General features: G+C 37.8%; 1 protein-coding gene across 1 annotated transcript; it reads right to left on the bottom strand.

The window, feature by feature from the left end:
- Window positions 1-103,296: 103,296 nt before the first annotated feature.
- LOC140496908 (uncharacterized) lies at window positions 103,297-274,871 on the bottom strand. Its single transcript, XM_072597287.1, is given in 14 exon segments — window positions 103,297-103,529; window positions 103,531-103,576; window positions 110,430-110,565; window positions 117,699-117,885; window positions 128,797-128,839; window positions 130,670-130,827; window positions 209,268-209,446; window positions 224,463-224,573; window positions 236,219-236,320; window positions 242,921-243,085; window positions 263,168-263,359; window positions 266,883-269,462; window positions 270,607-270,698; window positions 274,625-274,871. Coding segments are annotated over 14 exon segments (4,152 nt in total). The 5' UTR covers window positions 274,642-274,871; the 3' UTR covers window positions 103,297-103,385.
- Window positions 274,872-288,358: the final 13,487 nt, after the last annotated feature.

Here is a 288,358-nt window from a genome sequence, read left to right as displayed (position 1 = left end):
GATTACACTCACCCCCAAATACCAAGTTACACAAATTCAACAAGCAAACATTTTGAAAAGATTTTATAAATTATTGCTTGCCTATTTCTTGTGAGAACCTGTCCCCACCTCTATACAATTATGAAAGAACAAAATGTAAACTAAACAAACAACGCTAGCAAAAGAAAAAAAAAGAAAAGCTTCTCTTTTCAGATGAAAGGTCTAGTCTCGTTTTAGCTCTCAAAGCTTCTGGGACTCTCCCTACAAATGGTGGTGCTGACTGGAAGCTTGGATACTAAACAATCCTGAGTGAAAATTTTCCTGATTGTCATAAGTCAACTCACACATTTCTCTAGCTAAGTGGAACAGTGGATTAAGTACTGGATCTGAACTCAGGAACATCTGAGTTCAAATCCATCCTCAGACACCTATCAGCTATATTACCCTGGGCAAATTACCCTCTCTCTGCCTCAGTTTTCTCAACTGTAAAATGTAGGTAATAATAGCACCTACCTCTCAGGGTTGCTGTGAGGATCGAATGAAAAAAAAATTTACAATTTTACAAAATATTTACAATATTTACAAATATTTACTTAGCACAGTGCCTGGCCCATAGTAGGTGCTTCATAAATGCTTATTCCCTCCCTTCTCTCCCCTTCAATCGATTTCTATCAATACGTACAACAATCTAGATGATAGTCTAGATAAGTTCTCTCCAGGGAACCCCATAAAACCATGCAGTATTCCAAATGAAGCTCCAAATTCACCTGAAGATGGGATAAAGAATCTAACTAAATAAGAAGTCAAACTCAGGTAAACTCTAAACATGTTTTTGTTTGATTGGGATTACTCACCTTACCCCCAGGATGGGCTCTCAGGATGTCTCCCAAGACCCAGGGTTTACCTGATCCTTCAAGGGTTTTCAGCTCTGGCTTAGATGAACTAGATTCAGTCCTAGGGGAACCTTTCCTCTATAATGACTCCTAGTTTCTTTTAGAAACAAAGACCAATCTTTTTAATGTCACCCTTATACCAGTATTGTCATGTGTTTATGAGGCATGAATCATAGCAATTTCTGAAGAACTAAAAATAAATATCACACAGAGGGCAATGGAGTGGAGCATAATGGGTATAAATGGGCCATAGCATATGATCAAGGAAGGACTTTAAAGGAGATAGGAGTAATAGATGGATCAGGGGAATGCATGATAGGAATGGGAAGTGGGCTGATCATATGATGAGAGAGATGGTCAAGGATGATAGGTGGTCAGCCAGAGTGCCTTTGCAATGTTAGGAGAAATCAAGGAAGACCTCCAGCATTTTGGTTGGACCCCTCCTGGGGTGAAATTATGGGAGACCATGGACAAGGGTCTCAAGTTGAACAGGTGTGGATGCGTTGCGCTTGGCAAGGAAAAATTTCCTTAGTAAGGGAAGAGTTGGACATAAATTTGAATTGTATCTTTTATTTGCAAGTGTCCATAAATGACACTTGTGACAAAATATGGCTGTCAGGATCCAAGAATATTTTCTGATCAAGTTTAGAAAATACTGGTCTCCCGAGCAGGAACAAACCTCATTTGTTATTTATTTCATCATCCCTTAGATTGGTAATATTCTTAACCTAGTGAATTGCAGTCATGAAGCCCTGGGAATAAGTTTCACCTCTGATATGTACTGGGTTATGATCAGGGACCACTTACTTGACCTCTCAGTGCCCTCCAAACAACTCTTTTAAATTATAAGTTGCAGACCAATCTGCATTTATGGAAGGAGTTTACAAACTGGGAATTCTCAATACCAGTGAAATATTGAATTAAGTTTTGACCACTATAAAAGTTGTTTGTAGGGAACAACAGTGGAAAACTCTCCCTCTTTGACTTCTCATTTCTCTAATTTCTATTTTACTTGATTGTCAGCAGAGCAGATCTTTCTTTTCAGCTACAGTATATTTCTGAGCTTTCATTTTATTAGATAAATTACAGTGTCTGTCACTTGAAACTCTTTGTATATCTCTTCTTATTTCTAGACATGTTGCTATTAAGGACAATTTTCTTTTAAGCCTAACTTTAAGCCTGAGTTATTTGTTTCTGGATTTCATTTTGTTTTTCCTCTTTTTGACTTTCAAAATCAACTCTTTCTTTAAAACCATGTTTAAAAAAAAGCAACAACCCACCATATTCATACAACTGCTTGAGCTTTGGGTGAATTCATTCATTACATCAAATTTTGTTTTGCAAGACTAGACTGAAAGGGAAGTATTCTACTAAAAAAAGGCAATTTCTTTTATTAACTTTAATAGATATGGGACTGCATCCGTTCCCCTCACCCCCAATTCCCCAGGGGAATGCAGAAACATTCCTGGTAGGAGCATCTGACAATGGGATGGGACAAGTACTTATCACCTTAGGTTTATGTCTGAATTTATGCTTCTGTTGTTGAGAAAGTGTGAAATGTATCACATGCAAATCTTCACAGTTGCTGTCTTAAGCAAGTCTCACTGAAAAATTCTATACTTACTGACTTGAAAACATTTCCTTTCCTAACAAAAGTACTTCTTCCTTCAAAAAGAAATATTGAAACACATAGCAGAGACGATGGTGTTACACCTGTGGAGATATAGAGGTATGAATGAGTTGTGTGAGATTCTAACTGATGAGAGCTCAAGCCCATGATGGAGGAGATTGAGATCACCCTCCGAGCTTTGTCACATACCCCAAGACCCCGGACAAGTGCCTCCAAGGCTTTGTAGCGGTCTTCTCATTTGAATAATAGGGGTAAAATTCAGGAACTGCAGACTCTAGTGAAGTACATTGTATTTAACTTTTTAGAATAAAGTTATTACCATCTGCAATATGATGATACTTTTATAAAATGGTCACCTAATACTTTAAAGTCTAGGGTAGAGATTCTTAACTTGAGGACTATATATGTGTGTGTGTGTGTGTGTATGCATGTATATGTATATACAATATATGTATATATGTGTATTTATTATGTATGTATATGCATATATGTGTATATATATACATATATATATATAATTTCAACATAAGCAGTGTCTTTTGTACTCCTATGTATTTTACTTTATTAATTTATAAAAATTCTGAGAGGGCCCATAGGCTTTATCAGACTGCCAGTGGAGTCTAACATCACAAAAAAAAATCCTTTGATCTTGGGGAAAGAAGTTTCTAGCTAAAATCTTTTTTTATTTGCTTTTATTTCTCCTTGCTTCTCATCCTGGTCTTTGAAAACGAACTTCACTGAGGTTGACAGATTGGAGGTAAGGATAGGAAGAAATCATTATTCAGATAATTCCCTGGTGGGCAGTGAATGAGTTTACAACATTGCATTCCAGATTCACCCTTTCAAAAACTCCATCACCCTCAAGTAGCCAAGCACACTATGTTATTTCATCTAGCCCTGGAATGTCCAATATTGAAGAAAGCATAGATAGAAAGCTCAAGAGGGAAAGAAAGAAAAGACTGAGGCTAGACCAGGCCATTGGAAATACCATGAGTTTGACTGCAAAAACTGTCCTTATTTAGACACCAGAGAGGAGCAGTTGACACAAGGCTTCCTTCGTGGTGTGGTGGCCTCAGAGCCATGGAAGAAGAGGGAGGCAATCTCTGAGGGATGTGGTCTCATCAAACTAAGTTAATCCTGTACCATAGCCTTTTCACACTTCCTTTGCCAGCTCATCAGGCAATCAGTTGGTCTCACAGGTGCACTGAATGATGTGCACTGGGAAGTAGACAAGCCAGGGAATAGCAATGTCTTACCCAACATGTTCCTTCTAAAGATGGAATATGTTCCTACACATTCAGGCTCTGATGCCTTTCATCGTCCATCTTCTTCTTTGGGAAGTCTACAGGAACCAGTCCTAGTGACCTCCATATATTCTCTGTTCTAAACATAGAATCTGTTCTAAAACATACATTGCTGTCCTATTTGGGATTGCTGTTCTTCACAATAAATAGTTGATAGATAAAATGAAACTGAATTATATTATGAAGTTTTGATAGAATTTTGTGTGACTTGTCTTCCTTTAATTTATTCATTAATAAAGCAGAAGAAGGGGAACATTAACATGTCATCTCCCACCAATTTCACATAGCATATAATTATTTTTCAAAAAAGTCAAAAGGGTAAATTGCCAATTTCCATTTTATCATTTTTTTTTCAGAAATACATTTTTACAAAATGTCCTGTTGATTTAAAATGTCCTGTAAAATAGAATTATTGTACGTATATATGTTGGTTTTTAATAAATACTCTGAAAGCAAATGCTTCTCAGTGAATAGGATGAAATAGATGGAAGTGGCATATAGAGCAAAGGGCTAAACACTCATTGTCCACAGATCAGAAGAGATTCCAGTTTAAGAAACATGTAGGTAAGATCTCTGGAACTTGAAGCAGTGGGTGGAAGTTATAGAACGGCGCATGTAGGCTTGATGTTAGGCAAAATTCTTAATAAACAAACCTATCCAAACATACAGTGGACTACCTTGGAAGACACTGGGTTCCCCCTCCTTAGAAATATTCAAGCAAAGGTAGAAGATATACTTGTTAAGTATATTGTAGGCGGGGATATGGATTGGACTAGCTAACCTTTGAGATTTTTTCTAATTCTGAGATTCTGTGAGTGTTACTTTAAAAAAAAATTATATTACATTATGCTATAAGAGATCTTGGATGGATTAGATAACTGAAAAATTCTTAATACATGTTGTGGTGAGCTCTCTTGGGAATCATCGGTCCTAAGTCCATAACTCCCAAGCTCAATGCATCTTGCACTGGATTCTGCTATAGTTAGTGATGCTTATGTGAGGAATCTGTGTGCTTTAGACAAGACAGCCACATTTTCAACTATATTAGCAACATTAATATTTGCTGTTCAGGGACTTAGTTTTAGTTTGGTATCTGAGGAAATGGTATTATTGGTAATAGAGTCACTAGATGTCTCTATGCATTTAAAATACGATAGAAAGTGTGTAACAAAAAGTCTTAGTGCAGTTTTAAGCTATTATGGGTTAAAACTGCACTAAGACTTTTGCATACTCTTAAGTTTCCACTTAGTTTTGCCTCTCATTTCACATAGAATATATGACCTTGGAAGCCTGGCTTCATTTCCATGATTCTCTGCGGTCATACTTCCTCCAGAGGAATTCTAGCTTTCTTTGCTAAAAGGATCAATATAGAGTAGGTAGAGCCATGCCTTATATAACCTGCTGATGCCCTTTGAGATTTCCTGTTTGTAATTTTCTTCAAAGCTTTGTAACTGACTCATGCCAGGATGTGAGTATTTCAGAGGATAGTTCTTGCATATTTTGTTAACAATAACATTGTAATAGCTTTCATATTTGTCATAGAACTTGGAGAGTTCCCCTGCAACAATAGATTTTATATATTTAATCAATAGGGGCCCTGTTCTTAATAATGAGTCTGTTGCTGGATCAAAAGGAGTTTATTGTTATTATAATTTGTAGTTGTAGATAGTACAACATAACAAGAACTTATCAAATGCCTATTCTACACAAAAGCATTGTGCTAGCAACTGGGGAAGACATATGTTTACATGAGTCACTTCCTTCTAATCAAGAAACTTACAAGTGGGAATAAGACACAAAAACTGATGCTTTGATAGGGAAAACAGGATGGCACAGTGGAAAGAACACTACCCTTGCAATTAGAGGAGCTGGGCCTCAAATCTCAGCTCTGCCACTTACTATCTTGTGTGACTTTGGGCAAGTCACTTAAATTCTTTAGGCATCAATTTTCTTATCTATACAATAAAATTTCATCCAGTGTGATCTCCCAAGATTCCATAGAGCTCTAAATCTATAATCAATATGTAAAATTACATTATAAATACATTAGATAGGTACAAAACAAAGTGCTCTATGAGGTCTGAAGGGAAAAATTTTTGCCAACTAGGGTAATCAGAGAAGGCTTCTTGGAGGTGATAGTATTTGAGCTTGGCTTTAATAGACAGGTAAGAATTCAACATGTCAAGAGAGGGAGGGTATCTGGAATGAAGGAAAAGTGGTAAAAGAATGCAGTGGATATTGGGAAGACAGAGAATTGTTTATCTTGGCTGGAGCCTAGTATATATGTGGAAGAATAATACATGATAAAAATGGAAAGGTTGGGGAGGGCTTTGAGTGACAGGCAGAAGAATTTAGAGTATGAAGGAACTGAGCATTTTTTGAGCAAAAGACTGATATGACCAGAATTATTAGATGTGTAAGAACCACCATTCTGTAAATGGCATGAATGACAATTAAGTTGGAAGTGAAAGTAGAAGCGTGAAATTTTGCAAGAAGACTATTGTAACAGTCTAGGTGGGTAATATTAAGGCTAAATAGGAAGCCTCAGCAGGAATGGAGAGGACAAAATAGGTTTCAGGGGCATTTCTGAGATCAAATTGGTAAGACCTAATGACTCCTAAGAGGTGAAGGAGAGGGAAAAGTGAAAGATAACTCCAAGCAATAAGCATGGGAAACCAAATGGTGTCATCACCAAACAAAAATAGTGAAGGAAGAGTAATTTTAAGGAGAGAAATAATGAGCTTGATTTTGGACATTTAACTTTGAGGTCCCAGTAAGATATTTTGGTGGAAATGTCCTGTAGGTAGTTGGAGGTGCCCTTGAGAAAGATCCGGAATAAAAGACACAGTTTTGAAAGACATCAGAATAAATCTTGTGGTAAAAGCTGTGCAAGAAAAACACTGTATTCTGTGTTTTAGCTAATATCTGTCAGAGACAATTCATTAAGATATAAGCACTCTTACCTGGGAAAAAAGATTCTGCAGTTTTTCCCTGCTGATTGGAATTATCTCTGATCCAAGCAATGTCTGCTTAAAATTTACGGTAATTGTGAAACAAAAGACAAAATTCTATTTCAAGATGAAACAAAGAGCAAAGTTTAGGCTTAGGAATTTTGATTTTCTAAAACAAAACAGTAGTGATGTCAATGTTGGTGAACTTTTGAAACATATCAGTTTGAAAACCAGTTGTTCCCTGTATAACCATTTTCTCTAAGGGTTCTTTTTTTGATGTGGTCAAAGTTGAACAAAGAGATACCTCTCTTAATATGATTAAAATAAAGAGTTCCCATTTTTAGTTTGGTCCCTGAAAACAAGATAAATTTTTCTCTTTAATCTTGGGGAATCAGAATCCCTACTTGAGTTTGTCTAAGTCTTCTATTTGAAGAAAACAGGTTAAGGATTTCATTTAAGTGAGATTAAGGACATCAGACTAGGATGCAATCAAAATATTATTTTATAATATTTTTAACTCAACTGAATCCTTTGTGCTATATGCTTCCCCATTGTGTACAAGGTTGACAATAGAAAGAGTGAAGACAGTAAAGACAAGGATATACTCCTGGAGAAGAAATTATATGAAAGGGTCAGGAAGAGGATGAGGAACCAGTATTGCCCAATTAATAAGGAGTGATTAGAGTAGAAGTGGAACCATGAAGTCAAGAGAGGAGAGAGTATCCAGTAGGAGTGGGTGCTAATAGCTGCAGAGAAACCAAACAGAATAAGAGTGAAGAACCTCTCTGGATTTGGCAATTAGGGGGCCACTTGCTGACCTTTGAGAGAATAGTTTCTGTATAGTAGTGGGGACAGAAATTAAATTTCAAGGGGTTGAAATGGAGAAAGTGGACAATGAAGATGTAGAAGCTTCAACTTTTTTCAAGATGTTTAATTATGAAGGGAAAGAAATACGGAGCAGTATACTAGCTGGTTGGGTTAGAAGGGTCAAAGAAATACTTCTTAGAACTGGTGAGACCTGAATGAACAAGTGAGAGAAAATGAGAGAGAGAGACAGACAAACAGAGACAGAAACAGAAAGATAGAGACAGAAAGATAGAGACAGAGAGAGAAACAAAGACCTAAAATATTAGAAAGAGATGCTGGAGGAAATGGCAGGGAATAGGATCTGGGGAATAGATAAAGGAATTAATCTTAGTGAAAATAAGACTGTCTCTTCTATTGTGACCAGAGGGAATAAGAAAGAAAGGCTAATACTGCTGAAAAAGTTTCAAAAATAGAATTAGGGAGGCAGGGAATTTGTTTATGAGACAGAAGAAAAAAATGCTGTTCAAAATTGTCACATAGATGGCCTCAGTCTTCTCAGGATTCTAAGCTTTCAGTTGTAAGTTTGTGGGAATGAAGATAAAGTTGGTATTGAGTTAAGAAAATGTTTGGAAAAGTCATCAAGAAGAGATAGAATAGGATTGTTGAGAAGCATTAAGGGTCCAGCTAAAGTTAGGAGTTGTGAATTTGTTCTTGGTGAGTAATCACATTTTCACAGGGTCCAAATAGAAGCTATAAATGGCAAAGTCCTCCAGATGCTCTTGTCTGTAGATGCCATTGTGTTGTTTACGTCAAGCACACTGTAAGCTTTCCTCAATGAAATTCATGATTACTAAAAAGAAAACAACTTCAAGTTGTTTTTTTCTTCTATAAAAAATGCAAATGGATAATAAATGCCTATTGCCCACACTCTGACATATATTGGATGGTCAGTCCATTGAGTTAGTATACCAAAACATGTTATCTGCCACAGAGAGTGCAGATGGACAATGAATTGAATCTAGACTGAATCATAAAGAAGGTTAAATTGCTTTTGGAAAATTGCTTTCAGGAATCCTAATCTACTCCCTGACCTCAAAGAAACAAACAAAAACAATTACAGTTACAATAACAAATATTCTTCAGGTGGTTCTCTATAGTTACCAAACATCATAATTTCCAGAGAATTAAAGTTGTAGAAGCTCTACTGAGAAATGGAGATGTGCATGGTATGTAAAAGCAGGCTGAAGCATATTTTCAGTATTGACTTATACAAGCAAGAAGTAGCATAGCTGTCTCATTGAGGAATTATATGACCTGAAAAGGGGGTGGGCTAGTCCTAGCTCAAGAATGAGGCATAATGGATGAACAATTTGAATTTTTTAATTGTTCCCATAAATTCCAAAAAAAGACTCAGATAAAGATATAATAGATAGATATTCCTTAGAGACTTTTTGGGAGAATATGGACAAAAGATCATACAAGTTAAAAAGGCATGAATGGATTATAATTGACACAGTTAGAGGGTAGACACACATCAATAAGATCATGTGTCTATTGAAGACAAATTGTCATGCTTAATAGCCTGTAGCATCTTTCAAATTTCATTAATGAAGTTGTTCCAGTTCAATGTCATTTGGTACCATGTATATCTAATTAGCTCTGCTTTGTGGAGCATAGCAACCCCACAATTCATAGTACTAAATATTTTAGAGAAAATGTCTCAGAGGCTTTGTATATAAGTGATTGGGATTGCTTTATTGAGGATTCTGGGGGAAAAGATTCCAGAAGACGAGAGAGAGATGTGGACTTCCAGAGGGGTCGGTGCTTTCTCCATCTTGTGGGAGAGAGATGTATGTGGCAGTATTGGTACTCTCATCTTGTTTTTTCCCTAGTTCTCACATCTAGAAAAAATGGGAAAGTCATTAATTGTGGAGATGTGACTGTAGAAAGTATGGCACCTGTGCTATGGACTGAATGTAGTTTGACTGGCATGGTACTCTCAAGAAATAGCCTACCTTTCCCATGGCTTCTAATAAGACAGGAAGATGGGGGCAGAGCCAAGATGATAGAGTAGAAAGATGTGCATACTCTAGCTCTTCCCCCAAAACCCATAAAATATCTGTAAAAAATGACTCTCAACAAGTTCTAGAGCAGCAGAAGCCACAGAACGACAGAGTGAAAGAGATTTCCAGCCCAAGGTAGCCTGGAAGGTTGACAGGAAAGGTCTATTGCATGGGGCATGGATTGGAGTGCAGCCCAGTCCAGTCTCAGCTGTGCTGCACAAACAGTACTAAAACAAGCCTTGGGGGCAGAATTCCTTGCAGCAGTACTGTTCTCAATCCACAAACACCACCTCAAAAGGGAGCAGGGTCCTCCCCTAGCTTTAAAAAGCAGAATTAGCCAAATGGAAAAGGAGGCTCAAAAGCCCACTGAAGAAAATAATTCTTTGAAAATGAGAATGAAGCAGATGGAAGCTAATGACTTTATGAGAACCCAAGAAATTACAAAACAAGACCAGAAGAATGAAAACATGGAAGATGATGTGAAATATCTCATTGGAAAAACAACTGACCTGGAAAATAGATCCAGGAGAGACAAATTAAAAATTATGGGACTACTTGAAAGCCATGATAAAAAAAAAGAGCCTAGACATTATTTTTCGTGAAAGTATCAAAAAAAACTGCCCTAATATTCTAGAACCAGAGGACAAAATAAATATTGAAAGAATCCACTGATCACCTCCTGAAAGAGATTCAAAAAGAGAAACTCCTAGGAATATTGTAGCCAAATTTCAGAGTTCCCAGGTCAAGGAGAAAAGATTGCAAGCAGCTAGAAAGAAACAATTCAAGTATTGTGGAAATGCAATCAGGATAGCACAAGACCTAGCAGCTTCTACATTAAGGGATCAAAGGGCTTAGAATATGATATTCTAGAAGTCAGAGGAACTAGGATTAAAACCAAGAATCACCTACCCAGCAAAACTGAGTATAATACTTCAGGGGAAAAAAAATTATCATTCAATGAAATAGAGGACTTTCAAGCATTCTTGATGAAAAGACCAGAGCTGAATAGAAAATTTGACTTTCAAATGCAAGAATCAAGAGAAGCATGAAAAGGTAAACAGGAAACAGAAATAATAAAGGACTTTCTGAAGTTGAACTGTTTACATTCCTACATGGAAAGATAATATTTGTTACTCTTGAGACTTTTCTCAGTATTTGGGTTGTTGGAGGGATTACACACACACACACACACACACACACACACACACACACACACATAGACAGAAAGCACAGGTTGAGTTGAAAAAGAAAGGATGATATCTAAAAAAATACAATTAAGGAATAAGAGAGCAATATATTGGGAGGAGAAAGGGAGAAATAGAATGGGGCAAATTATCTCTCATAAAAGAGGCAAGAAAAAGCTTTTCCAATGGAGGAGAAACGGGGGGGGGGGGGTGAGAGGAAAAAGTGAAGTTACTCTCTTCATATTTGGCTCAAGGAAGAAATAACATACACACTCAATTTGGTATGAAAATCTATCTTACACTACAGGAAAGTAGGGGAGAAGGGGATAAGCAGGGTTGGAGGGATGATGGAAGGGAGGACAAATGGGAGGAGGGAGCAATTAGAAATAAACACTTTTGGGAAGGGACAAGGTCAAATGAAAGAATAGAAGAAATGGGGGACAGGGTAGGATGGAGGGAAATAGTCTTAAACAAAATGACTATTATGGGAGTCTTTTGCAAAACTACACACATACAGCCTACATTGAATTGCTTGCCTTCTCAATGGGGATGGGTGGGGAGGGAGGAAGGGAGATAAGCTGGAATTCAAAGTATTAGAAATGAATGTTGAGAATTGTTTTTGCATGCAACTGGGAAATAAGAAATACAGGTAATGGGGTATAGAAATCTATCTTGCCCTACAAGAAAAGAGAGAAAATGAGGATAAGGGAAGGGAGGGGTGTGATAGAAGGGAGGGCACATTGAGGGAAGGAGCAATCAGAATGCACAGAGTTTTGGGGTGGGAGGAGGGGAGAGATGGAGTGAAAATTTGGAACTCAAAATTTTGTGAAAATGAATGTTGAAAACTAAAAATAAATAACTAAACATTAAAAAAATAAGACAAGAAGACACTGTTTGATTGCCTCCTCTTTGATCTCTAAGCAGAAAGCCCTTCTTGCTCCTTTCAGAATCACTGACTGTTATACTTTTGCAGTGCTGATCAGCTCTCCTTTTCCTTGAGTATTGTTTTTTCCCCTCTCTGTTCTGATTCATGTAAAACTATCTTAGCATGCTATTTTGGTTATGTGATTTGGGAAGGGGAATGCTGGAGATAGGGGAGATAAAGCATGTCTAAAATTAATGCAGGAGTACATCTAGCACTTGGCTTAGCATAAGGAACTGGCCTCTGGCTCAGGTGTCAACATGGCATTTGACCAATAAGCTCCCCTTCCCCACTCCCAATTTAACAGCTCTACAAGACAGGCTATGACTGCTATCTAAACCATCCATTTATAAGCAGGTGAGATAAAACACCAGTGTCAGTGGTTTATAGAAGAAACTGAATTGCCTCTAGGCAATCTATATAAAAATGTTATATTTTTATGGGCATAGTAGCCAAGGACAAAAGAACCAAGAAAAGAAAAACCTGTTTCTGAAATCCTCTTTACATCAACTCCTCTCCAAAATATGGGTCCCTGTGTGTGCTATTCTGCCCCTAGCACTGGACCCTATGCCCCAAGTGGGGACATCCCTTACCTCTGTGATGATAAGTGCAGAATACTACATGGTAATTCTATATGCTACATTAGCATGAAACTTCTAGCACAGATATTTAAAAACTGATGTTACATGTACAAAGTAAATAGCATTTACAAAAATTGCCATAGATTGGTTTCCATAACTGTGTCCTTATAACTTCATATAGCATTTTTTATCTTTTATCTGTTAAACAAATTCCTAAATTAAGAGCTCTTGTAACTAAGTGATATGCTAATTATGTTGCCTTTGCTTACAAGGTTTTCTGTGCAGCTCTGTAAGCTTCTCTTCACTCAAATAACAGGATTTACAAATAAGGAGTCTTCATTTCTATGTGCCAAAAGTACTTAAGAACATTTAAACTATGCCAGCAAAATATAAGCAAGACATAGGAAGTAGTGTCATCAGAGCTTAGGTGACTGTGATCTCTTTGCAAGTAGACCCTAGATACAAACACTCAACAAAATTTAGATTTGAGATTTTTAATTTGCTTAAATTGAACAATATTAATCTCTATGTTGATGTCCCTGGGAGACATCTCTTCCCCAAATCAATTACTCCCTCTTTAACTATTCTTGTGGATATACTGTGCTTTTGTTTCCAGACTGGAGTGAATGGAAGTCAATGATTCCTGACTGCCATTTAAAGGAATGAAAGGAGTAGGGACTCCCTCCAAAGCTGAATAGGAAGAAGGATGAATTGGCTGAAGGTGCCCCTCTGATGAGAAGTAGGTGGAGGGAGGAAGTATAGGAGACTGAGTTTGTGGAAGACTATATAGACAGGGTGAACAAAGAGCCTCTCAGTTTCTGTATTTGACTGTGCAATAGCTGCTCAGTCTGGTGGTGGTATGGTTCGGGCTAGATGAACTCCCGTGTTTGTAGATACCTAGAGACCTACCTGACTCTTTAGGTTGCATTCCTAGAGACAATAGACCTGAAAGACCTGCTCTAATTAGGCTAGTAAAGCTTTCTCTCTATACAGCCAGTGAAGTTGCAAGATTCTCCTACAAGTTTCTGTCTTACAGAGTCTCCTCAGGGCTTTTCCTTACTCCTAGAAATGTGAAGCAGTCCCTGTTTAATAGAAGTTCTTTTTCTATCACATTGCAGTTCTTGCTTTCCTGGTGCTCTGGTGATTTAAATTTGAATTCTCCATGGGCTTCAAGGGGCAATGATGGGGGACAGCAGAGAGAAGCACAGGAGAAGAGGTCCCTTACTTTATGCGAAGGTCCCATCATCTCTGACAGCTAGAATTACAGAATGTCATATTTGGAAGGGATCTCAGAATATTTAGTTACCAGGTCCTAGTACCTGGACCTGGATGTGAATGCTTTGAGCAACATATGTGACAAGAGCACTTTTTGTATTTTCTTGAAGACCTTCCTTCAGTGAAGGAAGTCTCTTCTGATAGGGCATTCCATTTTTGGTCAGTTCTGACTAGAAGGAATTAACATCTAGGGGGCACCCCCTTGCCCACCTACACAAACTACCAACTAACTGCCCTGACAGGCTGGTAAGCCCAACCTCCCATGGAATAGTGATGTCCCCCAGACAGCTGACTCTGCCACTTGGGCCCCTGAATCTAGCATCAGGGGAACAACACCAATTACTGTCATCCCTATCTTCCCTTCCAGCCCCAACAACTGACCAAATGCCACTAAGGGCAGGTAAACCCAAGAACTCCAGGAACAGTAGTGTCCCCTGCCATCCCCAGTCATTACCCAGGAAGTAATCCTTGTGAAGATTACCTCTGTTGGTGCTGTAGCCTCCAGGAAAAACAAAACAAAACAAAAAACAAACCACTAAATCCTTGGCACTGTCAAGCGTTTTGGTATCAAAAATATTAATGTAAATAAAACTAAAGAAGATGAATTATTACTTGTCTTAGAGCTGTGCACTAAAGACCATTGGCTCCTTCCATATGACCTACAGCTGGAATCTCTTTTATGTCCCTGTTAAAGTATGCGCTCTTTAAGAGCAGACACTACATTTTTCTATTTGTATCTTCAGCACTTAACATAGTGTTTTGCTCATGATAAGTGTGCTTCATAAAGGCTTTCTCTTCATTCATCCAGAAGTTTGTAAGTTTAAATTTGCCTCTTTCCAGCTTCACTCATTGCTCCTGGTTCTGTCTACAGGGAGCAAGCAGAAGTGTGTATTGATAATGCATTTTTTTGTTTTGTATAATCAAGTGCCTCTTATTGAATAAGGTGATTAAAGATCTTCTCCACCCATTAATGGGCCTGGGAAGATTTGTAGTAAGACCCACACCTTTTGTTAATGAGGCACTGGTTCTCAAGGGTTGTGATGCCCTCTGGCTCTAAAAAGTGTATAAAGACTCTGAGGTGAGGTTTTACTTTGGGGTTTACTCTTTGGAAGCATTTGTTTGGCCAGAAGAGACTCTGGGTAGTCATTAAATAGCTCCCCAGCTTTGAAAACCCAGATGGTGGTGCTTTTCTCACTAGTAACAATGAGTCTATGTAATGGTCAGACAGTTGGATCTGTCTATTGATCTATGATGTATGTATTGCTTATGTCAGATAGTTGGAAGCCATGTCTGTTGATTTCAATTTCTCTGTATTTTCCCTGAAGTTCAGGGGTGCTTTTCCCCTGAACTAAATGAATGATATATGTGCTTGATTAAAGTGATTGTTGACCCCTCAAAAGTTGCTTTCCTTTTAGAAAAGCAGATCTAACAACCTGTGAGAGCAAGTCCTCCTCTGTATGTCGGGGTCCTTACTGTTACAAGGTGCCATGACCTCTGACATAGGTTACATGTCAAGAGAATAGGGAATGGCTCAGAAGATATATCAAAGGGCATAGTTGTTATTGACTTTGTGACACAGAGTCATCATAAATCCTAGCCTTTTTTTTGTGTGCCTAAGAACACAGATGTTTGGCAACACAGTCTTCTACACAAGACTTGCCCAATGAACATAACACAGAAAAGCAGAAAAAGTCAAGTAGGAAGATTGTATCTCCAGAGCTGCTTGGCTTGTTCATGAAGAGGTCTCAGCTGGTTGTCCTGCTCTCCATTCTTCCCACAAAATCAGACCAGTAGCCAAAGGGTCAGTTTAAAAGAAAGCATCCCAGAGGTTCTGGATCTGCTCAAGAAACTTATTCTTCTACCCCTTCATATGGGTGGAACCCAGTAAGCCCTCTTCCCAAGATGATGACGCAAATGGTTTATTTTATTGCATTAACACGTACTGTACTCCTATGACTTTTATCAGTTCTCTCTCTGTCTGTCTTTGTCTGTCTGTCTGTCTCTCTCTCCTCTTCTCCCTCCTCTATTTTTGAGTCTTGGATTCATTTGCCAGATTTATAAGAATGATACTTGTTATATCAACTTTGTCTTGATGACTTTAGCCTGTAGGTTCAGCTCTTTGGGGGCACCTAGGTGGCACAGTCCATGGAGTTCCAGGCTTGGAGCCAGGAAGACTCATCTTCCTGAGTTCAAATCTGGCCTCAGATACTTACTGTGTTACCCTGGGGCAAGTCACCTAACCCTGTCTGCCTCAGTTTCCTCATTTGCAAAATAAGTTGGAGAAGGAAATGGTAAACCACTCTAGTATCATTGCCAAGAAAGCCATTAAAGGATGGGGTCACAAAGATATGGACATGAATGAACAACCACAACCATCACCATTACCACAACCTTTTACTTTGAGCCACATCTCATTTCAAAAATGGGAATCCTATCTCTCCATCTCTAAATCTGAATAATAAATAAACTACATTAGACAGCTAGAGTTGATGTTGGCCAAAACATTTTTAGACACTAAAAGGCTTAGGATAGAATTATACAGTGGGAGGGGATAACAAAAGGACAAAAACTTCCAAAATCATGGCCATTGTCTTGAAACATCTAGCAAGATTACATAGAAACAAGGAATGAGAATGTGATGGCAATCAGATTAGGGTCTTTAGTGGTTTTTGTTTTTGTTTCTACAAGAAGTATAATGCCTCTATTTGAATATGATTAAGGAGGATCTTCCCTACCCATTGATGGATCTGCCCATGAGGGAAGCTTGATTAGGACAGTTATTTTGTAGGAGGGTCCCAAGTACCTTTTGTTTTTTCTATTGAGGCATTTGGTCAGAGGGTTATGTCCTCGGGGTCTGAAAAGTGTATAAATACTCTGAGGGTCAGGTTTTACTTTAGGGCTTACTGACTGGAAGTGTTTGCCTGACCAGATGAGGACTCTGGGAAGCCTTTAAGGAGCCCCTCTCACACCCCCTGGAAAACCCAGGTGTCAGTGCTTCCCTCTCTGGTAACTATGGTCAGACAATTGGACCTGTCTGTTGAATTCAGGCAGAGGAAGTCATATCTGTTGGTCTTTGATTTCTCTGTCTTTTCTTTGAAGTTCAGGGAGCTGACACCCCTGAATTAGGTGAATGATATCTATGCTTGGTTAAAGGAACAATGCATGTGCTTGATTAAAGTGATTGTTAACTCTCAAAAGTTGCTTTGCCTTTTATGAATGCAGATCTAAAAACCTGTGATAGCAGGTATGTTGGGGTGCTTACTATTACAGAGAGAGCAAATGCTTTAGGAAGCAATGATGAAGCAATTCTCCCCTTTCCATGGACAGTGTTAGTAGAAAGGTGTTATGATTTATCTCTCCCCACCCTTGGGTCACCTGCTTGTGTCCTCCTCTAATGTTACAGGCCAGTGAGATGAGCATGTCCATCAAATTCATTAGGATATCTAGGATTTCCTCCATCCCTGCTTCAAAATCTCAAGCAAGACTTTTCAGAGCATCAAATGGCTTTCAAATACTTGAAGTCACTCAGGTACTCCAGCAAGGACTTTGCCTGATGCTTAGCATCCTCTGTTTTGTGAAGATACCCAAACATCCTCTTATACTCTGCTTCAGAACCCAGTGGTGCTTCTGGAGCACTATGAATGTTATCTGGTTCATGACAGCCCCTCCTAGCCTACCTATGAGATGTTACCAAGGCTCATTCAGTTCCAAATGAGTATGGCCACAGTCACTATCAGAGAGCCCTATATTCTTTCACTTCTTCCAGAATTCAGAAGGAAAAATGAGAACTGATTCCTGGAGAACCATCAGGACTGAGAAAGGAGGCAATGTTACCTAATACCAAATAATTTCATTATTCCATTAATTTATCAATAAATACTGAACTTTCCCAATGTTATTCACTTGAGTTCTATACCCTTCTACCACACCATCCTGGTGTGGTGTCACCATCCTGACATGAGTTGCCATTTCTAGTGGAGTGGTTTCTGTGTTGAAAGTCCTCTTGGTGTATTCTCCCTTTCCTGGTTGTTGTCATTCAGTTGTTTTCCATTCATGTCCAACTCTTTGTAACTCTATGTGTTGTTGTGATATTTTTAGCAAAGATACCAGAGTGGTTTTCATTTCCTTCTCTAGTTTATTTTACAGATGAGGAAACTGAGCAAGGTTAAGTGACACACAGTTAGGAAGTATCAGAGGCCAGATTTGAACTCAGGAAGATGAGTTTTCCTGTCTCCAGGTCTCATGTTCTATCTACTATGACACCTAGCAGCCTCTCTCTTCCCTCAAATAGAGTATGAGGAGCTCAAGAAATGCCTTATTTAGAAAAATACCATGACAATGAATTTGACGGTCATCACTCCTACTACATAAACTTCATGTATGGGGATATGGGCAGAGAGGGGGGACAGTATAGTGTGCTGCAGACCCAGATTCCTGCGCACAACACTTCTCAAAGACTTAATGAATAGCTGTGACTGACCAGAAGATTCACTCTGCCTTAATTTTTTCTACTGTACCATGTCTTGAATACTCTCCTTCATTAAGTCAGTCTCTACTTTTCATTTTCCATCAGATTCCTCTTGATTTTGGCTCCCCAAATATCATGTTTCCCCCAGGATAAGCTTCTCACCAGAAATCTCATTTTCTTGGTGATTACTTCAGCTTTCATACTCAATCGCACCTTAGAATGTTGAGTTGCTTCTCGCTTCTAATTGGAGGACTGGAAGGTAGAGCAAAAAACTCTTCCCAAAGCCTGTCTTTATAGAGCTCTCAGAATTTCCAGTCAAGTTTTCATTTCCCACCATCTACTTTGCTTGGTTTCGCCCCAATGAATGCTACCATATGATGCCCTTCTGCCCTTTTCCAGCTTCCTTTTGTATATTATCTTCTCCTACTAGACTGTAAACTCCTTCTAGGTAGGGACTGTCTTTATTTTCTTATTTGCTTACCACAGTGCATGACACATAGTAGACACTTAATAGATGTTTCTTGACCATTGCCTATACACTTTAAGATCAACTTTGAATCACTTCTATTTAACCATATCTCTCATACCACACAATGAATTAGTACAATGGATGGACTGCTGGATCTGAAGTCAGGAGGATCTGAGTTCCAATCCACCTTCAGATATCTACTAGCTGTGTGACTTTGGGCATTTTCTTAACCTCTGTCTGCCTCAGTTTCCTCATGTGTAAAATGGGGATAATAATGGCACCTACTGCAAAAGATTGTTGTCAGAATCACATGAGATAATTTAAAAAGTTCTTCACAGACCTCAAAGTGCTATAAGCATGGTATTTATCATTGTTACACTCCCTCGATAATCACTCCTTCTTATGCTGAATCAACTCACATTCACACTATTGTCCTGTCACTTCATGACATGACAGTACATACTGTAACTACAAATTCTCCGTACATACTCATTTTTTACAATATTTCACCTGACACCCTACCTTGCCCAGAGGCTAATTCCAGATGCCCTTACATAGGACTAAGGAGTTCTGCACAGCTTGGAGCCTCCTAAATCCTTGGAGACAGTACTGTTCCTCCTTCCCTGGCTCCCTCAACGTCTGACATGGGTATCTCAAGCAGCAAGTAACCACAGCTATCTCAGCAGTCAATAAATCTCAAAGCATTACTCATCGCCTCACATCAAGTTGTTCCATATTTCATTGCTTGCTCCAGTAAATATAAATTTCAGCATTTATAGATTTTCTGAGGACAGAGAAATTCAACAGTACTTTAATTCTTTTCCTGTAGCAGAGTAGAGACCCAGTTTTCTGTAGCCCAAACCCTCTCAAAAGTGATCTCCTAAAACTACTTAGATTTAAAGCTCAGCTCACAAGTTCCAATCTGATATTCTCTTCTTTTAAGCATAAACCAGAGCACACTAAATTAAATCAAATGAATCTTATTAGAATAGTAAAGTAAAGAACAAAACCCCAAACCACTCTCCCTTACTCCACAAATGCACTCTTATGCAGATTTCTAATATTATGGGTGGAAGAAGAAGCAGATGGAATTAGAACAACTCATGTTCATTGGGCTGCATCCTAGTGCGAACATCTCTCCTCTCAAGTCACCCTTTGCTGCTCCCAGGCCCTCTTGACTGATGTCATGGGCTGCTCTGCTCATGTCATCCTTTAGCCATGAAACTATCTGCTGGTTGTTTGGTGAGCTGCTTCTGCTGCTGCTTCTGTTTAACGATTTAAAGCTGACCAGCAGCAGCTAGAAGTACAGCTGTTTTTATACTTAGTTTTATTTTTGTACTTACGTTTTTATACTTACTCCCAAAACCCAAGAAATTTTAGCTTTTTTTTTTTTTTGATTTCGTCTCATAACCATATGCAACCAGGAGATTAAAAAAAAAATTCTTTGGGTTAAAATCCGCCTTTTGAACTGCAATGGATTCCCCTCCTCTCCCCTTCCTCCACCTCCCAACCCCCCCACTTCTCTCAGTGGAAACTCCTTGAGCCTGGCCTATAATTTGGATTGGGTGATTCCATTTCTTTCAATGGCCATCATACTCCTAAATGTTATGATAGTGATCTGCAAATTACCTTGAAGTTTTACATGAGCAAAGCTAGAGAGGGGTAGAATGGGCATTTTTTATCCATTGAAATCACACTACTTTGTGCATTTATAGCATTCCACTTCCTATAGCTTAGCTTGCTAGCATCATTGCCCTCCATTAATTGCACTTAAAGATTTTCAGGAATGTTGAAGTAGGATCCGATCATTCTTTTCTTATTATTGGCAGCTCCATTATTTTCTCATAATAGAATCTTCAACATGTATCAACTTCAGTATGAATGTTATCAAAATAGCTGCCAAAATAACCTTAAGGCACAGTTCTGGCTATGTCCTCATGGACAAAAGCCCTCCAGTGCCTTACTATTGCTCTGTATAAGATATATACCTCTGGTGTTTAGGGATCGCTACAGTCTGATTCCAACCTACTTCTCCAGGCTTAATTGAGATTACTCTTCTTTAGTCAATCTATCTTCAGAAACAAATTGCTTCCAATTAGGAAACCAATCAAATTCTACTTTGTAGTGATCTGTCCTGTGAAACTCCACAGCAGAAGATCCATCACCAACATGGGAAGAAAGTAGATATTCCTTAAATAGTCATAACTCATAAGCCACCCAGAACTAAATCAAAGATTTTTCCACATATGAATCAGCTAATTCAAAGAAATGGAAAATAGTATATCCAGGTAGCTATAACAGCAATTAAATAAAATATATAATGAGTTTTAAGCTTAATGTGTTTTAGGATCTAGTATCTTTAACTTTTATTTATAAAAAGTAGAGAGCGATAGCATAGTATGGTTAAAATGGCCCCTAGAGATCTGATAGGCTAACTCCCTCATTTAAAACTACAGTGGAGGAAATAGAAGTCAAGAAAAGTGAAATGATTTGTCTAAGATCATACATTTGGTAGAGCTGAGATTTGAACCCAGGGCTCCTGATTCCTAGTCCAATTCTCTAAGTAGTATACCAAATATACCTCCCTGTATTCTTATGGGCAACATTTAACTTCCCCTGAACATTCAAATAATCCAGATATCCCTCAAAGTTTCAATCAGTGACACTTGTATAGTAAAAATCATAATTTTTTCCAGTAAAGAAAATTTAAAACAACTTGGGAATACTACAAAATTGTTGATGAACCAAGTACTTCGTTGACACCTATGTTATGAAGGGATCTTCACATATGTCTTCCTACCAACAGTAATCAGCAGCACTGTGTGCCCCCATGTGCCACTCTGTGTGAGTGTGTGTATGTAGGTGAAATTCTACTTCCATATGTGAAACTTATGGTCTATATGTGCACTTGGTGCATACCCCCATGTGTCATTGTTTCTGGTAATTACTGCAGTAATGTAAATAGCAGAATTTGGATCATGTACTGCCTTCTGCCTTCCCTAAGCCTACATAAAGACAGTATTCTGGAGAGCAAGGGAGCATAGTATTTGAACTGTCCACCAGGGGGTGTTATATTCAAGTCACTACTATCCAAGGGGTCTTGTTAGAGTCTCTCTGGCATTTATGAGTGAAAGACTCCCATGGTGCCAGGCTGTATGGCTCAGAAAAGGTGGCCAAGCAAAAATCCATTCTGCTTGAGTTCAGAATTTAGTCCAGGGGACTGATGAAATGTTGTTGCTCAAAATCATTAAAAAAAAAAAAAAAAAAAAAAGCATGTTTCTGCCCCCATAATGCACCTGGAATTTCCTTTGTTTTTGTCAAATGACTGCCCCCCCATTTACATACTCATGGCAATTTACATTCTGTAGCCAGATGATCTGTAGGGCATGGCAAAGAAGAAAGAAAACTGGTTAAGCTCTCTTTCCCATGGTGCCTTCTAAGTTCTACTAAACTATCTCCCTCAGCTCCTTCTGACTTCCTGACCTTGGCCAAACTTCACTCCCACACAGATTCTGGACAGGGAATGAAAGAAGAGGGGGAGGTCTGGGAGCATGTGAGTCTAGGGTTCCATCCCTGAATTTTAGATTATAAACAGGGAAAGAAAAGAAGTCATGAGGAGTGAAATTGGTCTCCCTACCCTTAGCTCACCATTCTACTGGGCTAATAGCCTCTGGCATGCCAGGGCATCCCCTCACTCAGGTCCTTCTTTCTGCTCCTTACCTAGTTTAATTTGGAGTGCTGGTTTTTGCACTGAAGAACATGGTTTGGGCTATGGCTGCCACTGCAGCCTGTGGTCTCTCTCAGTTCTCCTGCTTACTGCCGGTCAAGGTCCCAACATCCAATAATCCAGGAATCTGACCCCTGAAGTCCAATGTACTTGTCCATATAGAGGGCAGCTCTCTGTCTCTCTTAACCAATTTGTGGAAAGCAAATTTCTCTAAAGAGAAAAAAGAAATAGAGAACCTTAAACCATGTGCACTAATAGATACATCATCTGCTATCTCACAAATTTTTTCCCTTATGGGAATTTCCAGGAATCTCTTGACGTCCCTAAGAGATGAATTCCCTGCTATGCCAATTAATGTTGCAATATTTGTAAGGAAATTGCATCAGTTTTCCAAGAGATTGAATACTGCAAATAAATAATTGGCATTTACATAGGGCTTTAAGGTTTGCAAGAGACTTCATAAACATCTTATTTATCCTTATAACAACCATGGAAGGCAGGTACTATTATTATCCCCATTTTACAGATGAGGAAATTGAGGCAGACAGAAGTTAAGTGACTTGCTCAGGAGTAGTAAGTATCTGAGGAAATTTGAAGTCTTCCTGACCCCAGATCGGACACTCTATCGACTGCACTGGTTTTTATTATTTGGTGTCAGTCATTCTGCCAGATCAGACTTTTCTTGAGCCAGTAGACCCTACTGTCCATGGGGTTTTCTTGGCAAGGATATTTGAGTGGTTTGCCATTTCCTTTTCCAGCGGATTAAGACAAACAGAGGTTAAGTGGCTTTCATGCAGCTGGTAAGTGTCTGAGGCTATATTTGAACTCAGGACTTCCTGATTCCAGCTCTCTGGGCATCTTGCTTCCAGAGCAAACCTAATTTGATTTAACTTACTAAATTGATTAAGTTACTAATCTGAATGTAGGTGATAAAGCTCAGTTCCTTTTGAAATTCTTCTAAAAGTGAATTGAGAGAATTTGATGTTGTAAGGTAAACCCATTACAACCAAAATGCAACCTGTAAAAAGCACTTGCAAACCCCCAGCCAATGTCCACTTCCCACAAGAGTGGGAATTCAATTCAATTCAACACCTTAACATCAATTTTAAAAAATTTAAGTGGATACTAAGTACAAAGCACTCAATTCCAGTGCAACAACAACAACCTCAACAAATGAACAATCCCTTGGGCTTTGAATTGTAAATTGAATTTGATATGTATATATCTAGTAATATAACTGCTCATAGCTGGGCCCAAAGGGCTGCCACCATTAATGGACACCTGTGCTCTGAACCCATGCTCATAGCCCCAAACTGGGTTAAGTCTGGGGGAAGCCTGACTTCTCCTGAGAAGGACTATACTCATTTTTCTCATACTCTTCAGCTCATTACGTTCCATCCTGACATCCCAGGGATGATTTACTTGAAGCTTAGATTTTTGGCTAGGTGGATCTTCCCAAAGTGAGGTGCAGAAATATACTATATGAATTAGATATTTATTTTCTACACGGGAAAGAAATACTAAACACAAAATACAAGTGTATATTGACAATGACTTAAAACAAAATTTAGTAATTTAATTTCTAACTGCAATTATATTCTCCTAGGAAGTTAATACTTAAACCACATATAAATATAAGGCATTTTGTGGGACTGTTGAGTAGGTATTTTATATTTCATTTTGTCTCCGAAGTATTTCCCTCATGGTAACCATCTTCTAGAAAGCCAGGCTAAAGCTTATACTCATTTTCTTGTTGGTGATCAATCATCTGCTCCAAGAAAGCTGAAAAATGTTCTGGGGACACTTCCCCAGGCTGCCAGTCACCTTCAACTAAAGGATATAGAATTCCTAAAAGCTCTTGAACTCATAAGATGGACAGGTTCAAGTTGATTGTTAATACTCATTCCTCTACGATCAGGAAAGGACAGGCACATAAGAAGCAACCCCAAACCCAGACTCAAGCTTGCCTAAGTGGGCCATAGGTGTTAGCAGCCACATGGTGGCTGGGGTGGGACTGCCCTTGCCCATCCTCTCATGTGACGTCTCACAGACTCAGAGGGTCAATCAGAGAAAGGGCAGAGTCACTTCCTTTTTAAAGGTCCAACAAGTCATTGAGTCTTCCTGCTTAGAGGCTAATAAGGGTATGGCTTTACCATCCTGAAAATGTCTTTTATCTATAAGTTCCATGTGGATGTGTGTGTGTGTGCGTGTGCGTGTGTGTGAGCACAACTTAGGTTGTATTGAGCCCCTCTTCTTGATTTCTGTTATCCACATACATGCATACATATAAATGAATGTACATTTGTATACACGTATATACATACATATTTATGTATGTTCATCTTAATTCCTTCTACCCTTGTCTTACTCCTATAAAGTGAAGTGTGTCATTAAGAATGATAGATGGTTGAGGTATATTGGGATGGATAAAAGTGTAGGAAGTTTCTCATCTTGTCATGACAGCACAGTAGATGAAATGGAAGAATGAGGACACTAAGTTTTCAAATCTCTTTCAACTTAAAAAAAGTTGCCCTTAGGTGAAGGTCAGAGCAATATTATTTCCCAGCAGTAATTTATTGTGAATCAAATTTGTGGGCAAATCTTTGTCCAAAATAATACTACATGAAAAATTAGTTTCCTTTAGTAAACTCATATATCAGACAAAAAAATAGATATCAGCTATTTTCCAAATTGAAGGAGATAGTATATTTTCATTTCCCTATCAAATCCTAGATAATGCCTCATGTATGGGCTTTTTCCAAAGTCCCACTGCTTTGTCATTCTTTTACATTTATTTATTCATTCGTTTGCTTATTTGTTTAGTTACTTATCTATCTGATATATGTTGTTTCCTAAAGGAATATAAACTCCTTGAGGACAGAGACTAATTTAATTTTTGTCCTTGTAATCTCAACTCCCAGCACAGTGTCTGACAAACAAAAAGTACTTAATAAATGTTTGTTAGATGGAATTAAATTGCACAGTTTTTTTTCAAAAAAGAAAAACCAAAATCATTTTAAAACAACTGAGAAAATCTTTATATTAAATGACTAAAATAAGCATTGAATATGGTTCTAATTGATATTGGGATTATGGCAACTGGGTGGAGCAGTGGATAGAGTTCTGGGCCTGGAGTCAAGAAGACCTGAGTTCAAATCCATCCTTAGATACTTACTGACTGTGTGACCCTGGATAAGCTACTTAACCCCTTATTGTCTCCATTTTCTCAACTAAAATGGGGATAGCAGAACCTCCCTCACAGTGCCTAGCACAAAGTAGGTACTGTATAAAAGCTTATTCCCCTTCCTGGTCAATCAATAAGCATTTGTTTCATACTCAATTATCTGTTAAAAGTATGTAGTTGCTAACTTTGCATCATCCCCCCAATACACATTTTTCCACATCAAACATACATGCCCTTCCTTGCCCCTCATCTCTATAAATGACTGCCTTTATTTATCATATATATATATATAAATATATACGCTGACATAGTACCTAACACATAAAAGACACCAAAAAAAAAAATTTTGCTGACTTGAATTGAATTCCTGGGTTATATACAATCTTCAACCTATGTGTGAAAAGCTGTATTTTGTTATGCAAATACAAGTATTTTGTTATTTTATTTTTGAGCCATTTAGCATTAGCTCTGAGATATTCCTTTGGGGAAAAAAAAGTGCATGCCATATTTTAAAGTAGAAAAAAGTCATACTAATAGCTTTTGAGATCCCAACCTATATCTAGAAGTCATAATTTAAGGAATTCTGTGGAATACAGGAAATGCTGTATTTCAGGGAAGTCATTCCCTGCAAGGCAACTGATGCTTTCTCTGTCTTAGCATTTAAAAAAACCAAGCAAGCAATGATCTCTTTTCAGGCAAAAATACCTTGGGAAAAAATGCATCCAAGCATTGTTCTGTGTAAACAATTAATAAATAAGAGAAGAAAGGGGAAAATGTTCACAGTCATTTCACAGCAAATGGGCCATTTGACCTGAATGATTCCCCAAATGGTATGAATAATTTATGGCAGGAAGATGAAATGATTTGGGTTCTATATACTTGGTGACAAATTGTGGTCACAATAAGCAATATTGCTTCTACTTATCAGGATCTGTTGAGGAGCTTGCAAGACCTGAGATATCTTGTTTAAGCTTCAAAATCTTGGTGGAAGCAAAACATCAGTGTTTTCTCTACAGTTAGTAGCTATCTCTCTGAAGTGCCTGGAGTTGGCTTCATCTCCTGATGTGTTTGCATAGCATTTTACTTTCCAAAATGTTTGTGTCCAGTGTTTCAATGTGTTAGACTATGTGTTCCAGTCACATCTTGTCTCCTTGTAACTACACTTAAATTCCCTAGACTTGCATAAATGCCAGACACTTCAGAGACTCCACAAAGTTGTCAAATTGTAAGACATTTCCTTTGCTCCTTGAAATTCATATCCACAGGGACAGATCCTCCAGAGAGCATTTAATTTTTTGATTTTCAAATTGTGATCAGAATTTTTTCTATAAGGGTGAGGGTCAGCTTAGACAATTATTCCATTTGAAGTAAGGGATAAAATGCTGTATGCTTTGATAATTGAACCAGGTGAGAAAATGTATCAATTAATCAATTATAGGCTTACTGTAGAAAAGTTTTTGATCAACTGGAGTGATGCTGCACAGGAAGTATGTTTGGTTTGACTGAGAAAACATGGTTATGTACTGGGAGTTGCCTATAAAACAAGCAGTCTTGTCAAGCCCGAGGTATTGAATGCCTGATAATGAAGAGGAGCGATCATTCCAGCTAATCCTCCAAGAAAAAATATGATTGGGTGGGGTGATGAGAGAACCAGAGACCTGACCTCAGCATTGGTCTCCTTCCCCTCTTTGCCCTTATCTGGAGGTGGACTTTAGGAGCTTTGAAAGATCCAGAGGATTTTGGATTTCCTATCTTCCCATCAGGATCCTAGTTTCCTCCCTGAGATAGTATTGGTGGATAGCAGTATCTGCATCAGGGACAGAAAACAAGCTGAATGCAATAAGGTAAATCTATTCAACATTCTATAAAAAGACTAGCAGAAAATGTACCATGTAACAAAGGAGAATGTCTTGAAGAATCCAGTAAAAGGATTTCCAGGAGTGTGAGTTGCTTTATTTGTCACTTGTATTCTAAGTTTGAGCCCACTTTCCCCTGAACTTTATGTATACTGGTGTTATAGACATTTGGAAAAATGTTTTGTACCAGTTTTTCTTACTATATCTCTTTAGTAAATACCTGTTTCTAAAACCTAATTAAGTCATTTAACTAATTGGTATCAACTGGTAATCATGGCAAGAAGGATGGGTGATCAAGCCAATAGCACCAGAAAGATACCCCGGAGGAACACAATAGCAGACCAGACATTTTTTTCCATTCTTATGACCTCTCAGACCTCTCCAAAACAGAAATTATGTGCCAAAGATGGAGCATTTTTAGCTCTTTCCATGATCTATGATACCCAGAAACCAAAAGAAGGTTAAAAATCCCCTCAAATCTAGCAACTTATGCTCACTGACCCTGAGCTCATTCAACACCCCTTCTCTATCTCCCATGATATCAGTATTGAGGCTGTACTAGGAGACACAGGTTTATATCAAAATCCATTCTTGTACCCCATGGCCCCCTCCCCAACCCCCACTCCCCTTTCACAGCTATAGAGACCTTGGCTCTAGGCTAGAGAAGTTTGCTCGGGCCATAACATCAAACTTGACCACAGTCCTTTAGTTTGTCAAGGGCTGCAACCCAGAAGCATTGATGTTGGGGAAAGTAGACTCTGAACTGTTGCTTCCAGGCCAGAGAATGTGGGATAGATCACCAGGATGGGGCACCATTGTGTGTAATGAACTGTGTAGCAGTGTACCAAGCTGGAGGGAAAGAGCACAGCCTCTAGCTGGGGTTAGTTATGATCACCCAAAAGTAACTTGGGGCAGAGACCCAGGCTAGTGAACTGTGAAATGCCCATTGTGGGGAGACTTTGAGATCCAGCCTTCAAGGGAACCACAATAAGAAGGGGGGAATTCAGGAAGTGAGTGACAAGGAAGGAGAGGGGGGAAAAGACTGAAAGTATCAAACATTTCAGGAAGAAGAAAACTCAAAGACACAAACATTAAAAAACATAAACACAAACAGAAAAATCAATGGGACAAACAATAACAACAGAAGGAAATATGACCTCTAGATCTAGGAAATGAGTTCAGGCATCTATCAATAAATACGGGGGAAAAAAGATGTGTGTGTGTGTGTGTGTGTGTGTGTGTGTGTGTGTGTGTGTGTGTGTGTGTGTGAATAATCCAACACTTCTTGAGACAGAGGATCCTGTGGAATTTGAGGAGAACATGAAAACACAACATGCTTTCCATCAGTGATTTAAAATCGAAATGAAAATTTTGAGTGCAGAATTTATGTCCTATACAACAAAAATAATGGTCAGAATAGAAAAATTGGAATCTACAATGACCAGTTTCATTAAAAAAATAAAAGAGAGAACAATACATTGGAATGCAAATACATAAAAGTAAAGGACAACTTAGAGGAAGAGAAGCAAAAAATTAAAAACATTAAAAGAAAACGTCCTCATTATGCAAGCAAAACATTACAACTCAAAGATGAGATGTACGAGAAAACCAAATTGATTATAGGTCTCCCAGAAAAATGCATCAGGACAAAAAAATCTTAACACTGTAATTAAGGAAATAATAGAAGAGAATTGTCCAGAACTTCTAAACAGAGTAGGAAATTTCAGTGGAAAAAATTCATAGATCATTTCCAGAAAAAGAAAAAAAAAAGTCTACAAATTCCAAGACCCTAAACCCTAAATTGAATAATTCAATTCAGAAACAAGTTTTGTAAGCCATCAGGAGAAAAACCTTTAATTACAGAGGAAAGGACATTTGACTAACACAAGACTAGTTCATACCCACCATAAAAAACAAGAGAGAATGGAATAATGTATTCTGAAGAGAAACGGAGCTCAGGTTACAGCCTAGCATAAGTTATCCTGCAAATCTGAGCTTAATCATACAGGAGAAAAGACTGATATTCAATAATAAAAGAGTTTGAAACATTTTTTAGAAGTAAAATCAGAACTGATTATTTGCCTCTCAAATACTTCAAACAACAGAGATGTCACAAGAGTGAATAAGTGTAGTATACAAAGACAGTAACAGCAATAATGACAATAGAGAGACCAGGAAGAGTCTTCTTTCTTAATGTATACAATCAAAGTACCTGGTGAGATGTGAAGGCAGAAATCTGGCAGATATGAACAGAACTTGGCAACACCCTGCCAGTAGGTGAATGGTTCTTCTCACATTACAACATGTGAGGGTACACATAAAGGGGGAAGGTGAGTAAGGTGATAGAGATGAGTGAGTGATATGCCAGGCTCAAAGGCTTGCAATGAGGGGAAGGTGACTGCTGTAGTCTCAGAAAGAGAAATACCTAAAGGGGAGTGGGGGAGGAGTGGAGATGGGTAGTGGGTGGGGATGGTGGGTAAGATTAAAAACAATGATTGAAAAAAATGGGGAAAGAAAGGAGACTACTTTGGAGATAGGAAGAGATTCTACTGAGAATGTTCCTATGAGTGAAGGGAGATGAGGGGTAAAGGGAGATTACCTTATTCTGGATGAAATCTGGGATATTTAGTGCTTAAAAAAGATGGGGAAAATTGGAATCTCTGAGGACTGGGAGTGCATGAACAGAGGGAGGAGATTTATAGAAATGTTAAAGAAAGGTCAAGAGAGGGTATAGATAGATAAGTGGTGGGCTGTATAATCAGGGACATGGTGGATGAGGGGTCCTACTATGGGGCAGTACTAGGTGACACAGTTGATAGAGTGCCAGAAAGATCTTAATTTAAATCTGGCTTCAGATGCTTACTAACCATGTGACTCTGAAGAAATCATTTATCCTCAGTTTCCTCATCTGTCAAACAGGGATAATAATAACACCTACCTCCCAGAGCTGTTGTATGGATCAAATAAGATAATAAGTATAAAGTGCTTAGCACAGTGTCTGGCATATAGTAAGTGCTATATAAATTTTAGTGTCTAAAAGTAATAAAAATTGCTCTAGAAATGAGGCACAATGGAAAAGGGGAATCCATTGGGGGGAGCAAGGGAGCCCTATAAGGCAGTGGCAGAAAGCACCTAGAGTGGAGAACCTATAATGGATATTAGGGAAAAGAGAGATTCAAGATAATTACAGGAGCCATGAATCAGAGAAAGATGGTTTAGACAGAAAGAGGAGATGAAAAATGAAGAGAGCTGGAGAAATCCTTTTTGAAAAGGGGTACAAAAATGAAATTTAAAAGCTAAGCAATAGACTAGCTAAAAGGGGAATGAGAAATGAGGGGAAGGAAGCCAGTGGGAACAGACCACCTTAAAAAAAGATTAAAGTAAATAACTGAAGGGCAGAAGAGTGAACTTGAAACTGAAAAGCTTGTGCACAGACAACATTAATACATCCAGGATAAGAAGGCAAGTGGTCAAATGGGAAAAATAATTTTTGTATCAAGCATCTTTGATAAGTATCTAAGATATATTAACAATTATAAATGTTTAGTACTAATAGCCATTACCCAATAGATAAGTCATCAAAAGATATGAGCAATAATTCTCAAAAGAACTGCAGAGTATTCACAATCACATGAAGAAATGCTCTAAATTACTAATAATAAGAGAAATGCACATCAAAAGCTAGAGGCTTCACCTCATATCCTGTAAATTGGAAAAGCTGACAAAAAATGGAAATACTCAATATTGGAGGAGTGTGAAAGGAAAGGTACACTAATACATTGTTGGTGAAGCTGTGAAATGGTACAGCCATTTTGGAAAGCAATTTGGAATGATACAATGATGTGAAATAGCTAAAAGAATTGCTAGTCAAAGGCATCAACAGAGTCCAGCAGCCCATATGCATCATTTGTGGCAGTAGTATGGAGGAAGAATGAGGAGGTACATATGTATGTGGGCTACCAGACTTTGAACAAGAGAACTCTAGTGGATCAGGACACCATGGCAAGAATTCAAGATATACCAGATGATATTCATCGTTCTCAGTATTGACTTGTGCAGTGGATGCTCTCATATTTCTGTGACAAAGACAAAGAAAAGATTGCTTTTATCTGCTTGTCTGAATTTTACCAGTTCTGAGCATTTTGTAATGTCCACTACCAACATTTACTTTTATCCTCTTATAGGCTTCCTACATTCCGTAGGGAGAAAGTAGTCCTAGAAATGAATGACCTGGAAGCACTGGTATCCCTAGAAGTTCTCTATGTTTTTAGAAAGATTCCCTCATTAGACCTTGAGAGCAGGGACTGGTTTTCACCTTTTATTTGTATCCTCAGTGCTTAGCATAGTTCAGGACAGATAGTAGGTTTTTAATAACTGTTTGTGGACTTGACTTGTTGACTTGTAAGAACACGAAAAGAGACTTACAATCTGAGACTTTCATTTGCACATTGATGACACTGTATTAGAGATACCAAAAGCAGAACAAAAATCTTAATGTAGTCCAGAGGCGGGTCTGCAAAACTTCTAAGTGCCACCCTACCTAGATTAAAATGTAATTGGAAAAAAATTAACAAATTAATAAAAATGCAATAAAACATACATACTTGTAATTTGTGATTTTGTAAGTCAATAGAGAGCCTGCAGAAATACAGTTTCTATTAGAGTTTGACAGCACTAGTGTAGTCAACATGTGTCATTTTTAGTATATATGCATAATTTCCCCAGGTAAGAAGCTGTAGACTTTATATCCTATTCTGTGCCATTCTCACTGAATTGTGATTTGGTCTGTCAGAAGGAGAGAACTCAAACACGCAGAAGTAGTCTACATCTTTGCTAAGAAAGAGGCCAAAGAGAGCCTCCCAACTAGACTTTACTTCACCTCAGAAACACTCTGAGAAATGGATGACACAGCATCATACATGAATTCATTGTCAAGAAACACATCAGTAAGGGAAATAGTTTTGTTGAGACATCTCAGTGTTCATGGGACACACAATTTAACAGATATGTGGAAATCTATTGCATAGTAATTATGGAGAGCTTGGGCAACATGCCTCTTTCACAAGAATGGTCAAGATGGTGGTGGGGGTCTATAAAGCTACTTCACTTCAACAATCTATTGCATTGGATTCTCCAATGAACAGAAATAATGAAGACACAACTCAGCGAATTCTAAAGTGAAAGATATCATGCACTAGTTGGACAAAGAGTGTTTGAACCAGATACTGCCCCCCCCCTTGACTGAATAGAGCCACACTTGAGGACCTAGATGGCCACATGTGGCCTTGAGACCACAGGTACCTCACCTGGGCATAGATACAACCATTCCTTGGGCTGAGGTGAACCTAAGCTCAGATAAGGGGAAAGGACCAAACCCAGAGGTTGTACTTTCTCAACCTAGAACAGCAATAATGATTATCAGTCTGCCACACTTACTTAGCTTTTAGAAGGCAATATTTACTGGTTGTGGTCCTTCATTCTTGAACAGGACCAAAATGACATCACTATGATAAAGTTTCAATGTGTCTAACTAAGAATTGTTAGTATAAAACATTTCTCTCAGAAGTCTGTAACATACCCTTCCATAAGTATAAGGAGTGAGTGTGGAAAAGAAGTATAATTCATAGGTCCTGAAATCCTTCTGATGGTATCCTTAAGATATTCAGCTTAGGTATGATGGAGCTTTCTGCTGGGTTCCTTGTAGAATCTTGAAGTTGCCTCTCCTAAATGTGTCTAACTTGTCCTCAGTTCCTAAAACCTAGAACTTCTGCTCTAGAGTCACTGATGCTCTAGAGGTGCTGCTAGGATACTGATGGTAAGCCCAAAGTCTTTGACCCTCTGAAACTCACAAGGTTGCTCTCTAGTCAAAGTAGTGGGAGGAGACAAAGTCTGTTACCTCCCCTCTCATGTCCTCCTCTTCCATCCCCCCTCCACTCTGAATTTACTTTTAGAGACTTTGGCTGGAATTGTTCTCTCTTGGCTTGGCACTGGAATGCTAGAATCTGAACTGGTTTGCCATTTTATGTAAAACCTACATGGTGTAATTAAGTTTCTTCTACCAATCACAAGACATTTTCCATTATACTTAGTTGAAATGCCTCTGATTGATTGATTCCAAAAGTCAGATTGGATTATTGATTAACTCAAATGAACTCTCCCACCACCCTTATCCCAACTGGAAGACAGAACAGCAGGGAGCCATCTCATCTAGCCACACAGAGAAACAGATCCTCCTCCTTCAGGGACTGTTTGTGGAGAATCAAGAATGAGGACTGATGGGAGATTGATGGAAATTGGGTGTAAGCATGGAATCATGACGAGTCAGTAAATATTTCTTAAATGCCTATGTGTCAGACATGCTAAGTGCTAGGGATACAAAGAAAAGGTAAAAAAAACAGTTCAAATTTTTGAGGATCTCACCATCTAATAGGGAAGACAACATGTAAACAACTGTCTACCATAAAGCTATCTACAAGATAAAGTGGAAATAATCAGCAGAGGGAAGAATTAAGAAGGAACAGGAAAGGGCATATACAAGAAATGTCACAAATTAAAAACAGATAAGCCTTGGCAATAGATTGTATACAAGGGATGAGACAGTGAGGATTGGAGAACAATACCTAAGGCTGTAAGCCTGGGTGACTGGAAAGATGGTGTTATTCTCAATAATAATAAGGACATTTGGAAGGGGATGGAGGGTTTGTAGTGAAAGAATATAAGATGTCTGTGGGACATCTAGTTTGAGATGTCTGAAAAGCAGTTGGAGATATGAGTCTGAACACCAGTAGAGAGGTTCAATTCAATTCAGTAAACATTTATCAAATGCCTACTATGTTCCAGCCACTGTGGATACAAATAAAAGAAAGACAGCCCCTTCCTTCAAGGGGCTTACAATCTAAGGGGGGAAGAAAATGTGCAAAAGGAGGCAGGAAACAGGAAGGATGGGGGCCACCAGGAGGGCATCTGGCTCAGAGGCATCTTGTTCTGTGTAGTTCATACCAGGGGGAGCAGTGAATGCAAAATGGAATGAGCTAAAAGTCCAATTTCTGCATTCTATCAAGGAAGACTTTGGCAGGAGTTTGCTACTCCATCCTTCAGCTCTCTAATCAGAGGAGAGAGCGACTAAAGGAGGTGATTTTCAGGCTTGAATTAGCAGCATGGTGAGGAGATTAAAAGTGGTGAGCTTATCCTGGGAGGGGCATCTTGTTCCCAAGAATTGAAACCAGGCCAAGCAAAAGATGCAAAGTGGAAGTTAAGCCTGGATAAGTAGACTTGAGAATCATTAGCATAGAGATGATAATTTAACCATGGGAGCTGATGAGAGCACCAAATGAGAAAGTACACTGTTGTTGGGTTTGTCCTTTGTTGCTGAAGAAGACCATGCATCAGAGAAATGATGGCATGACTTGCATTTGACTTTGTTCTGAGTGAGGGAGGGCTGTAAAAGGTCACCAATCTCACTTGCTCCTCCGGAGCCATCTGAATCCAGTGACCAGATATTGATCAGGATGACTGGAGATGGCCTAGGATGCTACTTTCTTATCTCTATAAAAAAGTATACATAGGGAAGAGGAAGGAGGACATAGCCCTGTGGGACACCCAAGGTTAGTGGGTATGATCTGGATGAAGATTCAGCAAAGAAGACTGAGAAGAAAGAGTCAAAGCTGGGAAAATCAGGAGAGATTTCTGTCAGCAAAGAGTGTTAAGGAGAAGAGGGTGATTGACAGAAAGTCTGCAGAAAGATCAAGAACGATGAGAACTGAGAAAAGGCCATTAGATTTGTTAATTAAGAGATGGTTAGAGACTTTGGAGAGAGCAGTTTTGGTTGAATGGTAGGTCAAAAGGCAGATTACAGAGTTAAGGAGAGAGGGAGAAGAAAGGAAGTTTCCTATTGCAGATGACTTCAAGGAGTTTAGCAACAAAAGGGAGGAGAGATAGAGGATGAAAGGTAATGGAAGTAGGAAGTAGTTAAAAGTGGCAGTTGGTGGGCTTGGTGAGTCATACAATGCTTCCTTTCCCCTCCCCATCCATGGAGCTTAAGGGAGCTGCTTCCTGTTTACTACTTGTCATTTGCTTCCTGTATCTATTGTCCTTTCTTGGCTATTTGACTGACAGACAAGTTGGGAAGCTTTATCCATTCTAAGTACTTACTTTCATTTGTAGGCTGTTAAACTGTGTTAAAACTTGTTAGCAAATAAATCTGTACTTTTTGCTGTCATTACGGAATGCATAGAGATAAAGAAAGAGGACATCCCATTTCTTGAAAATGGCACCCTTTTCTTTGTTAGGTGAAGATGTGCTGGGAGCAAAGCCTGAGAGAGTCAGTGTTCTTTTCCACAAGAGCTTGCAAAGGTACCTATGACCCGTAGAGATACTCCTACATCCCAAGAGCCCACATAGAAAAGCTATGTGATGGGATCCCTGGGTTCTTTTTGCCACTTCTTGTTAACCAATTTGTAAACAAAAGTACAGCACTTATTGGAGAGGAAGGTCTTCACCAATATTCCATAATCCTCTGTGCTGGCATCCACTGTAGACTAGAGATTGTCAGTGCTTGAAGCTTATGAACTCCCCCTGGTGGTTAGAAAAATGTAAAAAGCATTAAAGAAAAAACAAACACTTGTTTGATGAATTGCATATAAAAATATATCATTTATTCTTGACTGTATGGAATTTGATAGAGTTAATGAAAAATCATGTTTCTTTATAGACTCAGCTGAAATAATTGAAAAAGATGGTATCACACAATGGATTTTAACAAAATAAGAGGTTGAAAGTTAATATTTTTCTTTTTATTACCCATTCGATTATATGCACCAGAAAATCAATACTTGGCAGATGAGGAACAACTAAGCCAGGAAGGTCAGTTCTGGGAAAGTAAATCAGAAAAGAAAAGAAAGAAGGATTTTTTTGAAGGAAAGAATGAAAACGCAAAAGTTTTTTTAATTTCTAAGTTTCTAAAAAAATGTTACTGTAAATAAATTAAATTATTAATGTGGTAAAATGATTTGATAATGTAACTGAAAGAGTTAAACATGCAATGTCTTATCAATTTCCCTTGATCCCCAAGAATTAAATGTTACTCCCAACAAGTCCAATTAAGCCTGAATTATTTTGATTAGAATTCCTTTCACTCCCTTACCAAAGATATCATAAAATATTTCTTTTCTAATGAATGCACAAGGAGAAATCTTGGATGAATGCAAATAAAATTATAGCATTAAAGTAACTGAACAAGTAAAATCCCCTGATCCCCACAATTTAGTATTTAATGATGCTAGTTTCTATTGTCTACATAGTGGGTCATGACTCAGAGAGATAAGTTTAAAGAAGACATTTTCTAGTTAAGAGAGGAACATATTCTACTGGGCTTAGTTGGCATCAAAATAATTGGCCAATGTAATATAAATAAAAATAGTGTCAACTCAAGGAAAAGTAACTTTAAGCAGTTTTGGGATTTGGTGAAGGCCAAGCAAACTTCCCATTGAATTTTTCTTTTGTTGTCCAACTGTTTTGTTGTTACTTAGGCGTCCCCTAAGTCTATCAGTTTTAAACTCCATGTTAGTGCCAAATCAGGCTAAATCAGGGGTAATCTTGGATGTTTAGAAATAATTTTTAGCCTGCTTGTAAACTTCCAGAATTTGTATCCTTTTTAAAGGTGGAAGCCATTCTGTTTTTCATCTTCGTGTCTTTGTATACCTCTAGCAAAGAGCTTTGCATGCAGTTCGTTAGGTGTTTCTTTGATATATTTCAGTGGAACGGAATTGAACTGAATCACCTGAGACCACCTACAACCTATTTGAAAAGAACATGATCAAAAAAATCTTGGGCCAATCAGCAACATTATGGCTTGCAATAAAGATTTTTCTCTCCCTTGGTTAACAGAATGACTGGCACCAGAACTGATAATGGGAAATTATAGATTGGGAATGGAAAAGGGGATGTACTGCAGGGGAGGTCAGTGGTCATCTTTTTCATTCCAATAGTTTTCCATTCTAATCTATAAGCTCCCCTATTCATGTTTGAATGGATTTTTTTCAGAGATAATGGAAGCGTTACAGCTTCAGTCATAATAGCAGCTTCCATCTTAGATTAACATAACTGAAAATTTATCTCAGTTTCTAGAGATGCTCTGTTGTAAAGCTGTTATTTATTTTTTTGGTCAGAGCATCATGAGACAGAGTAAGATATGCTGGAGAATGTTGGTTTTTTTCTGTATTTGAATGCATTTCCCCCTATATTTTATCTGTATCATTTCCCCTCATTTCCCTGAAGTTTGTTTCTTTTATTGCAATTGCACAACCTTAAAAGAGAGGCCAAATGATAAATAATAATGTATATGCAAAAAAGTGAAATAATTACTGAATGTCATTTAACCCATGTATTATTGGTAAAAATCTGTTTTTTTTTCTAGACTACCTGGGAATTTAAAACTGCTCTAGGATAAACCTTAGAGAATTAAACTGAGCTATCTTTTTAATATAAGACTTTTCTGTCTAAATGCATCAACATTTGCTCAGGTATGGGTTATTTTTGGTCACAGGCTAGATGACCCTGTTTCACTCAAATACTAGTTGGCTCATACAGCAGTTAAAACTATATATAAATCATCGGGTAAAATGTAAGAGTTTTTTAGTGCATATGATTCTTCCCTGATAAAAGATCTATATTTAGCCATCTAAGTCTTTAATAATCATTTTCTGTACCCAACTGCTGCTGATTCCCACCTCATTCTACTTTATATTAGTTGCATCTTTAACTATTGAGGTAGGATGATCATTTTGAATTTCTGCCAAGTAAAGCAATTAGGGTCATTACCATCATTTTCTTTTTACTATTGAGATGATTCTTTTGAGGTCAGCTGGAAGCTTATTTCATTCAAGCAGCGACCCCATACAATACAATGTCTATTATGTTTAAAGTGCTGTAGATAGCTCTATATCCCAAATGGCAATGATCAATAATAATGACGATAATAATGTTATTTGCTTTTGGTAAAAATCTCTCCCTGAGATGCTCAAGAGGGCTTGATATGTAGGCTTTGGAGTATCCAAGTGAGTCAAATGGCTTTATCCTATTTGGCTGCCCTGCCTCCAGTCTCTTTCTTCTATAATCAATTTTCCACACAGCTGTCAAAGTGAAATTCCTAAAGCACAAAGCTGACCAAGTTACTTGCCTGCTCTGTAAACTTTAGTGATTTCTTGTTATATCTAGAATCAAACACAAACTACCCTGCCATTTAAAGCTCTTCATAGTCTAGTCAGTACTTCTTAAACTGTGGGTCATGGTCCCATATGCAGTTGTGAACCACAGTTTAAGAAGCATTTAAGGTGTCATGAGTGGAAAAAGTTTAAGAAACCCTGGGATTCTCACTCTAGCCTACATTCTAGGTTGTTACATATTGCTCCTCTTTATGCATTTCATAGACAAACTCACCCATCTTTTTTCTGTTCATCCACACACAACATTCCATCTCATTCAGAACAGTGCCTACCTTCTAGTAGGTTCTATATAAATGTTAATTCCCCTATTTCTGGGCCTGTATATAGATTGTACCTCCTTCTTGGAATACTCTCGCACCTTCAAATACCTAATTTCCCATGAAGCTCAGCTCAAACACCATGGCCTACCTGAAGCTTTTCTTGGTTGCTTTACCTGTTAGTGTCCCACTAAAATAGCCTTGTATTTATTTTGCTCATATTTTATATTTATTTTTTATGTGTCTGTATTGTCTCTTTCAAAAGACTGTTTTTGAAGACAGAGATGGTTTCATTTTTGTCTTAGTATCCTACAGTACTTGGTAGCAGCTTAACAGATGCTTCTTGCTTAACACTATATCTATTCTTATGCACATTATGGATCCATAATACATTTTTGATAATGATGACAGCGATGATGGCAATGATGATACCAGTACCTGCCTGGATAGACAATTCAGTGACTATAAAGTCGGTCAACCAATACTTATTAAGTGCTTACTGTGTGGTAGGCATTGTGCTAAGTGTTAAAGATACAAAGAATGGCAAAAAAATGATTATTCCCTCAAGGAGGTTACATTCTAAATGGGGAGACAACATTAGGACAAATATATACATATTAGATATATGAAAAGTAGAGATATGGGAGATAATCTCAGAGTGAAGGCACCAGCAGTGTCAGGGGTGGGAGATAGAGAAGAAGGAAAGGTCTACTGTAGAAGGTAAAAATCTGAGATGAGTCTAAAAGGGAGTCAGAGGAGCTAGAAGTTGGATGTGAGGGAGGACAACATTTTAGGTATGACAGATAGTCAGTGCAAATGAATGGAATATGGTGCCAATGCAATATTCACAGCACCTACAATGGCCATGAATATCTTGGTGCAATTCTGAATTGTGAAATACCACAGACTCTCCATGTGGAAGACAGAACCAAAACATTGATCCAGACACCAGAAAGCCAAATCCATCATAATTACAAAAATCTATAGACAATAACAATGCAGAGAACAACACCATCCCCAGGCCTTCCCCCTGCTACACTTCCCACAAACCAGCTCCCTTAAACAATTCATAAGCAGGCTCCCTTAAGCAAAATCACAAACAAACTCTCTCACTCATGGTAGTCAGCAGCCTTCATCCTTCCTAGTTCTAACTAGAGTCTGACCAATTCCCTCTCAGCTCTACACCTTCACCCCTTCCTGTTCTATCCGTTCAGCAAACCCCTCCCACCACATGTGACTTAGGTTTCCATGTGATTTAAGCAGGTCACATGGGCCTATTGATGAAAAGGAAAGATCTTCCCATTTAAATTACCCTTACATGGAGGCAGAATTGGAACATTGTATTTGAGGAGTAGCAAGGAGGCCAATGTGGTTGAGTTGTAGGACATGGAGGGCAATCAAATAGAAGACTAAAAAGGAAGGAAGGAGCATGTTACAAAGGGCTTTTAATGCCAAAAGGGATTTTATAATTGATCCTGGAGGTGATAGGGAGCCATGAGTGTTTGTGGATTGAGGGAGTGGATGATATTGTCAGATTTGTTCTTTAGGAAAATTACTTTGGTAGCTGAATGGAAGATGGGTTAGAACTTGAGGCAGGGAGATCAATGAGGACTCTATAGTCATAGTCCAAGTGAAAGGTGGTGAGGGTGGTTATATGGTAGAGTAAAGGAAACAGATGGGAGAGAGGTTGTGGAAGTACAAATGAGCAACTGATTGAATATAAAGGGTGAGTGAGAAGGTGAAGGTCACTCAGAGGTTGTGAAGTTGGATGATTAGAAAGATGCTGATGATTTTCATAGTGACAGGAAAATTTAGAAGAGGGATTGAGTTTGGAGGAAATAATAAGGTCATGAGATCAGCAATGCAGATCACAGCCTATCTGTATGTGCTCATCCTACGTAATTCTGTCCCATCCAAATGAGAAGGAGGGAGTCAAGGTTGTTTTTCACTAGGCATATCCTAGAGTTCAGAGCCTCCACCTGCCTCAGCCTTGAGGTGATGGAGGGTAGTAGAAGGCAACAATGCTGAAAGGATTGGGGAGATTGTCCTAATGGCTCCTGGGCAGTTAGTACTGTGGGTGCCTGTGTCTCTGTAAGGTTATAACTGACCTGAGGAGCTTACACATGGTTCAGAAAGGTGAGAAGCTGGGAGCTTGAACAGCAAAGGGAGAAGACAGATTGGGGAATAACAAACTATGGGAAAGGAAGGATGTGACTCAATCTCAACCAATCCTCCAATTTGTTTATCACATACCCCTTAGGGTCAGACCACAGTCAACAAAGGGAAGGGAGCCTTGATGCCCAACTGGATATCACTGGTCTAAACTATGTTATTATTTCACATTAGGTGAGAGAAAAGTATCAGGATTTTCAATTAACCCTTGGCTCTAGAAATAAAGAAACATAACTTTCAAGGAGAATGCTGACAGGAAAGCCTTAGGAAATCTTGCCACCCTGGTTTTAATTATAAAGCTAAGATTTCAGATAAGTAGAAATAATCATATAATACCCGCATCAGAAACTGCAATCAGGAATAGAGGGCTGATGTGTATTACTGCTTGTCAAGCACTGGTGTTTAAGCCTGTATGGAGCATTCCGTACAGTGTTATAAGAACACATTCTTATTTTATAGAAATATTGCATTCTTATCCTTCAGTCTTAGTGACTACTTAATGTTGCTGATGGAGCAGCTAGCTCCCCACTTTCTCTAGGATCTCCAACCAACCAGTAAGGCAGTCAACAATCATTTGTCAAGTGCTTACTATGTGCCTTGGTCCAGGTAATGTATTAAGCACTGAAGGAAATCACATTAGAATACGTGGGAGGCAACATGCTCACAACTGTCTACCTATAAGACATGTATAGAGTAAGTGAGAGTTAATCTCTGAGGGCAAGACCTAGCAATGGGGACACAGGAGGGAAAGAATGGACCAAGAAAATGTTTTTGTGGAATTGAGTTGAGTCTGAGATGAGGAGGAGAACTTTCCAGGATGGTGGACAGCCAATGAAAAGGCATAGTTAGGAGATAAGAGTATTGTGTGAGAATAATGACAAGAAAGCCAGTGTTGCTAGATAATAGACTATGAAGTGAGAAGTAAGTATATGAAAATTGGAAAGGTAGGAAGGGACCAGGTGATGAAAGGCTTTTAATTCCAAAAGAAGATTTTATTTTTGATTTTGGAGGCAATAGGAAACCACTGAAATTTTTTGACAAGGGGAGTGACCTTGTCTTACCTGTTCTTAAGGAATATAATGTTGACAGTTTGAGTGGATGATGGACTGAAGGGGGAAGAGATTTAAGTCCGGGAGTCAAATCAGGAACCTATTTCAGTAGTCCAGATGTGATGTATTGAGGGCCTGCACCATGGCGGTGACTGAATAGAAAGGAGGGGACCTGGAGGAGAGATGTTGTGAAGGTAGGAACAACAAGACTCAACCACAGATTAGATAGGTGATGTGTGAGGGAGGTGTTAAGGTTGATACCTATGTCACAGACCTGAATGAATGCGAGGATGGTACTATCCTTAAAAATCAGTAAATTGGAAGAGGGAAGGGTTCTTGCAGAGTAAGATTAAGTTCTGTTTTGACCAGGTTGAGTTTCAGAAGTCTAGGGAACATCCAGTTGGTGGTGTCCAATAGGAAACTGATGACGTGCAATTGGAGATCACCAAAGAGGTTTGGGGTAGATAAGTAGATCTAAACATCATCTGCATAGGGAGATAATAGAATTGATAAGATCACTAAGTGAACAGTATGGAGGGGCCCAGGTCAAATCCCACTTACCATACTTTTCTTATCATTTTATACTCTGAAGCAAGCAGGCTGCTCCTTAAGCTTCTCCAGTAACGCAGTGCCTTCCTAGTAGATCCAGGGTGCTTAGGAATGATCAGTTGCTGTAGCACTATGTCTGCCATGTGATATCAGCAGCTCAAAAGATCCAAAGTGTACTTTGTGATTTTCCTCAGATAGGATATAGTCTAGAACTCCCATTTCTGGTAACCTATAGTAATTAATTTTGTTTTACTATCCAGGCTTAAGCAGTTTGAATTTACTGAGTAAAAGCATTGTAGGTATTTGTAGAACCCCCTCAAATCAGAGAGGTCCAGAGAGGTTAAGTGACCTACCTGAAGTCACATAACTGTAGAGGCTGCTAGATGGCACAATTAAAAGATTGTTGGGCTTGGAGTCAGGAAGACCTGAGTTCAAATCCAGCCTCAGACCTTGGACAAATAACTGAACCTCTAACTTTATGGAGAGTATTAACATAGTTGTCTTTTTATGGTATCCACATAGTTTACTTCTCATTGTTCTCTTAACAAATGAATATTATTTGAGAACAGATAAGAAAAAACATACAAAAAGTCTTAAATGATGCATAACAATATCCATCAGAATTAAAGGATGTGTGTGAACCCTCACTCACTGTGCAGATAAAGTGTAATCACTTGTTTAAATGGTAATAAAAATATAATCTTTCATGGGTCTGGGGTAGACTACAAAAGGACATTTCCTTAAAGAAGGTTTCTTCAGTTATCTTAACTGTAAAATGGGATAACAATAGAGTCAGAATCAAATAAGACAATGCAGCAGTAAACATAGTGTGCGTGTGTTTGGCCTTCATTGCCAAAGAAGACCATGCCATCAGAGAAATGATGACATAACTTGAACTTGACTTTGTTTTGAATGAGGGAGGGCTGTGAGCGTCACCAGCCTCACTTCTCCTCCAGAGCCATGGCCAGATATTCATCAGGATGACTGGAGATGACTCAGGATGAGGCAATTGGGGTTAAGTGACTTGCCTAAGGTCACACAGCTAGTGAGTGCCAAGTGTCTGAGGTGAGATTTGAACTCAGGTCCTCCTGACTCCTGCACTGGTGCTCTATCCACTGCACCACCTAGCTGCCCCAGTAACCATAGTGTTTGATATATAGAAGGCATTGTATATTATATGCTATTATTATTATTACCACATAGATAATATGTGATAAAGACAGGATTCTGTGATTTCAAAGTCAGTGTTCTTTCCTCTAGACCACATAGACTCAAACTTCTGCAAAATGAAAATATGATAGATCTTCACTCTGCCTCACTTTCAATCCAAGATAATTTTTTGGCACCGTCTAGATTAGGTTCTGCAGTGGTTCATGGTAAAAAGGAAAAAGGAAAAAGCATGTACACAAAACAAAGCCATTATTTGACTGAGAGCACCTGGGAGTAAAGCTCATGCTATTATACTGCTGCTGCTGCTGTTACTGGGGATAATAATGATCTCACAATCCGTAATGGAAGAGATTATTTCAGAATCTCAGAGGTTTCAGTAAAGCACTTTCCATGAATCGTTGCTGAAGCAAATTGAGAGAACGCACAACCTTCTGCCTGTGATTTAGGGTGAATGTATGAGAGTATTTCTGTTCAGTGAAGCAGATTCCTCACAAAGAGAGTTAGTGTCTGACCAACTGGTTTCTTTCAGTTGGGAAATAAGACGCTAATGTGTTAACAAGGTATTAATACCGTGTTGTCATCTTAAAGTAGGAACACTTTTCCCTGAATCAGGAAGGGAGTCTAGGAGTGGTCACTCTCCTGGTGAGTTTTAAATAGTTAAGCTTGTCAACAATGCCAACAGTTGGCATAATTGGAGACTTTGAGCTGGGGACAGTTTTATGAACTGTGATCCCATTGTCTATACCAGAGGGCAGCAGGTGAAAAGGGGTAGATCTCTCTGTCTTTCTCTCCTTTATCAACTATAGTGTTTACTATCAGAGGTACTTAACAGTAGGAAGCATTCTGTTCACCAGTTTAGGAGCTAGTTCAGTTCAAGAAAGTTTGGGGCACATTCAAGAGGCATCTGGTAGAACAGACACACACACATTTTCCAGTTATATATGTACACATGTAAGCAGACACATATACACACATGTAGGCACACATACAAACAGAGTGGTAATTAGAGTGACTGGGAGGAAACAGAGAGGAGAATCAACTGTGAATTTATGGGCAAAGTAGACATGGAAATCTAGAATCAAGCTGTTATTGAGGGGATTTGTTCTATGAAGTTTGGATTCCCTCAAAGGGCCACACTTGAAGACCTAGAAGGCCACAAGTAGCCTCAAGGCTACAGGTTCCCCATCCCTGCATTACACCTTAAGTGTCTGTCCACTCTTCCCATAACTGCTGTATGAATTTGTGAGAGAGTGTACCTACATAAGAGAGGCAGGAGAGATAATGTTTTGTAGCTACTATTTATATTATGGCATCTTAGTAAATATCTTTACTATGAGTTAATCGTATCTACTGACTGAACGGTAATGGGAAACACACATTTTATTTTTTAAAACCAATTAGTTTTTAGTTTTCAACATTTAGCTTTTAAAGTATTGTGAGTTCTAAATTTTTCTTCCTCCCTCCCCCCCTTCCCAAGATGGCATGCACTCTGATATAGGTCATACATGTACAATCATATTAAGCATATTTCCACATTAGTGACGTTGTAAAAGAAAAATCAGAACCAATGGGAAAAGTCAGGAGAAAGAAAAAAACAAAAAAAGAGAGAGAAAATAGTCTACTTCAATCTGCATTCAGACTCCATAGTTCTTTCTCTGGATGTGGATAGCATTTTCCATCATGGATCTTTCAGAATTGTTTTAGATCATTTCTAAAACAATTGCATTACCAAGAAGAGCTAAGTCTGTAGAAGCTGGTCATTGCACCATGCTGCTGTTACTATGTACAATGTTCTCCTGGTTCTGCTCGCTTCGCTCAGTCTCAGTTCATGTAAATCTTTCCAGGTTTTTCTGAAACCTACCTTGTGAGCTAATTTTAGAAGTATAGACTCACAGGGTAACTCTAGAACCTGGGAATAGCAGCTGCCTTCTGGGGGTCCTAACCCATGAGTCTGAGTACCAGCTGGGAGAGTAACCCAGAGAGGGGATGCTAAATGTACCCAGCCTTAAATCTTTCATAAAATCTCATTGTGACAAATGTTTCACTTTGTGCATCTAATCTGTTGTTGTTATGACTATCATTATTTTGGTTTGAGTTAATGATTCATTCCTTTAGTTTCCTAAATTTCCTTCCAATGAGGAAACACAGTTTACCAAAGCAGATGAGCAACCTTCCTGCAACTCAGTCTTGCCAAGTTGTTTGGGACACTGAGAAATTAAATGAATTTTCCAGGGGTATCTAGTTACCAACTAGTAAATATCAGAGGCAGGACTTAAACCCAAGTCTTTTTCATTCTGAAGCCGACTGTCTAACCACTACACACCCTGTCTGTCATGAAAACGTTGCATTAAACAACCTTGGTAAAGTCACTTAGCCTAGGTACTCCTTTAAGACTATAACTTGCAGAAAAAATGCCAGTCTGCATTGGTAAAGGAAGTTACTTCAGTCCAGTTCTCTTTCTGCTAAAGTTGAGGAAAGGTTAGGACTTATTTTTGAGAAACTTTTAAAAGAAAAAAAAACTGACTTCCTGATGGGAATGAGTTGAATGGAATGAAGCCAGACTCAGTGGAAATCAAAATGGAGGCTTGTGGCAGGGAAAAGGGATAGAAAGCTTTTCTATTTTTGTCTTAGGCCACAAGTGATCAGCCTGGCAATAAAAGGATGTCTTTGAAATTGCTTCTGAGTTTATGAGAGAACAGCCAGCTGAACATAGCCTGCTGATATCCTTTATCAGGGCTGTGACCTAAACGACAGAGAAACATCCCCTTCTGAGCAGTCTTAGAAAGTAAGAGATTGTGTTTGAGGGTAATATGAGCTTTGGTTTCTGGGTCTATGCCCAGTAACCCAGAGCAGGCAAAGAGGTCTTGGCGTAATTAGATAAGCTCTTCTGTAAAAGAACACCCAAAGCCACAAATTCTCTTACTGGCAAAGCAGAAAATGAAATCTTGAGAAAGGTAATGCATTTGTGGGGACAATGTCTTGGCCTCAAAGTAGCTACACAAAGTCAACTGACAGCAAATACAAACAATGATTAATGCCATCCTGAATTTCTGGGAACTTGGCCTAAATGTGCTCAGCTTGGGTTTGGTGGTGTTGGTAATATTTGATTTTCAACTCTGATACATCTTTCTTTACATGCTGTTACAATTGGCCATTCAGACAGTAAAGGCCTTCATTAGTACCCATCTGAACTACTGCAGTAACCCTGGTTTTCCCATCCTCACTCTCCCATCTCCCACCTTCCGAACCCCACCTACCAGCACAGTGCTTTGTAGCTAATGGGTATAGAACGGATGCATGTCAAATCAAATACATGAATCAGGTCCTGTTACTTCTCTGCTTACAGTCCTTTAATGGATTACTACTGCCTACCCAATAAAGTTAATAGATTCACAGTGTTGAAATGACTTTAAAGATCATCCGATCCAACTTTCATTTTATAGATGAGAAAACAGGTCCAGAAAAGTAATACAAGTTGTCCAAGGTCACATAGATATTAAGGAGTTGAATCAGGATTCAGATTCAGGTTGTGACTTCACATCCACTCTTCCTTCTACTATCATATTACCTTGTTATCCCCACTGTGTTGATGAGAAAATAGAGACTCTGAGAAGTTAAAGAATAATATGAGAGCCAGAATTCAAAACAGGCTTCTTCTAATTCCATGGTCATTCTTTTCATTCTAAACTACACGTCAAGTTCTCCTAACTCCTCATCTAATTTCCTTTCCATTAGACTATTAACCTCAAACTCTGACGTTCAAGACCTCCACAATTTGGCGTGATTTCACCTGTCTGGCCTCATCTCCCACCCTTTCCCTCTGAGTACTCCTTGCTCCAGTAAAAGTGGACTATTTTCTTTCACCCATACATGACACACTCTTTTCTGTTTCTATGTCTGTACTCATGCTGTTACCTGAGTCTGGAGTATGGACATTCATATCCCCAGGTCCCATACGGCTTGTTGAAATGCTACCTATTCTTTAAGGCCCAACTTACATGCTATTTTTTCCTGCAAGTCTTCCCAGAATCTTCTTGTCAAGATTGACCTTACAAGACACTTTGTTTATATTTTCCTCACACATTATTAACCTCTTTTATTGATGAGTCATCGATTTCTGATTATATCCTCCTACTCGCTTTAGCCAGTGACAGTCTTACAACAAAAATTTGAAATAAAAAGGGAAAAAAGCAGTTCAGCAAAATTAGCCAACATAATGACTGTATCTGGCAACATATGCAATATTCCATATTCATTGTGTTTCCTATCTCTGCGATGAAGGGAGAGAGGTACATTTTCTTAATCCTTCTCTAAGCTGGTATGATTATAATAACTGCAATAATTACTTTTTTTTTGTTTAGAAAATAATTGGGAAAAATCTTCATAGCAAATTTATCTGATATATATTTAATCTCTAAGCTCTATGAAAAATGATATAAACCTATAAGAATAAGAACAATTCTCCAAAAAATAAAGGACATGAAGAGACAGTTTTCCAAAGAAGAAATGCAAATTATTGACAATCATATGAAAAATACTCTATCACTAATATATGAGAATGTAAATTAAAACACCTCTGAGGTTCCATTTCATACCCCAAAAGAATGACAAAGAGGATAAAAAAATTGAGTAACTGTTGGAGGAGTTGTAGGATGATAGACATGTAATTAGCAATTATTGATGGAAATGTAAATTGGTTCAATTATTTTGGAAAACAATTTGTAAGTATACCACAAGAGTTGTTGTATAATGCATGTCCTTTGGACTATGGCTGCCACTGTTAGGCATGTATCCAAAGACCAAAGACAGAAGTAAAGCACTTCTATGCACAAGAATATTTACAGTGGCACTTGTAGTAGACAATAAATGCTTTTTAGTTGGTCAATGAAGAAGTCCTAGGGCAATAGATATAGCCCAGGGCAGGGTGTGTATATAAACACACACACATATACATACATACACCCACACATATATATGTGAGGGGACATTAAGGTGAGTGAGTGGCAGAGGGTAGAGAAATGTTTCATCTATAATGCCTCTTCATGTGCAAATTTAGCTCATTTCTGCGTCATTCTGGGAAACTAAATGACCTCTGTGTACTTGATCAATGAGAAAATCTACTTGGGGAAGTCATACCAGGAAATGAGTCTATTCACTTCAGTGAAAGAAACTCCCTTCCTTCCTTCCTTCCTTCCTTCCTTCCTTCCTTCCTTCCTTCCTTCCTTCCTTCCTTCCTTCCTTCCTTCCTTCCTTCCTTTCTTCCTTCCTTCTTTTTTTTACTAACTCTAGATGAGTATCCTTCTCACTACCAGAAAAAGTCAGAGTTCCCATGAGTTCAATCAAAACTTTGAAATATGAGCTGCCACATAAAAGCAAGGTCTATGCAAACCCTCAAGCACAGCCTTTGTGCTCTCTCTAGCTCTTATAAAATTCATTGGTTGCCCTAGTGATGAATGTCCTGTTTTGTGTAATCTCAGCATTTTTCTGGAGAGGCTTTTTTTTTTAAATGAAAAAGGGAATTGAGGTGTGTGTGTGGGGAGTATTCTTTTGAAGCTAGGATAAGAGAACTTCTGAAAGTACAAGTATAATGGTTCCTATCTTTTTTTATAGACATCTAAAGTTTCAGGAAAAAAAAGTGAACTGCTTTCTGATTCTATATAACATTTTCTATACAGATGTCTGTATTTCCAAAGCTCACTTTGGTCTTAGTGAATTCTGGATTGACACTAAGAGCTCATCCTTTGAAATCTTGTTTCAGGAATAATTAACCAGATCCATTTTCCTGTTCTGAACTCATCACCTTTCCTCTCACAGTATCCTATTCTTGTTTCCCAGGGAGACATGTCTCCCATTTGTTCAACAAATGTTTACTGAGCATTTATGTTGCATAAGACACTGTGCTAGGTATGATAGAGGATTATATTGTCTACTCCATAATTTACCCATACACTTAGAGTTGTCCATCAATTGGGAAAATTATTTTTCAGGACATCTATATGGGCAAGGAAGAGGAAAAGTAAAATGTGTGACCTTTTCAATGCAGTGCTAGATATAGGGCACCATGAACTTTTGGTATTGAATTCCTATAGTCAAGTCTTCATTATTCATTCATTTTATTTTTCCTTTGTATTTCTGCTAAGTTCTCTATACATATCTCATTTTATTCTTATAACAACCCTGTGAGGTAAGTGCTGTTATTTCCATTTCACAGATGAAGTAGCTAAGGAAGACAGAAATGGTTTGCTGAGAGTCATACAACTAGTAAGTGTTTGAGACTGGCTTTGAACTCAGCTCTTCCTAACTCAGTGCTCTATCCATGGTGCCAAATAGCTACTTTGTAATAGTTACCTAATAAATAGCCTGTTGATTGAATTTTCAACATATTCATGCACACACACACATACACTCTCCCTCTCTCTCTCTCTCTCTCTCTCTCTCTCTCTCTCTGTATATATATATATATATATATATATATATATATATATATATATATATATATATATATATATATGTGTGTGTATTTTTTATTACTACTATTACTAACACACACATGTAGTGGGGGTATTAATCATGGTGGAGGGCATGAACTTTGACTCTTTTGGGCATAGGTTAAGTGCTTCAGCCTCTTGCTAAAGGACTTTCATGACAGAGCAATTGTAATCTTAGTTCCCAAGACTGGAGTGTATCACAGGACTGGTGACTTAAGTCAGGACTAGCTGCTCACGCTGTAGGCTTTAAGAGGAGCTCTGCTTCTTTTGATGATCCTTTCAAGCTAATTCTCCAAGGGCCTTACAGTAAGTGAATGAAGGGACAAGCTGAGTATATGGCAGCAGGAACATGAGTTTGCCTATATGAGGCTGAGACTGGACCTCAGATCCCTGGCTGCCTCTTCTACTTTGCATTTCCTTCTCTGAGCCCAGGTTACCAGTCCTGGGAGATAGATATTTCTAACCTAGGTGGGTACCTCCTCAGTTAAAGAAGTCAAGAGTTCCCACATCAATGCTGGCTGCCATCTACAGATGCTTTTTGCAACCATCTCACTTATCAGAGAAGATGCATTACCACCAGGAGGATGTTGCACTTGAAAGGACTGAGAAAACATAAGCCATGTTCTGGCTTGACTGGAGATCTAGACTTGTGTGGGTCTTACAGATCAAAGCAGAAAGGTAGTGGTCTCACAAAGACTGGAGATAATAATGGTTGTAATGAGTTAATCTTTTGGATTTTAAGTGAATGCCTACTTATGAGCTTTTGTGACTTACACATTTTCTGTGTGTGTATGTGTTTGTGCATGCATATGTATGTGTGCGCATGTGTGTGGTGGAGGAAATAGAATGAGACACATTTTTTGGCATGGCTGATATGAGAATTTGTTTTGTCTGACCATGTATATTTATTAAAAAGGTTTTCTTTTTCCTTTTTCTTGGGTGGCAGTAAATAGCTGTCCTACTCTAACATCTACTTTACATGTTGAATAGTCTTTTCCAAGAGGGACTCTGTAAATTCCTTGTATTAGAGAAAACTCTGGACATGAACCATGTCTAAACTTTGTGGTACAGATTTTCCCTATGTCTCTGGAGCAGTGTCACAACAAGACAGACAATGCAAGAAAAAACCAGCTCCTCTTGATTTAGGGTCAGACTGCTGTTAGGATGAATTCAAGCTTTGTGTAAGTACAGAGTCAGGGTCTTTTGTAGGAGGGTCCCCATCCTCTTGCTGATGACACACATCTATATGTTTAGTTCAATTAAGTCAACATTTATTATGCACCTAGTATGTGTAAAATATAGAGATGAAAAAAATATAGTGCCTGTCCTCAAGGGGCTTACAATTGAGTTAAATATGTTTGGCAGCAGCAGATTAAATTTTGAATCTGGCATTAGTCTAAATGGTCTTAGAGGTATTGTTGGACAACCTTGACCTGGGGCATGTAAGAAGTCTAGCACTGGTAGCCCTGGAGGTAGGGGGAAAACAAACAAACTCTAACACAGAAAAATAGAGATAAAAATACAAAACGAAACGTGATGACCTCCTGGAGAAGTGACAGAACATGGAGAAGAATTAAGACAAGAAATTCCAGGCTTCATCTCCTGGGAAGAATTGAGCCCTGGATATTAATGATCTGGTCTATGTGATAGGTGATGATAAATCTTTGCACTTCTCAGTAGATCTTACATAAAGTAATGATGATGATAAGCGAAGCAGCCTGAGGAACATTAGGGACACTGGGTATAGTGTGGATGATGACTCATTACTAGAGCCCACCATCTCCTCTGCTTCTCCTATGTTTCACCTCTTCTCCATGAAACTCACTCACAACCTCTATATTAGTTACTTCCAATTCCTCTCCTCTCACTCTTTTCTCAATTCTATACAATCTGACTTCTGATCATCATTCCACTGAGACTGCTTTCTTGAAAGTTGCTAATATTTTCTGAATAACCAGATCTAAAGACCTTTTTTCACCCCTCCTCATTCTTGATCTCTTGGTAGCATCTGACACTATTAATCTCCTTTCTTTCCTGGATACTCTGCTCTCTGAGTTTTTGCGATACTGCTTTTTCTTAACCCTCGTCCTTCCTGTTTCACCTTTCCTTATTTGTCTCCATTACTAGATTTTCATGTATATCATGACTACTAACTATATGAGTACCCCAAACTCTGTCTTAGGTCCCCTTCTTCTTTTCTTTTTACCTTCTCGCTCTTTATGAACTCATCAGTTCCCATGGATTCAATAAGCATTTGCATGATGATGACTCCTACTTACACACACACACACACACACACACACACACACACACACACACACACTATTCTTTTCCCTCAGATCGTCTCACATCACCAACTGCCAATTAGACATTTTGAAGATGTCCTATAGACATCTCAAACCCAACATTCTCAAAATAGAGTTTATTATCCTTCCCCGAAACCCACTTCTCTTTGGAGCTTCCCTGTTCTTATTGTCAAAGGTACCACCAGACTTCAAATTACACAGATTTGCAATCATGATGTCATCATTGACTCTAGAGTAGTATACATCCTACATATTCAATCAGCTGCCAATTTTTTTGTCTCTCCCTTAGCATCTTTTAGAATAGTTGCCTTCTCTCCACTCACACAATGGCCACCATATTTCAATACTTCTTTCCTGGTCTATTATAATGGTATTCTAAGTAGTCTCTGCTTCAAGTGTCTTGCCCCTGAAATCTACCCTCTATTCAGTTGCTAGAATCATTTTCTTAATGCACAAGTCTGACCATGTCACCCCTCTTCTTCCAAAAAATTGTTCAGGGATTATGGCATGGAACTATGGGGGTGCCTTATTATTTTTTAACAACATAGGAGACATGAAACTGACTGCACAGCTATGATGATTGTGAAATTGCCTAGCCATAAGGGCAGGACCTTGGGCTATTTCTCTTACCTCCTACCAACAACTGGTGTTGTTGTTCAGTCATTCTCAGTTTATGTATATGTCTATATATACATATCATATATCAATATCTAAATATATAGACACACACATTTAAGTAGCACACATTTAAATACCTGGGGGGTAGGTGCTATCGTTATCCCCATTTTAGAGATGAAGAAACTGAGACAAACAGAAGTTAGGTGACTTGCTCAGGGTCAAGGAGCTAGTAAATATTTGAAACTGAATATGAACTCAGGTCTTCCTGACTCCAAGTCCAACACTCCACTCACTGTATCACCTGGCTGCAGAAACTGAGATCCACAGCTTTGAAACATTGCATATAATGAATGTAAGATTAAAGAAAAAGTTCATTACTTTTATTGAATTTTTTTTTCCTTTTTCAAAAATTTATTTGTTATAAAGGACAGCTTTTTGAGAAGAGAGGGGTTGAGATTTGGGCCACTGTCTTTGGCTTTTGTTAACGTCATGTGGTGGCTATGAGTAGAAACCTTTCAACTTGCCCTTATTAGTGAGGAGTTCTAATTGTTATTCCCTATTTGACTGGAGCCGAGGTGGCTGGCAGGTGATCTTAGACAGGTCAAGCCTACAGGTATTAATTAAGCACCTACTATGTGTTGGGTCCTATGCTTACCCTAAGAGAGATGAAGCCCAAAAGCTGGCAGAGAAAGCACAGTTCAGCAGAGACTGTATGTCTGGAAGCCATCACAAAGTCACTGGAAAACGGTGAAACAAGGTGAAGTAAAGATTGTATAGTGTCATAAGTGTGTGTGTGTGTGTGTGTGTGTGTGTGTGTCTGTGTCTGTGTGTGTGTCTCTGTGTGTGTGTGTGTTTTTGGTTGATTGATACTTTTAGTGACAAATTGTTTTCCCAAGCCCAATTCCATTAAAATAGTAGAAAATTGTGTCTAGGGGCTTTGTCTTTCATTCTGTATCACATCATTTAGATCCAATGAACATCTGAAGAAAATGACTCAATTAAGAGGAAGGTGCCAGGTTTTCTTCAGGGCACATGGACTTGGAGCTAATAGGTTTAAGTTGAGCCCCTGTCTTATCTCTATCAATTCTATTTCATAACTGGTCAAAGATAGCTTGGCACAGTGGATATAGATATGACCTACTTGGCACATTGTAGATGCTTAATATTTGCTAACCTAATCACCTCAGGGTTAGGATAACCTATGCTCAAGTCCCACTTCTGACATATACTGGTTGTGTGAAATTGCTTAACTTTATAGGCAATAAAAAAAGATAAATTGTAGAGCAGGTACTAATATATATTGGTAGAGAGAATTTCCTCACTGGGAGTTCCTGACAATAAAAACCACAAGTCCCACCTGTTAAAAACATAAAAACAGATTAGAAGGAGAAACTAAATTGATAAGTAGGCCAACTTAATGGACTTGTTTGGAGTTGCTCTAGAATGATAAGGGCTCATTGTTCACAGACATGACATTTATAAAATATCATAGACAAGTAGTTGCTGAGGATGGGATATAGGGAGGGATGGAAGGAAAGCCTAGATAATTCTTTCAAACTTGTGTTCCTCTACTTGTCCCACAATCAGATTAAAATTGCAGATCTATCAGGAAAACCTCTGGAATTCATTTTCTGTGTCTTTTATAGAATCTGTTTCTGAAATGAATAGTTGACTTTGGATTCTGCAGCTGTTGTGACAGTCTGCCCTATGCAGCCCTCTGTATGAACCAAACTGTAGCAACCTTTATTAATAGCAAGTAGGATTTGGTAGTGTCATCCTAAACACTTTTTAAAACCTTTTCTTAATAGCCAACCTAGAAAATTGTGAACTATTCCCTAAGGAAATTCTTGGCAAAAAGTTTCCATTTTGTAGGAAGCTTTTTTTTTTTTTTTCTGTGCAGCCATCTCCAGAGAACATCAAGTCTGAACTACTAGACAGTAAACAAAAACTGAATCCCACAGGATCTGAGGTGACTTGTCTGAATCAAGTTAAAGTCAGTGACAGTGATGTTATTTTTTACAATGCGTGTGCCCATGGATCTTGGTAATCTCAATATGCAATCAACACTAACTTGAAATCCAACATTTCAGTAAAAACGATTGGCCAGCCACATGAGATACAACTGATGAAGTAACTGCAGATATCGATGCTTGCTCCTCTGTGCTTTGGAGGGCTGTGTGTATGTGTACAAGCTCATAACTTTTAGTGGCTATTGTGTTTCAGCCCTAAGGAAGGAGAGTTTGCAGTTCATTTCTTTTTACACTGCAAAGTTATTGTCTTTTCATTTATTCTTGTCCTGTGGCAATTCTTTGGAACTTCCAGATAATTAATTTCTCTGAAAAACAGAGCTTCCTAAGGCATGCTGAAATAGGAAAGCATTCTCTCTTCCAGTTCAGGCCCCTGATCTTTCGACCCTATTGCCCCATCCATGTTATCACAGAGTCATGCAGTATCTGACGACTGCTGTCCTATGAAGACTCTTCTCAAATATCTTTTCTTTTAAATTTTCCCTTTTGACTTTGAATGGCAAATGCAGATCACACTTAGCGCTACTGATTTTTAATGACAATTTAGTGTTTGAAATAGTTATTTCTTTCAATAACTAGAAAGGTAACTCAGCTTATTCTTTGAACCTTTAGAAGGCCAAATTTAATTGTTTCTTCCACATTCTGTGTTAAGAAAAACTTTGAGTATTCTCCTTGGAAGTTGGAGGAGGCACATTTTTCCATTTTTCTCTTATTTCCTAAGTAAGGTTTCTCAAAACTTGTTGACAGTCACAAGTTATGTGATACTTGAACTTCTATGACATTTGAACACCCCCTTTATTACTACAGCTTCCTCGGGAGCCCAAAATCAAGGCTTCATTCCTCCCTTCAGCTGAATCCTTTCCCTTCTACCACTAAAGGGTGATGTAAACACTGCTTTTCATTCAAGATTGCCCTGCAGGAAATAGAGGGGAGGAGGATGGAAGAAAGGGTAATAGAAAGGAGAACAGACATGAGGAAGGGGTGGATGGGGTGCATGCTGTCTTGGGGTGGGGCATGGGGAGAGATGGGAAGACAATTTTGAATTTAAATTCTTGTAGAAGTGAATGTTGAGAACTGAAAAATTAATCAATTATTTAAAAATAAAATCAAATAAAAAAAACTTTTACTTTCACCCTTACCTTATTATTCCACCTTGGGCAATGATCTCACTGTCTATCAGTTTTAATAACCTTGAGATTATATAATCAAAGTAACTCTTCCAGTCAATCCCTTGAGCATCTTCTAACAAAGGATACTACAATCCAGTCAAAACAATTTCCTCCTTGAATGTCAATGAGCTGAGAGGAAAAGTGTCAAGGTGGTAATTGTCTGAAAAGGATACCTGCAGTCTGATTCTGCAGGTGGCTTACTTATTTTCTCAGGAAGCAAAAACAAGCAAAAAAAAAATAGCCAACTTTTCTCTCTCCTCTCTGAAGTGGAATAATCTGCAGTATACTGAAGAACATCATGCATTTCCCCAGTCCTCACTATTAAAAGAGGTGACTTAAAGTCACCAAGATATACTTTTCCCTAGCACTTTGCTAGGAGAAGCATGTATTTCTGAAAAGTGGGTATAGGTTTAGTTCAATTCAGACCCTGCCTGAAAAATTCAGTTTGAAACCAGGATAAAATATTGAGGTGTTAGAAATTGCTTATCTTTGCCAGGGCAACCTTTCAACTTTTAAGGGGACAAAGGCCTTGGAAAAGCCTCACATATCTTGGAAGATCCTTTACTAATCACATGGAGATATTTAAGTCAGGGTCCAATTGGAATATAAACAATTGCAAATTGAAGTTGTCTAAAAATTCATGTGGATTTAGGCAATTTAATCAGTCTTGTCATAGACACCTTTAGGATTTCTTTTTTAAGCCTTTGTTTTAAAAACAGTGTGAAATAAAACATTGCAAGGATTCAAATGTTCTCATCTGCACTAACTGATAATTCCTAGACTCAGAGCGATATTTCTATTTACGGTAACAAGATATTTGAGAAGCAGTTGGGGAGTATAAATGCAATGCAGGAGCTGTCCATGTGCTGTGACTTCTTACTTCATGTGCAACTTACTTCGAACATATGTCATGTCCTCTCACTTCGAGGTTGTGTTCTTGAACAGTCCAATGGATGTAGGATACATAAAACTGAAGCTTTGTGTGTGGGGTCATTACGTGATCTAGGCACGAGACAAAGTCAGAAAAACCTAATCAGATGTAATAAGTGGAAGAAGTAGCCCATATATGTTTTGAAATTTGAGGACATGCCCCAAAAGTTTCTTTTGGTCACGTAAGCCTACAGGTATGGTAATTACCATGCCGGTACATTGCTTGTTACTAGTTCATTAGCATCATATTAGAAATATTGTCTGAGAGCAATAAGTCAGATTAATGACTTCTTTCCTAGAAAAATATAACTAGTTAAAGTTTTGTTTGATTAATAAAATAATCAGTAAACATTATATACAAGAGGTAGTAAAGCATTGAGAGCAAGATTTAAAGAATTTCAATTACCTAGCTTTTTGTTCTTGTTCAGTCATGGCCAATTCTTTGTGACCTTGTGGACCATATATCATGCCATTACTATCCATGGGCTTTTCTTGGCAAGGATGCTGGAGTGGTTTACTATTTTCTTCTCCTAAGGCAAACAGAGGTTAAGTGACTTGCTTAGGGTCATACAACTAGTAAATATTTGAGGCTAGATTTGAACTCAGGTTTTCCTGACTCGAGGCTCTGGGCTCTATCCATTGCCATCTAGCTGCTTAATTACCAAAGTAGGCTATGCGTATACACACACACACGCACACACACACAAACAACAAACCCACCCACACCCACACATCATATATATACACATATATATGTATGTGTATAACCACTTAATCTTTCTTTTACCTCAGGTTGAGTAAGCAATGCATTTTGAACATTTTCTGACATTTAGAAGTCTTTGGGGTGATATATTTGGCTCCAATTTTGGCTCCAGCACTTAGGGGATTAAGAGCACCTTATCATCAAAAGCCAATATTTTTTCAATCATATCATAAATACTATGCACTAGCAGCATAGGACTTAAGCTGGTTACTCACATCTCTTTCAAAGAGAGTCTGTCTTTATCTCTTCTTTGGTTTCCAGGGCTTTTCTCCCTTTTTAGTAATCAGAGAAGGAGAAGGAAGGTTATAATTTGAAATATACCAAGTTCACAGCTCATGACTGTTCTAATTATGAGATAATTCTCCACCTGTCTCACTTTCCCCACCAACCTCTCTATCCTTTGAAGTTAAAAGGTGAACATCAACTAATAATTGGTTAAGAACACTTAGCAATACTTTAAAATAATAGAAAGAATGCTAGGCATTCAGAAGACCTGGGTAATGTCCTAAGGATTTGTTTCACCAAAAGGTGAAAAATATTATTGAAAAAGCACTGGAGTCCATGTTGGATTTACACCAGGAATGCTTACGTTGGTTCAATATTGGGAAATTATAGCTATAACTGATCATATTAATAATAAAACCAAAAATTATATGATTATATGGATAGATGTAGGAAAAAGCTTTTTTGAGAAAATACTGTTAAAAGATACCAGAAGTCATAGAAATGTGGTAAATAATATGGTAAAATATAGTACATCTATAACTAAGATCCAGCATTAGGTATAATAGGGATAAACTAGAGAACTTATCAGTAAGATCAAAGCAAAGGCAAGCCTGTCCATTGTGATCACTACTATTTGATGTAAAGCTAGAAATTCTAGTTGTAGCAATGAGACAAGAAAAGGAAACTGAGGGAATATGCTAATCAAAGTAGAAACAAAATGACTGCTTTGTGTGGATGATATGATAGTGTACTTACAGAACACTAGATGGGTCAACTGAAGCTCATTAAAATAATCCATAATGTCAGCAATATTTCAAGATAAAAAATTCATATAAATCATCAACATTTTTGTACATTACCAAGAAAATCATCAGAAGGAGATAGGAAAATTCCATTTAGAGAACCACTAGAAGTTAAAAAATACTTGCAAGCTATCTACCAAAATATACATAGAAACTACATGCATACAATTCTAAAACAATCCTTGTAATCAAGATAGGTCTAAATAATTGTAAAAACATTAATTGCTCATGAGGCTGTCAAGTCAATATAATAAAAATGAAAGTGCTGTCTTAATTAATTTACTTATTCAGTGCTATATCCAATCAAACTACCAAAACATTATTTTTATAGAACTAGAAAAAACAACAAATGAAATTCATATGGAATAACTATAGATTAAGAATCTCAAGGACAATAATGGGAGGAAGAAGTGCAAAGGAAGGTTCCCTAGCCATACTGGATCTCTGTACTACAAAGTAACAATCATCAAAACTAGTTGTTACTGGTTAAAAAATAGAAAAATTGATCTGTGGAGCACATTTGGTACAGCACTTATGGAAGGAAGAAAAAGTAATCAGTGCTCCATAAACCCCAGAACCCTAGCTACTAACCTTTGATTTATTGACACCACTCTCACAGAGAAAACAAATAAAAAAAGGTTCTATATGTACAAAAATTATTTATAGCAGTTCTTTTTATGGCAGCAAAGAACCTGAAACTAAGGAAGTTTATGGTGTGAAGATGAATGGTGCTTGGTGGTGTTGTTTGAACTTTGGTCTCAAATGATAATCACGGAGGTGATGCCATGACTAGCAAGGGAATTGGATTTAAGTGAAGGAGGGCTGTGCAAAGTCACCTGCTTTAGTCTCTTCTCCAGAGTCATCTGGGTCCAGGGGCCAGATACAGATCAGGACAACTGGAGATGGTCCTGGATGCAGCAGGAGACCTTGACCTTTTATTTTATTTTTTTACTGGATTTTACTGGAACTTCCAGCCTGAAACAGTTGGAAAGTCAGGAGAGCCCATGAAGGCCTCTGGACAGACCTCAGGTTATCAGCAACTCCATCCTAGACCAGTCCAGCTGGTCTCTGCTGGGGGTGGGGTTTGAGCTCGTTATCTGTCCAAAGAGCAAAGCAGGAGTGGGGATCCTGTGTATGAGGTGGGGAGCCCCTACCCCCTGGCCCCGGACTCATCATTTCCAGAAGACCTTGACCTTTTAAGCTAAGGTCTTTCTCAGGGCTCAGGTTCACTGAGGCAACACCCATTCAGTGACTAAGGCTCTGTAAGAAATGACACAAGAATGACCTCCTTTACCTAGTCAAAAAAATTCAATTTGGGAGGAAAAGACCCTCAAGGTTTCTGTTCTAATAGAAACAATTACTTTTTACACTCACTCTAAGCCACCAGGGCACAAACAATGAAGGACTTAGGGAGAAAGGACTGGGAAACTGGAGTGCAAGTGATCAGTGTGAGGCTGGGACAGAATTTGCCTTATTCTTTTTTAAAATTTTCAATTTTTTTCATCTCATTTTTTAAATATATAATTTATTTATTTTCAGTTCTTAACATTAACTTCCACAAGAATTTGAAACCAAAATTTTCTCCCCATCTCTCCTCAACCCCACCCCAGGACAGCATGCACCCCATCCACCCCTTCCTCCAGTCTGTCCTCCTTTCTATTACCCACTCTTCTTCCATCCCCCTTCCCCTCTATTTTCCTAAGGGGCAGGTAGGTGGTGCAATGGATAGAGCACCAGTGCAGGAGTCAGGAGGGCCTGAGTTCAAATCTCACTTCAGACACTTGATACTCACTAGCTGTGTGACCTTGGGCAAGTCACTTAACCCCAATTGCCTCATCCTGATGAATATCTGGTCACTGGATTCAGATGACTCTGGAGGAGAAGTAAGGCTGGTGACCTTGCACAGCCCTCCCTCACTCAAAAACAAAGTCAAGTGCAAGTCATGTCATCATTTTTCTGATGTCATGATCTTCTTCGGCAATGAAGGAAGAACACACACACACACACACACACATACACACACACACACACACACACACACACACACACACACACCCCTCTATTTTTCTGCAGGGTAAAATAGATTTCTATACTCCATATAACTCCAGGTGAATTTCCAGTTGCATGCTAAAACAATTTTTAACATTCATTCTTAAAACTTTGAGTTCCATTTTCTCTCCCTCCCTCCCTACCCACCCTCATTGAGAAAACAAACAATTCAATATAGGTCATACATGTCTAACAATGCAAAACACTTCCATAATAGTTATATTGAAAAAGACTAACCATATTTCCCTCTGTCCTATCCTGACCTTAATTTATTCCATTGTCTCCCTTGACCTGTCTTCCTACAATAGTGTTTGCTTCTGATTATCCCTTTCCCCAATTTGCTGTCCCTTCAATTATCCTCCTTCTCCTATCCCCTTCCCCCTTGCCTTCCTGCAAGGTAAAATAGATTTTCATATCCAATTGAGTGTGTGTTATTCCCTCCTTAAGCCAAATCCCATGAGAGTAGGGCTCAATAATTTCCTTTCATCTCCCCCTTCTTCCCCTCCACTGTAAAAACTCTTTCTTCTCTCTTTTATGTGAGATGGTTTGCTACATTCTACCTCTTCTTTCTCTTACTCCTAGTACATTCCATTCCACAGTAAATTTTATTTTTTTAGGTATTCTCCTTTCATATTCAGCTCACCCTTTGCCCTCTATGTGTGTGTGTGTATACATACACATGTATATATACATATATAATCACACACATATATGTACACACATATACATACATACATATACATAAACACATACACCCATGTACATATACATACCTGCATATACATAATGTAAACATACTCTACACACACACTCTACACACACACACATGTATGTATGTATGTATGTATGTATGTATATTCCCTCTAACTACCCTAATACTGAAAAAGGTCTCATGAGTCTCAAATAACATCTTTCCATGTAGGAATGTAAGCAGTTCAACTTTAATAAGTACCTTGTGGCTTCTCTTTCCTGTTTACCTTATCATGTTTCTCTTGATTTTTGTATTTGAAAGTCAAATTTTCTATTCAGCTCTGGTCTTTTTGACAAGAATCTTTGGAAGTCCTCTATTTCATTGAAATTCCATTTTGCCCCCTGAAGTATTATACTCAGATTTTCTGGACAGATGATTCTTGGTTTTAATCCTATCTCCTTTGACCTCTGGAATATTATACTCCAAGCCCTTCGATCCCTTAGTGCAGAGGTTGCTAAGTTCTGTGTTATCCTGATTGTATTTCCACAATAGGGGCAGCTAGATGGTACAGTGCAGGACAAAGCACCAGTGCGGGAGTCAGGAGGACCTGAGTTCAAATTTCACCTCAGATACTTGACACTTACTAGCTGTGTGACCTTGGGTGTGTCACTTAACCCCAATTGTCTCATCCTGCATTATCTCCAGTCATCCTGATGAATATCTAGTCACTGGATTCAGATGGCTCTGGAGGAGAAGTGAGGCTGGTGACCTGCACAGCCCTCCCTCCCTCAAAACAAAGTCAAGTGCAAGTCATGCCATCATTTTTCTGATGGTATGGTCTTTTTTGTCAACAAAGGACAAACATGCACACATAGATTTCCACAATACTTGCGTTGTTTCTTTCTGCCTGCTTGTAATATTTACTCCTTGACCAGGGAACTCTGGAATTTGGCTACAATATTCCTAGGAGTTTTCCTTTTGGGATCTCTTTGAGGATGTGATCAGGGAATTCCTTCCATTTCTATTTTGCCCTCTAGTACTAGAATATCAGGGATGTTTTCTTTGATAACTTCTTGGAAGATGATGTCTAGGCTTTTTGTTTCATCATGGTTTTCAGGCAGACCAATAATTTTTAAACTCTCTCTCCTGGATCTATTTGCCAAGTCAGTTGTTTTTCCAATGAGATATTTAGATATAATAGATTGTCTTCTATTTTCTCATTCTTTTGGTTTTGTTTTATTATTTGTTGGTTTCTCATAAAGTCGTTAACTTCTATCTGCTCTACTCTAATTTTTAAAGAACTATTTTCTTCAGTGAGCTCTTGAAAGTCCTTTTCCATTTGTCTAATTCTGTTTTTTGGAACTCTTTAGCCATTTGGGTTAGTCTATTTTTAAAGGTGTTATTTTCTTCAGCAGTTTTTTTGATCTCCTTTAGTAAGCTGTTGACTCACTTTTCATGATTTTTCTTACATCGCTCTCATTTCTCTTCCCAATTTTTCCTCCACCTCTTTTACTTGATTTTCAAAATCTTTTTTGAGCTCTTCTGTGGCTTGAGAACATTGAATATTTTTTTTTGAGGTTTTGGATGTAGAAGCCTTGAGTTTTATGTCTTCCTCTGATGGTATGCTTTGTTCTTCCTCATCCAAAAGGATGGAAGAAAATATCTTTTCACCAAGAAAGTAACCTTCTATAGTCTTATTTTTTTTTCACCTTTTTGGGCACTTTCCTAGCTAGTTACTTAATTTTTGAGTCCTTTGTCAAGTGGAGGGTATACTCTAGGGACGTGTAAGTTCTCAGTTACTCCAAGATGGCATAATCAAGGGAGAGGAGTTTACTCCTCTCTTGGCCTGCGCTGTTGTATGTGAGCAAACACAAGCTCTTTTTTGTGACCAGGATCTGTGAGTAGGGTTCACTCTCCACCATCAACACCAGCTCCACCACACCAGCACTCCTCCTCACCCCAAGACCTCCAGTAAGGGCTGAGATCCAGATTAGCTGCTTGCTTCCCTCAGGGTGTTTAGGTGGAGGGCTCCAAAAGTGGATGCTGCCAGAGTGACTGCTGCAGCCCTGGGGCCGGGGCTAGTGCCAGACCTATGCCCCACTCTCATCCAGGTGAAAGAGCTTTCTTACTGACCTTTGAAGCTGTTTTTGGCATTTGTTGGTTGAGAAATCTGAGAACCTCAGCTGTTGCCTGTGATTCTGCACCCTGAAGCCTGCTTCAGTCCTGTCCCTGCCATGAGACCAAGGCTGGGCTGCACTCTGCTCTGATCCCAGTGCAACAGATCTTTCCTGTCAGCTTTACAAGCTATCTTGGGCTAGAAATCTCTTTCACTCTCATTTTGTGCCTTATGCTGCTCTAGAATTTGTTTTTGTTTTTCCCTCCTGTTTACCTTTTTGTGATTCTCTTGAGACCTGCATTTGAAGATCGAATTGTCTATTGAGTTCTGGCATTTTGGTCAGGAAGTTCTGGAAATCCCTTATTTCGTTGAATGACTTTCTCCTTGCCTGAAATGTTATGCTGAACTTTGCTGGGTAGCTGATCCTTGGTTGAAGTCCCAACTCCTTTGCCTTACGGAATATTGGGTTCCAATTCTTTTGATCTTTTAATGTAGAAGCTGCAAGGTCCTGTGTGATCCTGACTGTATGTCCTTGATATTTGAATTGTTTCTTTCTGGCTGCCTGTAGTATTTTCTCCTTCACTTGTTAGCTCTGGAAGTTGGCAATGATATTTCTTGGGGTTTTGAGTTTGGGATCCCTTTCGGGAGGGGAATGGTAGATTCTTTTGATGACTATTTTGCCCTCTGAATCTAGCACTTCTGGGCAGTTTTCCTTGATGATTTCCTGGAAGATATTGTCCAGGCTCTTTTCTTCATCATGGGTTTCTGGCAGGCCAATAATTCTTAAGTTTTCTCTCCTGGATCTATTGTCCAGGTCAGTTGTTTTTCCAGTTAAATATTTTACATTTTCTTCTATCTTTTCATTCTTTAGATTTTGTTTGACTGATTCTTGCTGCCTCGTTGAGTCATTAGTTTCTACTTGCCCAAATCTAATCTTTATCATATTGTTTTCTTCAGTTAACTTTTGCATCTCCTTTGCCATCTGACCAATTTTTCCCTCTAAGGAGCTATTTTCTCCAGTTAATTTTTGTACTTCCTTTTCCATTCGACCAATTTTCCCAGTTAGGTTTTGTGTTTCCTTTTCCATTTGACCAGTTTTCCCAATTAGGTTTTGGGTTTCCTTTTCCGTTTGATCAACTCTTCCTTTTAGGGAATTATTTTCTCCAGTTCATTTTTGAACTTCCTTTTCCATTTGCTCAATTTTCCTTTTCAGAGTGATGTTCTCATCAGTGAATTCTTTTTTTATGATTTTAAAATCATTGGCCAGTTTTTCTTCTATTTCCTTCTTCAGCTGTTCCAGGAGAGCTGCTTGTGCTTGAGAGAAGTTCGTAGTCCCTTCTGAAGTTTCAGATGGAAGTACAGTCTCAGCTCTGACCTCTTTGGTGTTTGTGTTTTGGTCCTTATCCTCATAGAAAGATTCTATGGTTTTTTCACCCTTCCTCTGTCTTTTCCTGTTCATGATGTTGACTGAGTGTTGTAGCTTCTGGTTCTTTCAGTCAGAAGGTACAGAACTTTGTGTTGAGCTGATGTGTGAAAAAGCTTAAAAGCAGGTTTTTGTTTTTTGTTTCCAGGATCAACCCTGGGGTTAGCTTGTTAAGTGTGTGGGAGGAGTGGTCTGGTCACAGGAGATCTCCTCAGCTGAGCTGAGGCAAAGGCAAGCTCAGGGTATGGTGATCCCAGCTTCCCTATTGTCTTCCCTTTTCCCCTGGAGGTCTGAGGCATGCCTAGATGCTAACGTGTGTTCCCACCCCTCCTGGGGCTCCTCTCCTGGCACTGAGGCTTGCCTGGGTCTTAGTGCGAGTTTTCTCTGCCCTGGGTCCTCTGTCCTTCCAGTTCGCCTCCACCACAGTAGGAGGAATCCCCCTTAGCTATTTTCCTAGCCTCAGGTCTTATGAGACTATTGACCCCTTCTGCTGTTCCCGCTGATCCAGGATTTTTCTGGGGAAATATTTTATGTTTCTTTCATGGTCATCAGGGGGAGAGGAGAGAGCATTTACTGATCACTCCACCATCCTGGCTCCCGGAAGTTCAAGTGGGTGACTTAGCGAAGTTTAATCTTCAGGCTGAAGGTCTCAGGAGCTGCTGCACTGATATCTGGTGCTCAGCGGCTCTCACTGGCTCGGTTTGGCTTGTCTCCTGCTCCACCGGTTCTTGTGCTCTCAGGCTTCTCGGGTCCCTTCCTCTCCGCTGTGCTAACCACGCTGTGCTGTGCACTGAGGGCTCACCCCCGTGGAACAGATCCTTCCTGTGGACCTTCCAGTCTAACCTGGGCTCTGAATCCATCACAGTCTGTTTCCCACTGGATTCTGCACCTCCAAAATTTAGTCAGATTCTCCTTTCAGAGGTATCCAAAGGAGTTTGTCCAGGAGCTTAGGTGAGTTGTTACTCTCACTCCGCCATCTTGGCTCCACCCCCCTAGAATTTGTTTGGAGTCATTTTTACAGGTATTTTATGGGCTTTGGAGGGAGAGCTAGAGTAGGTCCATTCTTCTACTCTGCCATCTTGACTCTGCCCCCAAATTTGCCTTATTCTTTACTTTCCAGCTGCCTAATGAGGCAGTGAGTTCTGCGCCTATAGAGGACAACATAATGTCCAGTATCAGGAGAGGGAGAGAGAGAGAGAGAGAGAGAGAGAGAGAGAGAGAGAGAGAGAGAGAGAGAGACAGAGAGACAGAGAGAGACAGAGAGAGAGACAGAGAGACAGAGAGAGACAGAGACAGAGAGAAAGACAGAGAGATTCAGTCAGTTCAACTTAAAAAGACAATGACCAACTCTAAGTAAAATCCCAAAAGTATACAAGGCAGCGTCTCCTCTCAAAATAGCCTATTATTTATTAAGAGAGATACAATACTATTTGAGTGGTATAATTTATAAGAATACAGAGGGATAGTGGGACTAGAGGGCTAGAGTAGATATCATGGAAGAAATGTCATTTGATCTAGGCATTGAAGGTTTCAGTAGAGAAAAGGACATTGTAGACAGATGGAAACCTTCCTCTGAGTGGCTGTTCATGTCATTCTGTGATACTTATCTTTTGCCCATTATAAAAGCAGGCTTTGTATAATGGATATAATGTTGTCCTTGGAGTCAAGAAGATCTTGGTTTGAATACTTCCTCTGCCGTTTCTTAGCTATGTGACCATGGGTAAGTCATAGATTATAAAACTGGAAGGAATAGTTAATTTAACCCCCTATTTTTTGTAAAGGAGAAAATGAAATCCCAGAGAAGACTGAAGCTCCTATCCCAAGGATGCATGGTTAGTAAGCAGCAGAGCTGCAGTTCTAACCCAGATTTTCCCATTCCAAATCCAACACTTCCTATTGTACTGTGCTCTCTTAGTTTCCTCATCTCTTAAAATATAGATATTAGTACCTATTTCCCAGACCTGAGGCGAGGCTTCAGCGAGATAATATACTTGAAGAGTTCCACAAACCTCAAAGTGGTATTTAAATGTCAGCTATTATTATTACTAGGCAGGGATGGTGAGAGAGAGAAAGAGAGGAGCTAAGTTTTAAAATAGATTTTTATAGAATTTTTTTTCCTGCCATCAAGCTGAAACTAGCCTTCATTTTCTTTAATCTTCTCAAATATTTCAAACACCCTAAAGAACATTCATACTCCTAAACAACCTACCATAAGCAAATAATATATGTAAAAAAAAAAAAACAAAACAAAAACAAGTGATAAGGAGCCTGAGGGGGAGAAAACAGTGGGTATGAAAGCTAGTACATGGTACCTTACCCTGTCTCTTACTGTGTTCAAAGTGTTTTTCACTTGCTCATGCATCATCTGTGTATCTTTCCTTTCCGGATATTTCAGCCTGGGAGTACATTTTCCAGTGATGTACTCATTTTAACAAAATTCCACTATGAAGAAAACATTGAGTCACCATCTAGAATTCATTATAATGCATTAAGGATTCATTATAGAACTACAGTTTTTTTCTTCTGTGCATGCGTTGGGGGCAGGAGAATTCTGTGAGACCAGTTTCTTTAACTGAATGTAACGCAGCTATAATAAGGGCATTCCTGTTTCTGGTAGACCACATGGGAACTTTGGGGTCTGGCTTTAGTTGCTCTGAATCTTCTAAAATGGTTGCCAAGCTAGAAGCGTTGAGGGCCTGGGTTATCATGCTAGGAAGAAGGGGATTCAGTTTCTTGCTGATGTACTTCTTTTAGATGAAGTGTTCCATGTGAAAAGATGTGTTTTCACCAAAGAGTAGGGAAGGCCAGCCATTTTCTACTCCAACGTGATGCCAGAAGGGACTGGAATACTCTGAGGGAAATGTGGATTCTTCTGGTTGGACTTCAACCTCTATTTCTCTTGTGGAACTTTTAGGACCAATGTTTTTAGTACTGAAAGGCTCAGGGTCATCATCAGTCAGCTTGTGTCTTCTTTTTCCTGTGTGGCCTAAGCAGTGATGAGTGGGTTAGAGCCTGGAAGAATTAGCATGAGAGAGTGGCGGTCTGACTATTCAATCAGACAATGCCAATGTGGGTGAAAAGTGAAATGGCTAATTAATTGTCTTGCCAAAGCTGTTTTATGTCTTAATAAGGCTATGCTAGTAATAAGCTAAATCCTATTTAAATCGATCCATGAATGCATGCTGTGATCCTTTTATGATTTCTGCTGCTTTCTGAGTAGGGGTAAATGAATGTGCTATACCCATCCATATTTTGTGTTGGGTGCTTCTTTTACTTCTCTGTTTTCTGAAGGGAGACTTTTTGAGATGTAATTCTGTTACTATAATTAGCAATTTTCTTAGAGTGTAGAGATTGGGTGCTAAGCCAATGAATGTGGAGACTGGAAAGTCTGTTTTACCTACTGAGAAGCCAGGTTGCCTAGGGCTAAATCTGGGTAAACTGGAATGTCTGGATAAAGGTCAGAGATTGGGGTAGATTACCAGCCATAGGACATAAAATAGGTGGTTGGCTGTAATTTCTATGGTGGTTAGTAAAAAAAAAATATTGATCTGGTAGACTTATGAAACGTCTTCCTTTGAAAGAACCAATGCTGACACTCTCTACTAATACAGTTTACAGCCTTTCATTTCCTAAAAAAGCTGCTGTTACCTTGCCTCCTTTTCTGAATATATATATTATATATACTGATACTTTGCCTTTTCCTCTAAAAGGCCCTGGCTCTGTGCAACATCTTTTTTTGCTGACAGCCTCTGTTCAGTCTTTAATCCCTTTCAAAATCAACAGTCCTTAGTCATAGTCCACACATCATTGTGTACTAGTTCTCCAAAAAACTAGATAGTTATGGTGACTACTTGTTTCCTTCTATTGCATTGGACCTATGGCATCATGGGAAAAAGATTCTCATTTGCCCTTGGAGTCACTCAGGTCCCTTTGGATGTGGGCCCCTCAAATTATGGGAAAAGGCTATTTAGTTCCTTTTATAATCTGAGTAAACACAAATCTTAGTGAATTGCCATAAGGGGAAGATCATTTGGTAGCTGATGCTCCATTTCTCTCCATTTAGCTGGGCTGGTCTTTGGACAGCCTAAATGGAACCCATTACCAGTGCAGTAATTGAAATTTAAAGACTTTCCATCCTGGTAGAATCTCTCTGTGTTTATTTCCTTTGAGAACATAAGTTCAAATTCACCCTATGATGTAGCACTGGAGTAGAATTTTAATTGTCTTAGTGGAAGAACTATATGTAAAACAAAATGGCCTGTGGAGTTAATTGCAGACTGCAGAAAATTTAATCATGGACTACTTTTCTATCTCCTCTATGGACTCAACACCATTGGCAGGATTTGCCCAAAAGCTTACAGGTTAACTACCATTCTTTGAACCTGATCATATTTGTGGGAGGGAAGGAGTGTGTGGATTCATCATTTATGGCCTCTCAGAGCTCTAATGAGTAGAGCACTATGAAATTTCCTCAACTTAAACTCTGAGGCTCAGTTGTAAGGCTGACATAGGCAAAACTGGGAAAAGAAAAAGTGGTTTACTTCTATTGTCCTTCCTTTACTTTTCCAGTGGTTTACTTCTATTGTCCTTCCTTTCTTTTTCCTCCCTTGCAGCAGCATCCGGCTCCTAGAGGTCCTTTGGAACCCCTATGTTGGATACTGGTTCCCCAGAGGATGCCACCTCTCTTGCACCCAACCTACCCTCATTCCCCACATTGTGGAATCCCAACCAAGACCTGAGTCAGTGAGTGGCTTATTCTAAGCATTAACAGAGGTTGGTACCTAAAGAGAAAGGGATTTTAGATATAGAGATATCCTGGAAGGGTGAGTTATAGGAGGAAGGGGATATTTGAAACAGAACTACATGATTTATTGTTTACATGTTCTTTGTGAAAATAGTAGAAAATATTAGCAGTGGACCTTTGTTTAGTCACTTTACAAATGAAGGCCCAGAGAGGAGAAGTGACTCTCTAAAAGTTTGCTCAGTTGAATTCAACAAATGCCTGTTATGTGCAAGGCATGTTCTAGGGGCTGGATGCTCAAGGATAAAACACTTCAAGCAGTTTATAATCTAGTAATAATATCTGGTTAGTAGCTGCTATAGCATTGCTTGTCCCTGATTGCTGGGGTCTCCTTACTTTTATGAAATCACCCTGAGAAAACTGGTGTCCCACTCAAGGATATTTTAATGAATGCAATGTCGATGACATTTGACTTTGTGACCCAGCACGACTACTGCCTAACCCTTTGGTGTGTTCTCTAGCAGCTTGCCAAGCAGTTGACTGCACAGTAATACCCTTAGGGACACACTCAACATAAAGCCACACAAATACAGACACCCAGGGAAAGTCACCTGGGTAACCAGACTCCCCTGAGATCCACAGCTTTGCCAGGTAGGCATGTCGCCTGGCTCCCTTCCTCTTCAGGATGAAGCCAATTGAGGACCATTGGTCCAGAAGCCTCAGCAAGCTCTGCTTTTATCAGATGACTAAAGGCAGCCTGAAAAGGAAGTAGAGGCTGGTGCCCTCCTCAAGGCTGCTGACACCAGTTGCTACCTCATGGGTTAATCACTCCCACTTTCCTGATCAGGGGCAGCTAGGTACTAGGCCTGAAGTTAGGAACACTTGAATTCATATCCAAATTTAGACACTCAGTGACCCTCTAGGCAAGTCTTTTAACCCCTGTTTGACCCACTGTCCTCAGTTATTAAAAAGGGATCATAACAGCACCTACCTCTCAGGGCTGTTATGAAGATTAAATGAGGTAATACTTTTAAGGTGGCCAGTACCCAGCGCACAGTATGTCTGCGTGTTTGTCCTTTGTTGCCAAAGAAGACCATGCCATCAGAGAAATGATGATATGACTTGCATTTGACTTTGTTTTGAGTGAGTGAGGGCTGTGGAGGTCACCAGCCTCACTTCTCCTCCAGAGCCATGACCACTCACCAGGATGACTGGAGATGACCCAGGATGAGGCAGTTGGGGTTAAGTGACTTGCCCAAGGTCACACAGCTAGTGAATGTCAAGTGTCTGAGGTGAGATTTGAACTCAGGTCCTCCTGACTCCTGCACTGGTGCTCTATCCACTGCACCACATAGCTACCCTCCCAGCCCACACTAAGTGCTATAAGGATATTAGCTATTATTGTTATTGTGCTTGCTGCTGCATAGCCAAATGACCAGCCTTAAACATGCTCACTTATCTTGAAGATATATTCTGTTTTCTCATGAACATATAAGGGATTGATTGGAGGTGTTGTTTATTTAATCTGAGGAGACTACAAGGACATTAGTGTTTGAGGCTTTGGCTACCTCTCCCTGTAGAGGACGTCAGAGTGTGCCTATCTGAAATCTGGTTAAGAAGATTAGCCCATCTCCTGGGCAAGAGCAATGATCTGGCTTGCTTGGGCTGAGTCAGAGCTTCCTCTTTGTGCTAGGCCTCTCAAAAGGAGTTTTCATTGCAGAACTAGTCCTTTTTTCTGTCTCAGAAAGGTTCTAAGAGATGTGAGCACATGCTGAAGAACAGGAGACCTAAGAGTAAGTCTTATTTCTGGTAGAGAAGTAGTCTGTGCATGAGGCATGAGCTTCCCTACTGGGAGCCATGAGCGGCCCCAGGAGGTGGAATGGCCCCATTGCAGTTGAATATGCTTGAAGTCTGAGAGGTGAGTGATTGGATTTGGAGCTACTGAACTTCCTTGAGAGCTTTCTGGAGGAGTACTGAGATTTCTTGAATGCTAGTCTCCTGGAGAAGGGAAAGGGTATTTCTAGAATAGGTTAAGTTAATAGAAAATACCATAGCCCAGCCTTCTAGAGAGAAAAAGGGAGTTCCTGGGCAATTTTACCCTCCTTAGGTTAGAAAAGGATTGCATATATGGACCTAGGGCTGGAAAAGAAGCAAAAGATCTGAACTTTGTCTTCTGCAATTACCTTGAGTTATTTGGACAGCGCATATCTAATATGCAAAAGGTTATCTGTCTAGCAATTCAAAGTTTATTTTCTTCCTGGAGGAAGTCCAAGCCCTTAGGGTAGTACTATAAGGTTGAAGGACTCAATATTCATCCAAAAAAAACAAAAAGTGTGTTTGAATGGAATCTCAGGGATATGCTGCTCTAAGAATTACAAGTTCATTTCCTTTTGAGGGGAATCCAAACTACTGGAACACGCCCTGGAGGAAAGGTAGAAGTCATTAGAGACAGTTGGATAATTGTTTATGGCCTATTGTGAGTTCTTTACCTATTCTCTGTCTTTTCTCTAAGGTAAAATAAAGGTTATCCTGTACTCAATATACCTTGAATGTTTGCATGGGAACTGGGCAATTGCTTTGCTTATATCTGTAGAGAATTAGACATGAGTTTTTATCTTCCTTACTGTACTGGTCTTTCCAGATCCCCCAGCTTCCAGTCCTTTCCTCCTCAAAGCCACCTTGTATTCATTTTCTATGAAGTCTCTATATTCTCATATATGTGCATTCTTTCTCCTTCCTTATAAGGTTGCTTGAGAGCAGAGACTGTTTCATTTTTGACTTTGTATCCCCAACATTTATCCCCAACAATGCCTGGCACAAAAGCAAATGCTTGTGGATTGATTGATAGATTTACTCTGAGTTCTTCTAAAGAAAACTCTGGGTAGGCCAGAAACTCCTCTGAGGTGATACTTGTGTACCCTGTACACTTTCTCCAAGATGAGAAGATTCAGTATGGACTAAAGACAGATCCCATCAGAACTTTGGATCAGATAGAGGTTGGACCAGATGACCACTAAAATTTCCTTTTAAACCTAAGATATTTTGATGCTGTGATTTTAAACTGGAGGTGGTACTTAGTTTTGAAATTTACTGTAAACAAAACTTTTAATGTTAGTTCTATAAATTTTATCTCAGGTGTTACTAGCACCACAAAGATTCATGTTAATGAAAATGTCTTCTCTACTGAGATGAATGCTTGATAGGGACCTCATCTATGACAATCTTGGTGAAGTCACCATTCTAGTGTTCAGTTCATTGCCATCTTTCTTGAAAGGTAAAAGATGCAGGGTAGAGATGACTGAAATCTGCAGACTGATGAATCTTCAAGCTAGTATTAAACATCTGAAAATCTTTTTAAAAGCCCTTCATGGAAGAATTGATTAATTAGCAGCCTCCGTAAGTGTCTGATTAACATGGAACAAGAGCTTTCTTGATGAAGGATAGGTCTCCTTGCTGTCTCTAGGTGTATGTGAGGGGAGGGAGGGGGCGATAAGAGCTGGAGGTTAAACAAGAAAAAGAAAAACATCCGCTGCTGATGCTATGTCTCAGAATAAGGTCTACTTCAGAGTCTCTTTAGTGTGACTTGCTGCCAGGAGCAGCTTAAGCTTGTGTAAGGGGTGTCATTTTTGTATCCTGTGGGAAATTCTTCTAAAATTGTTTTCAGTTGGCATCTTGCCAACCGCTGAAATCAATCTATTCCCTTGGAAGGGCTTACAGTGCCAGCCTGGCAGGTCTATACATGCCATGTGTCAGAAGCATGGACATAAGGGATTTGGGCAGTCCTTTCCAATTTTTAACAGTCTAGGATTCTGTGTATGTCCATCAACTAGTAAGCATTTAATCTGTCCTCTCTGTGCTAACAATCAGTCAAGCAAGCGAATATTTATTTAGTGCCTACTATGTACCAATTAGTCTAAAAAGTTCTGTGTTTACAAAGGCAAAAAATGAAACAGTTCCTGCTATTGAAAAGTTTATACTTTTATGGGGGGACAACATGTAGATCTACAAACATATTCAAAATAAATAAAGAGTAAATAAAAAGTAATTTAGAGTGAGGCACTAGTAGCTGGGGAGATAAGGAAAGGGCTTAGAAGATGGTGCTTGATCTGGGCCTGGAGGAAAACCAGTTAATTTACAAGGCACAGGTGAGGAGGGAATTCATTTCCAGGCATGGGGCAAAGCCTGCAAAAAGGTAAGGAGAGAGAAGAATGCGTCTTTGTCATATCTGCCAGTACTTTTCCAATATCAGGCATGCCTTCAGAATACTGAAAGAAAGTTTGGTCTTATGGAAAAAGCATTGGCCTAGGAAGTAGGAGACCTGGTTTCAAATTGGGCTTTTTGTCATTTTCTATCTACTGTGACGTTTGACAAGTTGCACACTGCCCCCAGAGCTTGTTTTCTCATCTAGAAAATGATGAGGTTGTTCTCAATGTACATTACGCAGGTCACTTCCAGCCTCTTCTAGGATTCTAGGTGGTTAGCTAACCTGACATGGCATACACCCCCAGAGACACAGATTTGGCATGCCCTGCTGGCTTCCTTTACTAGAGAGAAGGAGTTCCAACTCACACAAAGGGGAAAATGCCATGGGGTCTCTCAGGACTCTGCCGCTTTCCTACCTTTCTTCTTAGTCCAAGATATATCTATTAGATGGAAGCTGGTCTCATCCTCCTTTAGGAAATTAGCATGTGTCTTCAACCACCAACTAGTGAGGATTATTTGTTTATACACCTCTTACTCTGGTAGGTGACACCTGTCTTATCTGTAACCTTCCTGGCCAATATGCTTTTCAGAAAGACTGATAATATCCCACAATTTTTCAGGAACTGAACAGGAATCCCAGCCTAAGGAGTTGTTCCGAATCATTGGAGTCATGAATTTTGCTAAATTCCAGAACCTGCTCCATCCTAATGTCCAGTCCTAATGGAGACATATGACACCCAAACTGATAGCATCACTGTCAGCTGCTTTCCCACCACTGACCAGGAATGTTGTATGTACAGTATCTGGTACCGTAACATGACCAGGACTAGTCTGTCCATCAAAAAGTGGCTCTTTGTATTGCAGCCCTAGTGGAAATACTGGGGGCACCCTCCTGTTGCAAGCAGCTGCTTCCTACTTTGGATAATTTGTCTTACCTGCTATACTAACAGTATTCCCCCTTGTAAAATCTTTCTTCTCCCATTTTCTGTCACTTTCTTGTTAGGGGCTGGAGTGCTGGGGGTGACTGTAACCTATCTGGCTGCCGTTGGTGAAGCTAATTCACTAGTACAGAGAAGAGGAGGTCTTCCCCCAATTCCATGACCACAATGACATCTCTCGTATAGCCTGGTCTACACATATTTCGTTTTTTGTTTGTTTGTTTATTTGTTTTTCACATAATTCTTCCAACTGAACAAGATAGGAATTTGTGGGTTGACAAAGTTACTGGTTCCTGCAATTCCAGGCTATCTATTGGATACCTCTCTTTTTAAATGACTTTTCCCAACTGATGTCCTCCATGTAATTGCCTGCTGATTTGTCAGTCCCATTGAGGTATGAGGTGAGTAGGATCAAACTGAACATGAAGAGGTAATGACATGCACTTGTACAATACATATGGTAGAGGGCTACCACTTAGCTACTGGTTACTAGGAGTCCTTTTCTTATAACTGACCTTGGCCCCTCTACTTAGTTTTCTATCACTTGAATGGTGATTTTATGACATATATGCCTTTCAGTTCTCTCTTTTGTAGTGTTTTTAAGTCTGTGGATGTAAAAATAAATATCACTTCAAGGAAATGTATAAAAATTATAGAGCTTAAGGAAGATATTTGAATGATTGACAGAAATATTGCAGTGTCTCTTAATATGGAAAACCAAGTCTCTCAAGGGAGCTCACAATAAAAGTGGATCAGTCACACTAAAGTTCAAAGGAAAGTTTGGTTAAAAAATGAAAAATGCCAAGAATGGATAAACTATTGCTGCAAAAATGTTCTAATCCTCAGAAAAAAAGACCTTTGGAAAGACCTGGCAGATAAAGAAGTTGGTACTGTCTTTTTTATAATGCAGCATTTGTCATGAGCAAATACAAAGACTGGACTACCAAAGGTTAGAAATGGTCATTTTAACTGACAAAACTCTCTTTTACATTCAAGGCTACATAAAACCATTGTTGTAAGAAGTCTAGGTGAACCTCTAAGGTCTGAGTGTCTTCAGATCATACAAGAAAATATTCATCCAAAAGAAGTTTAAAGGAATTTTTTTTAAACTTCAAATGGAACTGGAAGCCTTGTATCCATTGAGGGAATGACAAACTCTTATAAATATATTGATATGCTGAGAAGTAGAATAATTCCATAATTACAGAAATTCCTCCCAAAGACAGAATATTGTAATATAAACTCTTCCCATCATACTTCCACCTTCCAAGCTTGGAAAAAGTGAGATTGTGTACTTTTCCATTTTCCCAGAGTGATAGTGCGTTCCCCATTGAGGATGAATGTTTTTGTACCAACAATGATTGCTAAGCCTCCTCAGCAAACATGTTTAAAAGTTAATCCAGTCTTATTAGTCGATTACCAATGAGAAACACACTGGTGGAGGCTCACATGTGACAGCACTAGAAACTCAGCCCTTCAGGAGTATTCCTGATTTAGTTAGCCTCCCTATAGGGACTCTACCTGCTAGTGTGAGTACAAATTGGAGGGGGTGCAGGATATTAAGATGACAGTAACAACTTACATATGTATGGCAATATAATGTTTGTAAAGTACTTTGCATAAATTATCTCTTTTGATCCTACAGAAATTTTGTGAAATAGATACTATTAATAACTCCATTTTACACATCAGTTTCAGAGAGGGCAGTATTGGGCAAATGCCATTCAAATTCAGATCTTTTCAACTTTAAGTCTAAAACTTTATTCACTGTACTACCAAGCTGCAACTTTAATTATAACAACTGTAACTAACTAGAATTATAACTAAAACTGCATATATTTCTTTGTACTAAATACAGGACTTTCAAGAACATCTAGATTAAGCCAGTTTTCCTCCCTTTTAATTTGTTATTAATTTTCATTCTAATATTTTTCTGATCTTATTTATGAGCAACTCAAGGAGTAGAAAGAGGAAAAGGACAGATTAAAGTGCAAGAAAAAAGTTATAAAGGACAAGACAAACTCTGGGATTCAGGTAATCCTATAATTTCATTCACCAAGAATTTATTAAACCACTATTATAATCAAGTCACAAAAATTAGAGGGTTTATTTGCCAGGTGAAGGGTCCTTACTTTTTCAGTTGTTCATTTGATTGAATATGTTTAGACTTCTGTACCTACATGACCTTGGGCAGACTAATTGGTCAGCCAATCAACAAGCATTAAATGCCTACTAAGTTTCAGGAAGGATGCTGGGAGATGGGTATATGGATACAAAGAATGAAACAATCGCTGCTCTCAAGAAACTTATATTTTAACATTGTTTCTTGGCCTCAGTTTCCTCACTTTCAAAATGTTAATAGCGCTAGTGACCATCTAGTCTAATCTTCTCATTTTAGATGAACCAAGGCACTTCTCAGAGAGCTAAAAAGCACTGCACATACAGCTTGAGGAGAGGGATTCCAGTTCAGCATCATCACAGCGTTCCTCTGATTACCTCTGTCAAACAGGTGGGGAAACCAAGCCATGCAAGATTAAATGACTGACTCCAAGTCAACTGGGTAATATCAGAGACACCATACAAACCCAGAACCTCTGATTCCAGAACTGGCATGTTTTCTACGGCTCCCTATCCAGACATACCCAAACATATCTGGATTGAGTCATTTCTTTCTGGCCTCTTGCCCTACAGGCAGTTCTCATACTAATGTTTCTATGACTATGTTTTTGAGTCACTGAAGTATTAGTAGGGGAAGGAAAAGGAGCTGGATTAGATGATCGCTAAGGTCCCTTCTGGCTCTAAATCCAGTGCTCCTATGGAAGGTTCATAATAGTTGCTACAGCTGTGTCACAGTAGGAGAGTATCCATACCATGAAGTAGGGTGCCTATGTGATTCCTTGAGTGGGGCTGAGATGAAAAGTTCATAGGGACATAGAATTGATCAGGGACTGATCTGACCTGGGCCAAGGCTGAGTATAAAGAAGAGTCTTAATGACAACAACAAACAAAACTAAATAGGAAAAAAATCCAGGTGGATCAGTCTAGAATAAAAATCTTAAAAGTAATAGCAGTGACTGGGGAAAGAGATTATTAAACCTTTTAGGATATCATTTTGGCAAGCATCACTTAAAAAACCAACTGAGAATGGGCTTATTCAGGAAAATCAATCAATGAGCCAACAAGCACAAATCTCCTGTTCCAATCTATCCTCCACAGAGGTGACAAATGATTTTTCTAAAATGTGAGTCATGTCACCTTCCCTACTTAAGAAACTCCAGTGACTCCTTATTACCTCTGGTACCTAATATATACTATTCTGTTTAAATTTCTTCAAAACCAAGATCTTACCTTTATTTCTAGCCTTCTAACACGTTACAGGGGCAGCTAGGTGGTGAAATGGAGAAAGTGCCTGGCTTGGAGTCAGGAAGGCCTGAGTTTAAATCTGGTCTCAGACACTTATTAGTTGTGTTATATTGGGCAAATCACTTAACCCTGTTTGCCTCAGTTTCCTTATCTGTGAAATGAGCTGAAAAAAGAAATGGCAAATCACTCCAGTATCTTTGCCAAGAAAACCCCAAGTGGGGTCACAAAGAGTTGGATATATCTGAACAACAACAAACCAAATTACTGTCTTCACTCATTGTATGGTCCAGTCACATTGTCTAACTTGCAGATCTTTACACATGATGCTCCATGTTCCATCTCTGTGCCTGTGCTCACTGTTCTCCATACCTAGAATTCTCTTCCACCTTACATCTGACTCTTAAAATCCCTGACTTCCTTTGAGACTGACTCTGCTTCTCAGAGGACATCTTTTCTTAGTTCCTTCAGCTGTTAGTATCTTCCATCTATGATACGTTTATCTTACATGTACCAGTTTATGTATATGTTGTCTCATCTATTAGAAGGTAGACTCTTAAAGGATAGGGACTGTTTATGTTTCTTTATAGCCTCAATCTCCATTGTGTTGTCTGGCACATAGTAAATAATTAATAAATGATTATCGATGGATTATATTCCAGGCACTGCTCTAGGTCCTGGAGATACAAAGAAAAAGCAAACTTAGCTACTTTGAAAAGTCCAATGATCCATGACAGTTCCAAAGGGCTCATGACGAAAAATGTTATCCACGCCAGAGAAAGAACTGATGAAGTTGGAGTACAGACTGAAGCATATTTATTTATTTTTCATTCTTCAGTTTTCTTTTTTTTGTTTCCCCCACAATTTGGTTAATGTGGAATTATGTTCTGCATGACTTCACATGTACAATAGGTATTGTATTTCTTGTCTTTACAATAGATGGGGTAGGAGTGAATGGAGGGAGAGAATTTGGAACTGAAAATAAATTTTAAAAATAGAAAAAAGAAAAAAGTTTCTTCCTTCAAGGATCTTACATTCTAAAGGGGGAAAAGGCCAAAACAAATGGAGCCCAACTATAGGAAAGTGGCCGCATTGCTTACACATTCTCTGAAGATCTATCAGCAAATACTAAAACAACTTTAGATGGGGAAAAAGCCAACCCAAATAAGAGCCAGTATTACTTACTGTTGACCCCTCACTGAGGCCTTGAAAAGAACAAGAAGTCAAAGAGCAAGAGAGTATATAATGACAATGCATCAAATTCACAATTGCATGCAAAAGCTATGGACCCAAAGCCAAAAAATTTCCTTGATTGGATTTTTAGTTTTTCCAAATTGAGTTCTTTCCAGAACCTCCATTTAAGGAAGATGGTCAGGCCAGTGATATCTCTTTCTCCACAATGAACACCAAACTTTTCTCTACAATGCTTCTGTGCCATGCACTTTTGTCTTTCCTCCCCACCTCCCCACATTTTACACACACTCTACAGTTTAGCTCCTGGCATGGCACATAGGAAGTACTTCATAAATGCTTGTTGACTGATGGGATAAAGAAAATAAAAACTACCATCCTATTTTAATTTTCAAAAGGAAAATTTGTCTTTTAATGAGAAATGATCCATCTGTAAAGATGGATCAGTGTCCTCCCTTTCCTTACTCTCCAAGTATCAGGCTATTGAGGGGATAGGGAGGGAGAGGAAAGAATGAGGAGATGCTTAGCAAATGGATACTGATTGATGAAGTGTAAAAATTCTTCAATCATGTTCCATTTCTATTGTACTTATTGAATATCACTAAAATAAAATTGTCAGAGGTGAGAACATTGTAGTCATGTCATTTAGGTTTACAAAGCTCTACTTAGGAGACCTAAAGACCCATTCCACCTTCAAGAGCCTGCAATTTAGTCATCTCTACCTTCTTTTCAGGAGTGCAAATAAAACAGGCCAAGAGAAAATGAGAGAGTAGGTATTGGCACAATGACTTAGAAATAGAGGAATGAAGGCAAGGACAACTCAGGGACAGTCTTCAATCAGAGAGACAATGCACAAGGAAAAAAAAAAAACAAAAATCAAACCAAATATGACTGTCCAGTATGAGAAAAGGGGGAAGATGTAATCCCAGAAAGCAAAAGAAATGGAAAGAAGGATGAAAAGTGAACAAATGGGCAACAGAAATGAAAGAGAACATGTGAAAGCAAGTGAATTAGAGAAATATCTTCACCAAAGGGAGTCAATTCAGTGTTAAAATGAAAGTAGTCAATGCTATGTATGAAGGTTGACTTAGTGGAAGTTTTACATGTAAGCTGATACTAGAGTAGCATCACGTAAAGAAAAGGACCTAAAGAAAATAGAATACTATAAATCTGGATCTCTGAAAAGACATTTCATATTTTTGCCTGAATTGTTTTCACCTCCCTCTACTGGGAAGTAGAACATGAGAAAATGACCTACAGATCAAGAGGTCGGAATTGTCAGTGTTATAGTGATTAATAGTCTGACCTAGGGCAGGCACAAAGTAGTTTTGTCTTGAAAACTGCCTTCAAGGGATATATGTTCTGGAATCAAAGTAAAAATAATAGACCTATCACACAATGTGTAAAAGAGTAGGAGCCTGCTGGTATGTAGAAGTTGAGTCTACTGCCTGAAAATAAGCAGTTAGGGTATTAAGATACTACCTTCCTAAGTGATAGTGTCAATTCCATGAAGGCAAACAATGTATCTTATTTAATTTTCGTAGCATTTGGGACCCCCTCTTATGGGTAGTTCCATCATGTTTGAAGCACTCTGTGAGCCAGCATAGATCTTGAGACCCTACTGATGTATGTACTTAAGCCAACCTAAGAGACATCATAGGTCCAAGCAAAAGGTATTTACATGAACAACACAATAAAATAAGTGACAAGAAGTATCTTCCCCATCCACAGTGTCATGGGTTGCTGAATCACCACTGGGAGAGAGGCACACATTAAGGAACAAGTACGACCAAAGGGAACACACATGGCCAGCATAAAGCATGGCCAGAGAAGCTCACATTTTGGACACAAAAGAGCCTCTGATGACCTCTGGTGATGTTATAAATCTCCATCCAAGATGCTTTCTTCTACCATTTTCTGACTTTTCCTTAAGCAGGACAATCTGCTTCTCTTTACTATTGTTTACTCTCCAACAGCTTCTAGGAAACCATTTTCCTTGTAGAAAGTACAAAATATTTTATTCTGCTTTGCCAAATTTTCCCTCATGGGGTAATAAAGGCTGTTCTTTGAATAAACTCTTCTAGTTTGTTCGCTTGGCATACCTGGCCCCAGCCAGATATCTGATTTGGAGTTAGAGAATTCCTTTTAATTTCAGTCAAATCTTGATTCTCAGACTATATACCTAGAAACCATTTCAAGAACTCCACAGAAGCTATGTAGACATGGGACAAGGAGACTCCTTAACTTCCACATTGTTCTTGATTAGACACAGCTCACTTTTGTTGTTCCAGTAATGGCTCTATTAAACATACCTGCTAATGACAACACTAGTGGTCTGTCCTTAACATTTCTGTCACAGAAGAAACTTCGTATCTGTTTGCATTTGTATCTCCTCCAGCCCTAGAATAACGTTCTGCATGCAGTTGGCCCTTAATAAATGTTTATTTAATTCAATTGTTGAATTGCTTTATCTGTTTTCATGCAGACTAGTTTCCTTTAAGGCCCAGCTAAAATTTCATCTTTTGTAAGAAATCTTTCTTAATCAGTCTTTGCTGATTATCTCCAATCTGTCTTATCTATATCTTGTTGATACATAGTAGTTTGCATGTTGCTTCTTTGTTTCTTCTGTTGTCTCATTCCATGTGAGTTCCTTGAGAACAAGGACTTCTTTTTTCGGTCTTTCTTTGTATCCTCTGTGTTTAGCACAGTACCTGGCAAGCACATAATAGGTGCTTAATGAATGCTTATTGACTTGTCTTGAAAGGTCAAGAAAAGAGAGAAGGAAATGACAAAATAAGAGTAAGGAAAAAATAAAGCAACCAAATCTATTTTGGGATGTCTTTTATTTCCACGTTATTTGTTTTTAGCTCCACACAGACTCAGAGAATTTACTGCGAACGCTTTGACATGCATTGCCACTTAAGCCGTTTACCTTGGAAGAACCTTTCCTACTTTCTTTCTATCCCCCAGCAGTGATTAAGTAATACATCCTTCTTCCTGGCATATTTAATACTGATAGATGATGGGGTGGGGAGGAGCAGAAGCTCAGGAAGATAGAGAGAGAAAGAAAAGAATGGTTTTCCCTCAGAAGGAAAGAAACGAATGGGTCCTTGACAGAAAAGTGTTCTTACGATTATTGCTGAATAACTTCACCTCAAGTGGGTTTGACCCTGATGACCTTCAGTCCCTCCTCTGCTGTCAAAACTTCAGCACTGATCCTGCTGAACAGAGCAGAAATAGAACTCCTTTTGGAGGGTAGTAACCCAGCTGAATAAATCATGCTTTCAGAACCTGACCTGATTTCTTTTTAGTAGTATTTGGTGTTCCCCTAATGGAAATGTTCTATTTAAAAATAAGAAAGAAAAATGTACACACATATTAATTTCCTGAAAATAATTAGAGACCATGGAACACTGATCATATAATAAATACAAATTCTTTGGAAAAAGACAAACAAGAGGGCTTATTGATAATCTAATAATTAAGCAGGAACTCCAAATTAAATTGACCTTAATAAAACATTAAATGGGTTAATTAAATCATGAATTCCCCTTAAAGTTCCATTTTTCAAAACTGTTGATTTAAAAATAAAATGGTTTCTTTTTTCAGTCTGTATCACTCCCTTCTAGGAAAGAATTAAGTAGGAGGAATTCACAGTCTCATATTGTTCTGCTCTTAGTTTCTACAGTTGGTTTAAGAGTACTACACTCAGCAGAATGCAAGGGAGCATCATTTTTAAGGTTCCATCTTTTACTTTTCAAAGAAGAAATTTTTGAAATCTAAAAGCCATATATAAATGCATATGTGTTCACAAAACTATAGTTAAGCTTTAGGGTTGATTATGGGGTAAACCCTGGGAAGGAAGAATTGAAGGGGCCATAAATGAGTTGTTATCTGGAGAATTTTACATTTATATTTGTCAGTTTCAGTTTCCTCACAACAGCTTTGTAAAGCAGATGGTGAGGTACATTTACCACATTTTACAGGTGAAGAAAAAAAAAGGGCTGAAGGAGAGTCAATTCGTGGAGGAGTTGGGAGTGGGGACCCAGTCCTCCTTACTACAAATTCAATCTTTCTTCCAGTATACAACACTCCCCTTCCTTGAAAATATGTGGGGTATTTCAGTTTAACTGGGCATGTAACACAGATCCCAAAACACTGTGCTGGTACTGCAAGCTGCACAAGGTGAACATTGCAGGCTTTTTCCCCTCCAAGATTACAGAGCTTCTGGTTTTGTAGCCTGAAAACTAGCTGCCATCTTGACAAGTCTGTATTTGCTCCCAGTGACTTGTCTGGGGTGTGTTCTCTGGACAAAAGGTCTTTTCTAACAATATAATACATTAGCTTAGGACTCTTATTCCTTGGCAATGCTGGTGGATGTCTAAGTGCCAGAGACACTTAATTTACATCACTGAAGAGGGGGCCCAGCTCATTACAGACTCCATCAGCTTCCTGAGATGGATGTTACCACATGGACAACTCCAGAGAGTTATTTCTGGAATAAGTATGATGATGATTTGCGAGGGAACTGCATGAGTACACACTCTGGAACCAGTTTTAGTTGGTCTATCACATGGTTGGGAGGGACCTTTTTCCATTGGCTGGATAGCTGGAACTGTTAGAATTTTCAAAAGGGTCTGAGTCAGCTCTGAGCCATTTCTCCTTGATGTTTTTGAACAATTTTGGGTGAGAGAACCTGTAATAAGGAGGAGGGCTGTGGGGCCTTTCCTCTCTGAGGCCTTATGATCTTCGAGAAATAGGCCAAATTTTTGGCTTTTCCATTCATTTCTGTTCTGGGGCAGAGAGTGGCATCTCTGACCTTGGGAGTTTCAAAGGTCAGTGATCACAGGACTCTAGGAGTCCAAAATTTCAATCCGAGTGTTTCAACCTGTCTATCATGAAGCAACCACCTGGAGTGATCTTTGGGACCCCAGCCCAGCAGAAGCCCCCAGCAATAGCAGCTTTGGAATTTGGTGGGACCAATACTACGTAGAAAACGTGTTAAGTTGTGAGCCTAACTGCTCTCTTCCAGCCTAGAAGGGTTATAGAAGGAGACTATGTTTGAAGTGTTAGGGGAAGGAGATTAATGTTTCCATTTGTTTTTGCTGTATTTGTGAAGAAAATATTCTCTTGTAAAAATTACTTGATATTAAGTGGTTGCAAGAAGCTGGGCTGCTGTTCATTGGGTCTCTATAATGTGGAGAATACACATTGGGGGGGGGGGGTTCAGTAGAGAAAGATTCCTCAAATCCTCAGGGTACCTAATAATCCCTAGAAGGAGTTGTAGTTTACTTGGCCCTCACAGAATGGGGCAAGAACAATTTTTGCTTGTGCCTGGGCAATGGAGACAACCTCAGTGAAGGGTTAAGTCCTCTGTGTTCCCTAAAGCAAGCTTATTTTGTAAAGACTTGTTTCCTCTAATGTACTTTGTAAGTTATGCTATCAGGACTATCACCCAAGTTATTTCCTTTTCCTTTTCCCATTACTGTGTCAAGCTGCAGAAAGCTTTTGTAGGATATTTTTGGTATTATTTTTTTCTCCTTTTCCCTTTGAAAGCTAAGTAAATTATGACAGACAGAATAGTGCATTGGAGAGAGTGCTGGTCTTGGAATCAGATGTGCTTTCACAGAAACAGCTGTGTGACTAACAAGTTACGTGAGCACAGTCAGGTCATTCTCTGAGCCTAATTCTTCTCATCTGGAAAAATATTTGCATTGCCTTTGTACTTACCTGTTTTGTATTAGTTACAAGGGAATGTTCACTGATGCTAAGGGAATTATTGTCATGTAAAAAACCAAATGCATTAGTAAAACTTTTTAAACTTAGAAGCAAAAAACCAAACAAACATGAACAAGGACCAGACAGGTTTTAAGCAAATTACTTTCTGCAACAGAATATAACTTGACAGTCCCACAACTGACTGGAAGATGTGTAGAATACAAGATGTAAAGAATACTTCACAGATTGCTGTGAAGAAAGCATTTCATAAACTTCCAAAGCCATTCTTCTAAAAAATAAGCCCCAAAGTAAAACCTTACCTCAATATACCCAGAGTATATATACTCTTTTCAGGGCTAGGGAATGCTGTGACCCAGTGTCTCATTAGAAATTAGCAAAAGGTGTCTGAGGCCTATTAATGCACAGGGAAGACCTTTAACTCTTTCCTCCACCCACCATTAACCTTACACCTGGGCAAGTCACTTAGCCTGTTTGCCTCAGTTTCCTCATCTGCAAAATGGGGATAAAAATAGTACCTAACTCACATGATTGCTCTGAGGATCAAAAGAGATAATGATTTAAAAGTCTTAGAATGATGTCTGTCACATGGTGAGCACTATGAAGTTACTATTTCTTGTGACATAATTCATGACATTAACATATATGAAGAAAGGTAATGTCATATGATGGATAAAAAGGTAGCCTTGGAACTAAGAAGATCTGGGTTCAAGTATTGCCTCTGATACATACTGGTTGTATGACCTTGGGCCAACCCTTAACTTCTCAATGCTCTAAGCAACTTTCTAAGAATGTAAGTTTCACAGAAGGAGCCAATACACATTGGGAATTTCTTTATCTGGGAATTTCATATACCAAAGAAATCACAGGTCTAGTTTTTATTCTCAATTATGACAACTATGTTATGGGAGAAAATATGATTTTACAGTGTGCTAATATTCCAATACATTCATGTACCATAATTTGTTTAACTATTCCCAGATTGATAGGCATCTACTTTCTTTCCAGTTATTTGCTAAGTGGTATTATAAATATTTATGGTATACACGGGAACTTCCTTTCATCTTTTACCTAATTGGAGTCCATGCCTACCAGTGGGATACGTGGGTCAAAGGATATGGAATGAAGAAAACAAAGGAATGAACAAAAAGGCATTTATTAAGTACTTACTGTGCGCAAAGCATTATGCTAAGTACTGGGACACAAATACAGGGAAAAAAACAAATTTTGCTCTCAAAGATATTATTTGGGGGAAGCATACACACAGATAAGAAATACAAAATATATACATGATAATTTGGAGGATATGAGATAGCGCCCTAGTAACTAGGGGAAAGATGTAGGAGGTAGAAATTCATTTTTTAAAAATTTATTTAGTATTTTATTTCCCCCCAATTACATGTAAAAATAATTTTTAACATTCATTTCTAAAATTTTGAATTCCAAATTCTCTCCCTCCTTCCTCTCCCCACATTGAGAAGGCAAGCAATTTAATATAGGTTATATATGAGTAGCCACGCAAAATATATTTCCATATTAGTCATATTGTAAAGGAAAACATAAGCCAAAAACCCTCCATGAAAAAATAAAGGAAAAAAATATGCTTCAATCTGTGTTCAGATTCAGTTCTTTCTTTGGGGATGGACATCATTTTTCATCATAAGTCCTTCAGTTATCTTGGATCATTGTATTGCCAAGAATAGTGAAATCATTTATAGTTGTCGTTATTGTGTACAATGTTCTACTGATTTCACTTTGCATCAGTTCATATAAATTTTTGCAGGTTTTTCTGGGAACATCCTGCTCATCCTTTTCTATAGCACAGTAGTATTGCAACACACTCATAGGAGGTAGCACTTTAACCTTTCAGGCTGTTATGGATGCCCTCTGCTTTGTCCTTCAGGCAGATGGGTTTCTTTTAAACCTTCCATAGGAAGATCAAAGGGGAATCAGAGGTGACTAAGTCAACTACTTCAGAAAGACTGTTTCCAGCTTATTTATCACCCCCCTCCAGCACCCCTACCCCCATGATGGGCTATTACAGACTCAGTTGTGCTGACATGAGGGGCAGTACAAATTCACTTGGTTTTTCTCTGCTTTGGGAAAGTTATAAATTATGAATCAATGAAGACTATTTTCTGTTTATCCCTGAAACCTCATACTGACAGTGTTCCCATCAGTTATAGGTCTATCTCTCTTTTCCTATCTCATCACCCACCTTATTTACATTTACTTCTCCCCTCTAATTTACATTTAACTTCTGAGAGCACAAAGAAATCAACATAGCAATTAACACCCATACTTTCTTAGAGAATCTAGTTTCAAATGGGACATAGAGATCAAATAAACTCTCAAAGAACAAAGATTGGGAAATGGCTCATCTCTCCCTTGGAAGAACAATATGGTGGAGAAAGGGGTAGGGCTTGGGAGAATAGAAATCAAGGAATCTCTGTTGGTGTCACAGCATCCTCCTGATTCTCTGACTGATTTGTGATTGTGGCCCAGATGCAAAGCCTATCATAATCATGCTATCTTCTTTATGTCCTCTATGACACACTTTACACTCCATGTATTTGTTCATTTCCTGTTCTCATAAGGTTTCAGTTCTCCCTCTCCTTTAGGGAAGGATGATGGTGGTGGTGGGGGGCAGAGAGAGAGAGACAGAGACAGAGACCCTGTCCTTTCAGAGATAGTCCTTTTTCTTTAGTCTTTGAGTCAGTATTTTTGAATATTTTTCTCTTGACACACAGGCACAAAATTCCAGTGTCCACTATAATTCCTTGGCTACTAGGGATGGTGGAGGGAGTGTTTGCTATACTAGAAATAGAGATTAGAAAAGATTAAAAAGGAGTTTGAATATTAAACAGAGGAATTTGTATTTTATCCTAGAGGTAATGAGGGGCACCAATGAGGGACTTGATCAAAGTTGTGGCATGACCACATACAAGCTTTAGGAATATTAATTTGGCAGTTTTGTGGAAGATGAGGTGAAGATGAGGAAAGAATGAAGGCAGGGGGACCAGTTTGGAAGCTATTGTAATAGTCCAGGTGAGAGATGATGATGGTGGTGATCTAGGATGGCTTGCTGTTGAATGCAGATAAGAAGATGGATGTGAGAGACATTGTGGATATAGAATTGACAAGACTTAGCAACTCAGAAATTATTAAATATGGGAGTAGAGGGAAAGTGGAATCAAAGTTGACCCTAAGGTTGTGAGCCTGGATGGCTAGAAAGATAATGGTGTCATCAGCGTAAGTGGGGAATTTGGGATAAGGAATGAATTTGAGAGAAAATAGAATGATTTCAATTTTGAATATGTTGAGATTGAGAGGCCTTTGAGATACAGGGATGATCTTCAGCAGACAGGTGGTAATATGAGGCTACATTCATGAGAGAGATGAGGTCTGGAAATTTGGAATTTATCAGTATAGACATCATTCTTCAATTGATGGTAACTGATAAGATTGTAGAGAGTATGGAGAAAAAAGTTAAAGGGTCTCAGGATAAATCTTGGGATAGGTCCATTCATAGAGGGTGGGACATGGATGCTGATCTGGCATAGGAGATAAGAACTAATGTTCAGACAGGTAGGAGGAGAATCAGGTGAAAGCAGTGTCATAAAAACCAAGGGAAAAGAGATTGGCAAGAAAGAGGAAGAGGTCAATAGGGTCTAAAATGGCAGAGAGATAGAGAGGTCAGGATGAATGAAGACTGGTAAAACTTCATTGACCTTGGCAGTCAAGAGAACACAGGTAATTTAAATTGGATGAAGAGACTGGAGGTCATATTGTAATGGACTGAGAAGTGAATAAGTGAGGAGATGGTAGCAGAGTCTAGACAATTTCTTCTGGGATTTGGGCTATGGGAGCAGGGCTGCACTAACCTTTGGAAATACAACTACAACCCACAAAAAATATAATCCATGTGCTTGTGGATTTTATATTCTAATGTTTATGGAGTTATGGAGGAGAGAATGGAAATCGATTAGGAGGGATTTTGAGGTATGAAGCAGAGGAGAAGAGGGAACTCATGATTTTGGGGCCTTTATTTTTTTTTTTTTAAGTTTTAGGCAAGGTCTTGCACTAAAATAGAGGGAGGAGGTGGTTAATGAGGAGAGAGAAGGATTAGGATAATTGCTATGGAGGGTAATAAAAAGTTAATCAGGAAAGAATGAAATGATTGCCACGTAGTAGTGTCTTCTTGATGTAAAATTACATGAATTTTAACTTTGTACACAATTAGCCCAGATGGCATGGCTGTATGATTTTGCCCAGAATAATTAAGTAGCATGTGAATAGGAGTACAGAAGGTGGAGGAGGTGGATTTGGATTTGGTAAGACGGGTATGGCAGCAGCACAAAGAGACAAGTGAATACAGGGTGTTTGATTGAACTTTTTGACACAGAAGGAGTCCAGAGAAGGTTGATAGTTAGGGAGAACAGAGACTGGTGGTTACAGTGAGGGTACAAATGAAGTTTAGGAGGATTGAGGCATAGGAAAAGATTGAAGGATGGAAGGCTAGGGTTGGGGAGAGAAATTTTAGAATTCTAGTTTAAGAAAATGAAATAATAATCAGCAATGAATTGTATGTGACTGAGGTAGAGTTTATAGAACGGATGCAGAGATTTGATGCAGAGAGCAAAATCAGGAAAACAATTTACATAATGACTGTTATAATGAAAAATGAAACAACATTCCCAGACTTTAGAACTACTGTCAAGAAAGTGATTTAAAACAATTATAGAATCAATCAATTTATTAAGCATCTACTATGTGCCAGGCACCAGGCTAAATGCTGGCAATACAAAAAGAAGCAAAACACGGTCCCTGCCCTGAAAGGACTTATATTCATGGAATTCAAGTGTGAAGGCTCTTCAGTGGCCATCTAGTTCAACTCAAACCCAAAAGAAATGCTCATTATAACACAGCCAATATGTGGACATATGACCTCTGCTTGCAGAACTCCAGTGACAGGGAGCCTGCCATCTTCTGAGCAGCTCATTCTCCTTTTAGAGAGCTCCAAGGTTAGGTAGTTTTTCCTAGCATCAAAAAGAAATTTGCCTCTTTGAATTATCATACATTGTCCTTCATTCTTCTTTCTGTGGACAAGCAGAACAAGCTTAATCCTTCTTTCACATGCAAGTCTTTCAAATACTTTAGGACAGCTATCATGTGCTTCCTGAATCTTCTTTTCTCTAAGATAAACATTCCAAGTTCCTTCAATGAATCCTCACATGAAATGGATTCGAAGTCCTTCATTCTATTGCCTTCCCTTATATGCTTCTCAGCTTATTAACTTATCTCTTCAATTGGAGGATGCAGAACTTAATATAATGCTTCAGATATAGTCTGATCACAGTAGAATACAGAGGATTATTATTTCTCATTCATGGAAATTATGCCTTTTGATGCAGTCCAATATTAGCTTAGCTTTTTCGGCCACCAGATCACCGCTGATTCATGCAAAGATTGGCGTCCACAAAAACTCCTAAATTATTATTAGGCAAGCTGCTGTTTACCAAACCTCTTCTTTTTGTACTTATGAAGTAGATTTTTTTAACCTAAGTGTAGACTTTATATGTAATCTTGTCGGGTAAGATCTTTTGGGATCCTGATTGTCACCCAGTGTATTAGCTGTCCCTCCTTTGTGTCACCTATATGCCATCCTTGACTTTCTCCAAATTACTGATTAAAACATTAAATAACACAAGACAAAGAACAGACTCCTGGGACAGTCCATTGAAGATCTTCTGCTACGTTGACATTGAATGGTATTTGATCACTCTTCCAATCTGGTCATTCAACTAGTTCTGAATTGATTTAATTGTATTATTGTCTAGTCTTCATCTCATCATCTTTTCAACAAGTAAGAGATACTTCATGAAAATTCTTTTCTAAAATCTGTGTAACCTATATTTTCAACAATCCCCTGATCTAGTGGTTTAGTAATTCTGTCAAAAAAGGAAATTTAGGTTAGTCTTTCATGTCCTGTTATTGATTTATTTTTAGATGTTCCCAGTACCATCTCTAATGACATGTCCAATAATTCTCTTAGAAAGTGAAGTCAAGCTCAGTGACCTATTGTTTACAGTCTCTGCTTTCAGTCAATCTATAAACATTTAGTAAATATCTCCTACATGACAAGCACTGTGCTAAATGCTAGAAATACTAACACAAAAAATGGAATAATCTCTCCTTTCCAAGGGTTTTGGAAAATCAGAACACTCATTTCTTCAATTCTATAGTGCTTCAACCATTTCATATAATTTTTCAGCTATCACTGACGAGTTCAGTAATCAAATCCACTCATAGGATGGAGTTTATTTCGTCTAGGTGACTTGAATTCTTCGAGAGAAAGTAGATTGTCTCTTACTATATATTTTGCTCTGTTAATTCCCAAGCAAAGGTTGGCAGTAAAAACAAAAGAAAACTGAGAATCGAAAGCTCTTGCTTCTTGTTGTTCTCCGTTGCCTAACAATCAGGCTAAGAGCCAGTCCTGTTTCTTGTTTGAACTTCTTTTGTCCAGTGTAGCTTAAAAAACTCCAACCATTTTTAATTCTCAGCTTCCTTCCCCAACTTCAGCACCTTCTGAGCATTAGCATTGCCACTACCAGCTTTGTAGGACTGTGCCACAATCATATCCATCCTATTACCTGCCCTTGATTTCATTTTCTGTTGATAGAAATTGAAATCTGTTGTATCTAAGTCATTCGATCAGTTTCTTGTGCATCCACATTAGTCTCTTCAAACAACTTCATTTTTCCTCCTCATTGATATTGCCCCATTTTGAGTCCTCACCTAGATTCTTAGGTAAAGTATAGTTCTGCTTTAATCATAATATTTCACTGGTTTGCCAGTCTTTTGATGTTCAGTTCCTTGTTTCATTAGAATTTTCTTTTATGCTCCTAGCAAGTCATTTAACTTTCTCTTGCTTCTACTTTTGTTTGGTATAAAATCAAAATTTTTGTTGTTTTTCTTTTTATACAAAATTACATAACTGATTTCAGGAGCACAAGTTCCTACAGTTTATTTTTCTAGAAGGTAAGGTTTGATTTTTTGGCTAAATTAACCATAATTTGACACCTGAATTCCTCCCTCCCATTATTACCAACAGCACCCATTTTTTGAGGTGTTTGGTAGGGTCTTAAGGGTGCAGTTTGATTTCATAGAGTAAAGTAAAATCTTTCCCTTTCTTTAAGGCTCATCTTAGATATCACCCCCTCAATGTAGACTGCATCCTCAAGTTGTTATTTTCTGTGTTTCTGCTTTGTTTTCATCACAGCCTACTTTGTATTGTAATTATTTGTATACATACTATACCCTACAGAACAGATTATTCATTTCTTTAGAGTTGGGACCACATAATTTTTGGTGCGTGCGTGTGTGTGTGTGTGTGTGTGTGTGTGTGTGTGTGTGTATTCCCAGCAACTAACCAAGTTCTTTGCCCAGAGCAGATGCTTGGTCAGTGTCATCTTTCTGTCAAAATCCTTCATATAATACAAAGAGTTTCATTTAACAATCTGTAGGAATTCTTCTCTATTCTTGCCCCTTCTAGAAAATTTCAGAAATTCACTATATGATGCCACGTGGTATATCATTTACCAGCTCTCTTGGCAAGCTCATAGTTCCCAAAGCTCAAACTAGAAAAGCATGAGTTTATCGATCCAAGAAATAGAAATTGTATGGAAGATATAAAAGTAATTATTAAGCAACTCTTCTACTAAGACTTGTATAGTCTTAGTCATTTGTGTTCTATGTGGGTCTTCCAGCTGATATCCCCCAGGCATCCACACAACTATGGTATGCACTGCAGTTCTCCAGACGCCAGTAGTTGAAATGTGATTTTTCTGGGGCTCTCTGTAGCTCCCAGCTATGAGGATTAGTCATTATCATCTGCAGCTCTCCATAGCTCTCAGCCAATGATACTTGTTTAAGTATTGTAAAGAGAAGGCTTCAGAGTAATGCAATTGTAACTGTGTTACAAGTCAAACACTGGACATGACCAACATGTGGCATCGCTGAAGCTTCTAATTTGTACTGCTGTCCTCACTAACTCTGGCCTACATAAGAGTTTCTCTAGCCATCAGACATATTCTGTACTATTCTCCATCACTGGCACATGACACAGGAACTCAAATTCTGACCTCTGAATCTTCATTACTGGCATCAGTTTGGATTAGGGTGTTCCGGGCCATGTCTGACTCAGGCTGGTTTGGTGCTCCAAACTACAAGTTTGGGATTGGAGCCCGATGAAATACTTGTAGAATGTGTAATCATTAACAAAAAGGTTAGGGCTTTTATGTCTTAGGTAACCAGGAAGCTATATCAGAACTTCAAGCCTTTGTCCTCTGGGTCAATTAAGACTTCCCCCTATATTCTGGGGTCTTCCTTCAGGTCTTTTTACATTACAAGAACTGCCAGGCACTCAAACTATGCTTCAGAGAGCACAACTGGCCACGTTGTTCAAATGCCAAATGAAGGCTTGCCAAAAAGATTACTTTATGGAGAACTTGCACGGGGCAGGTGATCACATGGTGGCCAGAGGAAGCGATACAAGGACATTCTCAAGGTCTCTCTCAGGAACTTTGGATTTGACTGTTCAACATGGGAGACACTGACACAGGACCACTTAGCATGGCATGCCCACATCAGAAAGGGTGCTGTGCTCTATGAGCAAAGCAGAATTGAGACAGCACAAAGTAAACTCAGGATACACAGATTTGGAATGTCCACCCCAAATGTTCACATGAACTATCTGTGCTCAAGCTGTGGTAGAGCATCTCGAGCTCATGCTGGTCTGATCAGCCACAGTCAGACAAATGGAAATTTCACTTTACAATGGTGATGTCATTTTGGTCCTCTTCAAGAAGGAAGGACAACCATGACAACAACAGCAGCAGCAACAACAACGTCACATGAGTTCAGGTACGCTGCTCATAGCTGCCCCCTCCCTTCCCAATCATCCATATCCCAGACAGCTTTTGTCCCATACTTACTCAACGTGTGACCAAGTCTTAGAGCAGTTTTAAGCTCCAGAACAGTGGGGGCACAGGGTGTATCATCTTAAGTTCTGTATATCATTGGAGCAAATAATGATCACATTTATTATGATGGTATATGAAGAAAAATATATTTGTAAATAATAATGAGAAAATCCAAATCTGAACATACTTCCAATTCAAGAACTAATATGTTAGCGACTGGCTGATTATCACAGAGAAGAGCAAAGTTAGAGACCTGAATTCGACTGCCAATCTGGTTACACTGAGCAGAGCTTCTAGAATCCAGGCACAGACTCTGAGGCTGTAATATGTATCTGGTAGAATTTGTATTTTTCATCCAGATATTAAATGCAACAGCACCATTGCTATCTGGGGCATTAAAAATCTGATTTAGGTTTATATTTTTGTTGTAATATCCATTCATTTTTAGCTTGATTCTGAAAGCCAGAGTGGCATGATCCACCTGGTGGATCCAGAATCAGCAAATACCTGGATTCAGATCCTACCTCAGAGAATTGCTAGTTGTATAACCAGAGTCAAATCACATAAACTCTGCAAACCTCTATTTTCTCATTGATAAAATGGGGACACTAATACTGTAGCACCTACTATACTTCACAAGGTTGTGAGGGCCAAACAAAATAATATATTCAGCATACTTTGCAAACTTTGAAGAACTATGTAAATGTCACTTATTATTCCGAATCTTTTTGTTGTGCTCCTGACAGGGTTTGGCAAGCAATGATATAATTTAATGTGGTCATTTCCATTCCCCCCACCCTGTTTTACTTGTTCTTACTGAAAGAATAAAACCAAAATTATGATTATAATAGTACCTGCTTGCCTTTCTAGCAGACGCCTAATAGCACTTAATCTCCTATCATCCTTGATCTCTAAAGTACTATTGTATTTGGAACCAAAATATATTTGTTCATTCAACAGACATCGATCAAGTGATTGCTATACATGAAGCACTGCGAGATGCTGGAAGTGATTCCAGAGATAAACAAGATTCTATTTCCACTCTTAACAAGTTTATGGTCTTGTAAGGGAGAGGGCACATAAACAGACATAAGACAAAAAACTGTTATGTGAGAAGATACTCACTAAGATACACAAACCTCACTTATGAACACCCCATAAATATGAACAGGTATTGTGAGTTGGGCGTTCTCTTCATATTGCCACAATAGGGGACATGTCATCACTGAAGCAACAGTAGACCACTGGTACCATCGGGGACTTCTCTGAGTATTCAACTAAAACCTCCCACAGCAAAATTTGGCATGAAATTAGATGAAAAACACTCTTTACATAAAGTATTGATGAATTAGGCTTAGTGGTATATGCTTAGTATCTCTGTTATTTGGGGAGACTGGGGCAGGAGGATCTCTTGAGCTCAAGTTCTGAGTTATGTTGGTCATGTGTGATTGCCTTTTGGTACCAGTGTGCTGTGCCCTTGAGAGGAGGGGATCACCAGACTGTCTAAAGAGGGGTGAACCAGCACAGATTGGAAACAGAGCAGATCAAAGTTTCTGTGATAGTAAGTAATGGGTCTGACTATAATGAGTGGCCAATTCCATCCTGAGTGGCCATTCCATCAGATCAGATAGGGATTATGTCTCCCTACCTCATGATAAAAAATATTCACAAAAAATTCTGCTAGAAAATTAGGAAGATGGAACCACAAGAAAATTTCAAACCAACCTGAAAACCACTATGAATAATTTTTTTTTTGGTAAAAACAAGTGCCTATTATGAATACATTCACTTAAACATAGAAATGTTCAATTAAATAGGGGTGCATTCAATTTTCTTATCTAATTAATATAAAATTTCACATGTAGTCAACATTCCAGAATCCCATGAGAGTCTGAGAAAAGCTACTCTATCAAGTCATGGCATGGCTCTGTCTAATGAAAAAAACAGAACACCTTCCAAGAATAAAACATATTTATTTTGTAGCCCAGAAAATGACATGAATATTTTTAACAAAGATAAAATCTTATTCATATTGGCTACAATTATCTTTATTCATAGTGTAAAAGTATTTTACTTATAGTTACAAATTGAGAAAGTGAAAAGGCAGAAAGAGCAAGTTTGAATAATTAGCTGGAAACTCTGCAAGTGGGTTTTGAGTGAAATAAAGGATCCAGTGTGGTTCAACAAGGCTCTCATTTCAAAATCATATCCACACTATAATACCTTAAAATTTTTGCAGTTGATTTAACACAATTGTAGAGTTTTGTGAAAGGTCAAGCTGAGTGTACCAAATGTCATTTGAACACATGCTAGCACAAAGATTTTATTGTTTTTAATTCTCGGTTTTAATCACAGATAATCATATTTTTATCACACAAACTATTTAATAATGAATTCTACTGTTCTCCAGCATGGTGGGTGTTAAGTAGGCACCAGCATATTTCCAGTGTTGACCAACACACTGGAATGAAATGCAATCTATAGTTGAAACTGGAAAAGACCTTTGGAAAACATTTTATACTTCATTTTACTGATGAGGAAACTGAGGTCCAGAGAGGTGACATGATTTATCTATGGTCTTATAACTAATAGATGGCAGAACTAGAATACAAACATGTTTCTTAATTCCAAATCCATCAATGTTTCTATTATACTTCCAATAAGTATTGGGGGAAAAAAATCCCAAAAATATGAAATGGTATTTTTGTAGCTTTTCTTTATTTCTCCCTGTCAACTAGCATTTATTTTCTCTCCCTCCCTCTATGAAGAAAAAGAAATAAAATCCAGAGTCAAGCAAAGCAAACATAATTTATTAAAAATTCATTATGTGAGACTTTGATGTCAAGATGGTAGAGTGAGGAAGAACACCTTTCAAGAAATTATCAAAGAAAACTACTCCAATATATTACAACAAGAAAGCAAAATAAAAATTGAAAGAATACACCAATCACCACATAAAAGAGGTCTCAAAATGAAAACTTCCAGGAAATCAGTCAAATTCCAGAGCTCACAGATCAAGGACAAAGTATTACAAACAGCAAAAGAAACAATTCAAATATTGTGGAGCTACAGTCAGGATTACACAGTATTTAGCAGTTTCCATATTAAAGAACTGGAAGGCTTGGAATATGATACTGGAAGGCAAAGGAGTTAGGATTACAACCAAGAATCACCTACCCAGCAAAACTGAATACAATCTTTTAGGGAAAAAAATGGATACTTAACGAAATAGAGGACTTTCATCTTTTCTAATTAAAAGACCAGATCTGAATAAACAAATTGACCTCCAAATACATGACTCAAGGGAAATATAAAAAGGTAAAAAAGAAACAACAAAGAGAAAACATAAGAAATTCAATAAGGTTAAACTGTTTATATTTCTTTATGGCAAGTTAATATTTGTAACTCTTAATTTTATTACTATAAGAATAATTAAAAGGAATATATGTAGACAGAGGGTATAGAAATAAAGTGACTTTGATCGGATGATAACTCCAAAAAACAAAATAAAGGGGAGAGAAAGAAAGTTGCACTGGAAGAATAAGGAAAGGGGAGATTGAATAAGTAAATTATCCCACATAAAAGAGGCATAAAAGAGCCATTGTAACAGAGGGGATGATGGGGGATGGGAGTGGCAGGCAAAGCTTAAACCTTACTCTCATCAGAATTGGCTCAAAGAGGGAGTGACACACATACTCAGTTGGATGTAGAAATCTGTCTTACCCTATAAGAAAGTAAAAAGGGATTGGAATAATAGAAGTGGATGAGGGGGCTACCATTAATTTTTCTTCCTCAACATCTTGGCCCAGTGTTAACTCTTCTTGTTCAGATTTTTATCCCAAACTCGCATCCTTCTCCTCCAGGTGAGGGGGACTGCCTACTCGGACTATAATTCACAGAAGTCCATGTAGTCATTACTTAGAGTTCTTGCCTATCCTTAGGGAAGTTTGTTTGAATACCATAACCAACCACTCCACCTCTCTCTGTCCCTCTTCCCCCACATCCCCTTCCCTCCTTTGAATGTGATTCAAAACTCTCCCTCTAGACCAAGTCTTTAATCTTAACTAATATTTTATTTTTTTCCCCAAGCAGTAGTTTAAAAATAGAATGGAACGGTTTTAAAAATAGCTAAGAAAACTTGGAGATGCCACTTAAAAACAAACCAATAGAATGCCAGAAAAAAAATGCTCCCTGATTTTCTTTTTTGTTTGTTTTGGTGTATTTCAAATTTTGCATGGTAGTGCAACCCTGCTGCTGTGTCCAATACCATTCTTGTGGACATACTTTTCTTCATCTTTTTAATCTTTTTAATGTTTTAATTTATACTCTTTTCTTTCTTTTTTTTTAGTAGCACTATCATTACTTCCCCATACCTCTTGTAATCTCCTCCTCTCCCTAGCACAAATGAAACTCTCTCTTAAAACAAATAAATATACTCATAAAGACAATTCCATAGACTAGCCTTGTTTGAGAGTGCTTGTTGCATTTTGTACCTCTCTACCAAGAGGTGGGAGATGTACTTAATCACCAGTCTTCTGTGGTCATTGCCTTATTGCCTTGATCAGAGTTCTTAAGTATTTCAGAATTGTTTTCCTTTGCAATATTGTAGTAATTTAATCAAATTTTCCTCCAGTCTTGGTCACTTCATTCTACATCAGTTCAAAGGAATCTTCCCAGATTTTAAACAATTTTATCATTTTTATGACATAAAAATATTTACATTTATGTATCATAATTTGTTTAACCATTCCCTAATTGATGGACATCTACTTTGCTTCTAGTTCTGTTCTAAACTGTCACTTTAAATAGTTTTATATATATGCATATGCATTTATAGACATATATACACACATATATATATACACATATACAAATGCATGTATATATGCATATATACACATTTTATGTGTGTTTATATATACATATATATACATACACACATATATACACATATATAGGTATATATGTATATGTATGTATGTATGTATGTATGTATATATATGATCTCCTGCTTTTTCTTTGGTCTTTTTTGGAGGAGTAACCCTAGCAGAGGTATTTCTGGGTCAAAGGGTAGGCAGTTTAGTAATTTCTAAGGGATAGTTCCAAGTTGCTTTCCAGAATGGTTGTACTACTTCACTGCTCCACCAATAGAGTATTAGTGAGCCATTTGGTCTCTCCAATATCATATTGTCATGATATTATTTTCATACTGCTATCAATCTGATAGAAATGGAACCACAGAGTTGTTTTAATGTGCAATGAGTCAGTCGTAAGAGGGACTGGAGAAACGGCTTTCACACTCCTTTTACTATGTCTTCCCAAGCATACTTGCTTCAAGAATCCTGACCTCTTTTTTTGTAGTAATTGTTTCTCTAATACATCTAATCTCCTAGTTTCACTTGACTTTTTGAGCTGCTTCTTTCTCTAGGTCAATGTAGCTTCTATATCTTTCATTGGGATCTGGGATCCTCTTTTAGTTTCTCTCCTGGATTCATTGAACCAACTTCTAAAGAGTCATTCTTCATAGTGTGGCATTGCTTCCTTTCTGATTGATCCAGTGTACTGATTCAAATCTCATGTCATGGATGTTTTTTTTTGTTTTTTTTTTTTAGCAGGTGAATACCTTTTTTATCTAATCTCTTTAGTTCAGTGATTAGGTCTGTGGAAGATAAACTCCCTTAAACATAGATTCTCCGTGGAAGATATTTTGTGTTCAAAGAATATAAGCAGGGAGTTCTCAAAAGAAGAAACATACTAATTATCAGTAACCACATGGAAAATGACTTTCTGATAAATAATTTAATAAGTTAGATAAAGAAAGATTGGATAAATGGCAACTCTTGGAATTACATTTTATATCCATAAAATTGTCAAATATAATAAAAGATAAAATTCAATGTTGGTATGACTGTGGGAATAGAGCTATAAATTGGTTCAATCTTTATGAAAACAATTTAGAATTACATAATACAAATTCCAAAAATTTTCAAATGTATTATCCTTATGTTTCCCCAACATCTTAAAGTGATCATTAACAGAAAAGAAATATTTATCTGAAAAATATTCTAATAACGCTATTTAAAAAATTAAACAAAATGAAACAAAAATGTGTTCACTGATTGAGGAATGATTTTTTTGTTTTTACAAATTATGATATGATTGTAATGGAATATTATTATATCACAAGAAATCATAAATATGAATTTAAATAAATATAGACTTACATGAAGTAGTATAAAAACAAAGTACAACCAAAAGAGACTTTTATGAAATAATATAAAAACAAGGTATAACCAAAAGAACAATATACATATCCACTAAAAATATGTAAAGAAAATTAATGAAACCTGCTTAAATACACAGAAAAGCAGTCATGGAAAAATTGGGAAAATGATTAGCAAATAATTACTGTTTTATTAAATTGTTATATAGCTCATTTTTAAAATTTTCTTTACAATTGATTCTTCTGATTACTATTGCTTTCTTTTTTATATATTTGACTATTTTTACTTGTAAATGGAAATTAAAATTCCTCCTGAAGATGAGTTTATATCCCAATAAAAATTCAACATTAAAAAGCTGCCATTGTATTCACTTGTGTAACATTCTGCTTAACATTACATATAAAAAATGGTAGCATGATACTGATTTGTCTCAGTACCTTCATTTCTATCTGTACTCCACACAAAAAAATGAGATAAATAGTAAAAACAAAAACACTTTCACTGGTTTTTGAGAACTGTATTATAGAGTTAATTGTCCTTGTAATTGATGTACTTTCTTTCTTAGCTAAAGAACCAGTGGTGAAGCTGGGCAGTAGATGGTTAGAGTAGTCCCTGTGAAACTCTTCATATTTCTGATTCCTTGTGTTGTAATAATATTCCATGACAATCATACTATAATTTGTAAAATGATTTCCCAGTCAGTATGACAAAATTTGGCAGTAGATGGTTAGAGCACAGTAGGTGGTGTGATATAGTCAACTGAATACTCAATGAGTAGGTGGCAGACCAAGGTTTTAGTCCCATTTTGCAATAGTTGAATAACTCTGGGCAAATTAATTAATCTTCTGAGTCTCTAGTTTATCAGTGATTAGACCTAAGTTCCCTTCTAGTTTTAAAATTTTATGAAGCTATGAAGAGACAAAAATTCAGTGACTTTCCCTTACTCTCTCTGAGTGTCTGAATTTTCAGGAGATATTCATAAAAGTATGAATTTGTCTGGGGCAGCTAGGTGGTGCAGTGGATAGAACACCAATGCAGGAGTCAGAAGTTCAAATCTCACCTCAGACACTTGACAGTCACTAGTTGTATGACCTTGGGCAAGTCACTTAACCCCAAATGCCTCATCCTGGGTCATCTCCAGTCATGTGATGAGTATCTGGTCACTGGATTCAGATGGCTCTGGAGGAGAAGTGAGGCTGGTGACCTGCATAGCTCTCCCTTGCTCAAAACAAAGTCAAATGCAAGTCATGTCATCTTTTCTCTGATGTCATGATCTTCTTCGGCAAAGAAGGGTGAACACACACGCAATGAATTTGTCCACATTAGACTTTAACCATGTGTAGGAGTTTAATTTATGTCACGATATTTTGAACTTGCATAGTGGTTTTTCTAATAACAAATAAATGAAATTCTAGGAATCTAATTGTGAATCCTATTAAGTTATAAAAAGAAAAAAAGGAAACATCATACTTTAAGTTCTTTATTCCCTTCCCGTTGTAATGTGAAGTCCTTTTGCATTTTATTTCTGTTTATTTATCTATTTACCTGATGTTTTCCCTCACTAGAATTTAAGCTTCTTGAGGACAAAAAATGCTTTGCATCTTTCTTTATATTCACAATGCTAGTCAAGTCCCTTCAGCCAAGTAGGTGATTTAAAAATTCTTGTTGAATTGAATTGAGAAAACTTTTCTAGGAAGGTCTGTCTTTATATCCTTAACCAGAGTAGTTCCCTCCTCTCCCACTTCCCCTTTAGGAATTTCCCCCTTCTCTGGCATGAACTTTTTGATTTTTTTGGGTGGGAGCAGAAGAGATATTAAGACTCATCTTGCATGGTGTTGTGGCTAGGGAGCATGGCATGGTGCCAAAAGCACCATAAGAATAATAATTAAAAAATAAGATTAGCTAACATTTATATAGCACCTGTTTTATGCCTGGCACTGCGCTAGGTACTTTACCAATTTTGTTACATTTGGTCCTCACAACAAGCCTTGGAGGTAGGTGCTATTATTTTCTCCCTTTTACAGATGAGGAAACTGAGACAAACAGAGATTTAAATGACTTGCAGCTAGTAAGTGTCTGAGGCCAGATTTTAACTCACATCTTCCTGAGTCCAGGTCCAGCACTCTGTTCAAATACTACATAACTGCCCCAGCTAGATGGGTTGGATATTCAACTAGACCATTTACTAATAGTGTGCTGTACACAAATCACTTAACCTCTGTAAGTTTCATCTCACCCATTTGAAAATTGGGGTAATAATTTCACTACTTTCCTTTCATATGTGATTGTGACTTTTGTGAGAAAGACACTTTACAAATTAAAAAAAAACTGTAAATGTGAATTATTCTGCTTGGGTAAAAGAAAGCACTATAATCTAATTCGTTATGGACTGATCTTTCCAGTTACTCTGGGTCAAAATCATTTTATTTCATTTGTTCTTAATATTCTGAATTAAATCAATTTTTTACATCATGAGACTGTAGCCAACTGTTACCATGAGTTCTCATGTCCCTTTCACATTCATACCTAGGGAAGAAGGCAGAACATCATAAACTTCAAAAGAAAGTCATAGTAAAACAAAAAGTTCACTTTTATTTTAGTATCACTCAAGACAAGGAAGGGGTTGAAAGAAAGGATCACAATATTTTATTATGGATGTTAATTAAGAATTTTGATTTCATATGGTAATCAAACCATATGAGTGCTACATTTTTCTTGCTTCTGCATTAGCTGATAATTAGCATGTGGATTATACTGCTTTGGGAACTCTGATTTCCTTTGCATTCTGGTTTCCTCCACAGGCCAGTTCATGAAGTCCTCAATAGCTTGGTGCTAAGCGGAGCCATTTTCGAATGGAGGCTTTCAAAGCCGTAATCCAGCTACAAGAAGGAATTATACCAGTCACTCAATAGAGTTACGTAAGCAGAAGGAAAGTAAAACGGGTCAAAATTAATTTTTAAAAATCAGTTCACTAGGTGTTTAATTTAGGTGCCCTATACTAAATATCAGTAAACCTCTGAGAACAGGAGTGATCTCAGAGGGCACTGGTTATTTTTGAGTCTACATGGAAATCACAGGCAAAAAGCATCACAGCTATCTCTAAACTTAGAGATAGTTTATCAAATACATCCACAGACACATGTGGCACACAAAGTTGATACTGAATTTATAAACCCTTTGAGTTTCAATAGAGCACACAAAAAAAATCTCTCCCCAACTACTCAAAACAAAAAACTCACATGTGTCTTCAATATATGTCCTCAGAGACAGTGCACTGATATAGACACAATGCTTTCTTGCAAGAATGTTCCATTTGACTCTTCTTGTTACCATCCCACCTTAATAGCTCTGTATTCATGCTAGCGCACTGGAGTGGTACATATCAGCAGCGCTTATACTATCTCTCCTGAATAAATACACTGTGAATGAAAGCCCACTATGAAAAGAAATAACAGGGCACTCTCCTGGCTCAAATGTCCACAGCTGCTTCCTTGTGGGGCTTTGGAACTTGTCTTCCCTGTTATGGTAACATCAATATTAACAGAAAATGAACTATCTCTACATTTTTACGGGCTGGGTTAGTTTCCATAATGTAAGAATTCTTGGGACAGTTTTCTGATCATTTCCACCTCTTCTCCATTCAGAAATTTCAGGTAGCCTAACTTCCTTCCACGTCACAAGGAAAATGTTTTACTGAGTTAGTTTTTCCATGGTCATCACTGGCTCACTGGAGATATCATAATCAGACAGATGCTTTTTCAGAATTTTCTTTCTAGATTATTATCTCTGTACTGAAAAACTTTCTAGGTAACAGAACCTGGAAATATATGCTCTCTTATCCTGTTCTCTACCACACTGAGAAATTTATTAAATCAATCAATCAAAAAAAAGCATTTGTTAAATGTCTACTCTGTGGTAGGTATTGAAATTGTTTCTTATTGGTAGAATCCACCGAAGGAATTTAGCTGACAGATTCTACTTTATTATTCTCTTTTCCAGTCCAGAGAGAATGGAAAGCTTATATGAAAAGGCTCTGACTTTCTCATTAGAGTGACTGAACAGCTCTGTCATTATTATATCAGCGACATTCACTCTGATGCTGTACAGGGAACGTTGTAATTTGTCACTTGACTTGATTAGTAAGGGTGTCGTAAGGAGATGATGTCAACTCATTTGGCAAAAACTTTTACAATACTCATTTAATTAATGTCCTCCCCTAGGTCTGTCTTATGCATAGACAGAGTAGACAGTTCTCTATGTGGTATGATAAGAGGAATGAAAGGAAGACAAGACATCTTCACTCCTACATCATCTCTCCCTTTGTACACCCCTTTTCTACCCTGTCGCTTGTCACTGGTACATGAAATTCCATAACTAGAACACTCTTTCTTTGGGTTAACCCATTATCTCCTGCCAAAATTTAGAGGAGCCTTGCACAAAAGTGCTTTAAAGATAGTTGTTAACTTGAATCGGAGAACAGATTTAGTCATGTGAGCTATTAACACCATTGTGTGAACTGGTTAATTAGATCATTTATAATATGGCAGTGAGTTGGGAACAGGTTTTAATAAATGAGAAGAGGGAATATCAGTTGGAACTCTGGCCCTCTAGAAAGCAGAGCAGCTAATAACTTCTTGACTTGGCTTAATAGGTCTATCCCTCAAAAAGTGAGGAAAGCAGCAAGTGGAGCCATTATTTTGGACTTGGTTCTGGGCAAGAATGAGGAACTAGTTTTGAAATGGAATGGGAACTTGGTGGGAGGGGACCATACTGTCTAAGAATTCATGATAAAGAAGACAAGAAAAATTACACATACTCTGGCAGGTGCGCTAAATTTGGGGAGAGAAGATTTAAATAGATTGAGAGAAAGGTTAGATAAGAGCCTTTCACTAATGATGGCCTAAAATCCTGTAGGGGAAATTAGTTCAGGAATGTTGGTTAGCTCTCAAGAACGAAATTCTGAAGAAACAAATAGAAACAACTCGAATGAAGAAGAAAAAAGGGAGCTAGCTAAAGAGACTGATGTGAATGAAGGAATGAGAGTGTTCCAAATGATCTTAGAGCTGAAACTTCAGAGGAGAGAGAGAGAGAGAGGAAGAGAGAGAGACAGAGAGAGAGAGAGAGAGAGAGAGAGAGAGAGAGAGAGAGAGAGAGAGAGAGAGAGAGAGAAGGAGGGAAGGAGGGAGGGGGAGAGGGAGAGGGAGAGGAGGAGAAGGAGAGAGACAGAGGAACACAGAAAGAGAGACAGAGACACACAGAGAGCGGAGCACAAATCAATCAATTAAAAAGCTCTTATTAAATGTCTATACATTGATAAATTATGAAATTATGAAATGGGGTCAGGCACACTTGGTTCGTTTGGTGCTTACCGGGAAAGATCATGACTGGTAGTAGGGAAATGGGGCAGCAATCACTCTAATTGCACACAGGGTACAGAGACAAGTGGTAAAAGGGCTACAAAAGCAGATGGTGAGGGGACAAGGACTGGGATGCTGAAGGAAGGCGGATGGCAGGGGGAAAGAGATGTAGATGGGGAGAGGCACAGACAATCACTCAAGGAACTGAGGGTTAAAGTTGAGAGCACTTGGCAGCATGGACCTGATGGAGATGGAAGAGTGCTGGGGAAGGGGAGAGGAGTTTGATCTCTTGTTTTATACAGTTTTTACGGGGGACAGAATAATTCTTATGCATGCCACCTTGGGATTAGTTCATCAACATAGTCAAACCATATCAAAGTTATTGATAAGATTTTAAAGCTGCATCATTTCAAAGATAGCATCACCTTCTTGATGTTCTGTCTAGAATTTACATATCACACAACCAGAACTCTGACAGCAGCACCCAGATGGCTTCTCCTGATTCAGCACATGTTCCCAGGATGTGAATTTTGGTTAATATATGTTACAGCTTGTAAATTATGCTCCTTTGATCTTTGGCATGGTTCCCTTTTGCAATCTTATTTTCTGCTATTGCCACTTTATATTGGCTACTCACTGTACTGCTTAGAAGGGGAGTGGGGACCAAAACGAGACACAATTTTAACACAGCCTACTATGGTCTAGGTCAGGGGTTAGAGTTAGGGTCTTGAGGCCACATGTGGCCCTCTAGGTCCTCAAGTGAAGCCATTTGACTGAATCCAAAACTTACAGAACACATTCCCCTTAATAAAAGGACTTATTCTGTAAAACTTGGACTCAGTAATAACTCCAGTAGTCTCCCCATACAGTTCTACAAAGAAACACTGGGAGAGTTCAAAAATTCCAGTCACCTTGTCCCCAGTGGGACCATCGTTAACTTTTGACAGTTTCCCAGGAGCATTCTCTTCCCCTGTAAACATTCATCAGTTCCAGTCCCCAGGTTCAAGCTCCTTGCTCCCTTCCCATAATTCCTGTTCTTTCTAGACTCAGATAAAAACTTATCTTACTTTACTAGTTGGGGGGGTGGGGAGGAGGTGACTCATTCCCCTGTGTCCTGGTGAGGTGCACTCAATCCTACCTCAGTCTTGATGGAGCTGACCTGAAGTTTCCTGCCTGTCTTTCATATTGTAAGTAAGTCCCTTCAATAAATCTGGCTCCCTTTACTTTCTTCTATGCTCCTTGTTTCCTTGTGCTGGACCATGGTAAGCTGAAACTTCCTATGTTGGCATTGATATTCCTTTATAATAAATAATTATTTGAAAAATAACTAACCTACTTATGTGGAAAAGAAACAGTGGAGAGCTTGGAATATATAACGTAATTAAATGACAAGTCAAAGCAACTGTGAATAAGGACATTTGTGTGTGATAGCATCATATTTCATAAAGCTAGGTATGCCTAGAAACACATATACATGCATGTAGCATAAACACACATATGCACATATATGTTATTATGTATGTACATGGATATGGATACATAGTTGAGAGAATTAGAAAAGGACACAAACAGGAACAAAGGATGTTTATACATCCCAGTCACAAGAAAGTTAGAGTGCTAAATCTTGATGTCACCATTACACACATAAACAGTATGAAAAAGGAGAGGGCATGACTGTGTGGTGTGGGGAGGCAGAAGAACTAATGGAGGCTTGCTGTGTTCTGCTCAGACTCCAGATAGGATCTGTGCATGAAGGAAAGAGAGTGTCATGTAATTGGATAGGAACATACAGCAGGTTTAAACCTCAGAGGTCTTATAGAAGTAGGGGGGGTCTACTGGCAGGTATTAGGGATGGCACAGTGTCTACACATGCATTTTGTCAGAATCACTTCAATTCTGTTGTTCCATGCCTACCATGGCCCTTAGGGATATGAGACAAATCATATCCCTGTCCTCAAGTTATCTATTTACTAGTAGAAAAAGACTTCCTGAGAAGTATCCATTCTACTCTGATTCCACAAAGTCTGATCACAGTTTCCAGTGCTTGAAGCTTCTTTTATATTTCAGATGGAGAGAATTATCTGGGGTCACTATGACCCATCCCTTTACATTCTCTATGCCAACACAGGGTTCTGCACCAGGAACTGGAAAATGCTTAATTAGGCTTAAAAGATAGATTAAGACCAGGTTGTGAAGGACTTCAAAAGCTATTAGAAGAGTTTGTATTTTAATGTAGAGGCAATTGGGAGTCACTAGAGTTTACTGATCTGATATGGTCAGATCTGAACTTAAGGAAAATTACTTTTGTAGAAGTGTGGAGGACGACTGGAGTGGGGGCAGCTTTGAGGATGGAGGCCATTTTGAAGACCATTATTGTAATGGTCAGAATTGATAAGGACCCCAACAAGGGTGCTGGTCATGAAAGTCAAGATAAGGGATCAAAAGCGAGAGATATAGAGGAAGAAATGGCAAGATTTGGTTGGATATATGGGGTGGAGAAGTGAGCAACGGAGGGTAACAATGAAAATACTAATATTCCAAACTTGAAAAATGGCTGTGTCTTCAACAGAAATAGGGAAGTTTGGAGGAGGGGGGTAGTTTGGAGGAAAGTTAAGGAGTTCAGTTTGGGGCATCTGGTTTGAAATGTCCAGTGGGCAATTATTTATGACGCAAGATGAGCTTAGAGGAAAGACTAGTGCTACATACACAGATCTGAGATAATAATTCCACTTGTGGGGGCTACTGAGGTCAATGAGAGAAAAGAAAGCTGAGGACAGAGCCTTGGGGAATAGCCACAGTTGGGGGTGTGATGAGCTAGCAAAGTCAGAAAGAAGGAGGAGAACTGGGAAAGAGTAGGTAGGTCTATGAACTTAACAAACATATAAAAGGCAGACAAGCAATAGGCAATACTTTGTGAGGCCTATGCATATCAACAAAAATATGACATAATGAACTAGTAATCCTATGAATCAGTACATTTTACATTATACACAAAGTTCAGTGTTCACAGGTTTTTTAAATGATGAAGGGTGAATCATGTGTAGTAATGCCTACAAACTTGCTCCCTGAGAGGTGAAGTCATTTATTACACTGGGCTGTCCCAGGTTTGGTTTTAGAGGGGAAGAGACCTTGAAAACACAGGAAATTTGGAGAACCCCTGGTGAGCCCGGAGGAACAGAGGAGGGATGTGCAAAAACCAGGAAGCAAGAGAAAGGCCATTCAACAGGATGGAAAACAACTAGGCTCTCCCAGGGCAGCCAGTGTCATTGTCGAGGCAAGGCAGGATTGTGTTAACTCATTTGAAGGAAGGCGCTGATTGATAGTAGACTTTCCCAAACCCCTGGTGTGTGTTGGTAAATGTTTAACAACTGGCTCTCCACGGGGAAAAATGTACATATGACACATTTTAAAGTTTATTAACTTTATTAATAATATTATAAACATTTTCTCTATCACCTTCTAAGGTGAGTAAAATAAAAAAAAATCTATAAATCAAACCCTGATTTGGGGCATTCGTCAATTTCTGAGGTATAAATACCCTGAAAACATCAGAATCTGCTTGTGAGGAGGAGCTTGTTTGATTTGCCTTCAGCATACCTGTGGCTGTAGGTCTGCCTGGGAACTGGAGTTTGATGTGAGCAGAAAAATGAGCACATCCCAGCATAATTATGCTGCACAGGACAGTGGCTGAGAGCCATCTTCTTCCTCCTCTCCTCTTTCTTCCCTACTTCAATAGAAGCAGACCTGAAACCCCCACATCTCCCCCACCTGTGTCCTATTTTGCTATCCACAACTGCTAGTGGTATTTTGTAAGCCCAGTTGTCTTTTTATAAATTAGTTTGTTCTAGTTTTCAATGAGCGTGGACTTGCATTAGATAAAATGAGGCTTGGAGGGATGATGGCCTGAAGGAGCTTTATATTTCACAGACATATATACTAGGATCCTGCTGTTCTAGTGTGGGAGGCTAAAAGGCCTCCCTGGGGCTTACTGAGTTGTTTTAATATGTGCTCTTATAACTTCCCCAAGCAAAACTCTCCCTCTGACTTCTTGAAGGATAAGCCATTAGAACATGATGCTACCGAGAGTGTGAGAGCAGATCCCAGATGCTAAACTCTGCCCTGGCAACCCAAAGGGAAGGAAAAGTGAGAGCACAGATACTTATGCTTCATTGTAACACTTTGAGAAGAATTCACATTCTTCTGTTGGGAAAGACTTCACAGAGGAGTTGGGTAAGAAATCATTGAAAGAAGGAAAGAAAGCCACTTGGGGCATGAGGGGAAAGGTCCACATTAAGACGTGAAGCCAACAGAGCTTAGATCAGATAACAGTATTGCTGGGAAGGTACCTCTCAGACTAGCAGAGAAGAGGACTTACCGTTTATTTTCTGTTTCATTCTCTGCACAGAAGTAAAAAGTCTTAAACTCTTCAGATGGCGGGTTAAGCTCAATAACAGACTGCTTGAAGCTAAGGACCTGTTCACTCACACTGTACCCCTGAAGGTAGAGCCCACCTAAGGAGGGTGAAAGGAAAAAAAGAAAGTTAAGGGAGTAGGAGGTAACTGTGACAGGAGTGGAGACAGACAAGATGTGGTCAAATACCACAGAACCAAAGAAATTTAGACCTGGGGAGGGACCTTAGAGATTATTTAATCCAACTTCTTCATTTTATAGATGAGAAAATTGATACCTAGAAAGCTGAGGTGACTTATTTAAAGCCACACATTTGGTAGTAAATCCATGACTTGAATCTAAATATTGAATCCCAACTCAGTGCTCTTTCTACTACAAGATGTATAGTGGATGTTTTGTTTCCGTTCAGTGAATGCTGGTCCCATATATTTTTTTAAAGAGCATGTGTTTCAGATTCCCAAAGAAAGCCACCTCTGAAATCATAGCATAGGCAATAGTTAAATAAATTTTTTCTATTTTCACTATTTTTAAGAGGTTGTTGCTTGATAAAGTTTTTCAAACTTCAAGTATATACAAAACATATTTAAAATCTTAAAATTAGAAGGGACCTGTTTAGCATTATATTGATGATCTGAAGAAGTTAGAAAGAGAGTTGGCATAGGTTTTAAAAATATAAATCTTTTCTCATCTGTCTTTTGTTTCATATTTGATGAAGTTGTAACAAACAACAACAAAAATCTAAACCAATAATAGAAAACATTGCTGAGGTCTAAGTTCAGATGGAAATATATATGTCTGTATCTATCTATCTATCTATCTATCTATCTATCTATCTATCTATCTATCTATCTGTCTATCTATCTATCTATCTATGTATCATCTATCTATCTCTCTATCTATCTGTCTGTCTGTCTGTCTGCCTGTCTACCTGGTATAATGAATTGGTAATTTCATGAATCAATAAATTAATATTTAAATTATATGCAGAAAATTCAGTGTTTACAGTTTTTATTTTTATTTTCATTTATTATTTTTAAGGGTGAAGGTTGAAATATTTGTAGTCCTGTCAACAAAGCTTCCAGGAACAAAGTTATAGGTCCCTGGGGATAGGTAATTTATATCTAAAGTTGAGCTTCAGGAAGGGAAAACCTAGAGGACTCCAATAATTGGAGTTGTGTCCCATAAAAGATGGAATCGACTTCTTCTGCTTAGCCTCCAAAGTGGGAATTGGAAAATGGCTGATTTTGGCTCAAGGTAAGGGAAACCCTTCTAATAGTTAGAGCTGTCCAAATGTGAAATATATTGCTTCAGTAGTTAGTCAGTTCCCTTTTTTTGCAAGTCTTTAAGCAGAGGCTCAATAACCATTTGGGGGATTTTTTTTTAGGGAGAATTCCTCTTGGGTTGGACTAGAAGATATACGGTATTTCTTCCTATTTTGAGATGTTGTGATTTTATGATATTACTTGGCTAAAATTTTGCTTCCTTTTTAAAGAAAAAAAGAGGGGGGATCTCTTTCTACCAAAAGACACTGATATCAAAACAGTTTTAATATTGAATGCTTGCTAACGTCTGCTAGTAATGCAATCACAGGCATTCATTTTCTTCTCTAAGCCTCAGGTTTCTTATCTGCAAAACAGTAAAAAAATAGATACTTTTAGTATCTAGTTCATGTAGTTTTTCATGAAAATCAAATAAGATAATGCACTTTGTAAATCTTATGGAAGTATAAAAATGCCAGCGATTATTAATATTACTGCTCAGGATCAGATTATTGCCACTGGAAATCAGTCTGGGCTTAACGATTAAAACATATTGCATAATGAAATGAATGGTAGAAATTGCCACATAGGATCGCAGAAACTCAGTGTCTCCTAAATACCTAGAAACAAACCTACTGTACAACAAAACCACACACCATAAATATGGATTTTCATTACAGAAGAACTATTTTCCACAACCACCTTGAGAAAATGTTGATCATTAAGTATTTAGGGACAATATTTAAAATAACTGTCACCATACAAATATTGGTAGCTCCAAAAAATATAGAGACCTAGCAGATGTTAAGATAACACAGGAATAGGACAAAGCATCATATTTATTTCATTTTCCTTCTAATTTTTTTCTATAGGGTTCATATTGAAATGGTTTAAGGATAAGTTACTATCCTGCTATTATTATTTTAAATTTTGTGTTTTATATACAGATGAATAAATAATTGCTTTTGTAGTTGAATAAAAGTATGAGGATGCAAGATCATCCTCTGTTAACTCAATGAAAGCATCCTTGGTACAACTCCAGCAGCAGACAGGACAATGGGGATAATATGTATCCCATCCTTTTCCCACAAGACTTTGATTTCTTCATCAGTTTCCTGTACTTTAAAAGCATTTCATTTCATGTAGTCTGGAGCTAATTAGTGTTAGCATAGCATTAGCATATGGTGCCATCTATTTAAACCTTTATCACAGGGTTTTATAATCAACATTCTTAAATATTTATGCATCAATAGGTCATTATGGGTAACATTTTGGTCTGGTAATGGTACAATCCCAGTAAAGTCTATTAGTTGAATTCTCCAGGATACTTTTAAGTTTGTATTTGTAGTATGGAGATTGCTGTCTGTCAGTCCATGAACAATACATGTATGATCATTGTATAATAATGTACAACGATATAGATATATAATAATAATGTATAATTTTAGCCATAAAGTCAAATCTAGGTAATGGGTAGATGATAAACATTTACACTTTACAGTGATATATGATACACGATTTTTACCACTTCCATGCACGATCTGTATTTCTCACTAAGTCTGGGCTCTTTAAAGACAACCTTTTAAAAAATTTCTAGTGGTAATGACCTGGCCTTAACAAGTTCATGTGACCAAACCTTTTGTTTAACGGTCTTTGCTGACGTATTGTTAACTGTGTTCATATCTCTGTTTCTGGTGGAGGGTCTTTCGATTTCATTCTTGGAATGAAACCACTTCATAGGTATTTTCTAGTAATAAACCATGTTCATTTTCATTTGGAAAATTTGTCATATGCTTTATCAATCATAATTTTTGCTTGGTGAAACAAGGTGCTTGATTATTACAACGATTTATCATGTATTCTAAGAATGTCATCAATTTTCTTCCTCTTTTTTTATGGAGAAGTGTTAATTTATCTATAACTGCTTTAGGGTAATGGACCTTATACTTTATGAATATTGCACAAGGTTTTGTTAGGATACCTTCAAAATCTATTATGGTCTATTTCAGGAGTGGGGAACCTGCAGCCTTGAGGTCACATATGACCCTCTAGGTCCTCAAGTGCAGTCCTTTGACCAAATCCAAAACTTCACAGAATAAATCCCCCCCTGCCTTAATAAAAGGATTTGTTCTGTGAAGTTTGGATTCAGTCAAAGGGCCACACTTGAGGATCTAGAGGGCCACATGTGGTCATAGGTTCATAGTTCCCTACCCCTGATCTCTTTTATAGTACCCAAAGTGTACATTACAACTGGTATTAAATAGATGTTCATTGTTTTAAACATGTGTTTCCCATTCAAGGATGGGATGGATCCCATTCAGGATGCCAATGTCTTGACAAATTCAGCTACAGCCTTCTCTTTGATTCCTTTATACTTATTGTATCTTACCCAGAGGACGTTATCATCATCACTGCCATTCTGTTCTTTTCATCATTTTTCATGGAGTTCATATAGCAAATGTCCTAGGACAAACTGTTATTCTATTTCACAAAAAAACTAATGTTTGGGGAATTATTGCACTTGTTGATAGAATAAATGCTGCTTATATTTAAATAAAAATGATGGATCTGAAGTCATCTTCTGTCAGGAATCTTTGGAACAACTCTAGTAATAGAAAAGATGAAAAGGATAATTTATACCTTAGCGTATTCCCACCTACTTTTGATGACTTCTGCTAAATCATTATGTTTCAGAAATTTGGAGATTGTGTGTATTTGGTACGACAATATCTACTAGAAATATTGTCCTTAAATTTTTATGTATCATGGTTATGTCTGTGATAATGTCTTTTCTCTCTCCAAAGGAACTAAATTTTATTGTATCTTGCTATGAAATAAACACGATTGGTTTGTAACCAGATAATTGGACCAGATGATTATCTCCAAAATCTACATTATAGTTATATAGTGAGTTGAGTAGTTCACATTTTTATAATTTACAAAAGGTTCTATGCTGGAAGCTTCTTTGGAGGGCCTTTATACTACAATTGCAATTGCAAGTTAAGACATTAATTCAGTCCACTGTCTTGTATTCTGATTGGGTTAACAACTAATCACTTTCCTCCCAAATCTCCATCTTCATCATTTGCATCATATTGCACTACTATTCTATCCTCTGACTTCCTTCCTCATGTTTTTTTTAAAGTTTTAAAAAAATGAACAGAAGTACATTTTCTCTCCCTCATCTACCATTGAAAAAGAAAAGAAAAACAAATTCCTTTTAACAAATATACATAGTCCACCAAAATAAATTCCTTCATTTTCTATAGTCAAAAAATATGTCTCATTTTCCTCTATGAATCCCTCACCTCTCTGTTGGGATTTGAAGAGTATATTTTATCATTGGTCTTTTGGCATCAACGACGGTCATTATGCTAATCAAGTTCTTACAGATTTCAAAGATGTTTGTCTTTATACAATGTATAAATTGTCCTCTCAGTTCTGCACATTTGGTTCTTCATCAGTTCATAAAATTATTAAAACATGTTTGCTTTTGATGTTATAGTATAGCATAAATTGTTCCTCTGGATCTGCTCACTTCCCTCTGCATCAGTTCTTGCAAATCTTTCCATGTCTCTTTGAAATTATCTATTTCCTTATTTGCCACTGCACAATAGTATTACATGATATTCTTATGGCAAAATTTGTTCAGACAGTTCCCAGTTGATAGGTGTCTTTTTAGTTTTCAGATTTTTGGCACCAAAAATAGAGAAGCTTACTTTTTGTAATGGAGGACCTTGTCTCTTTTTATTGATCTTTTTAGATATAGGCTTAGCAGTAGCATATCTGAGTCAAAGGGCACATACTGTTTAGTACCTACTTTTGGCATATAATTTCAAATTGCTTTCCAAAATGATTGTATGCATCCACAGGTCCATGAACAATATATCGACAGGTCTAGTTTTCCACTACTCTTTCAAGATTTAATTCATTTTTTGTCATCTTTATCTATTTGATGAATTACTTTAATTTGCATTTCTCTAATTATTAGTAACTTGTTGCCTGAAAACAAGTAGCTATGGATAACCTAAAATTCTTCTTTTGAAAACTGCCTGTTCATATCTGTAGACCATTGGTCATTTGGAGAATAGTTATGATCTAGTTCTGGCACAATTTAATGACTGAGGTCTCCGGAATATGTTGAGGACTGTATTTCAGTATGAGAATTTATTATCTTCTGATACATTAAAGAAAGCAAGTTCCTGATGTATAATTCTAGTTCCCATGTCATATTTTGCTCAGTAGTCCAAGTGACAATTTTTTCCCAGCCTGCAGGGACATGTTGCACAATTTCTACTTTTCTTTTTTCTTGCATGATCTACATCAATTAAGAAGTACAGGATCTTGTCTGTAGTTTCTGATGGCAACAACCTGATTCAGAGTCACCATTATAAACGTCTTCATTCCTATAAAGAAATCTGTATGGCATATTTCTCAATTGACACATTGTTTCTAGAAATTTATGTTAATATTACTCATGGAGAGACCTTTGGTTCCATTGCTGGATGTTAATTGTTTCAGAGACTCTTCTATGTCTTGATGGTCTAAGGTGGGTACAAAACTTATCCAGTGATATTGATGAGTTTTCTCAATAGTGATGATGAAAACTCTTTGTCTCAAATATACAACCTTTCTCTATCTCTTTCTTCTCATCCCTTTCCCAAAAGCAACTTTTAGTGCCGTGTGCCAACACAGGAAAAGACATGTGCCAACACATGTCACCTACATGATATCTGTCCCATGCCAAATGTTAATAAAGAGCTATTAAAGACGGAATATTTGATTCTAGCAAGCCTGTCAGGGAAGATGAAGCTATTTCTTCTCAAACAGAATGGTTAAGGGATTTGAATAATGAAAAAGAGAATGAAATACTTTTTCTTAGAGGTGAGGTAATGTCCTCAAATGCAAATTTGAATAATCTTTATTTTCAAAGAACCTGTTTTATACTTAGCCTTTTGGGTAAGTACAGGTATTTAAGAAAAAGCCAGATTATTTTTCTGTAAACTGCAAGTATTATAAGCTTCACAAAATAATTCTTTAAAAATATAGAGTTTAATCAGTACCAGTGGAATATTTTAACCAAGAGGTATCAATCAGTATAAAATGGTAGTTTCATTTACCCAGACCTGGTAAATGGAGCTGAAAGTGAAATGTAGGATTAGAAGGAGATGTAGAAAATAAAATTGAAGGCCATGTTCAGATTCTCATATTTGTTCTCTAATCACCCTCAGCCTTTTCCCTGTCTTGTTTTTCTATCTCCTTTCAGGAGCATATTGGGTGACTTACACAAACCAAGAACTGGACAATGGAGATAATACATATGTTTTCAGAGAAGATCTCTTAAAAGAGTCTTATAGCTTTCCTCTCTCTACTTAGACAGTGACCTAAATTGGGTTTCATCAGTAATCCTCAGAAAAAGGACTTGTTCCTCAATCTCCTGGCCAGGAATGCTATAAGACCTGGGTTTACTTGTACTTTCTTCCTGTTCTTTTCAGATAGTGATTAGTTGTTGTTAGATGTGAATTTGTTGGTGTTAAAAATAGAGTCTTATCTGAGATTTCTTTTAGATCTTAGTGTACCAAAATCTCACTGGTTTCCAATTTAGGATTTCAAGGAGAATATGTTGGGAACTATTATTATATATAATTAAAAATATAAAATATATTTGAAATATAATATATATATAATATATAAAATAATATAAACTATAAAATACATCAATATAAAAACATAATATATAATGTATAAATATATAAAATATATGAGATATATTTATATACAAATTTATAAAATATATTATATAAAATATTGTATATTATAATTTTATACATATTATATATATTGTAATATTATAAATATATAAAAATGTTCAAGGTAGCAGGAGAGACATAGAGGACTATAAGATTATTTTTTCTTATTCCATAACAATAAGTTCATTCATTTCAAATTGCTTTTGAATGATCTGGAATACTGACCTGTGGCCTGAGTGGAGCGAATGCTGGCATAGAAATACAGACAGGCATCCTTCAAAATGCAGTAATATTGGGTCCAAACATCCTGATTCCTATCTAGCTGATGTAGGAGACCTAGACATTCTGGGTTCTTGATGGCCAAGGGTGGAAGACTGCTGTTGTGCAGGGTTACATCTATCCAGACATGATTCTGCATATTTAGCACAAACAAAGGAATAACTTAAGACACAAAACTGGAGAGATATATAAAAGTCATAAAAAGTCACAGAAAAATACATTGGAAAGGACCTTAGTTACCTTTACATCATTGTTGTCGTTTAGTCAATTTTAGTTGTGTATTACTATTTATGACCCATTTGAGATTTTCTTGGCAAAGGTACTAGAGTGATTTGACGTTTCCTTCTCCAGTTCATTTTACAGTTGAGGAAACTGAGGCAAATAGGGTTAAGTGACACTTAGGGTCACACAGCTAGTAAGTGTCAAATGCTTTTTAGTAAGATGTTTATAGTGATGTTGTTGGATGAGGATAAAAATGACATCAAGGTAAATTGATGGCAAATTACACTGAGCAAATTATTTAACTTGGAAAAGCTACAAGCTAAGACTAAAAAGGAAGAAGAGTTAGTATAAGACTTTTTGTTTGCAGATGACTATGTACTTGTAATGTTAATGGAATGGGAAATCTTTCCTGCCATTAACAGACTTATGTGACCTGCTTTGAGCTCAAGTCCAACTGGCTCTTATGATGGAATCTGAGTCATATGGAATGGTGGGAGGAGCTTGCTGAACAGGGATGTTGGTGCTTCCTGGATTGATGATATGTATAAACTTCTTTGTTACCACGGTGGAATTGGCTTTCTGGCATCTGAATAAATATTTTGGTTTTGCCTTTGAGGAAGAGAGTTATTTATGTTTTGTGAATTTACCATGGAAAGATACGTACATATTCATAGTGGCTGCTATGCGTATCACGTTGGCATTACAAATGGCAATGAGGATGGGATCACAAAATATAAAACCTCTACTTGGAAACAAGAAGGCTCTAGGGGGAAAAATGTGTATCTTGGGATGGGAGGATTTACCTTATCCCTCCCTGGTGAGAGAATGGACTAAAAGCACGGGACTTTGTGAAAACAGAACTGAGGCTACAGAAGGAACAATCCATAAATTTAGAAAGATGCTTGCAAAGAATACCAATAGAACCAGGGAAAGAAATGGCAGGGGTATGTAGAAAAGAATGGGCCTTGTTAACAAGTTACTGTGGTATATATAAAAGTAGAGACAAATTGCTGTAGAGAAAGGTTCAACTGAAAAAGGAGTTAGTTGATTTGCGTGAGAAGCTTTCTATGCTACAGCATCTGAACTTTCCTTTAGAAGAATAAACTAGAAAGTATCAGGTGGCAACAAAAAAGACAGTTGTAAGAGTGGTTCAGAAAAAAAAAAAAAAGAAGAGAAAAGTCAACAATAGGAAAGTGAATGCAATCCTTTCATCTGCCAGGCTGGATTGGGGCCCAGATACCTGGGAGGAAGATGCATGGGAGGAAAATGAAACAAATTTGCAAGGAAGATAGGAATTAAAGCAGTTCTAGTGGGTTCATGGACATGAGAAACATGACTGACTCTGAATTTACCCTGCTTTTGGTTATCATTTCCTTATTCTTTTTGACCTTTGTTTGTTTCTTTAACCTGTTTGCTAGATTTGTCTCCTATAAGCTTAGTGCCCTCCAATTGTAGATGACTGACTGCTTTAGCTGGATATCACCTTCTGTTCAAGATTGTGATGTATCACCCATGGACCTGACATTGACCAAGCTCTGGATACCAATGAAAGAACTGACCCCTTGAATGGGACCTCTTGGGGCAGGGATAGCTCTACATCCAATCTCAGCAGGAAGCAGTTGTAGAAGAAGAGACCTTCACCTACTTACCCCAAGGGATTTTGAGTCCTATTCATTTGAGGAGGGAATGATGGGGTGTTTGTGATTGAGCCCCCACACTAAGACATTATTTTATATGTTTATTTTGTGTTATACCTATTATATTGTTGTGGTTATGTCTATACCAGTTAACCCCAAACTTCCATTGACCTATATAATGGACACAAAAGATCTTAGAGTCAAATGTAATGTTAATGGAACAGGAAGATCTTTCCCGCCCATTAATAGGCCTATATGATCTGCTTTGAGTGGGCCCTGCTGACTTCTGTGATGGAGCCTGAGTCATATGGTATGGTGGGAGGAACTTGGAGGAACAGAAGGGTGGAGCAGGGAGAGAGTGAGGCAGAGCTGAGGTAAAGTAACTAGCATGAGTGAGAGAGGGAGCAATTTTGCCTAGGGGAGCTGGTTTGTAGGGAGGCCTAACAGAGGGAAGACTTGGGGATGTTGGTGCTCCCTAGACTGGTGAGGTGTATAAACTTCTTTGTTACCATGGTGGAATTGACTTTCTGGTATCTGAATAAATATTTTGGTTTTGCCTTTGAGGAAGAGAGTTATTTATATTTTGTGAATTTACCTTAGAAATATATTCATAGTGGCTGCTATGGGTATCACATTAGAATTACAGTACTCAATTCAGCCTCTGAGACTGAGATACAACAAAATGTGAATTGATTCTCTGCTGCAAGAAAACAGAGGGTCTCCACAGGTCAGCACCACACCATCCATATGTGGAGCCATTGGCTATAGCAAATGGAGAAATTTTGAATGCTGTGGATAAGTTTGTTTACTTTGGTGGTATAGTTATCACTTCTATATTGCAGGAGATTAGGGGCAGTGTGCCCTCTTGAACTGGAAAATCCATGTAAAAATTTTCTGCCCTCACTTTATACCAGAGAAGAATTTTTTTCTAATTTTTTCTTTTTTTCTAATTTAAAAAAATTTTTTAGATTTTTTTTCTAACTTTTTCTTTTTCTTTTATGAGGTGTTTACAGTACCTTATGGTAAAGTTTGGGTTGACATTATATAATATTATACATATATTTTATGCATTTATGAGTTTCTTAACTTTTTCTATGTTGTCTGCTGGCTTTCATGTGTTGTGGGCAGCTTCTGCAACACTCCCCTTAAATTCCTATTTCATTTCTCATGCCAGCCTGCTGTATATCAAAACCAGAAAGGGTAAAATCATATTGTGGAAGGGATAACTATACTTTCTGGGGATGTATACATAGATGATGAAGTTGATACACATTTAGCCAGAGCTAGCTCAGTGTTTGGGAGGCTCTGAAAGAAAGTGTGGGAAAGAAGAGGTATTAGGTAGCCTATCAAACTGAAGGTCTATGGAGCTGTTGTGCTGACCTCATTGTTGTAGCCTGTGAAATCCCAGATGGTATAACAAAGCCATGCCAAAAAATGGAATCACTTTCATTTAGATCATCGTAGGAAGATTCTGAAGATCATATAGCAAAATAAATTACCATACACTGAGGTCCTTTCTTGAGCTGAACTTCCAGGTATTCAAACTCTACTACAAGGAGCACAACTCCAATGAGCTGGCAACCTTGTTAAAATGCCAAATATACATTTGCCTGAAAGACTATTTTACAGAGAACTCACATAAGGCAAGTGCTCACATGGAGGTCAGAAGAAGTGATACAAGGATGCTCTTAAGGTTTCTCCAAGAACTTTGGGATCAGTTGTGAGATGTGGGAGATACTAGCACAGGACTGCTCATATCAGATAGTGTTGTGCTTTATGAGCAAAGTAGAATTGCAGTAGCTCAAAAAACAAACAAACAAACAAAAATAAAATGAGACCCTCAAACTTAGAGCCATCTCCACTCTAAATATTGCCTAATCCGTGATGGAGCCTATTGAGTTCGTCTTTGGTCTGATCAGCCACAGTCAGATGCACTCTACCTTGACCCCAACATAGTGATATCATTTTAGTCCTCCTTGGGAACAAAGGACAACCAACCAAATGTCTGAGGCCAGATTTGAATTTAGGAAGATGAGTCTTCCTGACTTCAAGCCTGACACTCTGAGTACTTTGAATTACACACTGCTTCAGTCAGAGAAGTAATGCTTGAAAAAGGATCTCACTCATGCTTATGGTTTCCTTAACTGTCTTGCCTCCTTGGCTTGGGACCATGACTATGAAGTCCTTTTCTGCCTCTGGACTGTGTTCTTGGACTTAATTTCCTTGTGAACTTTGGTTCAAGGGCATCCTTTTTAACCTCCTGATCATGACTCAGTGGTATTCTCTCTTTAGGGGATATCTTTTCTTGCTCTGTTCATTGCCTCCTAGTCTCTGGAAATAATTGTCCCCTTTGTCTATGGGACAAATAGGGCTTCTCAAAAATTTGAAATCAGAGCCATTTTTCTTTCTCCTTTTTATGGGTAAGTATTAATTTCTCCATAGTTGTCTTTGAGTGATGGGTCTGTCATTTCATTGTGCAGGTTTTTATTAGGTTGCTTTTCAAATCTCTTATAATCCATTTTATAGTTATCTAAGTGCATGTTATGACAAGTATTAAGTAGATGTTGATTGTCTTAAATATGTTTTTCCCATTCGATTTTGATTTCAGGATATCAATAAGTCTCTTAACAGTATCTCTTAACATTTTTGCTCTGGCATTTTCAATGCAAAGACAAGTTGTTTTGGCAAAGAAATATGTAATATTAGAATTAAGCAGCTTCATTCAATGTCATTTCATCCAATATGTTCGTTATTTCTCCCAAATTTGTGCCATCTTCCATTCTGATGAGGAGACCATCTCTGCCTTTATCTAAATCATTGCTAAAAAGTACAGAGGCAAGCATAGATCTCTGAGTCACTCCATGGAGACCTGCCAAGCTGCCTTTCAACCATTAGCAATAATAATAATAAACCATTAATCTTATTAGGTCCCTTTGAATCATGGGTTCCAACTCCCTATTAACAATTCTTCCCCATCATTTCCTATGCAAAAATCATTCTCTTTAGTAAAAAAATTGAAAATAAAAAAGAATTGAGAAACTCTGCCTTTTCTCTGTTGTATATCTTTGTAGTTCTACCTTTCTCATGGAAGGGGCAACTAAGTGGTGTAGTGGATAGAATGTCAGGCTTGGAGTCAGGAGATCTCATCTTCCTGAGTTCTAATCTGGCCTCAGACACTTACTAGCTCTGTGATCCTAGGCAAGTCACTTAATTCTGTTTGCCTGTTTCCTCATCTGTAAAATGAGCTGGAGAAGGAAATGGCAAATCACTCCAGCATGATTGCCAAGAAAACCCCAAATAGGGTCACAAATAGTTGGGTATTGTATTGCCAAGGCAATATTCAGAGGACTGACAGAAACTATGAATATGCCAGTGTAATTCTCAATCACAAAGTATAAAAGATTCTCCATATACAAGGCAGAAGAAAAACATTTATTTAGACACCAGAAAGCCAAATCCCAGAACCAGAAAGCTAAATCCGTCATGGTGACCAAGAAGTCAATAAACATGATCACTGTAAGTGGCAAAACCTTTCCTAAGCCTTCCTCCCCTCTGCTGGGGCCTCCTCACAAGCAAACACTCATGAGCCTGAGCCTTACTGTGCCTGCCTGCCTGTGTCCTCTCTTCTCCGCCCTGAGCATCCTCACTCACTTCCTCCTGGTTCTGCTCCACCCTTCCTGTTTCACCTGTTCAAAAAGCTCCTCCTGCCACATGTGACTTATCCCTCCAGGTGATTCAAGCAGGTCACATGGGCTTATTAATGAATGAGAATGATCTTTACATTTAAATTACCACTACAGATGTAACTGAAATAACTGAACAACAAAAATCCCGAGCTATATTTCTATCCCTTCTTTGATCCTCCGATTTTTCTCAACATAACTTAAGCCTTTCTGTTTTCCTTAGCTTTCATCACCAGCCTCACCTCATTCTGAGTCTCAGGTTTTATAGGACTGTGTTAGTCTTATAACTTATAACTTAACACTCCCATTTTCCGTCTTAATTACATTTTAAGAGCTACTAGTCCCTCCTAGGCTAAATTTCCTGGCTAGTTTTTAGTTCATAGGTTTCTACCTATCCTTCTTCTGTAGGGACAAAGATAAGGAATGGTCCTTAAATTGCATTAGCACAGGGAACTCCTGGGTGAGGAAGCTCACTTAACTAATATAGGTTAGGCCCTTCTCTGCATCTCATAGTATTGTAGTGTTGCCTAGAGCATGGAAGTTGGATGACTTGTTATACAGTCTATGTGTCAGAAATGGGATTTGAATCCAGGTCTTATTGGCTTTAAGAACAGCTCTCTAACCAATTCATCATGTTGTCTCTCCATCTTTTTTCTGCTTTGAAATCTGCTTTTCCAAAATCTAAGGAGTGTGTCAATTTCTGGCTTTCCTTCCCTTTAGCACAGGGACTAGCTGCTTCCCCCCAATGTTCCCAGCAACCAATCCTTGCCTGTTAGTGAAAATCTGATCCCAAATAGATTTTCTCCTTTTTGTTTCTTTCTCCTTTTGAAAGTGAGTCATTAAAGCAAATCAAGAATTTTAACTGCTTGATGTGTGTGTGCGCATGCATGCTGCACGCATGTGTGTATGTGTGTGTGCATGAAAAAGAAACAGAGACAGAGAGATTGAGAGAAGATCCAGTAGATATTTAAATATATCATTATTGCATCAAATCTCCATGCCTAACATGATATATTTCTATAATTCCTCCCTATTTCCTCTTACTATCCGGGTATATTACAGTGTAGTTTGATGAAAATTCAAGCACTATATTATGTGATCATGGTTAATGGCAAAGCTGAGAAAAAAAAAAAAACAAAAAAAAACCCAGGTCTCTTGACTTTTAGTCCAGTGCTCTTTCTATTTTATCACTCCCATTTTCCACTGCCCACACCTTGACATCTCTTTTCTCCAATGCATAGAATTTTTCTTTGCACTAAATATATTAAAAAGAATATTCTTTTATAGTGAATACCACCAGGGGGTGGTATGTGGGAATGGAAAGGGGGCCTCAGCACAGAAAGTGTCAAAATTCTCTATACATGTGAATACCTATCAATGGATTGGTTGCAGTTTGGATTTCAATTTGTGTGTGAGGATATTTCTAAGATATCCTCTATGATTACAGGATGGATATGTTCATCCTTTGTTGCTGAGGAAGACCATGCCATCAGAGAAATAATGACATGACTTGCACTTGACTGGTTTGAGTGAGGGAGGGCTGTGCAGGTCACCAGTCTCACTTCTCCTCCAGAGCCATCTGAATCCAGTGACCAGATATTCAACAGGATGACTGAAGATGACCCAGGATTAGACAGTTGGGGTTAAGTGACTTGGCCAAGGTCACACAGCTAGTGTGTGTCAAGTGTCTGAGGTGAGATTTGAATTCAGGTCCTCCTGACTCCTGCACTGGTGCTCTATCCACTGCACCACCTAGCTGCCTGATTAGAGGATAGCCTGGCTATTATATACTTATTTTCAATTAAAATATTTTAAAATCATTTTTACCTTTCTTTTATAATTTTGAGTTTCAAATTCCCTCCCTCCAGCAGCTCTCCCACCCACTGAACAGGCAAGGAACATGATATCAGTTATGCACATGAAATTGTGCAAAATATTTCTATATTAGCCATGTTCAATAAAAGCAAGAAAAATAGAGAAAGTGTTAATTTTCACTTAAATTTCATTAGTTTGCTCTCTGGAGGTAGATAGCAGTTTTTCATCAAAATTCCTTAAGAATTATCTTGGATCTCTGTATTGATCAGAGTAGCTAACTAAGTCTTTCACAGTTGATCATCATTACAATGATCTCCTGGTACTGTTCACTTTACTTTGCATCAGTTCATGTAAGTCTTCCCATTTCCACCCCCTGAAACCATTTTGTTCATTATTTCTTATAGCACTATAGTCTTCCGTCACAATCGTATATCACAACTTGTTCAGTCATTCTCTAGTTAATGGGAATTTCCAATTTCCAATTCTGTGCCACCAGAAAAAGAACTACTATAAATATTTTTTGTGCATAAGTCCTTTTGCTTTCATCTGTTTGGAAAACAGACCCCAATACAGTGGTACTGCTGGGTCAAAAGGTATGTATAAGTTTATAGCAGTTTGGGCATAGTTTTAAATTGTTCTCCAGAATGATTGGGCCAATTCACAGCTCCACCAATAATTCATCAGTGTACCTATTTTCCCATATCCCCTTTAACACTTGTCATTTCTAATAGGTGTAAGGTGGTATCTCAGAGTTGTTTCAATTTGCATTTCTCTTATCAATAGTGAGTTAGGGCATTTATTATATGACTATAGATAGCTTGTATTTCTTCTGAAAACTGTTTGTCTATATCCTTTGACCATTTACCAGCTGGATAATGGCTCTTATTTTTATAAATTTGGGCCCTATAAATATGAGAAATGAGACCTTTATATTACTTTATTGTCTATGGTTACCTTTCAGTTTCCCCGATTATCTTTTCTGATTAGATCTACTTTTGCCTCATCTGAGATCATAACTGCTACCTCTGCTCTTTTTTTTTTTTTACTTCACTTGAAACATTCTGCTCCAGACCCTCACTTTGATTGTGTATGTAAGTGTCTTTCTATTTCAAGTGTATTTCTTGTAAACAACGTATTGTTGGATTCTGGTTTTTAGTCTATTCTGTTATCTGCTTCCATTTTATGGGTGAGTTCATCCCATTCACATTAACCATTAGGATTATTAACTGTGTTTTTCCCTTAATCCTATTCTGTTTATCCTTCTCTCTCTCTCTCTCTCTCTCTCTCTCTCTCTCTCTCTCTCTCTCTCTCTCTCTAGCATATTCCTTCTCAAAAGTCTGTTTTGCTTCTGACCACTGTCTCTCCAAATTTGTCCTCCCTTTTATCAGTCACTCCCTTTCACTCTTCTTCTCCTCCTTCCTTGTTTTGTTAAGATAGATTTCTATACTCAACTAAGTGTGTATATATACTTCTTTCATTAAAACAATTCAAATGAGAGGACGGTTTAAGCATTGTCCCCCCCAACCCATCTTCCCCTCCTTTGTAAAAGCTCTTCCTTGCACACCACTTTTATGTGAAATAATTTCCTCCCTTCTTTTTCCTTCCTCTTTCTCCCTGTGCATTCCTCTTTCTCAATCCTACATTTTATTTTTACTATCCCAACATAATTGATTCATACCCAAACCTTCTGTTTATATAGACATGTTCAAATAGCCCTAATAATGAACAGTCCTTAGGAGTTACATGTATCCACCTCTTCCATTTGTACAAAGGAATCTGAATAATTGCTAAGGTTGTGCTGGAACCATCTCTAACTAGCTGCTTGTCAAATTTTTACTGTTAGCATTTATACCTCAGAAACTGATAGAAATCAAAACTTGATTAATTGTTTTGTCCATTGTTTAGACCTAAGAAACTATTAATAGGGCAGTTTAAATTTGAAAGGGTGTACACACATTTTTTTTCTCCCAAGGAGAATATGGTTGTTAAACATTTATCAGCACGCCACTGTATCACTCTATAAATATTGCTTGACTTCAACAAGAGCAGAGTAGAAGGTTCTAGGAATGAAGACATCACTAGACTGGAGGTCTGGTGACTGGAGCTTAACGATGATGATTATGATAATAATTCAAGGTAATGACAATGCTTTAAGCTTTGCAAAGTTCCTCACATCCATTCACATTTGAACTTCACAACACTCTGAGAAACAGGTCAACAGATCGAGAGGAATGATCCCATGACCAAGAGTATCAGAGTCAAGTGAAAGAGGTTCAGTAGCTTGGAGGTGGATGAATCATCTGTCCATGGGATGGAGGGAGTTGTTCCCTTCTAGGGGCTTGGATGGGGCAATGGGGTTCGAGGGTCAATCTTTGTCTCTGTGATCTGCTTCTTTGACTTCAAATGAGTGTGACCTATTTCTTTCTACCTACAGTCTCCTGCCTGGCACAGAGTAAGTGCTTAATAAATACTTGCTGAATTAAGGTATGAATGATGACTCATAGATAATTTTCCTTCTTTGTTTTTTGATTTCTTCTTTACTCTGATATACTACTGGAAAAAAAAGTCAGGCAAAAGTGTTTGCTGTATTTCTTTTTAATGTGAACTAGAACTTTACTGGGAATCTGTATATTTATCTACTATGTCCTTGTACATTTATTCCAAGTAGGGTAGACAGTCTAAAATATTAAAACTCATTAGGGTGATGTGCTGGAAATATATTAGAGAACTGAGTGATGAAATGAGACATAGGTCTTGCTGTGATAAAAACAAGTGAGGATTATAGAAACCTGGGTAGCAAATTTAATTGGAAATCTTCAAAATCATCTTTGAAAAGTAGAAAACACATATGTGAAGGTCAAACTTTTTCAGTGGAGACCATTCATCCCAAAGACTTCTGCTGATGTTGTTTTATTTTGTTTTAACAATTTGTAGTTTCTTCTAGGAAATTGAAAATCCCCATTAGTACTTTTTTCAGTCTCAGATCCAAAGCAGAATGATTAAAGCTAATGGTAAATGAGAGCCCTTCCCTTTGAAATCTAGTAAGTATATAATCAATTTATTTCATTTCAAAATGCAACAGTTTAAGTACAAAGGAAACCATAGTCAAAACTCTCAGGGACTTAAATGACAATCCTGACTTCTGGTTCTGCTTCTGCTTTTTGGTGTACAGGTCAAATCCCTATAACACTGTTCCAATGTTGGAGAAGAAGCTTTGAGAGGAAATAAGTGTCTGAAACAATAGACTAGGGGCAGAAAGTCTGAAAATCTCAGTGGCTCTCCTTGGCTTATGTATCAAAACCCTATTGCTAACAACGTTACTCTAATGAGCTTTTGGGCATTTATCTGGAAGCCTCTGTGAGTATAATCCATACTTTTTCATTAGAAGGGAGAATGGAAGTTGGTCCAATATACTTAGCATGAGAATCTGCTATTTCACACTTTTCAGCAAATGCCATCCAGGGTTTCTGGGAAGGATAAAATGTACAACACTAATATGAAAGGAGAACTACAGGAAGGCAATTCTCCTACAGAATCTGTTGACCTACCATTTTCTTTCAAACTTTTTAGAATAATGTTATCAGGTCACAAGCTTGACTACATGACATGACACTGAATTTTGTTCTTTGCACCTCTGAAAAGAAAAACAAATAAGGGTTGGGATAATTATCAAAAATTGTTTATTACCTGACAGACAGGATGTGCAGCTTTGTCCATCGCTTCCAGCCACCTGAAACAGAGTAAAATGAGAGCAGCTTTTGTTTAAAAGTATGGAGCAAAGTTTTCCATTCAAGTCTTACACCAATGCATCATTGTGGCAAAAAAACAAAAAAAGTGATCATGGGTTCTTTTATATTTTTTTGCATTACAAAAACATTTTGTTTTATTTTCAGATCTGCATTCTTTTTCTCTCTTTTCCTTCTCCTCTTCTCTTCCCTGTCCTCTTTGTTTTGAAAGCAAGAGAAAAAGTATTGCAAACATGCATAGTCAAGCAAAACTTTGATCAAGTCCAAAGAAACTCAAAAGTCTCAATCTTCATTCTGAATTCATCATGATCTCTCTCTGGAGTTGGGTGGAAGTGGATAGCATGTTTCATCATGGAAGTCCCCTGAGACTATGGCTGTAGCTGTGAGTTCTTAAAGACTATATATAGCAATAGGGTTTAAGCCCTGCCAGGTAGTACAAAGTTGGAACTCCTGTGAGTATCCTTCCAATGCCAGACTCTGTATATGTTGTCTATGAAGTGTTCCAGTTAAGGGTAGGGGCCTTTTCATGATGGGGCTAATCACAGGGGATGAGGTTTTTTTCCTCCACCACAACTCAAGGACAGTGTGTACTAAGATGTCTAAAGGATTATGATCAGCACCCATGGAGAGACTGTTCATGCTGAAAAATTATGCTGCAAGTATATAATAAAGTTGAAGAATTATGTTAACTTGATGAAAGCCATCGTTTAAACAGAATAAGTGTTTCATTGGATGAAAGGAGTGTTTGACCTGAATTTTAAAAAAAGCTAGGGATTCAACAAGTGTAGGATTAGGAGGAAGAGTATTCCAGGTATAGGGAATGTCCAGGGCAAAGGCACACAGTTGGGAAGCCCTCCTGCATGAAGAACAGTGAGCAAGATAGGATGATTAGACCATAGAGTGCAGGAAGTATAGCAATGTGTTAAAATAAAGGCAGGAAGGAGGCATATTGTGAAGAGCTTTGGATGCCAAACAAAGGAGTTTATATCAGAACCTAGAGGGAATAGGAAGCCGTTGTAGTTTATTGGGTAGAGTAGAGACATCAAAAGACCTATCTTTTAGTAAAATCACCTCAATAGCTGTCTGGAAGATGATGGAGTGAGGAGACGAGTCAGGGAATCCAATTAGAAAGCTAATGTAATGCAATAGTCTAGACAGGGGTGATAAGGGCCTGAACTAGGTAAAATCTAAATGATGGAAAGCTTGAGCATGAGAACTATTAGATGAGATTTGTAGAATGTGAACCAGGAAGTCATTATCACACCCTTTTAAAATCTATTCTGAAAGGAAAAAGGAGTAAAGGTTGTAGAACACAAGTTGTCATGCCTTGTACTGGGACAAATTTCCTGCTTCTTGTAATTATGTTATTTCTTCTATTTCCAATTCCCTTGAACTAGAAAAAAGACACATCCAAACCAGGAATTGGGGAGGAGAGACAGAAACATATAGAAGAAGAGACAAAGAGACAGACACAGAGAGACACAGCTAGAGAAGAGAGAGATAATACAGAGAAGAAAAACAGAGATGGAGGACAAAGAAAGAGATGGAGTGAGAGTGACAGAGGAGGGACAGAGAGAATCAGAAATGTAAACAGAAAGAGAGACAACCAGAGAAGAGAGAGAAAAGACAGTGACAAAGAAGAGAAAGACAAAGAGACAGAGAGGAGAGAGAGGCAGAAGACAGAGACAGAAAGAGAAACAGAGATAGAGAGACAGAGAGAGGAGAGATAACAGAAGAGAAAGAAAGAGGCAGATACAGACAGCCAGAGACAGAGACAAAGAGAAACCAATGAGTGAGTGAAATGAATTGATTACCTTTTCATCTCTTGGTTTGAGGTAGCACAGAGGCAAAAAGTCCTGGTTCCAGATTGGGGCACACATTTAAACACAAATGGTTTGCCCAAGCTGCTGTCTATTTCAACTTCTGCACCTTCTAACTTTGTTACATCCAGTGGCCGACATTTTCCTTCATCCTGTAATCAACACAGCAAAAACTAAGTAGCAGGATTCTTTCTGTCCAGTTGTTTCAATTATGTCTGACTCTTTACAACCTCATTCAGGACTTTCTTGGCAAAGATAATGGAGGGATTGGCCATTTCCTTCTCCAGTTCATTTTACAGATGAGGAAACTGAGACCAATAGGGTGAAGTGACTTGCCCAGGGTCACATACCTAATACATGTCTGAGGCAGGATTTGAACTCAGGTCTTCCTAATTCTAGGCTTTGTACTCTATCCAATATGCCACCTTGCTGTCCTCAGTAGCAGGATACTCTGAGGTTAAGAAATTAAGAATCAAGTAAACATAAAATCACTGAATTTCAGACTTAGAAAGAAGTTCAGGAGCCCACTAGTCTAACTCATACCTGAGAAGGAACTTCTACAGTGAGAGTACTACCAGGTAGTCAATCTGTGTGTTTGTCCTTTGTTGCCAAAGAAGACCATGCCATCAGAGAAATGATGACATGACTTGTCCTTGACTTTATTCTGAGTGAGGGAGGGCTGTGCAGGTCACCAGCCCCACTTCTCCTCCAGAGCCATCTGAATCCAGTGACCAGATATTCATCAGGATGACTGAAGATGACCCAGGATTAGACAGTTGGGGTTAAGTGACTTGGCCAAGGTCACACAGCTGGTGAGTGTGAAGTGTCTGAGGTGAGATTTGAATTCAGATCCTCCTGACTCCTGCACTGGTGCTCTATCCACTTAACCACCTAACTAGTTTTTGCTGAAATGCCTCAATTAACAGGGAACTCACTACCCTGTAAGGTCATCCATTTCCCTTTTAGCTTTAAAAATTTTTCCTTTTACATTAAGCCTAAATTTGCCTCCCCATTGATTGCCACATCACTTTTAGGTAATCGATGTTAAGGTCTATCTGATTTATAAATTATTGCTACTTATAGGTAAGTCAAATCCCTTCTCTGTAGCCCATTTTATCTGTAAAACAGGGGGATTGAACTTAGTTCTCTCACACTTCTGAACCTCAGAAACATGTAAAAGACCACTTTTTGACACTATATTAAATATTTTCTTGATAGAAAAATAAAACATGAACAGTTTTTGATATATGGTTATTGGTAGTGCACAGATAAGGAAATTTTTTTATAAAAAATAAAAATAATTAAATTAAGTAATTAAAAATAGTACAATATGAATTATACAAACTAAAGTACTATAAATAGTTCATAAATATTTTTACTTATAATCATTCATTTCAATTTAGTCTTTAGTAAACTGACCATCTTTTCTGGTACACATTTTACCTTTTCCTTTTACCATCAAAAATTCTTAGAAGGAAAGTATTATAGGAAATTAAGAATGTAGAATGTCTATTCCTTATGCACAAAAGGATGCTTCATAAATATGACCTAATTATGCTTAAAATGCATATACTGTAATCATGAATATAGAGGGTATTTATACATAGACTACATATTAATATTTAAATGTAGCTATTTTAAATAAATTATATTGTAAGCATAAACAAGATTCATTTAATGCCTCTAGTCTCCAGTTTATACATTGGTTGTGTTCCAAAATTTCATTTAAAAATAACTTATTTGTAACTTAAAAAAAACTCAATATTTCCTCCATTGTATTATAAATGTTGTTTAGGAGACCAAACTACACAAATTAACCCTTACTATTAATATTCCCAATTAAAAAGTTACTAGAAACTATTTTTTCAAATTATTATAACATCTACATTATTGTGAATTACATAACGTTGCCAACATTATTGCAAATATGTGTTATTAATAATGCTTTATACTTCATGGGACATTCCAGGATTGGCAACCTTATGAGGTATAGTGGAAAAGGTGCCAAACAGAAGATCTTGACGGACTCTGTGGCTTATAAGTTATGTGATTTTGGGCAAGCTAGTACATTTCTCAGGGACTTAGTGACCTCCTTTGTAGTATGAGAGGATTAGACTCAATTATCTCTAAGTGTTCTCGTAGTTCTAAAATTAAATGTTTTTGCAACCATCATTCACTCTTTTAGAATTGGCTATAATATAGTTCAAAGAGCCCTGGGATAGGAATTAGGACACTTGGGTCCAGTTACTTAGAGGTTGGATGACCTTGGGTAAGTCACTTAAAGGAAAAGGTAGGGAATAAGCATTTATTAAGCATAAATTATGTAGTAAGAGCTTTACAAATATTGTCTTTTTTGATCTTCACAACAATCCTATGAGGTAGGTGCTATTGTTACCCCCCTATTGTATAATTGAGGAAACTGAGGCAAAGAGGGGTTATAATCTTCGGTTCAATTCTTGATACAACCATTGGACATCCAGAAAAGGAAGTGTTGATCACAAAGCATCAATTTGGCTTCAAAAAGACCAACTCATGTCATGGTGTGTAGGGTGTTGTATATGCTGTCAGAAATGGTTAGTTGTATTGATGGTTTTATGGAACTATTTTTTTTTTCTTTTCAATCTTTGTTACAATGGAGGGTTTGCTGGGTAAGATAGGGAAAGAGAGAAAATAGCATCCATAAAAATTTTTGGTTTTTAAAAAAATCAGATTTTGCCAGATTAATAATATTTCCTTTTATTTATTTTTATTTTTTGGACAGGATTACTGGTTTGGTCAATCAGGTAAAAGCTAAAGTTAGAATTCACCTGGATTTCAATAATGTGTTTGTAAAAATTTATTTTGCTATTCTTTTTGAAAAAAAGAATGGGCTAGACAATAGTATAATTAGAGTGGGAAATGATTAAATTGCTAGATAAAAAACTCTATTAATGGTTCAATTTTAATTGGAATAGAGATCTCTAGTGGAGTACCCCAGGATTCTGTGTCTTAATACTTTTTAAAAAATCAATGACATAGATAAAGGCATATATGATATGCTTTCTAATTTTGAAATTGTCTCTTACAGAGATATTAATATTAATTATTTTGTTATGTATTACTATAATAATAATTATTGTAATATACATTATATATCACTATAATATATATTACTATAATATTAATATCTCACAGAGATAATATAATATTTCACAGCAGAGAGAGATAGATAACACTCATTGAAAGTCAGGATTCAAAATGATTTTGATATTAGGACAAATCTAATCAGAATAAAATTCATAAGGATGCACTGAAGCTACTTCTTTTTGTTTTATGAGGTGTTACTACTCATGGTGCTCCACAGTCCTGCTCCATATGATTTTACAAATTATTTTCTGTTCTAGACTGGAGCTGCCTTTGGCATATCCCATAAAACCAAAGGAAGAAAATGGTTCATATCAACAATGATGCCTTCTCTATTAGTTAGTTGGCATACTATGTGGTTGCCAACATCTTTGTAGCAGCTTTTCCTAGGACTGACTACTCGACACAATGAAAGTACTTAATAAATGTGTCACTAAGGTACCATGTGCCAGGTACTATGCTAAGTACTGGGGATGCAAAGAAAGGCAAAAAACACCATCTCTGTCCTCAGAGACCATACATTCTAATGGGGTTGCCAATATAGAAACAATTAGGTATATACAGGATATATACAGAGTAGTTGGAAGATAATCTGAATTGGAAGGATGGAAGAAAGAAAAGAAGGATGCAAGCAAGGAAGGAAGCATTTATTAAACACTATGTGTCAGGTACTATAAGAAAATGAAAGACAGTCCCTTCCCTTAAAGAGCTTATATTCTAATGGGGGAAATAATACACAAAAGGAAATTGAAAAGTGACGGCAAGGTCTGGAGGTGACGGTATCCAGCCTGAGGATATGGTTTTGAAATAAAGTAAGTGAGGAAAAGGTGTAGGAGAGGAATGAAGGCAAACTGACTTGGGCCCCTCCACAAAATAGAGGCTCCAGAAGGAACTTACCAGTGGAAGAAGGGATTGAGGGTGAACATTACAGATAGATATTTCATGGTAAGAAGACTGTAAGAGTAGTAGGTTATTTTGGAGTAAGGAGGTCCTAGGCTCTAAGGAATTTCTAAGATGAGACAGCAGTGGAGACATGGTTTTGAAGTCCAGGATGTCAAGAACAGGTAAGGAAGATACTAATGAAAGAAATGATTATTTTTCTCTTATATTGATGACCAATGATTGAAATAGGACTAAGGTTTTTCCACTACTTATTTCTTATTCTGAAATCAGCCCCTGTAGGTTATCCAGCAAGCCTTTGAATGGTAGGCCTAATGATAAGATGAAATATTGGGCAAGATGCTCCCAACTAGGGAAACTTAGAAATGACCAAAAGGTAAAGAAATTCTAGTCTAGAGAAAGTCGTGAATTTTGGCCTACCACGTTTTGGTCAGACAGGTCTGAGTAGAAGTGGATTACCCCTTTTGTCTAGATTACCTTAGGGGCAGTATGGGCATAGGTAAGTCTTTTTGTCCAAGATTGAGTAATCAGAGTCAAGTCCCCTAGATCTTCATTAAAACAAGCCCTCCTCTCATTATAATATTCATTCTCTCATTACTTGTTAACCAATCAGAATTAATTTCTAGCCTCAGGAATGCCTATTCTTCCAAGAGCATATAAGCAATGACTGGGTTCCATGAGGGGTCTTTGGTTTAGGAAAGACAGCTAAATGACCCTTTTATAATTAATACCTACTAGACATAATTAACAAAATGATTGTTAATTACTCAGAAACTATGTCTCTCAAATTTTCTATATGTCACATTTGAAATTGGGAATTGGAGAGGCCAGGGAAAGCTTTCTTTTTATAGGTGGAATTTAAGCTGAGTCTTGAGGGAAATCAAGGAAACTAAGGTGAAGAGATGAGGAGATAAAAATTCTAGGCCATTGGAGGAACCAGAGATGGGCCATGGAGTGTCATGTCTGAAGAACTCTAAGTGGACCAACATTGCTAAAACATGAAGCATGTAAAGGTGAGTAAAATGTATTAAGACTCAAAAGGAGGGTGGATCCAGGTTTGGAAGAGCTTTAATGTCAAATAAAGAAGTTTAATTTTATTCTGGAAGTAATAGGGACCCATTTAAGCTCTCTGAACCCTTTGGGAGGAGCATGGTCAGAGCTATGCTTTTTGAAAATCATGTTGGTAACTAAACAGGGTATGGATTAGAGTGGACAAATGGGGAGAAGAAACTTGAAGAAAGGAGAATAGTTAGAAGAGTCTTGCAGTAGATCAATTTAGAGCTGATAAAGACCTGAGCTAGTACTGTGGTTCAGAGAATGGGACATTGTGAAAATAGAAAGGGCAAGATTTGGTAATATACTGGACATATAAAGTGAGTGAGGGTGAGGAGCAAATGATGATACCAAGATTGTGGACTTGGAAGACTTATGGTGATGTCCTGGACAGCAATAGGGATGGGTTTTTTGGTGAAAGATGGGTTCTGTTTTGAGTATGAGCTAGAAATGCCCATTAAATGTACACTTTGAAAAGCTCTAAAATCTGTTAAGGATGAAGAACTTGGAGTCAGGAAAGCAACTAGGACTGGATAGAGGTTTTGAAATCATGTTCAAAGAGATGCTTTGGACCTGGTGACACCAAGCAAGGTAGTATAGAGGAAGAAGAGGATGGGACCCAGAGCAGAGCGTTGGAGGACACTCAGAGTGGGTTGTTGTTTGTCCTTCATTCTCAGAGGACCATGACATCAGAGAAGTGATGCCATGACATGCAAGTGAATTGGATTTAAGAGAAGGAAATTGCAAAGTCACCAGCCTCACTTTCTCCTCTAGAGTCATCTGAGTACAGTGGCAAGATGTAGATCAAGGAGCCTAGGAAGTGCAGAGCACAGTCCAATGTGGCAGGGAACAGGACTCTGCATAGACTTCAGGGAGCCACTGGGAGCACTGGTTCCCAGATTACTCAATCCACAAACAGCTTCCAAGGTCAGTGGGAGGGCTACTTCTCCCAGGAGAGGGGAGCACAGTTTGGATCCCTGCAGCAGCCACTGCAGTGGCAGTTTGCATTTTTGGAGCCCTCCACTTAGAGCCCCTGGGGGAATTGAGCAGCTGATCTGAATCTCAGCCCCGAGCTAGGGCCTGACAAAGATCCCCAAAGTCAAGTAACTGGCTGGGAAAATGGCCAAAAAAGGGGAAAAAAAATAAGACAAAGTATTATAAGAATAAGACAAAGAATAAAATTTTTATAAAAGAAGAAGACAAAGTGAGAAAGTATTCTATTCCATCCTTTCTGATGAGGAAGAACAATTCAGGTCTTCAGAGGAAGACCTAAAAGTCAAGGCTTATGCATGCAAAATTCCAAAATAAACATGCAGTGGTCTCAGGCCATGGAAAAGCTCAAAAAAGATTTTGAAAATCAAGTAAGACCAGGTATGGATAGCAAGAAAGGTGGTCTGAGCCTCCAGTCCCTGTTGCCAGTAAGCCTGTGAGATGCTGGTATGAACTGCAAAAGGTGATCTCATGGGAAGGGTGTGAGAGCAGCTGTTCAGCCTGGGCTGAGGTAGGATTATCCTGACTCAATTTTCCCACTGATATATGGCAGACTTTAAGTCCTATAGTCAAAAGGTTTGTAAGCTTAATACCAGATCCATTAAATTATAGATTGTTGGTAGGGGAACATCCGAGATTAAGTCTGAAATTAAGCTATTAGGCTTAAGACTTTAGACCAACAACAATAAGTTAGGGTCCTTTAATTCTTAGTAATAGTGTAAAGACAATTAGGTTAAGGGCTTATGAAGTTAGCATACATAGTTATTATTTGTGTCTCAGTTGTATAATGTTAAAAAAATAATTCATTTGTGGTCTATATTCTAAATGCTTTGAAAGAAGTATCACCTGACCAAAAGTTGGAATTGTTTTATGTGATATGAACTGTGTTAAAAATGAAAAAAAAATCAAGTAAGAGAGGTGGAGGAAAAATTAGGAAGAAAAATGAGACCGATGAAAGAAAACCATGAAAATCAAGTCAACAGCTTGCTAAAGGAGACCCCAAAAAATGCTGAAGAAATTAACACAAAAAAATAGACTAACTCAAATGGCAAAAGAGGCCTAAAAAGCCAATGAGGAGAAGAGTGCTTTAAAAAGCAGAATTAGCCAAATGGAAAAGGAGGTTCGAAAGCTCACTGAAGAAAATAGTTCTTTAAAAATTAGAATGGAAAAGATGAAAGCTAATGACTTTATGAGAAATCAAGAAATTACAAAACAAGACCAAAAGAATGAAAAAATAGAAGATAATGTGAAATATCTCACTGGAAAAACAACTAACCTGGAAAATAGATCCAGGAGAGACAATTTAAAAATTATAGGACTACCTGAAAGCCATGATCAAAAAAGAGCCTAGACATCATCTTTCATGAAGTTACCAAGGAAAACTGCCCTGATATTCTAGAACCAGAGGGCAAAATAAATATTGAAAGAATCCACTGATCGCTTCCTGAAAGATATCCAAAAAGAGAAACTACTAGGAATATTGTAGCCAAATTCCAGAGTTCCCAGGTCAAGGAGAAAATGTTGTAAACAGTTAGAAAGAAATAATTTGAGTATTGTGGAAATATGATCAGGATAACACAGGATCTGGCAGCTTCTACATTAAGGGAGTGAAGGGCTTGGGATATGATATTCCAGAAGTCAAGAGAACTAGGATTAAAACCAAGAATCACCTACCCAGCAAAACTGAGTATAATACTTCAAGGGAAAAAATGGTCATTCAATGATATTGAGGACTTTCAAGCATTCTTGATGAAAAGATGAAATCTGAAAAGAAAATTTGACTTTCAAACACAAGAATCAAGAGAAGCATGAAAAGGTAAACAAGAAAGAGAAATTATAAAGGACTTTCTAAAGTTGAGCTATTTACATTCCTACATGGAAAGACAATATTTGTAAGTCTTGAGACTTTTCTCAGTTTTTGGGTACTTGGAGGGATTACACACACACACATAGAGAGACAGACAGATAGATAGATAGATAGATAGATAGATAGATAGATAGATAGATAGATAGATAGATAGATGGATGGATGGATGGATGGATGGATGGATGGATGGATGGATGGATGGATGGATGGATAAATAGATAGATAGATAGATAGATAGATAGATAGATAGATAGATAGATAGATAGATAGATAGATAGATAGATAGATAAACAGATAGCATAGGGTGAATTGATTAAGAAGGGATTATAACTAAAAAAACAAAATCAAAGAGTGAGAAGGTAATATATTAGGAGGAGAAAGGGAGAAACAGAATGAGGCAAATTATCTCTCACAAAAGAGGCAAGAATAAGTTTATTCAATGGAGGAGAAAAGGGAGGAGGTGAGAGGGAAAAAGCGAAGCTTCCTCTCATCACATTTGACTTAAGGAGGGAATAAAATGAACACTCAATTTGGTATGAAAATCTATATTATACCACAGGAAAGTAGGGGAGAAGGGGACAAGTGGGGTTAGGGGGATGATGGAAGGGAGAGCAAGTGGGAGAAGGGAGTAAATACTTATGGTGAGGGCCAAGGTCAAAAGAGAGAATAGAAGAAATGGGGGGCAGGATAGGATGGAGGGAGATATAGTCAGTCTTACACAACATGACTATCATGGAAGTCTTTGCAAAACTACACATGTATAGCCCATATTGAATTGCTTGCCTTCTCAGTGGGGATGGGTGGGGAGAGAGGAAGGAAGAGAAGTTGGAGCTCCAAGTATTAAGAATGAATGTTGAGAAATGTTTTTGCATACAACTGTGAAATAAGAAATATAGGTAAAGGGTTATAGAAATCTATCTTGCCCTACAAGAAAAGAGAGAAGATGGGGATAAGGGAAGGGAGAGGTGTGATAGAAGGGAGGGCATATGGAGGGAAAGGGGTAATCAGAATGCCAAATGTTATGGGGTATGGGAGGGGAGAGATGGGGAGAAAATTTGGGACTCAAAATTTTGTGGAAATGAATGTTGAAAACTAAAAATTAATAAATAAAGTTTTAAAATAAAAAAAAAGATATAGATCAGGACAACTGGAGATGGCCCTGGATGCAGTGGAAGACCTTGACCTTTAGAAGCTGACATCTTTAACAAGCCTCAGTTTGACTGAAGTAACACCCAATTGGATTAAGACTAGGTAACAAATGAGGCAGAGAATGTCCTCTTTTACTTAATCAAAAAGAAATCACTCTGGGACAGGAAGACCCCCAGTTTCTGGCCAAAACAGAAACAACCTCTATTTACATCCACTGTGAATCAATTAGTGCCCAAACAATGACCAAGTGGGGCTTGGCCTGAGACCTATTGTTGGCCAATCAATGAGAGCCAGAGTGATTTGGGTTTAAGGCAAAGTTCTTAAGAATGATATCTAGCCCACAATCCCCAAGATATCTTGTGAGGTTTCAGTATTCAAAATTTATATTCCTTTGGGTAGAGCACCCCCCCAGAAAAGAGTATGATGCCCTATGTGGGCAGAGGGAAGAGAAAGGAAAGAAGGAAGGAAGAAAGGAAAAAAGAAGGAAGGAAGAAAGGGAAGGAGGGAAAAAGCAATCAAGAAAGGAAGAAAGGGAGAAAGAGAAAGAAAAAAAACAGAAAGAATGAAAAACAAAGAAAGAAAGAAAAAGCTATGTCAACCAATTGGCCAGTTCCAGTTGGGTCCCAAGTGGGGTTGCTTCTGAGTAGGTAAGCCATGGATGAGGATAATTTTCTTACCATGGTTCTTCCTTTTTTCCCTTCTCTTGAAAGATCGGTTAGTGTTATTAGACTTTCCCTTTATCTGGTTGTTGTCCTTCATTCTTAAAGAGGTCCAAAATGATTACTACATTGGAGTCAAGGTACAATGTTTCTGACTGGTTGATCAGACCAGTAAGAACTCAGAAGACTTTACCACAGGTCAGGTACAAATATTCCATATGAACATTTGGAGCAGAGATGTCTCTAAATTTGCACATCTCACATTGCTTTTGAGCTACTACAATTCTGCTTCACTCATGCTGGGCAGTTCTTTGCCAGGGTCTTCCATGTCTCACAATTGATTCTAAACTTTTTCAGAAAGACTTTGAGAGTGTTCTTGTATTGCTTCTTCTGAATACTATGTAAGCATCTTCTTTACTTGAGTTCTCATTAGATTAGTCTTTTAGGCAAGCATATATTTGTACAATTCCAGCCCATTGGAATTGTGTAGAATTGTAGGAGAATTAGAATGCTTGGCAGTTTAAGTCCAGAAGAGACCTCAGTGTTTTGTACCTTATCTTGCCAGGTGACCTTCAGAATCTTTCTAAGACAATTCAAATGGAAGCAATTTAGCTTCCTGGCATGACAATGGTATAATGTCTGGGATTCACAGGCAACAACAATTAGGTTAGCACAATGGATCTGTAAACCTTCAGTTTCCTAGGCTTCCTAACACCCCTTTTCTCCCACACTTTCCTTTGTAGCCTCCCAAACACTGAACTAGCTTTGATCAATGTCCTATTATATCCCCTTTGAATAAGTAAAGAATTCCTATTATCTGGTTGGTCGATTGTTGTCCTTCATTTTTCAAGAGGACCAAAATTATATCACCATGATGAAGTGAAGTTTCAGTGTGTCCAACTGTGGCTGATCAGACCAATATGAGCTTGGAATACTCTACCACAGGCTGGGCAAAGATAGTCTGTGTGAATATTTGGGGTGGATACTCCAAATTTGCACATCCTATGTTTACTTTGTGCTGTCTCAATTCTGCTTTACTCAAAGAGCACAGCACCCTTTCTGATGTGGGTACACTAGAAGTGCTGGTGTATCTTGTGGAATTCTCATTTTTTGTTTAGCAGTTTCTGAATTTCCCCATCATTTTCATCAAACCAGTCTTGGTGATTTGTGAGTGTTCTGACCCAGGTGAGCAAATGCAGTGCTGTACACCAAATCTCTGAAAGCTGTCCACTCCTTTTCTGCTCCACTGTTGCCAACTGTGTGTTGGCTCAACTTTCTCTCCAAATTAGCAACAAACTGTTCACTCTGAGAAAAGGTCTAATTTCTTGACATTAATTCTTCTGGGTGTCATTTTGCTTTGAGGGAGGCACTTTTGATGAATGCAAATATTTATCTTGGAAAGAATAAGTCTATGATCAGTCCAGCACTCTGCATCACACATTGTCTTTGTCACTCTCACATCTTGTCTGTCTCTTCTCCTTACAATCACATAGTCTGTTAGATGCCAGTGTTTGCTGTGAGGGTACATCCATGAAGTTTTACTGCATTTAGGTAAACAGAAGACAGTGTTGGTGATGAGAAGGTCATGTGATGCACAAGTCTTCAGCAGCAAATGACTATTGCTGTTGCTGTTTCCAACTCCACTCCTCCCTAGGACTCCCTGCCAAGTCTGGTAGTCTGAGCCTACTCTAGCATTAAAGTCACCCAGAATGATGAGCTTGTCCTCTTTTGGAACATTGATGATAAGGGTCTCTAGGTCTTCATAAAATTTTTCTTTCACCTCATCAGGGTTAGGCATGTTTGGAGCATAGGCACCGATGTTGGTAGCATGGCATTTTCCTCCAAGTGGCAATCTCATTGTCATGAATCTGTCATTCACTCCTTTTGGCAGGCATACCAGCTTGCTGATTAGATTAGTTTTGATTGCAAAACCCATGCCAGCTTCACAGCCCTCCCTTTCAATGCACCCACTCCAGAGAAATGTGTCCCCAGCTCCAACTTTGGTAGGCTGCCCTTCACTTGCCAACCTTGTTTCACTCAGGGCTGCTATTTGGATGTGATACCTGTTGAGTTCTCCTGCAACAAGAGCAGTTCATCTTTCAGGTCTACTGGATTTTGTGCTGTCTATTAGTGTGTGCATGTTCTGAAGGTGAGTGGAATCATTTTTGCAGATGTTTTTGTACATTTTGTACATTTTTTTGTGTGTGTTTCAACCACATAGTGGGATTCCCCACCTGTTGCGGTAATCAGGCCAGGGTTGGGTAAGCAGACAATGTTTAGGGTACCTTTTCTAGCCCCGTTTCTCACATCAGGAAGTGAGCAGTGTGATTCTTAAAAGGGTGCTCAGACACTCAGGGGCTGCCCAGTCCCACTGCTACTTCCAGTGAGAAATGACTGTATGGCCTGGGCCACATGTGTGTAGGGTTGTGACTACAGCTTCCAGTGTATCTGCACCTGCTGCTTCATCATTTGCCTGTTGCCACAGGACTTTGAGGCATAATAGTAAAATGGTATGGGTGATGTCTTTTGATTTCTACATAAGTTGGGTTTAAGTGAGGCAGAGTTGCACAAAGTTGTCAGCCTCACTCTCTCCTCCAGAATCATCATAGTCCAGGGGCAGGACAGAGTCAAGATGACTGGCGATGGCTCAGGATGCAGTGGATAAACTTGACATCTTCAGTGTCTAACCAAGCTCTAAACGCTCCACATCATGTGCTTTTGCTGCCTTCATGGCCATTGGAACAAATTGTTCTCATCTGCCCATTCCACCAGAGGAAGTCTTCACCTGCTTGGGATAGACACCCCCCTAACTCACCAATGGGTTTGAGACCCCTTGCTTACCCTCATCCTGGTTTGGCCTGTTACCAGGGTGTGGCTGCTGCACATGCTGTAGCTTCTTGGAGCCACAGGTGAGAGGTGGGTGGAACAGGTGAACACCGAAGGTGGAAAGAGCCCTGAAAAGGGCTCGGCAGCCATCACACCAAAGGTACTGGTCCTCCCTGAACATACTCAACACCCCATTTCTATTATCTAGACTATGCTAAAATAATGATGATGGTGATAATAACTATAATTTTTATTACAGTTTAAAGTTTACAAAATGCTTATAGATACCACTTTATTTTATTCTCACAATAATTTTGGTAGGTAAGTGCTATTATTATTCCCATTTTACAGATGAGGAAACTGAGGCAGATAGAAGTTAGGTGACTTGCCTAGGGTCATACAGTTAGTAAGTATCTGAGGCCAGATATGAATTCAGATCTTCCTGACGCCAGGTCTAGCACTCAGTACATTGCACTATCCAGCTGCCTATGTGCTATTGGATGGGCAGCCCATGGGGCTAGCTTGAGCAAGACCTGCTGGTGAACATTAAGTTGAACTGAATGGGAGAAAGTAAGTTGGAGGGATTCTATTATGGGTTCAAATCAGACAACAACATAATCTTCAAAGAACAAAGATGATCGGTGGTCTAAAGGGCAATGGGGGAAATTCCCATTTGGTGTAAGTAGATGGTAGCACATCAAGAAAGATTATGTGAAGAAATATTATGAAGGATATTGTCCAGGAAATATATAAATGGAAAATAAGTTGGACTGGGTGGGTATCTTTGAATGAGAAAGCCGAAGGCAGTACCTGTGAAATTGTCAAGGACCTCAAAGAAGCTAAAGGAAAACCTTTAACATGTTGGGTAGATCCTTGTTGAAAGATTTATGGGAGGATGCGGACAAGAATTCTTGCACAGCATGAGAAGGACCAGATGGAGAGCATACCCATGTGGAGATCACGGCTCCATCGAAATACTGAAGTGTTGTGCACAGAGTAGATGCTCAGTGGAAAATAACCATGCTGAGTTTTTGCCTGCCTGGGGATATGTGTGTGTGTGTGTGTGTGTGTGTGTGTGTGTGTGTGTGTGTGTGTGTGTGTGTGTATGTGTGTGTGTGTGTGTGTGTGTGTATGTGCACTCATTTTGAGGAGGAAAGTCAGCGGTTGGCATGTGAGAGGGCAATCTTTTTAGCCTCTCCCACTCTATGAGTATTCTGTGTCCCTCAACCCAAATGTTTGGCTATTGGTAGAACTGTAAGTTTGGGGGTGAGAGGAAATTGTTTTCAGAATCAGCAATGAAATCTATGGAGTCAAGACTAAGCAGCCAGAGTATTTACCTTCACAGACCTTTAAGGTTTCTCTGGAACCTGGACAGAGATTTTGGACTTTGATATGTTCAGGTAAATGCTACCAATTTAGGAGTTCTGCAGTCTACTTATCTGATTACACCTTATATCAAGAAAAAAAGGTTATTTACTGGTAGTGAATTCACTCTTGCTCACTCTCCCCAAGCCAGGTTGGCTATACCTGCCCTTCTGAATTCTAGGACATTATGAGAGGTTTTAAGTTTCTCTCTTTTCTACTGCAATTGGTTTAACTCTACCTTGTTGGATACCACTGAGTAGCTCCCCAGTTCCATTCAACATCAATTAGATTTTACAAAAGGATATTTACTTTATAGATATAACAAACATTTCCCCTAATAATTGGAGGGGGAGGCACAAATAGTCCATATGAACATTTGGAGTGGAGATATCTCTAAATTTTCATACTCTCCTCTCTATATCAGCTTGGTCTTCAGGAGAGTAATAAGCCCAATATAGCACAATTCAGACATCTTACTGGTGCCACCAAGTTTATGTCTATAAGTGGTATAGCTAGATGAGTCTTTGTCATAACTATTGTCAGACTGCATTCTGAAGGTTATTCCTTACTCCTTGGGGCAATGATGCTGTCATAGATTTCCAACATAGACACTAAAATGCCAAGATATTATGGTACTGCTTCTGACCTTGTGGAAACTCACAATGTCCAGGTCTCTATACCTTTCACTTAGACATAAAAGAACAACCATGAGAGGCCAAGAACAAGTCCCTTTACTTGGCCACAAAGCCTAAGGTTAGAAGGACCCAAAACCACTCTCCCCTTATGGTATTGTTGTGACTGAAAGAGTCCCCCATGATCCTTTAAGAGCACAGCTGAAGACAATGAAGACATCAGGGATGCTGACTGCTTTTTTGAAGACATCCTCCATTCTAGCTATGTAGTCAATAAAAAATACCAAAACAAAACATTCCTCCTAACCAGATGGTTAGCAGATTGAAACCAGTAACAGAATGTCTACAAATACTTCACATTTCTCTTCAAGGCACCTCCATCCCATGTCATCATAACTTCTAAAAGCAGGCTCCTTAGCCTCTCCATGAGTTAAAGTCATATCAGCCAAGCAAGTGGATGCATTCTGTCCATGGACTGGACTCCAATTATATACATTTGGTCACCAAAGGATGGAGACAACAACTTTTTCAAAAGTTAATTAGGCTATAAGAGGCACTTGAAATTACAAAAATAGACCAATACAAATCGTCTTTCCATTCTATCCCCTTTACAAACAAAGTCAGAGTGGCCACTTTCTCCATTAGAGTCACTCAGCCCCCTTTCTCCCCAAACCCTTTGCAGCAGAAACACAAGGTCCATTTTATGGTCCCCCCAATTGCTAAAACCAACACCAACAGATTCATATTGGAAGTGATGATGCCTTCCCATGAAAGACCTAGTGATATGATACAGGAAAATACAAAAGAGCAGATATAGTTATGAATATATCCCAGGAATGGAACCTAAGTGTGATTGCTAATGTTAGTTTACTTCCCTAATACAAGCTGGTCTTGTATGCATGGTGAGTGTGTTGATTGGAGTGAAAATTGAGTTTTACTGCTGCTGCTGCCATGGGCATGTGTTTAAATCATAGCAGATCTTTCATCTCTAGCAGTCTCAGCTGCTGCCTCCCAGCCTCTGATTACAGATTTAGGATTGTCTGTCTGAGACGGCTGTGGCCCTGGGTGCAGCTGTGGCAAATCAGTCATTAGCAAGTCACTACAGTCTCTAATGGTGCAAAGGCAGCTGGGCCTGCTCAACCTATTATTTTTTTCTTTCTTTCATCTCACCCAGAAACTTTAAGCACTATTTTTACAACCTGAATCTTTAAATCCACTCAATGAAAATTTTTTGTGTTTTGACCTTCATTTAGTCACACGTGGCCCTCTAGGTCCTCAGGTGCAGCCCTTTGACTGAGTCCAGACTTCACAGAACAAACCCTACCCCTGTTTAGTCCATAATGCCCTTTTCCCTGCTCAAATGCTTCCTAGCAAGAAAGAATGATTGAGAGTGACATCTCTCACCTTTCTGTGGTTTAAAGGCATTTTCAGTTCCCATCTTAACTAGAAATTGATTCTTGTGTTTGTGATATGTGATAAGTCACAGAATATTAAGAGATTAAGTTTTCTAGGCCTTAATTCTTTTTTCTGTAAAATTGAAGGTGACAGATTGTATGATCTCTGTGACTCCCTCCAGTTCTAAAGTCCATGATCTTGTCAGTTTTCCAGTCAAGAAATTGAGGCACACAATGGCAAAAAGTTTACTTGAGGTCACAAAAACCTGTTTCTTTGCCTCCCTTATTAGTTGCCTCTGTTCCAGAGAAGATGGATGTAAATCCTCAGAATTCTTTGTCTCTCTGTGCCCCATATGTAAAGTAGGTCATATGTACAATTCCCAAATGCTCTCTGTATTCATTTATGCCATGGACAGCAATAAGAAAGGAGGAAATGAGAAAGTCTGTGTTTTTCAGTTACAGAGTAAGTCAGTATGCAGGATTTGAATCAACAGAAGTGCTAGTGTAGTTTTTTTTCTATGAATTATTTAATTGAGTAAAAATAAATCCTTGACTATTTCACCCAGGTAACTTTAATTTAAGGTCTATTGGGAATGTCTATTAATTAAAAGATTTCTCTTAACAACAATACCTATAGGTCAATCTGCTTTAGAATAAAGTATTTATTAATTGCTTACCCCAAGCATTGAGTTAAGCACTGGCAATACAAATCCAGCTAAGCAAACAGCCTTAAGGAGCTTACATTCTATTAGGAGAGGAAAGCACAGAAGGAGGAGCTAGGAAGAGGTAGATGGAGGAGGTGCCAAAGGAGGCTTGCGTACAGATGACCTGGAATGGAATTGGAGGCCTAGATCTGGGCAAGAAATTTCACCGATCAGAGTTGTGGGTTCAAGATGCCTTTGGGGAGAAGAAGGCAATGACCAGAGTTTAGAGGACTTGGTGAGTGTGTGGAGATGGGAAGAGAAGGGAATAAGGACTTATATAGCATCTACTTTGTGCCAGGCACTGAGCTTAGTGCTTGTTGTCTCATTGGCTAGATAAAAAGGGAAAATGAAAACAATTACAGCAACAAAAGGCTGAACTATGGTGAATCTATTTCAAGTTAAATAGCTATGTACAATTTTTAAAAATCAAGAATATTAGTTGATGTTTGCAATTTCAACTCTGGTAGAACCAAATGATTCTTACAAAGTTCTATGAATGGTATGTTCTGGACAAAAGATTTGACTGAATAAAATAAATTTTTCTTCCCTTTTAAAAATAAAACAATTTATTGTGTAAATGTTAAAAATGTTGATAGAGAAATTGAGGTTATCACAATTATTTGCACTGATGGATTGCAGTAAAATCTTATAATCTCTTTTTCACAGTAATTTTGTCTAAGGAAGCAGAAAAGTTTAAGAAACTCAAGTGTCTTGTTTCATTTTAGCTGAAGCCACAGCAGTAAGAAATCTACAAATTAAGAAGGAGAAAGGAATCAGAGAACCAAGGTTAACAGAAAGTTCTGTGATATGGAGGTGGAAGAGGAGATTAGACCCAAGACAGATGGAAGGAGAGAGGTCAAGTCTTAAAACAAAAACAATGTGAAAGGAAGTAGAAAATCTATATTCTAGAATATGGTATTTTAAAGAGAACAGACTGAGGAAAGACTATATCTTAGGAACAGGACAGGGGCCAACTCTCCCTAGACCCTCCTTTGAAGATATTCTACCCAGCTAGTGACTGAAAATTCATTATTCTTTGATCATTGTTTAGTAGTTTATGGGAAATGAAATGGTGGCCTTTGATACATTATAGAGGATAGAACTCAGAAAAGGATCCAGAACTGAGTGGGCAAAAAAATAAGGAAGGATTGGCCATGACCTTCTGCCATCTTTATCCTATGAAGAAAGATGGGGAGGAAGTGAGGGTGTTGTCTAGAGCGAAGAAAGCATGGTGTGGCATAATGTGGAGATCACCAGGGTGAAAAAGGAAATTATTTCAATAGCTGTAGATCAGTTTGCTCTAGAAAAAATAAGTGACTTCAGGAGCCATCAATTTTTTAATACGATGATGTAGGATTATGTTTGATTATTTCTGTTCGCCACTCCCCACTGTCTATTTCTCAAGAAAAGAAAGGAGGAAGATCTGGAGTAAAAGTAGAAGGAAATTTGCACTTGAAAGACTGGACTCTGCAACTTGGCACCATCATAGTCTCCCTCCCCCACACAGTTGTTAAAGTAACTACTCCTCCTTTGCCTTTATGAAGGTTTTGTAATAGAAGACAAATTCATTGCCTCAATGGTTGCAGCTGTTCCCTGACTTGAAAAGAAACACAATAGGATAACAGAGATAGGTATGACCATGATATAATCAGAAGTTGCTGGATAGTATTTTTTCTTTTCAGTTCTCCTGCAATAAAAAAGCTGTCTTTTATTGAATCATTTCCTAGCATCAGAACAATTATAAGCTCCAGGAAATAGATGAAGACCTTAGAGTTTTATATGAATAGTTATGATATGCACAAATCAGGCTAATAATTTTGCTGGAAAAGTAGGAAAACAGAAAGGATGCTAACAAAGATGGCCACTGAAATGCATAGGTTATACAATGAGGACGGGGTGTCTATCCAACCATCATTTTGCTCAGAATTGCATAATGCTCTTTACCTGTATTTCTTAAAAGTTTTGCAAAATTTCTTAGTGATATCAGATTGACTAATATGACATAAAAAGAAAATGACAAATGTTGGAGGGGATGTGGAAAACTTGAGACACTACTACACTGTTTGTGAAGTTGTATATTGATTCACCCATTCTGTAGAATAATGTGAAACTATGCCCAATGGGCTATAAAACCATGCATACCCTTTGTTCCAGCAATAGGTCTACTACTAGGTCTGCATCCCAAAGAGATAAAAAACCCAAAAAGAAAAGGACCTACATATGTAAAAAATATTCATAATGGCTCTTTTAGTAGTGACATAGAATCAGAAATTGAGGGGATATTCACCAATTGGGGACTGCTTGAACAAATTGTTATATATTATTGTGGTGGAATATTATTCTCCTATAAGAAATGATGAACAGGATGGTCTCAGAAAAAACTGAAAAGACTTAAAGGAACTGACGCAAAGTGAAATGAGCAGAACCAGGAGACCATTGCATACAATAACAACAATACTGTCTTGGCTATTCTCAGCAATGCAATTATCCAAGATAATTCTAAAGGATTTATGATGAAAAATTCTATCCATCTTTGGAAAAAGAACTGATGAGTCTGAATGCCAATAGAAGCATCCTTTTTCTTTATTTTTCTTGGTGTTTTTACCTGTGTTTTCTTTCACAATATGATTAACATGGAAATATGTTTTCATGACTGTACACATGCAACCCATATGAAGTTGCTTGCCTTCTCAATATGGGGAGCAGGGGAGAGTAGGGAGGGAAGAATCTGGAATTCAAATATTTTTTTAAAGAATTTTAAAAATTGTTCTTACATGTAATTGGGAAAAAATAAAATATTAAAGTAAAAAAAATTCTTGATGAATAACTTAAGCAGCTCAAAACCAAGGATTCTTCTTGTTGACCATATAAACATAATATATTTAGGCATTCAGAACAAAGAATTGGGGTGAAGGGTAATGTTCTACCCAAGACCCACCTGGCCTCTTTCATTTCCTTTCCTTTTTGATTCCTACAACAGACTCAGAGAATTTTGCTGTGGAAGGACATGAGAAAAAACGTAGGGACTGAGGCATGGTGGTGTGTTGAAAAGCAGGTTCTGAGGATGATTTTGAACAGATCTAGGGCAACTATCAGAAACTGACAAAAGTTAAAGTGTATTTCTAACCCTATGTGAGATAGATGCTTGGGACAGGGAAGTTGCTAATGGTGAGCAGTAGTATGTAAGGTTCAAAGACAGTTTAAAATTTGGGGGTGCAGCTTTTAGCTGAATAGATGTTCTGTGGTAAAAAAAAAAAAAAAGAGCATCATGGTCCATCGAAGCAAAGATACTCCTTCTGTAGAAAAGGACGATCCTCAGTTAAGATTTGGAGGCTTGGACTTGACAGATCTTCCTTTCTTTATGGAAAAAAAAAACAGCTAAGGATTTTTCCCTCAGGTGAAGGGCACATCTCCTTAAAAAAAGTGAAGCTTGAATCTCTGGGCTCCAAGCTAAAAGAAAGGTAGTAAGGTCTATCTATCCACTTATAAGTAAGAGATAGCATCTCAGCTCAGGACTTAAGCTGAACAACAAGAAACAGAGGTGTGTGGTAATGTGTGTGGCAGAGCAACCCCAAACAATAACTTTCAGGAATCCAGAAGAGCAATGCTTAGCAGAAACTATGTGCCAGAGGAGGAGAAACGCAATAAACACACCAGGAGATATTGGGAATATGGCTCAGATGGGTGCCACCTTTTAGCCTATGAGCTCTGACTACACCTCTCCCTCATGTGTTTTTTTTTTCTCTATTATTTCTTGAGTGTCTTTCACAAATATTCCCTTAATGCAGGGGTGGGGAACCTGTGGCCTTGAGGCCATATGCAGCCTTCTAGGTCCTTGGGTATGGCCTTTTGACTGAGTACAAGTTTTACAGAATAAATTTTTTATTGAGGAGATTTGTTCTGTGAAGTTTGGATTCAGTCAAAGGGCCATTCTTGAGGACATAGAGGGTCACATGTGGTCTCAAGTTCACAAGTTCCCTACCACTGTCCGTGTCCTTCCTCCCCTTCCACTTATGAGGTGTATATTTGTCTCATTTTTCCCTAGTCAATAGATGCTAAAATATAATTGCAGATGGGATTTTGAACTGGTAAACTTTCCTCAACCTTGTCCACTTTTATTGGGCAATTGAATGTTGTGAGAGACATGGTAGGCTCTTCCTTAGAAAAGTTCAGAAGACCAGTTAAATCAGGAAACTTTGTACCTACAGCATTGAGAAACTAGTTCTCCTTTCCATATGCGTAAATCAGTTTTTCCAGAGAAAAATATCCCATTCAGCAATAAAGTCATGTTTCTGTACCAAATGCTGGAGGACAGAGTTCTTAGGTAAAGCCTATTTATCTGTGTCTTCCTGTAGATTAATAGAGGGGACTAGGAAGCTGGCCTTAACCCATTAAGCTGAGAAGGGGAGCAATATTCATGAGGACAACTACAATCTAGTCTGTGGTCTGTTTTCTGAGAATGGCCCTGAGCTTCTCCCTGTCAGCTATAATATAGACATGGCACCCAGGAAGAGAGAAGTGCTGACATAGACTTCTTGCTCGAGGGAACTGCTCTGCAAACAATTCCTGAGTGAATTTGGATAACCTGGTCATATAATGAACATAGAGCTGCTTTTCATCCTGGATTTTATACTCATTACAATGTAGCTTATTCTGGATGAGAGGGAAAACCGCTTGTTTTTTAAAAAATATTTAAATATATATATAATTTATTTATTTTTCAGTTTTCAACATTTACTTCCACAAGAATTTGAATTCCAAATGTTCTCCTCATCACTATCCACCCCCACCCCAGGACAGCATGCACCCCATCCACCCTTTCTCCCAGTCTGTCCTCCCTTCTATCACCTCCTCTTCTTCCATACCCCTCCCATCTATTTTCCTGAAGGGCAAAATAGATTTCTATACCCCATTACCTGCACATTTTATTTCCCATTTGCAAACAAAAGCAATTTTTAACATTCATTTTTAAAGCTTTGAGTTCCATATTCTCTCCCTTCTTCCCTCCCCACACTCATTGAGTACGTAAGCAATTCAATATAGATATGTGTAGCCATGTGTAGCCATCCAAAACACTTGCATAATAGTTATATTGTGAAAGACTAATCACATTTCCCTCTGTCATATCCTGCCCTCCGTTTATTCCATTCTCTCCCTTGACCACACAACATTTGTTTCTGATTATCCCTTTCCCCAATTTGCTTTCCCTCCTATTATTTTTCCTCTCCTATCCCCTATCCCCCTGCCTTCCTGCAGAGTAAAATAGATTTCTATATCCATTTGAGTGTATTTTTCCCTCCTTAAGCCAAATCCCATGGGAGTAAGGCCCACTTATTTCGTTTCATCTCCCCCCTCTTTCCCTCCACTGTAAAAGCTATTTCTTGTCTCTTTTATGTGAGATGATTTGCTACATTCTACCTCTTACTTCTTCTTTCTCCTAGTACATCCCACTCAACAGTAAATTTTATTTTTTTAGGTATTCTCCCTTCAAATTCAACTCACACTGTGTCCTCTGTCTATATATATTTGTATGTATGTATGTATGCATATTTATACACACATACACCCCAATACATGTACATACTTACACATATACATACGCATATATAATATACATGTACATACACACACAAACACACACATTTTTATATATATATATATATATATATATATATATATATATATATATATATATATACATATATGTATATGTATTCCCTCTAACTACCCTAATACTGAGAAAGGTCTTCTAAGCTACAAATATCATCTTTCCATGTAGAAATATAAACAGTTTAATTTTAATGAATTCCTTGTCACTTCTCTTTCCTGTTTATCTTTTCATGTTTCTCTTGATTCTTGTATTTGAAAGTCAAATTTTCCATTCAGTTCTGGTCTTCTCAACAAGAATGCTTACACGTGCTCTATTTCATTGAAATTCAATTTTCCCCCCTGAAGTATTATACTCAGTTTAGCTGGGTAGATGATTCTTGGTTTTAATCCTACCTCCTTTGATCTCTGGAATTATCATATTCCAAGCCCTTTGATACCTTAGTGTAGAAGCTGCTAAATCCTATGTAATCCTGATTGCATTTCCACAACACTTGAATTATTTCTTTTTGGCTGTTTGTAATATTTTCTCCTTGATCTGGGAACTCTGGAATTTGGCTACAATCTTCCTAGGAGTTTTCCTTTTGGGGTCTCTTTCAGGAGGTGATCAGTGAATTCTTTGTATTTCTGTTTTATCCCCTGGTTCTTGAATATCAGGGCAGTTTTCCTTGATAATTTCTTGGATGATGATGTCTAGGCTCTTGTTGTGATGATGGTTTTCAGATAGACCAATAATTTTAAAATTATCTCTCCTGGATCTATTTTCCAGGTCAGTTTGTTTTTCCAATGAGACATTTCATATTGTCTTCTATTTTTTCCATTCTTTTGGTTTTGTTTTATAATTTCTTGATTTCTCATAAAGTCATTAGCTTCCATCTGCTCCATTCTAATTTTTAAATAACAATTTTCTTCAATGAGCTTTTGGACCTCCTTTTCCATTTGGTTAATTCTGCTTTTTAAAGCATTCTTCTCCTCATTGGCTTTTTGGACCTCTTTTGCCACTTGGGTTAATCTATTTTTAAAGGTGTTATTTTCTTCAGCATTTTTTGGGGTCTCCTTTAGCAAGTTGTTGACTCACTCTTTATGATTTTCTTGCATTGCTCTCATTTGCCTTCCCAATTTTTCCTCCGTTTTTCTTATTTGATTTTCAGAATCCTTTTTTCCCTCTTCCATGGCCTGAGACCATTGCATATATATATTTTTTTGGAGGTTTTGGATGTAGGAGTCTTGACATTGCTGTCTTCCTCTGAGTGTATGCTTTGGTCTTCCTCATCTGAAAGAATGGAAGAAAATATCTTTTCACCAAGAAAGTAATCTTCTATAGTCTTATTTTTCCCCCTTTTGGGCATTTTCCCAGGCAATTGCTTGACTCTTGAGCCCTTTGTCAAGTGGAGGGTATGCTACCCCAAGCTTCAGAGATTTTGTGCAGCTGTTCTCTGAGGTATCTCTAGTTCTCAGTACCTTCAAAGTGCAACAATCTAGGGAGAAGCGTTTACTCCTCTCCTCTCCTGTGCCCTTGTCTGTGAGCAATCACAAGCACTCTTTTCTGCTCTGGAACTGCAAGTATCATTCCCTCTCCACAACTGCCACCAGCTCTGTCATGCCAGCACTTCTCTTGACCCCAGAACGGCCAGTCAGGACTAAGACCCAGATCAGTGGCTCAATTCCCCCAGTGTCTGTAGGTAGAGAACTCCAGAAGTTGCTGCTAATGCAGCAGTGGCTACTGCCACCTTCAGGCTGAGGCTGGGGTTGGACCATGTTCCCCTCTCACTCAGGTGAGAGTTTTCTCACTGACCTTTGAAGCTGTCTTTGGAATTTGTGGGTTGAGAAATTCTGGGTTTGTGGATTGAGAATCACTGCCTGTGATTCCGTGCTGTGAAGCCTTCTTCAGTTCCATCTGTGCTGTGTGGACCATGCTGGGCTGTCCTGTGCTCTGAGTCTGGTGCAATATACACTTCCTGTTGGCCTTCCAGGTTGTTTTGGGCTAGAAATCTGTTTCACTCTGTCATTCTGTGACTTCTGCTCCTCTTGAATTTGTTCAGAGTAATTTTTTAGAGACATTTTTTAAGGGCTTTTGGGGAGAGCTTAAACAAGTCTGTGTTTCTACTCCACCATCTTGGCTCCACCCCTAAGAAGCAGCTTCTTTGGACAGATGCAGCTGATTCAGATATTCCTCAGCCATGCCTTGGGGCATGTGCATCTCTTCTTCAGTTGAGGAGAGACCCATAGTGGATGTGACAGCTCCAAGGCAGGCAAAGTAGAAGGAATTCAGTTCAGCAAATATTTAACAAGCACCAACTATGTACAAGATACTGTGTTTGGGACTGGGGATATAAAGAAACAATGAAAAAAATCCATTCTTTTCAGGAGCTTTTTTCAGGAGCTCACATTCTACTGTAAAAGGACACAATTTGTGCACAGATAAGTATACACAAAATATATTTATTCAAAATAATACAATGCCATTTTAAGAGGGAGTGAATGTTAACAAATAGGATAATCAGTCAAATCCTCAGGAAGGATTCACCCAGGCTGCATCTTCAGGAAAACTAGGGATTCCAAGAGGCAATAGTCAGACAGATGTGGGAACCCACTTGGAAAAGGTACAGAGGAAGGGGTTTGAGTTAGGTCAGTTAATAACCAACCAAGTTCTTGAAGACTATGCCAGCAGAGCACAAGCTCCAACAGGTTCTAATCTTTCAGGAATTTTGTGTACTGGCCTGGCAACAAGCTGAGTTGGCTTCCCAAGGACCAGCCTCACTAAATACAGAAATGTATGTTATGAGTAGCTTGGCCAGTCTGTAATCATGTTTTAGGCATGTAACAAATGGCTCTCTGATTAATGCTGTCTGCTTCTCCAGGGACAGTGGTTGAGCAGCAGAAAAGGTGGCAGAGCATGCCAAAAATCACAGTCCTTAGGCCAACCTTTAAACATTAACTTAGCTATTGGCACTCTAAATGTCAGATCCTTGTTGAATGACCAACAAATGCATCCTTGTCTGGTGACCAATACATTCATTGTTGAGGGAGACATGTTTAAGCTAGAGGATGAATAGTATTTACTTATATATAAAAGTAGAGCTTGTCCTCTGCTGGCATAGTTAGCATTGAGAACTCAGGTCAATTCCACACCTCTCTTATAAAAATCATAAACAAACTTTTATTTGTGCTAGTTGTTTTATGGGAGTTTCCCTAAGAGAAAAACAATCTAAATGACTGTCAATGAATTTCTACTCAGACCAAATTTTCCCAATTGATTGTTAACTGTACTAAATATGTTTTTATATTTAAAAGAACTAAGTGATATTAATATTGAAATTTCTACTGTAAAAAATCATTTCATAGAACATTTGGTTATTTCCTATTGCAGTGCTCAAGATAATATTACAGACTGACACCATAAAAATATTTGCAACTTATATACTGTCATCTGTTGCATTTCACATCTATTGTGAAGGATGAAGAAGCAGAGGAATTGTACTTTCAAGAAAAGGAATCAGAAGGCATTGGCCATGGTGAGCACTTAATAACACCACAAAAATAGAATTGATTATATTTTAACAGACAAGAGAAGACTTGTTGATATAACATTGGAAGTGTTTTAGGAATCATTCTTTAATCAGTTGCCCGTGTATCAGTTGAGGCCATTGAGGTTTTGACTTGTTAGATACAAATTAAAGCTAATGGAAAGAATAGAAATGAGAAAAAAATATGTGTAATTACAAGAATTGCAGCCTGACTTAATTAAACTAGTTATGCTAAAAAAGGCTTTAACAAATTATAATAATATCTTCTAGAAGTTGATCCAATGCAAACCAATCATCACCAAAATGAGATCATAGGAATTTAAAAAGAACTTCATCAATGAACACTTGACTTATTTGACAAAGCAGAGAAATATATCAGATGAGCATATCTGTTTTAGAATATACTTATTTGTAAAACTTTTCAGAGAAAGACGATGGAACATTAGTCATATTATGCCTCATGAAAAAAGAAAGAACTGGAGAATAAAAACAGTTTAAAGAAAGCTTGGCCAGAAACAATATTAAACAATGTTATCCCATAAGCCTTTTAAGGATAAAATTGGAAGGAAAACAACAGGCAGACAAAAACTAGGAAAAGATCTGCAAATATATTAATAAAAAAACAACTTTTTTTTAAACCATTAAGGATGATGGAATCACCAGAATTGAATTGTATCATCACAATCCAGGATGTGCTTAAAGTAGAGGTAGAAATGGCATTGAAGAGAATGAAGGTGACAAAAGCCACTTGGCTAGACTAGACATAATTGTGTGAGCATCGAGGGATTATCAAGGTAAAATGGTTCCTCAGTTTCTGTTCAAGAACTCAAGCCAATATCAACAAGGCAGTTCTTACCATTTACTATTACTGTAAGTTCTCCAGACTGTATAGATTTGATGAAAAGGAGGCTAAGTTGACTCTTATAATTCCAAGTACAAAAATTCCTTTTTGGGAGAGCCCCAGCCTGTAAGTAGTGCTTTATGTGTGGAATTTTATATGTATTCCAAGTTCATATTAAAACTGTTGGCTCAGCAGAGAACAAGGGCTTGAGTCAAACAACTTCCTTTCTGTGATCCTGAAATTCCCAGCATTCCTGGACAAATGTACACTGTAGTCTACAACCACAGTTCTGGCATTGGGAAATCATTTCTCAATGTAAAAATGTCCCTCAGCATCTAGGCATGTGCAAGTACTTAAGTAACACGATACCTGTAAATCCACCAGTACCATATTCTCTCTCTCTCTTTCTGTCTCTCTCTGTCTCTCTCTGTCTCTCTCTCTCTCTCTGTCTGTCTGTCTCTCTCTCTCTGTCTCTTTCTCTCTCTCTCTGTGTCTGTCTCTCTCTGTCTGTCTGTCTCTCTCTCTATTTCTCTCTCTCACTTTCAGTGTGTGTGTGTGTGTGTGTGTGTGTGTGTGTGTGTGTGTGACCATAAAGATGTGGACAAAATAGGGAAACACTTGGTAGATGCACAAAGTGATGTAAGTTAGGTCCCCCAGACTGAACCCAATAATTGTGCCTCAGACCATATCTGTGCATTATTATTTAGGCTCCCTATGTTCTGTAGTTCCACAGAAAGGGTGTGTTTGAATCAACCTTTCATTCTCCAGTGAGTCCATACCTAAAGTAGGTTCCTATCTAGTAATTTAGATTTATAGCACAACCCCAAGATTGGGGCTCTTATGAAAAGGAATTCCTTACTTGCTGGGCTTGCTAAAAAGTCAAGTCAAAACCCTTTTCATCAAACTTAAAATTTCTTCATAAATCATTTACTTTCTAGTAAAAGGGTAACCCTTGTTCAGACTTTTGTTGGTGCCCTCTCCAGGCCTGGTACAACATATTCCTTTACTCTCTTGGATGCTTAGCTGAGAAATTCTGTGTTGTCAAGGAAAAAATCCCACTGCTCTCCATAGGAAGATAGATCCAGTAGTACTTGCCTTTCATTGCTGCCTCTAGTTCTTAGCATCTTTAGGATATAGTGGCCAAGAGAGGAATGTTTGGATAAGCAGACTTCCCTTCCCATAGGGAACCAGTTTTGGTATATGATATGTGGTTTAAGATGCAGGGTGTATGCTATTGCTCAGATCTCTCTGGAAGATCTGTGTGATCCTTTTTATAGGCCCAAGGCTAAAAATATAGCTCATAAACTAATCAAACATCTCCAACTGACATAACTCAGTTAGTCACCTTCAATGGGCTGAATAACACTCAGAGCAGATTACTCTTTCATACTCGAAGAGAAAATATGATTCACATCAGTGGATGGCAATGGTGGCATCCACCCCTCATACAGAGAGATGTCTTCAAGGTCAGAACATATCAAGAACAAAGGTCCCATCCTTTAACCTGTGTTAGTTAACTGGGTTATCTGTTCACACCCCATCAAAGAGATGCCATCACTTATTTCAGTGGATATATTCAAATTGTGGTTGTAAGAATATCTACCAGTGTACTCTGTTCTGTGGTATGGGATTTTTTTTTCTTAAAAGGCACTGAGACTTTCCTCTGGACTTAATTGGCTCAGGAGTCCAAGGTTGAGTAATGTAGTTGACAAAGTCTCCTGGTCTCTTAAGCTCTAGCTGGGTGGGCTCTGAGGCTTTATGCTGGATGACTAACACAAAGAAGCTACACTTAAATGAATCCACTGTATCTTAGGAATATCCTTTCACTTCTCTAAATGTACTTTCTCTGCTGACAATTTTTAGATGGAATCCAAGTGTTTCATTAAGTTCCAGTCTTGAACCTGGGGTACCACTCCAATCCATTCTGGCCTACTACGTAGAGCTTGTATATGGGGATGTGTTCAAGGCCAGGGCAAAAACCTCATCCTTTAACTTTTAGCTTTATTACAATCCATTTGTTTGACATTTGTTTCTATGCTTATTGCTGGCAAATGCAATCTACTTATCAGCCTTCCTCCCTAAATGGCAGGGAAAGAGAGGACTTTACTCCAGCACCAGTTTTGTTGCTCTGGGATGAGAGGGTAAGGAGGAAATTACTGAAATGAAATAAGAGTTATAATAGTTCACCTGACTATTAGCCACCTATAAACTCACACTTCGCCTAAAACTCCGAGACTAAACTTTTCTTTAGACAAAAGGATCCATAGGTTAGTAGTCTTCTAGATCAATATTAAATAGATCTAGCTGCTTTTTCTGTTCCTACATTCTCACTTTATTTTTTCTCTTATTTCCTCTCTAGAAATTGCTAAGATTATTGAAACCTGATTCCAGGTTTTTGATGCTACCTGTCTTGAAAATATCATTTTGACCTGATCAGCCCTACTTGAATTATCTTGGACTTTCCTTTTATTTCAGCTTATTTGATTCACTTCCTGCCTATTCTTCCCTTAAACTGATGTCTTGATCTTATAGCAACATTCTGATCTCACTTCTCTGGTATCTGGGTTCTAAAATAATGGGTTTTGTCCGCATTCCTGTTTTGACTTACAAACTTTCTCCAATTCCAGTGTCTTACCTGAGTTTTTCCAGTTCTATACAATTCAAACTGTGATTACGATAATAGTGACAAAATATTATTTAAGTCAGAATACTGTCATGGATCTCAATGGAACCATAGCAACATAGCTAATTGATTCCTCCAGGAAGAATCTTCCCTCTTTTCTGCTGATAGAATACAGTTCTCTAAGTCCTTAAAACAGTCATTGATTGTGACTCTAACTCTTCTGGCATGAAGATAGTTCAGAGAGAAAAAAAAGTCTTATCTATTTTTTCAAAAATGTGTTTTGCTTTAGTTTTTATATACATTCTTTCCTTTCCATTCGTCTTGTTATTGCCTTAATCTAGGCCCTTAGTATCTCATACCTAAATTAATGCAACAGTATCCTGGCTTGCCTGATTCCAGACTCTTCTCATTCCACTCCATTTTGTATATCTCTGTCAGTGTAAACATATCTTTCAACAAGTCATTACCACCACAAATAATAAGAGAAACAAAATAGCCCAAATACTTGACTCACAGTCATCAGATTGACAAAGAATGGAAAATGGCAATTGTTGAAAGGGCAATGAACACCAATATATGTTGGTGGAACTGAAAATTGGTACTACCATTCCAGAAAGTAGTTTGACACTATATCCTCAAAGTCGCTACAGCCTGCATATCCTTTGTAACAGCTTTAAAATATAGTCTAAGGAATAATAATAGTATTTATATAGTGCCTACTATGTGCCAAGCACTGTGCTAACCAAAAGCTCTACAAAAATAATCTCACTTGATCTTCACAATAACCCCAGGAGTTACTATTATTATATAAATGCTTAGGGTTATACAGCAAGTAAATGTCTGAAGCTGATTTTGAATTCAGGTCTTCCTAACTCCAGGCAAAAGAATCTATTCATTTTGCTACCTAGCTGCCTCAATGACAGAGGAAAAGGATCCGCATGCATAAGCACATTTGTATAAGACCTTTTTATCATGTAAAACATATGTCCATATTAGTCATGTTGTGAAAGAAGAAACAGACCAAGAAGAAAAAAAAATGAAACAAATAAAGTGAGAATAGCATTCTTTGATCTGAACTCAGATTCCATCAGTTCTTTCCCTGGATGTCAATAGCATTTTTCCCCATGGGGTACTTTGGAATTGCCCTGGATTATTGTATGTCTGGGAATAGCTAAATCATTCATAGTTGAGCATCATGCGATGTCACTGTTACTGTGTCAAATGTTCTCCTTGTTCTGCTCATTTGACTTTGCCTCAGTTCATGCAAGCCTTTCCAGGTTTTCCTGAAATCTACCTGCTCATTATTTTTTGCAGCACAATAGTATTCATATGTCACCATCTGTTCAGCCATTCCCCAATTGATAGGTATCCCCCCAATTTCCAATTCTTTGTGACCACAAACAGGGTAGCTATAAATATTTTGTACAAGTAAGTCCTTTTCCCTTTTTTAAAATCTCTTTGGGATATAGACCTTGTAGTTGTATTCCTGAATCAGAGATACACAGTTTGATTGCCCTTGACATAGTTCCAAATTGCACTCCGGAATGGTTGGATCAGTTTACAACTCCACCAATAGTGCATCAGTGTTCCCAATTTTCCCAACATACCCTCCAACATTTGTCATTTCTTTTCTGTCATATTAGTCAATCTGATAGGTATGAGATGGTACTTCGGAGCTGTTTTAATTTGCATTTCTCTAATCAATAGTGATTTAGAGTATTTTTTCATATAAATACAGATAGCTTTGAGTTTTTGTCATAATATGCCTTTTCATATCTTTTGATCATTTATAAATTGGGGAATGGCTTGTATTCTTATGAATATGACTCAGTTCTAAATGAGGCCTTTTAAATGTCGGAGACATTTGCTGTAAAAAATTGTTTCCCAAAGAATTTTTGCAACTAGTGTCTGTAATAAAGGCCTCATTTCTAAAATATATAGAGAACTGAGTCAAATTTACAAGAATACAAGTCATTCTCCAATTGATAAAAGGTCAAAGGAAATGAATAGGAAGTTTTCAGAGGAAGAGATTAAAGCCATCTATAGTTATATGAAAAAATGCTCTAAATCACTATGGATTAGAAAAATGCAAATCAAAACAACTCTGAGGTACCACATCACACCTATCAGATTGGCTAACATGACAAAACAGGAAGATGATAAATAGTGGAGAAGATGTGGGAGAGTTGGAACACTAATTCACTGTTGGTGGACATGTGAGTTGATCCAGTCATTCTGGAGAACAATTTGGAACTGTCCCCAAAGGGCTACAAAAATGTGCATACCCTTTGGCCCAGCAATATCACTTCTAGGACTGTATCCCAAAGAGATCATAAAAATAGGAACGGGCCTCTCATGTACAAAAATATTCATAGCAGCTCTCTTTGTGGTGGTCAAAAATCGGAAATCAAGGGAATGCTCATCAAATGGGGAATGGCTGAACAAGTTGTGGTACATGAATATAATGGAATACTATTGTGCTATAAGAAATGAAGAATAGGAAGACTTCAGAGAGGCCTGGAAAGACTTATATGAACTGATGCTGCTCAAAAGGAGCAGCACCAGGAGAACTTTGTGCACAGCAATGACCACAGTGTGCGAGAAATTTTTCTGGCAGACTGAGCCCTTCAAAGCAATGCAAGGACATAAAAAATTCCCAAAGGACTCTTGAAGCAAAACACCTTCCACATCCAGAGAAAGAGCTATGGTATTGGATCACAGAATGAAGCAGACCATTTTCTTTTGTGTTATGTTTTGTTTTAGGGTTTCTCCCATTCATTTTAATTCTTCTATGCAACATGACTAAGGTGAAAATGTATTTAATAGGAATGTATGTGTAGAACCATATAAAATTCTATGCCATCTCAAGGAGGAAGTGGGGAAGGATGGGGAAGGAGGGGAAAAAAATCTAAGATATATGAAAGTGATTGTAGAACACTGAAAACAAATAAAATAATTTTAAAAATTGTTCCCCAGCTTTCTACTTTCCTTCTAATCTTGGTTACATTGGTTTCATTTGAGTAAAACTTTTAAATTTGGTATAATCAAAATGATCTATTTTACATTTCTTAATCCTCTTTATCTCTTGTTAAATTCTTTCCTTCTCCATAGATCTGATAGGGAAACCACTCCTTCCTCTCCCTCTTTTAGTTTGCTTATGGTATCACCCTTTATGTCTAAATCTTATACCAATTTTGACCTTGTCTTGGTATATGGTGTAAGTTGTTGATCTATACCTAGTTTCACTCATATTGTTTTCCTGTTTTCCCACCAACTTTTATCAAGTAGCAAGTTTTTGACCCTGAAACTGGGGTCGTTGGGTATATCAAGCACTAGATTATTACTGTTATTTACTACTGTATCTTGTTTACCTAATCTATTCCACTGATCCACCAGTCTATGTCTTAGCCTGTACCAGACAGTTTTGATGGTTTATATAGTTTGAGATCTGGTACAGCTAGTTCATCTACCTTTGCTTTTTTTTCATTAATCCCCTTCATATTCTTGACCTTTTGTTCTTCCAGAGGCATTTTGTTAACATATTTTCTAGCTCTGTAAAATATTTTTTTGTAGTTTGATTGGTATGGCATTGAATTAGTAACTAATTTAGGTAGAATTATTCTTTTTATTATATTGGCTCTGCCTTTGCATGGCAATTGCTATATTTCCAGTTGTTTAGATCTGACTTTATTTGTGTGAAATGTTTTGTAATTGTGTTCACATAGTGTCTGGGTTTGTCTACCTGGCTTCCAAGTATTTTGTATTATCTATAGTTATTTTAAATGGAATTTTTATTTCTATTTCTTGTTGTTGGTTTTTGTTAATAATACATAAAATGCTGATGATTTATGTGGGTTGATTTTATATCCTGCAACTTTTGCTAAAGTTGTTAATTATTTCAAGTAGCTTTTCAGTTGATTCTTTAAGTATATCATCATATTATCTGCAAAGAGTCATAGCTTTGTTTCTCCAGTGCCTATTCTAATTCCTTTAATTTCTTTTCTTTTCTTATTTCTACAGCTAGCATTTTTAGTACAATATTGAATAACAGTGGTGACAATGGGCATGCTTGTTTTCCCCTTGATCTTACTGGAAATGGTTCTAGCTTGTTCCCATTATAGAAAATGTTTGCTGTTGGTTTTAGAAACTATCATTTTAAAGAAACCTCCATTTTTTCTCATGCTCTCTAGTGTTTTAAATAGAAATCAGTTCTGTACTTTGTCAAAAGCATTTCCAGAATTTTTTGAGATAATCATATGATTTCTGTTGGTTTTGTTATTAATATGGCCAATTATGCTGATAATTTTCCTAATATTAAACTAGCCCTGCATTTGTGGCATAAATTACCCCTTGTTACAGTGTGTGTTCCTGGTGATATATTCCTGTAACCTCCTTGCTATTATTTTTATTTAAAATTGTTGCATTAATATTCATTAGGGAAATTAGTTTGTAGTTTTCTTTCTCTGTTTTGGCTCTTTCTGGTTTAGGTATTGGCACCATATTTGTGTTATTAAACGAACTTGGTAGGACTCCTGTTTCAATTATTTTTCTGAATAGTTTATATAGTATTGGAATTAATTGTCCTTTAAAATTTTGATAGATTTTAGTTTTGAACCCATCTGGCCCTGGGGATTTTTTTCTTTGGGAGTTAATTAATGGCTTGTTCTGTTTCTTTTTCTAAAATGGGGTGATTTCAGTATTCTCTTTCCTCTGCTTGTAATATGGGCAATTTTTGTTTTTGTAAATATTCATCAATTTCACTTATAGTGTCAGATTTGTTGGCATATAATTGGGTAAAATAATTCCTGATTATTAATTTCAGTTTTCTTTTCATTGGTGGATTTTACTTTTTAATTTTTGATACTGGTAATTCGGTTTTCATCTTTCTTTTTTTTAAAATAAAATTAACCAGTGGTTTATCTGTCTTATTAGTTCCCCCCCTCCACAGAACCAGATCCTAGTTTTATTTATTATCTCTTTCAATTTTTATTAATCTCACCTTTGATGTTCAGGATTTCCAATTTGGTATTTAATTGGGGAATTTTAATTTATTCTTTTTCTAGTTTTTTTTTAGTTGTATGCCCAATTAATTGATCTACTCTTTCTCTATTTTATTCATGTAAACATTTAGAGATATAAAAATTTCCTCTAAGTACCTCTTTGCCTGCATCCCATAAATTTTGGTATATTGTCTCATTGGTGTTATTCTCTGATGAAATTATTAATTGTTTCTATAACTTGTTGTTTGACTCATTCTTTTTATAATTAGATTATTCAATTTTCAAATAATTTTTAATCTATCTTTACACTGCTCTTTGTCAAATGTAATTTTATTGTACTATGATATGAAAAGGATGCATTTAATATTTCTGCCTTTCTATATTTGATTGTGAAGTTTTTATGCCTTAATACACAGTCAATTTTTGTGTAGGTTCCATATACCACTAAAAAAAGGAATATTGTTTTCTATTCCCATTCAGTTTTTGCCAAAAGTCTGTTGTATTGAACTTTTCTAAATGTCTATTTACCTCCCTAATTTCTTTCTTGTTTATTTTGTGGTTAGATTTATCTAGTTCTGAGAGGGTAAAGTAGAGATCCCCCACTAGTATAGTTTCACTGTCTATTTCTTCCTGTAATTCACTTAACCTCTCCTTTAAGAAGTTGGATGCTATACCACTTGGTACATATATGCTTAGCATTGAAATTACTTCATTGTCTATGGTATCTTTTAGCAAGATATAGTTTTCCTTCCTTATCTCTTTTAATTAGATCTATTTTTGCTTCTGCCTTGTCTGAGATCATGATTGCTACCCTTGCTTTATTTCATTTTGATTCAGTTGAAGTATGATAGATTCTGCTCTAGTCCTTTACCTTTACTCTGTGTGTCTCTCTGTTTCTAGTAAATAGAATATTGTAGGATCCTTGTTTTTAATACATTTTATGGGTGAGTTCATTCCATTCACACTCACAGTTATGATTACTGACTATATTTCCCTCCAACCTGTTTTTCCTCCTGTTTATCCTAATCTCCTTCCACCTTTTTCTTCTTCACCAGTGTTTTGCTTCTGACCACCACTTTCCCCAGTCTGCTCTCCCTTCTGTCAGTCTACCTTCCTCCACCCTTCCTTTTTTTTAACCCCACCCTTCTTACTTCCCTACAGGGCAAGAAAGATATCAATACCCAACTGATTATGTATGTTATTCCCTCTTTGTGCCAATTCTTATGAGAGTAAGTGATGCCTGCTACCTCTCCTCCTATCTTCCCCTCCACTGTAATAGATTTTTTGTACTTGTTCATGGGAAATAATTTACCCATTCTACCCCTCCTTTCTTTTTGCTCCCAATGTAATCCTCTTTCTCACCCCTTAATTTTTTTTCATATCATCCTGTCAAAGTCACTTTATACCGGCACCTTCCATCTATACATGCTCCTTCTAACTGCAGTAGTAATGACATAGTTCTTTAGAGTTACAAGTATCATCTTCTTATGTAGGGATGCAAACAGTTTAGCCAGGGGTGGGAGGATCCTGCAACTTTGAGGCCACATGTGGCCTTCTAGGTCCTTGGCTGTGGCCTTTTGACTGAGTTAAGTTTTACAGAACAAATCCTTTTATTAAGGCTAAACTTTAACCTTATTGAGTTCTCTATATTTTCTTTCCTTTTTTACCTTTTTGAGATTCTCTTGAGTCTTGTGTTTGAAGATCAAAGAGATTTTTTTTTGGTTCAGCACTGATCTTTTCATCAAGAAAGCTTGAAAGTCTTCTATTTCGTTGAATAACCAATTTTCCCCCAAAGAATTATGCTCAGTTTTTCTGAGGTAGGTGATTCTTGGCTGTAACCTTAGATCTTTTGCCTTCCTGAATATCATATTCCCTGCCCTCCAACCCTTTAACAAAGAAGCTGCTAAATCCTGTGTAACTCTTGCTGTGGCTCAACAATATTTGAATCATTTCTTTCCAGCTACTTGAAATTTTTTTTTTATCTTACCTGGTAGCTCTGGAATTTGCCTATAATGTTCCTGGGAGTTTTTGTTTTGGGATCTCTTCCAGGAGGTGATCTTTGAGGATTCTTTCAATGTCTATTTTACTCTGGTTCTAGAATATCAGGGCAGTGTTCTTTGACAGTTCCTTGAAGCATGATGTCTAGATTCTCTTTTAAAAATCATGACTTTCAGTTAGTTCAATAATTCTCCTGTATCTCTCCTGTATCTATTTTCTAGGTCAGTTGTTTTCTCAGTGAGGTATTTTATGTTTTCTTCTATTTTTTTCAATCACATTGATTTTGACTGAGTTTTGATGTCTCATGGAATCATTAGCTTCCACTCATCCAATTCTGATTTTTAAGGAATTGTTTTCTTCAGTTAGATTTTTTTTTTTTACCTCCTTTTCCATCTGGCCAATTCTACTTTTCAAGGAATTGTTGTTTTCTTTTTCAGTATATTATTTTTACATTTTTTATGTTTCCTTTATCAAGCTGTTGAATTTTTTTCCCTCATGATTCTCTTGCATCATTCTTCTTTCTTACCCTGACTTTTCTTCTACCTGTCTTATTTGATTTTTAAAGACCTTTTTGAGCTCTTCCAGTAGTTCTTTTTGGGCCTGAGACTGTTTCATTTTTCTTTGAGGCTTTGAATGTAGGCATTTTAAGATTGTTGTACTCCTCAAAGTTTGTGTTTTGATCTTCCCTGTCACTAGAATAACTTTCTATGGTCATGTTCTTTTTTTTGTTGTTGTTGTCTCTTGCTCATTTTCTGGTGTATTTTGCTACTTTTAAAGTTGAGTTCTGCTCCTAGAGTACAGCGGCACTGTCCCAAGCTTTTTGTGAAGGGGATTGTAGGCCCCAGCTGCTAGCTTAGTGTTGTGTCAGGGTTAAAGGAGCATCTGCCCCCTTGCCTGGTGCTGAGCTGGGACCCATGGGGGCTGGTCCTGCTTGGGGACATGTGGGGGTGCACTCTGGTCCTCATGTGTTCCTGCACTAGGGCTGCAGATCCTTGATCACTGATATATGCTGGGGCTCAGGGTTTCCTGTTGGCTTGCTGAGACAGGGCCTGTTGGACCCTGGACTCTGTTTCCCTTTGATCCAAGTGAGACACATCTTTCCTGCCAATGTTACAAGTTGTCTTGGGCTATAAAACTGTTTCAACTTCATCATTTTGTTAGTTCTTCCTCTCCAGCATTCATTTTGAGGTGCTATTTTAGAGTTGTTGGAGGTTAATTTGGGAGAGCTTCTTGGCTCCCAAAAGTTTGTATCAGACTTTTTTGTTGTTGAAGATAACTGGAAACAAAGTAAGTGCACATCAGTTGGGAACTGGTTGAATAAATTATGGCCTTTGAAAGCAATAGAATATTCTTGTGTTATAAGAAATGAAAAAAGGGGTAGATTCAGAGAAACCTAGAAAGAATTGTAAGAACTGATGAAGAGTGAAAAGAGTAGAACCAGAAGAACAATTTATACAATGAGTTTAAGGGAAGGAAAATAACTTCAATGATGTAAGAAATTTGAACAATGAAATGACCAATCATGACCCCAGAAAACTGATAATGAAACATGTTTCCTATGTCTCAGCAGAGAAGTTATGGGCTATTGATAGAGAATTAAGCATGAGATATAAAACATAACTAATGTGTGGATTTGTTTTACTTGCCTGTTTTTTTTTTAAGAGAAGAGGACTTTTATTTGGGGAGTGGAAAAAATTATTGGGGAGCAGAAAGTGGGTAGTATTAGTGATACAAAAAAATTAAAGAAAAGAGTGACAATGAAAATTTAAACATATATAGATGAGAACAGGAGAAAATTCAAAATGGGATTCAGATTAGCAGTGAAGTTTTCTTGTTATTGTGTTTAATTTAATTATACACCCCATATTTGTGTACCATACATAATACAAGTTCTATTTCACATACAGTATGTTTTTCTTTTCTTCTTTACATATTGAAATATTCATGCTAGTTGGTGTTTAAGTTAAAAATAAAAACAAAAATTAAAAGATATTTTCAAACTCAATTTTCCCACAAAACCTGCTTTAAAACATTTAATGATAACTAAAAAACTGCCATCTGGAACAGGATCCTACACATAGTAAGTACTTAATAAATACTTGCTGAATAGCAATACATGGAATTTAAAGTATTCCATCTGACAGTCAAGATTCTGCCCTACTCATCTAACCTATTTTCTTTTTCTACCCTATTTCCTATTACTTCGCAAATCCTTCACTTTACTTAGGCTATTTCCTGCAGTGTTCCATGTACACATCACATGTAAGCTCTGTGCTTTGCCTCTATTCATGATATTTTTCTCACCTGGAATGCTTCTCCTTCCTTTTATATTTCCATTTATTTTATATTTCCCTTTATATTTCTTGTATATTGAAAACTTTCTACCTTTTAAAGCCTAGTTTAAATATAACTCCTTCAATTAAACCTTATTTGATGATTCTTTCTTTTCTTCTTCCTTCCCCTTCACCCCAACTGAACTTAGACTCTTCTTTACTTGAACCCAGAAAATACCTGGGTTTGGGGTTTCTAGAAAATTGGTACTCAAGAAATAATACAGCCATAAGTTTATTGTTGTACAATCAATCATTTATGCAGCAATCAATCAATCAGATCAGATATATGGCAATATAAACAGATATAGGTATGACCTCACATGCAAGAAACTCAACCTAGCCATAGAGTGAGGGAGATGCACTAGGGAGAGAAGATTCTCAAAGTTCAGGTTTAGGTGGCAAGATTATAAACCCCAAAATGGGCTTGGCTGAAATCAGGTAATGGTGACAAATATAAGAGGGAGCATTACTAATCAGAATTGGACTTGGTGGAAAAATTATTGGGATCCCCTATTGATACCAAGCTTAGATGAAAATCAGGGATGGAAGTTTCTTTATCAGGGCCACTAACTGGTGGGAGGGTCTAACTTTACTGTTGTTGTTATTGTGTTTGTCCTTCATTCTCAAAAACAACTGTGACATCAAGAGACATGAGTTGCAGTTGACTTTGGTTTAAGTGAAGGAGGGCTGTGCAAGGTCACCAGCCTCACTTTCTTCTCCTGAGCTACCTGGGTCCAGTGGCCTGATATTCATCAGGATGGCTGGAGATGGCCCAGGATGCACTGGGAGACCCTGGCCCTTTCAGGCTAAGGTCTTATCACATTCTCACCATGAGTGAAATACAGGTTTTCAATGAATAGGCTTCTTTAAGTAGTTACTCAAGGGATGGCCTCTTTAATAAAAAAAAAAAAATCAAACTGGGAGAGGTAGACCCTCAGGATTCCTGCGTAAAAGAGAAATGGTTGCTATTTAGTATTTACATTAAGGAAACAGAAGGAGAATGACTCAAGGCTGCTGAAGTAAATCAAGACTTCATCCCATCAAAAAACTACAACAACAAAAAAAACCCTCCAAGTCTTATCCTTCTGACACAGAGTTAAGAGAGAAAAAATAGCTGTCAGTTTTGCCTATATGCTTCTGTGGGCATTAGGACCACTTAGCTTAGTCCCAGTCCTGTCATTATAATATGACATCAAACTATAAAGATATTAGTTCCAAAGAAGTTCAAAGAAAGAGACTTTGGTCATTCTAAACTGTATAATATTTGATGTTCTTCACAAAGTCTACTTTTATAGAGGGTAGACTCAGTTCCATTCACTTTGCCTCTGCTGACATGCTTGATTTTCCACAGAACAAGATGCCCTCCTGTGTCCCCCCACCAACTTTCCTGTCCCCTTTTATATATTATCTCCCCCTTTAGATTCTGAGATCCTTGAGTGCAGGGACTGTCTTTCTTTTTATTAATTGTATCCCCATGCTTAGCACAATGCCTGTCACATTGTAAGTACTTAATAAATGTTTTGATTTTTTTTGGATTGGGTATTCTTATGTAGCCTCCATAGCATGCGCAACACTTGTATAGTGCTCAGAGAATATCGGTCAAGTGATTGAGCTATAGGGAAGTCAGAGGACCTACATACCTATAATATTACCAGCTGAAATTATTTCTGGAAGTAGCTTGCTGGCTTTTCTGTCATACTCACTCAAAGTTAGAGCAGAGACAATTCTGGAGGCAGCTAGGGACCCTTTTCCCCTACTTTCAGTGATTTCTACCAGTCTCCTTCCTTGGAATGAAAGCCTTGTGTGCAACAGGAAAAGGAATTGCAACACTCTGGTCATGTTGGCCCTCTATCAATGAATCTCACTCAAGCTTAGAATAGTACTCAATCTCTTAAATTATACTAAAAATGAATTTATATTGATGAGCATACTGGATTTAATTGTTATAAATTTTATGAAGAAAATAAAGAAATACATTTTTGAGAAAAGGAGGCCTGGCTTTAAAATTGGGTGGAAAAATCATTCTGTCATTTAAAAAAGGAAAACTCCTTCTAACCAAATGAGGAACAGGTATTTAAAGAGGAAAAGATCATGACAAATAGCCATAAGTAATACTCTGAGTAACTCTTTCTAATAAGACATAGAGGTGAGACCTGAGAAGAGTAAGATATAACCATGGGTGTCGGGATTGGCTATGGTACAGTCAACCAGCAACATAGGCTCCACCTTCTGGTTGATTGACCTGCTTAGAAGTCACTTCCAAATTCCCCTTCCACATCAGAGAAACAGAGATGAGTAAATACAAAAGAAAGTCCACTATCCCAAGAATACACAAGATGCATGGGCTCTGCAAGAATCAGGACAAAGTGACTCACATGGGAAGATGAAAAATGGGCTGGCCACAAAAGAGAACTGGGTTAGGTTTTATCCATAGATTTTCATCTGAGAGACTGTTTGCCACTTCAGCACTCAAAGTAACTCTCCCAGCAAGCTGGGAGAACAGCCAATGCAAATACAACCAAGAATCGCATTTCTTATTGCTCTATCCCTGCAACTTACTGGAAGAAGAAGGCCTAATTATTTGCACTGCCAGGAGAAGGGTTTGGGGTTGAAGGAGGTGAGAAAGTAGAGAGAAAATTAAGTTGACATCAGAAAAGCAGTGAAGGAAAGACTGCCAAGTTTGGAATTTAGGGAGACCTGGATTTGAAACTTGTCTTTGATTCTTACTAAATGGGTGACTGTGTGCGAGGAATTTAACTTCTCAGAGCCTCATTTTCTTTATCGGTAAAATGGACATCATAATAACTGCAGAGCTTACCTCAAAGGAGTTCTGTGAGGGACACATGATACAATATACTTAAAGAACTTTTCAGCCCTTAAAAAGCTATATAAAGGTGTTAGTTTTCAGAATTGGACTGTGGCTTCTTACACCTTGAAAGATTCTGGACAATTAACAGCATTGGGTTCTGTCATTGTGTAGATTATAGTGCAAGAATTCTTCTGCATCTACTTCCCAGTTTCCATTTTCACTCTTCTAGTCCTAGAGGATGGCTGGCTACTTCTCTCCTTAGGGGTATAAAGAATTGGATTTTCAGTACCAGTATTCACAAGCCCCCATCCAGCATGCTTCCCAGTGGACATTAATTATCTTTTGTGTGAAGCAATGCCCATTCATTGAATAGTCCTGTTTAAGAAGTAGCCAGGGCATGGCCCCTATAAGAAAATGAAAGACATCAGGGTGGGTGAGAACCAGCAACAGTTACTATTGATAATCACTCTTAAGCCAGGAGGGTTCAGAGGACCCTCAAGCAGGGGCCCATTGAATCCCAGTTTCAGAGTGCAGTAGGTTTAAGGTTTTACTCACCCTGAGTGAGTGCCTGCAAAGACCTTGGCCTAAAGGGCCCAAGATCTCCCAGTGCATCCTGGGTCATCTCCAGTCATCCTGAAGAATATCAGGTCTCTGGATTCAGATGGCTCTGGAGAAGTGAGGCTGGTGACCTGCACAGCCCTCCCTCACTCAAAACAAAGTGAAGCACAAGTCATGTCATCATTTCTCTGATGGCATGGTCTTCTTCGGCAATGAAGGACAAACACAACAAATCATCTTTTACAATAGAGATATTTACTGAGAAGACATAGCAAGAACAGCAGTTACAAAGCAATCTCCCTAAAGTGTGGGGCACCCTCTCCCCTTGCGCATGCAAGGTTCCCTGAGACAATGGGCTCAAACTCAGAACACACACATCCAAACAAAGTATAATGTCGTAGTTCCTAGAGGAATCCTCCCAAAGTTCCTCTGAGATGTAATTCTCTGCTAAAGTTAAGTGATTGGTGCCCATGTAGAGTCCTGAAGCTGGGTTTCTTTCTTATATATATATATGTGTGTGTGTGTGTGTGTGTGTGTGTGTTTGTGTGTGTGTGTGTGTGTGTGTGTGTGTGTGTGTGTGTGGTGTATGTGTATGTATGTATAGTTTGTTACCATCTGCTAACTGGATAAGAATATACTGTTTGTAATTGGTCTAGTTTCTGATGATATGGTCAGTGGGATAGGGCAGGGGTGGGGAACCTGAGGACTTGAGATCATTTTTGTCCCTCTAGATCCTCAAGGTTAGCCCTTTGACTGAAACTAAACTTCACAGAACAAATCCTCTTAATAAAAGGATTTGTTCTGCAAAACTTGGACTCAGTCAAAAGGCTGCACCCAAGGACCTAGGAGGGCACATGTGGCCTCATGGCTACAGGTTTCCCACCACTGGGACGGGGGAATACAACATGGGAACAGTTCCATCCCCTGTTTACTGTCTTATAATACAGCTACTACCTCCTTAAGGCATTACCAAACCTGAAAGTCCCCAAAGCCCAGCTGCTCTGCTGGAATGCTAGCCTCTGAACTGACTTGCAGCATCATATATAACCTCACAGGGCATGACTAATTCCCTTTGATCAATCACATATATTCCTGTGTGGTACCAACTACTTTTATCCAATGATCAAAGAATTTCATTCCTCTCAAATTGGTTAAAAACTTAGTCATACTTAGCTTACACCCTTTGGTTGATTGACTCAATCCTAGCCATCTGGGCCTTCCATAGGTTACATTAATTGGGTGGGATCTAACACTCCCTCCCCTCATTAAAATGGGATCATACTTGTAGAGTTAAAAGGTAACTTAGAGGTCATTTGGTTCACCACCCCTTCCATTTAGCAGATGAGGAATTTAAGGTCCAGAGTAACCACTCGAGATACACATAGCTCTGAACCCACAACCCATAGAATGGCTACAGGGAAGTAACTCACGGCGAATTCCGCACCCAGAGGCCACGGAACATTGGAGCGAGGGAGATTTCTGTTCCAGAGAGACCTGCAAACCTCTCGCGGGGGGGTCCTTCGCACTTCGGACTGGGCGCCGGGACTGGGAGCTGAATGCAGCCCTGCTGCGGCCGCGGCACCGAGAGGAAAAGATCTGAGCAGGCTTCACAGACAGGATCTCCAGCGGCCACGCGGGTCCCTCCACCCACAGAGGGATCTGCAAACCTCTCGCAAAAGGTCCGTCGCGCTGCAGACACAAAGCCCAGCCCAGACCTGCTGCGGCCACGGCTGTGGCACCGAGAGAAACAGATCCGAGCAGGCGGACGGGATCTCCAGCAGCCGCACAAGTCCCTCCACCCACAGGTGACAGGGGTGGGTGAGAGAGTCTCTTTGGCGGGTCGAGAGGGGAGTGGGGTGCCCCCATAATACAGGCCCCCCCCCGGGAGGTAGAAGCTGAGAGGCGGCTGCAGACAGGGGCTCCCCAAGCGGGCGGGAGCCTGAATCCATTGCGGAAGGTCTGTGCATAAACCCCCTGAGGGAACTGAGCCTGAGAGGTGGCCCTGCCCCGATCTCAGCACCAGAACATAATCTCATACTGAATAGCAGCCCTGCCCCCGCCAAAAGCCCTGAGGCTGGAAGCAGCATTTGAATCTCAGACCACAAACACTGGCTGGGAGGATCAGGAGGTGAGGTGGGTGTGAAGAAAATATTCAGAGGTCAAGTCACTGGCTGGGAAAATGCCCAGAAAAGGGAAAAGAAATAAGACTATAGAAGGTTACTTTCTTGGCGAACAGGCATTTCCTCCCTTCCTTTCTGATGAGGAAGAACAATGCTTACCATCAGGCAAAGACACAGAAATCAAGGCTTCTGTGTCCCAGCCCACCCAATGGGCTCAGGCCATGGAAGAGCTCAAAAAGAATTTTGAAAATCAATTTAGAGAGGTGGAGGAAAAGCTGGGAAGAGAAATGAGAGACATGAAGTCAAAGCATGAACAGCAGATCAGCTCCCTGCTAAGGGAGACCCAAAAAAATGTTAAAGAAATTAACACCTTGAAAACTAGCCTAACTCAATTGGCAAAAGAGGTTCAAAAAGCCAATGAGGAGAAGAATGCTTTCAGAGTAACCACTCGAGAGACTTGTCCAAGGTCACCCAAGTAGAAAGCCAATACTTGAACATAGGTCCTTTGACTTAAAATCCACATTTCTTTCTGTTGAATCATACTCTCATAATAGCAGAAGAGGGAAATGCTGAGCATAATGTGTACTCCAGATTTTGGATAAGTAAATTTTAGAAAGTTCAGGGAAAATGTAGGTTTGACTTCAGGGACCAAGATTCAAAGAGAGAAGTCAGCTTGACAGGAGTGGGAGACTTTGAAGGATGAAATCTTGACAACACAATAGCAAATGATCTGGAAGAGAAAGAAAGAAGATGGCATCTAAAGAGACCTATTTAACTAAACAGAGGGCTCTATGAGGATGCCATATTTTTTAAGGCATGTAAAAAGACAGAATTAAGGTCATATAACTAATGAATATGAATACAAAAATGAATGAAAAAAGAGTGACCCAGACCAGTAAGAATATCTTTAAGAAGGTTAATAAATAGAATTAGGGAGCTTGCTAAAATGCTGAGAAAAACAAAATAGTTTTTAAAAGCTATTTTCAGGATGCAAAGAATAAAGGATAAGCCTGCTGCTTGGGCTAATAGCCATATGTTAATGGATGAAGAAAGAAGGGAGGAGTCAATTCAAATTTCACATCTAATTTATCTATGAAGGAGAATGTTTTTCAGACTGGGAAGGCTATAATAATAAAAAAAAATAATAGGGAACTCAAACCCAAGGTAAAGGAATCCATGATGTAAGAAAACACTTAGCTGCCCTCAGTGAGTTTCAATCACTTGGCCTAAACAAATTGCATCTCAGTGTATTGGAAAGCCTTGCAGATGTGTGGCTACTGTGCAGGTGCCAATGATCTCCCATAGAAAATGGCAGATGTATTCTAGAGTTGAAGACAGACATGACAAAAGGGGAAGAAGCTGGTTCCTAGAAGTTCACAGAGTGGAGGTGTTGTTGTCAATCCTTGGAAAATTACTTGATGATTTGTTCAACATATGGTCTATAATACTTATAAAGTAAAGTGATGTTTTACGAATTAGTATGGATTCCTAGAGAATAGTTTTTGCCCGACCTATCTCATATCCCTCATTTATAGGTTGTTATATTGAAAGGTCTAGGCAGTACTACAGATAAAAAAATGCCTGGATATCAAACTGTTGAACTGAGTCTTTCAAAATATCCTTTTAGATGAAATGGAGAGGTATGTGCTGGTATGCACACCTAGGTCAAACCAGAATTGGTCCAATGAATATGCCTAAATAGCTGATTAATGAATCAATGATAACCTCATTCTCTAGAGAAATTCTACTCAGTCACATCATCATGGTGTGAAACCTGGGATCTCAAAGCCAGTGGAATGCCATCAAAGGCAGCTGTACAGGCAGGAAGGAAAAGGTACTCCTGAGCAAGTGATGGCCTAGACATAGTGCTGATATCTATGGACAGGCCTAATTAAGTATGGAAAACCTTATGACATACTAGGAGGTTGGCCACCATGTGATGGTGGCCCATTAAACACATACAAATATTAAATAGCTCTTAGTCCTAAGGGACATCTTCTCCAGTGCCATCAACAGGGACTTTTTTTTTTTAAAGGAAGAGGGTTTTATGATCATAGAGTTTTTATGTCATCTGCAAATGAATCAGAGCTTTTATATCATCTGTAAACATTATTTTTACTGTTAGTACAGTTATCCCTTCCACATCCACATAAGAATTTTTGGCCCTCCCTTCATACTAGAATTCTGAATTATTATAATATTAAAAGAAAAAAAAATATGTTGATATTATATAAAACTATACATATATTTTATGCATTTCTGAGTTTCTAAACTTTTTCTGTGTCATCTGCTGGCCTTCATGTGTCCTCTGCAGCTTCTGCAAAACTCCCCCAAACTCTCATTTAATTTCCTATGCTGACCTGTGACATATCAGAACTGTGATAGGGAAAATTGTGATGTGGAAGGGATAACTGTACTCCTAACATTTACTCTTTGCTCAGTGACCAAAGAGTTGGCACATTATTGGAGGACCTGAACTGTATTCACATCAGCATTTTCTCTATAAAAAAACAGAAGCTAAATGGAATGCTGGCCACAGGCACTTTTCAGAGAAGTTAATAAAAGAATTGGTGGAGTTGGTTTCATTGTGTATCCAAAGACAGCAAAACATTATTTTTTCCTATTGAGTTTTATCTTGCTAGACTCAGCCCAAAATTGAATCAATATATCCATCAGTATGCATGTGGATCCTTACTTAGTCCTCCATAGTGTTAAACTGTCCTACCAGCTTCTTGTCATCTGGAAATTTGATAATTCTACCATCTATCCCTATATTCAAGTTGCTAATTTAAAAAAAATGTGAAACAGCATAGGCCCAAGTACAGATGTTTGGACATTCCGCTGAAGACTTGCTAAGTTGACACTGAGTCCATTCATGACTATTCTTTGAAAATTTTTGATTCCATCTAATTGGATTATCATTCAACCAAGTGGTCCCCAAACTTTTGTGGATCATGCAGCTCTCTCAGTTAAAAATTTTAGAGAATACATAATATTTGTGTTTATTTCAAAATTGTATACATATACTACTGTACCACTGTACCATGTATATTATCAAGCATACGTAAAGAAGATATTCTAAAATGATTAGAGAAATAATGAAGCAAACAACATTTAAAAAAATTGATTTCATTTCATTTGTGAATGGTGCAAAACCCTTTTTGCTGTCATGGAAATTATTATTAATTATTAATAACAAAACATTTTAGTTTAATCAATTGATAGAATATGCTAAATTATTTTTTAAAACTTTAGCTTAACACTGTGATAATGATTCAGATTTTTAGTTCTCAGTGCAGTTTATTTTGATACTTGCATTTAATGATTGTCATATTTGAAAGAAATACCTCAGATATTCTTAGATCTAAATGGAAAAACTGTATCATTGAATGTGCTCACTAAATTACAATACTCATGTTACAATCTCACTCACCAATTATACAAAGATATTTTTACTGAAATCTGGTCAGCAGTTTTGCCTTCCCTGAAATCATTTAGATATTCCTTCAAACCAACTGGTAAATATTGCATTTTTATATTTTTTTAATAAGTAAGTGTAAAACATACTAAAGTTTTTTTGTTAGGAAGATGTTTAAATAGGTTAGAAAATTTTGTTCCCAAGTTTCTAATGTGTGAAATTTTTATAGGTGATTTATGTTTGTTTCAGCAACAAAAGTTCAGTACTTCATTACTTTATGTACAGATCTTGGGGTCTCCCCACCTGATAGATCAGCTCCTCTCAGAGACTCCATTTAAGGTGAAGGCCCAGACCAGTCATGTCTTCATTCTATACCAAGCTATATTCTTGACTCCTCTGGACCTTTTTCTCCAGTGCCCTCACAATGAGTACCTTCAGCTTTCCTCCTCCCCTCGGCTTTTCAGCTCCTGTTCATGCATTGTCTTCTCCCATTGGTATGTATGCTTCCTCAGGGGAAGGACTGTCTTTCTGCTTATATGTGTTTGTATCACCAGCATAGAGCATAATGTCTGGTACGTAGTAAGCTGTTAATAAATACTTGGTGACTTGGTAATTATGATGCCTTCATACATTAGTTAATATACCAAGGTATAATTCAAGCAAAAGGTAAGTTTCATCATTATAATAATGGATATAAATTCATATTTCACATAATATTCTTGATAATTTTGAAAATTTCAAGTGGCATCTTCTCTCTGATTATCTCATCATGTGACTGATAAAAAGCTCATACTAGAAGTAGAAGGAACAACTTTGCCATTTCCTTGTTTACTTGTGCTCTCATCATTAGTAATTTTTGCAGGAATTTTTTTTGAAGACATCCGTTTTGTAAAGCTTACTTTAGTCAAAACTAAGTAACGTAGCCATGTGACAAGGGATACATAAACTGCAATGTTTTGCAGTATAAAGGGAAAGGGGTCTTCTATGTACCAGGCACTGTGCTAAGCACTTCACAAATATTATCTCATTGGAAATGAGATAATAATAATCAGATTTTATATAACTATATTTCCTATTGTAATTTTATTATTTGTTATTAATAACATTTACATTTTATAATATAAATATTTATATTGTTATAATATATATTATGTCTATGTAATTATTTAATGCTTGAAAAGTGTTTTGATCTTCACAACAACCTTGTGAAGTAGGTGCTATTTTTATCCCCATTTTACAGATGAGAAAACGGAGGCCAAAGTGATTTGCCAAGGGTCACAAACTATTCAACGTCTGAGGGAAGTTTTGAACTGAGATCTTCCTGACTCCAAATCACCCAGCTACTGGTATGAGAGAATGAATGAATAAGTTAGAATGCTACTGTCAACTTCTTTACATTGTAAAATTCACATTCTTCTCTCAGGATTCGTTATCTACCACATGTGATGTGACATTTGCACTGAGTGAAGGAACTGTCTCCAATTGACATTAAACATAAATACAGCTTAATTTCTTTCTTTTTTAAAAGAACAATATTAACTTTATCCCAATGGATTGTTTTGTGTGTCCACTGAGGTGTATGTATGCTAATGAATGATACTTGTTTAGTGTACCTCTCCTCATTGTTTTTATCATCCAGGTCCTTGTTAATAAAACTCTAGTGTCTAGAATGAGGGAAACCATGACTCCCCTATGTTATGTCCATATCTTGAGTTTGTGTTTGGTTCAGGGCATCTTCCCTGATATAATTGGATAGGTAGCACCAAACTGGATCTAGAAGAAAGTCTCATTATTTTCCAGCCCCTCCATCTCATGTATACCAGGTCTAGGCTCTGGGACAGTAGACACAGATAGTCCCTGATAGACAGAGACACCTTCAGCTCACCTTACGGAACAAGAAAAACCCAGAAATCCTAAAACTGTATGCTCTTTCCAATCTCATCCTGTTTGTCTGCCTTTCTTCTCACCACACACTTTCTGCTCACTACCATTTATAGATCGTTTTGATCAATGATCCATTAGCCCCCTTACTTCTGTCTGACTTCTCTCAATACCCTGGATAATTACAGAAGCAAATATAAAGTGCTGATGCAATCAACCTATATCTCAAAAGCCCAGTGATCTGCCACAGTTCTAGCATATCAGAAATATCTTCCAAGATTTTTAAGCCCATTTTAGGCACAGTTCTATCATCGTACTTCACTAAACTTTCTTTTAACCTCTTTTCCCTTTCACATTATACTGCTCAATAAAACTGGATCCAATCTGTGCCTCATACCACACAGTTGCTAATTCAATAGGCCCTTGACCTCAGGGGCTGACGGAGAGAACATTCTAGTTCTACTTGCCCTTGTTATCCTATGTGCAAGGTTTGTATATTAGCTGCATGGACTCATACTGCTTTGCTTCTGAGCAGGGAATTGTCTGGTGTAATGCTCAAGCAGCATTCGTGAAGCTTGTCAGATACATCCAGAGCTATTTATTTTATACAGTTACACTGATCTCACCCATTTGGACATTATTTTACATAATTCCAAGCGATGAGCTGTCTCTAAGTGTATATTTGCCTTTCAGATAGAGGTTTTTGTGGCATATAACAGATTCTATAGGGAATGATGTTCCATGAAATAGAGAAATCCTGGTAGGCTAAGTATCCCTAAGGAGCTACAATCCTGTGTGACTTCAGTTTTATTTGTGTTGCACATCCTTTGCATCATAATTTCTAATCCTGAAAAGTAGCACATTGTGTAAAGTAAAAAACATCATTCTTCCCTGATGTCCTATAGCAGGGGCTTAGAGAAAATGATCTGAATCATAGTCTACACTTTTCCCAGACTTAAAACTTTTTTTTTTTTTTACAGTTTAGGCTTATACATGAAATGGAAAAATGAAGACTTTTTTATTTTCAGGGAATGATGACTTACAGTAGACAGAAGAACAAGGAATTCACATTTGTTAAAGGCTAAAATTGTCACCATTGCCAGATTAACCTCCCTAAAGCATCCCTTTCATCGTGTCCCCTTGCCTACAGCTCTTGGGACTACTTCCTGCTATGACTTCTTCCCTATGACTAACCTTCCTGGTTTCCCTGTGAGGACCTATGCTTCTGATTGGTAAGAACTCCCCAAAACTAACCTGATCCAGACCCACCATGCCACCTGCTCTCTCTGGCCATCTTCATACAATGTTGCTGATGTCCTGAACCTTCTCCTCCACTCTTTCCTCCTATTTCCCTATTCCTATTTTCCATCTCTAGCTCTGAGAACAGTAGTCCAATCAACGCTATCATTCCTGGAAAGGACATGTCAATCAATTACGCTGTGGCTCCACTCAATATTGCTTTGATTTCCCAGTCCACTCTTTACTGTTTCATGTGTTTCTTTTAAAATTCTTATGAAAGTATATGATCCCTGAGGGCAGGGACTTTTTCATATATGTATCCCTGGAATTTAGCCCAATGTTTGGTGAATAGCAAGTGCTTAATAAATACTTTTTTCATTCATTCACTCTCCTCAAAAAGGGTTAATCATTCCTAGTTGTTGACAAAATAAACTTCAATCTCCATAGGCTAGCATTCAAGCTCTTCATGTTCTGGCCCCAGTTTCCCTCTCCAGTCATTTTCAGTTCCTCCCTATATTAACCCTCTTGTCACACTAGAGGTCTTGATTTTCTTCAAGCATGTTATATGCATTCTTGCCTCTATACCTTTGCCCATACTGCTTCCTTCACCTGGAATTTCCTACTGGTTCCTACCCTCAACCCCATCTACTGAAAGTCTGTTCTTTTTAAGATCCATTTCAAATCCTAGATCCTCCACAAACCCTAGCATCATCATTCTGACCATCATAGCTTCTGGGGTGCTTAGGTACTGACTGTAGTTGAGATACATACTTCAGTCATGACCCATGTAATAGTATAATCAAGTAAAGTTTTGATCAAGCAGTTAATTGTTTGCCTGAGATTAATGACTAAATAGGAATGAGACAGAGAGAAAGAAGACAGAGAGAGCGAAAGAGAAAGAGAGAAAAGAAAGAGAGACAGAAAGAGAAAAAAAGAGATGGAGAAACAGAGACACAGAGAGAAACTGAAAGACCCAGAGGGAGATATAGAGGCAGAGAGAGAGAGATAGAGAACATTTGTGTGATGAGAGTGTGTGTGTATGTGTGTGGGATAGGTGAGATCATAGGGAAAGAGCAAGGCAGGCCTGGCATCCAGGGGCAGAATGATCAGTGCTTAAGTCTCTCTTTAGGCAACTCTTGTGACCAAAGGAGGAGTCTGTTTACTAGAGAACACTGGAGCTGGAGTTGGTAAGACCTTCCAATTCTACTGATACTAAACACATGGCCATGAGACTTATGGCTGCTCCGTCTCCTTATCCATCACGGGAATAATAAAATCTGTCCTATGTACTTCTAGGTTTAGTGTGAGAATTAAATGAGGTCATAGATGCAGTTTTGCACAAATTAGAGCAGGAGTGGCACATGTGGCCCTCTAGGTCCTCAAGGGCACACCTTTGGCTAACTCCAAACTGAGACCACAGATTCCCCACCCCTGAAGAGTATTGAATAGTTGTCAAGCATTAGTATTGTTGTTATGAGCATCTGAATGTGGCTAATTCAAGAAGGAAACAAATCAGGCCCAGAGGAAGAGTTATAGAGCAAATGTTTGGACAGCAGTGGATGATGAGGACCCATTTTGGCTCACTTGCTTTGAAATTAAGTCCTTTGATTATTTTTTTCTTTTTAAAAAAATTTACTTATTTTAGTTTAAGTCATTTGATTATTAAGATAAACACATTAGTAGGGATGCGTAACATATGAATTTGAGGAAAAAGTGACTTATCATATGCCTCATATCTGGGGTGGCTTTGGACTCACATATGAAGTTATGAAGGCTCTTCTACGCTTTTGGTTCATTAGTATTGCAGGGATACATTGAAATTTTCCTTTTCATATTTTCTTCTAGTCTGAGATTGGACAGCAGGGTTTTCCAATCTGCTTTTTACTGACCAAACCAATTGTTTTGGTATAACTATATGCTATCATGTGTACAATGTGTTGAAATGTTGTCCCTTATTCACTTTGTTGAACTGTTGCTGCATATTGTGATTCAATATATTGTTTAATAGTTATCATAGGTATTGGAAGAATGGATCTTTTTCGTAGGAATTGACCCACACTAAGGACTACTGACTGTGGGACTACTTATGTATTGATAATATTATATGGGTGGGCTGTACACTGTACTGACATACTGTGGTGATATAAAGTTGAGGTTAAAAAAGATTAATGGATGGACAAAACAGTAATTGTTTGATACACTTCCTGAAATTGTGATCCAGGTAGTGAGCACAGGAATTTTTGCATATACCAACGCCCATTAAACATGCTAATATGACCAAAGAGACACCTGTTAATGCTTTCTATTATACTGACCAGGAATTTGTGGAAAAGGTTGAGGCCTTCTCAGTGAAAGAAATGCCTGAGGAAAAAAGTGATGTGCTAGAGGTAGAGGGCAGACACCATCTTCAGTGAATCGTGGTGCAAAGATACCATCAATTCCAGATGCAAAAGTGATAGATAAAGGTGGAGTGCTTGCCACCAAGTACCACATATAGGAAACTATGGTCCTTTTTAGAAATATGACCCATCCACAACATGTAGAACCCTTGGAGTCCTGGCTTGAGCAGGCATCATAGTAAGTTTGGATCAACCCTAAACCTCTACTTTTCAGAATAATGCCTACAAGTTTATGTATAGATAATGTGGGAAAAGTGTTTCCTTAAAGGGATAGAGTTAATATATTCAAATACTGAAGGAATGAAGTTGTTTCCCCCCACTCCCTTCCATCTCTGGATAACAATGTAGAACCAGATCAAAACTAATTACATGCTTATCATTTGCTGTTCGTTGCTTCTCTGTGAAGAAGGCTTTGGAAAAAATGTATAATCAACTAACAACACCTATCGTTTAGTGTGACTTCTGGATTCATCACAGCTCTGTGTTCTTCAGGCAATTGGTTGCCCGCTGAATAAAATGATTCCCAAAATAGAATCTGGGGCTGTGTATTGCTGGTAAAAGGGTGTCTTCTTTTTCTGTATTTGAATATATTGATTCTCTTTCTTTAGGAAAATACTTTTCTTTCATTATTTACATATAAACTAGTCTACATAATTCTGAAAAATAGATGTTCAGGGTTTTGAATGGGGGGCAATGAAGGTGTTGATCCCAGGTACTGGTCTGGAGAGAGGTTAAGGCATTGGGCAGAAACTGGAAAAGTTGAATCAAAATGGAAAATATTTTTTAGCAAGGAAGGAAACAAGATGCCTTTGTATGGTTCTATATCAGAAGGATGTTAGAAAAGCCACATTCACTCAACTATTTTAAGATGGCTTATCTTAGAGTATAGTGAGGAACACCACCTAGCTCTCTTAGGAACCACAGGACCCAACAATTGTTTGTTATGGCTGGGGGTTTGGAGGTCTCGCACAGCTGGAGGCATTGTGATGTTCAAAAATGCATTTGCTCAATTCTCACTCCCTCCTCTCTTGTTCTGTATAAGGAAGGTCTGTGTCTCAGACCCAGGCCCTCTGCCTCAGGGCTTCCTACAGGCACTCAGACAAAATGCAAATAAGCATTCCCTCTCCTCCAATCCTCTATAACTATAGCTTGGTTAAATATAACCACAATCAGTAACTGAAAAAGTGGCATTTCTTTTCTTTCCTGGGAAAATTTTGTGGGTTCAGCAAGGGGTCACTGGAAAGCAAAAACATATTGCAAGGAAGGAAATGACATGTATGAAAACAAAACTTAGGAACCGAGAGTATGACAGTGGTTCAGGAGCAAGAAACCCAACGTTCTTCTGGGGGAGTCTCCTGATAGACATGGGATTATGCTACTGTTGGAGATGTGTTGGAAGGGATAGAGAGAGGGAAATTTCTGGTCACTATCATCTAAAAAGGTAGGGCTACCTCAAGATTATTTCCAAAAGCTTGAGTCCTTCTCACCAAATGTGAGTTACACAAAAGACCATCCCATGCTGTGAATAGTGAGTAAACCCATCTATACAAACAGGGAGCAAACAGAAATCAGGGAAGTTATACATATTCGAAAAAGCCAGAAAATAAAGAATGAATGAGCTCAGAGAGAAGCTCCTCATTTCACCCAAGGGAAATTTCCTCAAGACTCTAGGGGTAGATATCTTAATGATCTGGCTTTCCCCTGTGTGTCTACCTTCCAAAGGATGATCTCTATCCCCACTGGTCTCCCTCTGTTTGAAAACATTTGGAAACACATTTGTCCCTTCTCAAAACAGGAATGAAGAAGAATGTCTCTCCTCTCCAAAGCTTTTGTGCCAACTTCCCCCTTACACTGGCATGGAATGGTAGCGTTCATATTATTACACAGATTGTTGTTTAGCATTTAACACAGTTCCTGGTACGTAGTAACATGGTCTAATGACTTGACACAGATTTGATCTTAATAAAGAAGTTCAACTTTTTGATATATACTGACACTGGAGATTCTCAGTCTGTACATCAGGACATGAGGCATGTACTGTACATGAGGCATCCTGAGGGAGGAGTGAAAGCTACACAGTAACCAGGGGTCAATGATGGTGCCCTCTTGTGGACTTTTGATGTAGTTCAATGCATTGCAGTTTATGTGTGCCTGCTGAAGTAGATTTATTGATCCTTTATCTAGTTTTACTTAACCAAAATCTAAGGAAATGGACAAAAGATTCCTGCCAAGAAATTTTAGATTAAATATAAGATTCAGAATGCAAGCCCTAGCTGTTAACTACAAGAAAAACAGCAGACCTTATCAGCTACATTACAAAGTAAAAACAATGGAAATCTCATCAGATTGGATAAGGTCAGCAAAAGACCAAAATTCTCAAGATTATTTGAAATCTAGATTTGTATCTACCATTGTTATTGATGAACTTTACCCTACATGTATATAGCGTACTTTATACCTTGAGGTATTAGCTGACGATAGTATGAAGTCATCCCAATTAAAACCCAAATACTTTAAAACTAAACATTTTTTTCCTTTCTTTCTTTTTTTTTTTTGCTCACTATGAATGCAGGACTCCTAATTCCAAGTACTGACCAACTATCCATATAAATGGGACAGTAACATATCAATTTAGTAATTTCATATCATGGACTACCAGGGCAATGCTGCACTAGCACTCTAGTATATTAAATTGTATAGAAGCATGGAGAATCATTCCTCCTATTCATTATCTCAGCTTTGGTTTTAGCTTTGGCATGTTTTTAGACCTTAGAATTATGCAAGAAAGATATATGGTGTAAAGTTATTTGAGTGCTATTTAAAACGTTAGGGGTAGCTACCTGGTGGCACAGTGGATGTCCTGGAGTCAGAAGGACCTGAGTTCAAATCCAGCCTCAGATATTTATTAGCTATGTGATCCTGGGCAAATCACTTCACGCTGTTTGCCTCAGTTTCATCATGTGTAAAATGAGCTAGAGAAGGAAGTGGAAAACCATTCTAGTATCTTTGTCAAGAAAACCCCAAATGGGGTCAAGAAGAGTCAGACATGACTAATTGACTAAAAACCAGCAATATTTCAAGTATTATTCCTCTTCATACTATGGAAAATGACAAGTATTTGGAAGTATCTTCAAAGGATATCTACATGCACTGGTCAACATTTATGTATTTATTTCACATATACTTATATGTATCTATGTTATCTCCCTCAATAGAATATATCCTTATTGAGGACAAGGTCTGTTTCCTTTTCAGCTTTGTATTCTCAAACCCTAGCATAGTTCTTAGAATCTAGGTAAATCTTAATAAATGTTTGTTGAATTGAATATATAACATAACTGTGATATTTAAAAAGTTTCAAGAAACATAATTTCTAGGTTATTTAATCATTTTATTAATAATATCAGCATTTTAACAAAAGGATGGCCATTTGGCAGTCCCTCTCAGAGCAAAGACAATGATGGCTGGCTCCTCATTTTTATTCCCTACCAAGAGCAGGTGATCCCCTTAGTGGCAAGCTACTCTGGTTAACAATTAATGAGAGAATGAATATTTCAATGAGGGGCTGGATCTGAACTTTGATTATGTCATTTACTTAAGTTAACCTCAGCCTTCAAAGAATTTATCCCTACCCAAACCTGAGCAGAACACACCTGTGTGGGCTCTGGATAGAGGAAAAGATGAGTTCAATCTTCAGAGACTGAGAACTCGAAATGAGTATTAAAAAGGAGGGTCCAGGGAATCTGAATCTCCCCAAATCATTGGTTATTAATAACAATTTCTGTTGTAATAAATATTTTTACTTTCTTCAAATATATAAACATAAAATGCCTCCCACAAGAGATCAAAATACATTAAAACATTAACTCATGATTCTATAGTACCACTAAGAACTAGGTGGCAATGTAAATGCTCCCTTTGATGAATTTTTAAAAGTAGAAGTAAAATGACTGTACTTAGAGACAGCTTTAATAAGTGAAAGTGAATAGTGATGAGAATAAGGCTGAATGTAGATAATCTGCTTTCCATCATTCAAATACAAGGAAAATGTCTTGAGCAGTCACTGAGGTAGCTCGGAGCCAGGACTTACACTTAACTAATTGGGTTACTTGTTACCAGGGAACTGTGCTGTTGGGAATTATTGTACTGCCATGGGGATTCAAGACAGGTAAATCATTAAACATATCTTAAACTCAGTTTCCTTATAATAATACCTGCCCTACTTTGCAGGGTTATTTTGAGGACCAAATGGTATAAAATGAGTTAATATGAAAAATCTTTTTGTAAGCTATAATGCATTATATTAAATATAAGATGAATATACTCCATCAAAGCCTCTGAGGTCCCTTTCAGCTATGAAAAAATGATGCTCTGATCTAGCTATTTTTCTTGATAATATTTTAATAGGAATAAAATGCAAGGCCTAAATGAAATCTTAGAGATAAACAGCCTCATTTTCCTTTTTTTTTTTTTTTACACATAAAACCCAGAAGAGGTGATGTGACTTAGCTAAGGTCACACATATGTAGCTGAACTGGAATAAGAATACAGGTCTATTGACTCTTTTTCGGTGTTTCCTAAATAAATACTCATTATCAAGGTTCAGAGAAGAAATGCCACTAAAGCTCTTCAAAACTGCATTTGAAACTGCATTGCAAATGTCAGAACAGTCATTCCCAACAGCAGAATTTATGGAAATGAGCAACTCAGTTTATTTAGGGGGCAAAAGTAAAAACAAAACCCACTTAGTAAACCTGTCCATAAGCAATAATCAGAAATGTGCTGATTGACTCAGTGGGAATTATTTTTCTTCTATAGTATTTCAACAATACTAAAAGACATGCCTAAGCTCCAGGAATACTTAATTCTTTCTTTGGATCCTCCATTTTTTTTGTAAGTATACAAAAATATTATTTGTATTTTATAAGATCAAACAACTATTTTCTGTATTTGACTCTGACACAGCACATTTTCTTAGATCTTTCTATAAAGGCATTCTTACTACAAAAATATATGAGAAAAATTTAATAAAATATGACTAATTGACCATAATAATATTCTTTTGTTTGATACATAGTTCATGTAGCTTCCAATTCCAATCTGCTTTTTCAGGCTTATTGGACATCATTCCCCTTCACAAATTCTACATTTCAGTGAAACTGGCCTATTGGCTGTTAATAAACTCAGAGCTCCATCTACCATCTCTATATTTTTGTAAAAGTTGGAGTATGCCATGCCAAGTAAAGAGAAAGGAGGAAGTAGATGCTTTCACATGACTGACAAGAGTATAGAACCATGGAGAGCACCACAAAGTCATTTGAAAGCAGTTACAATGAATCCTGAACCAGGGTGATAAGGATAATCCAACTGGGAACTGTCTTGAGCAAAAAAAGGACTGCTCTTCTAGCTCAAGCCCAAGAGAGAGACCAGTGACATTCTTTTCCCCCTTTCTCTACAGAGAGAAATATATTGTGAATTATTTTTTTATTGGGGGTGAGAGGGGAAACAGTATTTTATTTTTTACAATTACATGTAAAGATAGTTTTCAACATTAGTTTTTTATAAAATTTTGAGTTCCAAGTTTTTTCTCCCTCCTTCCCATCACCCCTCCTCAAGATGGCAAGCAATCTGATATAGGTTATACATGTGCAATCATGTAAATGTATTTTCACATAAGTCATGTTATGAAAGAAGTAATAGAGCAAAAGGGGGAAAGCCACAAAACACATACACACACACACACATACACACACACATAAAGTAAAAATAGTATGCTTTGATCTACATTCAGACTCCTTAGTTTTTCTCCAGATGTGGATAGCATTTTCCATCATGATTCTCAGATCACTGTATTACCGAGAAGAGCTTAGTTTATCATAGTTAGTCATCATGCAATATTGCTGTTGCCATGTACAATGTTCTCCTGGTTCTGCTCACTTAATTCAACACCAGTTCATGTGTTTCCAGGTTCTTCTGAAATCTGCCTGTTCATCATTTCTTATAGCACAATAGTATTCTATCACAATCATCTACCACAAGTTGTTCAAGTCATTCCCCAATTGATGGGCACCACCTCAATGTCCGGTTCTTTGCCACCATAAAAGAGCTGCTATAAATATTTCTATTCATAGAAGTCCTTTCCCAGATTTTATGATCTCTTTGGGATACAGACCTAGAAGTGGTATTATTGGATCAAAGGGTATGCACAGTTTGATTGACCTTTGGGTCTACTTCCCAATTGTTTTCCATAAGGGTTGGATAAGATATTGTGAATTGTTTGTTTTAAATTCCCTGCTTCCCTCTGACCTTGGAAACCTTATATCTTTTTTTTTTAAGCTGGACATGATCAAACTGCTAATCAATAGGAGTTTAAAGCTATGTGCTATATCTCAGTTAATGCTTATAGATATATAGTGGAAGGTACTAGATGGATTCTCCTTTGTGGAGGTCAGAAATATCTTGCCTCAGTCTTGGGAACTTGGGATTGATATTGTAGAGACATTAGGGGGAAGTGGGAGAAGACTGGTTTTGGACTGTTACAAGACTGGCAAAGAATCTGGAACTAGACACCCTTCAAAATAAAACTGCTAACTGGTGAGAACTCTATGCTCTGAAGGGAGGAAAATGCAGGCATTTTGCTTTTCCCCTTCCCTGTAGACTGCCATTTTGTGTGCAAGGGTTTGAAAAGAAAGTTATACCACCTACAAAAAGGGGAATGAATTTCTTAGAAAAGGAAAGCAATAACTCTTAAGGGAATGAAATTCCGCCATGAGAGATAGAGGACCATTGATTTGTCAGATTGTTGAGACATGTTCAGATAGGCCTTCTGGATTGGTGGATGGTTGATAGTTCATACTGTTTCGTTTGCCAGAACCACATGCTTATTAATAATAGTAATAAATTAAGCTTCTCAGATTTTGAATCAAGAGCCAAAAAGGTAGTCAGAGATCACCTAATCCAACACTCTCATTTCACAGAAGAGGAAACAGAGGCCCAAAGATGTTAAGTGACGTCTGATATCACATAGGTAATGAGCATCAGAGACAGAATTCCCTCTTTTCCACTTCTTGGAAACCCTGGCATTCTTCAAGACTCAACTCACATGAATTAACCCAAGTCTTTCCTCATGATCTCCTTAGTTGGCCATGCCTTCTCCATCTCAATTTATCATGTGCACATTTTATCTGTTTACATCCTGTATCCCCCTAGGAGAATGCTAGCTCTTTATAGGCAAGGATTTTTAAATTTTGTTTCCTTTATGTCACTAGCATGTAGCACCGTATCTTGACCATAGTAAGTACTTCCTTGCTGAATTGAATACATAGCAAGATATATATTGTTGTTAATGAGGACTTACACAAAGCAGACAGTTAAAAAAGGTCATTAAATTAAATCTCAAAACCATTGTTAGAAAAATCTCTTCTTTTGTCCTAAGACTAGAATCCATTTTTAGGCCGCTTTTCTCCAGTCTTCATTCCACTTTGTACTTGGATTTCTTGGCAATTTGGAAATATTGTTCCATATTCACTGCATTTGTCTAAGATTACAAAGCTCTCTGCTGATTTCTCCTTTAATCAATGCAATTATTTTGTTAAATATCAACTAAATCAAATAATGGAAGACTCTAGTTATGTTTCTTATAAAGTTTTTATTAGACTGATTTTTGGCCTCCATTCTTTCTCTCTGATTTATGAGATGATCTCTCATCATCCTTTGTAAGATCTTACAGATGAATTTATATTTTAATCTGGTATTGCCTTTGGCAGTCATCTCTGTGCACTTATCCAATAAGCCAAGAGTTTGCTGACTAAGATGTTTTATGGAGCTGTTTTGGTCTCCTTGTTGTAGCAATTAATTTACATTAGTTTATTTTCCAAATGTAATTATTTTATTCAATGACAGTGTAATATTTGTCCATTTCCCATTTTAATACCTTGTTTAATTCAGAATTAAACTTCTTTAGTTGTATCACTTATATTTTTCTCAAAACTATAAATTCTTCCATTTAATAAAATTTTGAATTTTATTGAGATATTGATTTCATGAGAAAATATTGACATTTAAAAGAGATTTCGTCATGGACTCAAAAGCAATAATATTATTTCATGACATTCATTTTGTATATTTTGATTACTTCTGTTTTGCATTCTGTTTATTGTTTTCTTTTAATGTATACAAATCTGTATAAGGTCTATATTTGGGGTGCTTATGCTTACTGAGGGATCATTATGTTATGTGTTTGTATGACATATATGTTTATATTTGTTTTATATATGCATATATATTTATGTTATAAATCTCAGGCTTCATCTCCTCAGTCATCATAAATCTACTTGTGACAATTTTGGGCAAACCTGAAACCAGGAGATCAAGAGGAGATACCAACTCCTAAAACATCCTTTCAGAAGAACTAGCTAGATTGCTCTACTTGACCTTTACACCAACAGACTTCTTTGTGGAATTCTGCCCCAGAGAATGAACTCCCTCCAGTCTCAGATTCTTCAGAGCTAAGGTCAGCTCCCACACAGTTGGGGAAGCTCCTTTAAAGGCACATTGGGATCTGGTAGTAGCATACTGAAGGATGCTGGAAAATTTTCTTATATCCTGAGACCAGGGAAAAACTCCCAGTTCAAGCGGGCAGGACCACAAAGCAAATATTGAATTAAGTGAAATTTGGTCTAAAACTGCAAGAGTTTCAGCTGATAATATGCTTTGGTTCCAGTATGGCACTATTCATTATTGTAAATCAAAGAAATTAAGGCTAGCCACTGAAAAGCCACATTGATGCCAGATGCAATACTGGTTTTGCTGGGCTGCTTTATCTGATGGACTGTACTTGATGCTCCCAAAATAGCTTTCTTTTTATATCCTACCCTACTTGTGCTTCTCTGTCACTTTGGCTTCTCTACCTCACACTGTTAGACATGTTGTTATGCAGCCTTATGGTAAGTCACATTTATATTGTTTATGGGTAAGTCAAAACAATATAATAAAAATGATCATTCTATCTAAATTAATTTACTTCGTGCCATATCAAAATACCAAAATTTTTTCTTATTTGGTATTTTATACAAAAAAAAAAACCAAAATTCATGTGGAAGAACAAAAAGTCAAGAGTTTCAAGGGAATTAATGAAAGAAAATGTGAAGGAATGTGGCCTAGAAATACCAGGTCTCAAACTGTATTAGAAAGTGGAAATCACAAAAAAAAAAAAAAAATCTAGTACTGGCTAAGAAATAGAGTGGTGGATGAAATGAATATATTAGGCACATAATGCACAGAATTAAATAGCCATAGTTAATCTCATATTTGGTAAACACAGAGATTTGTGCTTTGGGGAGAAGAACTCATTATTTGACAAAAAACTACTTGGAAAACTGAAAAACAGTTTGACAGAAGCCATGTAGAGACCAACATCTTATACAATATACCAAGATAAGGTCAAAATAATTACATTATTTAGACATAAAGGGTGACACCATAAGCAAATTAGAAAAGCAAGGAATAGTTTACCTATTAGATCTATGGAGAAGGGAAGAATTTAAGATCAAACAAGAGATAGAAAACATTACAAAATATAAAATGTTTAATTTTGATAATATTAAATTAAAAAGGTTTTGTACAAACAAAACCAATGCAGCCAAGATTAGAAGGAAAGCTGAAAGCTAGGGAAAATTTTTTACCTAAGGTCTATTAGGCCTAAATGAAGTCTACTAAAGGCCTCACTTCTCAAATATACAAAGAACTCAGTCAAAATTTTAAGAATACAAGTCATTCCTCAATTGATAAATGGTCACAGGATGTCAACAGATAGTTTTCAGAAGAAGAAATCAAAGCTATCTATAGTCATATGGAAAAATGCTTTAAATCACTATTGATTAGAGAAATGAAAATTAAAAGAACTCTAAGGTACTACCTCACCCCTATGAGACTGACTAATATTGCAGAAAAGGAAAATGATAAATGTTGGAGAGGATGTGGGAAAATTGGGACCCTAATGCATTATGGGTAGAGCTGTAAACTGATCCAACAATTCTGGAGAGCAATTTGAAACTATGCCCCAAGGGCTACAGAACTGTGTACACCCTTTGGTCCAGTAATACCACTACTAGGTCTGTGTCCCAAAAAGAGTTTTAAAAAAGGCAAAAGGACCTACAGATTACCTACACACACATACACACACACATATATACACATACATACACATATGTATATGTATGTATGTATGTATATATATATATATATATATATGTATATATATATATATATATATATATTGCAACTTTTTTGTGGTGGCAAAGAATTGGAAATTGGAGGGATGCCCATCAATAGAGGAATGACTGAACCAATTGTGGTATATGATTATAATGGAATATTATTGTGCTACAATAAATGATGATTAGGAAATGATGTTTTCAGGAAAACCTACAAAGACTTATATAAACTGATCCAAAGTGGAGTAGGTAGAATCAGCAGAAAGTTATACATTCTAAAAACAACATTGTGCAATAATCAACTGTGAATGACTTACCTATTCTCAGAAATACAATCATCTGAGACAATTCCAAAGGAATTATGATGAAAAATCCTATCCATTTCCAGAGAATCCTATCCAGAGTCCACATAGAGTCTGAATGCTGATTGAAGTACAATATTTTTCACTTTCTTTTGTTTGTGTTGTTTTTTTGGGGGGGGGGGTGTCTATTTTTTTCACAACATGACTCATATGGAAATGTTTTGCATGGTTTTATATATACATGCATGCATGCATATATGTATATATATGTATGCATGCATATATGTATATATATTCACATAATACATACATACATATATATATAATTCATATAAAACCATGTACTGTTTCAGGGAGGGGGAGGAGAGAATTTGGAACGTAAAATTTTTAAAAATGAATATTAAAATTGTTTCATGTAATTGGAAAAATAAAATGTTATTTGAAATAAAAAGTTAGATATCAAGGAATGTTACATTCAAAAAATGCGCATGATAAAAGACCAAAATGGTAGTCTTACCATAAGTAGAAGAGTTTAAAAAAAGTTGGCAAGAATATACAGAAGAACTATACCAGAAAGATTTAATGTCGCCAGTAATCACAATGGTGTGGTATCCAGGAGAATGAATCAAGCGGGCCTTAGGAAGCGCTGCTAACAACAAAGCTAGTGGAGGTGATAAGACTCCAGCTGAGTTACTTTAAACCCTAAAAGATGAAGCTATTAAAGTACTACACTCAATATGCCAGCAAATTTGGAAAACATAACAGTGGCAATGGATCAGAAAAAGTAAGTTTATGCCCCAATCCAGAAGAAAGGTAATTTCACAGAATTCTCAAATCACCAAACAACTGTACTCATTTCACATGCCAGAAAAGTTAGATGTAAGATTCTGCACACTAGGCTTCTGCATGACGTGAACCGAGAATTTCCAGAAGAGGAGGCTGGCTTTCAAAGAGGCAAAGGAACTAGAAACCAAATTGCCAACATTAACTAACCTATGGAAGAAGCAAGCAAGTTCCAGAAAAACATCTACTTCATTGACTAAATTGAAAAGTCTTTTACTATGTGGATCACAATAAAATGTGGTAAATCCTCAAAGAGGCGGGAGTACCAGGTCATCCTACTTGCCTCTTGAAGAACCTGTATGTGGGTCATAAAGCAACAGTTAGAACCAAACATGGAGCTATTGATTGGTTTAAGATTGAAAAAGTGGTATAACAAGGCTGCATATTGTCATTTTATTTATTTAACTTATATGCAGAGTATATCGTGTGAAATGCCAGGCTGGACAAATCAAAATAATTAAGGTTGACAGGAGAAATATCAACAATCTCAAATATGTTGATGATATCGCTCTGTTGGCAGAAAGTGAAAAAGAATAAAGAACCCCTTAAAGAGAGTGGAAGAGGAGAGTGTAAAAGCTAGCTTGAAGTTTAACATTAAAAAAAAATAAGATCATGAACCCTGGTAACATCATTGCCTGGCCACTGAAGGGAGAAGACATGAGAGCAGTGTCAGGTTTTATATTTTTGGGCTCAAATATCACTGCAGACAGCAGCTGTACCCATGAAATTAAAAGATGCTCACTCCTCGGAAGGAAAGCTATGGTAAATCCGGATGGCATACTAAAAAGCAGAGACATCACCTTGCTGACAAACTAGACAAAATTCTAGTTTTTCCAGTAGCAATGTATGACTGTGAGAGCTGGACTATAAGGAAAGTTGAGTACCACAGAATCAACACTTCCAAATCATGGTGCTGGTGAAGATTTCTGACACTGATAAACAGGACACAGTTGCTGACCTCAAAGAGCTTCCAATCTACACCATTTGCATTTACTCTGTTGCACACATGCAGGCCCAAACCTATGCCTGGATCATGCATGTCTCTATGGAATGGCAGGAAAAATTCTTCACAAAGGAAATTCTTGACTCTCAAAGACCTAGGGGTAATCTCTAGTACTTGATGACTTATGAAGGATACAAATTGGAAGAAGCCTGGCCTTCCTCCTTTAGGCCTCTGAGCTATCTATGTAGGAACTTCTGCCATGACCATACCCAGTTCTATAAAGGCAAATTCAGGTCCCATCCTTTCCCACCTCACCCATCCCATCCTCCATTTTCACTCCTGACCCCGAGGCAAGGCTCAAATATAGGAGGGTAAATGTACAGAAAAACACACACATGCACATTAGGTGTAAAAAAAAAAAATCATACTTTATTTGGTTGAAGCCTGAAGAGTCTATGAGTAGGTGTCTCTTCTTACTTCTGACTATAAGGAGCAGTGAAGATGGGGCTAATGTTCCTGAGGGGATGGCCTTTGGATATGGTTTAAAGGGAACCACAGGAAATTTTCTCTAATAATAATCTCACCTAGAGATTTTTTGTATAGTTTTATCTTACATGGCGACTTTTGAATCAATTGCATGGCATGGGAGATATTGCAAAACACATGACAAGCCTATATCAAAGAAGGTGCTATGCTCTATAAGTGAAGTAGAACTGCAGTAGCTTAAAAGAAAAATGTGCAATTTAGAGCCATCTCCACTCCAAATACTCCTGTGGACTCTTTGTGCATGTCCTGTGGTAGGACCTTCTGAGCTCATATTGGTCTGATTAGCCACAGTCAGGTACGCTATTCCTGGATTCCAACATAGTGATGTCATTTTGGTCCACTTCTAGAATGAAGAACATCCAACATGGTGACTTTCAATTCCTTTTGAAAAATTCTTCTCCTTTTGAAACTGCGTGTCATCCTGAACAGACATTTTCATGGTATCCAACTTTAACTTCTCAGTTCCCCTAGCACCCATTATAGTACAATGTAGAACACTGCAATTTTGTAGCTACCAGTGATATCATATCTGATGATTGTCTGTTCACTATAAATTATTCAAAAGCAATTTCAACTTACCAGAAATGAATTTCCCTTTCTATCAGATATTTAGTCGCTGCCAAATAAAAAAATAATGATATACAGGATTGTATAAATGGATAGCAACCACTTCTCTAAATACTATGCTTTGCAAGTTAAACTGACCTAAATTCAGGTTCCTTTATATCCAGAACTGAAAGCAATCTGATATTTTGTTGGAAGAAGGACTGGTAGAGAATTAATATTAAAGAGACCTTATGTGCTCTCTTTTTCTAATGGAAAGTTTCAAGTTGCAAATGTTCTTTCTGAACACATTTTTTCATTGCCATGGCTAGCAATATCTTTGGAGGTCTTTTACTTTAAATTTCTTGGGAAAATTTTCAAGTAAGTCACTTAAAATCTAACAGAAAATGACAGAGGGCATACCCTAATTTTGAGGGTGTATCCACCTGTGTGTTTGACCAGTGAGAAACAGAAATTAACCCTTGCATTTAATGCAAGGATGGCACCAAATTTTAAAGAGACATTATCTTACTCTGGAGGTGACAGGAAAGAAGAAAACACAACTATGTAATTAACAGGTGTGATGGGAACTAGACAACTGCTATTTGGTGGCCTGAGTTGTGCCAGTAATGGTACCACAGGCTAACAACACAGAAACAAGCAGTACAGAGCTAAAATAACCCGTAGGCAACAAAGAAATCTCCAGGGATACACCTAGACTCACAGTTAGCAAAGCTATCAGTGTAAAGAGATTTTATTATGAAAGACAGAGATATTTAATTGAATAATTTCCCCCTTCTATTATTTAGTTAGTATTTTAGAGTCAAAATGGAAAGGGAATAGGGGAATTCTGTGAGTAATCTGTTTCAGACTAGGGATAATAGTCTCGCTAATACAGTTTTTGAAGGCTTGGTAAAAAGCAGTTAAAGTGCTATTAATGGTAAAGAAGCATTCTTTTTTATTTTCAGCAAACAGCAAAAGACAGTGCAGTTTTCAAAGAGGTCTCATTCTTTAGAGAAGTCATTGGTGATATTGTTAATAGACCCAGAAACTCAACAGGAAAATTAATAGAAAGAGTATTTATTTTTAATATGGAGGATGAGAATATATAGGTCAAAAAGGGAACAAGTAAGTGCACATGTGTATTTCTATTCTTTCTACGAGGACTGCAAGGTTTTTCTTATTTGCAGTTTTTTTAAAAGTACTAAAAATCTGAACGAAAATTTCTCCCTTTGTTTTCTATACCTTGGTTTTCTAAATCTACCATGAGGAGAACAACATATATTCAGAAACTATTTCCCTGGTTGACTAGCCAAAAGCATTTGTCTTTCTACTGGTGGTGTATAGGGTGTGGTTCCTACTCTTAAACTCACAATTTTTTGACCCCTCTTCCTCTCTATTGTGCCTCTTGGAAGATGGTGATGATATTTAATGCTTAGGAAAGCTAGAGAATGAACATTACAAACTGAAAATCAGACTAACCGCATATACACAGTCAGTGAAAAGACCCTCATGTCTTTATATTATTTTAAAGGATAAATAAAAATGTTTCTGATATATAACAAGGAAAAAATATCACTGATTGTATAAGACAATGTCTTTTTTGTAAATGAAATTGGGAAAAATCAATCAAGTATTCACTAGTCCACTGTGGCTTTGTATGTGATATATTAATTTTCTCTTTCTGTTCTGAAGATCTGAAGGAGAAAAGAAGGAAATAGCTAGGGTTCAGTAAAAAGAATGCAATGGGCACCTGGTTCTGCTGCGGGACCCTGGGCTGTTGACTTCAATATCTCTGGCTTTCAATTTTCTTATCTATAAAATGAAGAAGTCAGATTCAGGGATGGGGAACCTGCAGCCTCAAGGTCACATGGAGCCTTCTAGGTCCTTGGGTGCAACCTTTTGACCGAGTCCAAGTTTTACAAAACAAATTCTTTTATTAAGGGAATTTGTTCTGTGGAGTTTGGATTCTGTCAAAGGGCTGCACTTGAGGACCTAGAGGGCCACATATGACCTCAAGACCACAGGTTCCTCATCCCTCGTAGGTGATCTATAAGGTCCTTATCTAAAGTTGTATGGTCTGTTGAAAAAACAGCACAGGGTGAATTCCATATGCTTAAAGACTGGAGAAGCTCTGACTGGTTTGGGCAAAATTGTGAAGTAAGGGCAAATTTATCTGTCACTTCTCTACTTCTTTAATTTCTCCTTCTCTTTTGAGGTGCCTTGCTTCTATCCTCTCTGCCCCTGGCCTCTCGTGCCCCTTCCTTGTGGTCTTGGTTGCCTGCAGCATTTTACAAAGGTCTCCCCCTACCCCACCAGAAGTGCCTCTTTCTCCATAAAGGTCCTTACTCTCTTTCCAGTGATTAAAATTCTAATAACCCAATTCAGGCCAAAGTATTAATGACAGTTAATTATTGTGTTCCCTAGCTCATAATCATGGAGAGCACTGAATCTGCAGCCAGAAGTGGGTTCATATTTTTGCTTTTTCCCTTACTAGCTCTATGTCTTTGGGTGTCTTTTCCATTTTGAAAATGTGTGTGGGTGGGTAAGCAAGATGGCCTCCAAAATTCCTTCCAGCTCTAGGTCTATGATTCAATAATCCCTGGTATTAAAAAGCCATTATTTAAAAAGGGCAAATTTGGAAACGCAAAATCTCACCCCAGCAGAGAATTTCTGATGAGAATTTCGGACATAATGGTTGCTTGGTGGGCAGGATGACTCCCACATCACTCCTCAGATTCTACCACATGGACAGATACTTCCTTTAACTACTTATAAGGCCTTCCTTGAGAAGTGTTATAGATAGGGGAGGAAAGTAAGAGAAAGAAAGATAAAGGATGGACAAATCTCCCCTGAAACCTCTTTTCATCCCTTAACTCCAGTTACATAACTTGAACTCATGTTAATTTCAGAGAAAACTTTGTCTTCTAGGACAAACATACTCCCTATCACAAAGCAGCTCTTTCCATTGACTCATCTACTCTGAGCTAGCAGTTTGTTAAACGTGTGCACGCAAACGCAGAGACATGATGTATGTCTAGAGATGAACACATTCTCATATACCTGCAACGTTTAGTGACAGGCTGGCTCTTTAAGGTATCTATGAGTAAGCTGCTCCATCTGCTGGACATTTACCAAACTACAAAATCAAACTGTTTCATAGGAAATCAATAAGCAGCCAAGGAAGGGACTTGGGAAAATTTTCTAGCCCATTCTTATGAAATAAGGGTGCATTGCATTGTATAGTAGAAATCTACTATATTCTAAGCCACAGAAACTGGGCTACTTTTTTTTCCTTAAAGAATGAGGAAGCTGTCTCCAAGGTCTTTCCAAGTCCACCTTGATCTTCATGCCTTCCCTCTGAGATTATCCCCAATTAACCATACATACATACACATGTGTATATATGTGTGTATGTGTGTACATCCACACACATATACATACATATATGTATATACATATTATATATGTGTGTGTATATGTATATGTATAGATGGAAGATAGAGATGATTGTTTGCATAGTGCTTCCCCCATTGGGCTCTGAGTTTCTTGATAACAAGGACTATCTTTTGACCTTCTTTGTATCTCTCGAGCTTATCACAGTGCCTGATAAATTATAAACACTTAATAAATGCTTATTGACAGACTGGCTTTCTGGTCATCTAAGGCTATCAAAAGGCCAGTCTCCAAAGAATGAGTGCCTCACAGAAATGATAGGTGCCTCCTTCCTTGCAAGTCTCCACAACTTTCTGATTCAATATTCTTTTGACCAGACTTGGTTCCATATGGACATCAGGGGTGTTACGTCTACCCAAGCCGGTGCTTTAGGTTTATTCAGTATCTTTTCCATGCTATTATCAAGCAAACTTTTTTTGGTTGTTTACTTTAAACTCTAATTGTCTCATCTCATTCTAATCCTAATTATGAATTATTAGACTGACTTGGTTAAGGCCTTCAGTGACATTTGGCATTAGTGGGTATCATGGTTGTTGGCACACGATGACCTTGTGGGTGTTGTGGTTGAAGTAGGAGAAGAGCCACGCAAAGAATCAGAAGATGATGATGATGACAACAACAACAAAGACGACGGTATTTCTTGTTCTTCAGTTTTTTTCAGTCATGTCTGACTCTTTGTGACCCCATTTGGGGTTTTCTTGGCAAAGATACTGGAGTAGTTTGTCATTTCCTTCTCTAGCTCATTTTACAGATGAGGAAACAGGCAAAAAGGGTTAAAAGACAGCTAGTAAGTGTCTCAGGTCAGACTTGAGCTCATGGAGAGAAATCTTCTTGACTTCAGGTCCAGGGCTCTATCCACTGTGTCTATAGCTACCATTTATATAATACGTTAAATTTTGCAAAGCATTGTATATTATCTGATTTGATCTACATAACAACCTTGTACAGTAGATGCTAATATCCCCATTTTACAGATGAGAGAGCTGAGGCACAGAGAGGTTAAATTATTTATGTAGCATCTCACAGCTAATGTCTAAGACAGGATTCAAATTACTATCTGAAAGCTAGTCCCAGGTTTTCTTTATCCATGCAGTCACATAGCTGCCCACCTAGATAGGGTAGCTTGACCTGCTGTGGCCAGATCCCTTCTGCTGGCATATTGAGAGTCTACTCAGTAGGACAGAAAGGGGCCCCCAGTGATCCAATTTTGTGGATGCTAAAAGAGATCAACATAGAGGATGGTGGCAGCATAGGGCATGGGGAATATTTCTTGCTGCTTGTTAGAAGTCCCAGAAAAGATGAATAGTCAGCATAAAGAAAATGAAAATAAACTGTACACATTTAGCAGCTAGAGGCCGAGCTCTTGCTTTTTAAGGACCATACTCTGAAGGCAGAATTCCTTACAGACTTACTAACAGCACAAGTGAAAGAGGCAAAGATGAAATGGGCAGAAACTGCCTGGCTGTAGGCAAAAAGTATAAAGTCCAACCCAGATGTCTCCCTGGAAAATATGTTGAGATCAAGGTGAAAAGAGAAAGCAATGGGGGCAGAAATAGAGATATCATCTGAGAGCTTGCCATGGTGGAATATAGGATATGGGGAGAGGATTCTAAATGCAATCTAGAGCAAGCTCTTGACGCTCACCCACGCAGCAGGCACAAATAACACAGGACCTAGAAGAGCAGGCACGATGTGGGACAGCGGACCTGGCAGCGTCGTGGTCATTGGTGGCAGAGTGTAACCCCCAGCTGAGGGGGCAGTGTCATGGCTGCTGACGCTGAGTAGTATTGTTGGCCATGCTTAGGAGCAGGTTTTAATAGGCCAAGGTCTCCAGTCCCAGTTCCAGTGCCCTCTCTTTTCTTCTCACCCAATGAGTCCTTCTCTATACAAACCTAGCTCTTATGGATTGCTGTTTTCCCTAGTATGCCAACATCTCCACCTGAATCCATCTGTGTGTAAAAAAGGCATATGCAACTGGACTTCAATGGCCATCAATCTGGTAACAAGAAATACTATGAGGGATGGAGGTCCTGCCAATGGGCAATATAATTGATGGGTAGGAAAGACTTGAGTGGAGGAAGAGAAGAAGTCAGGGACAAAGCTTTGGCATACAACCAGATGTGGAATATGAATGATGACCCAGTAAGTGAAGAAAACCAGGAGAGAGTCATATCCCAAAAACCAAAGAAAGAAAGGGTATGCAGAAGGAAGGGATGGTTGATAGAGTTCAAGGCTGCAGGGAAGTTAAACAGGAGGAGCGCTGAGAAAAGGCTGTTAGATTTTGTTGTTAAAGGATCACTGGTAACCTTGGAGAGGGCAGTTTCAAGTGGTGAAGTCATAAGGCAGATGGCAAGGGCTTAAGAAGTGAGTGGGAGATGAGGAAGTGAAGGAAATGAGCATGATTATGGTGGGATATGCTTATGTTTTTGCACACATTCAACTCCAATTCCCGGTACATTTTGGGACCAGCTCAAAGTGACCATCTACTTTGCACCTACATGCCTATACAGGGATGGGGAACCCACGGCTTCAAGGCCACATGTAGCCTTCCAGGTCGTTGGGTGAGGCCTTTTGACCCAGTCCAAGCTTTACAGAACAAATCCTTTTGTTAAGGGGTTTGGATTCAGTCAAAGGGCCACACTTGAGGACCCAGAGGGCATCGAGGTCGCAGGTTCCCACCCCTGGTTGGACACCTGGGGGCACAGGTACTGAATCCACAAGCATTTATTAAGGACTTACTGTGTGCTAGGCACTCTGCTAAGTGCTGAGGATATGAAGGAAAGGCAGAAACAAATCTTTATCTTCCCGTTTCTCCAGTGCTTGGAGCTAAGAGAGACCTACTCTCCCTGGGGGATAGTCTCTAGATTACATTTCCCTATAGCATAGAGAACAACTCTGAGCATGAAATAGTTGGGGAAAAGTGCTTTCTGCTAAGGCTGTCTAAAAGAGGCCATAAGTGTTGTGCAGGTTGGAAACATGCTATCGGTGATTGCTGAGAGGCAGGGGCGTCATCATCATCACAGAGAGGTGAGAGATGGGAGGAAATGGCTGGCTTGATTAGATGCTGATGGACTCAAGCTGTGAAAGGTGGGCTGGCAGAGGTGGAGGTGCAGAGAGAAGACAGTGACATGGAGTCATAGAGAGAGACACATGTGGCACAGCTTTGGACAGATATTTTGAGACTCTAGCTCTTGAGAAATCCTCTTTAGTTACTTTCTAAGATTGTAAGAGATGTTATTAAATGGAGCTTGTTAAAAGACCTTAATCTTTAATTCCCCTGCCATGACTGATTTTACTGGAGTCCTCTCCTGCTTGTGAGGATACAGAGGATTTTTATCAAGGGAAATTTATGACCTGGTTCTGTTTTAATTAAATGTCTTTGCTCTGATTTAATAACTTGTCTGTCATGATTTGGAGGAGTCATTAGTTGAGTTTGGCACTATGGATTTATTTAGATGGGGACCCTAAGAGACCACTGGATTTGAAAAGTTCCTGGAGCCATGTAGGAACCTGAGAGGAGTCATATAGGGAATCATCTGGGCCATATTGGGGGAGGATTTTATTGAACCTGTTTTGACTAGGACTGCCTGCTTTAGCATTGCAGGGATCCACTAGGATATTCCTTTCATTTTCTATTTGCCTCTCCTTCCTCCTTTCCTTTCTCTCCCCATTATTCTCCCCTTCTTTCTTCCTCTTCTCCTCCCTCTTTTTATTCTCCTTCTCTCCTCTTTCTCTTTTCCTTTCCTTTCATGTTCTTTTCACTTTCTTTAAGTTTTTTTGCCTATACCATAATTTTTATTGTCTATAATTTTTGACTATACTATAATTTTGTCTATACTATAAATTTTCCAATGCAATTGTTACTGGCCAGGCTAATTGCTTTAAAATAGCCATTATGCAGTTGTATGTCAAAGGAGCATCAAAGCTTTGTTATATACTGCTGAACTAAGACTTCTGAAATGAATACACTTCATATTTGAGTGCTGGTCTAAATAATCACCGTAGCTTTTTCATTTTTTATTTATTGGAGAATTGGTATTCATGAATGGGGTTTGACCATTATTAAGGACAGTGAGTTTGAGGGGTGATGAGCTTTCTACCATGCTGTGGACATGCTGGGGGAATGGAAAGTATGGGATAAAAATATAGCAATAAAGGAAAAAGTGATAGATGCATTATGCAAACTGACTGACACATCAGGGCATTCCAGCATCCCCAAAGAAATAACTGGTAATGAGTCTACTTGGGTGTTAGTTACGAAAATCTTTACTGGTGATCAGGAAACAGTGAGAAAGTATAAAGTCTTCCTTGTTAAAGATTTATTGAGAATGATATGAGAGGTGGGAATACACAATATCACCCTCTGCAGTTAATGATTCAGTGGCAGCATTATCTTCAGCAGCATTACTCCAGGGACGTCAATCACCATTAGTCAGTTCATACCTTTCTCATCAAGTCATTCTATGGCAATAGAGATAGTGTGGTACAAAAGAAAGGACAGTGATTTTTAGAGTCAAATGATCTGGGTTCAGATTCTGCCTCCATGCCAACTATTTATGTGACCTTGGGCATGTCATTTATCCTTCATGAGCCTCAGAGATTTCCTCATCTGAAGAAAGAATAGTCTGTGAAGTTCCATCCTTTTCTAGCACTATGATCAAGTAGAGTAGACTTCTATCTATAGCTATTATTGGGAATTCAGTATAAGCTGTGGTTCTTTTAGGAGAGGGCACTGAGTTCTGATCCAGAAGTAAAGTGAAAGGGGACTGATGTTAGTAAGTATAGGAGGCTAATGGATACCCCTAAGAGACTTGCAGAGACCTGCTTTTGACCTCATACTTGCCATGAAAGTGCAACATCCTGAAGTTCCTGCACTCAAGTACTCTCAGAAGTTTTATAGACAACTTGGGGACACAGAGAGTATACAGGACATTTTGATGGGAAAACACCCCCTAACTCCTCTCTATGTACACTAGGCTAGTTTTTATTTATTTATTTTTTTACTTGATGGAGGACTAGCCAGTAAACCCAGTCTTTAGGAGCCTGAACAGAATGTTTTTAGTTCAGGCAATCTCAATGTGGATGTTGGAGCATGCATATATATTCCACAATTGGTTCTGGTTTGCTAGCCACATGATGAAGTCTCTTTGATGGGCTGCATAGCCAGAACTGGGGGTTCGTTCAAAAGGCACTAGTCAATCAGGATTTCCTCCTTCTCTTTTGGTTGACTTCTTCCTTCATGGTAACATTTCAGAGAGAAAAGAGAGACGATGCTGTAGAAGGTAGACATGTTGCCCCTGAATATGGGCCTCGTTTCTTTGCCTTGATAGGTGTTTTTTGTTCTAGGTAAAGGAGATTTGAGGCTGTGATCTTGTGAGTTTCAAAAAATGGCAGGATAATTAGCCATCATCAGGTCTGGAAGTAGTATGTATATCAAGGTTTTTAACCAGCTAGACCAACTTTGAGGTCCCAAGGAGCAGGGTGTGAACTTTGGGACCTGGCCTAGCAGGACCTTAGCCCCGGCTAAGATGAAGATTCCTCCTGCAGCAATGCTATATTTGGACCTAGACTTATTGGGACCAATGGTGTGTAAATTATGTTTGAGCCCATTTCTCTCAAAGACCAAAATGTTATAGTGGAGAACAAGTCTCCAAAAATGTTGGGGCTGGGGGCAATGTTTGTACTTCTGTTCTTGTCATACCTTTGAAGTAAATCAATGTTAATCAGTTAAATGGGACTAGGGTGCCCACAATGGGTGGGGAGAGCACCCTGGAATGGAAGTCAAGACAGTAGAAGTAAAGATAACCCCACTCCCTCAGGAGTACTGCAGTGAAGATGTAGGAGAGTGAGGTTAGAATGAATGGCTTTGCTTAAAAGATACTAAAACAATTCTTGACATTTAATGGGCTAAGGGCACTAAAGGCTCATGTTGACATAATTTTCTGCTTACCTGAGTACAGAATGACCATAAGGAGCTCCAGAGATGCTCCTTTGCTCGGCCAACAGATCATGATAGACATCTTACAGAAAAGGAAGCCTTGTTTAGCTGAGTCAACTTAGAGTGTCTTCAGTGCACAAGCCTTGTGGAATATCATTCTCCTGCTGTCAAATAAATCCCCTTTTTGTTGTATAACCCATTGAATAGTGATATCCATAAAATACACAGTATCTGACTTTGGAGCACTGATTTTTGAAAAGTGATTCACCTGAGGTTTATTGTAGGATGCTTTTATTTCTTTGTCATTCTACAATTCATAACCACTCTCTTTATTTGTACAGGATTAAACTTTTTCTTTTAAATTGCTTTTTTAAAGTCATCAAGCTTCACAATATTTATGCACATGAGACAGCCATGGAATAATCTGTCATGGTTGGGATGATAATGATGATTCACTTTTATAAAGCAATTTAAAGTTTGCAAAGTGCAACAATCCTATTAAGTAGGTAATAGTGGGCTACCATTTGCCTCCCTCATAATTTACCTTTTGTTGCCTACAATATCAATAATCAATGAAGCAACAAGAGCTTATTAAGTGCCTCCCATGAACTCAATGCTGTATAAAGGTTCACTGTGTGATTAAGAATACAAGAATGAAATAATTCCTATTCTCAAGGAGTTTCCATTCTAATAGGGGAGATAATAAGGACATATATAGGTATTTACAGAAACAAGTATAGAATAAATACTACTTAAATACAGAGTAGTTAGGGAATAAGGGAGGACACTAGCAGTTGGGGGCTGGGATCAGAAAAGGCTTGTGTAGAAGAAAGTGAAGGTGTCTTAAAGGAAGAGAGGGACTCCATGAGGTGGAAGTACATTCCACATCTGGAGGCTGCTCAGTGCATAGGCAGAAAGTGACAATGGAGTGCTGTGTGTATGGAACAGAAAAAAAAGTGCCAATTTGACTGGATTGTAGAGTGAAGCAAAGGGAAATATAATAAAGCTAGAAAGATAGGTTGTGAAGTGCGGGGGTAAAGTTGTGAAGGGTTTTAAAAGCTAAACAGAGAAGTTTGTATATAATCCTCAAGGACAGAAGAAATCACTGGCATTCATCAAACTGGAGCATGGCATGGTCAGATTTCCATCGAAAGAAAATAGCTTTGACAGTAATAAAGAGGATTGAATTGAGTGAGGAGACCTGAAGCAGGGCTTGGGAGATCTTTTTAGTAATTCAGCTACTGTATGAGGAGAGGAGTTGAGAGAAGGAATCAGATGCAAGAGATGTGGAGGGTGAAATGGTAGGATTTGCCAATTTATTGTACTTGTAGGGAAAGTGAGAGGAAGCATAACATTAAGATTATGAATTTGGGAGATTAGAAGAATAGTAGTCCCTTGAATAGAAACAGGGAAATTTGTGAAGGGATGGGTTTGGGGAGAAAGGTAGTGAGTTCTGTTTTAGATATGTTAAGTCTGAGATGTATGTTTACTGTTGAGAGTGGGGTTCCATCCCCATGACTCCAGAGGCTTATGTGAGAGCCTTATCCTTATTATCATCAGTAAACATTTATTAAACACTTACTATTTGCTGGGCATTATGGTAAACTATGAGAGTGTGAAGAAAGGCTTCTTCCTACTTTCTCCTTCTTCCTATTATCTCCTTTCTCCTGGGGATTTGTTCTCCTTTCCATGGCAGTCTTATACAACTTTACACGGCAGGCTATGGCTCCAGGGGGAAGTAGTAGGCTGGTTCTTTTAAAAGGGTAGAGGAAGATGATCAGGTGCTAGACCTGAGGTATAAAAAGACTTAGCCTTGGGGGAAGTTGAATCAGGTAATCTCTCAATTCCAACTACCTGTAAATTAATTTCCTGAGATCCTGACTTAGTAACTGAAGAAAGGGGATAATATTTTATATCTTTTTTACGTTGGAGTCTGTTCTTTTAATGAGCAATGAGTATGGTGGTTTTAATTACATTTCATGATCCACAGTTCCTTACTGCACTTTAACTTCGAGCTTGAATTTTAGACCCTGTTCACAATAAGATGCCTTTGGGACATCCTGTTCAATAGGCAATTGGAGATCTGGGACTGAAGCTCAGGGGAGAGATTGGGGTTGGATTTATAGGTCTGAAAATTATCTGCATAGACACATACACATGATAATTAAAGCCAGGAGAGTCATGAGGCCACACACAGGAGGTATGGAGGGAGAAGGAGAGAAAGAGAGAAAGAGAGAGAGAGAGAGAAAGAGAGAGAGAGAGAGAGACAGAGAGACAGAGAGACAGAGAGACAGAGAGAGAGAGGAGAGAAGGCTTAGGAAGCTTAGGAACTTTCGAATAGGAAGCTGGAGAGAAGGTGAGAGTGGCCAGACAGATAGGGGAAGAACCAGGAGAGAGTTGGGCTACAAAAATACAGAGAGGAGAGAGTATTTGGAAAGATATGGTGATCAATACAATCAGGTATAGCAGAGAGATCAAGAAGAATGAGAAATGAAAAACAAAAAGATGACTGGATTTGGCAAGAGAAGTGACAATTGAGTGAAGTCAGAAGAAACATGCAGAGTTGAATGATTTTTTTCAAGGTAACATATCTGGTATCGGAAGTAGGATTTCAGCCAAGATCCTCCCAGCTTTGTGTCCAATAAGCTATCCACTATGCCACTTTGGGCTCTAGTAACACTATTCTTGAAGGTCCACAGCTTGTGTCCCAAATGTCACCTTGCAAAATAGTATTTTGATTTGATCTATCTCTGGTTGTGTTCCTCATCTGACCCATGCACTATTCACCTTACCTTTTTCCGTTTGTAGTAGAGAAGATAACCGTCATGCTTCAGTACAAACCACCTCTTCCTCCAACCCTTCAGGAACCCTGAGTGAGTCCTTTTGTGTAGGTAGCCACGACAGGTAGGCCAGGGGGTGTTGGGACAGCGACTGATGTCTGATCCCACCACTAAGGTTAGAACATCTGGGCCTGAAGGAATATAATTTGGATAGTTGAGTGGCTGAGACATAGGGTTAAAGGGATGAAGGGTCTTCAGAAAAAATGAAATAAACACATTCCAAATAAATATATTCCATCGATTTCATAGAATCTTGAGTATGACCTGAATCTCTCTCATTTTATAGATGAAGAAAGTGATCCCCAACAAGTTTAAGGATACACAGATAATTAGTGGCTTTGCCAAAAACTCTAACATGATTACTCTGTTTTTTTCCCCAATGCTTCACTGCTTTTCATGTCAATTTATTTGTTGGCTACCACAAAAATACTCCTCAAGCTCACTTCCCCATGCTCCTATTATCCAGATGTGGGGTCCAATAAAAGTGAACAGATTTAGCTAGTAACCAGACCAAACTATGTATATATGGGCAGGGGACCTCCCAGGTACCGCCCTCCACCCGTGACAAAGACATTGGTATTGACTTCTTTCTTCTTCCTGCTCTTTTTGAATAACAAGGTTACTGGCTTGCCCAGCAGTAGAGTGGGGCTAGATAACAGGGCTCCTCCAATCAGAGTACCTGATTTGTCAACTGTCTTAATTGACAGTTCTTCACTGAGACTATTTAATGTAGAAGACTGGAAAATGCAATACAAACATACAATTTGAACCAGAAACATTGGGATATATTTTATCCAGGATTCCTGGAGTCTTCCTTCTATGTAGCAACCCTCCCCCTTTGACCTAGGTGAAAAGATAGATATAAGAAGATAATGCTTTGTTTTCATAGGATTACAGATAAGAATTAGAGGGCTCCTAGAAGACACTGTGATCAACCTCTTCATTTTACAGATTAGAAAACTGATTCACAAATAAGTAAAGTGACTTGCCAAGGATCATACAACCAATATCTCATGTAGCGTTTGAACTCAGGTCCTCCTGACTCTAAGCTAGATACTTGACTCTTGACTGCCCCTTCTACAACCCATTTACACAATGTTCTATTTTATAGTTGTCTAGGTTTGTACCTAGTTTGCAAGCTCTGTGAGGGCAGGTGTCAACCCTATTTAAACTTTGTACTTCCTCCAGCACCAAATAGATTTCTCTGCATATAATATGTTCTTATTCATTGTTGGCTAAGTTTCAGATGCAACAAGAAGTTATTGTCTGCATTAATGTAGAAACTTCTCTGATACGTTGCATTTCCACTGCCACTTATATCATATAATTTTTTAAAAAATTTATTTATTTTCAGTTTTCTACAAGCACTTCCATATATCTTAGATTTTTTCTCCTCCCTCCTCCTCCTTTCCCCCTCCCACCCCCCACTCCCTTGCTGAGATGGTGTGCCGTTTTATATAGGTTCTACACATACATTGCTATTAAATACATTTTCACCTTGGTCAGGTTGCATAGAGGAATTAAAATGAATGGGAGAAACCATAAAACAAAACAAAATATAGCACAAGAGAAAATGGTCTCCTTCATTTTGCAATCCAGTTGCATAGTTCTTTCTCTGTATGTGGAAGGTGTTTTGCCTCAAGAGTTCATTGGGACTTTTTTAGGTCCTTGGATGGCTGTGAAGGACTAAGTCTACCAGAAAAAATCCTTGCACACTGTGGTTGTGATGTACAAAGTTCTCCTGGTTCTGCTCCTTTCACTCAGCATCAGTTTGTATAAGTCTTTCCAGGCCTCTCTGAAGTCTTCCTGTTCATCATTTCTTACAGCACAATGATATTCCACTACATTCATATACCACAACTTGAACAGCCATTCCCCAGTTGGTAGACATCCCCTTGATTTCCAGTTTTTGACCACCACAAAAAGAGCTGCTATAAATATTTTTGTACATGTGGGACCCTTTCCCATTTTTATGATCTCTTGGGGATACAGTCCTAAAAGCAACATTGCTGGGTCAAAGGGTATGCACATTTTTGTAGCCCTTTGGACATAGTTCCAAATTGCTCTCCTGAATGGTTAGATCAGTTCACAGGTCTACCAACAAAGAATTAGTGTTCCAATTCTCCCACATCTTCTCCAACATTTATCATCTTCCTGTTTTGTCATGTTAGCCAATCTGATAGGTGTGATGTGGTATCTCAGAGTTGTTTTGATTTGCATCTCTGTAAGCAATAGAGATTTAGAGCATTTTTTTAATATGACTATAGATAGCTTTAATTTCTTCCTCTGAAAACTGCCTATTCACATCCTTTGACCATTTATCATTTGGGGAATGGTTTGTGTTCTTGTAAATTTGACTCAGTTCTCTATATATTTTAGAAATGAGGCCTTTATTTCAGACACTAGTTGCAAAAATTCTTTCCCAGTTTTCTGCTTCCTTCATAATCTTGGTTGCATTGGGTTTTTTTGTGCAAAAACTTTTCAATTTAATGTAATCAAAATTATCCATTTTGCACTTCATAATGTTCTCTATCTCTTGTTTGGTCAAAAATTTCTCCATTCTCCATAAATCTGACAAATACATGATTCCTTGCTCCCCTTATTTGTTTATAGTAACAGTCTTTATACATAGATGGTGTATCCATTTGGACTTTATTGTTGTGTATGGTGTCAGGCATTGGTCTATCTATGCCCAGTTTCTGCCACACTTTTATCTAGTTTTCCCAGCAGTTTTTGTCAAACAGTGAGTTTTTACCCCTGGAGCTGGGGTCCTTGGGTTTATCAAATAGTAGATTGCTATATTCATTGACTACTGTGTCTTGAGAACTTAACCTGCACCCCTCTATTTCTTACCCAGTATCAAGTGGTTTTGATGACTGCTGCTTTATAATACAATTTGAGATCTGGTAGAGCTAGGCCACCTTCCCTAGCATTTTTTTTTCATTGGTTTCTTTGATATTCTGGCCCTTTTGTTCTTCCAGATGAATTTTGATATTTTTTCTAGCTCTAGAAAATAGTTTTCTGTAGTTTGATTGGTATGGCACTGAATAAGTAAATTAATTTAGGTAGAATTGTCGTTTTTGTTATATTAGCTCAGCCTATCCATGAGCAACTGATGCTTTTTTCACTTACTTAGATCTGACTTTATTTGTGTAAAAAGTGTTTTGTGATTTTGTTCATGTAGTCCCTGGGTTTGTAGACTCCCAGATATTTAATGGTGTCTACCATAGCTTTAAATGGGATTTCTATTTTTATCTCTTTCTTTTTTTAAATCAAATTGGCCAAAGGTTTATCAGTTTTATTGGTTTTTTCATAAAACCAATTCAGTGTTATTTATTAGTTCAATAGTTTTCTTAATTTCAATTTTATTAATCTCTCCTTTTGTTTTCAGTATTTCTAATTTGATATTTACTTGGAGATTTTCAATTTGTTCTTTTTCGAGTTTTTCAGCTGCATGCCCAATTCATTGATCGCCTCTTTCTCTATTTTATTCATGTAGGCATTCAAAGACATAAAACTTCCCCTAAGAACTGCTTTTGCAGTATCCATAAGTTTTGGTAGGTTGTCTCATTATTGTCATTCTCTTGAATGAAGCTGTTGATTGTTTCTATGATTTGTTGTTTAACCCACTCACTCTTTAGGATTAGATTATTTAGTTTCCAATTAATTCTCAGTTTATCTTTCCATGACCTTTTATTACATAAAATTTTTATTGCATTATGATCTGAGAAGGATGCCTTTCTGCACTGGAGTGTGAGGTTTTTATGCCCTAGTACATGGTCAATTTTTGTAGGTGGGCCATGTACTGCTGAGAAAAAGGTATATTCCTTTCTATCCCCATTCAGTTTTCTCCAGAGATCTATCATATCTACCGTATGCAACATTTTATTCACTTCCTTAACTTCTTTCTTATTTATTTTGAGGTTAGATTTATCAAGTTCAGAGAAGGGGAGGTTGAGGTCCCCCACTAGTATAGTTTTGTTGTCTATTTCTTCCTATAACTCCCTTAATTTCTTCTCTAAGAATTTGGATGCTATACCACTTGGAGCATATATGTTTAGTAATGATATTGCTTTGTGGTCTGTGGTGCCTCTTAGCGGGATATGGTTTCCTTCCTTATCTCTTTTGATTAGATCTATTTCTGCTTTCCTTTTGTCTGAGATTAGGATTGCTACCCCTGCTTTTTTTTTTACATTAACTGAAGCACGATATATTCTGCTCCAGTCTTTTACCTTTACCCTGTGTGTATTCCTGCATTTCAAATGCATTTCTTATAAACAACATATTGTTGGATTATGGTTTTTAATCCATTCTGCTATCCACCTCCATTTTATGGGAAAGTTTATCCTGTTAACATTCACAGTTATGATTACTATCTATGTCTTTCCCTCTACCCTCTTTCCCCCACTTATGCTTTTAGTTCTCCCTTCTCCCGTCCCCTCCACAATAGAGTTTTAATTTTTAACCACTGCCTCCCTCAGTCTTCCTTCCCTTCTTTCAGCCCCCCTTCCTTTTACTCCTCTTTTCCTTTACTACTTTTTCCCTCCCTTTTAGTGTCCCTTTCCTTTTCTTTCCCCTTTCCCCTCCTACTGTCTATAGAGCTAGTTAGATTACTTAACCGAGTTTGTTGTTCATTCCTTGAACCAAATCAGATGAGAGTAAATCTCATACAATACTCAGCTCCCTCCTCTCTTTCCCTCTACTCTAATATATTTTATGCCTCTTCCTGTGATGCAGTTTACCTTTTTCTACCTCCTTCTTTTCATGTCTCCCATTACAATCCCTTTGCATCCTTAAATTCCATTTTTATCATCACATCATTTACTTTATATCCATTCCCTCTATGTATATCCCTTTTATATATCATAATAAATATACAATTCTCAAGATTAAAAAGAATCATCTTCACTTATAGGGATGTAAATAGTTAGCCCATATTGAATAACAAGGTTTTTTTCCCCATTTACCCTTTTATGCCTCTCTTGAGACTTGTTTTGAAGATCAAATTTTCTATTGAGCTTTGACCTTTTCATCAGGAAGATCTGAAAATCCCTTATTTCACTGAATGTCCATTTCCTTGTCTGAAATAGTATGCTCAATTTTGCTGGATAATTGATCCTTGGTTGTAGTCTCAGCTCCTTTGCCTTAAAGAATATCATATTCCAGTCCCTCCAGTCTTTTAATATAGGAAGTGCAACATCCTGTGTGATCCTGAGTGTAACTCCTTGATATTTGAATTGTTTCTTTCTGGCTGCCTATAGTATTTTCTCCTTCACTTGATAGATCTGGAATTTGGCAATGATATTCCTTGCTGTTTGGGATCCCTTTCAAAAGGTGAATTCTTTCAATGACTATTTTGCCCTCTGGATCTAGGACTTCTGGGAAATTTTCCTTGATGATTTCTTGGAAGATATTGTCCAGGCTCTTTTTTTGTCATGACTTTCCAGTAGACCAATAATTCTTAGATTTTCTTTCCTGGATCTATTCTCCATGTCAGTTGTTTTTCCAATTAGATATTTTACATTTTCTTCTATCTTTTCATTCTTTAGATTGTGTTTGACTGATTCTTGATGTCTTATAGAGTCATTAACTTCTACTTGCCCAAGTCTAATTTTTATCAAATTGTTTTCTTCAGTTAATTTTTGCATCTCCTTTTCCATCTGTCCAATTGTTCCTTTTAAGGAGTTATTTTGTCCAGTTAGTTTTTGTACTTCCTTTTCCTTTGGTCGAATTTTCCCAGGTTTTGTTCTTCCTTTTCCATTAGTCCAATTTTCCTTTTAAATTCTTCCATGATTTCTTTTTTCATATTTTTAAAATCATTGGTCAGTTTTTCTTCTACATCCTTAATTTGGCTTTCAAAATTCTTCCTGAGCTCTTCCAAGAATGCTCTTTGAACTTGATATCAGTTCGTATTCCCTTCTGAAGTTTCAGATAGTAGTATAGTCTCAATGCTGCCTTCCTTGGTATTAGTGTTTTGGTCCTTGTCCCCATAGAAAGATTATATGGTCTTATCTTTTCTGGTTTGCTTCTTACTCATGATGATCATGCTTTTCCTGGTTTTTAAAGTGGATCTCTGCTTCTGGGGCACAGGGGGCTCTGTCCCATCGTTCTTGTGGTTAGAACTTGAGGCTTTATGTATTGTGACCTCTGCTTCTTTCAGCTAGAATTTAGAATGCTGTAGCTTACCTGGTGCTGAGCTGGCTGATGTGCCAAAGCAGAGGCCAGGTGAAGTCTTTCTGAGTTTCCCTGGAGCTAGCTGTGTTAAGTGTTGGGGAGAGGTGGTCTGGTCATAGGAGGTGTCCTCTCCTGAGCACAGGCAGGCTCAGTGGTTGGTGAACCTCATTTGCACTAGTGTCTTCCATATTTCCCTGGCTGTGCTGAGGCATGTTTGGGGCCCTGGTGTTGATGATTGCAGGCTCAAACCTCCGGGGGCTCAGGATCTCCTCCCGGTTTGCTAAGGTAGGGCTGTCTATGACAGCTCCAGTCCTGCACTGGTCCCCTTCAGCCACAGCAATAGGGACCCCCCTTTGTGATTTTCCTAGCCTCATGGGCTAAGAGACTGTTTACCCCTTTGGCTGATCCCACTGTTAGAGGACTTTTCCTGCAGAAATATTCTTTGAGTTTTTCAAGCTCATCAAGGGGAGGGGTAGAGCATTTACAGATCACTCTGCCAGTTTGGCCCCTGGAAGTTCAAGTAGGTGACTTACAGACATTTAATCTGTGGGCTGATAGTCTCAGGAGCGGCTGCCACAGTTACCTAAGTTTCTGCAGTTCTCTATCACTCAGTTCCATTGGACTCCTGTCCTGGGGTGATATGGTTGAGACTGTGTAGTGTGGCTGCTGCTTCCAACTGCGCAAGGCTTCCTGCTCAGCTTTGCTATGGTCTGTGCAGCAGAGCCTTCCCATTCACCTTCCAGTTGGTCCTGGGTAGGAAATCTTCCACAATCTCCTATTGGATTCTGCCGCTCTACAATTTGATCAGATTCTCTTTTTGGAGGTATCTGAAGGAGTATGTCTTAGAGTTTAAGTGAGTAGTTACTCTCATTGCACCATCTTGACCCTGCCTATCATATAACTTTTTGTTCTTTTTTTTTGTGAAAGGGAATTATCTAACTCATACCAAATCATTGGTATCTACTGGTTGTTAATAAATGTTTGATGTGAATTTAAAAGTTGAGACTGTTGAGGAAGGGGTACCAGATATGGTGTTAGAGTACCTGGGTTCCCACATGTCTAATTACAAGTTTTATGACCTGGGGTAAGTCATTTCTTTTCTTTCTAAGCTTCAGTTTCCTGATGCATAAAAGGAAAGGAGACAGGGTTAAATCTATAAGTACAAAGAAAGTAGGAAGAGAAAGAAATTCTCTCTCATCCAATTACATTTTTAGTAAAAAAAAAAATCAATCAGTAGTCTCATGCAACCAAAAAGAGACAGAACATATAACATGGGCTAAGAGGGGATGACCTCTGCCCTTGCTGCTTATCTAACTTAGATCTGGTTATATGTGCCCCACTTCCCCCTGTTCCCCAGAGTCCTGCCCCTCTGAGCACTGCCTTCACTAACTGGCAGTTAATTTCACCTTCTTCCCTATGAGCATGGCTATGGTTTCTGGCAGGCAAGAAACTTATAGCTATCCCTGTCTTTGTTATCTCAAATGCTAACATTAGGTCATTATTTCACAGGCTGCTGTGCCGCCTGCCAGTGTGGGCATAAAGCTGACACAGTAATCTTAACTCCTGACTACCCCGGAAAAATCTTCTAAATGTCACACAGACACACATCAACCCTGAAATGCTTTGGGGACTACAAATGGGGTATGACTTCATTTACAATTCCTCTGTGAGGGAGACTATGACCCTGACAGGGGACATTTAGCCTTGGTAATACCGACTTTGCTGTGATGTCTGACATTGAGATTAGTGATCTGTTTAGAACTGTCTATGGAAATGGGGGTCAGTCAGGAGATGGCTCATATGAATGACAAGATCCAACCCAAGGGAACTCTCCTGGCTGAGTTACGTGGCCCTGAAAATAAAGATTTGTCCCAGAAAGGCTGACACAGACTTAACTTTGGCAGGAAGCAAAGCACCTTCATAATTAAATAACTCTCTCTATGTCAAGCTAATTCTTCATTGCTGTGTAAATACATTGTAATTTATTGAACTTCCCTTAAGCTCTTGTCAAAAACACAACCAGAGGAATTAAAAGAAATGCCTAATATTGACTGTCAATTCACAAACATCTTTGTCTTTGGACTTCAGTCCCAACAGTATTGTAGTCATGAAGTAATATGCGTGGTTGACACATGTGCCAATTTCTTTATATGCTGTCACCAAAAGGCAGTCTTTTTAGGTCATTTTCTCCTTGTTCACATAATCCATATGTGGGCTCCTAAGATCCTGATTCCATTTAGCTGATGATCAAGACTAGCCATAAACTAACTTCCTCTGGGATATAGCTAGAAGTCACTAATGCCATTGATATGTCCTGGTCTCATGTGAAAGTTTCTCAAAATCAGGGTTATGACATAGCTGACATTTTGGGGGTGTATGCAGGTGGAAACTGCTTCATTCTTAGCAACCATTTGGTATTGGGAATGTGATTGATCACTTCCTTTCCCAATTCTCCCTGCTCCCTCCTTTACTTCATCACTGTGCCCCTCCCCTCATTTCTTACTTCCTCTCTTTCCTGTCACTTCTATTTCTCACCCCTATAAATAGAATTATCACCTAACTTCCCTACTTATCCATCCCCAAGCCTCCATATTTAATTAAGAAAGATATAAGCATTGTTTTCTCTTTGGAATAACACAGAGTTTATTTTACTTTCTTCGGATAAAGGGCTCCTATAAGACACATGGGGATTCATGGAAGTTATCTGTTTCCATAAAATGAAAAAAGTTGGAGGGCCAGTGTCTTAAGCAACAAGCAGCTTATCTTTGGTAACATTCTTTTTAAAAAAGAGGGAAAAAAGGAAAAAGCTATCAAGCAGACCTTTCATCCCTAACACCTTGGCCCAGAGTTTGGCAGTAAGGAGCTGTGGGCGATGTTATTTACAGCTGCAGCAGAGAGAAAAATGATTTCTTTTTTTAATTCACACTTTCTCCTTGAATCACTGTCTTCTTATTATGCCACCAATCTTTAACTGTGTCAAAGTTGCACCTCCACTGTCAGACGCTGCCACCCTCGTAGGCGCCAAAGAAATGTGCAAGATTTTCAACTTTCCCTGAGGGCTGAGTGTCAGAATCAGTGTTTTCAGTGTCTTCAAGAAAAGGAGTACAGAGTCCCCTTCTGAGCTTCTATGGATGTTTGTTTGGCCTGCTTGTTTTCAGTAAAGGATATCACAAAAGAAAGGAATATCACAAAATGTTTTCAGATGAATCAAGTCTCATTCACCCTATCTCTTTTCATGACTTTTTTCCCTAAGAGTTGACTTACTTTGGTTATTTAAAAACAACAACAACATAATGAAACAAACAAAAATGGGTAAATGACAAATAAAGGTATATAACTGCTGATAAGTACTTATTTGCACTTAACAATGGTGGTATTAAGGAGAAGCAGCTACCCATATAGTCTTTTAATGACTGTAGTATTCATTTTTTGAGGGATATGATTTAAGCAATGGCATAGTAAAACTGGTGAAACGAGCAGTTCCCTTATAAAGGAACTGTACTGTAACTGAAAATTCTTGGGCATTAAATCCTGCAAAAATGTTCGTTATGGACATCAGCCAAATAATGTCACTTTTCATGTTAATGTGATATCTTAAAAAACACAAGCAACTAAACAAGCCCAAATTATGTCAAGTTTCTCATATAGAAAGGATGATTGTAATTTCACTGATTACTTTAGAGGCATTCATAATTAACTTTTTCAATAGCAGAACCAGGGAACTAAAAATATTGGGGAAACTTTATATAGGATATATTTCCATGTAAGAAAATATAAGAGCAAGTAAAAGACCTCCAAAGGATTTATGTTGGAAAGACATAATAAGTGTTCGGATCATTATCTTCTTAGAGAAAAGGGACAAATTATTAGATGTTAAGATGATTATTTAGATTGTTGTGATTTTATCCTTGCAGAACTGAAAAAAAAATGCCCATAAGACTCGATTGATTCAGGAGTAGCTTTTCCCAGAGGTGGAAGTGGGGAGATTTTTTTTAAAGAATTATTAAGTAACAAAGTCCTTTCTTAATATTTCTAAAAAAAAAAAATCTTTCTAGGATTATTAAACAGAAACACGGAGAAGTTGAATTCCCTGCCCCCCACAATACAGGAATTTATGGAGAGTAACATGAGTATCTGCCCCCACTCCCAAAATATAGCATGCTACATCCCTGGTTCCTGGTAGAATAAGGGGACAAGAATAAGAGTGGTTCAGGATTGAAATTTCCTTTCATTAACAAGACAGGACCCCCTTAAATGCAGCCTGCCTTATCTTTGAAAAAGGACTGGTCTCCATGCATAAAACAGAAGAAGCTGGGGATCGTCAAATCTGGCACAGGACTTAGAATAGAGAAGGTGTCACTTTGCCTTCATGGTCAGATGGCACTGAAGAACATCAGGCTTTTGAGACCCTACCTTGGGACAAAGAGGAGGATTCTGTCAATCCTATACTAAGCTTAATTGCCCTATGTGAAAAGAGCACTAGACTACCCAGCTGCCCATCTAAAAATGAGTCTAGGGTGTTCAGTAGACTGACTTGCCCAATAGAGAAGCTACACCCTGGGGAAGAGTTCAGAGAAACCTGTAAGGACCAGCCTAGTCGTGCCCCAGTGGATGCACTAGTTGTTCAGTTCAGCAGCTGCTGAGTCCACTGAGGAGATAGTTTTGCAGATGATTGACCTGCTTGACCACGTATAACTGAGACACAATACCAAGGAAGGAGCCAGACCTAATTCTGGAATGCATCATCAAGGTGAACTTCATGAGGATCTTCTAATGAAAAAAAGGATATCAAGACTTTGCAGCTGTGGAGTTGTAAACTGCCTCGGTCATATGTGTTTCTTACCTGTATGACTTACAACCATTGGACAGTAAGCTGGTGACTACTCTTCCCCTAATGGACTCTGTACCTTGGAGAGCACACCCCAAGTTTTGGAGGGATTTGCATTGTAACTACTGTGCTTTCTATTCTTTTTTGAGGTGGTCCTACACACTCAGTTGGAGAACCACTTGCTACCCAATGGAGGAATTAAAATAGGTAAGTGATCTTGATCTATACTTCTGTTCATTTTAAGAGAAAAATCTTCTTAACTTGGAAAAATAACATGAACTTATCAACCTATGAAACAGAAAAATGCAAAATGACTTTTATGTGAGTGCCTCGCTTTCATTTCTTTAATGATGGTGATGGAATGACAGAAAAGAAGGAAGAGGGTGCTAAGAATCACAGTTTTTCAACCACATATAAAGGTCAATTTAGCTGTTGGTAATCTAAAGGTCAGATTCTTGTCCAAGTAGCAATGAGAGGACATATTACTGGAAGAACTGAATATTTCATCTTTAAATTCTAACCATATTACAAAAGGAAGTTCTAACCATATTACAAAAGGAAGTTGCAGATAAATGAAAGGATGGTTTTTGAAAGGCAAAGTTGATTTTCTTGTGTATCCAAAAACAGTAAGAAACATTATTTCATAAGAAATTTGATTATCTTGTATTGCGGTGCTCATTATATGCATTTGTAAAAATATTCTTGTATACTCCAATGCATTTGTGATCTCACTGCTGTGAGCATTCCCTCTAATGAAACAGATCAAAACCTATCCATGCCTTTCCATTCTATTACTCTTATCAATGTTTTCTCAATTCCCTCACAGAAGAATTCAATCTAATGTTCTGGGGAATTTTTCTTACATTCTTTTGACGTTACAGAGTCAAAAAGGAACATGCAACCTACCTCTTGGTTATCTTTCACTCTTATCCCATGACCATCCTTCTTCGTCCTCTGTTCTATACTTCTGGGTTTATGTCTTTTATATTTTATGAATATAACTCTTTTTGTGTAATGTACTTCAACCTGCTGACTCTTACCTTTATACCTCTCCACATTAAATCTGAATTATCTTCAGCTTTAATTTTTTTGAAACTATCATGTTCCATGATTCACAGCATCCAACATTTCTGTCTTTATATTCTCACTCCTTAATATAGTGCCTGATACAAATGGTACAAAAATCATACAGAAATGCATCCAATAAATGCATTTTGATTTTTGTTGAACTGAGATAAATTGAATATCACCAGAAAAATATTGGAATTTTTTATATGTCTTTTTTCCAGGAGAAGATTAGGCTCACAGAAAGGATATTTGTAATGTCTGTCCATGGCACATTTACTGTTGGATGAGCAATAGAAGTTTTCCACTTAAATTCATAACTTAATTTGGACAACAAACTAATCATCTCCTTAGCTCTTCTTGGGTAGACAGTTACGATGAACTCTTTTGATTATGAATGTCATTTAGGAAGCTTTGAAATGTTTCAAGATTTGATGCAATTAGCAAAATCATTCACAAAGAGTATCTGGAGGAACTCACTGCCTACAAAGAATCCCTTTTCAACTCGTATTCTGAACTGGATCTTCTCCATGGCAGTGAGGAATACTTTCAGGGAACTTATATCTCTGGGGCTTTTTTTGTTTATTTAACTTAATTGATATTAATAATCAGAAAATCATTAAACAAAGGCTATAGTTTTCTGTTTTTCAGGAACTTGTATGATTTTTAACCTGTATGGAAGAAAGCCTTTAAGACAGCATTCTTCTTAACCAAATCAAATGTTTAAAAATATCAACAAATAATAAGCACAATAGTATCTTATATTTTCTTTACCTTTCTATATCTTTCCATCAAATGTATGCTGATAAATATCATGGTTTAGAAAAATATCAAAATGAAAATAACTTCAATTTATTCACCAGCTATTATTAAAAATGAGGAGGTAGATAAATTCTGTGAAGCATTAGATAAAATCTGCCAATTTAAATCAATAAATTTTGATATTCAGTGACTGTAATCTAAAACTAGACATAGAGGAGAATAGCAAAAAAAAATATGCTGCATAATGTGGTCTAGACATATGAAATGAGAAAATGAACACTTGTTGACTAAACAGATGCATCATCCATCAGTCAACAAGCATCAACATGTGCCAGACCTTATGCTAGACGCACTTAAGATATCAAGACAAAAATGAAATTTTCCTTGCCTTCAAGGAGCTTATATTCCATTTGGGGAAACTATTTAGAGGAAGCTGGTGGTACAATAAATAGAATACTGAGCCTGGAGCTCAGAATGCTTGAGTTCAAATCTCTGCTACAGACACTAGCAGGACAAGTCCCTTGACCTCTGTTTGCTTCCGTTTCCTCAACTATAAGTGGAGATAAAAATAGTAGCTGACGTTTAGCTTTCTGTCAGAAGAGTGCATCTTAACTATCTACCCCGGAAGAGCTAAGGAAATGATTTGTATTTGTTGTTCAAATTAAGATATAAAGTTCGGTGGAAAGCTTCTGGAACTCATCAACAATAAATATATCATGGACAGATATTACAAATCTCCCTTCTGTGACCCTAATGAGTGACCAAATGAGACATTTGTAAAGCACATAGAACTAGCACACATTAAGCATTTGATAAATGCCATATGAATATTTATTCATTTCCCTTCCTCTTTTCCTTCCTCTTTTTCTGTGAACATAGAAGAAAGTAGAAAATATTTGCAAAACAAATACATAGCAAATAAAGTAATTTGAGGATGAAGGTTTATACCTAGAGGGATCAGGAAAGACTTTATGTAGGAAGTGAGATACTTGAGCTATGGATACAAAGAATCTAAGATTTATATGAAACCAAAACAGGAGGGAATATGGTCCATTCATAGGAAATAGCCTGTGCAAGGGCATCTTGCTGAGGTATCATGAATATTCTTTTAAAAAAGAGAGAAAGTGGAGGAAGGGGAAGAGAGAGAGAGAGAGAGAGAGAGAGAGAGAGAGAGAGAGAGAGAGAGAGAGAGAGAGAGAGAGAGAGAGAAGGACCAAATAAAGCAACAAAAATGGAATTGATTATATTTTAATGTTTACAGAGCATAGAATTATCTAAGAAAAGATCTATTGGTGCCTAATAAATGCTTGTTTATTTCCCTAATTTCAAATATCTATGTACCAGAGGGCGATGGCAAGGATAGTTGGAGATGGCTGACATGCCTCTCCTTCCTTCCCCATGATTAACCAATAGGATTTCCTTCTCAATATTCCTCCCAACACATCTCCATGAGCGCTACCATCCCTTATCTTACAGGAGCCTCACCAGAGTAAGGTAGGGTTTCCTGTTCTAGAGCCACTATCACCCTGTCATTTTCCACACTAAGTTTTTTGTTTTTGGAAATTAAGAAGTAGCAAGGAAGGCCTCTAGCATATTAAATAGACCTGAGTAAGAGTTGTACAGATTCAGCAAAAGAATGGATGAGTCGCAATCACTGGAAAGATGAATCCACATCATTGAAATCACAAATCCATTGAAGTAATGATGTATTTATTTTAGAAGCAAAGAGAAGTAGCAGAGATTGTAATTTGGGGCTAATAGGAGTAGTAACAAAATTTGGCAGAGTTGGTGAGAAGAATTAACCACCTTCCACAGAGGAAGCAACATGGATTATTGTTCTCTGGTGGTTTCATCTGGGTCCAAGTGCTTTAAGGGCAGTCTTCTTGCAGGATTAGAAGAATCTGAAAGAGCTTTAGTTTGGGGATTGTACATGTTATTCATTTATTTTCTTATTACACATTATGGCACTGGAGCTGTCAATTCTAAGAACTGATGAACAACATTCTTTGACATATAATTTCATGTGCTAAGAGTTTAGAACATGCTCTGAATTGTGCATTATTATCTTTCTACAAATTGCCGTTATTTTGGTATACAAATCCCGATCTTCAAAGAAGAAACCTTACTTACTTCATATGGACAAGAGTTTTCATAACAAAACATTTAGACCTAAGGAAAGAAATGTATTTTTATACCAACAATGTGATCTCCCCAACCCCATAGCCTAAACTTCCATCCCAACAGTGACAAAATCTCAGGTGTAACATAGCTCTCTACCACTCTAGGCAGAATCTCTCTTTGCAATAAGTTCATTTTACCTTTTCTTGCCAGATTCACAGCTTCCGAATGCGCAACGCTGGTGACATCAGTGCCATTGATAGCCAACACAATGTCTCCAATCAGGAGCCCAGCTTCTTCAGCTGCGCTGTCTATAAGTAGAATGAGAACAATGGTTCAGATTAAGAAGGGTTCCCAATTAAGTACTTTGTTATTTTGCTCGATCTAAAGGGTGTTCTTTCTCTCAAGGACCTTCATTTCAACTTTATAAAGGCTTTTCTGACCATACCATTCCATAATCTTCTCAACTCAAGCTCCTTTCATTTCTAGACGTAAGTTTCCTAACACTGTCAGCAAAACTCATAGGATTTGAAACTAAAAGGAACTTGAACCCAGCTCTTTTGACTCTGAATCCAGTAGTTTCCCTACCTGTCACTCAGGTCTTCTGCTATAAAACAGCAGGATTGGTCTCAGTCAGAAATCTGACCTATTCATTCAAATTTCATCAGTCTCTTTGGTAAATATAAAGGACAGGTCACTTATCATTTCTTCAACCTCTTCATCTGTACAATGCGGGTAACACAATAGGGAATACATAACTAAAATGCTTATGAGGTAGTGGTGAAAACTGATCAATGCTATAAAAATATATAATTTCTTTAAAGGACCTTTTTCTCCTCTTTTCACTGTGTAGGCAAATCCACAATTTGAGAATGAAAGGTCTTACTTCTGGGTCAGAGGAATCCCTTCAGAGGTCACATGATCTATCCCTCTATTTCCAGGTAGTATTGTATGTAAGGTCTGTTGAAATAAAGATTCCATGACTTCTTTTAGCAACCTATTTGCAATAGTTCTCAATTTCCACATACTCTTCAATTACATTTAACTTCTGCAATTTGAACTCACTTTCTCTTTTTCAATTCTGAGTAGTGGAAGAATTGATGGTCATCATTGCCTGTATATGAAACCCTCAAGGGCTTGAAGTATCTTATTAAATTCCTCTTAATGTTCTTTCCTCCAGGATATATTAAAATTGCTCACTGGATTTTGATCTTTAGAACACAGTTCAGTTACATGGGTGAGGTAATACCAAGCAAGCATCATTAGTGCTGACTCTGCTTTGTTTGGCTATAAATGAAAGGAAACTCTTCCTAATTTAGGGCTCTAGAGTCTTAGAGACTGCATCCTCTCAAACATTTTTTAAGCAATATTTAACCAGAAAACCATAAACTGAAGAAGATAGATGAACAATAACTCAAATTTCTATATGCATATGAAACCCTTGGTGATTGCTTGAATCTCTTTGTTTCTGGCACATTTGCCTTAGTTACATAATGTAGCCTGATGCCTCATCAGAGTGAATTGAGGACCAACTGGATAGGTCTAGCTACCCTTGAGGAAGCAGTAATGCTGGTTACAACAAAAATCTCCAGAAAAACATAACTCCTTCTAAAACCACCTCAAGAATAAGAAGAAATTTCTGAAAAGGAAAGAAAGATCAGCTAATAAAGGAAATTAAGGAAAGGGCAACTAGGTGGTGCAGTAGGTAGAACACCAGGCCTGGAAAGAGGAAGACCTGAGTTCAAATCCAGCCTCAGATTATTAGCTGTGTGACCCTGAGTAGGTTACTTTACCCTATTTGCCTCAGTTTCCACATCAGTAAAGTTAATTAGAGAAGTAAATGGCAAACCATTCTAATATCTTTGCCAAGAAAACCCTGAATAGTCATGAAGAATCTGACATGATTGAAATAACTGACCAACAGCAATAATGAAGGGAAGCTTCCATAAGATAATTCTCATCTGGATCTCATAGTCCCCAGCCTTTCCCCTGGGGAAAAAAATCCTCCCACAAATAAAGACAACTCAACAAAGGATCTTGATCTCTGTCCAGGGATCAGTGGTCACCTTTGCCCCAACTGAATTTCTGCCCATTCAAGACTGTGGGGGTTGTGGGGAATAGGAAAAGCCAGTAGATCAGACACTGCTGTAGCTCAGCTTCCTCCCTATTCAGGACTCAAGAGAAATCAACCAATCGATCAATGAGTTAACATTTATTAAGAACCTACTATGTGCCAAGCAGTGTACTAAGCCCTGGGAATACAAAAAGATGCAAAAGATAGTTCCTATCCTCAACTTGCTACCATCTATTGGGGAGACAACATGCCAACAAATACACTCAAAACAAGATCCATATGCGATAAATAGGAAATAATTAATACAAGGAAGGCACTAGAATTAAAAAGAGTCAGGCAAGGCTTCCTGCAGAAAGTGAAATTTTAGTTGGGATTTAAAGGAAACTGGGGAGGTTAGTAGTTGGGGAGGAAGCATGGGAGACAGCCAAAGAAAATACCTGGAACTGAGAGATGGAAGGTCTTGTTTTAGGAACAGCTAGGAGGTACATGCCCCTGGATGAAAGAATATGTGTCTAAGGTGGAAGAAACCTATGGGGAGTGGTGGAGGAGGTGTTATGAAAAACTTTGAATGTCAAAAGGAGTGTTTGGCATTTATTCCTGAAGGCAAATTTCACTGGGGTTTACTGGTGTGTGTATGATGTGTGTGTGTGTGTGTGTGTGTGTGTGTGTGTGTACTGTGCATGAGTGCATGTATGTGTGTGTTCATACAACATAACTGAACCTTTTTTCAGAACTTTTTTTTTTTCAGAAAATCACTTTGGTAGGTGAATGAAGGATGGATAAGAGTAGAGACAGACTTGAGGCAGGTAGACCCACTATGACTGAAAGAAAAAAGAAAAAAAAAACTCAGTCTACTAGGTCTCCATTATCTTAAGAACAACACAGATCTTAAGAAGCATTTAAGGCCCTCCTCATTGTTTCTAGCCTACCTTTCCAAGCTGATTGCATATTATTATCCTCCAATGCTTTTCGTTTCTGTGTGTGCTGTCCTCCATTTTCTAGCTCCAGGCCTTTGCAGCGTCTGTTCCCCTATGCCTGGAATCATCTCCTTCCTCCTCTCTGCCTTTTAGAGTCTTTAATTCTCTCAAGTCTCAACGCAAATGCCTCGTCCTTCAAGAGGCTTTCTCTGATTCCCCCACTTTATCTCTTCCCTCTCCCAATGACAGTAAAGTTATTTTGTATATATCCTGTGGACACATTGTATCCCCTTAACAAGCAGGTAAGCTCCTTCAGGGAAGGGACTGACTCCTCTCTTTTAAAAAAAACTTTCTGTCCCTCTGTAATCTTTTCCTTAAGCTCTGTGAAGGAAGTGAGGCCATTATTGAAGCTGTGGAGATTTGAAATGAGAGAATATGAGATGTGTAGAATGAGGTTTTTTGAGAGGAAATCTATCAGTCTTCTCTAGGGGAGCCAGCTTTATTCTGTATGCCAGGCAGCTGGGACTGTACCAACACAACTGGAGGAAAGCTTGACTGGTAGGCAATTCTCCTCCCCTCAGTCCTAAAGCCCAGTGACTGAGAGGCATCTTCTTTACTCATCCATTTAGGCAGCTTTTAAAAAAAACCAGTTTTTATTTTCCTGTCTACAACTGCTGACAATAGTTGAAAGTCTGATTCTCTTTTTATAAGTGAATTTCTTCCCAATCTCTATAGACATGTCATTAAGTTGAAATCAGGTCTTCAGGGGGTGTTGTATTTCAAAATTGTCTCTTCTAGAACCCTGAACCCTGCACCTTGAGCCTTGAAGTTCTGGCATAGGAGGTTAAAAAATTTCCCTGAATGCTACTGAATCACAGCTCAGTTTTATGAATGATCGTATAATGCTTAAGGATTCTAATAAGCAGAACACTTGAACTTGAACTTGGTCCTCAGAATTCCTTTAGAAAAATGAACAATTGAAACAGTGGTGTCATTGAGGGTGAATAAGGTTCCACAGGTTAAACTCCATCTCTTTTTACCTGAAGGAAATGAGGCAGGTAGGAGGGATTGGAAAGAGAAATTTGAAGTATGAAACTTCAAAAGTAAAGCATAACTCTGAGTCATAATTGATAGGTACTCAGAAAAGAAGGTCAGCCATAAGGAGTCTGAGAATGGATGGATGTTGCACTGAAAGGAATGAAGAAAGGAATGAGAGGTGATATTAGAGCTTGTGAGAAAAAATGAAAAGGAGAATAAACAGAAAAGAAGCAAAAAATAAAATCTTACCAAAAAATTTATTGGAAGAAATGGAAACGGAAATTTGGTAATTCAAAAGATTTATTTGAGGAAGTCAAAAATTTGGAAGAACCCACACATTATCTAATATAAACAATCCAATTAACCTGGAAACAAGATAAGGAGAGAGAATTTAAGATTCATTGGCCTCATTGAAAACCATGATGAGACAAAAAACTGGGACACTATATTTTAAGAAGTCATAGATGAAAATGATCCAGAACCATTGAAACCAGAGGACAAAGCAAAAATAGAGAGAATCTACTGGTCAACACACTTAAAATATGACATAGTCAAAAATATGAGTGGCAAGATCAAAGAAAAAATACTATAAGTAGTTATACTTGACAGATCACCAAGAAGGAACGGTTCTTGGAATCACAGGATTGTGCAGCAAACATAAGAAAGGGAATGAAAAAATGAGATATAGGCTAATGACCCCAGAAAGGGAGCCCATATTCAAGAACTACTCATTTTGTAAAGATGGACTTTTCCTACAAACAAAGGGGAAAAAGTAGAACTTTAATAGAATTGATGATTTTTAAAGAATTCATTGAGAAAAAAAACAATGCCAAAAAGAATCTTTGAAACATAATGCAAGAAATGTGAAGAACAAATTTGAGCAACTTGAAAGAGATATATGATGAAATAATTACACTCTGAAAGAGAGAGAAGACACTACTGTCTCTTCAGAATGTCACCATCTCTTAGGGTCAGTGGAGGGTATTGTGAGACATACTCAAAGCTCAGGTATTTTAAAGAAAGAGAGAAGAAAAAGGGAAATGAAGAAAGAAAGCAACCTTAGGAGAGAAACAAGAAAGGGAAGGATTTTTTTTTTTTTTTTTGTGATTGGGGAGACAGGAAAAAGATTATACAACTCTAGAGGTGGGGAGGAGGAGGGAATAGGGACAGCATGAAACATACTCATTTGAAAGGAAGAGTGGGTTTTCAAAAAATGTTCTATATAGAAACACAGTAAAGTAAACAGAGAACTAAGGCAGAATGGAGAGGAAGGAACTCAGTCCAAAGGAGAGAGGAGAAGCTCCAAATATCATCTATATAAGGCTGGTTACAAGAAATGGACTAAGTACTCTATGACCAAAATACAACCTGGGCTCTTCATACCATTGGTGCCTCTGCTAGATCTATTTACGAGTTAAAGACATATTGTTTGACTGAACGTTGGATACATTTTCGTCTTCACAGATGGAAGAAAATGCAGTCCTCAAATGGATTTGTTTATGTCAATACATCTGGCAGTGTATATCTGAAACATCCAGAGCATAATTTCGCTACTATCAAATGTCCCAGAAACTTGATATTTGATACACTACTGATGACTTCAAGTGACAATGGCTTAAAAAGGATGAAATCTGGAAGAGCATCTGGACCTGACCAGATATATATAGAAAGAATCTGTTCTGGAGGAGATACAATTTTAAATGTATTCAGAGACTGATTTTTAAAATATCACCAAGAGGGCAATATTCCAAAAGAATATTTGAAAAATAAAACTACATAAAAAGGCAACCAAAAGAAATAAGGAATGACTGCCAAATTTGTCATACTATAAATATTTTTAGAAGGATGGTCTATGTGTGATCAAAGGTATCCTGAGGAAAATATGAGAAGGGATGCCAGTAACATTATGCTAATTGCATTTAGATCTGTTTTCAGATAGCATTTATATTATATTGTATATTATATATACATTATATTGTAGCATTTATATAGCATATAAGATGGTTTATTACTTCTTAACTCTACTTTACCCTAAATAACATGGGTATAGCTCTCTTAGGGATATTTTCTAGAGGTAACTCACCTTAATTTTTTTAATTTAATTTTTACATGTTTATTATTATAGAATGTACCTGCTGATGATGTCCTGAGATTTGGGGAATACATCTTATTCTGGGAGAATATACTCCTATATCCACTAATGTTAGTGACAATTTTGCACATTGCAACAACCTAATCAGAGGGAAGCTGCTTGGTGGGAGAAGGCCAGCCCCCAAAATACACTACATGAATGGTTGCAGACACCCACATGGGAGGCCAGCTATGGCATGGAGGTAGATGTCTCATCGGTTGGCATAGTAGCAATGGAATGACAGGACAAGCAGTATATTAATTCTCCAAGGTCATGTGCCATAGTAGGCCAAAAGGAGAGCATCCTTGACTTGGTAATTCCACACTTACACAAGGCACTAGAATACCAGATATTGACTGTATCCTCTCAAGCATATTTAAATAGTATATCATCAGGAAATCTGAAATTAAAACAAAAGGACAAAGGAAAATCTACTTTTTAAAAAAGTGCCTCATTGCATCAGAATTCTTAATGCCAGTGCTTTTAGGCAAATGGGACTGTCCACCACCCATAATTTCCTTAGTAGTTTGCCTTTCATCAAATGATATAGATTCCTTTTCAAGCACTCTGGGTACCAAAGCTGGAACATCTGTTTCTTTTGTTGATGCAGTGAAAACTCACAAGTGCTTAGGCTTTCAGTGAAAATGTTCATGTTTATGCCAGCTGAGTGTGGGCAATTAGTTACATAAGCACCAAGCAGGCTCCGTTTTTGTGTACTTAGGCATGATCAGAACTATTCCACCTACAGGTCTCCCAGCTTTATCTCTTTTATCTTTAGCATGCAATTAAGCCTCTCTGGTGCATCCAGCAAAATTTTTTGTGTGGTAGGGAAGGGAAAATCACAGAACTGCTTAAAATATGTATAATTTAAAGTTGCTTAAACCCCCTCATTTAGTAGATATGACTAGACAATGAATTTGCTAGTCTTCACCAATGGGGAACAAATTAAAAAGAAAGGGATAAAGAGAAATGGTAGCAGCAGTGGTAGGGTGAATGTCTGCCAGGGCAATATACATTTAGATTGAACCAGAATACTGGATTAACTGTGTGCCACCATTCCTGCCTGTTAATAGAAAAGCCTCAGGATCTTTGGCAGATTGAAAGTTTTGCAATCCAACCATTTTGATTTGGGCCAAGTGTGAATCTGAGATGTGTGTATAAGTATCTCTGTTGAACAGCTGCAAAGGAGTTTAGAATTAAATAAATCATAAAATGTTATGAAAACTCTCAGTATTTTTGATCTAGAAACACAGAGTCTCACCAAGTTTTTGAGGGTTTAGGATGCTTTAGTTTGCTTAATTAGAACATTAAAATGTTTTTAGTTTCCAAGGGTTAATTATTTTTGCTCTCTGGGGTTAGAAAAACAGAAAGGCTGTTTAAATTAGAGAAAGTAGTGCTTTGCCCAAAGTAGGCACTTCATTATTATTTGTTGAATTGAACTGAAAGAGATCGTAACTCTTCAGCCTAGGCTTTTGTGTAAGACACTTCTCATGGATTCAAAGAATGATTCCTCTAATTTATTGGGCAGTTAGGTGGTGCAGTGGATAGAGCGCCAGTGCAGGAGTCAGGAGGACCTGTGTTCAAATCTCACCTCAAACACTTGACACTCACTAGCTGTGTGACCTTGGGCAAGTCATTTAACCCTAATTGCCTCATCCTGGGTCATCTCCAGTCATCCTGATGAATATCTGGTCACTGGATTCAGATGGCTCTGGAGAAGTGAGGCTGGTGACCTGCACAGATGACCTTCCTCACTCAAAACAAAGTCAAGTGCAAGTGATGTCATCATTTCTCTGATGGCACGGTCTTCTTTGGCAACGAAGGACAAGGACGAACACACACTAATTCACTGATCCTGGGGGTGGGGGTGGGGGAGAGAGGAGAGTTTTGCTTTTTCTGGCTTCCTACTTTGGCTTCTAGAAAGGACACGCTGGATTCCAGGAAAAGTCCCTGGAAGGAGAGAAAGACTTAAGAGGCAGCAAATTATCATTCCCCCATGATCTATTTTCACCCTTCCCAATTCTCAGGCTGCTAAACACTTCTGAAGAAAAACTACAAAATTGTTGATGGATTCCATTATTTGTTATAAATTTGTGTTAATTAGCATCAGCTTGACCCTTAATGCATTCAACATTAAAAAAAAAAAATCTTGTTGACAGCAATATTCATTTCTTATTGATTCTTTGAGACTTAACTAGGCCAGGGCAAGTCAGGATGTGTCCTAGGGTGGGCATTTTGCCTAAGGGCAGAAAATTTGCCTGAGGACAGAATATTTAAAGGATCGCTCAGTGTTTCCATTCCTCTAAGGAATAAGATGGGTGGATTTGGGCGGGGGAGGAATGAGCAAAGTTGTGTCTAAGCTGAGATGGTGACAGGACAATAGAACAGAGAATGAAAGCAGACTTGATGGAGGAGGAACTCAGTCATATTTCAGGGCTCTCTGGTGGAGGATAAAATCAAAGCTCCTCATGATCTGGCCTAGACATACCTTTCCAGCCTCACTAGGCATTATCGTTCACCCCACACCTCTATAATGCAGTCATTCTTCATACAAGGCATTCTATCTCCTCTTTGCTCAGACCAACCCCCCATGCTTACATTACACTCCTTCTTTCCTCCCACGTCTTGGAATCTTTCACTGATTTCAAGACAAACATCACTTTATGCATCTCTGAAAACTCCCTAACATGCATGTAAGTGCAGCTTAGGGTAAGACAGCCAAACCAGAGAGAGATGTATGTGTCACCTCTCTTGATAGAATATAAAATGCTTAAGACTGGAGATGATTTCATATTTTTTGTCTCTATGTTCTCTCCAGTAGATGCTTAAGAAATGCTTATTGAATGATTGACTGAGGAATGATTCAGTTTAGGAGGGTGACATAGTTGTCGAGTTGTTTTAGCTGTGTCCGGATTTTCGTGACCCCATTTGGAGTTTTCTTGGCAAAGATGCTAGCGTGGTTTGCCATCTCCTTCTCTAATTCATTTTACAGATGAGGAAACTGAGTTAAATGACTTGCCCAAGGTAACACAGCTAGAAAGTGAGTGAGACTGTATTTGAACCTGCCTCCAGGCCCAGCCCTCTATCCACTGCACCACCTAGTTCTGATGCTGATCTCTCCCAAACCTCCCAGCTTTTTCCTTTCCCTTCACTAGTGTTCAGGAAGTCACTTCCTGGCAGTGATGCGCTGGTACATGATTAAAAAACAACTTTTAAGTTTAACTTCGTTATCATTATTTTGTCATTTTCTATCACTATTTAAAGTCTAGAAATCAACAAAATAATAAATTTAGCCATAATTTGTAGTATTTCCCTATTTCCAAGACTTAAATGCTTACATCAAAAGTTAATCATCAGCCCGCTCCTGCTTCTCAGCCAGTTTATGTTGGCTCCACTCTGGTTGTCGTCATCACGATCTCCTCCCCATAGAAACCTTGGCCTCTACCCCTAGAATTACATCCTAAGCTGGGGACAAAACTCTACATAATTATGTGCCCCCACCTTCATTATTTTCCAGCTGCCTTTTATGTGTTGTCTTTCCCCCATTATAAGTAAGCTCCTTGAGAGCAGGGATTGTCTTCTTATTTGGATTCGTTTCCCCAACACTGAGCACAATGCCTGGAACATAGTAAGCATTTAATGAGTGCTTTATCTGTCTATAAATTTATCTCAGCAGCCTTGCATCCAGCACTGATAATTTGCAACCAGACGTGTGCATGTGTGTGTGTGTGTGTGTGTGTGTGTGTGTGTGTGTGTGTAAAGAGAGATGACTTTCTATTGCTTTAACTTTAGAGAGCAGAAAGTGATTAACCTCAGTAATGGGAAAGGAAAGAGCAGGCAACCACTAGTCTTCCAAGTTCTCTAATGAGGAACTAGAAGGGTACCCAGACACACAGAGCAATGGAGGAGAAGAAAGCTTGGGATTGTTTTGCCTCCCAGCAATGAGCTCCAACAAGTTTTAGCCTTCTCTGTAACGAGTTTATGTAAGACACAAACCTATAAGAGACCTCTTAATGGGCTAGAGGTTTGAATCTAGGACTGGGGTCCTTCTAGACCATTGGACAGCAGCCTAACAGATCCTCCTTGGGGAATGACCCTTTCCCCCTTTGCCTGTGCTTTCCCAAGAGCAAGAAGAAATGGAAATGGGTGCATAAGTAGGTATAAACATTGATAGAAAGTACAGGGAATGCCACATGGTTCTGACATTGTGTTCCTTTTTGCCTTTCCCTATCCTTCATATGCAGTTGTGGTGAGAACATCAAGGGGAAGTTGGCAGGTAAGCTCTTCTCCCACCATTGATGGGAGACACTTTACACACTATCATCTGGTGAGGGTAAAGAGATGAGTGCTTAAGGTCTTTCTTGAATACAGAGAGACATGGTGATGATGGAGGGCAAAGGCTGATAGGAGGAAGAGGTTGTGTGACTTTGACCCCTCCTGCACCTGCAATTTGAATGGGTCACATGTGACCTCACTATCACCTGGATAAAAAGAATCATTATTTAAAATAGGCAACTACTCACTTTCTTACTTTTACAGGTAATCATTCAGAAAAAATCATAATCTTTTTTCTTTCCCTCAATTTCTTCTCTTCCCCTTACTTCTCAGTCCCTTAAAATCTAACTTTCCATCTCACTATATAACTATCAATAAAGTCTTAGCAAGTTATCAAAAATCTCTTAATAGCTAAATCTTATAGTCTTTTTTTCCCTAATTTTTATCCTTCTTGACTTTTCTGTGATTTTTGACATAGTTGTCCACCATTCATCAATACCCTGTTCTCCTCTAGCCTCTTTGACACAGCTATGTTTTCCTATATGTCTGATAAGTCCTTGTCAATCTACTTTGATGAATTGTCATTCATACTCGCCCAGAGTTTAAGGGCCCCTCAGGCTCTGGTCTGGGTTCTATTTTCTTGGTCATTTCAATATTCCATGGATCCATTCATCAATTCTTTGCAGATGACTCCCAGATCTATATATCCACCTCTAATTTTTCTCCTGAGCACCAGCTATCAACTTTCGAGTCCTGTTGGACATCTTCAACTGGATGTCCCATAGGCATCTCAAATGAAACATGTCCAAAACAAAATTCATTATCTCCCCCTCTTCCATATTTCTCTAATGAGTCCTACCATCTTTCCAGGCACCCAAGTTTGAACCCTGGGTCATCCTCATCACTGTTCTTCACTTGCTATATTCAATCAGCTGTGAAGTCTTTTGTCAGTCTTGTACAAAATTTCTCCTATATTTCCCCATCTCTCCATTTTCAGTCCTGGAACACCCTAGTTCATGCTCTCCTCTCTAAACTGCACTATTCTAACACCTTCTTAACTAGACTTTCCCCTTCCAGTTTCTCTTCAGTCCAATCCATCTTCCATACCTCTGCCACAGTAGAGACAAGACTTTAAATCAGATTGTCCTGATTTTGTCTGCTTCTCTGTCCACCATTACCCTCTATCCCTCCTTAAATTATATTGCATTGCTTTGTCTGTTTAAATATAGTCTTCATGACCTAGAGTAGAACATAATGATTTTTTCCATTTTTTTTTTAGCTCCCATGCCTTGCACATAGTAGGCACTTACTAAATCCTTATGTATGCTTGTTGGATAGGATTGGAAGCAACCAGTTAATCTGGAGGAATGAGTTCTTCCCTTATCCCTCATGCCAGCATCCCACGGCTTCTGTCTCCCTGACAACTGAGGATACCTTTCTTGCTGTTTGTTCCAGGAGCAAAGATTCTTGGTCATATTCTTAGTTGTAATTCTGATTATTGCTGATACAAAGGCCACTTACTAGTATCCACTTCTGTCACCAATATTGGTTTGGAGAATTGAATGCGGAATCCACAAGGATAATCACCAGTTCCTTTGGAAATTCTCACAGTCCTTTCCCGAACTGTAAGAGAAAGCAAACAAAGAATTTCTCTGAAATTTTTTTGTTCTGGAAAAAGAATGCCTGTGACAATTCATATGCACTTCTGTGGGAGGGGGAGCTATACAAAAGGAATTTGGATCTTACTAAAATAAGAAAGTGAAATAAAACCTCTACAAGTGAAAAAAATGATCTGAGATTTTATTTAAAGTTTCATAAAGACTTTCACTGAAGAACTGTGATAAATTTTAGGAGGCACAGTTATAAAAACTGCTTTTCCTTAGATAGGAAACATTATAACATGCTTCAGAATGGTCAGCATCTTCTACATTAGGCCGAGTCTTACTCGTAGAATAATATGGATATTACTAGAAGATGACCTTTTTTAGATTCCTTCTAAATCTAATATCCTATGATTGTCAAATTAATTTATGCATAACTATTAGGTCAACATCTTAGAATTCTGAAGTTGTTTTCTTTTCTTTTCACATACTCGTTGGACAAAGAATTCAGAGATATAACATCTACTCCTGTCTGTCTCACTATATCTATATATAATTTTAGGACTTTAGGAAAATCACTAAATCTCTCTGATTCAGTTTCCTATCTGTAAAATGAGAGCATTAGACTAGATGATCTCAAAGTTATCCTCAAATTCTAAGAGTCTTTGATACATCTCTAAATCTTAGGAAATAAGCATATTAAAGCCAAACAAGAATTTAGAGTTCAGAAATCAATTCTTGGCCTCTCATGAAACCATCTTAAGAAAGGACGGTGAAAAACCAGGAAATTAATCACCCTTACACAACTCTGTGAACAAATACAGGAATCACTATTATTTATGTTTTCAAGAAAGTGGGAAACACTTGCTGATGTGTTGAGTTTTCTTCAATTTCTTGTTATTTTGGATTTCACTCCTGATTTCTTCTAAGATTTCAGATTTTCCCTTTTTAGGGAAGGGCATCTTAAATGTAAATGATTGCATCTGCTTTTACTCTTACTCTTTTTTTTCTGTAGATATTTACTATTTTTTAAAATCAACTATTCACCCTATATGACCTGTATTTCTCATTACTGGGTGCCCTCAGGGATTTCGACAGTAATAGAGTATGGCATCTTGGAAGTAAGAAAACATGCTGGACTTGGAGGTAGAAAAGACCTGGCCATTATTCCAGCTGCCAACACTTAATTAGCTATATGACCTCAGATAAGACATGCCACCTCTTTGTCTCAATCTTATCACTTTCAAGATGCATATTGCAGTACCCAGCTCACAGAGAGATTGTAAGGCTCTCACTCCCCATAGAAACAATTCCCTCCTTTCTTAAGCCTCCCCATATCACCCTCTCCAGCCTTCCTCCTAACTCCAGTTGAGAACTTTACCTTTTTACTAAAAAAACAGATCTTTCATCACGAGTGCCCTCTGCTCTAATTGTCTGCATCTCAAAAACCACTTGACATCATCCCCTATTGTCTCCTTTCCTTGCCAAGTCCAACCCTTCTATAAGTACCACTGATCCCATCCCTTCCAGTCTTCTCTAGTAGATTACAAGCTCAGTGATCATTTCCCTCTCTAATCTTCAACATCTCCTTATCTAGAGTCTCCTTTACTATCTACAAATATGCTTGTCACCTCCCTTCCTTAACCTCTTTAGACCCTGTGATGGGAAGCCAATAAAGGTGCCCCCAGCCCCAGGATTCTAACTTCCTCATAGGCCCCACTGAACAACAGCCCATTGTACCTACTTAGCCACTCATCCCCCTCACTCAATATCTTAATTTCTTCCTATATGCCACACTGCTCACTAGAACAGCAGGTATATCCATGAACTCTTTTTCTCGCAGAAACAGCAAGAGGGTCCATGTGATGGGATCCCAGCCACTGCCTCTAGCTTGTCACTGCCCCTAGACCCATTCCTTATATTTCCCACAGAAACAGCAGGTGTATCCATGCACTCAACCACAACCATATCCATCTAGTCTCAGACAGGACCACAATACTCAGCCAATCAGAAAGCAGCGCCACCAGGATGCCCAAGTGGGATATGGAGCACAAAACAATAGAAGGGACTTTCCCTAAGTAGACACCTGCACAGTACTAATAAAAAACTGACCTAGAATGAACTTATGACATAGAAAGGCTTATTATAATATTATTATCATACATACACCCCATGGGGTTTTTTGTATGCATTATGGGTAATAGTATGCACAGTTCTATTGTGACTAGGACCCCTCCCCTATTATCTACTCCCTTAACAAACCCCTCCTGTCTTTTTAATATGCATAATTTCTGTTATATAATTGCATCTTTACCTATATCTGTATGTATATAAATGTGTATGTATATAAAAATATATCTTTCTTTCCCTAAAGCTGCTGGTTCTTTTTGGAACATAGCCCACTTCAAGAGAGGTGTCAATCTCAATAAATGCCTATACCTGAATTAGATGTGGTCTGAATCTGAATTCTCTGAGACAGTTCCACCACAACACATCATGAAACCCCAACAGTTTTTGGCATCCCTGGGTGGGTAGCTTAAACTGCAATACCTTCACTACCATTTCTTCAAGTTATTTTCTCATTTTTGGCTAAACTCTTAGAAAAAGCTGTCTGTACTCATTACCTCCATCTTTTCTTGTCACTCACTCCTCAACCCTTTGCAATTTGACTTCTGACCTCCTTACTCAACTGGCATTGTTCTCTCCAAAGTTACCAAATTGGATTTTTTTTCTTCCAGTTCCAGTTCTTCTTGATTTATTTGCTGCATTAGATAACTGTTGACCATCTTTTTCTCATTCTAAATCTCATTCTAAATCTCCTTTATGAGTTTTGGTGACACTACTTTCTCCTGTTTCTTCTCCTATCTTTCAGATTATTTCTTTCTAGTCTTCTCCACTGGTTTATCATCCATACTATGCCTCCTAACAGTGGGCTCCCCAGCACTCTGTGCTAGATTTCATTTTATTTTCTCTCTTGATGACCTTATTCACTCCCACCTATTTTAACTATCATCATTATGCAGATAACTTATCGATCCATATATTCTTTCAGTCTCTCCCCCTGAGCTTTACCTCTGCATCACTAATCGTTTATTGGAAATTTCAAACTGGATGTTCTAGAGACATCTCAAACTTGACAAATCCAAAATAGACCTTATTATATTTCAATCAATAATCAATCAATAAACATTTGTCGAGTACTTACTGCTAGATACTTTGCTAAGTACTTGGAAATACAAAAAGTATCTCTGCCTCAAGGAATTTGTAATCTAATCTTTCCCTCAAATCTCACCTCTTCCAAACATCCCAATTTCTATCAAAGTTATCTTCATTTTCCAGGTCTTCCTAGTTGCTAACTTTAGCATTACCCTCAATTCCTCTCTCTATCTTACCCCATATATCCAGTCAGTTGCCAAATCTTGCTATTTCTATGTTCACAATAGCTCTTATATCCACTGCCTCTCACACATTTCCCTCCTTAGTTCAGACCCTCATCAACTCTCCTCTAGATTATTGTAGTGGCCTCTTAAATGAACTTCCTGCTTCAAGTCTCTCTCCACTTTAATCTCTTCTCCATGCTATTGCCAGTGATTTTCCTTAAGTGCAGATCTGAGTTTATTACTCACCTATTCAATATACTTGTGTCTCCCTGTTGTTTCAAGGGTAAACTCCTCTTCAGGTTTAAAATCTTTACAATCCTATCTCACACTATCTTTCCAGCCTCCTTGTTCAACACTCTGTGACCCAGCCAAGCTGAAATTCTCTTTATTTATCACACCCAATACTCAGTGAACTCCCTCCTCACCCTGTAGAATTCTCTTTCTTTCTAATCACTACATTGTACTTGAAGCCTTTCCTGATTCTTCTAGTTCCTTCCCTCCCAAAGTACTTTACAAGGTATTATTTCTATTTATTTTCCTTCTATTTAATCTGAATATACATGTGTATGTACCTTTTGTTTTCTCCATTAGAATGCAAGTGCTTTGTGAATAGAAGAGGCTCTTTCATTCATTTTATTCATCTATCATGGTTCATGACACATGGGCACTAATTTAAAAAAAGTTGTTGATTGAAGTTTTCTGAGGTAAACAATGATCTTTATTGTGCTGTACCAAGGAGGCAAACAAGACATCTGCCCAAGGTATTACAGATAATCAGTGGCACAATCAATTTGGAATTGAAATGGGTCAGAAAGTGCTTTTTTAAAAAATATCTACAGTTGCCTGAAAACAAAGAAATACAGTCCTCAAATGAAGACCATGAAACACTCATTTCCATTCCTGCAGATACGCTGTAATCTAACAGCAGGAGTTGGCTAAATAAAATAAGAGAACAAAGACCATTTTTCCTATAGAGAAATTAACTTTAACTTTGCAAAAGTATTGGAAAAAATACATAGTGACTCTAATGTTGATATCTTTCAATTCAATATCAGATGAATTACAGTAATGTTATGTAAAAGAAATGAACCAAGGTCTCCTGCTTGATCTCCAAGGTCTCTTTGGGATGTAATGTTTTATGTTCAAAGCTATGCTCTTGAAGAGGCTGGCAGTACTGATTTTTCTTCTATGTACCATTAACCAGTCATTTTTGCATGATTTTCTCTGGACTTTTATATCTTTGATTTCAGTATAATTTAAGAGATGAGGTGAGAAACTCAAGGACTTAGAGATGAAGATTTTAAGTGGTAGTTATTGGGTAAAAACTAATCAGGATGAGGGCAAAATAGAAAACTGCTTTCTGACTAACCAGAGAATTCATGCAAATTACAAATCAAAACTTTCCATTCTCTCCAATTTGCTCTTCATAATACCTCCTGCTTTTGACAGATTGATTGTCCAGCAGATATCCGGTAATAGTCCCTTTTTTGTGGGCCATTCAAATCAAAGCATAATTGTTTTGTTTTGTTTCTGTACTATGGGACTGTTACAATAGCAATTGCTTCCAAGGTTGCTCCGCAATCATGCAAACTGACTGTCAGTAGTACTTGTTAAAGTATAGGTACTTCAATAAAGACTTTAAATGATCTGCTCAACTTTAACACCCTCCTTTGGGAGAGGAGGCAATCAAAATACTTTGCAACATGTTCCTCCTTACATTTTGATGGCAGTTTTCACATATTTTGAGATTTATAGTCCTGGCTCCCCTTTGCTACCATCTGGTAAATAATCTCTGATTACCAGCAGTTTGCTAAAAAAAAACTACAGCAGAAACTATGTATATTAATTTTCAAATAATCTATCCCTGTGAATAATGCTTCCTTTGGGATTATGTGATTATCAGAAGCAAAGATTTACAAGGAGAGTAAATGTTTCATATACAAATGAAAATGCTTCCACTTGAAAATATACCAAGCTTTTTTTTTCTCCTACAGCTTCATGTAGCTTGTTGCTGATAGTAAAGCATAAATGTTTTCTCATTTTCTTGATAATAACATTTTAGAGTTCCATCTTAAGAGATCAACCAGGATTTTGAAGAAATCACAGAGACTATCTAATCCAAGATCCCTATTTTACAAATAAGAAACCTAAAACTCAGAGATGTTAGTGACTTGACTAAAGGCTTCTCATTCAAAGCCAGTTCTCTTTCTTGGATCCTGTTCTGTCAATGGGTCTTGTGCTGGACTAGGCAATGGCCTACCCAGTTTGGTGTCAGGGCTGTGAGGAATAACCCATACCCAAAGAAATTCTTCTCTCTTTGCCAGTTGATGTCTCAAATCTCACCATTAGAATTTGCTTCCTTAAATCTAAGTCTGATTCCCATTAAAATGCCAACATTCTACTAAGGGGTAACACTTTTGATTATCAGTCATTTAAACCCAGTGTGGTTTAAATAGATCTGTCATCTCGTAAGAGAAAAGAATAACAGGTAGAAAGCCCCAGTACTACACTGTAATCCACTAATGTGCCAGGAAAAATATCGAGGTCACAATAAGATTTGTTTGTTTGTTGTTTTTTTCCCTAAAAGGCAAGAAAGCTCTCCTTGACAGTTGATTAGCCTAGGAAACTAATGCTCAGATCCATTGATCCTGGTAAACTAAGGGCAAAAAGGACAGTAATAGCAAGCTTCAGACTTGACAGATATTCCATGACCATGTGGTTCACCACACCCTCACCTTCCAACCAGATGTGCTTTTGTGTAAACATCAAGGATACCATTTCTATCTTTGCTCCAGTGTGGTATCCTTCCTGAGTATTTTTGCCATGAGATAGCTAAGAAAACCTTTTTGTTAACTGCTCAATGATCTAAGATCTCATTTCATTACAATTTCAAATAAAAACTACCATACCAACCTAAATTGTAGGCCTCAGCCTACAACAACTGCTATGTTAAAAGACTTCTAGAAAGGATTCCATACCAGGTAGGTCTTCTACAGATAGTTTATGGAATGATAAGGGCAAAATACTTTCACCTCTTAAGAACACCACCTCTAGGCCCCATCATGTAATGCTCCTTTGGAAGAAAGGAATCCAGGTAACCAAAACAGCTGATACAATGACCATGTCTGACCACATGGCTTTTATTCTGCATCTGTAGTCCTCCAGCTCTCTATCAAGGGGACAGAAGTTTGCTCCATTCTCAGTCCTCTGGAGTCAAGATCACCACAATGTCGAACACTTACCAGCTACTGGTTGGAGCCTTTTACTAAGACATCTAGGACTATTTTCAGGATTTTCATCATCTCGGAAAACCCATGATGCTGAATGAAAATTCTCAGTGTAGAATCCTTTCTCCTCAATTTCATTTCGCATGCTGAGATCCACTGAGTGACCATCCTCTGAAGTAACTGAAGCAGAAAATTAATAATTAGATTCACTGGATAAGAAAAAAAACCAGGAAGCATGAAACATTCTAGAGCAGAAAGCAGTCAATGTATCCAGTGCTGCAGCCCAGTGGAATCAAGCAAGCAAGTACACACTTATTAAGTGACAGAAAAACAGAAAGGAAAAAGTGAAACAGTACTTGCTCTCAAGAAGTTCACAGTCTAGTGTGGGAGAAAATGTATGTATCATATGTCTAACTGTATACAAAAAATACAAGGCAATTTTTTGGGGAGTAGGAAAACTTTCATGTAGAAGATGGCACTCAAATTGAATCTTGAAGGAAACTAGGGAATATAAAACGTGTGAATGAAAAGACAGTGCATTCTAGGTGATGTGGAAATAGGTAAAAGGATGTATGTGAGGAAGAGAGGAAAGGACAGTTTGACTAGATCATAAAGCAGATGAATCAGTCAACACCATGTCATCAGTGAAGGATGATATATAATAAGGCTGGAAAGACAGGTAGGAGTCAAGGTGTAACAGGCTTAAAATGCTAAACAGACAGCTTTATATTGGATTCTAAAGATAATAGGAATCGTTAGAATTTATTGGGGGCAGCTAGACAGCACAGTGGATAGAGCACTAGGCCTAGAGTCAGGAAGACCTGAGTTCAAATCTGGCCTCAGACACTAGCTGTGTGACCCTTGGCAAGTCACTTTACCCTGTTTGCCTCGATTTTCTCATCTACAAAAATAAGTTAAAGAAGGAAATGGCAAATCATTTTAGTATCTCTGTCAAGAAAACCCCATATGGGGTCATGGAGTCAGACATGATTCAATAACAACAAAAACAGAATTTACTGAGTGACTTAGTTAGATGTGTACTTAATGAAAATCATGTTGGCAATTATGTGGACAATGGAATGTAGTAAGGAGAGCTATAAGGCAGGGAGACCAACTAGAAATCTATTCAATAATCTGGTTAAAAATGAATGGGGTGTGGACAAGGGTGGTGGCTGTGGGACTGGAGAGAAGGGAATGAGTGTGGTGGTAGAAACAAGACCTGACAATTAATGATAGGCAATATGAGGTACCTTGATGAGCTTGATATATAAAGGGAAATACCTTGTGAAAGAGACTGTAAGGTGGTGTGAGTTGAATGCTTTTTCAAAATCAACAAACAAGAAGCACGATAATGGAATTTTATATTTTCTACATCATTCAGTCAATAGGACATTCTTAAAGATGTGGTTTATGACTGAATAGCATTTGTGAACCCCTGCTTGTTCCTTACTAGTACCCTCACTGAGGAAGCTCTCCGTTCATGTATAAAACTCATAAAGATTTTGTATAATGGGACTGATTGATAGCTGTCAATTTTTTCGTGGTCACTTATTTTGGCATTAATATGGCCCAAGATTTACTCTCCACTGCTTCTCTCTGCTTAATGAAACAATGCTACTTTGTAAGATTTTACAAATAAGTATATATTTCACCCAGCATTGCTGACAGGATATACAGGTTCAAAACTAATAGTGATATGGGACTGAGGTTCAGGAGAGGAAATAGGACTAGATATATCCATGTAAGAGTCATCAGCACTCACATTAGAAGTGATAATTAACTCATGAAAGCTGATAAGGTCACTAAGAAAGGTAATATACAGAGAAAAATAATGAGGCCCCTGAATAAGATTTGCCCTTCAGAATATCATTCATCACTTCTCTTTCAGTGTTACTGCAGTCCAGACAAATTGTCCTTTTCTCCTTTCCACACATACAGAACTCAATCGCTGATTTCCCTGTCCCCAAGCATAGAATGTGTCCCCTCCTGGCCAGGCAGGCTACACCTCCCCCTCTGGGATCCAAAGTACTCTGAAAGTTTGGTGGGAAAGTTTTTGCTCTTTACTGCCATCAGCCTGAGCTTCTATCACCTTTTAGCCCTCTTGTTAGGAGGTGAGTGATCAGCATCCAAGTTCCATTTAATGTTAATTAGCTTTTACAAATGGATATTTTCTTCAAAGATATAGCAAGAACAAAGTGTAAACATTTCCTCCAATACTTTTTAGGGAATCACATTATCTCCTCTACTACTTTGGTCTCTCCGTAAAGAGGCTCAAACTTATCTCAGTTTTCATATGGTATTAGTCTATCCCCAATCATGCCCCATTACAGCACAATTTCTGAATGATCCAAAGTTTCAGATACCACTGGGTCCCAGACTTCAAGCCTTTGATTTTTGGGACATTGATGCTAGCCTTTGGCTCCCAAATCCCTGTAATTTATTTTCTTGACCTTTCTAAGCTCCCAAGATTGTCATGGTCTCTCACCAGACACTGTAAGCTAAGGAGTGACCAAATGAAACCAACAGAGAGTGAGGCAAAAAAAAAAAAAAAAAAAGAGGAACTGAAGCTGACAGATCATTTTGAATGCCCTTGCAGCCTTGCCGTCCAATGGCCTTCTCTTCTACATGTGGTTAGCTGACCGCAATCAGTTACAGAATGTACATGCATAGCACTTTCTTTACACAGCATCATGGTTCTCCCAGAAATAAGCTCCCAACTTATCCATGTGGAGAAAGACCATTCCAGGTACTCTGCATCTGCATCAGACCCCATTACAAAAATAGGAGGCGAAGTACTCGCTAAGAGAGTGGTGTAGGAGGCTTAAGGAGTTAATAGAAGGTTTAGAAAAGACATTGTGGGGAGTAAGACAGAGAACTGATGGAAAGGAGAAAAAAAAAAACCAACTGCCTTGAGGCAGTGAGAGTCCAGTTGAAGTTAGATTAATTGAGATTTGTAATAGATTCAGTCAGGATGGTTACACAACTTTCTCCAGCTCTGTTGAGTAGCATATGAGTAGGAGCAGGTGGATTAAGGAGTTTCATTTTGAATAATAATTAGGTAGATTTGATAGGCCAGCTCCTAGAAATGAGAACTGACAAAGTTCAGAGGTACCATGAATAAAACCAATAAATGTTTACGGAGTCTTCTATGTGCAAGATATTGTACTAGGGACTGGACCATAAATCTACTTAGAGATATTATACAGAATAATTTTCTATGAAGTAGAAATGAAGCTATTTGGAGTTTGAAGGAAATAAAATAAAATGTGAAATTCAATTTTAAATTCCTGTCTAAAATAATCAGAGGGGGAAAAAACGAGATGAGTTTGGTTGTCAACTATTAAAAAACATCTTTAATGTCATTCAGGTTCTTAGAGAAGATGTAAGAAAAGTCTGTGTGAGATGGAATAGGTTGGACAAGGAGAGGGCAAGAATTGTTATCATCTTACAGGAGCAGCATGCTGAGAAGTTTATATAATTTCATTTAGTAGTTTCTGGCAGTGAGAAGCTTGCAATAAGCCACTTCTCCGATGTTTTGGAAAAACCTGTTCACCATGCCAGGGAGTGTGTTTTTGTTGCCAGGTATGTATTTATGGCTCCTTCTATACTGACCAATGAAGCAGCATATTTTTTTTTTGCCAGTATAGAAATGGTTGGTTTGGTTGGTTGTTGTCTTTTATCTTCAAAGAAGACCAAAATGACATCACCATTGTAAAGTAAAATTTCAGTGTGTCCGACTGTGGCTGATTAAACCAATACAAGCTCGGAATGCTCTAGCACAGGTTGGGTACATATAGTCTGTTTGAATATTTGGGGTGAATATCCCAAATCTGTGCAACCTACATTTACTTTGTGCTGTCTCAATTCTTCTTTGCTCAAAGAGCACAGAACCCTTTCTGATGTGGACACACCATGCTGAGCGGTCCTGTGCCAGCATCTCCCATGTTGCACAGTCAAATCCAAAGTTCTTGTGAGAGTCCTTGAGAGTGTTCTTGTATCATTTCTTCTGGCTGCCATGTGATCGCCTGTTCCATGCAAGTTCTCCATAAAATAGTCTTTTTGGCAAGCGTACATTTTGTGTTTGAACAACATGGCCAGCCCATTGGAGTTGTGCTCTCTGAAGCATAGTTTGAGTACTTGGCAGTTCAACTTGAGCAAGGACTTTAGTGTCTGGTACCGTATCCTGCCAGGTGGTCCTCAGATTCTTCCTAAGACAGTTCAAATGGAAGCGATTCAGTTTCCTGGCATGGCACTGGTAGACTGTCCATGTTTCACAAGCATACAACAATGAGGTCAGCACAACAGCTCTGTAGACCTTCAGTTTGGTAGTCAGTCTAAAACTTCTTCTCTCCTAAACCTTTCTTCCTAGTCTCCCAAGCTCTGGCAATGCATGCATCAACCTCATTGTCAATGTATACATCCCTGGAAAGTACACTATCAAGGTAAGTGAACTTATCCACAACATTCAAAACTTCTCCATTTGTTGTAACCAATGGTTCCACGTATGGATGGTGTGTGGTGGCTGATGGAGCACCTGTGTTTTCTTGGTGTTAATTACTAGGCACAGGCAGCAGAAAATTGACCCATACTTTTTTGCATCTCAGCTTCAGAGGCTGCATTGAGTGCACCATCATCTGCAAACAGAAAATCATGAACCAACACTCCCTACACTTTGGTCCCGGCTTGTAACCTTTTCAAATGGGAGAACTTACCGTCAGTACGGTAGTTGACTTTGATGCTGTGTTCATCCTCATTGAAAAATTTGTCAATGTGGCTGAAAACATCTTGCTAAAAAGCATGGGAGCAAGCACACAGCCCTGTTTCACTCCATTGGTGACTGGCAAGGCACGAGAGCACTGTCCACTATCCAGAACCTGGGAAAATATGCCATCATGAAATTGACATCCAATATTGATGAATTTCTCTGGGCAACCAAATTTGGACATAATTTTCCATAAGCCCTCATGATATTTTCCATAAGCCAGCATAGAAATAGAAAAAGATTGAATGTTGCAAGACAAGATTTTAGTGACTGGTAAAAATATCCAAGATAACATTTTAAAAAAATGTGGTTGCAGCTTCTTAGCTTGCCATGAAGTAGGTGACTAATAGTAATAGCTGACTTTTAGACAGCACTTACCATGTGCCAGCCGCTATGTTTAAGTGCTTTGTAATGATTTTTTCACTTAATTATCACAACAACCTTGGGAGACAGGCATACTATTCCCATTTACAGATGAGGAAACTGTGGCAAACAGAGGTTAAATGAGTTGCCCAGGGTCACATAGTTTAATAAGTCTCAGATGTCAAATTTGAATTTATGTCTTCCTGACTTTAGGTCAAGTGTTCTATCCACTGCACTACCTAGATGCCTATGGTGGAGCTGATTACACTAGTTATTTTAATACTAATGTACATTCTGAGAAGATTCATATTCGCTTATTAAAATAATATTTGTTGAGAAAATGCTACATGAAATGCTGTGCTAGGTTCTTTTTGAGATGAGTATCATTTAATGTTTTCAAAGTGTTTTACAAATATCTCATTTTATCCTTACAGCTACTCTGGGGAATATACTGTTATCCTCATTTTACAGGAGAAAACTGAGGTAGATGAAGGTTAAGTGATTTGTCCAGCTTCACACAGCTAAGCAATATCTGAAAGTGTAGTTTTTCTAACTCCAGCTCCAAAGCTCTATGTCTTGTGCCACCTAGTTACATCTAGCTCCTGGCTTTCAGAAACATGTAGTCTAGTGCAGAAAATAAGACACGGACATAAACAACTATAAAACAAGACTGACCATGATGAATGAAAGAAAAGGCCTGAATAAAGTAAAATGGTATTAGAGAAAACAGGGAAGGCTTCATGCATGAACTAGGCCTTAAAGGATGGGGTGAATTTTGACATACGGCATCTTGAAAAATCAGGGTGCCAGATTGTGGAGTTGGAAAGGGAGACTGGATCCAAATTATATATGCCCCTGAAGGCTAAGCTTAAACTTTTCAGCAGACAACTGTTGGGAAGAGTTAGATAATCTGGGTAAAATTATTCTGGCTGATTAGAGCAAGGAGGCAGTGGGGTTTGGAAGGAAATGACTGAGGAGGCCCTGTCCATTGTCTAGATAACAAATTACTAAGACCTAGTGGAAATGAAAAGTGAGGGTGAAAAATGAGAGGTTTCAAATGTTCTTATAAGTTACATAAAACACATCATTATAGAAGTGTCATCACAATCACTGGCCTTCAGACTGCATGGATTCTTCTTGTATCGTTAAGTCCAAAATGTATCTAATTTTCTTTCAGAATTTTAGATGGGAATAAATTTGATCTATGGGTAATGTTCTCTAAACTCCTCAGTCTGATGATTCTCATCCTTTATCTCTCTGTTACATTTGACTTGCTTACCACTGTCTTCTCCTGGACACTTTCTTCTCTGGCTTTACATGACAGTGTTCTCTTCTGGTTCTCCTCCATGTCTGACCACTGCATCTTGGTCTCCCTTTCTGTTTCATTAATTGATGGTTGTTCCCCAAGGCTACCTCTTGGGCTTCTCTTTTCTCTTTACATTCTCATGGTGACTTTATGTTACCCAAGGTTGAGTGATTTACTCAATCAAGTCACTTAACCCACTTAAAATAACTAGAGATAAGGTGGCCTAGAGCACCTTAACCAGGTGGAATCTGTCAATGTCAATTGGAGGCTTTAGTTTCAAACAAAATATCATAGGTTTTAGATTAAATTGGAAACATACTTAAAACTGGAGTGATAGGAAATGGGTTCAAAATAGCCTCAGAAAATTTGATTACTAGGCCAGGGGTGGGGAACCTTCACCCTCAAGGCCATACCTGGCCCTTTAGGTCCTCAAGTGTGGCCCTTTGACTGAATCCAAACTACACAGAACAGATCCCCTTAATAGAAGGATTTTTTCTGTAAAACTTAGACTCAGTAAATAGACCACACCCAAGGATCTAGATGGCCACAGGTTCCCCTCCTCTGGCCTAGTTCTACTTTTCCTACCTCAATTTGACTAAAGAAGGACTTTGCAAGCTTTGAAAACTCTCGAGAATGTTGGGTTTCCAATCATTTCCTGGAATCATTAATGTATCAGCTATGGAGTCTGCATTGAAAGCCAGTGACAGAGTGGATGTAGAGTCACAGCTCCATCAGAAGCCTGGCAAATAAGAGGAAAAAAATGCTTGCTAACCAGGAGCTGAGTAATCCTTTGTTGCTGCTTTCTAAGCTTAAGCCCACTTTCTCTTAGATGTCATATGTACTTGTTTGAGAGATTTTGGGGAGGATCTTTTGTACCAACTATTCTTACCCTTTTTTGAAGCTACTGATTCTCAATTGATAATCTTGGGGAGAAGCAAAGCAATGGATGTTACAACTTAGGGCACTGGAGAATGACTCCCAATTTGTAAGGGGTATTTCTAGAACCCTGAAAGGGAGAGGCAACCTTGATCTGGGAATCTTAACTCATTTGTCAAAGTGGGAGTTTAGATAAGTATCCTCAGAGCCTACATGAGCTACACTTATCAGCTCTCATGGGTTTAATTATCATCTTTAGGCAAATGATTTGCCAATGTATATATCTAGTCCCAGTGTCTCCCCTGGGCTTCTGTCCTGCATCACCAACTGCCTAGTAGATATTTCAAACTGGAGGTCCTGGAGATATCCCAAACTCAACATGTCCAAAAAACCCAAACAAACCCTAATCATCTTTCCTTGAAAACTCACTGCTTCTCCTAAACTTCCCTATTTCTGTCAAAGTCACAGACATTTTTCAGTCTCTCAGGTTCCTCACCCCATCATTATCCTTAATTTTTCACTCTTGCTCTCCCTCACTCCATATAGCCTATCAGGTATAAAATCTTAGTTTCTATCTCCACAACCTTTCTTATGTCTTACCCCTTCTCTCTACTCACAGCTCCTACCTTAATTCAGGTCTTCATCAACTCTCACATAGACTATCGACTTTTACTTGGCCTCCCCCACTCAAGTCTTTCTTCACTCTGGTCCACCCTCTTTACAGCTATCAAAGTGATTTTCCTTAAATATAGACATGACCATATCACTCCCTTACTCAATAAACTACAATGTCTCACTATTTTCTGGAGAATAAATATGAACACCTCTGTTTAGCTTTCAAAGCCCTTCACAGTTTGGTCCCAACCTAGCTTTCTAGCTTGAGTATTCCCCTTCCTATACGCTGTGTGTTCTCACACATAGCGTTCCATAGCCCATCTCCATGCCTCTGCAGAGGTTGTGCTTCTGCCTAGATCCACTCCCTCTCCATCTTCACTTCTGCCTCAAATCCCTCATTTCCTTCAAAAAGCTCAAATTCCTTTTGTGAATACATACACTACAGCTTGGAAATTCCTGTACCAGGGGCAAATTAAAAACCTAGGGCCAGAGAAGAAAGGATTTATACAACAGGGATTGTGAGTGGGGCCACAGGGCAGTCAATTGCTATACTCTTTTCTTAGCGCTTATATTAGTAGTTTGATTATTATTTCCTCAGCAGGGGATGGAAAGGGGACATTTTCCACTGTCTCTATTATGGCCTCTCAGCAGTGAGGGCAGATGACAAGATGTATTACAGATACATTTCTCTTATTTTTTCTACATTGTTGGTCTGTCCCTTGCCCCGTTAAATATGTCCTCAGTGATTTCTTTTGTCCTACATCTTGTGTACAAATGAATTTTGGAAATATGCTTTAGCATATTTACAGCAATGGGAATTCATTGCCATTTGGATTACTTTTAAGTGGAGATTTGGTTTGTGTGATTTGTAGCTATAGTGTATCCCCATAAGAATACCAGTATCAACGAAACAGGCTTTGGGGAAGCAGTCTGTATCCATGAAAAGAACTATACCATTTCCATGGACCTAATACAATGGGTTATCTGTCCATCTGTAAGTTATATGGTCTGAGCATTAGGAGTTTTCATTACTCCAACCACCATTTTAAAAGTAGATTATTAAAAAAATATCATTTGTGTTGCTGCCAATTTCACCAAGGTGCTTGCTAAAATGTTATGGAGCTATATGACACCTGAAAAAAAATGATACCAGTTGAAGAACCTCATCCTTCATAGAGAATTATCTTTGTGTTTGGACTCAGTCTTCTTTACGTGAGGCATCTGTCACAACACTGTCAAACAGCTAAGGTGAGCATACACCTGCCTGGTGTTAAAAATAAGATGATCATTGGACACAAGTATCCTTCTAGGTGCAGTTGTCATTGAGTTTTATAATAATTTCTGCCAGGTGGTGCAGTAGATAGAGTAAGAGACCTGGAGTGAGGAAGATGAGTTCAAATCCAGCCTTAGACACTTCCTAGAGGTGTGGCCCTGGGCAAGTCACTTAACCTCTGTTTGCCTCAATTTCCTTATCTGTAAAATGAAGATAATAATAGCACCCATCTCCCAAGGTGGTGGTGAGGCTCAAATGAGATAATAATTGTAAAGCATTTAGCACAGTGCTGGTATATAGTAAGTACTAATGTTTGTTATTATTATAATAAATCCTTACGGTTTTATTATTTTATTATTATAATGTCTTGTGTTTTTATTATTTCATATTATCATTATAAAGTCTGAAGGTACCGTACATACATTTTCTCCTTTGATCTTCACAATATGCCTGGGATGTAGCTACTAGAGTTATTATCATTCCCATTTGGCACATGAGGAAGTGGAAGTTAAAAGAGGCTCAGAGATGTTTCATTGGTCAGGCCCCTTATAAGTGGCAGAGTACAGACCCATGTCTTGCATAATTCCAAGTCCACTACTCATCAATTACACCATGAAACCTCTACAATTTTAGTGTTTTTACTTTCATAAAGTGTTGGAGAAACTTCAAGAAAAGCTTTCAAGGATGTATTTGGTTTTATTGAGTCAAGTGCTTTTTAAAAGTTAATAAAACAGATACAGCAAGAGTTTACATTTCCTTTATCCCTCAGTTGATATGACCACAAAGTGTTGTTTGTAACAGACATTTCATTTGTGAAAATTAGACCGTTCTTTCCTCATGTTTCCATCAAGGATATACTGTAGATGTTCTAGGCTATGTTTGTCAAGACATCACAGAAATAAAAAAGTTGGCAGGGGGATTAACAATAGTTGATGTCTTCTTGGTTGCACTTTTTGGATATAAGCCTTATTTATGGTTTTTCCACTGTTTTGAAATCTGCTCCTTGAGATAGCTTGAAAATTAATCCCCACCCCATCCCACCTCTTGTGGAATGAGATAGAGGGGTGTCTGTGCTCAGCCTAACTGCATTTATGTTATGAGAAGCTAGGATTGCACTGACTAGTTGAACAGTATGGAAAGATAAGATGTAGAAATGAAATCCTGGACTTTTGTGGCCCCTGCGTAACATCGATGGAGTGCACTTAGGATCACTGTACACCAGGGAAACATCTATGTCCTTGGTTGATATAATGGACACACAGTTTTGGATTGCATGAACTGCTATGACCCATTCACAGCTACGACCCATTCACAGCTACTGGGGTGAGGTGACACATATGACCTCTGACCACAGTAGGATGTGACTGTAACCATGGAGCCTTATTAAAGGCAGATTAACTATGAGAACTGCACCTATTAAAGATTTTTCTCTCTTAGGTAAAATTGTTAGGTTGATTTTCTTGTATGAAAATGAAAAAGGAAGCAAAAACATTTTTTTTCCAAAAACAGAGGCTAAAACAACAATTCAGTGTTAAAATAACAAAGCATAAGAGGCCATCATAGGAACCTTTGATTTTGCCACTTTGGCCCTCAGAACACTAGAAAAATATATTGCCAGGGACCCATTGGCTTAGGAGGAGTTTGGAAAGGGGAGGAATTTTAGGAGTGGGGCACTGGCATCCAGTGCACCTAAGGAAGAGGGCCAGTTTGCAGAAGGGAACCATTTCTAGGAGGCCAGCATCAGCTACACCTTCCCTTGGAGGTGGAAGTAGGATTCAGGTCACTGCAACGGAATCTAACGTTCTTTATTCCTGAAGTCCCTGTGCTGATCAGAATGGGTTTGGTGCCAGGATATTGGTAAGAACACTGGGTGTCTGAGGTGTGTGTAACAGGGCTTGTACAAAGAAATCCTGGGCTACATTATCTTTGGGCTCTCTACAGTCATTATGATAAATTCCCTTGTAACTTTCAAACTGAAATAAGGAACGGATTAAGTAGTGTTTTGGGGCAGGGGAGAGAAAGAAAATCAATCACCCTAAGTTTCTTTAGAATTTGGTGGCCTCCACCATGAAGGTGTGTCTTTCAAGATCAATGGTTATTTTTTAAACATCCTACTTAACACAGGTAAAATATCACACTTATTTGTGAACAGCCTTCTGCCAAAATAGCCAGATTCTCATTGATCTCATTTGCATTTATTTCTATTAAATTTCAGCTTGTTAGATTTGTCTTCCTGTTCTAGTCTTTCGAGATGTTTTTGGATCCCGCTTTTGTGGTTGAATGTATTAGATAGCTCTCTCAGTATTTTGTCATCTCCAAGTTTGATAATCATTCTTTCTTCTTTGGCATTGATACAGTTTGTAGGAGAGAGTCAAGGGCAGTGTCCTGAAGGTCTTCCAACTGATTTTTTTCCATTATCTTGCTGGGCTGTTAACAGCCCAATCTTATATTACTGTTTGACAACGATTGTTGACCTGGTTCCTTTCCAGCCTGGGCTAATTTGCCCCTTCGTTGGCAGCCTGGTGACTCCCCTGGGAGCTCATTGTGCTGGGTGGTACAGTGGATAGAGCACCATTGCAGGAGTCAGGAGGACCTGAGTTCAAATCTGTGTTCAAATCAAATCACTAGCTGTGTGACCTTGAGCAAGTCACAACCCCAATTGCCTCATCCTGGGTCATCTCCAGTCATCCTGATGAGTATCTGGTCACTGGATTCAGATGGCTCTGGAGGAGAAGTGAGGCTGGTGACCTGCACAGCCCTCCCTCCCTCAAAACAAAGTCAAGTGCAAGTCACATCATAATTTCTCTTATGGCATGGTCTTCTTTGGCAATGAAGGACAAACACACACACACACACACACACACACACACACACACACACACACACCATATTTGCTGTGGACAACCCAATGACTTCAGCCCTATTGTAGTTCAGTCTCCTGAGGGCAGAGGATGTAGTATCCTCAACATACCATGAAGCAAGGATTTAAGTCCTGTACCATCATGCCCAATTCTATGATCTTTTTAAAGGTGAGACTTTTTATATTTCTGCTACTTAATTGTTTCTTTGTTTCAGAATAAAAACAATATCCCAGATCAATTCCAAGGGGCTTTTTTCCTCGCTTCTATTCTGATCTTCTCTTATTAAAATTGATGAGAATACTAATAACAATAATAAAATAGCCTCTCAAGTGAAATGAATTGTAATCTAATTATACAATGCTGGGCACAGAAAATTTTTTTCCCCTCTGAAATATTCCCATAAAGAAGTCAATAACTTAGAAAACACATTTTCACACTAATTTACACAACTGAATGAAAGACATGGGAAGCCATCAAGTTCCCTCAAGCAATGAGATCCACAGTCACCTTGGCAATGTGATCCATAATATAATCTTACACATCTGTTTCTGTTCCAGGAGCTATTTAAGAGCATAAAAATTGGAGCTGCATTTTATAGGTTCTTCCTACTTCAGTTCACAGCCCATAAGTTATTTACCTGATGGACCTTAGTGAGCATTTTCCACAGCACTAATAGATTGATCAACTATATCCTCAGATATAAATGTCATCCCTAATGTCTTTTCCAGTTATTATGTAAGAAGTCAGAGATGAGTGAGATTAACAAAGTGAATGTACCAGATGTAATAATGCTTGATAAAAATGTCAGGTTTTAAGTCAAGGGTTAGTAACATTTCCTGATTCTATAAGAGACAGAATTTAAACATTAAACAGTGTCAGCCTCAGTGTATCTTAAATGCATCATAGCATTTCACAAAAGCTTTCATAAAAACAAAAAGCACAAAATATTTTCCCTTGTTTATCGTAGTTGGGATAACATGGAGATGTGGAAATGTAAAGTCATTCTGTTCTCTCAGAATTGGTGTCAATTGGTCATTGGAAGGTTATATTTATGACAGAATCCAACAAGATAATAAAACATTTAATAACAACAATGAAAATTGTGATCTTTGTCAATATGAAATTCAACTTTCTTTAAAATCTGACATACTGATTTCTGTTTTATGATACCTGAGGAAAGGAAAGTAGACCTACATGTTAATGGCCCTAAGAATGGATGATTAAAGATTTGTCTTTAAAACAGGTTGAAATGTACTTACACAGAAGGATTTGGTCAATCAGTTTCACTGTGGCACTGAGATATGTAGTGGGACCAAGAATTATTGATTTTACTGTTCATGGCACATTAAGATCATTCATGGCTAATTGGACTAAGCACATTTTTCAGGTATGGTCTGATTTTCTTACAGTTAAAAACCAGTCTAAGTCTCTCCAGACAATTATGCCTTTGGGGCAGCTACTATATGGCAAGAGGTTTGCATTCTCCATTAAAAAAAAAACAACAACAAACAAAAAGAAAAAACAAAACAGGGAAAAGATGGTAAAAATCATTTTTCCTATTTCTAGCAGAGTGGCCAAGAAAGACAAGATGGCAACACTTAATGTTTCTTTCTAAGAAGCATTTTGATTTGAGAGAGCTTACCTTAAAGAGACATTAATTTGATTATAACAATTGTTATTTGCTGCAAACAATCATGATCTTAATTTATTTATAGCTAATGTTCACATCTATTTAAAAAATGCTTGTGATGTCATATTGAGTTAAAATTAAATAAAACAAAGCAAAATCAGATGAGAAGAACAAGAAAAATCTATATATTAGATACTTTGGATGAGTTAGTTACTAGATTTGTGCACTGAATTTAGCATAGACTTCCAGACATCTAAAGAGAAAAGCAAAACACTTTGAAGGATTATCTACTATAAGAGCAAATTGTTTATAACATTAGTCTATAAAGTAGGGGTTATAGACTGACCTTAAGGAAATTGTGATCAACCAGTCAGAGAGTGGGAAGATCATTCAATTACTGATATAGACTGTCCTTGAAATAACCACTGAAGGGGATCCACTCCAAAACAATCACTTACTTTATCCTTCAACACTCCCTCACTCAGCTCCCTCCTTCTACTGTATACACTCTTAACTTTTTTCTTTTCTGAGATTTTAATTTTTCTGGGAAGTTTTAACCTGACCAATATTCATGCATCCACACCAGCAGCTGTGAAGATACTACTGAGAAAAATTCTGCACACATACAGCATAACCATTCCTTGTCCTGATCAGCTCATAGCAGACACCTTTTAGAGAAATGACCAGCGAGTAAGAAACCAACCTTTGTCCTCTGTTTTGGGTAGAACACAATGAGTTATACTGGATAGGCAGGCATAGATGGATTGAGCACGTTGTTCAAGATCTTATCTTTCCCCTACAAATTCATCCATCTTCCAAATTCCCAGTTACTGTTCAAAACACCACCATGTTCAAAGACACCTGGGGTTCACAACCTCACCACCATCGTCAATTCCTTACTCTCATTCCTCCTACCTTTCCATTCCATAATTTGTCAAATGTTTCTATTTCTGCAACATCTTTCTTATCCATCCTCTTTTATCCACAATTATTTCCCTATTTCAGGCCCTTATCATCTTTCATCTAGGTTATTATAATAGCCTCTTTATTGGCTTGTCTGTCTCTCAGCACTCTCCACTTATCCTTCACATAGCTGGTAAAGTGGTTTTCCTACAATTCAAATTTGACCATGTCAGTCCTCTACTTAATAAATCCAGTGACTATTTACTGTAGGATAAAAACATTATTCATCTTTATGTTTTAAAATTTCCCTTGTTTTTGCAAAGTTGCAGAATAAAAAATAAACCCACATAAATCATCACATTTCTATAAGTTCAACAGCAAGAGATAGAAAGATAAATTCCTTTTAAAATAACTGTAGACAACATAAAATACTTGAGAGTCCACCTGCCAAGACAAACTCAGGAACGATATAAACACAATCCCAAAATACTTTTCACACAATGAAAGCCATATGTAAACAGTTGGAGTGCTATATTAATTGTTTATAGGTAGATTGAGCCAATATAGTAAAAATGTCAGTTCTAATTAAATTAATTTGCTTATTCAGTTCCGTACCAATCAAACTACCCAAAAGTTATTTTATAGATCTAGAAAAGAAATAAAATTCATCTGGAAGGATAAAAGATCAAGAATATCAAAGGAATCAATGGGGACAAAAAAATTTAAAGGAAGGAAGCCTAGACACACCACATCTCAAACTGTATTACAAAGTGACAATCATCAAAACAATCTAGTACTGGCTAAGAAACAGAGTGATGGATCAGTGGAATAGATTAGGTACACAATACACTGGACCCTGAGGTACCACCTCATAACTATCAGATTGGCTAATATGACAGAAAAGAAAATGACAAATGTTGGTGGAGATGTTGGAAAATTGGGATATTGATGCATTGTTGGTGGAGTTGTGACCTGATCCAATCATTCTAGAGAGCAATTTTAAATTATGCCCTAAAGGCTATAAAGCTATATTGCTACTAGGTCTATATCTCAAAGAGATTTTTTTTAAAGGTAAAGTACCTATTTCTAAAAAAATATTTATAGCACTTCTTTTTGTGGAGGCAAAGAATTGGAAATTGAGGAGATGCCCTCAATTGGAGAATGACTGAACAAGTTTTGGTATATGAGTATGATGAAATACTGTTGTGCTAAAAGAAATGACAAGCAGGATGCTCTCAGAAACACTTGGAAAGGTTTACATGAATTGATGCAAAGTGAAATAAGCAGAACCAGAAGAATATTGTGTACATAATAACAGCAAAATTGTATGATGATCAACTGTGAATAACTTAGCTAGTCTCTGCAATACAATGATCCAAGACAATTCCGAAGGACTCAATGAAAATTCTATTTACCTCCAGAGAAAGAACTGATAGAGTCTGAATTCAAATCAAAGTATATGCTTAAAAAAACCTTTTATTCTTTTCCTTTCTTATGTGGGAAGGGTGGGCTGTATTTTCTTTCACAACATGACTAATATGGAAATGTTTTAAATGACTATGCATGTATAGCACATCAAATCGCTTGCCTTTTCAATGAGGAGGGAGCATAAAGAAGTAAGGAGAAAATTTGGAACTCAAAATTTTAAAAAGTGAATATTAAAAATATTTATATATAATTGGAAAAATAAAATATTTTAAAATAAAATTTCCATTGTTGTGCATATTTTATAATGTACAATATTTATTAGTACAATGCTGAATAAGTACATTACAAATTAGTTATTCAATTGGGTCCTCACTACATGAAGGCAGCCCTTTTATTCCTTTCTAAATGATTCCATACATCATTCCAACCTTCCCAGAAACTATTCCAAACCTTCTCTCCCTTTTTTAAATCCCCTCATATTTTCTTCTCCTGCCACTTTCTTAGTTAAACACCTTGACTTTTATTTTAGTGAAAAAATTAAGGCCGTCCTACATTAAACTCCCTCTTCTCCCATTCTCTTCATCTCAAAACCATTTGACATCTGCTGTCACTCCCTTATCCTTCCCCTTAATCTCTTGCTTCTCGTCCTCTGCATGTGCACTTATTCTCATTCCTTCCCATCTTCAAGAGATTGTCTCTTCAATCCTCCCATCTCAAATCTTCAATCTCTCCTTATCAATTGGTTCCTCCCCTAATACCTTAAAACATGCCAGTTTCCTCCATTCTAATAAAAAAACAAAATGTTTCAAGAGAACTCCTTGAAAAAGTTGTCACTGTTTTTTTTCCCCTCGCTTAGTGCTCTCCCCAAGGCGGCCATTGGCCTCTCTTTAAAAAATTTAAAGCATTTCCACAACATAGTGTAATCAAAAAGATGATTGTACATGAAATTCATCAAATCCAAGATATATATATACACACATGTACACATGTATATATGCACACACATGTATTATGCACGCACAGTCACAAACACATATGTGCGCATACATATATGCATATAAAACATATGCACACGTGTATACACATGTATATATAAAACATATGTACACACATGTATATATACACATGCACATATGTACACATCTATCTATACCTATACAAACACGTGCATATACATACACATACATACATATACATATATACACACATATACACATACATATATACACACATATATACATATATATGTGTGTATGTGTGTGTATGGGTATATATATATGTATATATATATATATATATATATATATATATATATATATATATATATATATATATATATATATACACATACATACATACTTCTTTTTCACCTGTTTGCTGCATTTGACACTGTTAACTACCCTTAACTCCTGGATATTCTCTCTCCTCTGTTTTCTCAAGATATTACTGTCTTCTAGTTCTCCTATCTTTCTGACAACTCCTTTTCATTCTCCTTTGCTGAGTCATCATCATCCAAATCCTACCCCTTAACCATACACACACACACACACACACACACACACACACACACACTCCAAACTGCATATACTTGAAGCATACTAACCTCTAAAACTAAACCTACCTTCCTTTCTAAACCCTCTCCTGTTCCAAACTACCTCGTTTCTGTTGAAGAAACCATCCTTCCAGAATCTCAGGTTCATATCTCATTTTATGGATTCCTTACTCTCACTCATCCCACATGTCTAATCAGTTGTGACCATTTCTTCTTTCATTTCTGTCAAATTTAACTTTTTTTGCAAAACTGCCATTTTAGATCAGGTCCCCAATGCTTTTCTCCTAGATTATTGCCAACACCCTCCTAATGGGTTGCTTTGTCTGTAATCTCATATTATACTCCAGTTCATGTTATACACTGCTGACAATTTCCCAAGCATAGATCTGACCATCTCACTCCTTTACTGAACCAAATCCAGTGGTTTCCCATTTCTTTTAGGTAAAATATAAACTGCTCTGTTTAGCTTTTAAAGCCCTACAGAATCAGGTTCCAACCTATCTTCCCAACCTTACTGGACATTATTGCCCCTCGTGCACTCTGTAATTCAGCCAAACTGGCATGTCTGTTCTTCACTCATTACATGCCACCCCCTGTGCCTGCAATTCATTGCCCTCTTACCTCAGCTCATGGATTTCCTGCCTCCCTTCAAGACGGAGCTCAAGCTCCATGCTTACGGAGAGTTCTCTGATCCTTCCGACTTTATTGCTTTTCTTTCCAAACTACCTGGTATTTAACTACCTTGTGTATATTTATTTACTAACTTTATACTGACGCTGTGTACGTGCACATGTCCTTGTATTTGCCATTAGAACATAAGCTCATCTTGTGGAGGGATTATTTCATTCTTTGTTCTTTTATTGCCAAAACCTACCACAGAATCTGTCACATATTGGGGTGCTTAAATATTTGCTGGCTGATGGATACAATTTGTCAATCGATATCTAAAAATACATATAATGGAGGTGTGTCCTCAATTTTTTAAAAGTTATTTTACTGGGACAGGTATGTGACCAAAAACGTCTGGAGACCACTAGCTCAGAAGCATTGAGAATTTTCCTTAGATGTAAAACCCTAAAGAGCATTTTTTTTCCTGCAGAGAAATCATCTGAGGTGGCCAAAAACAAAATTGAGATCTTATTTTCTCATAAACCAGCCCTCATCAGAAGTAGCATGGGTGGCAGTAAAATCTGATTCCAGATTCTGTGTTCACTCTTCTAAGTAGGTTCTCAAAGAAATGGTAAGATGGATTCCAAACTGGCTACTGAACAGGAAATAAGATAAATCAAGAAAAAAAATAAATGGAATATTTAATGTATAGTCAACTTCTGAATATCCATATTTATAAGAAAGTAGTGATATCAACGATCTAACACCCTGGATACTTTTGGAATATTATATAGTGATAATTATATTAATTATTAATTATATTATTAATATATTATAATATTTATAGTGATTTTTAAAATTAACATTCCTCTAACATTCACTTAAGCTTATTTCCGCTGACTACTAGTCCCACTACTAACTAGTCCAAATAATAATAATTATTATTATAATAATAGCTAACATTCGCATAGTGCTTTCTATGTGCCAGACATCATGTTAAGTGCTTTGTAATTATGATCTCGTTACATCCTCACAACTCTGAGAAGTAAGTGCTGTTATTAAGCAATTTGGCAACATTCATTCACACAACTAGTAAGTATCTGAGGTCAGATTTGAACTCAGATTTTTCTGACTCCAGACACTCCCACCATTCTAGCCTCTGCACCTTTTAGCCCAGAGTTTCCAAAACTTATGTGGCATTTTTCAAAAAAAAAAAGAAGAAGAAGAACTGCTCAGCACCTCCCTGGAAATCTTTCTTGATGTTTCTTTTGAAGTTTGCATCATTTCAAAAAATATAAAATATTTTAAATGACATCTTAAATTTAATAATTTATTGTAAATTTGTGTTTTGTTCCTGCATTGAAATTTTGATGATGCAATATTGTGTCATGTAACCATATAGTATCATATTGTAAACAAGTCATTACACTCACATATTCCTGCAGATGACTTCTTGACAAGACACACACCTGACAATACTTGCTTGTTAAAACCGGTCTGCGGGCTTGACCGCTGATCAGTTACAACTTGTATTTTATGTGTTTATTTGAAAAATAATGTGATCATTATGTCTTTAACGGTGTTACACAGCAGATGAAACATGGGCAAATGTTTTTTTCAAAATTCTTTTCTTATGCTTCTACTGCCTCCTGATTTTTATTCGAAGACCCCTAATTGCACTTGAGGCTACTACTGCCTCCCCCCAGGATTATTTCCTCCCCCCAGGGGACAGTGTCACCCACTTTGGGAACCTATGGCCTCTTCCTTGCTAGATTCTCCTATTTATAAACTTCAGGCTACAGGAAAATAATAGAGAAATTAGTTGATATTAGGGTGAGTAGAGGAAAGCAACTCTCATCATTTGGTAGCATGAAGGAGATGATCAAACGGATTCTTAGTAGAATGCATGATTTTTTAAAAGATTACAGGATGGTAATTTTTTTTAAGTGCCTGTAATAAGCACATTGACACTTCCATATAGCAATTTATTTTCAGGAAGAATAAGGGGGCTAACAGGTCCATTGAGGATCAGTTTGATGGTATCTTGGGTGCCATGAAATTGATAAATAAGATTATCTACTCACTTGATCCTTCAGTAATGTTACTGGCAAATGAACTCCCACCAACTGAGCTGCACTTCTTGTTTTCTTTAAACTGCTTCCGCCTTTTGGCCCACTGGTCAATTGCTTCATCTTGGGAACTGTCACTGGCTCTTGCATCTCTTGATGGCAATTCATTTGAAAGCTTTATGAATTTGTTCATCTCCAGTTTCCAATCTAAATTTAAACCAAATTGATTATTGTGAGAGAAGGGAGAGGGAATTGGAGAGAGACATTCTCAAATCTTGATTCACTTTCAAAAATTTTTCTTAATCCCTCCCCCACTAAGATGAATCAGCCAAGGTTGGAATATACATTTAGCAACATTAGATTCTGTTCAACTGAGTTTCATTCCATCCAGTTCAATCGCATTAGAATTTTTTGAGCACCTTAGTATTCCATATTGAGTATGGTAGGGGGAGGGGGAGAGATAAATTAAATAATATACATATCTCCTGCCATTAAAAAGATTACAATCTTACTGGGAAGATAAAACTTAAACAAGTGAATAGAAGTGGACTCAAGTTCTCCAGGAATTGAATTCCATTAGTCAAAAACGTAAATCCCATAACTTGTATTTTCTGATGAAAAGGTTTTCAATTGCTTTGAGAAGGAAGCACCTTGAGGGAAAAATGTATAGATTAGTAGTCCTAATTTCTATTTGGATTTGATGTCATTGATGTAAGCGACTTAGATAAAGAGATTGTTTTTGTTTTTGTTTTTGTTTTTTTGTATTCAGTACTTGCACTTCATAAGTACTTAGTAATGTTTACTAACTGGTCAATTGATTTTCTGGAGGTCTTTGAGTTCTCTAGCTAAACAAATAAAAGATATAAAATGCTATGTTATATAAGCTATGATCCTAGAAAAATCAAGGCAATGTGGCACAGATGTGAAGAGAGGGAATTTAGAAGGGACCTCCATTTAGTCCAGCCACCATTTTACAGATGAAGAAACTGAGGCCAAGAGAGTTTAAGTGACTTACCTATGGCTCCTCAGTAGTAAGCATCAGAGGTAGATTTGAACTCACGTCCTCTGATGCCACAGTTAGCACTGCTTCCCCTGTGTGGGTTTTCCTTTTCAATTCTGGGATTCTGTGTTTCAATGATTTCAAGGAGAAAAAAAGGGACAGAGATAAAAGCACATCCTACTGGGAGCTGCCAGGGAGGTGAATGGGTCAAAGAAGTCTCATAAGACTTGCGTGTGTTTGTCCTTTGTTGCCAAAGAAGACCATGCCATCAGAGAAATTATGACATGACTTACACTTGACTTTGTTTTGAGTGAGGGAGGGCTGTGAGCGTCACCAGCCTCACTTTTCCAGAGCCATCTGAATCCAGTGACCAGATATTCATCAGGATGATTGGAGATGACCCAGGATGAGGCAATTGGAGTTAAGTGACTTGCCCAAGGTCACACAGCTAGTGAGTGTCAAGTGTCTGAGGTGAGATTTGAACTCAGGTCTCCTGACTCCTGCACTGGTGCTCTATCCACTGCACCACCTAGCTGCCTTAAGACTTGTATAGGCTTTCTTAAACAGTTAGATACTGATAAAGTAACACAGAGAAAACAGGTGTAACCTTGGACCAGGTTCTTTCCTGTTCAGAATGAATTAAGAGCTGGCATACCCTCCTTCCTCTCATCCTATACACTATACAGATCTGACCAACAGACATTTTGAGAACCATGCCTGTATGTAGACAAGGGGGCAGTGCTGGAGTGGAATGGAGGGTAGTGTCTGAATGTCTGTCAAACCAGAACTGAGTCCTTTATGCACTACAAGCTACACAATTATTTAGTAAATCTATGAGTCTATACCCCCTAGTCACATTCAAGTGTCTGCACACAAGAAGCTGGGCTATGGAATAATTCACAGCTCAGGGTGGATATGGAATTCTATGTTCCCTCTGAGGTAGCAAGAGATTCCCATGGAGTAACTCAGACATCTGGGCTGGGATTTACCAAAGTGGCTTCAAGAAATTTCTTTGATTCCTCAAAAGGGCTTTCAAAACTGACTATCTTCAGTGCTCTTGAGTTGCTTAGTTGCAGAACTCACAGTGCCTTGGACTATAATTCCCTTTAGAGGGAACAGTAAGGCATTCTCATTATGAGGTCTGAGAATTTTTCAGAAAATATTTTGACAAGTGCATTTCAATACAATTGGTTTCTTTTGTAATGCTATATATTTTAATTATTTAAAATTAAATATTTTAATTTTAGCATTTAACATCATTCTGAGAAGGAATCCATAGACTTCGACATAATTCCCAAGGTGTCCAATGACACAAAAATGTTTAATAACTCCTATTCAAAAGTTAGAGAGGACCTCACAGGTCAAATAGTCCAACTTCTGTTTGATAGATGAGGAGACAGAAGCAGACAAAGGACAAGTGGCTTTCCCAGTGTTACACATCTAATAACATCTGAGGTAGGATTTGAACTCAGGTCTTCCTAACTCCAGGCCCAGGACTCTTGAAATTAGAACATAGGTCCTCTGACTTCTGAACCATTCTTTTCACCTCACCACCTAGCCTCACTGTTTTAAAGGAGGGAGGGAGAGTGGACAGTTTTTATTTCCCATTTCCTTGGGATTAGGGAACACTGACCATTAGAGCTGACAGGTGCCACTTAATAGTCAACACAGTACAGCAAATTGCAGGAAAACATCCTCTGTGAAATGATATAAAATGATATAATACTAACCTAGGAGTGAATACAGATTGTTCATGATCTTAGGAATGAATATCTTATGAAAGAAATTCTATCTTAGTTTATCCTGAGGAATGCAATGTTTTTTACTGTCTTTTCCCCTTTGTTTCAGCAAAGTAGGTAAATAAAAAATGGAGATAAAGTAGTGTGCTTCAGGTTCAATGACACCTGGAGCTGGACAGCTCCAGGAGTAGCCACAGGCTGTTCCCAGTTTTGTGTCCTTTGTGCTCTTTATTTTAACCAGTTCCCAACAGCCTTCTGGAGCATTCATGGCATGCTTCACAAATTTTGTAACGAATTTTGAGAATGTTTCATGAAAAAATATGTTCTAATTAGCATGCTTAGCCTGAAAGAAGGAAAATAATGGTAAAATCATTCATGCATTCATTCAATAAACATTTATTGAATGTCTATTATATGCAAGGAACTGTACTTCAAGATTACTTCCATCTTGCAATGCATCAGACTCAGTAGAGATACTGACTATTAAGCTTATTTTATATTGAACTAAAGGCCTGGGTAATTTTACTAAGAAAGGAATAATAATTTTAAGAAGGAAGTTAATACCTGTTTATACAAAGTTACTTTTGCTCCTTAAAATATTCAATAAGATGTATGTGTGCGTGTGAGAGAAAGAGAGAGACAGAGAGACAGAGAGAAAAAGAGAGAGAGAGAGAAAGAGAGAGAGAGACAGAGAGAGAGGGAGAGAGACACACACACACAGACAGACACAGAGAGAGAGAGAGAGACAGGGAGAGAGACAGAGATAGATAGATAGATAGAGAGAGAGAGAGAGAGAGAGAGAGAGAGAGAGAGAGAGAGAGAGAGAGAGAGAAACACAGACTGACAGACAGACACACAGAGACAGAGACAGAGACAAAGAGACAGAGAAAAAGAGAAAGAGAGAGAGAGAGAGAGAGAGAGAGAGAGAGAAACACTTTAATCTCAAAACTGTCTATAATTCAAACATAAAATCAATATATCAATACTATACCTTTCAGAATTCTTGCCTTCTGAGGTGACAATGGTATGTCAGTTTTTTGATCACTGCTTTTCTCATCTCTTTCAGAATTCAACTTACTAAACTCTCCCATTTGGCATTCTACAGAATTCTCTTTGTGTATAATTGGTCTAAGGATTATTTCTTCCCAGTCACTGTTTCCCAATGTTTCTTTAATAAATGCTTCCAGGTTAGAAAGCTGATTATCTAAAGAAGGCACTGGCAAGCTATCCTCTCCAGTGATGGGTGGGAAATGCTTTTGGAAACAGGCTTTAATATAGTTACTGTTAGACAAGACTTCAAAAATGTCCCTGTATTCATCCTCCACATTGGGTTCTTCAGTATCCCAAAGTGAAAAAATGCCAGAGTTTCCATGAGGATTGGACAGGTCTTCAAGATCTTTCTTTAGCATGGAACCACATGCAGTTCTTATGACTTTACTGCCACTTTGGGAGACAAGTTTTTGCTTTAGTGTCTTAGTTAATCCAGTCATCATGGATCCTTTCCATTTTTTGCTGGCTCCTTCTGTTTCATGGGTGGTGATACTTGGTTGCTTCACACTGGGCTGCCTTTGGGTACACTCCATGATTTCGCTGTCAGTCCTGTTGTGAGGACTAACATAGTCTCTGGATGAGCTACTAGGGAGTGGAGATGCCAGGGTTAGTGAGGACACACTTTTCAACTTTAGAAGCTCCTGTGCACTAGCATGGTGACCACTCTCTGCAGTATCCTCATTGAATCCACCCTCACTGAAGTTCTTGTGTTCTTCTTGACAAACAGAAAGGAACCTTGCAGACTCTGAATTTGTATCTACAGTGCCTGGTGTACAGTTGGTGGTTAGTGAATGCTTGTTGAATGATTGATTTATTGACTGAAGATCTTTTGGCATTTGATTTGAACTTTCCTGAGGCATACAATTAAAGTTCTTTTCTAATGGGGTCCAAGGGTTCTCAGAATCAGTCATATATTCCACATAGTGATTCAAGTCAAAAGCATCATTAGTACTTTCTTTAGGTTGCAAACAGTATGTAGTCAAGTCGGAGTGAGATGGATTGGTGGTGGTGGAACATGAAAGAGACTTTACATCATCAACACCAAAACAGGAAGATACAGAACTGGAAGGTGTAGAAAATTCTGGATACTCAGGATGTGTACCACTCTTGCTGAAGATACTTGATGCTTTGGCTCCTACATGTTGCACTTTCAGAGATGGCAAAGAATGAGCATTTGCCTCTTTTCCACCTTGAGTCTGAGAGAGGGTATAAGCAGTGGTGCCCATGAAATCCATTAGTCCTCCTGTGTTGTGCAGGAGATATGGCTCTAACATAGTATTTTCTTGGTTAATGAGAATGCTTTCCTGCCATTCCTCCATTTCTCCACCATTTTCTAAAGGTTCTTTAAATGAGTCAGTGTCACTCATCTCTAGAGGACCATGAACAAAGTATGGGGGAACAGTCTCAATTTCGGAAATCTTTTCCTTTGTAGCAGTGCATTCATTACTCTGGTAATTCTTTTGTTGAGGTATGGTACCTTGTACCCTCTCAGTGTCAAAGACTGCAAATAACATTCCAAGTTCATTCTTGTTGCTTTCTGGAGCTAGAGAGTCTGTAAGGATATTTGCATTTTTTCCCTTACAGTCAGCAAATTTATCAGGAGGAGGAAGAGGAAACGGAAATGGTGTTGATGGTGTTAAAGAACAATCTGTGCCTTCATAATTTTGAAAAGTCTGTGCCTCTGATTGAACACCTTGAGCTGATAGTGAAGGAGACTTGGAGCATCTCTTTGTGGTGACATTAGAATTATAATTACCATACTTGTCTTTTTTCTTCCTTTGCTTAGAATGTACTCGATTAAATAATAGGTTCTGCTTCTTATTGACATATAGCACTTTAATTTTTCCCCCCACGATGTTCACTTTTAGGGAGGGGTCTTCACTGCTGGCAACTGTGGCTTTGAATTTAGATGATGCTTCCTGCTTTCTGTCTCTTGTGTGACCCACCAATAAAGTCTGGTATCTAGAATGGTAATATCTAAAACAGGGACATCTCCAGATCTGTTTTCCAGGGTACCGCCATTGGATCTTTGGGCAACTCTTTTTCCTTTGGGTCAGATTTGTTCCATGATCACTTAAAGAATTTTCCTCAACTTCCACTTTTATATTAAAGGTACCACATTTCATTTCGGTAGTAATTTTACCTTTTGTTGACTTAAAGGTTTCCACAGAGTCTGGAAAGTTCTGCAGGGTAATTTTTCCTAATAGAGATCCTTTTGGATTACCAAAGGTAACTACGGTGTGCAATCTCTCCTGCTGATGACAGTACGCCAAAGGAGGACAGTCACTTTTCTTTCCCACCTTTTCTTCACTGGCAGACAGAAACTGTTTATTTTCTTTGCATAATGGAGAATCATTTTCTTCTTTAATCCTAGAAGCACACCTGTGCTCACCTCCATTTTTATCAGACTTCCCCAAATCCTCAGTGGGAGGAAAGGTAGCTTCTGAGGTGTCTATTTCTGTCCCCCTTTCAAGATCTTTTGCATTTTGGGGGTGGGTATGATGGATAGATTGAGAGTCATCTAAAAAATGAAGTGGAAAGAAAAGTTTCTGGAACAAATGCATCAAACAGCGGTAAAATGTTAAAGGTATTCCCCACCATTAATTTTGAGAGCTGCTTTATTTTTATTGTTGCAATTAAAAATTTTCACCACAAAATTTCAGTTTTTCTTCCTATTCATTTTCTAGCTGTTTTTTATCTTAATCCAAGGCTCTTAGAATTCAAACCGTAGATTACTTTTAGCGGGCAGAGTAGGTAGAGTTCTGGGAATGAAGTCAGAAAGATCTGGGTTCAAATCCAGTTTCAGATATTAACTAGCTGTGTGACCTTGAGCAAAACACTTAAGCTTTATCAACCTCAGTTTTCTCAACTATAAAATGGAGAGAGTAATAATATTTACCCCCCAGGGTTGTGAAGATCAAATGAAATATTCTGTGTATAGCAATAAAAATATAGCAAATGGTATAACCCTAAGTGACTGGTACTTGGTAGGCACTTAATACATACTTATTTCCTTCCTTCTTGTTACTTTGCAACATATAAAGAGTAGGTGTGATATTTGAAATATGCAGGGAGTATCTTGGTATTGTGATACCCTAAAGTGGTTACTCCTCTTTGGCTTCAACCTGAATGGGGCAGTGATTTTAAGAACTTAGGAATGCTCAATATAAGGTATAGGAGATTTTCTCGAATGGTGTCATGAAATTAAAAGGAAATTATTTCAATTTAAAAAATTCTACCCACCTTTCCTTTCCTCCTTTCCACTATTTTCTCTGCTTCTATCTTCCTTTTTCCCCTTCCTCTCTTCTATTTTTTGAAACAACGGCCATTAAAAAAAAAAACTAAACAAACAATGAAAAAGTGGTAAAATTTCCCAAAATTGGGAATGATTGTTCACAGAATTATACCTTAACAATCATTATGAGCATGAGAGAAGTCTAACCAATATTTGACCATCCCACACTTATAGGGAGTGGCCTTGTAAATATACTAGAACAATTTGCAGTGGCCTGGTTTTGGAAGGAGAGAAGGAGGGAGAGAGGGAGAAAGGAAGAAAAGAAGGAAGGAAAAAAGGAAGGAGGGAAGGAAGGAATTACATATTACCTTTAGAAACAACTGTGGATTCCTTTTCTAGATATTTAGAAATAACACCAAAATAAACTTACATTCAGCTGTAGTCAAGATTTTTCTGTTCTTAAAGGTTTTTCTTCTTTTCTTCCTCATGTCAGAGATCTGGGATTCTTTAACTTTCACTTCCCTTTAAAAGAACCAGATAAGAAAATGTTGGGTCTATAGCCAAAAGTTTCTTATTCAGACTCCCAGATTGCCAAAATTACTCAACAACTTAATTCATCTGTCGGCCTACCAGCATAATCCATCACCCATCCCGTCCCTTGAATACAAATTCATTATTTTAATCATCTGTTTCTGTTTCCTATATGTTCACTGGTTTTGTCATCACTTTTTGAGTATAAACTTCTTCATGATATGTCCCATATGTATCTTAAGTATACAGCTTTTTTCCTATAGCTGTTGAGGGAATATGTCTTTTACAGAGAAGGGGTCAGATAATGAACCAATAAATAAATTGTAAAAATGAAGTAATGCCAGTCATAATGGTTTGGTGGCACAGTGGACAGAACGTTAAACCTGGAGTCAGGAAAATCTGAGTTCAAAACCAGGTACTGACACTTACCAGCTGTGTGGCCTTGGATAAATCACTTAACCTCTGTTTGCCTCACTTCCTTAATCAATTAAACAGGACCCTGGGGTTGTTGTGAGATTGAAATCAGATGTTTGAAAAGCACTTTGTAAACCTTAAAATGTTACATCAATGATAGTGATGATATGATACTTTTATGAAATGCAAATTAGTATCTAAAGGGCATTAAAAAGGAAGCAACCATGATAGGATGGAGAATAATAGCCCATATCTTTAGATAATCTTTAAAAGTAAAATCTAAGTCTAAGAACCAGATTTCGTAGGTTCTGGTCTAGGACTGGAGGAATAGAAGACACATGGAGCTCAAGAAAGGAAAGCTATAAAAAGTCATATGGATCTAGGGGAATAGAAATACTGGTAGAGGCAACTACCACAAAGAAAGAGGTCAGAAAAATGGAAATGAGACTTATTGGACTGATGCGGGAGGTATGAACAAATGGAACATATATTGCTAACACAACCTCTTATCCTGCCCTCCACCAGATATGGAACCCAAGATAGTAAACCCATGTCTCCTTTCTCTCTATGAGCACCTTTGTAGTAGACTGAATTTTCTTACTCTGGGCACGAGGACATTTTGTTTAACTTTATTTATTTTAAATGTTTACCTTAGTCTTTATAAACAATCCAATAGTATTTGCTAGCCAGGGTGTATTTACTGGAAATATAGTTGGGAGGAGACAATAAGGGTGCAAATATTCCCAGAGAAGGGATAGAGATTGATCTAATATTGCAGTGTTTTTCCAGAAGTACTGTTTATGTCTGGGGCCATGGAGCTAACCAAAAGTGATTTTAAACAAAGGTTTACATCTTTTTTGATATTCCTTTTCAGAATAGGAGTGCTTATACCAAAAAAGCCATCTGTTCATCAAGTTAGTAGTCAAGTGATGAGCACTCTCCCCTTAATATCATCATATATTATATAATCATAGGTACTGTATAATTATATAAAGAAGAAATACACAAGGACATTAAATATAAGAAAATTAGCAAGGGAGGACACTTGGGGAGATGGTGAGAGAAAAAGCATCATGGAGAATGTGGTTCTTACCTTTCTCTTGAAGAAATTTAAATATACTATGAGGTACAAGTAAATAGGGAGTATATTCTAGCATTCCAGATATGGGAATGGCCAGTGTAAAAGCTAGATATGGGAGATGGAAGTATGAAGAATGGAGTTGAGTTGGACAATACAATGTGAGAAACAGATATTATATAATGACACTAGAAATATGCATTGATGGCAGATACTAAAGGGTTTAAAAAAAACAAAACAGAGTTTATATTTTATCCTAGAGGAAATAGGGAGACATGGTTATTTACTAAATAAGAGAGTGACATGGGGAGATCTATGTTAAAGAAATTCATGATGGTAGCTGTATAGAGGTCATATAATGATGCCAAATGAATCTACTATAATTCATGCTAAGTCCATTAATTGTGGGTGAACCCCAAGGCTCTTTCCTGGACCTTCTTCTCTCTTCCTTTTATATTCTCTCATTTGAGAGAATAGCTTTTTTTGCATGTATTCCATTATTTATCTGCAGATGACTCCTAGATATAGATATCCAACCCTAGTCTCTCCCCCAAACGCCATGCCTTATTGTGAACTATCCATTTGGATGCCCTATACACATCTCAAATTCAATATGTTCCAAACAGAAGCATGATGTTAGCTTCTTGAAGGCACGTAATGATGCATTTTTTTGTCTTTGTATCTCCTTTGCTTAGCACATGACACATGCTTAATAAACATGGATTGATTGATTCTTGTGAACACATATATATCAAACTCCAAACAGCCAGAGTTTTGTTCTGCTCAATAATATTTTTATATTATTATGGATTATGTCTACGACTTTGCCAGTTTGACAACCTATATGATATACTTTTTAGTTTCATCTGCATGATGGACATTTTTCTTCATCACTTTATTAAACAATCAAAACAAAACAACGAACCAAACCCTGATTTGTAGCATTTGGCAACATTGTGTAAAGGCTCATACTGAAAATTAAACACTCACATATTGTGTATAAGTTTAAGTGGATGCCAACACACTGCCAAGTCTACTTTTGTAACAGATATAATGAGTTAAAAAACAATCAAGATTTAGATTATATGATACATTAACTGCCCTTTGAAAACTTGGCCTTAGGTTAGTTTTTCTCCTGGCTAAAAGATGTCAAGAATATTTTATATGAATTCTAATTACATTAATCAAATATGTAGTTGCCATAGACATTTTTGAGGGAGCAAGGAATTTCCTAGTAAAAGCAGTTATAATTTGATAGAATCAGAGGAAATCCTTCAATGAAATGGATAGCATGGATCAAATTGCCCCCCCCTTTTAAAAGGAAAGAATCTGCCAAAGCTAAATTAATCATCAAAGTTGGTATAAAGTTTCCAGGACTCTCATAGCAGTATCAAGGGGAAGGAAACACTGGATCTTAAATTTTGGGTAAATGAAAAGGGATAAAACCTTCCAAAATTTAAAATTGGAAACATATGTGTATTCATTGGTGGGAGCAGGGTCACTGTTGCAGAAAGGTATTTTCAATTGTGAAAATGCACTTTCATTGAATTACTTGGAAACATTTTTTAAAGCAACTGGCCTTAATTATGATGTATGTGGATTCCTGATAATAACATATCCAGGTCTGATTTGAGAATTATTTATATTAAAGGAGTTGACCAGAACCTGATGTCCATTTTGTATATGAAGTCATTTATTCCAAGTATCAAATTTTAGTTATAGATTACTGGTATCCTAAGGCACCTATGATGTCTTAGTTAAAATAAAAGATGCTGATTCATATTAACTCACTCAGAATTTAGAGGATCATCCCTTGAGGCATACATAAACAGAATTTTGATAACATGGTATCTGCAACGTATGATGAAATTGTTTTGATGTATTAAACATCAAGTAATTATAACTTACATTTATCTCAGTTCTGAGACTTACTAGTTATGTCAAGCCTTTTAATCTATATGAGTCTCAGTTTTTTCATCTGTGAAACTGAGTTAATAACGTGTTACCTACTTCACAGCGTTGTGGTAAGGAAAGCTCTTTGTAAGTTTTAAGTTGTTTTGCAAATGGGAACTATTATCATATAGTACTATATGATTTATAATTTGTTTTTCAAAAAACCCCCGAGATATGTTATACAAGTATTTTTGTTTTGTTTTATAGAAGAGAAAATTAGGTTCAGAGAAGTGAAGAGTCGACCAAGATCACACAGCCAGTTAGTAGATATCAGAGTCAGGATTTGAGCACAGGGCTAGGAACATCAAGTCCAGGCTTTCCACTTTGCCCAAAGAAATGTATTCTTTTATGATTGTCCTGCTTCATTCATGCAATTCATTCAGACTTGTGGTGAACACTACACAAAAGGAATACACTAGTTATTTTACACATAAAATTTTATAAACGTAAAGAGAAGAAATAATCAACTCACCTAGACAAAGCCTTCATAAACTGTTCCACTTTTCAAGAGACGTGGAGAAATAACAATATTTATTTTGAAAGGAAGATGAAAGCAGTATGAACTATTCCTTGCTTTGGCTTATGCTACTTCTTTGTTTTCTATTTCTGTCCTGTAAATCCCAAATCTGATTGGCATGTTTAATCCTATGCAGTGTCAAGATTAGCTTTCCTTTCTTTCATCAGCATGCTTTAAAAATATAGTTTAATGGTCTAAACACTTAGTGAATTATCATTGCCACCTGTAAATACTAGTAGCTTACCTTGATGCAGATGATGGTGAACAGGTGGTTTTGCAATGAACTTAACTGGGATAATAAATCATTATTTATGTGTTTCTTATGCTTCTTGTGCAGCAGATGTGCAATGGAAAGGATCCTCTAGCTGAATTGTAATGGAGGGAAAAATGAATAGGTTGCATCTTAAAAAAATGAAACAAATCATTCAGGTAAAAATAGACCCACTATTAGGTCTGAGCTATACATTTATTCTATCTACATTGACAAAGTTAGCTCAATAACTGACAGATTTCCACTTCTCTTCTTGGTGTGGCCAGCTATTTGTCACTTCTGTTTTGAAAAGGCCCGATGCTTTATGTTCATTTGTTTTAAAGAAGCAAGAGAAGTTGTTTTTTTTTTATAATTAATTAATTTATTTGTTTTCAGTTTTCAGCAAGCACTTCCATAAGTCTTAAGTTTTTTCCCCCTATGTCTCCCCTCCTTCCCTGAGATGGAATGCAATCTTACATGGGTGAAAGTTGTTTCTTTAAGAGAAAAGAAAAAGGTCCATAAAGATTCTTTCCAAATCAGTAATATACCTATAAACGTGTGTGAAACATCTATACCTTGGGTGCCTACCTATTAGCTCTCTTCTGAGAGTTCTCAGATATAACTTAATTTAATCACAAACATCCCACTTAGATTCAAAGAGGCAAATGATTTTACAGTGAAAAACATTTTTTAAGCACCTACTATATATCAGACTCTGTGCTAGGCACTGAGGATACAAAGAAAAAAAAAATTAATTGTCAAGGAGCTCACAGTTTAATGGGTAAGACAAAGTGCAAATAATTATGTATATGGCCCAGTGGATAGGGTATTGGACCTACAGTCAGGAAAACTTGAGTGCAAATTCACCACAGATATTTGGTAGTAGTATAAGTCACTCTGGACAAGTTTCTTAACCTTTGTTTGCCTTAGTTTCCTCAACTACAAAATGGGGATAATAATAGTAATTACCGTGCAGGGTTGTTATGATGATCAAATAAATAGTATTTGTAAAACACTTATAGTAGCCCATAGTAGGGCTTAGTATATGCTAGTTTTCTTCTTTCCTTCCTTCCTTCCTACAAGCAAATTATATACAGAGTAAATTGTACATATTTTTACATGTATTTATATATACATATATTACATATTATATATATTACACATATATGTATTTATATATAGTTACATATCTGTAAATATACTGAGTAAATTGGAGTGAATCAATAGAGGAAAAGAACGAAAACTAAGACAGATCAGGAAAGACTTTTTGAACAAAATGGGATTTTAGTTGGAATTCTGAGGAATCTAGAGAAGCCAGGAAATGGAGACAAGGATTTGGGGGAAAGAAAATGAGTTGAGTTTTGAATAGGTGTCTATGAAGTGTCTATTCACTTCATAATGCTTGATAGGCAGGTAGAGATGCCAGACTAGAGGTCTGCAGAAAGCTTGGGGCTCTATAAACGGATGTAAGAATCATCAGAATGGAGATGGGACCATGGTGGATCCTAACTACAGTGAGTGAGTGACTCTAATTCAGATGATAATAAATTGCTGACTTGGTTTATCTGTACATCAGAGTCCCAGGAACGTGCACTGGTTCACTGGTGTCCTTGTTCATCAAATGTAAAAATCAGCTTCTCGTAATTGTTCAAATGTGAGCTGAAGAATGAAACATTTTGGAATCACCGTCTCTTTTCCTTTCATTGATGCTGTTATTTTCATTTTTTCCCCTTAAAAATGATGTTTGAAAAACAAATTATGTCTGTATTTTTTCTTGTTGAAGTGGTATCACTGTGAAACTTACAGAAAAAGAAAAAGGCTGTGTGGGGAAAATCTTTTTTAAAGAATGAGAGCAATAGAATTCTGAGAAGACATTCAAGCCAGCCAGGAGTATGATATCAGTACTATTCAAAAGCAAATGATGACGGAAAGTAACTTCTTTGTTGGGGCTAGACCTATGATTTCTTCTGTTTAGAGAATTCCCAGTATGAAAACTCCTTTCACACAATGTAAATCCATTACTGTCTCTAGCTCTTAGTCTAAGAAATTGTGTAGGGGCAGTAAAAGAAGTGAAGTAATTTGTCCAAAGTAAACACAGCTAGAACAGGAAAGACTTGAATCCAGTTTTTTCCAAGTCATAGATCAGCACTCTATCCACTATGCCATACTTCTCTTAATGCCACTTTTTTGTTTGAAAAATATTCAGAAACTTAAATTTGAGGAGAAAAATTACTTACAAGGTACTGCCGCAGGTTTCAGATTTATGAAATAACACCAATTTACATTTTATCTGTTTTTTTAATTGAATAAAACAAGAAAACATAAAACTGTACCTGGTAGGAAGGATTGGCCAAGAAATGAGAAGCACTTGATGAGTATTATGATATGTGGGTGGAAAATAGAAAGGATAAAATAATGCAGAAGGTCCAATCTGTATTTTGGACCATATTAATCCTTTGGAAAATAGAAATTGAGCTAAGACATGCAATATAGTGCAGAAAACAGCAGTGTAAAAATAACACAATATCACAAGGAGAAAGTTATTATAAATACTGCATGGAATACCTATAAATAGAATTTATATTATATAAAGCAATGCCATTAAATGGAATACTTGTAAATACTTATCAAATGAAGTAAATATCTTTGATTTCATTTGTGTGAGGACTGCCGAAATGGAAGCAGCTCCACCAATGCAGAACCCAAGTTGTCTAAAATATTCCAGTGTACTCCAGGCATGAAGGACAGAGAATTTCCTGAGGTTCATGAAAGTGACTTGTAGATTGTCACACAGAAGTGTCAAAGGAGGGATGTTAAAATGGGAATAACCTTCAATCACTGTGTTGTATCTAATTTATGAGTTTGAAAATTAGGTCTGATGACTAACATGTTTGAATTCAATCAGAATATATGTTGCTTCACTGGATATGATTTTAGTATTGGAGTAGAACACTCTTTGTGTTCCTTCTCACCCTAGAATTTCCCTCAGCACCTGGAATCTTCTTATGATGGACCATTTCTCCTTTATGCTGGCTTTCTCTCACTGACAAATTTCTTTAGGGTCTCTATTTTGGTGATGGGGCCCATGTTGGCCATGTTTCATTCATTTCCTAGATATGCTCCTGACTCTCTGGATTTTGTCAACATTTTAATGTTGTCTTTCCTTGTTAGAATATTAGCTCCTTGAGGGTTTTTTCTTTGTATTTGTACTTGTTTACCTAAGCCCTTAGCACAGTGCCTAGCCCTGTGGTAAGTATTTAATAAATGATTGTTGCCTGTTGTATCCTTCCACTCTAAAGTGAAAGGGAAAAACAGAGCATCATTATCTGTATCCAATATATTCAAATTGATCTCTGTGGCATATGTCAGTAGCTTTCCTTGAAAGAGTCAAGTTTTCATGATCAGGAAGGGCCCAACAAAAATTATTTATGCTGACCATGCAATGCTCTCTGAAAAGCAATATGGTGGACACAAGGACAACTTTATATTAGAAAGATCTAGTTTCAAATCCCACCTTTCCCACATACTAGCTATGCAACCATGACTTTTCCATGTTCCAGGAAACTTTTAAAGGCCGCAATTTAAGAAGATAAGGCAGTTTCCAAATTGGGAACTCCCTATACCAATGAAATAGAGGTATAGACTCGACCAAAAAAAAAAAAAGCAAAGCTCTTTGATGAGGAATAAAAGCACTTTTTTATTATGATGGAATATCTAGACAGGGCTTCAGCAAGAGAACAGCAAGTGAGAGATACAAGTTATTTGATATTCTGCCATGATAGAAAGTACTTTCTTCATGGAATTTACGAAGAATTGCAAACATTTGGCACATTTGTCTATCTCCTCTTTTCAGCTAAGTGCTCTTTGGATGACAAATGAATGAAGGAATGCACAACTAAAGGGAATGATTTCCAGATTATACAAAACAAGACAGAATTTTTCTTCTCGTGAAAATGTTTTTCTTTGTTTTTTTAAAGGAAAAACCCAAACTCAGAATAAAAAAAAAAATTATGCTTGAAATGTAAACCATATAGTATATGACAAAAGCAATATACTATGGATGGTTGTAGTGAAATCTGATTTTGTTACGATGTATCAATATCCTTGAAAACAATTTGAGAAAATGCAAGATTTATCTGAACTTTTGTCAGCCTACACAACTACACACTCAGTACATGTACAAAAGATTTCCATAAAAATTAGATCCCTACCTCTTTTCTCACATATAACTCTTGAGGTGATGGTCACTGAAAGCATATTACTGAATTTTAGGATTCTTTACTTTTTCTCACCATGAGGCCTATTTTTCTTAGACATGTAAAGAGATTTAAACCAGCCTCAGGTTGACCAAGTGTTTTCATAGATGTAAGACAATTTGAGTTGGAAAGGAAAATAATTTTCATCACAACTTCCCTGATAAATGACTTTTTAAGTCATTTTACTTCCGTTGATACAGAGATGACCTCAGATGCATTCAGCCATCTGAAAAGAGAGGAGATAAATATTTATAAGGTGCTCAACTTCACTGAAGTGTTCAGAACATTGCACATTTCCAATAGACTGAATTTACAGACTAACATAAAGTAAGTAATTTAAAAAGTAAACTAAGGTATGTTACAGGGGGAAATCAAATATCCCTTTTAGAAAGAAATCAAAACACTGGCCTGGAACAGCCCTTTCTGAATTCTGTTATTGCTTCAGGGTAGAAATTCCCTGTTGTTAAAATAAGAATCAAAGACCAAGTAAAGAATTTTGTTGGGTTCATAAAAAAAGGTAAGAATGAAAGAAAAAAGCAAAAAACAAACACCATAAATGAGACAAGTGTTTAGTTCCTACAAATCAATTGAACAAATATTTTGTGTGTCTGCTCTGTGGTAAGCATTGTGTGAAACACAGGTGAGGGTAGGGGAGAACGATACTAAAGTTAGGTAATATTTTGCTCTCGTGGACTTTATGGTCTAAGGAGGATCATACAAAACCAGATAATTATAACATATTATATTACATGCTAAGAATGATAGGTATAAAGAAAAGTGCCACGTAATATCTTGGGGGAGGGGTGGTGGAGTTCATAACCAACAAGGTGTTCAGGGAAAGTTTCATTTGAATTGAGGTTTAAAGGATGTGTATGTAGGGGTTCAACAGGCATCAGGAAGCAGGGAGGAAGGAAGGTACAGGGATTCTCAAGAGTATGATCATAGAGGTAGCTACCCCCGGGTGTTTACAGGTTCTGAAATGTGGTAGCTAGGTCAGATCATACAGGAGATGGAGGAGAGCAGTGTAAGATATGACAGGGAAGGTGGGGTGGTGCCAAATTGGGGAGGCTGTCAAATACTAGATAACAATTTTTGAATTCTAGTCAGTAAACAATAGAAATCTATGGAAGACTTTTGAACAAAAGTATGAGAAAGATCTATGCATAAAAAGATTGTTTTTTAATGCATCAGAGATCAATGGGGATACTGAAGGAGACTGGATATGGGAAGATCCATTAGTAGGCAGCTTCTAAGGTAACAGACCTCACAGAGCAGTCCGTTTGTTTTGTTAACAATTTTGGGGGATTCTGGGACTGTGGTAACTAGAGCTGAGCTAGGGCCCTTTTGAACCTCAGATGAAAAGGCAGGAAAAGGGTTAAAGGTAGACAGAGACCCTGAGACACCAGCTTTAGGGAGGTCAGAATGAGAAGAGATCACCTCTCCACATCATCTGGTAGTTTCTAACCTAATCCACAAAGCATTTATAAATCAATTGCATGTGCAAGGTACTACGCTAGATATGTTCTGAGTTCATTTCCCACTTCTGATGCTTGCATGACTTTCACCGCCCTGAGCTCCATTTCTTCATTTTTTAAACAGGTCTAATAATGTTATGTTTCTGATGCCTACTAATTTCACCTTCCTCCCCCAGACCCCAAAACACCCTTTATCTCCATTACTAGCCCCACAATAGTGTAACTGCTGTGTGTACTGTTGTGGAGCAGTATTAAGTTGAGAATTAGATATTTTTTCACTCCCAAAGAGGAGCAGAGCTGATTCTTTCCAGACTTGTTTTGGAAGATCCACTGGGTGGCACAGGAAGTGACTTTCTCTTTAGTTCCCCTCTACCCACACGCTTGTATGGACACTTGGTGATTTGAGATTTATTTGCCTGAGGTTCTACAACAATAACACCAAATATTTCTATAATGCTTTAAGATTTGCAAAGCCTCATTTAATCCTCACAACCCTGTGAAGGAGTTGCTGTTATCATCTGTTTACAGATGAGGAAACTGAGGCTTATCTAATAATAATATTAATAAGTGTCTGAGATAGGATTTGAGCTCAGGTTTTCATACTCCAGGTTGAACATTCTATCCAATGGGTACAAAACTGCACTCTCTGACAATGGCTCCCTCTTTTTAGTCTAGGGGTGGATGTGCTCTGCTCTCTCTCTCTCTCTCTCTCCCTGTCTCTCTCTCTCTCTGTCTCCCTGTCTCTGTCTGTCTCTCTGTCTGTCTCCGTCTGTCTCTGTCTGTCTCTCTGTGTCTTTGTCTTTCTCTGTGTGTGTGCGTCTCTCTCTGTATCTCTGTCTCTCTCTCCTAACCACACCGAGGGCCTTTAAATGACTTCTGAGTTCAGTAGAGTTCTACAGAAATAATTTTGTCCCTCCTCCTGTGGAAAGAATGCTTTATTATATTGTTGGGAAAACATTATTATACTATTCAAAGCCAACTAAAGACTCTGTGTACCCGAAATATCATCATGACCTCAGTAACTCTCCAAGAATGCTGGAAACAGTTACAGGGAATTTTGGGTTCCCTCAGGTCTTAGGTCTACTCGAGACATTCTCCACACCCAGGTCTTGTTTTGTATTCCCTTCAGGTGACTCACATGTGATAACTTTGTGCAGTGATTCATGTGTGATTTTCGTGCAGAAACCTTTGTCAAAATACTGTATAATGTAAACCTTCCAGAATCTAGGGAGAGGGAGGCCACCTTTCTTTTCCATTCTACCAAATGATCTATAAATTTCTTTCTAAAAACTATTTAAAAATTTTGATTTTTGTTCTTTTGAACAATTACCCCCATTTACCAAATTAGGAAATCCTTATTTCTGATCTCCAAACCCCCAACCTGTGCTGGCACTTCTCCTTCCTCATACAATTGAACAATTTATTTTCAATGGACAGAGATTTATTGGAACAATACTAACAATAATTTAAAATACCCTAAACAAAATTCCAACTTTTAAATGGAGTAGGGGAGGGGAGGAGAAGGGTAAAAAGGAAAGGACTTTAATTGTTTTTGGAGCTCGAGGTTTTCCTAAGTAAGTGTTCTAAGGAAATGGGGTGAAGAGGAAATACTGGAGTCAATCCCACTTAATCCTCCTTTAGGTCTGTATGGTCATGATATGGCACATTTCTTTCCTTAGCTCAAATTTCTAAATCTCACTTCGGTATTTTCTGCTTTTTCTTGTCAGTTCTAGATTTACAGCTTTGTGGAGGTGGCCACAACTCCAAAGCATCTCAGTTTTTACTGCTATACCCAACTTAGTTGCCTAGGGAATCATGCAAGACTCCTTTCCTCTTCTAGAAATTCAAAAAGAAAATCCAAAATGGAGTTTGATGGCCATGCAGCCAAGGAACAGGACCTAACCTTATATGCTTGCATGTGACATCCAGTCGTCCTATTTTTTTTTTTTTTTGCATATTCTCATGCCATGCTTATGCCCCAGAGTGGGACTGGCAAACTTTGCTACACATTACTATTTCCCATTTGACAGTTCTTGCTCATGCCATTTCAATCTCTCTATTTTGTGAGGTCTTTCAGAGTAGTGAACAGAGTGCTGAATCTGCAGCAAGGGGAACTTTGACTCAACTCAAATATTTGTTGTATGACTAATCAAATTATTTAACTTTTCTGCTCTGTAAAATGGGAATATTTACATGCCACCAGAAGGGGGCACTATATAACAAGATTTTGATATTTAGTATCCCTAACTGTCCATTATGTTTAATCTGAACTGTGTTGCAATTTAGTGATATCTTCATTTTAGATGTTTCCACTTTGTATCTTTTCATAGAAGTCTTCCTGTGTTTCTTTCAATTTTTCATTACATTCATATACCACAATATCATCAGTCATTCCTCAATGGTGGGCACATATTCTTTTTCTGGATTTTGCCATTAAAAATAATGCTTCTGTGAAAACTTCTGAGTATTCATATTTTCTACAAGTTTTATAATAGATGTCTGAGTTAAAAGGAACACATAGTTTCATATTTTTTCTTGCATAATTTCATATTGTATTCTACAGTAGTTGGATCAATTTACAGATATGCCACCAACCAGTGAAATAGCAAACCTTCCTGATCTTCCGGCAGCCTCTCTACTACTGAATTTTACAGACTTTCTACTGTCATTGCCAATTTGGTGTATGTGAAGTGATAACTTTTTAAAAAAACTCATCAGGGGTTTTTGGATCTTTTAAAAGATGGTTGTTGATATTTGGATTTTTAAAAACTTTTCATATCCTTTTGTTTGTCTACTGGATAATAGATCTTAATCTTATAGATTGGTGTCACTTCCCTTTACATTTTTATCAGAGATATTTAATGCACATTCCCCTGCCCCCCATCACTTCTTTTATTTGTTGTTTCATCGATATTTTTGTAAAACTCTTAAAATTTTATACAGCCAAAATTACATCTCATGTCTTTTGTAACCATGCCTGGTTATAAAGTCTTCCTTGTTCACTGCTGAGAAAAACTTCCACGCTCCTCTTTTATTAATGGTACTAGTTTTAATGTTAAGATAATTTATCTACTTGGAATTCACTGTGATATATCTTATCCTTCCTCTTTTCTTTAATATATTTAATTTAATTAATAAGCTTTTATTAAGTCTTTACTATGTCTCAGACACCCTGTTAAGTGTGAGGGTTACAAAGACAAAAGCATAAACAGTCCCTACCTTCAAGGAGCTTGCAATCTAGCTAATGGAGATAACTCGTACTTTTTTAGTATGTTAACAATATATATAAGGCTACTAAGCAGGAAAGGCCTTATGTAGAAGGCAGTATCTGAGCTGCACTTTTGAGGAAAGCTAAGGATTTGGTGGGGTAGCTAAGTGGCTAGGGTGCTGACCCTGGAGTCAAGGACCTGAAATCAAAACCAATCCCACTCACTTCCTAGCTGTATGACCCTCGGTAAGTCATCATCTGTAAAATGAGCTGAAGATGGAAATGGCAAACTACTCCAGTATCTTTGCCAAGAAAACCCCCAAAATGGAGTCACAGAAAGTTGGATGTGACAGAAACAACTCAAGAACAACAAAAATTCTGAGGCAGTTTATTTCGGCATGGGGATAGTGCTGTATATAAAAAGTATTAAGAAGGCTAGAATAAGAATATTAAGTCTGACTAGATGATAGTGTGCATGAAGATCTTATGAGAGCTAAAAATCTTCCCTCCCCACTGATGGGCCTCAAGTGGGGCTACTGAGGGAGGCTTGTTTTATATGGGGACCCACACTTTTGGGTGATTGCTAGTGAGGTACTGGGTCATGCCTTCTGGCTCTGAAAGAAGTATACTTTGAGGTGGGATTTTGCTTTGGGGCTTAGTTTTTGGAAGAAGCTTCATGTGCCCAGATGAGACTCTGGGCAGCTGTTATAAGAAGTCTCCAGGCTTTGAAATCCCAGATGTTGGTGCTTCTGTCTCTGGTAATGATGTATGTGTTGCCTATGGTCAGACAGTTGGAAGTCCTGTCTGTTGGTCCTGTTTATATTTTCTCTGTTGGTATATATAATTAAAGTAAGATCCTTTACCCCTCAAAGTTGCTTTCCTTTTAGAAAAGCAGATCTGAGAACTTGTGCAGCAGACCCTTCTGGGTGCCAGGGTGCTTGCTGATGCAGAAGGACAATACTGTACAATGAGGATGGAAAATTAGTTTGGAATTTTAGGAAAAGCTTTAAGTGTTAAACAGAGCTCTGGGCTTATATTTATTTGATCCTGGAGGCAATGAGTTTATTGAGTGAAATGGTCAGGTTTGTATTTTAGGAATTTTGGTTTGGCAACTATACGGAAGATAGAGGCTGGAGAGGAGAGAGACTGGGAATTGGAAATCCATTTGGACTTGTTTAAGGTGGTAGCAATAAGGGTGGAGAAATGTGACAGATGTACACATGGAAACACATTTTGGCAGCCAATACATTGAATGAGAGTGAGGAATCAAGGACACTGATGTGGTGACTGGTCTAAATCTCCTTCTAAGGTATTATGACCCAGATTAGCCCATAGATTGACATCATTACTCATTCTTGGTTTTCTAAACTCCCAAAGTGGGACTTTTCTCTGTTCTTTACTTTTCTCCTGCTGTAAACATTGATTCGTCATTAAAGCCTTTTCATGTTATCTGGATTTATTATTTTTTCTGTTTGCTGAATTTTCATTTAAAAGTTTTTATTCATGTCTGTTTTCAGTTATGACCGAAATTGTGATCCCATAAGTTTCATCACTTCCCAACTCTCTCCTTTGTAAGATATAAACTGCTTTCTATTTTTAATATACCATAGTTCAGTATTTTCTTTCATTTCTTGTATGAGGATTGCTTCTTTTTGGTTGTTAGCAAGATTCTCTATGAAAACGAAGCTCTGGAAGTTGGTGACTACATTTCTGGATTAAATTTAGGTTCCTGGCTGAAACATTCTGGATATTCTATTGGATACTGTTTTCCAGTCTTGTCTATTGAACTCTGTTTCCAACATTTCCAAGAAATTGTCTTGTGAATTTCTGATATTCAGACTTCTATATATTTTTATTTAATAATTTTCAGATTGTTTTTACCTTGTTTAGTCTCGAAGGTGAGTTATTTTGGTTTGCAGAGATCTTAAGTATTTTTCCAGTATTGCTACCTTTAGATTTTATTTGTTTTTCCAATATTTTAGTGCTATTTTGCAACTTTTTCAGTACCCATATTTTACTACAATTTTCCACTGCTTTAAACCAGTGGTTCACAAATATTTTAGTCTCTGGATTCCTTTATACTCATAAAAATTGAAGACCTCATTCTCTGAAGAGCTTTTGCTATCTATTGATATTTACCATATTGGAAATTAAAGTATCTTAGTAATAGTATGAAAAGTTTTTACGTCATGAACCCAACGAAAAGGCCTGGGGGAGCCTCAGATCACACTTGGACAACCATTATTCTAAGTTAACAAATTTTTTTATAACCTTGTATTTCCCTCTCAATGAATTTCTCATTATACAATACTGTGGTGACCCTTAAGGTTATTCCATTTCTCATTTCTAGTAGTATTCCTTTTTTCTCAAGGGTTCTCCCTTACTTATACCCTGAGTAATTAATCATCCTCATATTAGGACTTTTTTGTGTATTCCTTTCTACAGTATCTCTAACAGATATCCAAAAGGTTTCTTCTCATGCAAGGACTATTTTCCTTCCATTAATATGTTGTATCCAATTTGATACATTTTGTTTTTACTGTTTTAAGATGATAAAGAAGAGCCAGGTTTAGACACAATCACCTCTACTTTCCCCATCTTTCCAGGTATACCTATAAAATGCACCTTTCAACATGCATCCAGTTTTTACTGGACAAGATATAAAAATATGTTAAGGAACAACCCAGTTACTATTATATTATACTATACAAGATTTAGAAAAACATGAAAATGCTGATATTCATTCTACCAAAGAAAATCATTTTTAAGGCTACTATTTTTTTTAACACAAACTCCCAAAGTCATATGAAGAATAATAAACTGTATTTCCCAAAGCACAAGTGCCTGTAGGCACTCAATAAACATGCTGAACAGAAGGATAAAATTTCATTTTAAAATTTATTTTCAGTTTTGCAATCTGTTAGCAGATTTAGGAAAAAAAAACCTTCACAAAAGGGATATGAGTAAATATTTTAATATATTAATACATAATATTTAAATCAGAACACATATATGGCACTTACACAGCCTCTTTTTTGAATTGGCTACATTATATTTGGATTTTCACCTCTCAGAGGTTGATAACTGAAGAATAATTATAAAAATTACTCAGATACTTATTTTCCCTGAGAAAATAACCCCAGATTTGTAATTTTATAATTGTATCTTTAAAATAATTAACTTATGCTGTTCAACATTCTTCTCAAGTAAACTTTATGCAAATGATAATTTCCAACATATACCTTTTAAAGAATCTGCAAGTATTTAAAAGAATATCACTTAAATACTATTTTCAAAACTTACTATTTGGAAGGAAAATTTAATTCTACTCATTAATTCATAATAAAGGAAATTTGTTTCCTACATGCTTATATTTAATAGATATTGGAATGTACTGTGTAAGTTTTAATTTGGATGTAAACATATGTTGTTAAAATTTTTTATCAATTACTAAGACAAACAATGCTAATAATTAATTTTTTTAAAAAAAGTTCTTATTTAGATCAAGTGTGCTATAAATACCTAAAATTTTGAAAATTGTATTTTAATTTTGGAGAGAAGGGAATTCCATTTTAATTTCTAGATGTCTCTTCTTTGGGTGTTGATTTATTCTGTATGTCTTCTTGATAATAGTTCCTAAATACATCAAGTATAAAATACCATCAAGGTATTCTAGATATTTCAACAGTCCTTGATTTAGCCATAGCTTCATCATCAAGGTAAGTCACTTAAATTTCTCATGGTTTAGAATTAGATGTTTTCTAGTCTCTTTTCTAGATCTTGAAAGGGAAGGTGCATCCTGTGATTTAAATCTACATTTAAAACATCCATTTATAAAACAATTTCAAAATGTATTTAATGCTACACCTTAAGATGAAGCAAAAAAATCGAAATGAAAAAGTGTAAAAATGTACACTATTACAATAATGCAGCAGCAGAAGGCACCATGTTATTTGGAAAGAACGGTGAATCTCTCCAAGACCTTGGGATCAAACCCTAGACTGCCACTGGCTATCAATGATGCTGAACATGTCACTTTCTTTAGGTCTTAGTTTCTTCATCTATAAAATGAAGAAGTCTGAGGTTATCACTGTCTCTTCTACCTCTAAATTCCATTAAGTCTTCCAAATAGATACTAAAATACCTTTGTGTATAAATACATATTTAGAATGCTTTTAAATATAGTTGAAATGTGTATTTAACACACTTTTGGTATTTAACTAATGGGAAGATTTTATAACACAAATACCTATGCACCTTTTTATTATATAGATCAATTTATCAAGAAATTATTTTATAACCTTTCTGAAAGCTTTCATTTTAAATTTTATATAAAACATTTCCCCCCAGGGACACCTACCTCCCTCAGATTCATTTCAAGATCTGAATTATATCCTACACACTTAGGCTTCAAGTGACTCTTCTTGAAAGATAACAGACAGTCTGGGATCATTAGCAACACTGGTTAGTCTTAGTCTAGTATAAAAATGGTTAGACTAG

Source organism: Notamacropus eugenii, chromosome 3, assembly GCF_028372415.1.
Source record: "Notamacropus eugenii isolate mMacEug1 chromosome 3, mMacEug1.pri_v2, whole genome shotgun sequence".
In the NCBI taxonomy this organism is placed as follows: Eukaryota; Metazoa; Chordata; class Mammalia; order Diprotodontia; family Macropodidae; genus Notamacropus; species Notamacropus eugenii.
Note: the sequence above shows the minus strand (reverse complement) of the source record. Positions and strands in the feature narration are given on the sequence as shown.